At 25.4% G+C, this 288,358-nt stretch overlaps 16 protein-coding genes across 22 annotated transcripts in view; 11 read left to right on the forward strand and 5 right to left on the reverse strand.

Annotated features, from left to right (window-relative positions):
* Positions 1-50,467: 50,467 nt before the first annotated feature.
* On the forward strand, positions 50,468-55,197 carry LOC122512639 (putative uncharacterized protein DDB_G0290521). Its single transcript, XM_043628588.1, has 6 exons — positions 50,468-50,516; positions 53,426-53,552; positions 54,042-54,217; positions 54,326-54,505; positions 54,578-54,901; positions 54,974-55,197. The coding sequence occupies exons 1-6, from the start codon at positions 50,468-50,470 to the stop codon at positions 55,195-55,197; spliced, it is 1,080 nt and encodes a 359-aa protein (XP_043484523.1).
* Positions 55,198-72,714: 17,517 nt separating this feature from the next.
* Positions 72,715-75,634, forward strand: LOC122511857 (mpv17-like protein 2). The gene is made up of 5 exons (XM_043627422.1): positions 72,715-72,983; positions 73,073-73,259; positions 74,019-74,575; positions 74,773-74,898; positions 75,494-75,634. The coding sequence occupies exons 2-5, from the start codon at positions 73,235-73,237 to the stop codon at positions 75,518-75,520; spliced, it is 735 nt and encodes a 244-aa protein (XP_043483357.1). The 5' UTR covers positions 72,715-72,983; positions 73,073-73,234; the 3' UTR covers positions 75,521-75,634.
* A 1,470-nt stretch (positions 75,635-77,104) lies between these two features.
* LOC122511153 (sorting nexin-4-like) lies at positions 77,105-88,291 on the forward strand. The gene is made up of 9 exons (XM_043626265.1): positions 77,105-77,182; positions 81,126-81,232; positions 81,700-81,916; positions 82,059-82,164; positions 82,277-82,386; positions 82,588-82,725; positions 83,412-83,755; positions 83,890-84,004; positions 87,665-88,291. The coding sequence occupies exons 1-9, from the start codon at positions 77,105-77,107 to the stop codon at positions 87,713-87,715; spliced, it is 1,266 nt and encodes a 421-aa protein (XP_043482200.1). The 3' UTR covers positions 87,716-88,291.
* Positions 88,292-95,358: 7,067 nt separating this feature from the next.
* LOC122511221 (pyrokinin-1 receptor-like) lies at positions 95,359-125,719 on the reverse strand. Of its 2 annotated transcripts, XM_043626468.1 has the most exons (5): positions 123,961-125,719; positions 100,633-100,859; positions 96,089-96,238; positions 95,874-95,949; positions 95,359-95,750 (listed from the first exon to the last, which is right to left on the reverse strand). In XM_043626468.1, the coding sequence occupies exons 1-5, from the start codon at positions 124,847-124,849 to the stop codon at positions 95,419-95,421; spliced, it is 1,674 nt and encodes a 557-aa protein (XP_043482403.1). In that variant the 5' UTR covers positions 124,850-125,719; the 3' UTR covers positions 95,359-95,418. The 2 variants fall into 2 exon arrangements, with proteins under 2 accessions (XP_043482403.1, XP_043482322.1); XM_043626387.1 differs by having other exon boundaries at positions 95,359-95,949.
* A 5,989-nt stretch (positions 125,720-131,708) lies between these two features.
* LOC122497629 (neutral ceramidase) lies at positions 131,709-209,005 on the reverse strand. Of its 4 annotated transcripts, none has more exons than XM_043604877.1 (16): positions 208,987-209,005; positions 207,424-207,517; positions 191,197-191,375; positions 190,822-190,965; positions 187,773-187,949; positions 187,541-187,668; positions 187,120-187,318; positions 186,608-186,814; positions 137,313-137,435; positions 135,475-135,669; positions 134,632-134,865; positions 134,454-134,549; positions 134,204-134,374; positions 132,343-132,458; positions 132,023-132,191; positions 131,709-131,907 (listed from the first exon to the last, which is right to left on the reverse strand). In XM_043604877.1, the coding sequence occupies exons 3-16, from the start codon at positions 191,341-191,343 to the stop codon at positions 131,881-131,883; spliced, it is 2,133 nt and encodes a 710-aa protein (XP_043460812.1). In that variant the 5' UTR covers positions 191,344-191,375; positions 207,424-207,517; positions 208,987-209,005; the 3' UTR covers positions 131,709-131,880. The 4 variants fall into 4 exon arrangements, with proteins under 4 accessions (XP_043460812.1, XP_043460809.1, XP_043460805.1 ...); XM_043604874.1 differs by lacking the exon at positions 208,987-209,005 and adding an exon at positions 208,777-208,923 and having other exon boundaries at positions 207,424-207,580; XM_043604870.1 differs by lacking the exon at positions 208,987-209,005 and having other exon boundaries at positions 207,424-207,974.
* Positions 149,953-155,520, forward strand: LOC122497689 (histidine-rich glycoprotein-like). Its single transcript, XM_043604954.1, has 3 exons — positions 149,953-150,100; positions 153,333-153,662; positions 155,102-155,520. Exons 1-3 carry the CDS (start codon positions 150,092-150,094, stop codon positions 155,387-155,389), a joined length of 627 nt encoding a protein of 208 aa, XP_043460889.1. The 5' UTR covers positions 149,953-150,091; the 3' UTR covers positions 155,390-155,520.
* On the forward strand, positions 174,970-178,494 carry LOC122497684 (adult-specific cuticular protein ACP-20-like). The gene is made up of 3 exons (XM_043604942.1): positions 174,970-175,404; positions 176,815-177,150; positions 177,609-178,494. The coding sequence occupies exons 1-3, from the start codon at positions 175,159-175,161 to the stop codon at positions 177,882-177,884; spliced, it is 858 nt and encodes a 285-aa protein (XP_043460877.1). The 5' UTR covers positions 174,970-175,158; the 3' UTR covers positions 177,885-178,494.
* Positions 193,634-198,252, forward strand: LOC122497646 (neprilysin-like). Its single transcript, XM_043604893.1, has 18 exons — positions 193,634-193,798; positions 193,876-193,922; positions 194,289-194,432; positions 194,513-194,596; positions 194,677-194,831; positions 194,918-195,079; positions 195,168-195,254; positions 195,339-195,480; positions 195,593-195,680; positions 195,770-195,857; positions 196,015-196,188; positions 196,352-196,476; positions 196,551-196,609; positions 197,066-197,117; positions 197,277-197,362; positions 197,440-197,501; positions 197,623-197,829; positions 197,928-198,252. The coding sequence occupies exons 1-18, from the start codon at positions 193,758-193,760 to the stop codon at positions 198,093-198,095; spliced, it is 1,971 nt and encodes a 656-aa protein (XP_043460828.1). The 5' UTR covers positions 193,634-193,757; the 3' UTR covers positions 198,096-198,252.
* Positions 198,879-203,615, forward strand: LOC122497655 (neprilysin-like). Its single transcript, XM_043604903.1, has 17 exons — positions 198,879-199,033; positions 199,134-199,189; positions 199,260-199,409; positions 199,523-199,618; positions 200,548-200,622; positions 200,713-200,816; positions 200,896-201,066; positions 201,183-201,272; positions 201,350-201,476; positions 201,679-201,766; positions 201,841-201,928; positions 202,145-202,315; positions 202,391-202,491; positions 202,609-202,682; positions 202,862-202,913; positions 203,002-203,239; positions 203,318-203,615. The coding sequence occupies exons 1-17, from the start codon at positions 198,993-198,995 to the stop codon at positions 203,450-203,452; spliced, it is 1,857 nt and encodes a 618-aa protein (XP_043460838.1). The 5' UTR covers positions 198,879-198,992; the 3' UTR covers positions 203,453-203,615.
* Positions 209,006-212,093: 3,088 nt separating the features above from the next.
* Positions 212,094-222,818, reverse strand: LOC122497665. The gene is made up of 4 exons (XM_043604914.1): positions 222,783-222,818; positions 222,574-222,708; positions 212,881-213,719; positions 212,094-212,808 (listed from the first exon to the last, which is right to left on the reverse strand). The coding sequence occupies exons 1-4, from the start codon at positions 222,813-222,815 to the stop codon at positions 212,580-212,582; spliced, it is 1,236 nt and encodes a 411-aa protein (XP_043460849.1). The 5' UTR covers positions 222,816-222,818; the 3' UTR covers positions 212,094-212,579.
* LOC122497675 (endothelin-converting enzyme-like 1) lies at positions 216,639-222,547 on the forward strand. Of its 2 annotated transcripts, XR_006301150.1 has the most exons (11): positions 216,639-216,778; positions 216,883-217,032; positions 218,761-218,880; positions 218,970-219,053; positions 219,172-219,269; positions 219,382-219,543; positions 219,634-219,717; positions 219,792-219,918; positions 220,013-220,100; positions 220,181-220,268; positions 220,373-220,419. XR_006301150.1 is itself a non-coding variant. In XM_043604928.1 (10 exons), the coding sequence occupies exons 3-10, from the start codon at positions 220,203-220,205 to the stop codon at positions 221,749-221,751; spliced, it is 912 nt and encodes a 303-aa protein (XP_043460863.1). In that variant the 5' UTR covers positions 219,878-219,918; positions 220,013-220,100; positions 220,181-220,202; the 3' UTR covers positions 221,752-222,547. The 2 variants fall into 2 exon arrangements, 1 of the variants encoding a protein (XP_043460863.1); XM_043604928.1 differs by lacking the exons at positions 216,639-216,778; positions 216,883-217,032; positions 218,761-218,880; ... (2 more) ...; positions 219,382-219,543; positions 219,634-219,717 and adding exons at positions 220,618-220,718; positions 220,803-220,885; positions 220,966-221,020; ... (1 more) ...; positions 221,302-221,522; positions 221,614-222,547 and having other exon boundaries at positions 219,878-219,918; positions 220,373-220,540.
* Positions 222,819-224,174: 1,356 nt separating the features above from the next.
* On the reverse strand, positions 224,175-227,733 carry LOC122512648 (serine protease gd-like). The gene is made up of 6 exons (XM_043628602.1): positions 227,648-227,733; positions 227,084-227,308; positions 226,149-226,323; positions 225,504-225,821; positions 224,801-225,159; positions 224,175-224,453 (listed from the first exon to the last, which is right to left on the reverse strand). The coding sequence occupies exons 2-6, from the start codon at positions 227,297-227,299 to the stop codon at positions 224,175-224,177; spliced, it is 1,347 nt and encodes a 448-aa protein (XP_043484537.1). The 5' UTR covers positions 227,300-227,308; positions 227,648-227,733.
* A 5,765-nt stretch (positions 227,734-233,498) lies between these two features.
* Positions 233,499-249,098, forward strand: LOC122497602 (serine protease nudel). Its single transcript, XM_043604832.1, has 25 exons — positions 233,499-233,668; positions 233,969-234,057; positions 235,510-235,653; positions 236,127-238,183; positions 238,577-238,712; positions 240,244-240,579; positions 240,855-241,064; positions 241,446-241,609; positions 241,689-241,816; positions 242,085-242,483; positions 242,587-242,864; positions 242,944-243,088; positions 243,404-243,525; positions 243,601-244,593; positions 244,679-244,781; positions 244,913-245,082; positions 245,437-245,550; positions 245,658-245,844; positions 245,908-246,231; positions 246,397-246,585; positions 246,719-246,863; positions 247,293-247,638; positions 247,712-247,949; positions 248,035-248,157; positions 248,268-249,098. The coding sequence occupies exons 2-25, from the start codon at positions 233,973-233,975 to the stop codon at positions 248,569-248,571; spliced, it is 7,440 nt and encodes a 2,479-aa protein (XP_043460767.1). The 5' UTR covers positions 233,499-233,668; positions 233,969-233,972; the 3' UTR covers positions 248,572-249,098.
* An 895-nt stretch (positions 249,099-249,993) lies between these two features.
* On the forward strand, positions 249,994-251,294 carry LOC122497617. Its single transcript, XM_043604848.1, has 3 exons — positions 249,994-250,011; positions 250,249-250,407; positions 250,743-251,294. Exons 2-3 carry the CDS (start codon positions 250,377-250,379, stop codon positions 251,186-251,188), a joined length of 477 nt encoding a protein of 158 aa, XP_043460783.1. The 5' UTR covers positions 249,994-250,011; positions 250,249-250,376; the 3' UTR covers positions 251,189-251,294.
* Positions 251,295-264,175: 12,881 nt separating this feature from the next.
* On the reverse strand, positions 264,176-266,049 carry LOC122497606. The gene is made up of 3 exons (XM_043604835.1): positions 265,653-266,049; positions 264,931-265,545; positions 264,176-264,799 (listed from the first exon to the last, which is right to left on the reverse strand). Exons 1-3 carry the CDS (start codon positions 265,815-265,817, stop codon positions 264,221-264,223), a joined length of 1,359 nt encoding a protein of 452 aa, XP_043460770.1. The 5' UTR covers positions 265,818-266,049; the 3' UTR covers positions 264,176-264,220.
* Positions 266,050-273,362: 7,313 nt separating this feature from the next.
* The window catches only part of LOC122497589 (sushi, von Willebrand factor type A, EGF and pentraxin domain-containing protein 1), a 53,383-nt gene continuing 38,387 nt past the window's right edge, over positions 273,363-288,358 (forward strand). For both annotated transcript variants that reach the window (XM_043604813.1, XM_043604821.1), the window contains exon 1: positions 273,363-273,831. The gene's annotated coding sequence lies outside the window, so the exon portion shown is untranslated. The remainder of the gene's footprint in view (positions 273,832-288,358) is intronic.

Below are 288,358 nucleotides of genomic sequence, written 5' to 3' on the forward strand. Positions count from 1 at the left end.
TAATTTCCATGTCATCCATATTGTATCCGCCATTTTGAATTTTTGAAAACCAATACTGAATTCGCAATCAGCGACCCCAAAAACCCCCGAGTAACTAGTTAGGATCGAATTTAGTCTATTTTAAATATTTGTCTGCCATATTGCATCCGCCATTTTGAATTTTTAAAAACAAATATCTAATTCGTAATCAGCGACCCCGAAAACCCCCAAGTGACCAATTTTAGGAGAATTTATTCGATTTTTCAAAAACTATCTGCCATATTGGATCCGCCATCTTAAATTTTTCTAAACAAATATCTAATTCGTAATCAGCGACCCTGAAAACCCCCGAGTGATCAGTTTCGATCGAATTTAATCGATTTCAAACATTTGTCTGCCATATTGCATCCGCCATTTTGAATTTTAAAAAACCAGTGTCGAATGCTTAATTAGCGACCACGAAATCCCAGAGTGCCTAGTTTCCAGAGAATTTGTAGGATTTTTTAAAAAAACTATCTGCCATATTGCATCCGCCATTTTAAATTTTTTAACAATAATAAAGAATTCGTACATATAGCAACCTAAAAAATCCCCGTGTCACGTGTTACAATCAAATTAATTCGATTTCAAATCCTTTTCTGCCGTGTTTTATCCGCTATTTTGAAAAACTAATATCGAATTCGTAATCAGCGACCCCAAAAACCCCTGAGTAGCAACTTTTAATCCAATTCCGTTACTTTTAAATTTTTTCGTCCGCCATATTGCATCCGCCATTCTTAATTTTCAGAAATTAATGTCAAATTCTTTGGCAGCAACCCCGAAAACTACAATTTTAGCTTTATTTTAATAAAATTAAGTTAGTTTAAAATTCTTTTTCCTGTGTCATACTTGAATTGTTATTATGAATGTTCGACAAACAATAATGCCCAATTCGTAGTTCACATTCCTGAAAAACCTCAAAAGTAACTTGTTTCAAACGAATTTAGTTGATTTAAATTTTCTCGGCCTACCGTATAACATTTTATTCCTTTTTGTTCGTCACACAAATTATGCGCAGCAGTATTTTTAAATATTAACGCATGTCTAGTAGTGTTTCGTAACAGTTACGCATGCGCAGAAGCGTTCTATCGATGTTACACATGCGCACTAGTGTCCTATCGTAGCTACACATGCGCAGTAGGGTTCCATCGTAGTTACACATGCGCAGTAGTGTCCTATCGTAGGTACACATGCGCAGTAGTATCCTATCGTAGTTACACATGCGCAGTAGTGTCCTATCGTTGTTATACATGCGCAGTAGTATCCTATCTTAGTTACACATGCGCAGTAGTGTCCTATCGTACATATTCATGCGCAATATTTATTTTATCGTATTTAAGCATATCTACTATTGTTTCTGCATAGTAAAACATGCGCAATACTATTTTTAAGTTTAAAATTAGTTAAAGTTAAACAATCAGGTAACATTCAATGGCTATAAACTCAATTTTTCATAACTACTTTACTTTTCTGCTCAATTTTATTAATTTTCCAAAATATGAAAATAGTTTAGTAAAGTATGGGCAACGACTAGACTCAATTTTTCCGAAATATTTTACTTTTTTATTTAATTTTATTAATTTTCCGATATGCTGAAAGAGTCTGACAAAGTATGGATGATGGACAAAAGTTAGAATAAATTTTTTAAACTGTTCTATCAAATTTTCTACATTTTCCGAACTAAGGGGAGACTCTGGCAAAGTATGAGCCTATAATGGCATCAGCCATTAGGCTTTTAATTATTATTCATTAAAATTCACTATATATTAGTTATTATTCATATAACTTGATGAGTTACAATAATTGATTAATAATAATTACTCAATTAAGCATAAAAAAATTAATTATTAAAAATTTTTGTAAAATAAATAGTTATTTCTTATGGGTATAGAAATTTTGCAATGAAAAGCGCCGGGGCGAAAGTAAATTCTAGTCACGTCATTGCTGTGTACCGCTTACGTCAAAACCGAAATGTGTCGAGGTGAGCCGAAGTTGGGATCAGTTGCCGGTGATTGGAGGAGAAGATCGGCGTCTCTCGTTGCTAGGTTACCGACAATCGGGTACCAGCCAGGGATGGGGGCAAGAGCGCCTGGACCACACACGCGGCACCATTTCCCCTCGAGCAAAAACATTACCACTACTAATGCATACCGGCCATAAGGAACACAAACGACGCGTACACACAAACACACACACACAAAAATACATTCACGCATTGTGTATAGTTTACCCTCTGCCCACACCGTCTCAAGAAACTTTACGTGCGCGCACACGACCGAATACGCTTTTACTTGACAGATATCTGTGATGCAAGAATCGAGGATCTGCTTTCAGCTGTCTGCACAAACCTAAGCGACGTTTGACGCGCTCTCAAAATATCCTTTCCCGCTCACTGTTTATAACAATATCAATCCGCTATTTCTATTTTTAATCTATTTTTTATGATTTTTTTTTGGTTTTCGAGAAGAATATCTAGTTTTACAAAAATCTATATAATAAAAAGGAAAAAGAATAGAAAAGGGACTATCGACTATCCTTTTCTATCTTAAAAGTGAAAATTTTATATTCGATTCTTGCGCCATCTTGCACATTGGAGTTACTATTAGCGATGCATGAGCCCAGGTGGAACAGTTAACGTTAGCTAATGCTACTAACGTTACCTAACGTTAGACTAACGTTACCTAACGTTAGACTAACGTTACCTAACGTTAGACTAATGTTATATAATCTGATATTAGTGATCAAAAAATGTCGTTAGACTAACGTAAACTTTTCCACCTGGGAGATAAAAAAGGTCAAAAGTATAACTATCCTTTTCTATCTTATATGCACTATAGGACAACTCTGAATGAACTCTCTAAATATTACAAGTTTTACATGAGGGAGCAAAGGTTAGAAATATCTTATGTCCTTGTCTAGAAAAAGGCAAAAGATATTTCCTTCCTTCTTTCTCGCATACAAACAAAAATCAAAATATTTAGATGCTTCGTTCTGTGTATGCTTATTTAGTTAGCAAATCAACTGCATACCTATTATGATTTTAAAAATGTATTTTGAAAAATACATCAATTTTTTTATTATTCTTCAATTTCGCGTTTATGGAAGCTTGAACATGTAGTGTTTTATAATAGAGGAAGTAAATCATCTTTTTCACACTTGAAGGGGCATTTTTCATTTATGTTGCACGCTTTCATCTTGATTATTGACACCGTTATTTATAAAGGAACCGCTTTTGTTCACGACTGGAACCAAAAGAGACAATTTCACACTAATGAAGAAATATCGGTAACCCTCGAAATTGTCGAAGCTTTCCGAGAATATTATAAGGGAAGTATTTTTGAGAGTGCGACTGTAAATGATGAAATTTGGAAAGTATTAAAAAAAATTACTATATACTGAAGATTTCCTCATTGCATTCGGATATTCATTTTTTCTGAAATATTTTACTTTTCTATTCAATATTTTATTAATTTTTCGATTCTAGAAAAGAATAAGCAACAGCTGGATTCCATTTTTTCGAAATATTTTACTTTTCTATTAAATTTTATTAATTTTCCAAAATATGGGAAGAGTCTGGCAAAGTATGGGCAACGGATAGACTTAATTTTCCCAAAATATTTAACTTCTCTTTTGAATTTTATTAATTAATTTTCCGAAATGTGGGAAGCGTCTGGCAAAGTATATGGGCAAAGGCTAGAATCAATTTTTTTAAAAAATTTTTTACTTTTCTATTCAATTTTATTAATTTTTTTAAAAATGAGAAGATTCTTGACAAATATGGGCAAAAACTGGAATTAATTTTTTTTTTATTTTTTACTTTTCTATTCAATTTTATTAATTTTTGGAAATATGGAAAGAGTATGGTGAAGTATGGGCAATGGTTATCGCCATTTTTTGAAAATTTTTTCGCTTTTCTATCAAAACTTTATAAATTTTTCGAAATATGGGTTTTTATGAAGTTCCTAGTAATTACATAATTAGGATTTCTACGTCCATTCTGTTAAATATGATCGATTTTTACTTTACCAAATTATTATGTCCATTCGACAAAAATTAAAACCAATTTGTTACAAAAACTAAAAAATTTTTCAAAAAATGATGATAACCATTTAGAAATAAGTCAACAGAAAATTCTATCTCCCAATATTTTTGACAGTTCCATTCATCCGAAATACAGTGGGACCTCTTTATGGAAATGAAACTTTTTATAGCGTACAAAAAAAAACAAAACGTTTAAAAATAAATAAGAGGCAATTTGACGATTAATTTATATTATTTATTTTTTCTTTTTTTTTTTTTTAATTGGATTCAAGTTAGACTCGCACGTGCGACAAAGAGAGAGAGAAAGAGAGCGCAAGAGAGAGGGAGTGAGAAATAGGGAGGGGAGAGGTTAGGAGATTGAAAAAAAAGTCAGTGAGAGGAAGGCAAAGACTGAGAGATGGACAATCAACTTGGTGGAGTGAGGAAAGTGAGGGGTGGGAGAGAGGGGGAGGGGGACAGGTAGACAGAAAGAGAAGTTGTACGAATACGAGACCACCCACCACGATGACTCGCTCCACATCGTCGGCTTTGCGCGCGAAACTACAAAAAGAATATACAGAGAATATAACAATTTTTTATTTTTTTAAAATCAGTTTCACAAACTTGAATGAGACAATTTAACTTCCATTTATCTCATTAAAAAAAAAAAAAAAAATATGTATATCTTTAATACAATAATTCGTTTTATCCCTTCTGCACAGTAAGGTCTAAAATTATTAAAAAGCTCACAGTTAGAATTATTAATTATTATTTATGAAAAGTTATAATTTTTTTTACTTTCTTCAATTTTATGTTACCTAAATATATAGGTAGTTGATATAAAATTAGAAAATATAAATCTTTTGGGATTAAGAGGGGCAATAAAAAAAAAAGAGTTGAATGAAGTATGAAACATACATGATGTGTAAGAATTAAAAGTCATATGTATATATTTTTTTCTTCTTGATGCGTCAATATTTCTCTTGAATGAAATGGAAAGAATGAATAATATATATACGAAGATGCGATAAGAATATTTAAAAAGCAAATGCTACAACCATAAAAATATTTGTCATCTCTCACATAAACACACTGTTGTTGTTGTTGTTGTCGTCGTAAGTCTTTGGAATTTCATTCATGAATACGCGAAATTAGATTTATGTAAATTTAATACTTAAATGACTATTATGATTAATAATAACTTTAATAATTATTATTTTCATAATTTAGGCTTTATTATTATTATTATTATTATTATTATTAATTTATTTTTTTTACTATTTATTATTATTACTATTATTATTATTATTATTATTATTATTATTATTATTATTATTAATATTATAATAGTAATAATCAAGTAAATCTGTAAGATTTTTAAGTATTCTGTCCGCCATATTGTATCCGCCATTTTGAATTTTGCAAATATGGCTTTAGATTCGTATTCAGCGACCATATTTCCTATATTATTGAAAATATGATTTTTAATAAATGTTTTGCCCACGACCCAAATTGCGTGACTTAAAGATTTAATATTATATATAGGTATGTTTGTTTATCAAATAAAAAAAAATAATACTTTAAAGAAAAAAAATGATAAAAATTTGAAATATTTAGCATAATTTTGTGGTCCAGTGTTTAATGTGGAAGATTTTTCGAAATATGTGACGGCTACCGCGATTATAAAGCTAAGTCGCATTTCCGGCGTAAGAGAGAAGCGCGTACGGCTCATGTTAGTATTATTAACTGCTAAACGCGATACTCAAGCTGCGTGGGAGGATACACGAAACACGATAATGTCCAATCATATAATATCTCCTGGGATGATTTTATTACTCCACCGGTAAGAAAGTCGAAAGATAACAATGCATATGTTATATATATATATATATATATATATATATAATATTCAGTATAGTAAATAATTCTGAAGAAAATGATACTAACTTACTTACTTAATACTTACTTTGAAACTGACCAACTGTTTTAGTTTTACTATTTTAGTATACTTTTTTAGTTTGAAAGCTACTTTTTGAAAATTAATTATCTAATGCGTTGTCTGATATTTTGACTATAGTCAAAAATAATTAAACTTGAAAATTTATATATTTTAAACATGCTTAAAATCTAGCCAACCATGGCTAACGACAAAAATATTTAAAAACCTGAAAATTTACATATTTTAACTCTGGTCAAAATCTGTCATGGTCAATGACAAAAATATTTCAAATCCAACAAAATTCCTATTTTTTTAACCATGAACAAAATTTAGCAAACCATGGGCAACGGAAAAACTATAGTTTAAATTAATTTCTTTTAATTAAAGCCATTTTTGTACAATTTTAGCTTCTATTATAAATTTTCTAATTTGAAATTTTTCCTTTAATAATATTGATGTATACAAAGAAAACAAAAAAAGATTAGTTATTTGAAAGAGAGATGATGAAGAAGAAGAAGAAGAAGAAGAAGAAGAAATAAAAAAAGAAATAACAAAAGCGGCTTTTATACAAAGTATATTGTGCGCGATTTTTCAATGAAGAAATTCGTTAACTCCCGAGTTGTTTATATAAACGGAGTTAAAAGGAGCAAGAGTTGGGACACGCGATCTGCCATTTACGCAACATTCGAGATTAAGGACGAGGCAAAAGGAGTGCCCGCAGAAGATCGTGTAAAGGTACGCGCAAATTAGAGTTCGTGTGCTCGAGTTCGTGATCAAAGCGTATAAGCTTGGAAAGGTCATTGGAACGAGCAACGAGAACCGTTACATAAAATAAAGAAAGCCTATGAGTGTTCAAACTCACGACTTGAGTAATTAACGCCACACAAAATCAAGTGATTAAATCATTTCTATATAGACATATAATATTTAATAGTCTCTACTATATAAGTATATATATTATAAAAATCCATATCCGAGTTCTTAACACATTAATTCCTATGGGTTCCCATAGGAACCCATGTAGATACCCTTATAGGAATCTCTATCCGAGTTCTTTACACCTTAATTCCTATGGGTTCTCATAGAACCCATATGGGTTATCATATCATACCTATATGGTATATCATTATATAGGAACTCATAAATTCTCAGGTAAAAACTTTAATCTTATGGGTTCCTATAGAAATTAAGGTGTTAAGAACTCGGATATGGATATAGGAATACATAAGTTCTCACGTAAAAACTTTAATCTCATGTTTTCCCACACAAATTAAGGTGTTAAGAACACCTTAATTCCTATGGGAACCCATAAGATTAAAGTTTTTACCTGAGAACTTATGGGTTCTTATATAATGATGACACATATGGTATTGCATGTAAAACCTACCAATAATTTAAATGGGAACCCATATATAACATGGGAACTCATATATGGGTTCCTATATAATAACCCACATGGATTCGCATTTAAAGCCTGTCTTTAATTTATATAGGATCCCGTATGCGTTTCTTTATGAGAACTGACTCTATATTTGACATGGGTCCCTATATGTGCTTTTCCAAATGAGAACCCATGTGGTGTGTCATATGGATTCCCATTGGAAAGTAAAGTTAACTTTCAAATAGAAACCCATATGGGAATCCATACATGTTTCCATATACATTTAAATTTTAGACTATTTGTACATGGGAATCCACATGAATTCCCATATAAAATAGAGTCTGTTCTCAAGTAGGAACCCATATTATATGTATTTCCTTATAAATTAAAAGCAGTTTTCAAATGGAAATCCACTTATGGGTTCCTATTAAAAATTTTAAATTAAACGCAGGTTTAACATGGAAATTCATATGGGTTCTTCTATAGGAACCCATATTGGTTCATAAATGAATTATATGGTAATAAGGGATATAATTCCATATGGTTTCCTATATGGGTTCTTATATGGTTTCTTATGGGAACCCATTTGGAAATTTTGAAAAGGAACAAATTTATAACTTATTAAATCCTTAATTAATGTAGACCGCAATTAATTTAATATTAATTCGAATCGTTAAACAAATTAATTCGAAATTGATTTGAATATTGAGAACCTATCGAGTTCAGAATTAATCCTAGCAAAAAAAGTGTATTAAGAGAAATTAAAATCGCTAATTATTATGTTAATCTAAAATAAATTAGCAAACAATACCAAAATATTTTCAGTCTGGAAAATAATACCCAATAAAATAACATTTATATACATGACAACAAAATGAAATTAATTTCAATTCTATCAACATTATTATAATTTCAACTTTGTTTCTTCTTTCTCTAAAAATGAAAATACGATATATATATACGTCGGAACTTCAAATGAAATTTCTACAAAAGAATCTTTTTTCTGGAACGAATTTTTTTTTCTATTCATCACAAAATCGATTTTCCACCTTTCATCGTTCGAAGTCGGTTTTACGCCGCCCGTATATATATATATATATATATATATATTTATGTATTAAAGGTCATTCTCTTTCAACTATATGACTTAATCCAAAAATGATTTCTTTTGGTATTTTTTTATTTAGAACTTAAAATTCTTGCGGTTAAAATACAATATCCAGGAAAAAATTTTCTAATTTAATTAGAGAAAGATTTCAAAAATTGTATATAATGAATTATAAAAAAAAAGTTTATCAGCTTTTCAAGTCAATCACGAAAATGTTTTTTTTTTATGACTAGAGGACAGTTAGGAAGGAATTCTTTATAAGTGTGCCGCTCTTCTCGAATAAGCATTTATACGAAAACAAATATTTCTATATAGAATGGGATATTAATTATGTAATATAATTTTTGTGGTTAATAATAATTTAATATAGTAATTAGTATAATTAATAATATAATTAGTATAATTAATAATATAATTAGTATAATTAATAACAATAATTCTTTGAATAAAAGCCACAAAATAATTTTTTTGGACTATTTTTTGAAATATTAATAATTTTTTCAATTCTATTTGTAATATTGAGAATTTGAGTTTAGATTTGCAATCAGGAATCCCAAAAACTCCCGAATTGCAAAAAAAACAAGGATTTTACGATTTTGAATAAATGTCCGCCATATTGGATCCGCCATTTTGAATTTCGAAAATTTGTCTCCAGATTCGTAATTGACGGCTATAAATATTCTTTGAAACTAAATTTTATCCAAGTCGGTTAAAAATATTGTTATTCCCGCGAGGTCAAAAAACATAAAGAAACGTGAAAAAATAACTCTTTTGATCCTGTTTTCCAAAAATGGAAAAAACAAATTTTTACCTAAAAATTGTAACAAAATAAAAGAACAAAAAAAAAAATATAAAGTATATAGAATGGTAAATTTAATATACGTGTATATGATGCTTGGAAAAGTATAAAAGTTGCCGCGCGCATCCTCCTTTCCTTGACGAATGAACTATTTCTCCTGACTCCTTCGATCGACGATAAACACCGCATGGAGACCGTTAATAATCTTTACGACACTTTTAACTCGCCACCCGGTATTAAGCGGATCCTCTCGCGAGACGGTCTTTGATCTTTGCCGACAGTCCATCTACTTAATGAGCGGGAAAGAGGGAAAGAGAAGGAAAGAAAAAAAAAGGGAGAGGAGAGAGAAAGAGAGTCTCGACTCTCTTGATTTCTATATAAGAGGCGCCTGTGGTAGCTCTACACAGAATGCACTATGCAACAAAGTCATTCGGGATGCACACATCAAGGAGTGCAACTTGTCAAAATCTTATTCCCTGCTTCTTTTTTGTGAGTGTATTTTCGCAGAACTGCATAAAGAGACTTAATTTAAGGTCATGCGTAACCAATTTGTCCACAATGTGGAAATATTGGTCAAAGCGGGTCAACGAGAGTCAAAGTGGTGTACAGGTACCAATATAGCATCGATTCACGAACACTGAACAAGAGTTTGAAAAAGAATATTTAAATAATATTTCTAATTTTTTTCGGCAAATGCTTATTACGTTTTTGAACGGATTTTATGATTTTTTTTTTTTTATGATTTCAGTTTGAAAGCACCCTTTCAATTTTTGCTTATAATCTTAACTCAAGAATTACGGTTAACAAAATTTAATTTGACAAAATTGATAGAACATTCTCTATGCCTTATATTTATTGAGGGCAAATAATGAACGAATTAAATGCAAAAATAAACGTCTGCTCTAATTATGAATTATAATGTCTTCGCGACAGATTGCGAAATTGATTGCTCAATCATTAAAACATTGTTACAATTTTTGAAATTTCATCAACGATTAATTGAGGTTTAAAAGAAACCTCTGGATGTTTCATTTCGTTTTTTGTTAGTGCTAGAGGTGCTAATTTTTATGCAACAAAAAGAATGGCAATATGATAAATAGTATCCATGTCACTGATATAATTAGAATGTGCAGATTTTACAAGTTAAAAATTAAAGCCTGGAGATGACATTTTTGTTACATTTTCCTAAAAACTTATTACTACTCATTTGGGGTTCGATTATGTAATTTGATTTTTCTTAGATTTTGAATTCGAAATGACTAATACCTCAAATTCATTTTAACTTGGAATTCGAATTGACTTTGTTGCTAAATTCATTTATATTTCCGATTGATTTTGACTAAATTCATTTTGAAGTCAATTATAATTAAAAATTAAAACGAATTTGGTGCCAAAGGTAATAAAAATTCTAAATTTAAATGAATTTGACGTCAAAGTCAATTCGAACTCGTCGAATTTCAAATCAAAGTGAAATCAAATGTCATAATCGACCCTAATTTTCAGGTCAGTCCTTGTAGAAGCCAATTTTGATATATTTTCTTAGAAGCTATTAGACATTCGTTTAATTTTCTTTAAATATTTGTGAATAATTATTTCAGCAGCAAAAACAAAAAATGCAACTAAGCATCCAACTAAAAAGAAGTAAATCATTAAAAAGAAGGCATTAGATGATAGTAAACTTTCATCTCTGAAGACATCTGCCTGATTTTGCAGAGAAGATTCTTTTGGAATGTATGTAGCATCCCACATGTCACTGATACCAGATTCAATAAGAATTGACGTAATACTCTCAAATCGCCTTTTATAGGGTGATCCTCTCATGTTAAACAATACACTTGGCCGTATATTGAACCATCCCTTAAAAATTTCGACTCTTGAATCGTTATAAGCATTTCTATTCTTCTTAATACTCAAAAGTGCAAAGTCTTTCCTTCCACAGCAAGTAACATTTTGATACTTCATCAACATTTCCGTACATTTTTCGAATGGTTGCGTAGAATACTTTGCCGTCTTCATCAGTTTTTCCGTTAGGTCATTACTAGATATAGCATTTCCATGAATTATAACAGTCAAGTTTGCAGCAAATATATCATCAAATGTTTCCATTTTCTTAAATGTCACCTTTTGCATTTGAAAGCTTGATAATGTTGTAAAAATAAACGAAGCCTGCAAAAAATAGAAAACCCAAATTAACATGAAAATTAATCTTTCAACTTTTCTTCTCGGCTCTTGTGGAGTTGAGAAACCAATCACCATTGCAATTGTGTACATTAATTTCCAGTAGGGACGTTCAAATTTTAAGAATCTACCCAACAGCCAAGGCATCAAAATCAAAGAAATAATGTTCGCAACATTTCCTAAATTCCATTCTGTGTTTATTTTCATTTCATCAGTTAAAGTTGGCACTAGCATAGCAAAATTGATCATTCTCGTACCTTTACTGTTGTAATAATAAACATCCCAGCATGTACTTGCTAAACCAGATTGAATTGCTATATAATCGATACCTCCGTATAGTTTGAGAAAATATTTCTCGTCACATACTACCTTTATCCAGTTACTTCCACTACTTATTTTTTTCACTAATGTGAAATTCATTATTTCTGAATAGGCATTTGCTAAATTAGCGTCAGCACCATGAACATCAACTGGATGTCCAGTAGAATTTCGTGTAACATAGACATAAGGTTGATAGTCAAAGAAGGAAGCGTATATCTTGTATCCATTTAAGTCAAGAAGTTTATTGGGAAATAATCTACTGTTGTCAACGAATAAGCTTTTATAAGATCTTTTAGTGAATGGATTGTAGTAATGCAGATTAACCTCTGTTTGAAAGCATTCTTTGAACATCACTTCACATCCGTCTTGCAATTGCAGCTCAAGAATAGTGACATCCAGAAACAGTTCGGACCACAACAATTTTAAAAAAGTTTCATAGTCTCTCCCTTTTGTGACTTTAGTAACAATCAGAACTTCTGGACGCGGTTTCGGATTTGCCAATTTGGCAATTGAAGTCATTACTTTTGATAACTTTGATGAATTTCCATAATCATTCTGACTCGAAATGACAACAAGTGTCGTTGCCTCAAAGTGATCCTCAGGAAGTAGTATTTCTTGCTTGTGCACTTCTGTTACATTCTCAAAGTCAGCGATTGTTGTTGGTAACCTTTTTACGATTTCCTTTAAAAAGTGCAAAGTTTGTTGGTCGATGGATTTGTGTTCATACAACACTAGCACTTGGTTTCCTTTACTTCCTTCTTTTAAGATAGTTGATGCATGGGTCCAAGTAAGCTTGGTAGTTGTTGCTTGTCTGCAGTTACCATAAAGTATACAGAGAAATACTAACAGAATTTTTAAAATTTGTTGTAACTTCATTTTAGTCTGTTCTTTTCTATTTCAATATTCTGAAAGATAAAATACTTGTTATATTATAATCTAATAAAGGCATCATTAAGATTAACACAATTTTCTCTATAAAAAGTATTATAACAGAAATATTTTGTGTCTTACCTCAAAATAAAAAAATATTCATTGTTTCTATGAATTTAACACAGTTTAACATGAACGAATCAACTTAACTTTTGTTGACAAGTGACTCCATATTCAATAGAATACAAACTCGTAAATTTTTATAATAGAATAAATATTGAAATTTTTATATCTTTCAAATGTTTACCAAACATTTCACATGCTTTTCAATTTTAATAAATACGTCAATTTTCATACAAATGTATACTAAATATTACATATAAAATAGATTATGTATAGTCACTTATCAACGATAAAATGTAAATTCACAAGTTTATAAAGTTTCAGATAGGTCCGATAACCATATTAAATCAAAACTTGGTATACTTACGTATTTTGATATGCGAATTACGTGAAAATTATCATTTTATTTATTCTTCTTTTCCAAAGCAAATTTCTCGAAACAAAATACGTCTTTAGGAAATAAAAGCTCGTGATTGCTATCTCAGTTATTATCTGAAACAAGGAATCAAATATTTTATTTAAAAAGTTATAAATCAACTTCTAACCAGTTGAATTGTTTTTAAGTTATCATACCATAAAATTTTTACACCTTCCTTAATTAATCATCAGTTCCTTGTCAATAAAATTTCTTTTCAAAAGTGGAATGTATGTCCTCCTTTGTTGCCCTCTACGCTCTCAGATTTTCATTAAGTCATATTTTTAATTCAGAAAAAAAGTATTTCAGAAGATCAAAGTGAAGTAATCCCTTAAAATTTTTTTATTTTTTAAAAGAATAATCGCAGTTTAGATTATAATCATATTAAAGAATCTTGTAGGACGTCGAACAAATTATAATTGCATGCTACAAGTTCTGCAATGTTAATTAAAAATTCGCAGACTGTAAAAGTAACCAACACAAACTGCTTCGAATGCAAGGAAAAGTACGTCAACATTCATTCTTTCGCAATGTATGAAGCATCCCATCTACAACCACTAATTCGTCATTCTCACTTACATCAACGTAAAAATTTCTTACAATTGTTAAAGAAAAACAAAATTTTCAATCATTCTCTTCTTTTAGTCGCTGCAAAACTGACTTGTAAAGTAAAAAAATAAAACTTTTTTAAGAATCAATACTATTATGTAGAAACTTGGATATTTGAGTGAGATAAGATGTAATTATTTTGTTCTTTTTAAACAACAAACTACAGTGGAATCAGCTTGTATTGACATCGAAGAAAAGTGAAAATTATGTCATAAAAACTGGACGTCATACTAAAAATTTCACGAAAAGTTTGGATTTGCTTCATATTTAACAAAAAGTGTATCCGAGAAATTTAATAATGGTGATTTAATACAAAATACAGGATATTGGAATAATCATCAGATTATTATTCGTTTTAAATTAGTTTCAGAATGGAATCTAATTTGGGATGAGGATAAGTCAATGAGCCTACTAAATGTAGTGAAAGAAAGTTTTATTTAAAAACCAGACAAGAAAGAAAAGAGTTGACAATTATACAATGAGTATATTTAAAAATTTATACAGGTGTTGAAACTGGTGATGGTTATATCGATTTCCGATCTCAAGTGCTGATGTGTAATAGACACAAAGGAGCCTTTGGTGGGTGTTCTCAATTGTTGAATATTAGCCTTGTTGTTTACACTAATGGGACATAGTGTATTTTATATTTTTAAGGATTTACTTTTCTTCCAGACTGCCGCCTCCAGAAAAAAATAATACTTGGGGATGTACTTTAAGTTTACTTCTAAATGATGTACTTCTTAGGTTGAGTTTAAAACAAATACTGAACGATAGTCTGGATAAAAAATTACTCTCTGGCTCTAAACGAGGTGTTAAGTTTGATTTCCAAAAAGTACTCTCTGCTCTAACAAAGATGCTTTCCCTTTTTATATCAAATTTTAAAATGCCATAATGATTCACGAATAATACAAGTGTTTGAATTCGTTTCATGCAGTCAGTAGTTTTGGGATCGATTTTAATGGTCCCAAAGACTCATTGTCTTTAGTCAATTACTGTCACTTTGTTTTTCCCACTATGTTTTGATGCCTCCTTCAGCTTTAAGTCACTTAAGATCCATAGCGCAGTGATTGGCTATTCGAAATTTTGTGAATAAATATTTCAGCAGCAAAGGCAATAAATGAACCTAAATATCCAATTAGAAGAAAGTAAATCATTAAATAAAAGGCTTCAGATGATAATAAACTTTCCTGTTCAAAAAGATCCGCTTGACTTGGCATAAGGGATTCCTTTGGAATGTATGCAGCATCCCACATGTCACTAATACCAGATTCAATGAGTCTTGACGTAATACTTTCAAATCGCCTTTTATAGGGCGATCCTCCCATAAGAAACAGTATACTTGAAAGTAAATTGGAAAGTGCCCTTAAAATTTTGACTTTTGTTCCATTACTAGCATTTCTATATTTCTTTACAATCAAACGTGCAGAGTCTTCTCTTCCCCAGCAAGTAACATTTTGATAATCAATCAAAATTTCTGCACATTTGTCAAACGACTCTGTAGAATAAATTCCATACTTTGCCAATTTCTCAAACTGTTCAGTATTAGGTGGAATATTTCCATGCAAAATAGGAGTCAAATTAGCGGCAATGATATCATCTAGTGTTTCTATTTCTTTAAACATTACTTTTTGCCATTGAAGGCTCGATAATGTTGTAAAAATAAACGACGCACATAGAAAGTAGAAAACCCAAATTAACATAAAGATTAATCTCTCAATTTTTCTTCTGGGCACCTGTGGAGTTGAGAAACCGATCACCAATGCAATTGTGTACATAAATTTCCAGTAGCGACGATCAAACTTTAAGAATCTACTCAAAAGCCAAGGCATAACCATCAAGAAGACAATGATCATTAGTTTCGTAAAATTCCATTCAGTTTCGATTTTCATTTCGACTGCTAAAATTGGAACTAAGAAAACGTAACTAATCATTCGTGTACCTTTACTAGTGTCAATATAGTCATCCAAGCATGTTTTTATTAAGCCAGATTGAATAGCCAAAAAATCGATGCCTGTAAATGCATTGATAAATGCATTATCGTTACATTTTACTTGCATCCAGTTACTCGATTTTCCAATTATTTTCCGTATTGTAAAATTCATTACATTTGAGTAGGTATTAACTAAGTTTGCGTCAGGTCCGTAGATACCAATTACATCTCCATAAAAATTTCGCTTAATCTCAGCATAAGGTGGATAGTTAAAGTAGAAAACATTTATCTTATATCCACTTAAGTCACGTAGCTTATTAGGATAAAGTATACTGTTTTTTAGTAATGCAGTTTCATAAAATCTTCCAGAAAATGGATTATAATTATGCAGATAGACCATTTCCGTTTGAAAACATTTTGCGAACTTTTGTTTACAACCATCTTGAAATTGACGCTCAAGAATAGTGACATCAAGGAACTGTTCGGACCACAAAAATTTGAAAAAATTTTCATACTTTATCCTTTTTGTGACTTGAGTAACAATTAGAACTTTTGGACGTGATTTTGGATTTGATAATTTGGCAATTGAAGTCATTAGCTTGCATAACTTTGATGACTTTCCATAATCATTCTGACTTAGAATGACAACAACTGTCGTTGTCTGAAAGCGCTGTTCCGGTAGTAGTATCTTCTGCCTGTCCTCTTCTGTGTCATTCTCAAAATCAGCAATTCGTGTTGGTATCGTTATAACAATTTTCTTTCCAAACTGTGAAATTTCCTCTTTGTTGAATTTGTCTTCATGCAACAGAAGCACTTGATTTCCTAAACTTTCTTCTCTTAAAACATTTGCTATAAGAGACCAACTTTTCTTTGCTGTTATTTCTTTTTTGCAGTTACAATAAAGTAAACATAGAATTACTATCACAATTACTAACATTAGTCGCTTCATATTCCCTTTTGCCTCTTGACTACATTAATCAAACTCTGCTTTGGATAATGAGAATAAATGAGTTAATAATTTTGTCAAACCTATTATAATGTTTAAAATTAATATTGTGTCTTACAATTCAATGCTTAAGGAAAAATATAAAACTTTCTACCATTGTCTGATTTCAGTTAAAACAAAACTGAACTGTGAAACCAAAAACCAATTGAACTTTCTGAAGAATCAATAACATCATATTGAAAATTTTATCTTTTAGTGAGATAAGACGTAAAGTAATTTATTTCTTTAAGGTTACAAAATACAGATTGATAAAAACATTTGGGTAATGAAGTCCTATCAATTACCAACTTTTGCTTAATAATAATATACTTTACTTAATATAATATAATATTTATGTAATATTATACATTACTAAATACATGAACTTATTAAGTTTAATTTTGTTAAATTCTTACAACTACTGTTTAAAACTTTTCTTTAAATTTAGGATATAATTCTTCTCTTCTTTTAAAATTATTACAGATAAACTGTAATTCAAAATTAATATGCCAGAGTTGCATTTTAATTATCTTAAGCTTTTATACTATATTTCTATGGTTCTAGATAAATTTTAAATATTTCTTTACAGAACTTAGCAAGTACAAGAAAGTCAAGTGCAAATATAGGCAATAATGTCAATTCTATATAGATAAACATTGATTTTTTAACAAGCATTTTACTATTGACGAATTCCTACTACCTTTACATTTATTGAAATACAGAAGTCGAGTTATCGATCTGAATATTTTGTAACTAGATTGGATGACTTCATTTTAAACATTTGTGAGTAACTATTTCAACAGCAAAGGCAAGAAAGAAAACTAAACATCCAATTAGTAAAAAGTATATGTATGTAGCATTCCACATGTTACTGATACCATTTTTTTGTAATATTTATTTCTAGATCATTAATTTTACAACATTCATTTGACTAATTCCTTATGGAAGTTGAATTACAAAGGTCAAGTACGAATAGCCAACAATGTCCAATCGATATAGAGAAACGTCAACTTTTGTAAAATGTATGTAACTATTTGCAAATTACTACAACGGTTACATTTGTTGAAACACAGAAATTGATAGTATGAATATTCTTTCATAATATTAGAACAATATTGATGTAAAGGCATAATTTGTTTATTTCATTAGTTCCAGTTTGTATCCATTTGTTTACGAACAATGACATCATTACTCTTGTTCTCATTTATAAACTCCGATAAATTCAAACTAAAAGAAAATACTTAAATTTGAATAAAGTTTGTTCCACATTTTGATTTCTAATTGAAAATGGTTTTTGCACCTCTACGAATCACATTTGGTGCAAGGGACCAAATCTGATAAATAAACATTCCAATAAATGTAACTTAATTTTTATACCTTGGTATGATGGAATCTTGAACTTCGTTTACATAGAAGAGTTTTGTGGTTCCACAGTTTTCGCTCCATCTTTGATTAAAAAATTTGTGAATAATTATTTTAACAGCAAAAACAATAAATGAACATAAATATCCAACGAAGAGGAGATAAAACATTGAATAGATGGCTTGACATGTTATAGTGAACTTTCCTGTTCAAAAAGATCGACTTGATTTTGTGGATAGGATTCTGTAGGAAAGTAGCAAGCATCCCACTTGTCATTGATACCAGATCTACAACTTCTAGAGTTGACATGCGGAGCATCATTTAAATAGTTTACATTAATTTACAGTATCATCTGTCAAAGTTTAAGAATCTACTCACCAACCGAGGCATAAACATCAGACAAATAATATTTGAAACTTTTCTTAAATTCCATTTAGTTTTTGTATTTAACTCTTTAAGTAAAATTGGAAACAGGAAAACGTTCAGCATCCGCGTACCTTTAGTAGGTTCAATATATTTATCCCAATATGTTTTTATCATGCTCTGTAGATATTCACTATACGTTATGAGAAGAATTACGCTTTACGTTATCAGGCCTTAGCTCTTAGCTGTCCATATACTTATTTTGTATCCAGTTTGAATGGCTAGAAAATCAACGTCAGCAAATTGCTTTAAAAAAATTTTGTCATCACAAGTTGCCTGAATCCAGCCTTTTGTATTATGTATTATAGGCTTTAGAGTGAATTCCATACTTTATCCGTTTCGTGACTTGAGTAACAATCAGAATTCTTGGACGTGGTTTTGGATTTGATAATTTGGCAATTGATGTCATTAGTTTGGATAAGTTTGATGACTTTCCGTAATCATTCTGACTTAAAATGACAACAACTGTTGTTGTCTGAAAGCGATGCTCAGGTAGTTTTATCTTTTGCCTGTGTACTTCTGTTTCATTTTCAAAATCAGCAATTCGTGTTGGTATCGTTATAACAATTTTCTTTCCAAACTGTGAAATTTCATCGTTGTTAGATTTGCATTCACGTAACAAAAGCACTTGGTTTCCTTTTGTTTCTTCTTTTAAAACATTTGCTACATGAGACCAATTGAGGCTCGCTTTTATTTCTTTTATGCAGTTGTAGTAAAATATACATAGAATTATTACAACAATTTTTGAGTTTTGTAGTAACATGATGATTGCTACTGCCTCTTCTTCTTACTTTTGAAATTCTGAAAAATAAGTTACTTTTTAAATAATTATGTATAGAAAAAGAATAAATAAGGATTATAAATGAATATTCGCAAATAAATAAAATGCTCCCAAATCAAAAAGATAAAATTTAAACCCCGTTATAAGATCTTTATATTTTCTATAATTGACTGGAACAATGATTCTCCAGTTGGAGACGAAGAATGGTGTACTGATGGCTTTAGGAAAGACTACGGCACAGGCACAAATAAATAAAAACAAATAAGTTTAATTACAACTGAACGAACGTTAGCGAGTGAGGTATATGTAGCTAGTAAATAATAAGTATTTAAACGAACGAACTGGGTACAATGATTTGGAAAAGGAGAGTAAATAATCAATTATGATAATTTTATATAAAATATGATAATATTATATATGATATATGATAATTTTATAATAAATTATGATAATTTTGTTAATCATACATACCGTTTAAAAATTATAGTAGTACATAATTCAATGTTTAAAAAAACTTTACATCATTTTCTTTTTTTAAACGAAATGAAACTGAAGTGCGAAGTAAAAAAATAGGAGTTTCTTAAAAATCAATACCATATTTTATGGAAAATTTGATCTGTTAATGTGATAAGATGTAAGTAATTTATTTTTTTAATATTACAAATTCATTTATGACATGAACAGAATATGCGGACAAGGTTAATATTAACAGGACAACATACTAAAGCGAACTTACGAATATGAATGATCGTCTAACTTATAATAATTCAACTTATTATATCAACTGACTTATGTAATGCGAACCTCCGCTTGTATTAGCCAAATTTGCCAAAGAATAAGCGTAAATAAATACTAATTAATTGAAGTTTTTGTTCATTTGAATAAAAACAAAAAAAAGTTATAAAATACAGAAGTCGATAGTATGAATATTGTTTAATCAGCATAACATTGTTCCAATGGAATCACTTATTTATTTATTAAGTTCAACTTAAAACTTCCAAAAAATCAGCTCAACAGGGAAATAAATACACGCAATAATTAAATAAAAATTTATGGCATAGTTCTAAAGCTAAATAACGAAGATATTAAGATAAATATAAACCATAAAAAAATTATTTTATTTACGGTAACTAAAGATACATTGAATATACGAATGTGTCTGTAATATAAATAATAATTAAATCGGATTTCTATCAATTATTAAAAAATCAGTAGAACGGTGCAGATTATCATGTACAAATGTTAGCAAGATTATCACAATGAAAAGAAAAGCTTGTAAGGAGACTGAAAAATCAGTTCCTAGTTATAAAAACAGCAAAATTAATCACATTTTAAACATTTGTGAACAATTATTTCAGCAGCAAAGGTAAGGATTGAAATCAAACATCCAATTAAGAAACAGTAAATCATTAGGAAAAAGGCCTTAGATGATAGTAAACTTTCCTCTTTAAAAAGATCCGCTTGATTTTGCAAAAAAGAATCCTTTGGAAAGTATGAAACCTCCCATTTGTCACTGATACCAGATTCTATGAGAACTGACGTAATACTCTCAAATCGACTTTTATAGGGTGATCCCCCTTTAAGAAGAAACATACTTGGCAGTGCATAGGACATATCCTTCAAAATTTTGAGTCTTGATTCGTTATTTGGACTTCTATTTTTCTTGATAATCAAACGTGCAAAGTCTTCTCTTCCCCAGCAAGTAACATTTTGATAAGCGATCAAAATTCTTGCACATTTTTCAAACGACTCCGTAGAATAAATCCCATGCTTTCTCAGTTTCTGACAGTTTTCACTATTAGATCGAATATTTGCATGCAAAATAGGTGTCAAATTAGCGGCAATGATATCATCTAGTGTTTCCATTTCTTCAAATATTACCTTTTTCAATTGAAGGCTCGATAATGTTGTAAAAATAAACGACGACAGCAGAAAAAACGAAGCCCAAATTATTATAAACATTATTCTCTCAACGCTTCTTGTGGGCTCTTGTGGAATCGTTAATCCGACCACCATTCTAATTGTGTACAATAATTTCCAGTAGCGACGATCAAATTTTAAGAATCTACTTAACAACCAAGGCATAAACATCAAGCAAACTATGATCACTAATTTCTTTAAATTCCATTCAGTTTCTATTTTCATTCCGGTAGATAAATTTGGAATTAAGAAAACGTAACTAATCATTCGCGTACCTTTACTAGTGTCAATAATTTCTTGCAAGCATGATTTTAACGATCTAGATTGAATACCTAAAAAATCGCTGCCTGTAAATGCATTGAGAAAAGTATTATCGTTACATTTTGTTTGTATCCAATTACTTGATTTTCCTATTATGTTCCTTCTTGTAAAATTCATTACATTTGAGTAGGTATTTACTAAGTTTACGTCAAGTCCGTAGATATCAACTACATCTCCAGAAGAATTTCGCTTAATCTCAGCATAAGGTGGATAGTTAAAGTAGAAAACGTTTATCTTATATCCACTTAAGTCACGTAGCTTATTAGGATAAAGTATACTGTTTTCTAGTAAAGCAGTTTTATAAAATCTTCCAGAAAATGGATTATAATGATGCATGGAAACTATTTCCTTTTGAAAGCATATTGTAAACTTTTCCTTACAACCATCTTGAACTTGAAGCTCAAGAATAGTGACATCAAGGAACTGTTCAGACCACAAAAATTTAAGAAATATTTCATACTTTATCCGTTTTGTGACTTGAGTAACAATCAAAACTTTTGGACGCTGTTTCGGATTTGATAATTTGGCAATTGTAGTCATTAGCTTGGATAACTTTGATGACTTTCCGTAATCATTCTGGATTAAAATGACAACAACTGTCGTTGTCTGAAAGCGATGCTCCGGTAGTAATATCTTCTGCCTGTGCTCTTCTGTGTTATTTTCAAAATCAGTTATTCGTGTTGGTATCGTTGTTTGAATTTCTTTTCCAAATTGTGATATTTCTTGGTTGCTTGATTTGTGTTCATACAACAGAAGCACTTGATTTCCATTACTTTCTTTTCTTAAAACATTTGCTATATGAGACCAACTGTTCTTTGCTGTTATTGCTTTATTGCAGTTACAATAATGAAAACATAGAATTACTACCATAATTTCTAACATTGGGCGCTTCATATTCGCCTTTGTCTCTACATTAATCCAACTCTGCTTTGGATAATGAGAATAAATAAATTAATAATTTTGTCAAACCTACCACAATGTTTAAAATTAATGTTATGTCTTATAATTCAATGCTTAAGGAAAAATATAAAACTTTCTAACATTGTCTGATTTCAGTTAAAAGAAAACTGAACTGTAAAACTATCAAACACTTGAACTTTCGAAAAAATCAATAACATTAAATTGAAAATTTTATCTGTACGTGAGATAAGACGTAAAGTAATTTATTCTTTCAAAGTTTATAATATACAAATTGATAAAAGCATTCGGGTAATAATGTCCAATTGGTTACTTTTGTTTATAATATTATACTTTACTTTTTATAATATAACATTCATGTAACATTCTACTTTACTAAATACATGAACTTATTAAGTACAATCTCGTTGAATTTTAATGACTACTGTTTAAATTCTTTTTAAATTTGAGATATTGTTATTTTCTTCTGCGAAAATTGTTTCAGATCAAGTGACATTCAAAATTAATATGTCAACATAATTGGCATTTCAATTTTGTTTAGCTATTCCATACTGCATTTCTATGGTTTAAGATCAATTTTAAATATTTCTTCACAGAAGATAGAGAGTACAATAAGGTCAAGTTTAAATAGCAAATAAAATTTAATCGATATAGATAAACATCGACTTTTTAACACATATTGACGAATTACTACAACGCTTACTTTTGTTGAAATACAGAAGTCGATAGTATGAATATTCTATTATAATTTCACAACAATATTACTCAAATGAAATCATTAATTTATTAATTAAGTTCAATTTTAAATTTCCCAAAAGAATATCTGTTGCTTGTTATAAAAACGGTAAAGTCAATCGCATTTTCAACACTTGTGAACAATTATTTCAGCAGCAAAGGCAATAAGTGAACCTACAAATCCAAGTAGCAGGAAGTAAATCATTAAATAAAAGGCCTTAGATGATAGTAAACTTTCCTCTTTAAAAAGAACCTCTTGATTTTGCAAAAAAGAATCCTTTGGAAAGTATGAAACATCCCATTTGTTACTGATACCAGATTCAATAAGAACTGCCGTGATAAACTCAAATCGTCTTTTATAGGGTGATCCTCCTTTAAGAAACAATATACTTGTCAGTACATTGGACATTTCCTTCAAAATTTTGACTCTTGATGCGTTATTTACACTTCTCTATTTTTCTTGATAATCAAACGTGCAGAGTCTTCCCTTCCCCAGCAAGTAACATTCTGATAATCGATCAAAATTTCTGCACATTTATCCAACGGGCTTCACAGAATGAATTGCAGTTTTCAAAAGTGTTTGAAAATGTTCACTATGAGATTCAATATTCCCATGCAAAATAAGAGTCAAATTAGTGGCAATCACATCTTCAAACGTTTCCATTTCTTTAAATATTACCTTTTGCAATTGAAGGGTTGACAATGTTGTAAAAACAAACGACGACTGCAGAAAATAGAAAGCCCAAATTTTTTTTGTTACAAACATTATTCTTTCAATGCATCTTCGGGGCTCTTGTGGAACCCCAAAACCCAAGCACCATTCCAATTGTGTACATTAACTTCCAGTAGCGACGATTAAATTTAAATAATCTACTCACCAACCAAGGCATAAATATCAAATATCACTTAATTTTTGTACCTTGGTGTGATGTCATTTTAAACGTCCTTTAAATAATATGTGGACGTAATTTTTTTAAATTAGACAGCCTTCGCTCATTTCCAGCTGCACCAAAAGTCACTCTTCTCGATCTTTGATTAAAGAATTTGTGAATAATTATTTCAGCAGCAAAAGCAATAAATGAACATAAATATCCAACTAAAAGAAGAGAAAACATCAAATAGATGCTTTCAGATGATAGAGAACTTTCCTGTTTAAATTGATCCGCTTGATTTTGCAGATAGGATACTTTAGGAATGTAGGAAGCATCCCACTTGTTACTGATACCAGATTCAATAAGAGTTGACGTAATAAGTTCAAATCGTCGTTTATAAGGTGATCCTCCTCTGATAAAGAATACACTCGGTCGTAATATAGATCGATCATTCAAAATTTTTATTCTCGATTGATTATTTCGAACCTTTTGAATAATCAGACGTCCAATATCTTCTCTTCCCCTGCATGTAACATTTTGATAATCGATTATTCTTTTTGCGCACATTTCGAACGACTCATGGGAGTAAACTGATGTTCTTCTCAATATTTCAAGTGAATCATTTAAAGCAAATGTTTTCAATGTTTCATCATTTCCATGTCTAATAAGAGTCAAATTTGCAGCGAGCACATCTTCAAGTGTTTCTATTGTTTTAAAAGTTGTCTTTTGTAGTTGCAACTCTGTAAATGCAGAAAAAATGTACGAAGATTGCAGAAAAAAGAATGCGAGAATGATTATAAAGATTATTCTCTCGAAATTTCTTCTGGGCTCTTCTGGAGTTGACATACCGAGCATCATTTGAATAGTGTACATTAATTTCCAATAGCGACGATCGAAGTTTAAGAATCTACTCACCAACCAAGGCATGAACATGAGACAAATAATTTTTGCCACTTTTATTAAATTCCATTCTGTTTTGGTATTTATCTCTTTGTGTAAATTTGGAACCAGGAATATGTAATTCAGCATTCGAGTGCCTTTACTTGGTTCGATATATTTATCCCAGCATGTTTTTATCAAACCTGATTGAATACCTATTATTTCGATATTGTTGAATGATCGTACGAAGTTGATGTGGGTACAATTTATTTTGAACCAATTTGTTGCCTTTTTTATACTTTTTACTATAGTGAAATTCATCACTTTTGAGAGCATCTGAATCAAATTTAAGTCAGGTCCGTAGATATTAACTACGTTACCGGAAGAATTGCGCTTAACGTAGACATAAGGTGGATAGTGAAAGAAGTAAACTTTCATCTTGTACCCTTTCAAGTCATGGAGTTTATTTGGAAACAATCTACTGTTCTCTTTGAATAAACTTTTATAAGATCTTCCAGTGAATGGATTATGGTAACACAAATTGACTGTTTGCGTTTGTGAACATTCTGAATACTTTTGCTTGCAATTTTCCTGCATTTGAAGTTCAAGAACAGTGACATCCAGAAATAGTTTGGACCACAAAGATTTAAAAAGTTTTCCATACTTTATCCGTTTTGTCACTTGAGTAACAATCAGAACTCTTGGACGTGATTTTGGATTTGATAATTCGGCAATTGATGTCATTAGATTTGATAAGTTTGCTGACATTTCGTAATCATTCTGACTTGAAATGACAACAAGTGTAGTTGTCTGAAAGCGATGCTCAGGTAATTGTGCCATCTGATTGTATGTCTCTGCTACATTCTGCAAATCAGCATATTGGGTTGGTATCGTTTTTAAAATTTCTTTTCCAAACAGCAAAATTTCCTTCTTGTTGGAGTTTTGTTCATGCAACAGAAGCACTTGTTTCAGTTTACTTTCTTCTCTTAGAACATTCGCTAGACGAGACCAAATCTCTTTTGCTATTACTTCTTTTTTGCAGATGCAAAACATACATTGAATAATTATCAACGTATTCAAAATTACTTGTAGTTTCATGTTGAATTTTTTGCCTCTTCTTCTCCAGTTCAAAATTCTATAAAGATTAAAAAATTTGTAATATAAAGGACATTAAAATTTTATGATTTTAACTATTATTTATGGCAAAACAACAAAAGGCAATTTTTAAGAATATTTAAAAATTAGGAATTGATCGTAATTTAGAACTTAATCTGAACTCAATGGGATATAATTTTCAATATATATTTTTCAAAACATGAATATTTTTAATGATCCATATTTATAGCAAAACTGTTTTTATAATAATATTTACCATTCAAAATGTATTATTTTTCTAAAACTCAAAATATGACATGAAATACTTTCTTGCATATTCTCACTCTAGCCAGAACAAAACTGAATATTTATAATAACAGAAGTAGAATTTTTTAAAAAAATCGATCTTAACATACGTAAAATTCGATCTGAAAGTATAGATAAGGGGTAAGTATTTTATTTTTAATTTCTAGAAAATACGAAAGGTTAAATCCCAAGGTTAGTAAAAAAAGGGAACGTCGAAGAATGTTAAAACTAGTAAATGTTACGCAAATGTTAAAACTACCAAATGTGATGTTCAATTTATTATTATTTATGCAAATTACAAAATTTTTTATTTTCAAATACATTTTTTTAAATAATTTCATTATCAAAATTTAAAAAATTGACTTATTAAGTAAAAAATTAATTATTATTGATCATATTTTCAAAAATTGTAATATAATTATTCTTTGCAATAATTCAATTATTTTTATATGAATAATAATATTCTTCAGAAGAATTCAATTATTTTTAACAAAATTTTTAGAAAATTTCACGAAAGAATTCAATTATTTTATTAAATAGTAAAATCTTTGCAAAAATTCAATTATTTTCAATAAAATTACGCGAAAGAAATTAATTTTTTTTTCTTAATTCGTTATAAAATTTTTCAAAAGAATTCAATTATTTTCTAAAATTTTAATAAATCCTTCGAAACAAATCAATGATTTTTATAAATGGTAAAACTCTTTTTAGGACTTCAATTATTTCCAAAACAATTTTTTAAAAATATATTTCGAATAAATTGAATTATTTTCTAAAATTTCAATAAATCCTTCGAAACAATTCAATTATTTTTATTAATAGTAAAATTCTTCGCAAAAATTCTATTTTTTTCAAAACAATTTTAATAGAATTCTCCGAATGATTTTAAATTTTAAAGTATTTACATAAAAATTCATATTTATTTTCTAAAATTTTAATAAATTCTTCGCAAGAATTCAATTATTTTCAATACAATTTTAATAAAATTTTTCTTTATAAAATTTAATTGCTTTCAAAATTATCAATTAAAATTATTAAAGAAACTCCATTAGTTTTAAAAAAAATTATTTTTAAAATTATTATTATTTATTATTATTATTTAAATTCAATTATTTTCAAAAGTAATCAAATTCTTTTCCAAAATTTAATTATTTTAAAAATTTTTAATAAAATTCTTGGCAAAATTTCAATTATTTTTAAAAATATTCCTCAATTTCATATGAATTCTACCTATTATTTACAAATTTTTTAAATTATTTTCAATAAATAATAAAATTTTTTCACAAGGATTGAATTATTTTCATAAATAATAAAATTCTTTTTACGAATTCAATTATTTTTTCATTTAAAAATAAAACTCATAGCAGGATTTTAATTATTTTTAATATAATTTTTAATCGAATTCCTCGAAAAATGCAATATTATACTTAAAAATTTTATTAAAATTCGTCAAAAGAATTCAATTCATTAGAAATTTCTTGATAAAATTTTTTATGAGAATTCAATTTTAAGATAATATTTAATTATTTCATAAATTATTTATTTTTGCTTTTAAATAATTAAATTCTCGTAGAATTTTTTAATAAAAATTTATTTAAAAATGAAATTCAGTTAATGTGTTAGATTTGAATATTTATTATTCAAATTATTTAAATATTCAAATAATATTTAAATATTAAAATCATTATAGAATGAATTTTAAGAAATAATTGAATTTCAAAAAGGTTTCAAAATTAAATTCTTTGAAAATCTTAATTTTTCATACTTATAACCAACAATTCTGTAGAATTAATTATTTTGAAAAAGTTTAATTATTGAATTGTTTTCTGAAATTATTTGAAGTGTTTATTTTTTAAATGCTTATTTAATTGAAGAATTTCTGAGTAATTGAAATTTCGTAAAATTGAATTGTAAAAAAATGGATTTGAAAATTCTCAAAGAACTTTTTCAGAAATTATTAAAGATAATTGATTTAAAAAAGAAATTTATTTAAAATTTCTAGAAAATAATAATTGAATTAAAATTATATATAATAATCGTCGTGATTCCAGATTTCCGGATCTCTGTCCACACTTGAAGTTAGTTATAGTTATTCTTTTGTTTTTTATACGTTTTGATAGAAAATAGAAATAGGGTAACTGCACCAATTGCCGAGGGTGCTCCAATTGTCGAGGATAATAATTTTCTTTTTTAGATAAATAGTATAATATATAATATTTAAGAACAAAAAAAATTTCTAAATAATCTTTGTATTTTCAACTGTATATTTATATATACAAATTTCGTAGCGATTCTACTAAAATAATTATTTAATTAATATTATAATTCACTGCTGTGAAATTTACACGAATCTCCATTTTCTTAATTCTTCAGGTTGATTAAAACAGATTTTTAGAAATGCAAAATTATTATTATTATAATTTTGTACACGAACTAAATTAATTTTGTATGCATGTTTTTTTGTTAAAAAAAATATTTAATATTTTTTAAAAGCAAATCATCGGTATTTGGTTCCTTTTTTTTGACAGTTCCATTTTTCGAGGTAATGACTCGAAAATTGGTGTAGTCACTTTTTTCGCTGATGCACCATTTATCGATGGTTAAGTGTTTATTTACTAAACGTCAAACATAAATGCCAAACATTTATAGGTACAGAGAAAAAGAAAAAAAATGCTCCAAAAATTTACAACCAACAGAAAATAATCAACCAAAAAAACGTGGAAGACCGAAAAAAAATTCATTATTTAAAACTAAAAAATTTTGTACTATAGTTTAATTATAATTAACCATTATATTTACAGTTCGTAATAAAAGTTTATTTTATTCGTTTACAAATTTAATGTGACTTAAATTAATTTATTTTTTCAATTAATGTCTGATTAACAAAATTGATTAAATTTAATTAACTTATATTTATAAAAGTTTAAAAAACAGTTAAATAATTTTCTGTCCTGTACCTATCATCTACTATAAAAATGTTTTATATCGATATTATAAATTATTCAATTATAGTTAAATAAATATATTTGTTTTCTGGTAATGTTCTATAATATTTTTATCTAAAAAATAAATATCTACTCGATTTTCTAATATCTGTACAGGTTAATTGTTAGGTTATATTGGGTTATATGTTTAAAAATGTCATACCCTCGACAATTGGAACAGACCCTAGAGAAATTAGCACAAGACCATCGACAAATGGTGCTTTTGCTCTATTGACTTTTAAATATATTTTTTGCTTAACAATTTAGTTTATATTAAAAAAATAAATATGAATATTAAACATTATTAGATCCTTCGTCTAAATATACAAAAATCAAATTTTAAAGTGCATTTACTTCCGAGAAAAAAAATGTCAAAGTCACATGTTGCCTAAAACCCTCGACAATTGGTACAGTTACCCTATACATATACATATACATACATTATAATAATCGTAAGTTTCCTTTCCGTTAGCAAATTATCTGCATTCATTTGTTTGTTTTGAAAATTTAATTTTGTGGGTTAAGTATTGGCATTTATTATATATTTTTTAATGTCAAACTTTTTAATGTGGAAAATACTTTACTTATTAAATTGTCTCGACTCTTTGGTAAAAAATCTAAAATTATCAAAAATTCGAAAAAATTAAAAAATCCGAATTTCTTAAAATTCAACATTTTTTCCTCTCTTTTATAGAATTTAGCTTCATTATTTTTGTGCTTTTGGAAAATACTTTACTTATTAAATTGTCTCAACTCTTTGGTAAAAAATCTAAAATTAATGAAAATTATCAAAAATTCAAAAAACCGATTTTCTTAAAATACAACATTTTTTATTCTCTTTTATGGGATTTAGCTTCATTATTTTTGTGCTTTTGGAAAATACTTTACTTATTAAATTGTCTCGACTCTTTGGTAAAAAATGTGAAATTATCGAAAATTATCAAATATTCAAAAATCCGAATTTCTTAAAATTCAACATTTTTTCCTCTCTTTTATAGAATTTAGCTTCATTATTTTTGTGCTTTTGGAAAATACTTTACTTATTAAATTGTCTCGACTCTTTGGTAAAAAATGTGAAATTATCGAAAATTATCAAAAATTCAAAAATCCGAATTTCTTAAAATTGAACATTTTTTCCTCTCTTTTATAAGATTTAGCTTCATTATTTTTGTGCTTTTGGAAAATACTTTACTTATTAAATTGTCTCGACTCTTTGGTAAAAAATCTAAAATTATCAAAAATTCGAAAAATTTCAAAAATCCGAATGTCTTAAAATTCAACATTTTTTTCTCCCTTTTATAGAATTTAGCTTCATTATTTTTGTGCTTTTGGAAAATACTTTACTTACTAAATTGTCTCAACTCTTTGGTAAAAAATCTAAAATTAATGAAAATTATCAAAAATTCAAAAAACCGATTTTCTTAAAATACAACATTTTTTATTCTCTTTTATGGGATTTAGCTTCATTATTTTTGTGCTTTTGGAAAATACTTTACTTACTAAATTGTCTCGACTCTTTGGTAAAAAATGTGTAATTATCGAAAATTATCAAAAATCCGAATTTTTTAAAATTCAACATTTTTTCCTCTCTTTTATAGAATTTAGCTTCATTATTTTTGTGCTTTTGGAAAATACTTTACTTACTAAATTGTCTCGACTCTTTGGTAAAAAATGTGAAATTATCGAAAATTATCAAAAATTCAAAAATCCGAATTTTTTAAAATTCAACATTTTTTCCTCTCTTTTATAGGATTTAGCTTCATTATTTTTGTGCTTTTGGAAAATACTTTACTTACTAAATTGTCTCGACTCTTTGGTAAAAAATGTGAAATTATCGAAAATTATCAAAAATTCAAAAACCCGAATTTCTTAATATTCAACATTTTATCCTCTCTTTTATAGAATTTAGCTTCATTATTTTTGTGCTTTTGGAAACTACTTTACTTATTAAATTGTCTCGACTCTTTGGTAAAAAATCTAAAATTATCAAAAATTCGAAAAAATTCAAAAATTTGTTTTTCTTAAAATTTAACATTCTTTCCTCTCTTTTATGGGATTTAGCTTCATTATTTTTGTGCTTTTGGAAAATACTTTACTTACTAAATTGTCTCGACTCTTTGGTAAAAAATGTGAAATTATCGAAAATTATCAAAAATTCAAAAATCCGAAATTTTTAAAATTCCACATTTTTTCCTCTCTTTTATAGAACTTAGCTTCATTATTTTTGTGCTTTTGGAAAATACTTTACTTATTAAATTGTCTCAACTCTTTGGTAAAAAATCTAAAATTAATGAAAATTATCAAAAATTCAAAAAACCGATTTTCTTAAAATTCAACATTTTTTCTTCTCTTTTACGGGATTTAGCTTCATTATTTTTGTGCTTTTGGAAAATACTTTACTTATTAAATTGTCTCGACTCTTTGGTAAATAATCTAAAATTATCAAAAATTCGAAAAAATTCAAAAATCCGAATTTCTTAAAATTCAACATTTTTTCCTCTCTTTTATAGAATTTAGCTTCATTATTTTTGTGCTTTTGGAAAATACTTTACTTATTTAATAGTCTCGACTCTTTGGTAAAAAATCTAAAATTATCAAAAATTCGAAAACATTCAAAAATCCGATTTTCTTAAAATTCAACATTTTTTCCTCTTTTTTATGGGATTTAGCTTCATTATTTTTGTGCTTTTGGAAACTACTTTACTTATTAAATTGTCTCGACTCTTTGGTAAAAAATCTAAAATTATCAAAAATTCGAAAAAATTCAAAAATCCGATTTTCTTAAAATTCAACATTTTTTCTTCTCTTTTATGGGATTTAGCTTCATTATTTTTGTGCTTTTGGAAAATACCTTTCTTATTAAATTGTCTCGACTCTTTGGAAAAAAATAAAAAATTATTAAAAATTATCAAAAATCCGAAAAATTGAATTTCTTAAAATTCAACATTTTTTTTCTCTTTTATACCATTTAGCTTTATTATTATTTGAATTTTTATTCTAGAGAAAAAATGGAAAACTGAAAAAATTTAGAATTTTTTAAAAATTACAGGCCTTTTCCATGATTTCCCTGATTTCCAGAAGCCTTTTAAAAATTCCATACCATTTCCATGATTTCCAGATTCTGTAGGAACCCTGCTTTTGTCTGACTTTCTTCTAAATTATCGAATTCATTGATTTCTGGGGTGAATTTGGTTAAGTTGTAAAATGATTAATTTCTATTTGAATTCGTTTTTTTTGAATGTAGAAAATCTGATGTTAATTTAATTCTTTTTTCGTTATGCACGGCAAAAAATATTTAGCTGGATGAAGTACAGATTTCACTTTAGTAGCGAAATTCTTTAGTGCTTCAATTAATACTTTCGTTATTCTAGAGAAACTTATCGCTATTTCAAGTAAAACTTTTTTCAGTGTGTAATAATTATTATTTCTTTAAAAAGTATTTAATTTAAAATGGCTTTATAAAATAAGCAATGCAAAAGATGACCTAGATACTAATTGTAATTGTTCTAGCCATAGTTTAAGTCTAGTAATGTAAATTCTATTTAAATTGAGACCATTGAGTGAAATTATTTGAATTTTAGTTAGTTAAATCTCTTTGTTAGGTTATAATAATTATTTCTTTAAAATTTTTTAAATTGTTTAAAATAAGCAGCCCCATACAACATTCCCGCGCGCTTGCGCGCGGATAGTTTGGCTAGTTATATATAATAATCGTCGTGATTCCAGATTTCCGGATCTCTGTCCACACTTGAAGTTAGTTATAGTTATTCTTTTATTTTTTATACGTTTTGATAGAAAATAGAAATATACATATACTGTTGGGAATCAACACTTCATTAAGAAACAAGTTTTAATGAAAGAATTCAATTTTAATGTTCCATTGATAATACAATTGTTTGTGGCTAGTGTATGAAAGAAAAGTAACAATATTCTTTATTTAACTTTAACTGTGTAATGATTTGTTTGTGAAAGTGTATCAATGTCTTTACTGTAAAAGGCTTTGCAACAGACTAACAGACCGTGCATCCTTCGGTTCCTTCCGGGTCCTCAGATTTTGGTGACGTCAGGGAGTGCAATAAACACTCAGGTAGATCCGAGCTCCGTGTGGTGTATTTGTGTTAGTATATATATTATTGTTGCATTTCAACATATACATATACATACATTATAATAATCGTAAGTTTCCTTTCCGTTAGCAAATTATCTGCATTCATTTGTTTGTTTTGAAAATTTAATTTTGTGGGTTAAGTATTGGCATTTTTTATATATTTTTTAATGTCAAACTTTTTAATGTGGAAAATACTTTACTTATTAAATTGTCTCGACTCTTTGGTAAAAAATGTGAAATTATCAAAAATTCGAAAAAATTCAAAAATTTGATTTTCTTAAAATTCAACATTTTTTCTTCTCTTTTATGGGATTTAGCTTCATTATTTTTGTGCTTTTGGAAAATAGTTTACTTATTTAATAGTCTCGACTCTTTGGTAAAAAATCTAAAATTATCAAAAATTCGAAAAAATTCAAAAATTTGTTTTTCTTAAAATTTAACATTCTTTCCTCTCTTTTATAGAATTTAGCTTCATTATTTTTGTGCTTTTGGAAAATACTTTACTTATTTAATAGTCTCGACTCTTTAGTAAAAAATCTAAAATTATCAAAAATTCGAAAAAATTCCAAAATCCGAATTTCTTAAAATTCAACATTTTTTCCTCTCTTTTATAGGATTTAGCTTCATTATTTTTGTGCTTTTGGAAAATAGTTTACTTATTTAATAGTCTCGACTCTTTGGTAAAAAATCTAAAATTATCAAAAATTCGAAAAAATTCAAAAATCCGATTTTCTTAAAATTCAACATTTTTTCCTCTCTTTTATGGGATTTAGCTTCATTATTTTTGTGCTTTTGGAAAATACTTTACTTACTAAATTGTCTCGACTCTTTGGTAAAAAATCTAAAATTATCAAAAATTCGAAAAAATTCAAAAATTTGTTTTTCTTAAAATTTAACATTCTTTCCTCTCTTTTATAGAATTTAGCTTCATTATTTTTGTGCTTTTGGAAAATACTTTACTTATTTAATAGTCTCGACTCTTTAGTAAAAAATCTAAAATTATCAAAAATTCGAAAAAAATCAAAAATCCGAATTTCTTAAAATTCAACATTTTTTCCTCTCTTTTATAGGATTTAGCTTCATTATTTTTGTGCTTTTGGAAAATACTTTACTTACTAAATTGTCTCGAATCTTTGGTAAAAAATGTGAAATTATCGAAAATTATCAAAAATTCAAAAATCCGAATTTCTTAAAATTCAACATTTTTTCCTCTCTTTTATAGAATTTAGCTTCATTATTTTTGTGCTTTTGGAAAATACTTTACTTATTTAATAGTCTCTACTCTTTGGTAAAAAATCTAAAATTATCGAAAATTATCAAAAATTCAAAAATCTGAATTTCTTAAAATTCAACATTTTTTCCTCTCTTTTATAGGATTTAGCTTCATTATTTTTGTGCTTTTGGAAAATACTTTACTTATTAAATTGTCTCGACTCTTTGGTAAAAAATGTGAAATTATCGAAAATTATCAAAAATTCAAAAATCCGAATTTTTTAAAATTCAACATTTTTTATTCTCTTTTATGGGATTTAGCTTCATTATTTTTGTGCTTTTGGAAAATACCTTTCTTATTAAATTGTCTCGACTCTTTGGAAAAAAATAAAAAATTATTAAAAATTATCAAAAATCTGAAAAATTGAATTTCTTAAAATTCAACATTTTTTTTCTCTTTTATACCATTTAGCTTTATTATTATTTGAATTTTTATTCAAGAGAAAAAATGGAAAACTGAAAAAATTTAGAATTTTTTAAAAATTACAGGCCTTTTCCATGATTTCCCTGATTTCCAGAAGCCTTTTAAAAATTCCATACCATTTCCATGATTTCCAGATTCTGTAGGAACCCTGCTTTTGTCTGACTTTCTTCTAAATTATCGAATTCATTGATTTCTGGGGTGAATTTGGTTAAGTTGTAAAATGATTAATTTCTATTTGAATTCGTTTTTTTTGAATGTAGAAAATCTGATGTTAATTTAATTCTTTTTTCGTTATGCACGGCAAAAAATATTTAGCTGGATGAAGTACAGGTTTCACTTTAGTAGCGAAATTATTTAGTGCTTCAATTAATACTTTCGTTATTCTAGAGAAACTTATCGCTATTTCAAGTAAAACTTTTTTCAGTGTGTAATAATTATTATTTCTTTAAAAAGTATTTAATTTAAAATGGCTTTATAAAATAAGCAATTCAAAAGATGACCCAGATACTAATTGTAATTGTTCTAGCCATAGTTTAAGTCTAGTAATGTAAATTCTATTTAAATTGAGACCATTGAGTGAAATTATTTGATTTTTAGTTAGTTAAATCTCTTTTTTAGGTTATAATAATTATTTCTTTAAAATTTTTTAAATTGTTTAAAATAAGCAGCCCCATACAACATTCCCGCGCGCTTGCGCGCGGATAGTTTGGCTAGTTATGAAAATAATTGTTAAAAAAATTATCTTTAATTTATTATAAGTTGTTAAATTTCAAAGAGGTTTGAATTTGAAATTTTTGAAAATCTTTATTCCTGTGGAAAAATAATAATGATTAATTATTTATTTAGAAAAGAAGTCATTGATGTTTTCGAATAATTTTACAATCGTTTCTAACAAATAGAAATTTTGTAAATATTTTTTCCAAAATAAATTAAAAATTTCTTAAACAAAATTTGATTTATAATTTTTGTTTTACCTAAAACATGTACTTTGTTTATGAATTGTAATTGAGAGGCAGAAAATGTGCAAAATATTTTCTACTTTCTAATTTTAATTTTCCAACAATTTAAAATTTATTTAGAAAAAATGAAAAAAAAATTTGTTTAGATTTATAATCAGCGACCCCATAAACCCCAAAAGTAGCATCTTTTAGATTAGTTGGATCAAGTTTTCATAAATTCGTCCGTCACATTGGATCCGCAATTTTGAATTCGAAATTAACTTGAAATATTGAGGATTATCATCTATCAAAGCAATGGTTGTAATAAAATCTGCTTTTATTTTCATCATTTTCTAAAAGCAATAATTTTTAAAGAAACAGACGCCCACTTTAAAAATCAAAAATTTTTCTGCATATGAAGATGAATAAATATAATTACAATCTTAGAAGAGAAAAAAAATGGAATTTTTGAGAATGAACAATGACATTTTTTTAGAAATCTTGTATCATATCGGTCATCTATCATCTACCTATACATATGTATATATCTTTGATGGGATCGTTAGAAACGGATGACTAATGGCAAGTCGTTTGGACACGTATCCATCTAGAGTTCATATATATATATATATATATATATATACATTATTCGCAGTCTACCTCCACTCGAGATTGTTTCATAGCCAAAGAAGATTGTTCGTAGCTTATCTACATCTACAACTGCTACTGGAACTCCTCTTCTAAAGCTGGTGTATATACACATTATCAATGATCCATGGGGCGCGCAGTTGTCTCGACAGACAACTGGCGACAGCCGACTTCCGGTTCTTCTTTTCGATGACCAAAAACCACCGCTCTCATCTCTTATCTCGCCCTTCATTCCCTGCTTTCAACTCATTAATTGTTCTACACTTCATTCCTTCTTTTTTTTCAAATAAAATAAACAGCGAAACAAAAAAGGGAATATAATCATTATATACCTTGACTAGGCGGATTCTGTCTTTCCCGCTGAGCATAACTTACGAGAGAATAACTATTAGTATCACTTATTACTTTGTTTCTTTAATTTCAATCAGAGATTTCATTTCCAATCGTACTGGAAATTAAATTAATTAAAGAACAGTTTTTCATAAATTTTGAATCTAACCTGCATTAATTTTTAGTATCGTCGTTGTCCTCGCTCGAATTTAATTGTCTTTATTGAGGCATTACACGTCAACGAGAGACCACCCTCGCCTTCCCCTCCAAAATTGTCTTCGATGAAAAAAGTTCTAATATGACTTAAATTTTAGAAATTTTTCATCTACTTTAAAATTCAAAGTAGCAAAATAAAAAATCCATAAGTTTCAATTAATATTAAACTTTTCATTGAAAGTTTCAACTGAAAATTTCGAAAAGTATAAATTTTGGAAATGGCACATAGCTAGTGAATGGTTTTTTTATTTTACTGAAAAAGAGCGGTCATAGTTAATTATCAAATATAGTTAATTATTCAAATTGACTAGAAAGTCAATTTGAATCTCTTTTTATTACTAAAAAGCGAGAATTCTGTGTTTTTTAGGAGTTAAATGCAAAAAAAAAAAACAATTTTATGGTGTCTTTTATGGTTTTTACCATGAAATTTTAATTTTCACAAATTTTCAATATGATTTTCCTAATCAGCGCCCTGAATTACATGAATGTTACTGATTTTCTTTAAGAATAATTCTGCTTTATTAGAATTTGTAATTTAAAGACAATTTTATGGTATATTTTATGGTTTTTTTGTACGTTTTTCTCGAGAACTATAATTACAATTGGACAAAAATGTATTGCACGAAAAAGATATGTTTTGTTAAGACCTACATCTTTTGTCGGGAATATTTTTTGAAATTCTATGTTGTTTTAGGAGTTAAATGCAAAAAACCACATTTTTATGGTGTTTTTTTAATGGTTTTCACCATAAAATTCTAATTTTCGCGAATTTTCAATACGATTTTCTTGATCAGCGCCCTGAATTACATAAATTTTACTAATTTTTTTAAAGAATAATTCTATTTTATTAGAATTCGTATTTTAGGCGCAATTTTATGGTATTTTATCGTTTTTTACGTTTTTCTCGAGAACTAATCACAATTGGACAAAAATGTATGGTACAAAAAAGATGTGTTTTGTTAAGGCTTACATCTTTTGTTATGAATATTTTTTTATATTCTGTGTTTTTCAGGAGTTAAATGCAGAAAACCACATTTTTACGGTGTCCAGGGTGTTTATCTGTAAAAATTAAACGGCTCATTTCATTTAAAAGGTAAAATATAGTCTGCAGGAAAGTTAAAATGTGAATTTTCGATTTTGTATTTGTAATCAAGTTTTCTATATTATTTAATGTTCTAAAAAATCGAAAGGAATAGTGGTTATAACATTAGACGTAAATATTTTTTTTTAGTGGCAGACAGTTTTTTTGCAGAATATGATCACTATTGTTTGGTTTTCGTTCAACTTTATTTTTTTAAATAAATGAACTTTTTTCTTTTTTTTTGTGTAAATGTTAAGATGCGTTTATATAAATAAATATTAATTCTATTGCGTGGACAACAAACTTTTTTTGTTTTTATACAAAAAATGAGAGAAGATTTGTTACGGTACTTCGGGACAGTAGGGGACATTTGAAAAAGAAACAGTATATAAAAAAGAACAAATATTATATATTAAGAATATCTATACTATATTTCATATAAATAACTTCTTATCATATAAAACCAAGTTCCTGTTTTTTATACATTGAATTTAAAAACTCTTACCTACATAATAAGAATAAAGCTATTATACGGGACAGTAGGGGACATTTTGCAAAAATGAATTTATTTTGGCAGAATATAAAATATGAAAATAAGTGACATGTTTTTAATCATTTCTTAAAATGATATTCTTGAATTTTATATGAAGTAATTAATGAATTTTAAAGTTTAAGGTTTAAAGATTATAAAGAATTTTTGTTTAAATCTAATACAAAAGAATGTATATACTAATTATTAGAGGCAATGTAGTGCAAGTGCCTCGAGGACAGGGACAGTATTAGGGGACATTTAGTCTCCTCTTTAGTCTGTCATTTCTTTTTAAAGCACCTCAAAGTTCTTCTATAAGTTAATAAAATATTAGAGTATGTTAGATATTAATCAAATAAACCAAACAATATTCATTTGCTAGCTAAAAACTTTTTTTTTTTGACCAAGAGACATAGATTTTACATTTTAAATGAAATGAGCCATATAATTTCTTAATTTTAAAGTAAAACCTTCAATCAATATTTAAAAAAAAAAAAAATACTATTTTGCATGCATAAACATTAAATTTATGAATTTTTTGAATTATTGTAATTCTTACTAATAATTAGTAATATCTACTAATTTATTAGTAAAATTTATTTATTCAAATGCAAAAAAGTCAGTAACTATAATAAAATTCAAATTAATAAACATTTTCAATAATTCAAAATTTGAGAGAAAATATAAAAATTAATAGAAGTTAATATAAAATTTTGACATTTAAACGAAATGTGTAAAATAAAAAAAAATGTGTAAAATAAAAAAATCTTTTCTTTTACAAAAAAAAATTATATATATATACAATACATAAGACTCATGAAGAAAACTAATTGTACAAATTCATGGAGGTCTCGTAAATCAGGTTCTTTTGCATTGAATGAAGCAAATTATTCAACCCACGTGCTCTCGGATGAATGGTCTCGATGTAGATTGTGGGTAAAACACCTTGACACGTTCTCCGGTCCTTCTATAATATATCCTATCTCTTTAACTACTGTTTTTTTTAATTTATATCTTTTTATCTCTTCGAAACATAGAAGAAAAAGGGTGAATTAAGGATAAAATCATCGAGGGATCAAATTCCTTTTTTTCCAACAGATTGCGATTTTCCTATAAAGATTATGTCTGTTTTCAAATCATTTGCTATTTTTTTCGTCATTAAATTTTTTATTATTTATTTTTTCTATTAAGTTAATTTTTTTTCTATTTCACGCAGGAAATCTGAAGAGTGGTTTCAAAAAAAAAATCTTCTACTCCGGTATTTTGAAATATAAATGATTTCCTCATCAGGAAACCTATCAAAATAAAACAATAAAGATGAATTTCAGTGTTGAAACTAAATATTTTAGTCGATTATAATGAAAGAAGATTGATTAAAGAAAAAGAATAGAAAATCTTTCTTTGTTAGAAAGCAAATTCTTTAATAATCTTTAACGATCAATTTTTTAACTTCAAGTTTAAATTATTTTGAAGAATTATTATTTTTTTAAGGTATGAAATATTTAGTCGGGGTTTTTTTTTAAAAGGGTACAATAGAAATTGCCTCTCATCACTCAATTTGATTCTATGGATCCATCAAGGAAAAAATCAATCATTGATTTCTCAAGACATTTTATCTCCGTTCGCTAATCAAGAGACTATTTTTTTTTTATTTTTTTATTTTTTTGATGTCAAAGCTCACTTAAGTTGTGCGCGCTGCGATTGATCGGTTAGTTCTTTGAATTTTTGGGATAGGAAAAAAGAGAGTCTCGTTTTTGATGAGCTCCAATAGAGGAGAGAAAGAGTTATTTCTTCTATAACAAGAAACAAATTCATACATCGGGTAATTTATGACGATATGGTGATTCACTTAATTTGGAGGTAACGCTTTTTTTGAGAAAAAAAAAAGAAAGAAAGATGAATTTATTTCTCCTTCACTCTTTATCATCAAGAAATGGCACACAAACTGATGATATTCTATAATTCCCAAACGAAACTGCTCATTAATTCCAGGAATATTCTAAAATTTTATGATTACATTTACGATGATGATTTGTCAATTTACAACATATGACTTTTTACAAGTTGTATAATGTGAAGATTAAAAATTCTCATAATTCTTTTATTCATATATTGTTAAATGTAAATTATTTTTTGCCTAAATATTAAAAAAAAAATGATAAAAGTGGTAAAAGTGATGGATCACGATAAATTGGTGTTCTGTTTTATCGACCACTGATAATAGCCGAACGAGGGTAACGAAATCTGTAATTTAAGCTGACTTGAGGCTCGCTATCAAAATAAACAGCAAGAATGAAATCAAAGAATTTAGATTTTAAGTACAGCCTAACATATTTTTAAATTAATCTTTTGGCTTCATTTACTAAATAAAATAAAGTAGTCAAAGAATTTTTGAAACATCAGCAAATGAAGAATATAGAAAATATTTATCATTTGTGACATATTTATGCCAGAAGGCATATTATAGTATATAGAGTTTGCTCCACTAAAAATTTAAAAATGTATTTCGCAACATCAGCCAATGATCCATGTCCTTGGCATGAGGACTGATGGACTGCTGGCATGGGGCGATGAATATCAGCGAAATAGAACAAACGGTGGGACGTGTAGGGCGCATACCGTGTTTATTATTTACATGGTGGGTGGTCCCTTAGTAAATCCACCACAGAGCTCGTTTTCCGATAACATCTTTCGTGTCCTGCACGCATCGTTGACCGTGACAACAGCAGACAAAACAAGAGTGGAGACCCACAACATCATCCAGAATTGTAGTATTATTGCCTTCGCGTAAGGAAGTAGTTCTTCTCTGTCATTCAATTCTGCAAACCATTCACTGCGTGGCAAATCAAATTCTTAACTTAGATTAACAAGTGTGTATAGATGCAACAAATCGATTGCAAAAGGATTTTCTATTAAAGCCCTAGAGCTAAAAAATTGGGTCAGTATTGGGTTACTAAGGTGCAGAACTAATGGATTCATTCCCCAATCATCTTTTTTACTAATTCTACCAAAGAAAATGTTTCTGTTCGTATGAGAAAATCTGATTACTTTGCTGAAGCATATGATTTGCTTTCTGAACGACGTATACTTATAAAGAAGTCTTCACAAAACACAGAGAAAAACTGAACTCAAAATGAGTCGTAAAAGTGACTCATTATGAGCTGCAACAAAAATGAACCTCGCAGATGGCGCCACGTTCTATGTCATTTAACATAGACGCATTTTGAGTTGCAACAAAAATGAGTCCGATTTTTTTCTGTGAAGGATTTTTGTCTAAATTACAATCAGAAACTTATAGAAGTCTTAAAAATTTGAATGACCACAATTATTTTCACGTCATTAGGGCTCGAAGCAGTGAATAAAGCAGTATTTAAAAATACGGACTTTAGGGGCCAAAAATTAAAAATTACGAACCATTTACGGACCAACTGACAAAAATAAAATTAGTCCGAATCAAATAAGAGAACATTTTACTTAAAACTAGAAATTCAATTTTTCATAACTATAAAACATGAAGAAATCGATAACTCCGAGTCTTCGACTCGAAGTAACCCAAGTAGCACGTAATATTGGAAACATCCCAGCAATATGCCACAACATTGAGGCAATATTGGTAATGTTAAGGCAATGTTCCCAATATCGCTGTAATATTACGTGCTACTGGGGAATCGATTTCTTCATGTTTTATAATAATATTAATAATAATTATTAATAAAAATAATTTATAATAATTAAAATCATTATCAATTCAATTATTACTTTTTAAGAATTTTTATCTAAAATTCTTCTTTAAATCGATTATCTATATATTAATTTTTAATAATTTTCGAAAAAGTTCTTTGACAATTTTCAAATTCATTTCTTTACGCAATATTCAATTTCACGAAATTTCAATTATTCGTAAATTCTTTAATTAAATAAATATTAGAAAATAGAAACTAAAAATAATATTAAAAAAAAAACAGAATTAAACTTTTTCAAAAAAAAAAATTAATTACAAAATTCAATTATTTTTTAAAAATTGCACGCTAGATATTGCTTTTAATATTCAATTATTATCTAAAATTTTAACCGAAATTCATTTTTATGAATTGAAAATCAATTTTTATTTGAAATATTCTACTAGAATTCAATTATTTAAATACAAATTTAAATGCAAAAATGCAAATAAATAATTTATTGATTGAACGTTTTTTAAAATTCAATTCCCATAAAAAAATGTAATCAACAAATTTTTCAAATAATTGAATTCTATCAACGAATTTTAATAACATTTTTAAGAATAATAATTGCATTTTTCGACAAAATTCAATTAAAATTGTATTGAAATTTTGCATTGAATTTTATTATTTATGAAAATAATTTAATTCTTGCGAAGAATTTTATTAAAATTTTCAAAAATAATTAAATTCTTGTAAAAAATTAACGGGAATTCAATTATTTTTGAAAAATTTTAATAAAATTCTTGGCATAAATTAAAAATAACGAAATTCTTAGCAGATCTTCAATTACTTGACAGAAATTTTAAATAAAATTTTTCTGCAAGAATTTAAATATTTTCGTAAAATAATAAAAATCTTTGCAGAGATTTAATTATTTTCAAAAGTCTTAATAAAATTCTTCGCAAGAATTCAATTATTTTCAAAAATATCAGAATTTTAGCAGAAATATAAACATTTTAAAAAGTTTTGATAAAACTTTTTTTTGGTAGAAATTCAATTATTTTTAAGACAATTTTCAAAAAATGTCTCGATAAAATTCAATTATTTTTAAAATTTTAATGAAATTCTTCGAAAGATAATTCAATTAATTATAATCTAAGATTTTAACTGAAATATATTTTTAAATCAATGTTTATGAGAAAATTCTACCATCAGAATTCAATTATTTAAATACAAAAATAAATAATTTATTGAGTAATTGAATGTTTCTTAAAATTGAATACTTATAAAGAATTTTATCAACAAATTTTTAAATAATTGAATTTTTTCGACTTCATTTTATTGCTTTTGAAAATAATTGAATTCTTATGATGAATATTCGTTAGTTATGAAAATTGTACAAGAATTCAATTATTTAAATACAAAAATTAATAATTTATTGAATAATTGAATTTTTCTCTTAAAGAATTTTGTGAATAAATTTTGAAATAATGAAATTCTTTTGACGAATTTTAATATAACTATTTTTTTATGAATAATAACATTTTTCGAGGAATTCGATTAAAAAATGCATTGAGAATAATTGAAATTCTGCGATGAGTTTTATTATTTATGAAAATAATTGAATTATTTCGAAGAAATTTATAAAAAAAATTTTAAATAATTGAAATCTTGTGAAATTTTTATTATTTATGAAATTAATTAAATGTTTTCTTAGAATTTTGTTTTAAATAATTGAATTCTTTGCAAAAATTTTATTAAAATAGTAGATATTAAAAATTATAATTCAATTTGAGGAAAATTTTTAAAAACAATTGAAATTTTGTCAATAAGCTTATTAAAATTTTTCAAAAATAATTGAATTTCGGACAAGAATTTTATTATTTATAAAAAAAAATGGAAATTTTTACAAAAGAATTTTGAATAATTTTTGAACATAATTGAATTCCTGCAAAGAATTTTATTACTTTTGAAAATAATTGAATTTCTACAAACATTTTCAACTTCTTCAAAATTCAATTTTTTAAAGGGTTTTTAATTAAAATTCATGTATAAATCCATTATTTTTAATAAGTAATCAAATATATTAAAAAATTTTACTACTTTCAGAAAAAATTTGAATTTTACGATTTTTGAATAATTAAATATTTTATTTATATTTTTAAATAATTAAATTCTTTGGACGAATTTTAATAAAATTTTTAAGAATTTTTTCGAGGAATTCGATTAAAATTCTATTGAAAATAATTGAATTCCTATAAAAGAATTTTATTATTTACGAAAATAATTGAATACCCGTCAAAATTTTATTATTTATAAAAATAGTTGAATGATTGCGAAGAAATTTATAAAAAAAAAATTTGTAATTAATGAAATTCTTGTGAAATTTTTATTATTTTTCGAAAATAATTAAAAGTTTTTGTAGAATTTTATTAAAATTTTTTTTTTGTAAATAATTAAATTCTTTTTGGTAAATTTTATGAAGATAGTATAGATTTTAAACAATATTTAATTTTTGCTAAGAATATTATTTCTTTTAAAAATAATTGAAATTTTGAAATGGATTTTATTAAAAATTTTTGAAAATAATTGAATTTTATTCCTTTAGAAAATAATTGAATTCGCGTGATAAATATTGTTAATTATGAAAATAATTGAAATTTTTTAATGTTGACCATTTTTTTTTAGATTTTTTGAAAATATTTTAATTTTGGAGAAGAATTTTAATATTTTTAAAGATAATTGAAATTTTGACGGGAATTGTTAAAAATTTTTGAACATACATAATTGAATTTTTGCTAAGAATTTTATTACTTTTAAAAATAATTGAATTTCTCCAATCATTTGTAATTTCTCTAAAATTCTCAAAATTATAACGTACAATTTACGAACTTTTCATTCTTTTTGAATAAAATTACGGCATTTACGGACCTTTTTTTCAAAAAAACTGACTTTTACGGACTTGAAGCAAAGTTACGGACTTTTTCAGGATTTTTTTACGTCTTTTTAAAAGCAAAAAAAGAAATTTATTAAAAAATCTCGTTTTATGATTATTTGGGGTACACTCAAGACTATGTCATTCAGATTTATTAAAATTTTGTTACTCCTGGTAGAATTATTAATAATTCTGTTACTTCCTTTACTATTATGTAATGTATTACATATACTGCTCTTTATATACAGAAAATTGAAAAGGAAAAAAGAAAGAAATACTCTGAAGATATGTGAATGAGAAAGAGAGAGGAGAGGATGGATTGATGGAGTGTTGAGAAGAGGGTTAGTGACAGGAGCCATTGGCGGATAGTATGGAGGGGTGGAGGGGGAAGAAAGAAAAGAGTTATGATTTCGATTTGGAGAGAGAGAAAGAGAGAGAGAGAGAGAGAATCCCATATCAGACAAGCATTGTCGGCTGCCCATATTGCTTTTCATTATAGGCACGGTCGGGACCACCGACGTCGTCGCAATTAGTAAGTCGGTTCTTCCACGTGTGTATACGTTGGCCGTCCAGGCGTCTGTTTTAGAATTAATGATCTATAAGAAACGCCGCAGTAACGACCAAGCGCACTTCTCTCTTATATGTACGTTGAAAACTATCCGAGTCAGTAATTAGATACAAGTATCTGTCGTCTGTAAAAGAGCCAAAGCGCCTCTTTCCATCTCCCTTTCACCTAACAATATCACATCTACCTCTATCCTTATTCATAGTGTGCGAACATACGACGGTGTTAAATCGCTTTTATTACGTAAATTATCAACCAGGAAATAGCGCACACGTTTTAATGTAGATGGAAAGAGAGACAAGAAATGAGGGAGAGAGAGAGAGAGACGGAAAAAAAATGGGAGGAGAAAGGTGGAAGTGAGAAAAGATAAGGAAGAAGGAGACGAGAGCATCTGCTCTGCTTCTTTGAACCATTCCTTTTTCTTCTCTTCTTTTTCACTTTACACATTTTTTCCACTCTATCTCCTCCTTCTTCACTTGCAGAAGGATCAAAAGTTTTCTAACTCGCTGATTATGATAATCTAGAATCAAATTTTTAAAATTAAGGAAATTCTTTTCAAAACAGCTCAAATTCACTTAAAACTTGTTACTCGGCAGTTTTCTGGATCCGCCATTTTGAATTTTGAAAATCTGACTCCAGATTCGTAATTAGCGCCCCCAAAAACCCCCGAGTAACAAGTTTCAGACCAATTTGAGTAATTTAAAAAAAAATGTCCGCCATATTGGAGCCGCCATTTTAAATTTTGAAAATCAGACTTCAGATTCGTAATCAGCGTCCCCAAAAACTCCCGAGTGACAAGTTTCAAGCGAATTTCATCAATTTTTAAAAAATAGCCGCCATATTGGATTTGCTATTTTGAATTTTGAAAATCCGACTCCAGATTCGTAATAAGCGTCCCCAAAAACCCCCAAGTAACAAGTTTCAGGCCAATTTGAGCAATTTTAAAAAAAAATTCCGCCATATTGGATCCGCCATTTTGAATTTTGAAATTCCGACTTTAGATTCGTAATCAGCGTCCCCAAAAACCCCCGAGTAACAAGTTTCAAGCGAATTTGACCAATTTTCAAAAAATGTCCGCCATATTGGATCCGCCATTTTGAATTTTAGAAATTTTTTAAATCTGGCTTTAAATTCGTAATGAACGACTCAAAAATACCTGGAAATAGTTTCAAAAATATATGTAACAATGAAAAAATTATTTGTCTAATAGTTTATAAACTTTTCTTCAAAAATTTTTCTGTACTGCGAACAAAAAATAAAAAAAAACGTCAATTCTCAGTTGGCATGTAAAAAAATATGCCAATCGAGAATTGACGTTTGTCTTTTTTATTTTTCAGGAAAATGGAAATGGAAATGTGAAAATGAAAGTTAAATTCGAGAAATGAAATTCTACACAATGAGGAATGACTTGTTTTTTTTTAAATATTCAAGATAATCTGGAAAATTTTCAATAAGTGAATTTTTTCTTTCTTAACACTTGACGTGTAAATTTATAACACTACACTGCCGTCTTGGTTGGCTTTCACAGTTAGGTAAAATATACAGAATTTAAATGGATAATTTTCAGAAAACATATTATATGGTCGATTTTTCTTATTTTCAGAATATGTTTCCTGTTTTTCTTTTTCGGTAATTTGAGAAATTTAAGTTCTTGGTTTTTGTTTTCCTCGAAAGATCATTTGTCAAAAGTTGGATATATATTTTTCAAAATGACGCGACTTTTTGAACGAAAGGAAATGTTTTCCTTTTCTTTACTTACGCACTATACCTGAAGACTATCTATTCACACGTTCCCTATATATATAGTATTATAATTATAGTATTGGAATTTTGACTGGAAAATTTGTTTTCTTTTGCGGGAAAAAATACTTAATTAACCTGTAAGCTTGCAGGAAATTTGTATAGTGCAAGCTTTAGGCAAGTAGTATAAGTGCCTCAAAAATTTAGAGATTTTTATAGTTTGGAGAAGAATTTAAATTAAACATTTTTTTAATAAAATATCCAATATTCAATTAATTGCGGCTTTAGGATCTAATTGAATATTGAATATTATAATTATATTAAGGATCAATTAAAAATCAAAATATGCGTCATTTAATTAAAATCTTGAAAATAATTGAATTTTTCTCTTAAAGAATTTTATGAACAAATTTTGAAATAATTGAATTCTTTTGACGAATTTTAATATAAATTTTTTATGAATAATTACATTTTTCGAGGAATTCGATTAAAAATAATTGAATAAAAAATTTTTAAATAATTGAATTCTTATAAAATCTTTATCATTTTTGAAAATAATTAAATGCTTGCGTAGAATTTTGTGAAAATTTGTTTTAAATAATTGAATTCTTTCGGAAAATTTTATTTAAATAGTAGATATTAAAAATTATAAATCAATTGAGGAAAATTTTCAAAAACAATTGAAATTTTGCCAAGAAGTTTATTAAAATTTTTCAAAAATAATTGAATTTCGGACAAGAATTTTATTATTAAATAAAAAAAAAATGGAAATTTTTACGAGAATTTTAAAAATTTTTTGAACATAATTGAATTTCTGCAAAGAATTTTATTAACTTTTGAAAATAATTGAACTTCTACAAACATTTACAACTTCTCCAAAGTTCAATTTTTTAAAGGATTTTTAATTAAAATTCTTCTATAAATCCATTTTTTTTAATAAGTTATCAAATATATTTTATTTTAATAAAATATATTTTACCATAAAGTCGTTGAGGACTATTTTTAGAAAAATTTTTAATAATTTGTAGAAATGCTCAATCAATTATAACTGTTTGACCCATTTTTTTATTGAAAGAAAATTGTGATTCAATTCAAATGTACCACCTCAAAATCTTTTGTCCATAGATGAATTACATTTTTTTTTTTTGAAAATAAAACTTTTCCTAAAGTATTACGAGAAGAAAAAAGGAAAAAAACTCCCAAGGGTTAAATAGACGAGGCGAATTGTACATTATAAAAGTAATCGTATAAAGAAAGTCATCTCTCTTTATAAGACAGAGAGAGAGAGAGAGGGGGGAGTTTTGCGGTCAGGACAAATCTATCGAGAATAAAGGATAAATATATTGGCGCGACGTTATTTATTGTATTGCAGCGTTACTGAAGAAAGATCAGTACAGTGGTTTAGATGGATCCTCTCAAAGAGGAGAAAAAAAAAAAAAGAAGAAAAGAGACTTAGACCGGGAAAAATTTTTCAAGAAAGCCCCCGCATAGTCACTTGTGTTGTATATATCTGTATATGTGTGTGTGTGTGTGAGAATTTTTCACCAGCATCATAGTAACTATATACCTGTTTCGTCACGTTAACCTTGTCTTGTTTGCGAATAGGGCAAGACAGGACCACCCAAGTTGAAAACGCCTCTGCCGTTCGCCAATGAGATTGACTTGGCGGAATTTCTACAGCATCCGCAAAGGGCCCGGGTTTATATACAGCGGGAGCCGCACATCTCAACTTAACCCGATGGCCCCTTATGGGCTCATCTTTTTGGGGGCCTTCATTTTTCAGACCCCATTGTCCCAAGCGAAAGAGCTCCTGTGGAGTAAACGGCCCTTTTTCAATATCACATGCAGAGCAAAGATGTTCCCTCGACAATTCGCAGAATGTCAAAATACAGAAGGAAAGAAATAAAAGGGGGTCAAATTTTTTTTAATGGAGATGAAAGTTATACACGAACTGTTTTGATGGAATGTCGAAGGAGAAAATAGAAAAAAAAACATGTTTATTATATATTTTTCCTTTATGCGGAAATTTTTGAGAATGATTTCGTCTTTTTTTTTAAAGAGCTTCTAATTGATGGTGCTTTGAATATTCTTCCTTTTTTTTTGGGAAATTTAAAGCTTTTAAGAAAACTGACATCAACTGGTAAACACCTCTATTATCTAATTGTGAAAAAAGTTTAAAAAAATTTTAAAAATTTAAAAAAAATTTAAGTCTACAGAGATATTGATGTCACAAAATTTTGTTTGTAATTACTACGCAAAATTTGTCGAAAGATTTTAATTATTTAAAAATTTATTGATAAAAATTTCAGTTTACTAACAATTCTTAGTCTACAAATCTTTTGCCGGTTCTTAACTACTCCTAGAACAAATGCCAATTAATATTTGGGTCGTCAAAATTAATTTAATTCACTATTCATAAAAAGTAACCACAGCCGATAATCAGCAGAAGATGAAAAATTATTTTTTCATCAATCATTGTGTTCTGTTTACTAACAATTCTTTGTCTACAAATAATTTTACAGGTCCTAAACTTCTCCTAGAACAATATTTTCATAATTTTTTGTCTTCTCCAATGAAAGCGGTTCAAAAAATTGAAGTTATTCAATGATAACACATGTAGATCTATATATTATAAATCGGTATACAAGTATGTACATAAAATACGTCGATCAACAAAAAAAAAAAATTCACGAATACCGAAATTTACAATGATTTCAAACTGCGAGAATGATCACAATACAAAAATCAGACATGAGCCTCTATCGTGAAACAAGCAGTAAATTTTATTTCGAAGGCCTCTTCCACCCACGAGACAACGAAATCGTATTGGACATGGCGGATCGTAAAATATATGGAAAAAGTGAATGCTATCTTGAAAGAGATTTTTTTTTTCTGAGACGCACGCACATTTCTTATATATACATATATATACAATCGAATTACCCGATCAAATCGACATGATTCTATCTCACGAATTCGCGCGATGGATTTGCCTAATTCGATCATCTCCAGGCAAAGTTGTATTCTTAAACTTATAATCCTTTTCGTCTTTCTCTCTCTCTCATTCTCTTTACCCCCCACCATTAAAGCGACTATCTTCAAATACATTCCATGACGGTGTTAACGCGTCCCACACAAGTGGAATTATCTTCTCTTGTCACTCGAACGAGACATGGGTACATACATATAACGTTATCGCACTTTTGTGCTAAAGAGAAAAAACACACTAGAATTTCAAACATGTACATATACAGAATTTCAATTTTTACGAAAGGGGGAAAAAAGAATTGCAAAAAATCAACAACAGAACGGTAGCTGTGGTTATTTTTTTAAATAAGATGTACCCACTTAGTTAGTCACCACAATGTTTTATACACAATATATGTTTCTGAACTATTTAGCACATATGGTTACCAAAAAAAAATTAATTCTTTTCTTCCCTGATTTCCTGATTTCCAGACAAAATTTTCACTATTCCCCTAAAGAATATATTCTGATTCATTGAATTTTGGAGAAGAATGTTATTATTTATAAAAAAAATGGAAATTTTTACAAGAATTTTGAAAATTTTTTGAACGTAGGTAATTGAATTTTTGCGAAGAATTCTATTACCTTTGATAATAATTGAATTTCTGCAATAATTTATATCTTCTCCAAAATTCAATTTTTCCAGTACTTTAATAAAAATTCCTAATTTTTCTTTCATTTCCCTGACCTGTGGCAACCCTGTAGCATAAAGCTTTTTATGCGCTTTTAACGCTGCAAGCATATATGAAATATTTAAAGTTTTTAAGATTTTTAAATTTAAGGTTTAAAGTTTTAAATTTCTTTTCAAGTTTGTTTACAGCATCAATTCCTATTTATATACAATACATTATTTCTAATATTATCTAAATAATAATCAGTTAAAAAAAATGAACCACAAAAGGCTTGCCCTTTTAAAATTTCCCTTTTTATAATTCAATTCGAAAGTGGTTTTCAAAGGAAGATTGTCGCTATCGCGAATGAATAAACTGTATAAAGTGTTATCGGACATTTTAGGCCGAGCAAGACGTGTACATGTACACCTTGAAATATACGCGTCCTTTTGTAGGCGTGTGTGCGCGACAACTCGCAGCTTGCAGTTTCGATTGGACCACCCAGCTAGTCATCGCGGAAGTTGCTCACAGTCCTCAACTATGTTACTCGCATACCAACGATCCACTTTTTTTTCTCTCATCTTCCGTTTTCTTCTTTCTTTTTTAATTATTCGATTTATTCTTTATCCTAATATATTTAAATAATTATCCTTTGACATAATTTTTAATTTATCAAAAAATTCTTTGACATAAATTTTATTATTCCAAATGATTATTTGTCATAATTATTAATCCTTTGAATGACTACATAACCTAAAATTCATTCACACTAATTTCACAAAATTTAATTTTTCAATTAGTTATAAACAATTAAACTTTAAAGTACCATTTTAAAAAAATTTTCTTTTTTCTAAATCTTCGTATTCAAATTCTCTATCTATCTTACAAGTCCGATTTATGAATTTTTGTATTTAAACATTTTTTTAATAACAATAATTAAGTAGGTATTAAAAAATCTTAAAATCTTGAAAAATATTTTTTTAGACTCATTAATTAAGAAAATTAATCATAAAACCTTATTAAAATAATGTTTGAGTGTTGTTGTTATATGAAAAAAAGTATAACAATTTACTAAATTGTTTAAACAATTAATTGTTGTTATTTTTTTATAAATTGTACTTTGAGCTAGAAATTATTAGTTTCTTCTCAATTGTTTTACTTTTCATCAATAAAATATCTACTGATGATAAAAAATTAAAAATAATTTATTTAAATATTGTTTAAACAATAAATTGTTATTATTTTTATCATAAACTGTACTTAGGGCTAGAAATTTATAGTTTTTTCTGTATTGTGGTTGTGCCATGTTTTTGCAACTGAAACATTCAAGTATAAAAGAAAAACTAATAATTAATTATTTAAACATTCTGTAAATAATTTATTTTGTAAATTTTTCAATTTACTAATACTTAAAACTAGAATTTCTTAGTTTTTTTCAAATGTGCAAATTTTTAAAACTTAAACACTTAAGTATAATTGAAAAACTAAAAATTTATTATTCAACCATTATTTAAACAATTTATAGTTTTTAATTTTTCAATTGATTGTATTTAGAAAAATCTAGAAAATTCTAGCCTTAAGTTCAATTTATTAAAAAATAAAAACAATACTTTATTAATTTATTTTTTATCATTAGTAGATGTTTTACTTATGACAAATTGAACAGTTTAAGAAATAACTGGAAGATTCTAACCCGAAATACAGTTTATGAACAAATTATGTAATAGGAATAATGCAAATTTAAAAAGTTTATTTTAGATGGCCCAGTTCAGAAATTTTAACTCTAATAAGAATTTCGATGTTTGGAAAATTATCAAAATTGAAATTTGGGGAATAATCATGCGCCCCCTCAATTTTTCTTTGGAATTTTAGTTGAACTGTTCCAACTAATTTTCCAAAGGAAGCATCCACAGGAAGAAATAAGAAAGGAAACAAAGTTTTTTTTTAGAGATTTGTTCTGGAAATGTTGCAGAAGATTTGGAAAAAGCAAAGATCTTTCATTACGGCATAATTTTAATGGTCAAACTTTTCCTTTTTTTTATTGCAGACGAGGACAAGGACGGTGCCGTAAGGCCAGAGCAGAGTATGCGCAAGATAAACCGTGAAGTGGAGACGACGGTCCTTTTAGCTTTGGCTTATAGCAGCGAGACGCGTTGGGTGGTCTCTGCCACGCCGTGGGTGGTCACTCACTAACACCATTTTCATATTAAACAACTAGTTTGTGTATATGTGTATTTGTGTGTGTATGTGCACCAGAATTTATCCATGTGTACAAACATATTTGTGTGTATGTTTGCACGCACGATCGCACACGCACTTTGCGGCGATATATCATATTAGTGCGAGCTCTGCTGCGAAGCACCTATCAACATCCACTTTGAAATGAACCTATCTTTCTGCTATTTAAAATCTTGGCAGACACGAAACCTATATTGATCCCCCTTCATTTAGAATATTTATCTTCACGATTCCAATAATAATTCACATTATATTCAATCTATTAATATATATATCCTTCCATTTAATATTATATCCTTCCATTTCTTTATTAAGCTCCGATGTTTAGTTTCATATTTATAGCAAACAATTTTTTTTGTAAACCAGCGATATTTCATCAGCAGGGTTGCTACAGAAATTTAATTTTCTTTTTCCCTGATTTCCAGACAAAATTTTTACTTTTTCCCAGAACCGAAAGAATATTCTGATATTCTTAGTCTTAGCCTTAGACTTAGTCCTAGTTCTAGTCTTAGTCCTAGTTCTAGTCTTAGTTCTAGCCCTAGCCCTAGTCCTAGTCCTAGTCTTAGTCCTAGTTTTAGTCCTAGTCTTAGTCTTAGTCCTAGTCTTTGACTAAGAATTATGCCTAGTCTTAGTCTTAGTCCTGGTCCTAGTCTTAGTTTTTGACTAAGAATTAGGCCTATTCCTAGTCCTAGTCTTAGTTTTTGACTAGGAATTAGGTCTATTCCTAGTCTTAGTCCTAGTCCTAGTCTTAATCCTAGTCTTAGTCCTAGTCTTAGTCCTGGTCTTAGTCTTAGTCCTAGTCTTAGTCTTAGTCCTAGTCTTAGTATTAATCCTAATCCTAGTGTTAGTCCTATTCCTAGTCTTAGTCCTAGTCTTAGTCCTAGTCTTAGTTCTAGTTTTATTCCTAGTTTTAGTCCTAGTCTTAGCCATAGTCTTAGTCCTAGTCTTAGTTTTTGACTAGGAATTAGGTCTATTCCTAGTCTTAGTCCTAGTCCTAGTCTTAATCCTAGTCCTAGTCTTAGTCCTAGTCCTAGTCTTAATCCTAGTCCTAGTCTTAGTCCTAGTTTTAGTCCTAGTCTTAGTCTTAGTCCTACTCTTAGTATTAATCCTAGTCCTAGTGTTAGTCCTAGTCCTAGTCTTAGTCCTAGTCTTAGTCCTAGTCTTAGTGTTAATCCTAGTCCTAGTCCTAGTCTTAGTTCTAGTTTTATTCCTATTTTTAGTCCTAGTCTTAGTCCTAGTCTTAGTGTTAATCCTAGTCCTAGACCTAGTCCTAGTCCTAGTCTTAGTTCTAGTTTTATTCCTAGTTTCAGTCCTAGTCTTAGCCATACTCTTAGTCCTAGTCTTAGTTTTTGACTAGGAATTAGGTCTATTCCTAGTCTTAGTCCTAGTCCTAGTCTTAGTCCTAGTTTTAGTCCTAGTCTTAGTCTTAGTCCTAGTCTTAGTATTAATCCTAGTCCTAGTGTTAGTCCTAGGCCTAGTCTTAGTCCTAGTCTTAGTGTTAATCCTAGTCCTAGTCCTAGTCTTAGTTCTAGTTTTATTCCTAGTTTTAGTCCTAGTCTTAGTCTTAGTCCTAGTCTTTGACTAAGAATTATACCTAGTCCTATGAATTAGGCCTAGTCTTAGTCTTAGTGTTAGTCCTAGTCTTAGTCCTAGTCTTAGTCCTAGTCCTAGTCCTAGTTTTAGTCCTAGTCCTAGTCCTAGTCCTAGTCCTAGTCCTAGTCTTAGTTTTAGTCCTAGTTTTAGTCCTAGTCTTAGTCTTAGTCCTAGTCTTTGACTAAGAATTATGCCTAGTCCTAGTTTTAATCTTTGACTAAGAATTATGCCTAGTCCTAGTTTTAATCTTTGACTAAGAATTAGGCATAGTCTTAGTCTTAGTCCTGGTTCCTATTCTTAGTTTTTGACTAAGAATTTTGCCTATTCCTAGTCCTAGTCTTAGTTATTGACTAAGAATTAGTCCTAGTCTTAGTCCTAGTCCTAGTCTTAATCCTAGTCCTAGTCTTAGTGTTAATCCTAGTCCTAGTTTTAGTCCTAGTCCTAGTCTTAGTGTTAATCCTAGTCTTAGTGTGAGTCCTAGTCTTAGTCCTAGCCCTAGTCTTAGTCTTTGACTAAGAATTAGGCATTTTGTTATTTATAAAGAAAATAGAAATTTTTACGAAAAATTAAAAAACTTTTCGTACATAATTGAATATCTGCGAAGAATTTTTTTTTTATTTTTGGAAAATAATTGAATTTCTGCGAAGAATTTTATTACTTTTAAAAATAATTGAATTCTTGTGATGAGTATTGTTATTTATGAAAATAATTGAAGTCTTGTGAAGAATTTTATTATTTCGGAAAATAATTGAATTTCTACGAAGAATTTCTTTATACTTTTGAAATAATAATTGTATGCTTTGTTAAGAATATTATTATTCATGAAAATAAAGATAATATTCTAGCAAACTTTCCATGCAATATTGCTGCAAGCTTGCTATATTATTACGTATTATCCTATATACGTAACAACACCGTCATGATACACTTCCGTAACTGGAGTGCAGCTCATTATTGATATGTTGGCTTAAAACAAATGTCGCTGACATAATTCAATAAGTAAAGTAGTTTTTCTTATCCGTAACAATATATATTAATAATGTAGTACTTAATGCCACCCACACAAGTGTCTCTCATTACATACTTCTGATATTTTTAAACAGAAATTAGATTCTTTTGTGATGCCTCCATATTACAAAACATTTATAATATAATCAGTATATTTTGACATTGCTCCTAATTTCAGAAATATTTATGGGACATTCTATATTTCAAAGTTACCTCTTCATAAACAAATGCAGTTGCAAGCAAATTTTTAAATAAGTATTTCTCCTATTTATTTTAGTCAAACTTTATTTACTATTAATTGGATTTTAAAAGAAAAATTTTATATTGTACGATGGTCAAAAAAAATTTTTTTCTTAAATAATATAATTTATGAAAAAAATTAAGTTTGAAAGACACCTTTTTTGATATTTTTCTTAAATATCTCAAAACATGTCACCTTTGATTTTTTTTTTAAAATTTATGTCAAAGTAAAGCTTAAATATTCTATTTTCATTCCTTGTAAACATAATAGGCAATCTTTGACCAATTTTTGTATATTCAATTCCAATTTGATTTTTCGAAAAAAGTAAAAAGGAAATAAAGAAGCAGAAACAACTCTAATTTGATTTTTCGAAAAAAAAGTAAAAAGGAAAGAAAGAAGCAGAAACTATATAGAGAAGTCCGTAATTATTAACCGGACAAGAATATAATTCTTCTGAGAGGCAAATTTCTGCGTTGAAAATTGTGGACAAAATTTAAAACGATTATTAATTTAGCTCGGTTACATTTAACCATATACAATGTGCACCTGTAGAACATGCTATTTGTTGTGGGATTTGATGAAGTCGCACGCAAAGGCTTTAGGGCAAATTACGAATAAGAGATTTCCGCCCTTGAGCTATATCAATGGAGATTTGAATATTACGTGTGAAACGCTTATTCTATGCGGAGAAGGAAGAATTCTTTTTTCGGTTTTGAAAATTAAAGAGGTCCTCAAGAAATCAGACCTAAGGCGATCAATTATCAGCGATAAATTACCCTCGATCAAAAACTCTTTCTCTCTCTTTCTTTTTCTCTCTTATTCTTCTTATTCTTTTATATATATATATATATATATATATATATATATAGTGTGTGCCATACGTTCACGATAAATCGCGTCCAGTTTGCTTCCAATGTGACGTAATTGATTCGTTTCTCTTCTTTTCGAAAAAGAGATAAATTTTTCCTATCATTAAATACAAACTATGCGGCGATTAATTGATCAGATTTGTCATTGTGACATTCCTGCCATCTTTCAAGTTTTATATATATATATATATATATACCATCTTCAGTGGTAATTACATCTCAATATTGCAATTAAATTATTTTCTAAAATTTTAATAAATCCTTCTAAACAATTTCATTATTTTTTTAAATAGTAAAATCTTTGCAAAAATTCAATGATTTTCAAAACAATTTTAATTAAATTCCTCGGAAGAATTTAATTTTTTTAAAAAAAATTTTAACATATTTCGAAAAAATTCAATTTTTTCTAAAATTTTAATAAATCCTTCGAAAAAATTCAATTATTTTTATAAACAGTAAAATTCTTCGCAAGAATTCAATTAATTTTATAAAAAGTAAAATTCTTTGCAGAAATTCAATTATTTTCAAATCAATTTTAATGCGAAGAATTTTATTATTTGTAAAAATAATTGAATTTTTACAAATAGTAAAATTCTTCGCAAGAATTCAATTAATTTTATAAAAAGTAAAATTCTTTGAAGGAATTCAATTATTTTCAAAACAATTATTTTAATTGAATTCCTCGGATGAATTCAAATATTTTTAAATATTTCCATAAATTTCAATTATTTCCTAAAATTTTAATAAATTCTTCGAAATAATTTAACTATTTTCAAAAATACTAAAATTCTTTGCAGGAATTAAATAATTTTTAATCCAATTTAAATAAACTTACACGAAAGAATTTAATTATTTTCAAAAATTTCCCATAAAATTGAATTTCAACAAGAATTTAAAATTTTCTAAAAATAATTCAATTATTCTCAAAATATTTTTAAAAAATTCTATATAAAAATTAAATTACTTTCAATGCAATTTTTAAATATATTCTCTTCAAAAAAAAAATTGAAAGAATTCAATTATTTTCAAAAAATAATAAAATTCTTGTGATGAATTCAATTATTTTGAATATATACATACTTAATTTTAATAAAATTCTTTAAAGAAATTCAATTATCTTCGAAACAACTTTAATTTAATTTCTCGAAAAAATTTCATTATTTTCAAATATTTCCATAAAATTCTTCATAACAATTTAATTATTTCTTAAAATTTTAATAAATTCTTCGAAACATTTCAATTATTTTTATAAATAGTAAAATCCTTTGGAGAAATTTAATTCTTTTGAAAAGAATTCTTAGCAAGAATTCAATCACTTTCTAAACAATTTTAATAAAATTCTTCTTCATAAAGAAAATCATTGAAATTAGAAAAATTTTTGAAAATAATTGAAATTAGGACAAGAATTTTTTTGACATTTATGAAAATAATTGAACTTTGGAGAAGAATTTTGTTATTTACAATAAGATAATTGGGATTTTGAAGAGAATTTTTTTCCAAATTTTGAACATAGTTGAATTTTATAAGAAGAATTTTAATTTTTTTTTTTTAAATAATTGAATAATTGAATAAATCCAAAAATTTATTCTTTTATAAAGAATAATAATTTTTAATAAAAATAGTATATTTAAAATCTAATTCAATATTAAAATACCACTGTTAACTTAAAAGCATCAAATTACAACAAATTGATATAAAAAATGTGGATCAAATAAAAAATTGATCCCAATTATTGGTATCAATTTGGTACTTTAAAAAAACAGTGGTAATAAAAAATTATTTCCTGTTTTTCTTCGCATCTTAAAAATAAATTTTGTATATAAAAAATTTCAGAAAAAATATTGTCTGATTTTGAAGAAAATATAATGGAATAAAGATGTGCAGAGGGGATGCTTTTTTATATATATAGGAGAATAAAAAATGTGGACTACGGACACGCGAGTGGAAACTATATAGGTATATAAGTGTTCCGTTTTGTTTACTTGATGAACTGAACCATAGTAGTTAGTCTGTCTCATGTGTCAAGAAAAAAATCTCTTTTACACGATCAAAGAAATCTTGATCCATAAATTGTAGTATGCAAATTTTTATTTATAGAAAAAAATAAAAATTTAATAATACAGCTTGGTATAAGCATCATGACTTTGTATATTTAAATGTCTTAACGTGTTACCAATAAAAAGTTGCTTTCATTAAAAATTTTTGAAAAAGTATTTTTTGAAAGTGAAGCGTGCGGTATATTTAAATTTTATATAATATAATAAATGCAAAGCCCCTGGGGTTACAAAATTACATTTCTTATTAAGGGTAGCTTTCAAACTAAAAAATGTAGTAAAAAAGTAGCTATCGAAAAATTAAACTTGACGATAAAAAAAACTCGTTTTAGAAACTTCACAAAAACTAACAAAAATTTCATTCTTTATTTTATTTACCTGACTTTTTCCTAATTTTCATCAAAAATATTTACTTCTTTCTTATCATGCTAATAAATTGAATTCCTGCAACGAATTTTGTTATTCATAAAAGAATTTATAAATATTTATAAAAATAATTTAATTCTTGCGAAGAATTTCATAAAAACTTTTTCAATAATTGATTTCTCTTGACTAATGTTATGCAAATTCTAATTTAAATAATTTAATTTCAGAGAAATTTTTATTATTCATAAAAAGAATTAATTTCTTCCGAAGATTTTTACAAAAAAAATTTTTAAATAATTGAATTCTATTTCGAAATTTTATGAAAATAGTTGATATTGAAAATCATTGAATTGTGAAAAGTTTTTAAAAAAAATTAAGTTTTACTTAAAATTCTATTAAAATTTTTGACAATAATAATTGAATGTCTAATTGTCTATGTGGTATTTTATTAATTATTTTTGAAAATAATTGTATTCCTAAAAAGCATTTTATTATTTATGAAAATAATTGAATTCTTGCGAACGATTTTGTTAAAATTCTTTAAAGTAATTGAATTTCCAAGAAGAAATTTATTACTTAATTAGAAATAATTGAATTCTTGTGATGAATATTGTTATTTATGAAAATAATTGAATTTTGCAAAGAATTTTATTAAAATATTTGAAAACAATTGAATTCCTGTGAAAAATTCTAATATTTTTGTAAATAATAAAATTCTTCCAAAGAATTAAAAAAGAACATTTTTTTAAATAATTGATTTTTTCGAGGAATTGAAATTAAATTTTTAAGAATAATTACATTTTTTTATCAATTCCTGTAAAATTGTATTAAAAATAATTGAAATCCTGCAATGAATTTTATTATTTATGAAAATAATTGAATAGTTAAAAAAAATGTTAACTAAATTTTCAAAAATAATTGAATTCCTGAGAAGAATTTTATTAATTAAGAAAATAATTGTATTCCTGCGAACGGTTTTATTAAAAATTTTTTAAATAATTGAATTTTCAAAAAAAATTTATTACTCTTATTAATAATTGAATTCTTGTTATGAATATTGTTATTTATGAAAATAATTGAATTTTGCAAAGAATTTTATTAAAATGACTCAAAATAATTGAATTTTCGGGTATAATTTTTTTATTTATCGGCATAATTAAATTCTTTCGAAAAATTAAAAAAAAACATTTCTTTAAATAATTGATTTTTTCGAGAAATTGAAATTAAATTTGTAAGAATAATATTACATTTTTTTATCAATTCCTTTGAAATTGTATTAAAAATAATAAAAATCCTGCAATCAATTTTATTATTTATGAAAATAATTGAATAGTTGCAAAGAATTTTATTAAAATTTTCAAAAATAATTGAATTCACGAGAAGAATTTTATTAATTAAGAAAATAATTGAATTCCTGCGAAAGATTTTATTATAATGTTTCAAAAAATTGAATTTTTGTGAATAATTTGGTTATTTTTGAAAAGAATTAAATTCTTCATAAGAATTTTATAAATATTGCTTTAAATAATTAACTTTTTTGAAATATAATAAATTTTATGAAAATTTTATATTTTAATTAATTGAATTCTTGTGGAAAACTTTATTTCTTAAAATAATTGAATTTTTCGATTAATTTAAAATAGTATTAAAAATAATTGAAATTCTTCGATGAATTTTATTATTTATGAAATGTAATTGAATTCTTGCTTAGAATTTCATCAAAAAAATTTTTTTTAAATTGAATTTCCATGAAAAATTTTATTATTAGTGAAAGTAATTGAATTATTGTGATTGTATAAAAATTTTGTTGAAAAATTGATTCTTTCGAAATTTTTTTTTGAAAATGCTATTCCAAATTAATTGAATTCCTGTGGAAAATTTATTATTTATGAAAATAATTGAATTTTGGATGAATTTTATAAATTTTTTTTTATTAAATTATTGAATATTTTTGCGAAACTTTATGAGAATACTAGATATTGAAAATAATTGAATTTCGAATATTTTTTGAACATAATTGAATTTAAAATATTTTTTGAAAATAATTGAATTTCGAATATTTTTTTGAAAATAATTGAATCGTTTTGAAGAATTTGATTATAATTTTTGAGAATAGATTTTTTATTTCTAGTATTAGAGAATTTAAAGTAAATTCTCAAAAAAAAAAATCAGAAATAGTAGCTTTTAGTGGCTGAAATCTAAAAAAAGTAGCCAAACAGTAGCATAACGTAAAACAAATAATAAATAGTAGGTTTTAATAGAGGAGTGCGAAGCCTGCTCTACTTTTCATTCGTGAAATGAATAAAATTTATATATATTAATAAAAATCTTTACTAATTAGAATTAGTGACTGACTTTTTGCTTTTGAATTAGTAAATTTTACTAAGAAAATTAGTAGAAATAACTATCTATTTATTAGTAAAATTTACTAATTCAGAAGCAAAAAGTCAGTCACTAATTCAAATTAGTAAAGATTTTTACTAATTCTAGATAGAGTACAGACATTTAATTGACTTAATTTTTCGAACGTTTTGTAATAGGATTGAAAAGTTTTAGTTTAATACAAATATACAATATTTATACATTTAGACGATAAATGTGCATATATATGCGAGTCTTCGGCTTTGGAATATGGAAGGAGGAGAGAACTGATGTTTATTTAGTGAGGATGGAAATATGGTAAACAAATAAATAATGTGGGTGAATGAGTGTACGAATTGTATAGAAACTAAGTAATATATAAACATATATATGTATATATATTGGAGCGGCATGAAATAAGCCAGGCACGGGGTGGAGAAGTGGGCCCACAGCACGATGTGGGTGGTCACATAGAGATTTGCCTTCCGCTAAATATCGCCTTTGCGCCCTCAACGTGGGTGGTCCACAAAGCAGAAGCTCTTTCTCTCTATTTCTCTTTCTCCATATTTCCATCTCATTCTCACTTCTCTCTCTCTCTCTCTCTCTCCTTATTCCCTTATTTGACAAATTTTACCCTTTCCCCAATTTTTCTCCCTTTTAATAACATATTAATTTTTTTTTATTTTCCATAAAAATACACAATTTACACTTTAATAATTTAGAAAATTTCCTGTCCCTTTTTACAGAAAACAACTGAATATTTTTTTATTCAATTTTAAAAATATCAACTTAAGATTTAACAGAAACTTATCTAAGACCCTAAAATTTTTAAAGTTTTAAAATTTTAAAATTTAAAAATTTTTTAAATTTAAAAATTTTTTAAATTTTCAAAATTTTAAAATTTTTAAAATTGTTAAATTTTCAAAATTTTTAAATCTTTTTTATTTGAAAGTTATAACTGAGTAGTATCAGTACGTAAAAAAATAAGCTAAAATCAATTTTTTTAGACGATCTTAATTAATTTTTTGAGTAATTAGTATAATTTTTTGGTTCAGGTTATTATATATAGTCTCTGGTCAAAATGTTTCAGAAATTAATTGATTGATTGAGAGTGAATAAAGAAAGCGAAACGTTATAGTGAAGGAAGTGGTAAAAAAGGGGAAAGGAGAAGAAAATGACGAATTCAACGTGTGTGGTCCGAGGCGAACGACAAACTCAGAACTGAAGAAGGACAACAACACGTCTCTAATACGTATACATAACTTCAGTATATATAGATATACATGTCTGTAGAGCTGTATTCAAGCAAAATATTTCTCGATGTTCGAGTCTCCTTACAAGAATCGATTCAATTATGTGTTCTCTATATCTATATATTATATCCGGTAATAATCACAAGTTACTTTAGTACCATATTATAATACTCATAATATAAGTAAGGAAAAAATTGCAATTAACGCATTATTTCTTTTAAAATTAAGTACAATTTTCGATTTTTCGATATTAATATGTAAAAAAAGAAATTTGTTTCAACATTCAAAATATTGCGTGTACCTTTTTTTCATTTATTCATAATTTTTTTGTTATTATTAAATATAAAAAAAAAAATGTTTTTTTGTTGTTGGCGCCGACATTTATTAAGATTCTCCTATTTCCTTTTCCTCATAATAGTTTTTTTCTAAAATAATGTTTCCTCTTCCATTTTATTCCTTTAAATTGTTCAATATGACACTATTTTCCATTTGGTTCACAGTAAATTGTGAGGTATTAGAAAGGGTTGGAGATTAAATTAACACCAAAAAGAATTAAATTAATTCATTATGGTGTTACTCTTTACTACGACTGGAATTTTACTTCAAATCAAAACCAAGTCAACGATTACTAACTATCAAACGAACTAACTAACTTACTGACTAACTTACTAATTAATTTACTAACTAATTTACTAACTAACTTGCTAACTAATTTACAAACTTAATTACTAATTAACTTACTTCTAAGCTAACTTACTTACTTAATTTAGTTACTAACTAGTAGACTTAGTTACGAACTAACTTACTAACTAACTTAATTACTTAGTTTGTACCTAACCCAGTTAGTTAGTAATTTAATATGTTAGTAAGTAAGTAAGTTTAGTAATTAAGTTTATAATTAAGTTTGTAAGTTAGTTAGTAGGTTAATAAGTTAGAAATTTCATTAAGTTTTTAGTAATTTGGTTTGTAAGTTAGTTAGAAAGTTATAGTTAGTAAGTTAGTCAGTAAGTCAGTTAGTCTGTAAGTCAGTTAGTAAGTCAGTTAGTAAGTTAGTTAGTAAGTTAGTTAGCAAATTAGTTTGGAAGTTAATAAGTTAGAAAGTTAATTAGGTTATTAGTAATTAGGTTTGTAAGTTACTAAGTTAGTAAATTAGTTAGTAAGTTAATAAGTTAGAATGTTAATTAAGTTATTAATAACTAAGTTTGTAAATTAGTTACTGAGTTAAAAAGTTAGAAAGTTAATTAGGTTATTAGTAATTAAGTTTGTAATTAAGTTCGTGAGTTAGTTAGTAAGTTAATAAGTTAGAAAGTTCATTAAGTTATCAGTAATTATGTTTGTAAGTTAATTAAATTATAATTAATTAAGTTTGTAATTTACTGAATTAGTAAGTTAGTGAATAAGTTAATAAAATTATTAGTGATCAGGTTTGTAAATTACTAAGTGAGTAAATTAGTTAATAGGTTAACAAAACTATTAGTAATTAAGTTAATAATTTCGTTAGTAAGTTAGTAAGTTAATTAGGTAATTAGTAATTAAGTTTGTAAGATAGTTAGTAAGTTAGTAAGTTAATTAGGTTATTAGTAATTAAGTTTGTAAGATAGTTAGTTATTTAGTAAGTTAGTCAGTAAGTTAAAAAGTTAGTAAGTTAATTAAGTTAATAGTAATTAAGTTTGTAAGTTACTAAATGTGTAAATTAGTTAATAAGATAATAAAATTATTACTAATTAAGTTTTTAAGTTAGTTAGTAAGTTAATTAAGTTATTATAAATTAAGTTTGTAAGCTAGTTAGAAAGTTTATTAAGTTATTAGTAATTATGTTTGTAAGTTAATTAAGTTATAAGTAATTAAGTTTGTAAGTTACTAAGTTAGTAAGTTAGTGAATAAGTTAATAAAATTATTAGTGATCAGGTAAATTAGTTAATAGGTTAATAAAATTATTAGTAATTAAGTTAATAATTTCGTTAGTAAGTTAGTAAGTTAATTAGCTTATTAGTAATTAGGTTTGTAAGAAAGTTAGTTAGTTAGTAAGTTAATTACGTTATTAGTAATTAGGTTTGTAGGTTACTAAGTTAGTAAGTTAGTTAATAATTTAATAAAATTATTGGTAATTAAATTAGTAAGTTAGTTAGAAAGTTAGTTAGTAAGTTAGTCAGTAGCTTATTTAATAAGTTAGTAAGTTAATTAAGTTATTAGTAATTAGGTTTGTAGGTTACTAAGTTAGTAAGTTAGTTAATAAGTTAATAAAATTATTGGTAATTAAATTAGTAAGTTAGTTAGTAAGTTAATTAAGTTTTTAGTAATTAAGTTTGTAAGTTACTAAGTTAGTAAGTTAGTTAATAAGTTAATAAAATTATTAGTAATTAAATTAGTAAGTTAGTTAGTAAGTTAATTAAGTTATTAGTAATTAGGTTTATAAGTTAGTTTGTAAGTTAATTAAGTTATTAGTAATTAAGTTTGTAGGTTACTAAGTTAGTAAGTTAGTTAATAAGTTAATAAAATTATTGGTAATTAAATTAGTAAGTTAGTTAGTAAGCTAATTAAGTTATTAGTAATTAATTTTGTAAGTTACTAAGTTAGTAAGTTAGTTAATAAGTTAATAAAATTATTAGTAATTAAGTTTATAAGTTACTACGTTAGTAAGTTAGTTTATTAGTTACTACGTTAGCAAGTTAGTTAGAAAGTTAATGAAGTTAATAAGTTAAAAAGTTCATTAAGTTATGAGTAATTAGGTTTATAAGTTAGTTAGTAAGTTAATTAAGTTATTAGTAATTATGTTTCTAAGTTACTAAGTTAGTAAGTTAGTAAGTTTATTAGGTTATTAGTAATTAAGTTAGAAAGTTATTTAGGATATTAGTAATTAAGTTTGTAAGTTAGTTAGAAATTTAGTTAGTAAGTTAATTAAGTTATTAATAATTAAGTTTATAAATTAGATAGTAAGTTAGTAAGATAGTCAGTAAGTTAAAAAGTTAGTAAGTTAATTAAGTAATTATTAATTAAGTTTGTAAGTTACTAAGTTAGTAAGTTAGTAAGTTAATTAGGCTATTAGTAATTAATTTTGTAAAAAAGTTAGTTAGTTTGTAAGTTAGTCAGTAAGTTAAATAAGTAATTAGTAATTATGTTTGTAAGTTAGTTTGCTAATTAATTGATTTATTAGTAATTAAGTTTGTAAGTTACTAAGTTAGTAAGTTAGTTAGTAAGTTAAAAAAATTATTAGTAATTAAGTAAGTAAGTTATTTAGTAAGTTAATAAGTTAGTTAGTAAGTTAGTTAGCAAGTTTGTTAGAGCCAGTTTCACCAACACCGATTAAAAATTAATCAATGATTAAATCCTTAACCGACCAATCATGGGCGGTTAAATTGACTAACGAATTTTGAAACTATTAAAATTTTGAATTATTTGAATTTACTAACGAACTATTGTCACTGGTGAACCCAAATTTGCCGAATTTTGACAAATCGTTGACGTGTTGTTTCTTTGATTTGAAGTAAAATATCATTCAAAGTCAAAAAGAACACCAAAATGGATTATTTCAATCCATTCCAGTGTTATTTTAACATTTCACGATTTACTGTGTTTGTCTTGAACTTTCAAAGCGTGAACTTTAAAATCGTAGATTCTGCAGTGAACCTTTTGACAAAATGGGTAAACCTGTTAAACTTTGTTGACAAGTATGTCAAAATTTTGGGGGAAAAGACGATGTAAGTGAAGCTAGCCCGCCACTTTTAAAAAAAATTAAATTTTTTTTAGAGTTCTGACTTCCTTTACAATAGTTCTAGAGTTCGTGAACTCTAGCCTAAAACCTATCAGGAACTCTAGAACTATTGTAGAAGAAGTCAGAACACTAAAAAAATTTAATTTTTTTAAAATTGAGGGGCCAACTCTACTTACATGAAAAGACGATTAAAAAAAATTTTTATAATTCTAGTCATTTTTCTAAGCTTGTAATTATTTAAGTTGTTCCTGGGATGTTGCTAAACAACATTTTTGAAGAAAAAAAGTTTTATTTTAACTTTTAGGTCGTAGCAGCCACAGCCGTACGCTATAGCAGAAGATCGAAATTCATTTTTTTATTGCACAAAATACTAACTATTGATTTATTGTTACAGAAACCTTGAACATTATAATACTGTCTTATAAAAAGACACCTTTTATCTTGATTTAAAAAAAATCCATGTTTGTAGAGTGAAAAAAATTGAAACTTGTACGAGAAGGTAAATAATGTTGATCAAACACCAGTTTGATCAACATTTGGAGAATTATATGTACTTATTGAATCCCTCTAGAAATGTGATATTACAAATGTTTTATTTATTTTTACTGACAAATATCAATATTCATAAGCAAAAAAAAAATGAAATTAAACATCAGTTCCTTTAGTGTCCCAGTGAAAATTCAATGTCGATTCAAAACCTTAGCTTCTATTTTTCTTCTGGTTATTAATTTTGATAGCTATTGATAACTTTCAAAACAAAAGATGATTTTAAAAACATATTTGCTATTTTCTATTCTTATTGTGCTCTCGTTTCAATGTGGAATCGGTACTAGAATACAAGAATTATCCAATAATTTCATAAGATACGTCATCGAGGGAGGAGAAACTTATCAAATAATTCAAATTGTCGACGGAGAATTGAAAAATGATAATTTTCTCGAATTCATAGCAGAAGTGCAAAAGAATTATCCCTCTTTATTGATTGATAAAAAAAGAATTAAAGAAGAGAATAACAATTTTATGCCACCTTTGTTTGAAAGTCGAGCTTCTATTTTCGTCATCTTTGTCTCAAGTGAAAATTTCACTGCACTATTCAGAACAATAAAATTTATTGAATATCTCTGCCAATCGAATGCACGTTCTAAAGTTTTGATTATTCATCAAATTAGTGTCAATGATGGGACAAAGGAGAAAGTGGACATTAATAATTCCATTGATAGCAATAGAAATGTCGAACAATATCTCCAATTCTTCGAGACCGTATGGTTGGAACAATTTCTCGATGTTACTGTACTGGAACTGCTTCCCAGGAAAATTGAAAACTATTTAATAACTTTATCCAAAAGTGATGTTGTAATTCACTATTACAATCCATTTATTAAAAAGTATTTTAGAAACAAAATCACCAGCGATTGTAATTTTAATAATTCCACTATTCTTTACAATCGGGAAGAACCCAAATTCCAAAAGTACTGCAAATTTTTTCCAGACAAACTCCACAGTTTATACAACTACCCACTTATAATTGGAGTCTTTAATTATCCACCCTACGTCAATGTTAAACAAAATTCAACTGGTCATGTGATTTCCGTCACGGGACCTGATCTAAAAGCCCTGAAAGTCCTCTCTGAAAGTGTATCCTTCTCAATGCACTATCAATTCTCAAATCAAACGAATTGGGACAAACTCAGTTGTACAAAGAACAAAAATGTTGGTGTCACTAATCTAACAATGCACAATAAAGTGCAAATCATTGCCCTTGAGGGTATCAACTTTGTGAGTTGCCTAGGCACTTACACTGTGACCGGAAGAGGAATACGACTCTTCAGATACATTCACTTGGTGCCAATTCTTCCCGGACCACCGGAACCATTCTCCGGTAGCTGGCAAGTGTTAAATCTTCTTAGTGTTATAATGCTTCTCCTCTTACCTTGGATTACAGCAAAGCTACTTCATTTCGATATTCACAATTGGCAGATAATAAATATTCTTCAAATGGTCCTCAGTATGTCAGCACCCAGTGAACCATCGTTCACTGTCGAACGAATTATATTCGCATGTCTACTAATCTCCTGCTTTCTTGAATCCAGCTACATATTCTCAGCCATCTCGAGTTCACAATTACAAATGGAATCATTCTTGAAATTGGACACTTTTGGTGATATGCTCAAGACATCATTGAAACCAATGATTGCTGTTAATCTTCTAAAACCTGTGACTAATTTAACTGATGATTTTGATAGACTGTTCAATATAACACTTCCCTATGATGGCCCTCCGGATTATTGTGTGAATATTCTCAAGAATTACAAGAATGTTTCTTGTGTTATGAGAGAAACGCAGGCAAGATTATTTGTTTATAATGATAAGGATAAATTGGGACGTTCGGGTATGAAAATATTGAATGAGGAAATTATGTGGTCATATTCAAGTACGGTGATTCTTGCCGGTGGTTCACCTTATAGAGAGAGATTTGATGGTATTACTCTTCGTTTAGTTCAATCGGGTATTGGGAAAAAATGGGATGATGATCAGTTTCAGAGGCATGATCGTGGACCAAGTCAATTGGATTTGTTTCGATTGGAAAGTTCTCAAACGACGAGTATTATGATGCAATTGTTGGAATTGTTGCTTATTGGATGGGTGTGTTCTAGTATTGCTTTTTTTGTCGAATTTGCTGTTTATTTGTGTCGCATAAAAGGTTGGAGGGGAAAAACTATTAAACACTGATTTCTCTTGTTCCTGATGCAAAAATTCTGACAATAAGTGATAAATATTATTCTGATAAGTAGGGAAGCTTCTTATAAGTGATAATCCAGTACAATTTTTAACAGTGCTGATGTGAATCTTTATGAATTGTTACCAAAAAAAAGTCTAAATCATTAGAAATTAAATTTACTTCTCTACTAAGACTGTTAATTAACCCAGAAGAAGCGGACAGACCAGAAAAGTTAGGATACGTAAAAATTGGTTTTATTAAGAAAAGGGTCGTAATTTGAAATAATTAAATAATTAAATAATTTGAAAGGGTCGTCAAGTGTCATTACTGCGCTGAATATTTTCCATCATTATTTTATTCATTATTGACATTTTTCATTAAAAAAAAATCCCACTCTGCAATTTACTTTCTGAAATCACTTTTGCAAACAAGTTCAAGTATTATTTAAACATTTCGTAAGAATGTTGTCAAAATTTTTTTAAATAATAGAATCTTTTAAAGAATTTTATTCAAATTTTTCAAAAGAATTGAATTTCTCAGAACTATTTTCTATGAAATTTTTATTATTTATGAAACGAATTAAATGCTTGTGTAGAATTTTATTAAAATTTTATTTAAATATTTGAATTCTTTTGTAAAATTTTGTTAAAATAGAAGATATTAAAAATTTCTTCAGGTTTTATAATAATAATTTAATTTAAAATAACCGATTGATTAAATCACTAATTTATATCATAAGAATATTGTAACTACAACTTTTTCAAAATTATTTTCATCATTTCAATTCAATTATTATTTTCTAGAATTTTTAACTAAAATTCTTCTCTAAATCAACTATTTTTAATATTTTTTTAAAAGTTTTTTTTTTAGAATTTTTAAATCCATTTAATTGCAAATCAATTTTACGTGAAATTTTAAATATTCGGAAATTCTTCAATTAAATATATATTAGAAATGAACTTGAAATAATTTATAAAAAAAATTAAATAAACCTTTTTCAACAAAATTAATTTTGCAGATTTGTTATAGTTAAAAGTAGAAAAAATTTAAATTGTCAAATATTTCAATTTGAAATACTCTTGAAAATGCAATTATTTCTAAAAATCCACGCTATTATGCTTTTAATATTCAATTATTATATAAAATTTTAACTAAAAAATTAATTTTTAATTCAATTTTTATTAGAAAATTCTAAAAGAATTCAATTATTTAAATACAAAAATAAATAATTTATTAAATAATTCAATGTTTCTTAATTCTTAATTGAATTTTCATAAAAAATATTAACAAATTTTGAAATAATTCAATTCTTTTGACGAATTTGAATAAAATTTTTAAGAATAATTATATTTTTCGAGGAATTCGATTAAAATTATTGTATATATTAAAGATAATTTCTGTGAAGATTTTTATTTCTGAAAATAATTGAATTACAGAGAAAAATATTATTATTTATGAAAATAATTGATTTTCTATGAAGAATTTTATTTAAATAGGAAGAATTTTATTCAAATTTTTTTGAAATAATTGAACTTCACAGAATTAAAAAAAGAATTTTTTTTTTAAATAATTCAATTCGTTCTGGAAATCTTATTAAAAAATTGAATTCTTGGGAAGAATTTTGTTAAAATTTCTTAAATAATTGAATTATTTCGAGTAATTTTATGCAAATATTTTTAAATAATTGAATTCCCATAAAAAATTTGTTATTTGTGAAAATAATTAAATTCTTAAAAAGAATTGTATTGAAAATAATTGAATTGTGTCTAAAAATTTTATTAAAATTGCAATTTTATTAACTAAATCTTGTAAAGAATGTTATCAACATTTTTTAAAATAATAGAATCTTTTAAAGAATGTTATTCAAATTTTTTAAAAGAATTGAATTTTTAAGAATTATTTTCTTAAATTCTCTGATAATATAATTGAATTCTATCCGGAAACTTAATTAAAAACTTAAAAATAATTGAATTTCTGTGAAATTTTGATCATTATTGTGAAAATAATTAAATGTTTGTGTAAAATTTTATTAAAATTTTGTTTAAATATTTGAATTCTTTTGTAAAATTTGATTAAAATAGTAAATATTAAAAATAATTGAAATGAGGAAAATGTTTGAAAGTAATTGAAATTTTGCCAAGAATTTTATTAAATTTTTTGAAAATAATTGAATTTTGAAAAAAATTGTATTAAAATAATTGTATTACTTATAAAGATAATTGAAAATTTTATGAGATTTTTTTTTAATTTTTGAACATAATTGAACTTTGAAAAAAGGAGTTTTATTACTTTTAAAAATAACTTTTAAAAAAAAAATTATTGTTAATATAGAAAAATTGAAGGTTTTATATTAGAATTCGTGGTAATTTCATAATTTATAAGGTAATAAAAATGACAAAAATTCAGAATTTTCTTATCAATTCTAAAAATTTAGTTTTTTCCTATCTGCAACTCTGTTAGTATCTTCATAATTATTTAATTAGTATTTTTTCCTTAATGACAAGTTCATAAATTTATTTCAATATATTCCTCTATTAAATTATAAAAAAAATAATTAATTTTAAAAAATTATTTTTTATTATTCGCTAAATTAAAAATATAAATATTATTGTGGAATATTTACCGTTAATTATAACTATGCTTTAAATTCTTAATAAAAATTTTACTTTTATAATTACAGATGAATTATCCATTTTATACGAATAGAATCTCAGTTATATAATTAAATTTGTTTTTATTGACGCCACTTGAGAATTTTATATCAAGAATAGAACATTGTTTTTTAAAAAAAAAAACTCTTGTCAATGGCTTTTAAACGGAATTTTCCAATGTAAAACACAACAAACTATGAGATAATAAAACTGCAAATAATAAACAAACTGTGACGTAGAATGCAACTAAGTGCTTTATTTACCCATGAAGATGATCAGCAGGTGTCAGTTCTATATTTAAAATCGGTGTACAATGTAATATAATAATTTAAAAAAAAAAAACATAAAACAATTTTTTTTTCTCAAGAATAACGCACTGTATGACAAAATAATAAAAAAATTCTCAACAATTGTAGAAAAAAAATTAAAGTATCTGAAAAAGTAACAATTTATAGTTTTTATTCAGGAGGAATGTTTCGTGGTAAACCTACTTTTAGTCTTTATAAACATCAAAGGATCAAGGATCAATATAAAAAAATTGTAATTTTTATCATTTTGATCTAAAAAAATTATTTATTTTCTAATTTTTAACTTCAATAAAAAAGAAAATTTATTTTTAAATTTTACAGGAAACATAAGGGGAAAAGAAAAAATATTTTTTTGAGATAACAATATTGTGAATATCGTGTCAAAAGTTTTCTGTTTTTGAACAAAATTTATTTTCTCTTAAATTGAATTTTAGTTAAATCTTTAATTATCCAAGTGTGAAAAATTTGATTCCTACCTAACAAATGGGCATTTTCAACAAATTATTTGGTAAGTCATTTTTATAATAATATAATTTTCTTCACTCTAAATACAAGTTAGTGAATTAATTATTAAAAATATTTTTAGAAAATAAATTTATCTTCCCCAATGTTCATTTAGAGCATATTTTCTATTTATATAATTTAAATTTTTTCTTATTTTTGTCAAATATGAAATTTTACCAGTTAAAAATAAATGACAACTATATACGTGAGTAATTATATTTTAGGAATATAAGTTCCTCGTGAGTTAAATAAAAAATTTCTTTATTTATCGCAAAATATTTCACTTTTATATTAATCTGAACTCGGTTTTTCAAAATTCAAAATGGCGGATCCAATATGTCGGACAAAATTTTTAAAAAATAACAGATTTTGGTATAAATTAGTATTAAGGGATTCTAGGAGTCGCTGATTACGAATCCGAACCTAGTTTTTTAAAATTCAAAATGGCGGATCCAATATGGCGGACAAAATTTAAAAAAAATTCATGGAATTTGGTATTTAAATTAGTATCAAGGGATTCTTGGCGTCACTGATTACAAATTTGAACTTAGTTTTTCAAAATTCAAAATGGTGGATCCAATATGTCAGACAAATTTTAAGAAACAAATTGGATTTTTATAAAACTTGGTGTTAAGAGTTAAAACTAATATAATTTACAATAAAAACTTATCTTTCAAACTGAATTTTACTAGGGAAATTAATTAAAATACAATAAGTTTTTTTTTATTCAAAGATAAATAAAAAAAAACTATTTTTATTTCAGGAAAATATCTTTTATTCACAAATACAGCAAGTTGTGGATTAATGATGGCAATTGCAGATGTGATTCATCAGCAAGGAGAAAAATTGAGACAAAATAATTCGATAAAATTAATAAAATCCACAGATACAAATGAAATTCAAATGAAAACTGAAAATAAAATTCAAACAAAATTGAAAACTGAATTTTATGATAAAAATAAAATTTCTCATAAAACCACAAATCAAAATGAATGTAGAGAAAAAAATAATCACGAAAATCAATATCAGAGGGAAATTTTAATGATACCATGCAAGACTGATTATGATTTTAATCGAACAAAAAATATGTTAACAGTTGGCCTTTTACAGGGACCATTTCATCATTATTTCTATCGTTTTCTTGACAAAAATTTCCCGGGGAAAAAAATATTTTCCATTTTCAAGAAAACAATGCTCGATCAAATGATATCGAGTCCTTCGTGTCTTGCAATATTTTTCTGTGGTCATGGACTACTTGAGAGGAAAAGTCTCACTGAAATCAACATGGAAATGAGGCAAAAATTTTTTCACACCTGGAAGGTTTGAATAATATATGAAAAATTTGTAATTTTTTTTTGTAATTTTTAAAAATTAAAAAATTTTAATTTAAAAATTTTTTAATTTTGAAAATTAAAAAATTTTAAGTTTTTATTAAAAATATTAATACATTTTAAGTTTTTATTAAAAATATTAATACATTTTGTATTTTTTGTATTAATATAAATTTTATTTTTTAGGTAGATTGGTGTTTTTTTCCTCCCGCACAGATTGTAAATTTTTTATTTGTTCCTCTGCAATATCGTGTGATATACATCAATGCAATTACTGTGATCTTCGATATTTTCCTATCTTACATGAAATACGTAAATATAATAGTGTTTTTCGCTTTTTATTTCTACCATTCAATTTTGGCTTATTCGAAAATTTTTTCTTTTTCAAAAATTCATTTACTTTCTAAAGATTATTTTTTAATTAAATACCGCGTATAGTGTAAAATTTCAATGTGTTTGACACTTTGATTTTTATTTACATTTCGACTTTTCCTTTTGGAATTTAAAGTGTAAATTGGAATTTAATTTATAAATTAGTGAAAGTCAAATTTTACAAGTTAAATTTTACATTTTAATTCAACTAATAATATAATTATTATTGCAATATGTGACGCGCTCCGAAGAAAGGTACTTAAGAAGCAAATCATTTTAAGGTTATGTTTGTGTTATTTTTACCTTAATTAAAAGTTTCTGTTTAATTATGTAAAACTAAATGAAGTTTTTATTATTTCAGATGTAATAAGAACTTTAAACTATACATTGATTTATATTAAGAGTTTACTCCCTTTGTGTATTTTCACTCAAGAAACTACAAACATAACCTAAAATTTTTGTCTTCTTTAGTACCTTTCTTCGGAGCTTGTCAACATTAAATAAAATATAAATAATAAATATATACTTTTTGCAGGAAGCAGATTTTTCCTTACCGACGTAACTAAGGAAATTTATTTTATTAAAATGACTATATCTCTTCACAGAATAATTTTATTAGTATTTAAGGTTTATAATTGTTTTTAAAGTTCATTGTAATATCTTTTTTAAATAAAATACTAGCATCTTAATTATTATATATAATTGAAATAAAAATAAAAAATACATTATCAAATTATTGTAATTATATTTATTATTAGAATATTAATTTTGTATTAATATTGATATTAATTATTGTAATTGATAAATAAAAAATTAATTTACCTCTTACTCTGTGTCAATATAGTCAACCATTCGCGACAAGTGAGAAGATGGAAAAATCATTCTACAGGCGCGCACCTATTCGGTAACAAAGGCTGAAATTGGAAAGAGTTTCAAGAAAATAATCCTAGGTGTTAATTATCCCTTCAAAGTCCACAACAGATTTTTGAGATAATTAAATTTTATATAAAGTTTCAGCTTATTTGAAGTTTATTAAATTTTCTACATCAGCTAGGGATCCAATATTAAGCTGAACGATTGTAAAAAGAAAAAACTATTTTAAACTTTGAAATTTTAATTTTTGTAAGTTTTTCATTTTAATTTCTCGAAAGTAAATTAAAAAAAAAAATTATATTTGATATTTTGCTGCGTGAGCGGTGTATATATAGATTTCTGCCTTTGTGATCGAGTAACTGTTTTATAAAGTTTCAGGAAATTCCTACGAAGATGGAGACACAATGCAGAAAATAAATATCATCTAAAACTCAATGTTTCTCTTGAGTTCTCTTAATTTTTATTAAATTCCCTATAGTAGTAGAGGTAAAAGTGAAAAAATTTTAAAAAATAAACAAATTTAAACAAATTCATCAAAATAAAGAAAAATGAAAACAAATTATATTCGAATTATTACAGAAAATTATATTTGGCAAAAAGGAGACTGTATATTTTTTGTTAATTCAAAAAAGAAATTTTTTTGTTTCATTAATTAGTAAAAATATATGAATTAATTGGCAATATTAAATTTTATAATAATAATTAATAAAAAGAAAAAAGACAATACAAAAGATTATTTTTTTATACAGATTCAATAATTATTTATTTAAAAATAATTAAATCTCATATTATATAATAACTTATTCTTGTAATAAACAATTGTATGTTTAAAAAAAATGTTCCATTATTAGAAATAAATAAATTTTGTTCTCAAAGTAAAAAAAATTTAATTGTTAAATAAAAAATTGAAATTTTTTTAAAGTAACCTTTTTTTTGAAAGGAAAAAATTTTTTTTCTTCAAAAAGAAGAAGTTTTTTTTTGAAAATTTTTAACATGGGGAATTTTAATGAAAAATTGGTACGACTGCTGAAACTGCAACTGGTGACCAATTTAGTGACAACAGTTCGATTCGGACGAGTGTTCTGTTCACATCTGTTAGAATCCAAATAGAAACGCGATGACGTGAAATATATAATATACACATATATATATTTTTTTAAGGCGAAAATTTTTTTAATTTATCACACTTTTTTTGTAGTTTAAAATTTTTAGGATTGATAAACAAAAAGTTATTAAATTTAAATTTAAATAAATTTTATTATTTAAAAAAAATATGGAGGAAATTTTTCGAAATGGAAATACAGAAAAAATAACAAATGACAATATCAGTACCATAAAAATGGTAAAAGAGGTGTGTTTCAATGTGTGTTATTAAAAATTGTACACAAATACATATAGATACATATACATTTATTTATATTTATATATACATATATATGTATATTTATATACACATACATCGTGAGTGCATAAAATAAATCGATAAAACAAACTTCAATTAATTATTTGTTAATGTTTTTTTTATGATAAACAAATAATAAAGTTTTGTTATATTATATGTTTTGATGATCCCAATAAATGTAGAAACATCATGTGATACGATATACATAACCACACACACAAATATATACATATATATTTATTTATGTCACCATTATTCTTCTTTTCTTATCAACGTCATCATATTCTCTATCATATAATGATAATAAATTTTGTTTTGAAAACAAAAAAAACTATCAATATTTTTAAAAAAAATAAAATTTTCATTTACTCTCTACAGGTGAAAAAAATTATTTTTCCATGATATTTTTTTTAAAAATTTTAATAATTAAGTTCATTTTTCTATTAATAAAGTTTTAGTTCTAAAAATTACTATTTTTTAAATGAGAAACTTAATTTTAAACAATTCAAAACAATATTTATTATTGATAATAGTATTTAGAGGCCTTTTACGGTTAAAGACTGATGTTCGTTTATTACAAAAATTGTATAAATTGCTACAAGTTTCGACTTTGATTAAGTCCTCATCAGGCAATTTTTTAATAATAATAATAATTTTAATCTTAAAATGAACATAAGCAAATCAAAATCACATCTGTAATGAAAATTATTATAACCCGTGTGGAAATCTGCCCAAGTTAGCCCAGTTAAAAACTGGGAGCCAGCTGGGCCCCACCTGGGCCCCACCTGGGCTTCCCATTTTCATAAAAATATTAACATTATAATAGAAAAAGTCTGAAAATTAAATATAACTATTCACAATAAATCATTCTACAATTAATTCATAATAATAATAATCATTATTATTTTAAACAATTTATTATTGTCAATAATTATAAACTTTTATTGTACTACACTAACAGACATTTAGTTTTACCGAAATTTTAAAGTTGTTCCAGCTGAATTTATTTATTTATTTAATAATTAACTCATCAAGGTATAACGGTTTTTAATACATTTTAATAATTGTTTAAACAAATGATTGTTGTTATTTATTAACTTTTGATACACATAACTTAGAAACTTGCAATTTTTTTCCTAATTTTGCAATTAAGTAATACGAACGACATAAAATAAAGACAATTTATGGTTTTAACAATTCAGAAATTGTTTAAACAAATTATTGTTGTTCTTTATTAACTTTTGATACACATAACTTAAAAACTTGCAGTTTTTTCCTAATTTTGCAATTAACTAATGTAAATAGTAAATCATTCGGATGTTTTATGATTTTAATTTTAACAATTTATCAAATGTTTAAACAAATAATTGTTGTTATTTACTATCTCTTGACACATAGCATCTAGAAAAATGAAGTTTTTTTCTTATTTTGCAATTAGTTAATCAGAGTAGTAGTAATTGTAAAATTAGAAAGAAACTGCAAGTTTCTGGATTGTTTGTATCAAAAGTTAATAAATAATAACAATTATTTGTTTAAACAATTTCTGAACTGTTTAAATCATAAAATACTGTTATTTCATACTTTTCAGATTAGTTAAATGTAAAATTAAAAAGAAACTGCATTTTTTAGGTGCTTTGTGTCAAAAATTAGTAAATAACAACAATCATTTGTTTAAACAATTTTTGAATTGTTAAAACCTTAAATTATTTTTATTTCATGTGGTTCGAATTAGTTAATCGCAACATTAGAAAAAAACTGCATCTTTCTGGAAGCTAGTGTCAGGAGTTACTAATTAACAACAATTATTTATTTAAACAATAACGACTGCAATATAACATTAGTAAAATTTATTATATATAATAACAAAAATCGTTTAGAGTGAAAATTATTAAATAGTTTAGTTTTTCTTTAATATTTAATAATAAAACTTTGATGTAATTATGGTCATCTTCGTACATGAATTGACAATTGACAAACATGTTAACATTTTACGGAAGCATTTTAGAGTTTGTCTATTGACCCACTCACGGTGGGTTCCGGTCAGGCGAAATAATATTATAAGTGGGCGTGAGCTGGGCCCTACCTGGGCTTCCCAGTTTTTGAGGACCCACATCAATAATTATATAAGCAAAAATTTCTAAGTCCAAACCTAAAAATTTTTTTTTCAACAAAAAATTAATGTTTATAATGACTTAGATTAAGAAAAAACGTGTTTTTAACAAAAATGTATTCACAATATTTTTTTTATGTAATGTCCACATAATTAATTAGTAAAAATTTCTAAGTCCAAACAACTAAAAAAAATTTTTTTTTTTAGACCAACAAATTAATGTTTATAATGATTGTAAACAATAAAAAACACATTTTTAATAAAAATGTATTGATATATTTTTTTCATAATAATATAAATATTATTTTAAGAATATTTATCGTTTATTATTACATTAATAATATTGTTATTATTATTATTAAACTATTTATTTGTTACGGTGTATTCGTGTCAGTAAGTGCTTTATTAAATCATTTCAGCAGATCAACAAGTCACTGACAATAAAACGTCGGTGTTCAGTAGTTAGTCTCCGTAGTATAGTGGTTAGGGCGTTAGTCTAGTAGTCCGTAGGTCGTAGGTTCAATCCCCGCGTGCGTTAAATTTTATTTGTTTCTTAGGTTTGCGTTTATTCCGATTTTTCTGCATTGTATTCGTATAAGTATGCCATTTAGTGATTATATATACCGTTTAATAATTTAATTAACAAATTTCTAATTTTTTTATAAATTTTTAATTTATAAATGAAAGGATATATATTAATTCCCATATATATGCTAACATTATTTATGAATTTGCTTTTGGTCACAATTTCATTAAAAAAAGTAAAAATCGTTAAATAATAACGTTATTTATTTATAATTCGACTTATTTGTTATTAATAAACAATTTATTCATTAATTTGAATGAAAACTAAATCTATGAGCCCCAGCTGGATTTTTCCTAGGTGGGCTGTGGCTGGATTCACCGTTACAAGCCAAGGAATCGCCCACCTGGGCCATCCCTGCTGGGACCCACCTAGAACCTGGGAAGCCCACCTGGGACCCACCGTGGGCCCACCTCACTTTTCCACACGGGAAGATATTAATTGTCACCAAAAAGAAAATTAATTTGAAAAACAATTTAAAGGAGAAAAAACTCACCTTGTGTTTGATCACATCAATAATCATATAATAAAAGATTAAATTTTAAAAATTTTGTGAAAACCATGATGGTAAGAAAGTTCATGGTAAAAGCCATCGTAATGAAAATCATGGTGAACGTTATGGTGAAAAGGTAAAAAAAAATTAAAAAACCTAAACGGTAAACCGTAAAAGGCCTCTAAATACTATTATCAATATTATTAAAAAAACGGTTCTCAAATAAAATTATTAATATTTATTATTGTTAATAATAATTATATTATTATTATTTTTATTATTATTACATATTTATATATATTTATTTATATTTTTATTATTATTATTATATTATATTTTTTTTATTATTTTTATTATTATTATTATTATTATTATTATTATATTATTATTATTTTCATTTATTTTCTTAATTTTTCTTTTTTTTTATTAAAACATAAAAATAATAAATAGATAGAAATGTTTAAAAATCACTTTACCAAAAATTGTTTATTTCAAAAATATATTCAAGAAAATAATTTCTAAAACAAGAAAATTGTGAAACTTTCTATTTTGTATAAGTAAATAAACCAGTTTTGCAATTCGTTGATATAGTAGTCGTGGCAAAACTGGTTCTTTTTTTCAAGTTTATAAATTGTTGTTAATAATAATTTATGTATTTAGTTTTTGCAAAAAAAAGTTTTTTTGTAATTATTCCTTTTTATTTTAGGATTGTCTTCTGGATCATATGGAAATTTCTATTGTTGAAGCTGAAAAACGAGCAAATGGAGCGCTCAATTTAAAAGAATTTTACACTGTCTACCTCATTGAGACAAAGTGAGTTGAATATTTAAAAAAAAAGGTTTCTTTATTTCGTTTAAATTTAAAAGAAAATTAAATTAATAAATTTTTTTAGTTTAGTAAAATTTTGATTTTATTTTATTTAGTATTTATAATAATAATAATAATAATAATAATAATAATAATAATAATAATAATAATAATAATAATAATAATAATAATAATAATAATTATTATTATTATTATTATTATTATTATTATTATTATCATTTTATAATTATTATTAGTATTGTTTTTTATATTTTTTACATTTTCGTCACATGAGAAGGTATTATATTATTTTTATTATTTTTATAATGAAATTTATATTTTTTAATTTTTTTGTCAATTAACTGAAAAACTTTTTTTTCTTTTATTATCAAATGTATATTTTTTCCAAAATTTTTTTTTAAGTATCGTTATTCTTTATTAATAAAAATTTGTTTTGTTAAATAAAAAATTAGAGTAACGGATCCGAATTTCGAAAACGCCCCAATAAAAGTGAGTTCCTTGTGGCGTCGATACACGGAATTTGAATTACTACGAGCTTACTTAGAAATATCCTATCCCTATGTGGTGCTGCCACCTTTACCTGAAAAGAAAGTTCTCTACGCTTGGCAAAAAGTAACAACCGATACATTTGATCCCGATTTTGTTGATCGTCGACGAGCTGGTCTTGAGGTAACATTCATGAAAAAAAAAAAAAAAAAATGTCTAGTTAAAATAAAAATTATCTAAGAAAAAAAAATAAAGGAACAAAAAATAGAAAAGATAAATAACTAAATTTTTTACAATTTTTAAATAATTAATTTTTACTTTCTAGAATTTTTTATTGAGGGTAGCGTCGCATCCAATTTTGTCCTTTGACAAACATTTAATTAGTTTTCTTCAACAAAAAGATGGTTGGAGGGAAAGTGTTAAAGAAACAGGTGGGTAACAAAAATATTTTTTAAATTTAATTTAATGATTTAATGAAAATAAAATAATAAATTAATTAACTAAACGAAAAAAAGGTTTTTTAAACTAATATTAATTATACAGGTTATTTACAATTAGCCGAGACCAAATTAAAAGCACTGAGTGTGGCAGTTAGATTGAGAAAACCCGATAAACGTTTCGAGACGATAAAAAATTATGGAATAGAATTGCAGGTAATATTCTAAAAATTACCGTACTTAAAATTAATTAATTATAAAAATAAAAAAAAAATTTTAGAACAAAAAAAAAACTAACTTTTAGAATAAAAAAATAATTTGAATAAAAAAATAATTTTGTTAAAATAAGAAAATAATATTTCGACTAAAAAAAATAATTTTTAGAAGAAAAAAAATTTATGTTAAATGTTATTTTAGAATAACGTGTGTAATTTACTACGAGTTCGTTCAAGATTAGCCGAAAAACAATACAGTTTGTATAAATTACACGCCAATTATGGACGAGTATTCAGCGAATGGAGCGCGATTGAAAAGGAAATGGGTGACGGACTACAGGTAAGCAACGAAAATAATTAAATAGAAAAATTACTTTTGCTATATTTTCAAGAACTTTGTTTTTCTTAATTTGAATTTTCGCGGTTTTTAATCTACTTTACCGACGGTGAATACTATTTTTTGCAGTGCGTAAAAATCTGCTGATAGAGGGCTTATTTTAGGTTATCTTGGGGAGAGAATTCTTTATTTTCGATCTAAACTAAAAGATTTCTTTTTACTAGACAATTTTCCTTAGACAAATAATTTATAAGAAACTATTGTTGAATTTTAAACTTCGTAGGAGAAAATCCCTGGGATCTATAATTATTTACGTGACAATTCCTTTGCAACGATCTTTCTGATTTTTCTTGTTCGTCCACAAGTTTTCTTTTTTGCTTTCTTTAAAAGCTGATTAGAAAACTTTTGTTTTGGACTAAATTTTCTTTGCATAAGAAGCAATTTGGGCTTTTTTTACAGTTTACGAACTTATGATTGACTTCATTGCACTTACTCTCTTTTTTTTCTAAATGACTTTTTGGCTTACTGTCTATACTGTTTCCTTTGTACGTTGACCACTAACTAGTGACTAATGAGATGGTCGATCATTATATTAATAAAAGCGACGCATCGCACACCTGGTGGCGACTCTCTGAATTATGTTTCTGCGTTTTTTAACGATTTTTTTTAATAATTTTTTTTCTTTTTAGAAATCGGGTCACTATTTGGATTCGTTAGCAGCGACGATTGACACGACACTCGAGGAAGAGGAACTGATTGCGGATCAATTGAAAGAATGGCTTTTTAGTGCTTCTGCTTTGCAACAAGTTGTGCGTCGAAGGGAAGCTATGCAATTAGCGACCGATGAGACTCACGATGTTTTACATGCGAGTTATGATCAGAAAAATAAAGCAATTCAAGGCAAATCGAGTCTTATGTCACGGCTTTTTGGCTCAGTTGATACGGAAGACGTCAGGGAGTTAAAAGTTGTTCAATTGGATCAAAGGATCACGCAAAACGAAGAAGCAGTGAAGAAAGCTGATGAAAATTTGATGTAATTGCAAATTTTCTAAATACCAATTTATAATTTGTTTATTTTTATTTCTATTTGTATTTTAATTTGTATTTCTCTTTTTATTCAAATTTCAAAAAATTTAATTTTACTCCACATTATATTTCAAATTACAGATCGTTTTCGAATAAGGCTTTAGAAGACATTGAAAGATTTCAACAACAAAAAGTTATTGACTTAAAGGAAACTTTAGCAGCCTACTGTGTTCTACAATTTAAACTGGCCAGAAAGGTAGGAATTTTATTTAATTATAAGCTTTATTTGTTAACCAATTTTTCATTCGCAATTTTCGATGGCTATTACTAAAAATAGTAAATAACGATTTGAGTTAAGGAAAAACTTTTTAACTAATTGCAAATGCATAAATTTCTCCCCCTAGACTAGTAGAATACGTGACAACAGCTTTTAGGAAAAATTAAAAACAGAAACCAATTTTTATTAAACAATTATAATTAACTTCAACCTAAGCATTTTTGTATTAATAGTAAATGACGATTTTCATTAACACAGAATTTTTTAATTCATTAATAATGTATTAATTCCTTCCCCTAGACAAGTAGAAGAAATAACAATAAATTTTAGGAAAATATAAAATAATTAATCGTTTTTTAATAAACAATTATTACCGACTCCTACTTAGTGTTTTTGTTTATACAAAGAAAATGCCGATTTTAACTAGACCAGTAAAAATAATACCAATAATTTTTTAAAAAAGCAGAAGTCGAAAACAAGATTTTAATTAACAATAATTATCGTATTTTTCCTACGCTTTTGTTTAATCATAAGAAATAACCATTTTCATGAACAGCGAATTTTTTAAATTGATAAAAAATGCATAAATTTCTTTCTTTAGTATGATGGGAAAAATATTATTAGTTTTAAAAAGAAAAAAAAAGTTGTTAAAAATTTTTTAATTATTTATAATCAACTTCAACATAAGTATTTGTTCACGCAGAGAAAATTATGATTTTAATGAGCAGAGAATTTTTTTAATTGATGAAATAGTCTTCAGTTTACTTTTCTAAACTATAGTAGAAGAAATTCTAATAATTATTAGTAAAAATTAAAGTAATAAAAAATTTTTTAATTAACAATTATTAACAAATTCTATCTAAGCTTTTAATTGTGAATAGAAAATGATGATTTTAATGAACACAGTATTTTTTTTAATTGATGGCAAAGGGATAAATTTTTTACTCTGAAGTAGTAAAACAAAAGTAAATATTATATAATGTGAAGAAAAATAGTTAATTAGTTTTTTAATTAACAATCATTATCAATTCATAATTGGCTTTTATTTGTCCATAGAAAAGGACGATTTTAATGATCAGAATATTTTTTTAAATAATGTTAAGTATATAAATTTCTTCTTATAGATCAGTAGGAGGAATACCAGTAGTTTAAAAGGAAAAAAAAATCATTAATCAATTTTTTTATTAACATTTATCTTCACTTCCACCCACGCATCTGGTTCTAGACAGAATAGGACGATTTTAATGATCAAAAAATTTTTTTAAATGTTGGCAAATGCATAAATATCCTCTTTTAGATTAGGAGAATGTAAATTGTCATTATAAGAAATGAAGAAAAGTCATTAAACCATTTTTTAATTAACAATTTTTATCTGTTCTACATAGGCTTTTGTTTGTACATAGAAAATGACGATTTTCACGAACAGATAATTTTTTTAATCGATGGCAAACGCATAAATATCTTCCCCTAGACTAGTAGAACACGTGTCAACAGTTTTTAGGAAAAATTAAAACCAGAAACCAATTTTTATTAAACAATTATTATCAACTTCAACCTAAGCAATTTTATAATAATAGTAAATGACGATTTTAATAAATAGAGAATTTTTTTAATTCATTAAAAATGTATCAATTCCTTCCCCTTGACAAGTAAAAGAAATAACATTATATTTTAGGAAAATATAAAATAAATAATCATTTTTTAATAAACTGTTATTACCGACTTCTACCTCGGTTTTTGTTTATACAAAGAAAATGACGATTTTCTCGAACAGATAATTTTTTTAATCCATGGCAAATGCATAAATTTCTCCCCCTAGACTAGTAGAATACGTGACAACAGCTTTTAGGAAAAATTAAAAACAGAAACCAATTTTTATTAAACAATTATAATTAACTTCAACCTAAGCATTTTTGTATTAATAGTAAATGACGATTTTCATTAACACAGAATTTTTTAATTCATTAATAATGTATTAATTCCTTCCCCTAGACAAGTAGAAGAAATAACAATAAATTTTAGGAAAATATAAAATAATTAATCGTTTTTTAATAAACAATTATTACCGACTCCTACTTAGTGTTTTTGTTTATACAAAGAAAATGCCGATTTTAACTAGACCAGTAAAAATAATACCAATAATTTTTTAAAAAAGCAGAAGTCGAAAACAAGATTTTAATTAACAATAATTATCGTATTTTTCCTACGCTTTTGTTTAATCATAAGAAATAACCATTTTCATGAACAGCGAATTTTTTAAATTGATAAAAAATGCATAAATTTCTTTCTTTAGTATGATGGGAAAAATATTATTAGTTTTAAAAAGAAAAAAAAAGTTGTTAAAAATTTTTTAATTATTTATAATCAACTTCAACATAAGTATTTGTTCACGCAGAGAAAATTATGATTTTAATGAGCAGAGAATTTTTTTAATTGATGAAATAGTCTTCAGTTTACTTTTTTAAACTATAGTAGAAGAAATTCTAATAATTATTAGTAAAAATTAAAGTAATAAACAATTTTTTAATCATCAATTATTAACAAATTCTATCTAAGCTTTTAATTGTCAATAGAAAATGATGATTTTAATGAACACAGTATTTTTTTTAATTGATGGCAAAGGGATAAATTTTTTACTCTGAAGTAGTAAAATAAAAGTAAATATTATATAATGTGAAGAAAAATAGTTAATTAGTTTTTTAATTAACAATTATTATCAATTCCTAATTGGCTTTTATTTGTACATAGAAAAGGATATAAATTTCCTTCTTCTAGATCAGTAGGAAGAATACCAGTAATTTAAAAGGAAAAGAAAAAACATTAATCAATTTTTTTATTAACATTTATCTGCAGTTACACCCACGCATCTGGTTCTAGACAGAATAGGACGATTTTAATGATCAGAAAATTATTTTAAATGTTGGCAAATGCATAAATATCCTCTTCTAGATTAGGAGAATGTAAATTGACATTATAAGAGATGAAGAAAAGTCATTAAACAATTTTTTAATTAACAATTTTTAACAGTTCTACATAGGCTTTTGTTTGTACATAGAAAATGACGATTTTAACAATCAGAATATTTTTGAAAAATTATTCTAAGTGCATAAATTTTTTCCTTTAGACTTGTAGGGAAAATTTCAGTTGTTTAAGAGAGGAAGAAAAATCATTAATCAATTTTTTTTTATTAACGATTATCATTGATTCATCATTGGTTTTTGTTTTTACATAGAGAATGATGATTTTAATGATCAGAATTCTTTTAAAAATAATTCTATGTACATAAATTTTTTTCTCTAGTTCGGTAAGAAATATTCCAGTAGTTTAAAAGTGAAAGAAAAATCATTAATCAATTTTTTTATTAACATCTAACAGTTCTACCCACACTTCTGTTTATAAGCAATAAAGGATGATTTTAAAGGAGAGAAAATTTTTTTTTATTTACTGTAATTGCATATGTTTCTTCCTCTATACTAGTAGGAATAGTTTTAACTGTTTTTAAAGTTCTAAAAAGTTGGTAATTTTGTTTTTTTAACGATAATAATTGTGATCTATGTTGAACAAGCTTTAATTAAGAGATAACTTTTTTTAATTTTAAACTTATTTATTACTAATGAAAGTTAATTCGTTTATTTTTAGAGTCTTCAGTCTTGGCAGCACATCAAAGAGTGTCTCGAAGGAATGCCATAAACGACTGTATTTATACAAATTCTAAAAGTACAATTTTCCTATAATTAACTTATTAAATTATGTTTATTTTATTGTGTCATATCTCTCTCTATAATATAAACAATATACATTCCAGCACTTGAAAATTTTTAAGTGTCAAATTTAATATTTGAGATTATGTTTTTATTATTAAAAAATTATATAATAAAATTAAAAAAAAAATAATAGAAACTATTGTAAAAATGAATCACAATATGTTAATACGATGATATATATATATTATTTAAAACTCACTGCGTTGTTCACTATTATATTAATCATCTATTTAATTCACTATTAATATTTTACATGTATTTAATAATATTGTTAAATTATTATTAATATTATTATTATTATTATTATTATTTTCAACTTCAGAGGCGATAGCAAAATGTTTTTCCATAGAAAATTTAATATTTAAAAAAAAGTGGCAATAATTAGAAAATTCTAAATGAATCTTAAACGACAGTTAGAACAAACATATTTTTATCTGTTAGAAAAAAGAAAAATTTTCTTGTACTTTTGAAATTAAAAAGAAAAAAACAGCGTTTTAAAAAAGAGCAATTTTTTTTAACCAAACAAAAACAAATATAGATCTCAACAAAAATAATTATAAATCGACAAAAATTAGATTAAGAAAAAATGAAGATTGTATCTCAAAAACATAAATTCTAAAAGATTATGTAAAATTTCAACTTCGAAAATAATATATATGAAAGTAATAATTATAAAATGTATTCTCAATAACTAGTTGGGAAGTAGTTTCGAATGATTCAAAGACAAATTGCCGTTAAAAATGGTTTTAAATTGTTCTAAACTGGTTTTAAAGATTAAAAAAACCGAAAATAGTTTTACAAGAATCCAAAATAGTTAAACAAGTTTAAACCATAATTTTACGGAATTTGAAACTAGTTTAAAAAACAATTTAAAAAAAATTCAAATAAATTTTCATTCAAATTAAAAACCAGTTCAAAACAAGTTTATTCTCGTTTTATTCGTTCAAATTCATTTTACACAACTTTGAACTAGTTTAGTATAATTATAAAAAAATTCTAACGTGTTCAAAACAAGTTCAAACAGTTTTTTTTTATTGAATTATAAACTGTATTAAAACAAGTTTATTCTAGTTTTTCTTCATTTAATTACGAACTAGTTTCGAACTGGTTCAAAAATAATTTAAAACTACTTTGAACTAGTTTGTAACAAGTTTTAACTGTTCTTTTTTATTGAAATAGAAACAGTTTCAAAACAAATTTATTGTGGTTATTTTAATTTAATTACAAACTAGTTTCTAACTAGTTTAAAATAATTAGAACTAGTTTGAACTAGTTTGTAACAAGTTTAAATCAGTTTGGACTAGTATGCAAAAAGTTTAAACAATTTTGAACTAGTTTTTAACAAGTTTAAATCAGTTTTGACTAGTTTGTAACAAATTTGAACTAGTTGGTAACAAGTTTGAACTAGTTTGTAACAATTTTAACCAAGTTTAAATAATTTTGAACTAGTTTCAACAAGTATGAACTACTTTTATATTTTTTGGAAATAGTTTAAAACAATTATAAAAATTCCTTACGTGTTCAAAACAAGTTACAAACTTGTTTTTTTTAATTAAATTTGAAACTAGTTCAAAATAAGTACATTACTGTTTTTTCTATTTGCTTCACAACTAGTCCGAAACAAGTTGAAAATAATTTGAACTAATTTTGTTATTGAATTTGAAACTGTTTCAAAACAAGTTTATTTTGGTTATTTTAATTTTATTACGAACTAGTAAATAATAATTTAGAACCAGTAGAACCAGTTTGAACTAGTTTGACCAATTTTTAACAAGTTTTAAAAAGTTTTGAAAACTTTAAACAAGTTTTAACTAGTTTAACATTTTTTGGAACTAGTTTAAAACAATTATGAAAATTCCTAACGTGTTCAAAACAAGTTGAAAATGATTTTTCTCAATTGAATTTGAAACTAATTTAAAATAAGTACATTCCAGGTTTTTTACATTTGATTCATAACTAGTTCGCAACCTGTTCAAAATAATTTGAAACTTTTTTACTTTGAACTAAATTTTCTTCAAAATAATCAAAAAAAAAATGTGTAACAAGTTTAATTTAGTTTTTCATTTCTAAGAACTAATAGGTAACAATTTAAAAATTGTCTAACGTTTTCAAAACAATACTGATTCTTTTTTATTGAATTTTGAAACTGGTTTGAAACAAGTTTGAACTGGTTTCCTATTTTTGGATTTAGTTACATTTTGTTATTCTTACAGACAATTGTGAAAATTCCTAACGTGTTCAAAACAAGTTCAAATTGATTTTTACCTAATACGAAACATGTTTAAAACCAGTTCATTCTAGTTTCAAACTAGTTTTTTTTCGTTCTGTTTTGTTTCAGGCAATTGTCAGTAATTAAATTCAAGAATTTCCTTTTTAAAATTATTATAATATTTATCATAAATTATTGTAAAATTATTTTATAATTATTATAAATAACTCTTGTTAGTACAAAGAAAAAGGAATATTGTTACCACACAATAATATTTATGTCAATGAAAAATACACAAAAATAATGTTTTAATTTATTTGTTGAATTGAAAATAATTTTAAATAAAACATTTTTAAAACTATATACTTATTTTTATGTCTTTTTATTAATGTAAACTAAATTTTATGATTGCATCATATTTAATCGCTTCTTTTCTTTTTGTTTAAAATGATTTCGAGTAAATAAATATTTATTTATGAGTTAATTTAAATTTTAAAATGTCTGGAATTTTTTTTGGTTGTTATCGCTTTTTTTCATTTTTCTCTGAATTTTTTTGAATGAATGAATGTAGTAATTTTTTAATAGGAGTTTATAAAAAAATCTCGGGAAACAATTTTCGATTAAATTCTTATGTAACAATAGTTAATGTGTAAATTGAAGGTATTTAAACCTTAATGAGACTATAATGAGATTAAATTAGTTTTATTTATTTTTTTTGTAGGTATAAACTATAAAGTAATTTTTAAATTCATCCGAAAGAAAATTATGTAATTTATTAAATTTTTGTATTTTATTATACCATTTTTAGAATTTCTATTTATTTATTTAGTCTATAATTATATTTAATTTTTATAATAAGTAAATTTATGTTTTTAAATATAAATAAATAGTTTAATTGTTAATGAATTCTAAAGTAATTAATAAATTTCAAATTAATAAATTTAATAAATAATAAAAAAGAAATTTTTTTTAATAATATTGACTTAAGAAAATAAAATAAATGATAAAGTTTTTAAAAATTACAAATTAAATTTAAATTCCCTTAAATATTTCTTTTCTTTTATTTTAGGGTTTAATGTCGATTTAATCATGAAAAATACATCAAAAATTTCCATCTGGAATTTAACTTTTGAACGATTCGGTTAAAAATAAACTCTTTGTATATAAATTTCTCCATATCTTTCCAACTGTCAAAATATTGTGACAAATATTTTAATATTTGCCTCTTTATTAATAGAGAATATCTTAAAATAGTAGCGCGAAAATGAAAATATATATTAAATTAACTTTTCCTATAAATTTAGAAACAAAGAAGTAAAATATGCTATTTTTATTATCCACCTATGATTAATCGCAAAAAATAAAAACAAAAATAATTATTAAAAGTCAATTGATAATTTTAGAAAATTATATAGTCTCGTTTTATTTCTATTAAAATTGAATTTATTTTTTTTTTTTTCATTTAACGATTATCAGAAACGTTTATGACAATTTCATTGTCAACCACTTTTTTCTCAATTTTTTTTTTTCGTTTACTTTATAACAAGATATTCTGCAATTTACTTTTTTCTGCAATTTATTTCTCTCTGCTATTAAAAATCAAGTAATTATAAACTATTTTAAAAAAATTATTTCTTAACAAAAAAAAACATTAAATTTTTTAATTTTTTGTTTCTAATATTGAACTTTTTTACACTAAACATTGTTTTTGATAGAATTACCCTAAAATAAGGTAAAAACATTAATTTCAAATAATTTCAATCTAGTTCCAAATAAGTTCATACTAATTTTCTTTTAATAGTGAAAATCAATTTTTATTTTAAAGTTCAAACAAATTTAAACTAGTTTGAAACAAATTATAACTCTTAAAAAATTTGTTGAACAGGTTAGAACTACTCTGAACTAATTGAGGACAATTTATAACCGGTTTTCTTTTAAATTGAATTTTAAGAAAATTTAAACTATTTTGAACTAGTTCGAAACAAGTTATAAGCAGTTTTTATTAAATAGAATTCAAAAACAATTTCAAACCATTTTGAACTAGTTTGGGACAAGTTAAAATTGGTTATTATAAAATTAAGTATTTAAATAATAAGTTTGAACTGTATGTCCGAACTTGTTCCGAACTAGATTAGAACTAAATTAGTTTAAACATATTTAAAAATAAATTTAAAAAAACGAGAACTTGTTTTGGTACCGACGAAGTTGAACTAGTTCGGAACAAGTTAAATTTGGTTTTTAAAAAATAAAACAAAAAAATAAAAATAATAAATTTAAACTGTTTGTAACTAGTTAGGGACAAATTTAAACTGTTTTTATTAAATCCGATTCTAAATAAGTTCAAACAATTTGGAAACAGTTCAAGACAAGTTGAATCTGATGTTTATAAAATTTAATTAATATTAAACAATTTTAAACTGTTTTGAACTAGTTCGGAGCAAGTTTCAATTTGTTTATTTAGGTTCAAACTAATTTGAACAAGTTTGGGACAAGTTAAAATTAGTTCTTATAAACTTAAATATTTTTTTTAGAGTTGAAAATATTCCTTCGATGATTCTAAACTAGTTCAGAATAAGTTACAACTGGCTGTTTTCTTTAAATTTTTTAACAAGTTTGAACTGATCCGAACTAGTTAGAAAGCAGTTTTTTTTACTGATTTACAAATAATTTCTGATTAAACTATTTGATAAACTACTGTTTTTTTAAATTAATATTTTAAAAATTAATATTTTTTAAATGTTTAAAAAATTAATATTTCAAAAATTAATAATTTTTAAATTAATATTCTTATAAATATTATATTTAGGTATAAAAATAATATGCAGGTGAAAAATTTTTAAAAACAATTTTATTATAACATACTTTATTGAAACACAGCCTTCAGTCAAAAGTTCAGTTTTTCATGTACATTATTTTAATCACTGTCTTAATTAACACATTAAATATAATACTAATATTTATAAATAATTTGAATAATTGATATTATATATAAACTCAATATAAAAGTCAATTAAAAAATATTTTATCACAAAAAAGTAGAATAATAAAAATAAAAAAAAAACCTTGAAATTAATATTTTAATTGTAAAAAAGAGAACTTATTAGTTCGATTAAAAACGAACGAATAAATTTGTATAAAAGGAATATAGTAACTTCGTTTTATATATATATTTAATTACACAAGTTTCTTAATTATTTGACTATTTTTTGTTGAATCTGAGTGAATAATCAATTTTCCCCCTGCTTTTTTTTTCTCTTATTAAGATAAATTTTCCAATTTTTTGTAATGTTTTATTTGAAGATATTTTTTACAGTAATATTGTGCTTAGAAAATTTAATTTTTTCACTAACATTTTTCGTTGACGATAATTATTTATTTTTATTGAAACACATTTTCCTTTACATTATTTTTATTAATTGATTAATTAATTAATAACTAATTGCTTATTTATTTAATTAATTATTAATTAATTGTTTAATTAATAATAATTAACTAATTAAGTTATTACAAGTGACACATTATTCCGGCATTGACAATTTATTTTTGTTATTTATAATCAATTTAATTAATTTATTTAATTTTTATTTTATTTCTTTAGAGACTTATTTATTTATAAAATATTATTCATTCATTTAATATAAATATTTTTTGTATATAAAAACCAGAAATTTTTTTTTTGCTGCTCGAAGGAAAAAAAATTAAATTTTTTAATGCTGCGCGCGCAGCATTAAAAGAAGTAGGGATAACGTGAGAGAGCGAATCAGAAAACGCTTCTCCCTACTCTCATTTTTTCTGCACTGCGCGCGCACTCACAAGTTTTTTTTCTTTTTGAAAAATAATATTTAAAATAATTGTACTTTTGTTTTCAAAAATATATTAATTAAAAAAAAAAAAATAAATTAAATTCAGTGAAAAAAAAATTAGAAAAAAAGTATTTAAATATAATATAGTGAAATAATTTTTTTCCTTTGATTTTAATTTGGTAATTCTGTAATGTGTCACATGTTATTCTTATTTTTTTTTCTTTTATTTTTCAATTTATGTGATTAAGAAAATTTTTTTCAAAAATTATTACACACTCACACATACACAATGTTTACTTCGAAAGCAATTTATTTACAATTCTTTGTCAGTACTTTTAGATTGATTTCAGAGCGAACCTAAAATTTGTAAATGAACAAATAAATGAAGAGGTCAATCGTTTTCAATTTACAAGCTCCAATTCGCTTGGATTTTTTTCAATCTTAATTGAACATTTTGAAAATTTTTTTCCCTCATTTTTATTTCCATTTGGATATTTTAATTACTATTTTATTCCTTATTATTCTATATATACAATAATAATAATAAATATTTGTTTAGTATTTTTTAAATTTAATTTTCAAAAGTTAATTAACTTTTTATTTTTCTAAATTAATTTTTAATTAATTTTATTTATTTTTCATTAATTTAATTTATTTTTTGTTAATTTTATTTATTTTTCGTTAAAAATTTTTTTTAACAAAGTTAAATGTAATTTCTATTATATATCCAACAGGATTCGAACCCCCGTTCATTTGCGTCAGCGACTTGGGCGTTAGTCGACTTTTCCCCTAAGCTATTTAGTACAAATGAAAAAAAAATTCCTAATTTTCTTTTTCCACCAAAATTATTGTTATTTTGGAAATTTTTTCTTTTGAATTTTTTCATTAAACGCGATTTAAAAGTTTAACGAGACAAATAGTGATAAAGTAATTAAAAAATGTGTCAATTTTTTTTTCTAAACTATTCTTTTGTAAATTTAACTTCTAAAATTTAATGAAATTACACATTTTTTTCAATTTATTTAAAAATAACTGAACTTTAACTTTATTAAACTAAAAGTAAATTTAATTTAGAAAATCGTTTTATTCGTTTCGTAATTTAAAAAATGTCAAGTAGCTCTTATTAATAATCAAATAGTGACCTCTCTTTATTTAATGTCAAAGGTCATTATGTAAGTTACATTAAATTTATACGATTATTGGAAATTTTACAAAAATTAATCATTCAAAAATATTTTATTTTATGATTAACATATGTTTTTATATTCTTCTGATTGTAAATTTTATTAAAATTTGAAAAAAAAATCTTATTTTTATTGTATGGATCCGACTGGATTCGAACCCCCTGTCGATTTGCTTTATTGACGACTTTTCCCCTGAGCCAAAAACAAATTTTTTCCTAAATTTCTTTTTCGCCAAAAATTGACCATTTTTTCTTGAAACATGATTTAGAATTTTGAAAAACAAAATTATTAACCTCTAGTGATTTGCATCAAATTTTTTTTTCCCTTGAAAAAATATTATTTTCCGCAACTTTGCAAAAAACGAATTCACAAAATTATTGTTTATAATTACATTATTATAAATTTATAAGTAGATGAAACTATTGTTTTTTTTCTACACCAGTCGAAGATTATTTTCATTTTCCTTGATTGTTTTTAAATTAATGGAAAATTCATTAAGTTGATTACTTTCGAGAACGATATTGTCACTGATTCCAGTTTGTCCATATGGTAATTGTTGTTGAACACGAAATGATTTAAAACCCGGTAACCAATTCAATAATTTCCACCATTTTTTCGTTGTATCACGCGCCACTTTAACTGATGTTGTTGTTGTTGTTGTTGTTGATTTTAATTTCTTTGGAATTTCTTTAGGTAACATTTTCTCACGTACCATAATATTTTCCTGCCATCTTTGATTATCATAATTCTTACACGTTTCATTGTCTGAAATTGACAATAAATTTAATTTTCCATCTAGTGGATACGATTGACTTGTTTCCATTTTCATTCTATCCTGTTTCTTTTCTTTTTTCAAATGCTTGTCATTGGAGTGAATTGAATATTTACCATCACGTCCTGAAAATGATGAAATTCGCCGAAGACTCTCATCACGAATTGAATTGCCTGAGTATTCTGTGCTTTCCTGTTAAAAAAAAGAAGAAAAATTATTATTTCTTTTTTTGAATTCAAAAATTGGCGCGCTTTTTTCTACATTACCGACAGAACATAGATTGGAAAGTAGGCATAAAAAAAAGAACTAGAGACAAAAAAAAGTTCGTTACCTGCGCAACTGCCACGGAACCTGTATTTCCAATTGATTTTGAACCAAAAGTAGCGGGAGCTTTTTGTTGTGAACGTGATAAACTTGAGTAGGAGCGTTGCTCTCTTTGAACTGTGAAACGACGAAATAAACAGCCCCTTGATAATGTTTCCTAAGAAATAAAGATTAGAAATTATTAATTGCTACTCGAATTGCTAATTAATTATTATTAATGCCACAATTTCATTACAAAAAAGGTTTTGGACTAGTTCAGAACAAGTAAAAACTGTTTTTTAAACTTAACTATAGACTACTTTTGAAACAAGTTCAAATACGTTTTTGAAAAAATCACAAAACTTATGCCTGACAAGTTTAAACCGGTTTTTAATTAAATTAAACTAGTTTAAAACTAGCTTGAAACTCGTTCAAAAATAGTATGAAAGTGATTTAAAACTAGCTTGAAACTAGTTCAAAACTAGTACGAAAGTAGTTTAAAAGAAGCTTGAAACTAGTTCAAAACTAGTAGGGAAGTAATTTCAAACTAGCTTGAAACTATTTAAAAACTAATATTAAAGTAGTTTCAAACTAGCTTGAAAGTAGTTCAAAACTGGTATAAAAGTATTTTTAAACTAGCTTGAAACTAGTTGAAAACTAGTATGAAAGTAGTTTCAAACTTTCTTTTAAGCTCGATTTAAACTAGTTTCAAACTAGTTTAAACTGGTTTAAAATAATTAAAAAAACGGTTTAAATTATTATGAAACAAGTACGCAACTAGTTTTAAATAGTTTCACACAAATCCAAAAGCTAGTTCAAAATAACTATAATTAGTTTTAAACTGTTTAAAATTTAAATTTTTTGGATAACTTTAAACGAGTTAAAAAGGTTTCAAACAACTTTGAACTCGTTCGAAACAAGTTAAAACTGGTTTCAACCACTTTAAAAAAGTTCAAAATGTTGCTTTAAACGACTTTGAACTAGTTCGAAATAAGTTCAAACTGGTTTTTTTTCGGAACAAGTTGAATTCAGTTTTAAAAAATTCCGAGATGCAAATAGTTTTTAAGTAATTAAATTTTAAATTTCTTAATACATTTAAACAAGTCTAAACTGGTTTCAAACGAATTTAGGAACTAATTCGAAACAAGTTAAAACTGTTTTTATTTATCCAGAATCAGTTGAATTCAGTGTTTAAAAATTTTTGAAACAGGGTCAAAACAAGTTTTAACTAGTTTTACAAAATTATAATAAACTAGTTCAAGATAGGTTACACCTGATTTTAAACAACTTTGAATTAGTTCAAAACAAATTTGAAAGAAGTTTTAATTAAATTAAACTAATTTAATACTAGCTTGAAACTAGTTTAAAACTAGTATGAAAGTAGTTTCAAACTAGTTTAATTTTAAATTAAAACTTGTTTAAATTTATTTAAAAAATTTGTAATTTAATCAATTTAAAACTATTTGTATCATTAAAAATTTTTTAAAACTGAATTCAACTTGTTCCGAACAAACAAAAACTAGTTTGAACTTGATTCGAACTAGTTCAAAGTCATTTAAAATACTATTTTGAACTTGTTTAATGTTGTTTAAACCTGTTTTAACTTGTTTCGAACCAGTTCAAAGTTGTTTGAAATCATTTTCAACTTTTTTAAGGTTATTAAAGAATTTTAAATTTTAAACAGTTTAAAATTAATTATAGTTATTTTGGACTAGTTTTTGGATTTATGTGAAACTATTAAAAACTAGTCGCTTACTTGTTTCATAAGAATAAGAATTTTCGATGATTTTAGCAATATTAAAAATACTTTCAGAATTTGTTCCTTTTTATACATGGAATAAAAGTGTATAAAAGTTTTTTTAAAATTTTCAAAATTTTTTGAGTTACCTCTTACTCAAAATTTTGGTCGGTTTTTCAAAAAATGCACATAACTTTTTTTTTTGTTAACCGATTAAGATAATTTTTTTTGGAAAATACTCATAATAAGAAGTACTTTAAAGAAAAAAAATAAAATTTAATAAAAAATTTTTTTTTGCCCGAAAAAAATTTCAAAAAATTTTTTGAATTCAAATTTTGAAAAAAATATATCTTCGATTTGAAAAATTTTTTTTGGTAAATATTGTCAATTAAGTAAAGAATACTTCCTGTAAATTTAATTATGGGACAAAAATAACTTTACGAGAAAAAAATAAAGTGTGCAGCGCGGCGTGCCGGGACTTGTGCATGTATTCACTTATGGCCGCGCAAGTTTCGTTTCAAATCACACTATAGGTCACAATTCTTTACCAAAACGCTTTTTCTTTTTTTCTAAATCTTCGTAATTAAATTCTCTATCAATCTCTCGAGCCTTATTTTTGAATTTTTGTTTTTAAACATTTTTTAAATAACAATAAGTATTAAAAAAATCATAAAATCGTAAAATATATTTTTTTAGTTTTATTAATTAAGAAAATTAATCAAAAAACCTATTAAAATAATTTTTAATTGATAAAAAATAAAAAATTATTTAGTTAAAAATTGTTATACAATAAAAAGTTATTATTTTGTCATAAACTGTACTTAGGGTTAAAAATTTATATTTTTTCTGAATTGTGCAATTTTTCATAAGTAAAGTATTCAAGTATAAAAGAAAAACTAAAAATTTATTATTTAACCCTTGTTTAAACAGTTTATAATTTTCAATTTTTCAATTAATTGTTTAGAAAAAATTAGAAATTTCTAACCCAAATGAAGCTTATGAAAAAATGAAAAAAGTACATAAAAAACAAATATAAATTTCTTACCCTAAGTATAAATAGTTTATGAAAAAATAACAACAATTAATTGTTTAAACAATGTTTTAATAAATAATTGTTTTTTTATCATCAGTAGATATATTACTCATGAAAAATTGTACAATTGAGAAGAAACTAGTAATTTCTAGGCCTAAGTATACAGTTTATAAAAAAAAACAACAATTAATTAATTAAAAAGTGTTTAATTAATTTATTTTGTATCAATCAAACATTATTTTAATAGGTTTTTTAAATAATTTTCTTAATCAATAAAACTAAAAAAAATATATTTCACGATTTTATGATTTTTTCAATACTCATTGTTATTTAAAAAATGTTTAAAACAAAAATTCAAAAATAAGGCTCGAGAGATTGATAGAGAATTTAATTACGAAGATTTATAAAAAAGAAAAAGCGTTTTGGTAAAGAATTGTGACCTATAGTGTGATTTGAAACGAAACTTGCGCGGCCATAAGTGAATACATGCACAAGTCCCGGCACGCCGCGCTGCACACTTTATTTTTTTCTCGTAAAGTTATTTTTGTCCCATAATTAAATTTACAGGAAGTATTCTTTACTTAATTGACAATATTTACCAAAAAAAATTTTTCAAATCGAAGATATATTTTTTTCAAAATTTGAATTCAAAAAATTTTTTGAAATTTTTTTCGGGCAAAAAAAAATTTTTTATTAAATTTTATTTTTTTTCTTTAAAGTACTTCTTATTATGAGTATTTTCCAAAAAAAATTATCTTAATCGGTTAACAAGAAAAAAAGTTATGTGCATTTTTTGAAAAACCGACCAAAATTTTGAGTAAGAGGTAACTCAAAAAATTTTGAAAATTTTAAAAAAACTTTTATACACTTTTATTCCATGTATAAAAAGGAACAAATTCTGAAAGTATTTTTAATATTGCTAAAATCATCGAAAATTCTTATTCTTATGAAACAAGTAAGCGACTAGTTTTTAATAGTTTCACATAAATCCAAAAACTAGTCCAAAATAACTATAATTAATTTTAAACTGTTTAAAATTTAAAATTCTTTAATAACCTTAAAAAAGTTGAAAATGATTTCAAACAACTTTGAACTGGTTCGAAACAAGTTAAAACAGGTTTAAACAACATTAAACAAGTTCAAAATAGTATTTTAAATGACTTTGAACTAGTTCGAATCAAGTTCAAACTAGTTTTTGTTTGTTCGGAACAAGTTGAATTCAGTTTTAAAAAATTTTTAATGATACAAATAGTTTTAAATTGATTAAATTACAAATTTTTTAAATAAATTTAAACAAGTTTTAATTTAAAATTAATATAATAATTAATAATTAATAGAATAATTTAATTTAAACTGGTTTTAGTAGGAATTTAGGCACTAATTCGAAACAAGTTTTAACTAGTTTTACAAAATTATAATAAACTAGTTTAGGGTAGGTTAAAAACTGGTTTTAAACAACTTTGAATTAGTGGGAACAAATTAAAACTCGTTTTAAACAAATTTGAACTAGTTCGAAACAAGTTAAAACCAGTTTTTCTGTGTCCGGAATAAGTTTTGAATTTAGTCTTAAAAAATTTCAAACAAGTTTGAAAGAAGTTTTAATTAGTTTCAAACTTGTTTTTTTTTGTTCGGAACAAGTTGCATTTAGTCGTAAAAAAATTTTAAACAGGTTTGTAACAAGTTTTAATTAATTTTTCTGGTAATTATAATAACCAGGAAAAAAAGTGACTGCAAATATTTTTAAATTATTTAACTAAATAAAATTACATTTAATAATTGTAGATAATTTTTTTTTTATTACCATGAATGCTTCTCGAAATTTGTGTGACATTATGTTGTAAAGAATTGGGTTGATCGTTGTTGATACGTAGTAGAGAACACCGGACAGATAAGTGAAAAGAAGGTAGAGAAATTCCTCCATTGGCCCTTTGGAACTCATATGATCCTCTGAGTTTGTTCCATAAATTGCAATTAACCTCTGAACGTGGAATGGCGCCCAACAAATGAAAAATGCAACAACCACTGCCACTGTAAACAGATATTTATTATTCTTCATAATAAAAATAATAAAAATAATAATAAAAATAATAATAATAATAATAATAAAAATAATAATAATAATAATCATAATAATAATAATAATAATACCTAATATTTATATTTTTTGTAATAACAATAATATAATGAAAATAAAAAAAAGCAATTCATATCATAGAATATTATTAATTTTCTAAGTATTGTCTATAATAAACAATAGGTAAATATTATTAAATTCATTACTAAGCAGTAATGTGAGAATTTTAAACACTAGGGCGTAAAATAATTACTTTTAACTCTAGGGTGTAAAATAGTTACTTTTAACCCTAGGAAATAAAATAATTACTTTCAACTCTAGGGTGTAAAATAGTTACTTTTAACCCTAGGGAATAAAATAATTACTTTCAACTCTAGGAAGTAAAATAGTTACTTTTAATCCTAGTGAGTAAAATAATTACTTTTACTTCTAAGGAGTAAATAATTTTTAAACTTAAGTAAATAAACCAATTTGAAATCTTTTCTAGAGAGTTAAATTAATTCTTTTCAACTCTAGTGAGTAAAATGATTACTTTTAACTCTAGAGAATAAAATAAATTTCTTTTCTTCTAAATTTTTCTTATTTTGTAAATTATTTACATCCTTCTACTTGTATTTTTTTAGTAATACAAATTTTATTTTCTCATTTACATGTTTATATATTTTTTTAATTACCATTTTCCGTTACTAATTAACGTACTTGAAATTTAATTTGCCATTCAAGTAAAAGAGAAAAATTTTTATTAAAAAAAAAAACGTGAAACTTTCGTGATAATAATAATTAAGTAATCTGAAACCTCATTTCTTAAAGCAGGAATATAATAAAAGAAAAATATTCGTCTCCTCAGAAAGTAACTAACCGACGACAATGTGAGAAAATTAAAAACAGATCCAATTTAATTAGGTTAATTATAAATATTGATAAATTAAAAAATATTTTACCTCAAAATTTTGAAATATTATTATGAAATCAGATTCTTGAAAATTGAACATTAATAAATTTAATTATTATTAATTCAGTGTTATTAAATAAAAGTATATTAATAAAATTATTGAAAATTAAATATTTATAAAGTAAATTGTTACAAATTAAATATCAATAAATGTAATTAATTAATAAGTATAAATATTGATAAAGATGAAATATTATAAAATAAGTAAAGAGTAAATATCGATAAACGTATAATTTATTAAACATTAAATATAAATTAATGAAAATAATAATGAAAAATAAATAATGAAAAAATAAATATATTATTAATAAACGAAATGACTAAAAATTAAATATTAAAATCGAAATATTAAAATTATTTATAAGTAAACAATAAACAATAAATAAATCGTTTACTTTCATGTAATATGTTAATAAAGTTGATCCATAATGATTAAAAATTCATTATATTATACGTATAGACTTCTATAATACGACTACTGTAATAACTCGATATGGATATAATAATAATAAATGTTAATTGAATTTTATTTGCCCAGTGTAATTAACCTTTTATCATTTTTCAAAATATTTTGCTTATTTTTTAATTGTTTTTAAATTTACATTTTTTAAATAGAGAGAAGAACGAATCAGAATAAAAAAGAAGAACACAAGTCTGTCAATGATGTATCATTGTAAAATCTTATTAATCACGTGCACTTGATATGTGATTGACTAAATGAAAAAAAAAGTATTTTGAAATTATAATCAACAAATAAGGAAAACTTTATTTAGAATAAAATAGAATTTTTAAATAAATTAGGTTCTTTTTTTCTCAAGTACAACTTTAATTTAATTGGTTTGGAAATTAATTAATTTTTTTTCTACCCCATTAAAAAATTTTTACTACTCTAAAAAATCATAAATTATTATTTCATACTTGAAATAAAATGTGAAAAAAAAATTTTTTTTTAATAACAATAAAAAATATTCAGAGAAAGAAAATTTTATAAAAAAAAAAATTTTGTTTTAGTAAATTATAAATTTTTTCTAGTAAAAAGAAGATTTGTAAATTGGTTAAAAAATTGACGCGGTAAATAGAATTTGCTTCACGTTTTTGAAGAAGATTAATGAGCTTTAAACGTGTTTCTAGTCATTGCTTTGGCGTGAAAATTACGTAAAATGTGAATCAATACTTTGACGTTGACATAAAACTTGAAAATTTATTCCTTCGCTTTTCATCGACAAATATCGGAAATGATTTCTCTGTTTTTACATTTTTCGAGAGAGTATATTGCGAAGAAAGAGAAGTGCTTTTACATTATAACTCAGTTTCACGCTATATGAGAAATTTAATCCACCCTTCAAAAATTTGATTTATGTAAATCTTTTATACATGAAAATATTCCCTCTTATGTATAATTGCCCAAATGTTTTTTTGAAACCAAAAAAATATTTTCCATTTTACTTCTAAAAATAAAGAGAAAATTAGTAACGTTAATAATATTTTTATTATTATTATAACTAATTTTGATTTTTTATTATAATTACAATAATAACTATAATTGCAATTTTTAATTATAATTATAACGATAACGATGAATGTAAAAATATATTTATATTATTTATATGTATGTAGTTTACGAATAAAATAAATACTAACTGAAAAATATAAATAAGATTTAAATATTTAAATATAAATATATTTTAGTAAGCGATTTGAATTATTTTTGAATAATAAAATTTGAATTTTCCCACGTCTTTTGACTGATAAGTTGAAGATGGCGCGCGAAGGAGTTCAACTAGCAGAAGACGAGTGACGTCGCAGAAGTTATTCGAACGTTGGAATGACTGGATCTTCCGCAGAACAATGTAAGTATTTATTGCAAATAATATTGTGTGAAGTAATTATTTAATAATTTTTTTCAAGATTACAATTCTGTAACCAAGAGAAAACTTTATTAAAAAATAAATTTTTTTAATTTCAGACGGATCCAAATGTGTTGTCCAAATGTGAATCGGAAGAAAATTGGACACACTGTCTAACAATAAGTTACAGCAGTTTTTATCATTAACTGTTTATTAAAGTGCAGTTTAATATGAGTGAAAAAGTTTGACTTTAGAAAACTGAATCGTAATAAAAAATAGTATTTAAGCCGTGGCTTAAAATTATTCACTATTCACAAAGAAATGAAAATATACTACAATAAAAAAACTAGAGAAAATAATAATAAAACTATAATGATAAATAATTGAAATTGATAAAATTTAATGAATAATAATAAAGAAAATAATAAAAATAATAAGTAAAGTAATAAAAGTAATTAATTATAATTCTATAAAATTAATATGCATTACTTAAAGTTATAAAGTAAAATTTTCAAACAATTTTTACCAATTAATTAAAAAATTTGATTTCACATATATTTTAATAAAATTTTCTGATAAATTTTGCTTGCATGCAAATAGTTTGAAACTATAATATGTAGAAATAAACTCCATTAGAAAAATTGGCCTACTTAAAAGAATAAACTTTTTTTCAATAAACTTCTATAACGAAAAAGTTGAAATTTAATCAATGATGAAAATTTAAAAAAAAATAGTTAATACGTAATTGAAGAAAATTTATTAAAAACTTATTTTATAAAAAAATATAATTAAATAATAAAATAACAAAAATAAATAACAAAATTTTACTTTGTTCATTTTTAAATAACTTCGACAGAGATTAAAAAGAAAAATTATTCTATCCTAACAGACAATTTATTAAAGGAATTTTTGGCATTTTCAGAAGTAAATTCCAATTAATATTTTACAATAATTCATATCATGAAATAATGAGCTTCTTAACAATTTCTGGAATTTTCGTCCACATATTTTAATATTCATATAAAAGAACTAAAATATTCACAAAATTATATCCAAATTTTCGTTTAATAAATATTTCAAAAATTTTATGTCACCATGTTTTAATTAATTTAAATATCTATTGGAAATGAAAAATTTGCTCAATAAAATTTGAAACTATGTCACATTTAAATATTAGTAACGGTATTAATAAATTAATCTATGTCAGTAATAAAATAATTAATTATAAATTTCTTTTATCCATTCACAAAATGTGTTAATTAACAATTGATTATTATTGTTATGGAAATAATGAATAATTTATATTAATTTGGTAAATTGATATTAAAATAATGGCAATTTGTAGATGAATAATAGTATGTCAGTAATATTTGTGTATAGAATCATGAACGAAAATTATTAATTAAATTCGTACTACTAGGTATTCAGAATAATTAATTAGAGATAATATAAATAATAATAATTTTAATTATAATAATAATAATAACAATAATTATAATAATAATATTAATAATAATAATAATAATAATAATAATAATATAATATAATAATAATAATAATATTAATAATAATAATAATATTAATAATAATAATAATAATGATATTAATAATAATAATGATAATAATAAATATTATAAAAAATATAATTTGTCTTACAAAATACAACTTATTTAAATTTTTCGTTGACAATTTTTTTTTCGCCTAGTTAGTTATTAATAGTTGATAAAAAATGTGTATCTTTTAATTAATCAATATTTAGTTTCGACTGAATGAAAAATTCTTTGAATTAATGGAAAAAAAATTATTCTCCCAATATTATTCCCATTATGAAATTCTAAGAAAATTTCAGTTTAATTTGTAACAAATAAAACGTGTCCCTGGGGTGAAATAATCATAAAAACTTGTTAGACGGTTATAGAGAAAATTTAATAAATGAATTATATCAATACGATCAAAAAGTAGTTTATTATCTTTATTAAAAAAAAAAAGATTAAATTCATGAGAATTACATTGATTAAAAAGAAAAAAAAATTTCTCAATTAAAGTATTACATTTACTTTAAAAAAAAAAAAAAATGGAAAAAAAACTGGTAAAAAATAAAAAGAATATTTAAAATTTTTTAAAAAATATTTTTATTAATTTAAAATTCAAAAGAAATGAAAAAAAAAACAAAACATGTCAGTAATAATTCAAATTATTGACGTATCGTTTGATTCGTCACAGAATCAATTAATAATCCCTTCTGAGAAATTATAGTTTCTAATAGAATAATCAATTAAAAGTTCTCTTCTCTAAACTCAAAAATAAGGAAAAATAAATGCTCTTAATTGAATTTTCCTAGTAATTAATTAGAAAGCTTCCCTGTGGTTTCACTGTTTACACCACGATCCATGAAATTGGATGAAATAAGAGATGATATAAAGATTTGTCATAATTAAATAATTAGCGGTTAATAGAACCCTTTGTCTTTATTACATTAACTCATTAGACTTTTAATATGAATAAATTGCTTCAGCAAAATAAAAAAAAAAAAAAAAAAAAAATTCTGTTGGTTTAATTTTAAGTGTGACACACATTTTACGGACTAATTCACATCAATAAAATTTATATTCGATTTGCCAGTGATTCAAAAATGAATTTAAAAAGCAATTTTTATAATTTTTATTTTTTAAATTTGAAAAAAAAATAATTAATTTGTGTTTGAATTAAAAAAAAAAATTCATATCAACATGAAACTTTAAAATCTAAGTCACCCACAGATTAAAATTTCTGGTGTACGATTGCAAAAAGTTAATATAATCTCTTTTGACATTGCTATCCGGAAAAAATAATTGCGCTTTCGTTATATATGTCAAATAAAATATATTATTTTTCACAAAATGCATAAAAGAAAATATTCAATTCATCAAAAAAAAAAAAAAAAATCAAAAAAAAAATTCTAAATATTCTAAATCTAAATAAAAAATATTACGCTCTTGGTAAAATTAAAAAAATAATTGAAATATAATTTTAAAAAAATAAAAAAGTTAAAAAGTTCAAATTTTTTTTTCGATACATAAAATATTGTTTTTGAAAATTATTATTTTTTCGCAGTGTGATCACTGTTTTGTAAAAAAAAATAAATATGCGTTACGATGGTTATAAACAGGGAAAAAATTCCCTTCTTAAAAAATAGCGAATACAAAGTTCAAGGCTTTAGATTTTAAAATAAAGAACTTATGCGAAATATCTTAAAATGTGATGCGAATAAAATATATGTTTAAATTGAAATAATTTTTTCAAAATAACAATGTTTTTTTTTTTTTGAAGAAAAAAAAATTTTTTTCATCCAAGGAAATGTTTCCATTCAAATTTTATTATTTTTTCTTAATTTTGTTTAAATTAAATAAGAAATTAATTTAATTTTATAAATAACACAGAAGTACAGAATTATTTTCTAGCCTCTTTAGTATTTGTTTCTAGAGTCACTGAAATGGAATCTATACTCTTTACTCCGTCATGTCAAAATTTAAAAACAAGAAATTAAAAAATAAAAAAATTTCTCTTCGAGGTAGGATAGTTTTGAAAAAAAAACTATAAATACTCTTTTCAAAAAGAAAATGTGATAATATTAATTTAATAACTCAAGTGAATTACAAAAAATAAAATTAAATATTTTCATTGTCTATAGACTAAAAATAAAGTTTTCAATTAATTATATAATATATTGTGTGTATAAAAAAGACATTTATTCCAGAAGTTCATTGACTTTATTATATTATTCTTGACACTCGATAAGATTTTAAATAAAGAAATCGAAATTAATGTATGCGTGATGTGAATATCAAAAATCTTAACAGGTTTTATGAATACTAAATTAGGAGTGAGAAAAAAAAAATGTGATACAAAATATATTAAAATGTGTTATGTATTTAATGCGCATGAGAGTAATTATAAATTCTATTTGTTTGTCATTTTGATGACAAAGTAATTTTTACAAATATTGAAATTAATTACTATTTAGATTATTAAAATTAAATATTAAAAAAAATAAAATAATAATAATAACAAATCATGATCGTTAAATTTAATGTTTATTAAATAATAATAATAACAATAATAATAATAATTATAATAAAAATAAATCGTAATATTTTTTTCGACAAAAAAAAATTTTTTTTTTAATTTTTAAAAAAGAAAAAATTTTCCTCGGAAAAAGAAAAATAATTTTCATCATTTAAAGTATGTAAAATTAATTTCCGTAGGCAAGAAAAAAAGAACTTTTAGCTTTTTATTCATTTTATTGCACTTAATATTGATAAAGCTGATTTTTATAGCCATCATAATATAAATTAACTGCAATGTATTAATTTTCTTTTTACCTTCATCCTCATATTATATTTTTATGTTGAAATAATGAATCTCTAAATCAAGGACTTTTTTATCATCGAGGTACTCAAAGAAATTAGCAATAAATTATAATTTTACTTATAATCAACAATTTTCACATAAAAAAAATTTTTATCTTCCCTTCTATTTATTTTTTTAAAAAAATAAAATTCAATTAATTTTTCACCTATGTAAACAAAATCTTCATCATTTCATGTTCAAATATTATTTTTTTCTAACTTTGATAAAAATAAAATACGTAAAAAATATTTTTTTCCTCAGACATATATGAAGTCATTATATTTATATGCAAAATTCACTGTGTGTTCTAATAAAAAAAATATTTTTTTTGAACGTGACCTGTTTTCTTTGACGGTTTGAAAGAATTTTATAAAATATTTTTTTTACTTCTTTCTTATTACAAAAAAAAAATGAAATATTTATTCATATTTATATATTTGTATATGAATAATAAAAAAAAGATAATTTTTTTTTATTTGAACATAGAAAACTTTTAATTAGTATTTTTTTTTAGAAAATTGGGAATGAAAAATAGTTGATGATTCATTCAATTTTATTATTTGTTATAAAATCAAAGTCAACTATTTATGTCATGATCGTCAACTCTACGAATATCAAGTTGTTAATAAATTATTAACGTTGAAAAAAAATATTGCAAAAAATCAATCGCAATTTCTTATTGTAATTTAATATTCAAAAATTTGTTTAAATCACAAAAAAATAAAAATAAAGGAATAAAAAAAATTTTCTTAAATAAAAAAGATAAACAAGAATAAAATATGAAAATTAAGAACAATATAATAAAATAATATCAACAATATTTTAGAATACTTTTTCTTGGAATTAACTTGTCTCAAAATCTGTTGAGATATTCGGACCAGTTCAACGGGTTTTCATCTCACGAGTTCAGTTACATGTGATGAAAAGAAAAAAAATTCAAGATTCATTCAACCGACAATAATTAGATTTTTTTTATTTATTTAATGTATATACATGTATATACAATGTATATATATATATTATTTTATTGATAATATTTGTGAAATTGCGTGAAAAAAATATCACTCACGTCAAATATTTTAATAAAAAAATTGAATTTAGTTTAAAAATTTATGTTTGTCAATTTTTCAATTAAAATAAAAAAAATTTGCATAGTATTTATTATTTAAGGAAAAACTATTTTTTTTTTAAATATTAATAAGTCTTTAAATTATAATTTTTCAAGATAATCAAAAGTAAAATGAATAATGCTAGAAAGACAAAAAATATAAATTGTTCAATATTGAAAATATTTAAATTTTCTTTATTTATTTTTTCAGTATTTTAATTATTTTTATAAATAATAATCATATTAATAATATAGATTTAATATTAAATAAATAATAATAATTTTAATAATTTAAACTATAATTTAATATTTATCTAAATAAATAATAATAATTTAAATAATTTAAATAATTTATAATAAATAATAAATTATTTTTATAAATAATAATAACTTTTATAAATAATTTATTTTTTAATTAACAGACATATAATTGAATGATTATAACAGTATTAGGCGTTGCGGTAGCTTGGCTAAGTAAATGCAAAGCGCGCATGCGTCGAAAGTGGGGGGGGGGCAATGAGAGTTTTTTTTTTTCATTTAAAATTTTTTTGAAACTAAAATGAAATTTAAATCTACATTAAAAATTGATTCTATTGTCAATACACTCAAAAAAATTTTGAGATAATTATTCAACCCTTAAAAAAAATAAAGAAGTTTATTTTTTCTTGTAAATAAATTCAATACAATATCAAATCGCGCAGAGTATTAAAGAAAGCTGTTTAAAATAAATGATCGATTACCAATCGTGAATCGCGTTCATATTGAATTTATAAATCTAATTATAAAAATTTTTTCCTCAGTGATTGATCGACTTTCGTTCTTTTTTATTCTTTCTCATAATATATAAAATCCTTCAACGAAATACCAATATTGCTGATATATTACCATCTTTTTTTTTGTAAATCAGATTTTTGCTTCTATAAAAATTTACTTGTTATGCAAATTTCTTTGGTGACAAAAAAAAAAAAATTACTGCAATTAACTTTGTAAATAAGGTAAGATTCAATAAAAAAGACGAATCACTTGGAAATCATCAAAGTTACTCAAAAAAAAAACAGTATAAACACATTGGGAATATTAAAAATGTTTTAAAGCACAATTTCAAATTCACTCTAACTGTTTAGAATAATTAATATCAGAATTTTTAATGAGCAAATATTTAACTAAACAGGAAGTTTTTTGTTCGGAATATTAATTGGAAGTTTTGATAGAAAATTTTCTCTATTAATAACTTTGATTTGAAAATAAATCTGTGACGCGACCCGAAGAAAGGTACCTAAGAAGCAAACGAATTATAGGTTGGGTTCGAGTTACATTTATCTTGATTAAAAGTTTATTTTTAATTATTTGAATTTTAAACCAATATTAATTGAATATTTTGAGTATAATGAAAACTTGAAAACCAACAATTTTTAATTAATAATTGATTCTCTTTCTGTATTTTTACTTAAAAAATTTAAAACATAACCTCAAATTTTTTCCTTCTTAGGTACCTTTCTTGGGAACGCGTCACATTTATCTTTCTTTTGATGAAAAATAAAGGGGATGATAATTATTAAAAATTAAATTTCAAGTTGAAATCTATAATTTTTGTAGAAGAAAATCTTTTGATTTTCGAATATTTATGTTTGCATTTGAAAATTTTAATTAATGCAAAAACTTTATGTTCAATTATAAATATGACGTGAAATTAAATATGAAACAGGTCTTAAGTCAGACAAAGTTCATATGTCAAATACTTCAATTTAGTATATATATATTTTAAAATATTATTATAAGAAAAGAAAAATTATTGACAGGTTATTTTTATCAGCAGCTTTGAAAGATTTGCGGTTTCTTTTCAAAAATTGAATATATTTCTTGTGTTAAAAGATAACTCGAGTTATTTTTTATATTGAATCTGATTCGTAAGGGGATTTCAAATTGAAATGTTCTTAAAGTCCGTTCAAGTACCAATCATGATTGATATAAAAGAGCAGAGGTAAGCTCCAATAAGAAGGAATTCAAGAATAAAAGGAAAGCATCCATGAATTTATATTAGATTTGTGATAGTGGAAAAAAAAAATTTCTTTTCTGTTATAGGGAAAACGGAAAAACTCCTCTTTCAGTTTTGTGACGTCATTAGCATAGAAAGTAATTAAAATTAAGTTAATAAATATTTCCTATCTAAGAGAATGTAAATGTCATGTAAATAAATTATATATTTTGTTTTAGAAATCAAGAATAAAATTTAAAAAAAATTATTGTTTTTAGTTAAAAGCTCATAATATTAAGTCTGAACTTAGAATTAAAATATGGCTTAAAAGCCAAAAACAATATTTCTGCTCCAATTGTTCTCAAGTTGAAGAGTTTGAAAATGTTTAATGTCGGCTTTACGAAACTTTGTGAAAGAGACAAATGTATTCCGGCAACATTATAAATTTTGTCTATTAATCAATCAATATTAATCAATGTCTCAACATTTGAGCATTAATCGATACATTATAAAAGTTTCCGGCTTGTATTTAGAAAAAAAATTAGGAAGAGAAGCAACCTACATTTAACATTTTTGAATATTTTTATTTCATTTATTTTTTAAATATGTTTTAATAAATATTTTTTAATGGTGAAGTTCATTGTTATCCAGACTGTAGTCAAATAAGAAAGAAATTGTAAATTATCTAACAACTACGTATTTCAAATGCTGAGATGTCTATCATAAATTCAAAATTCGCAAGAATTGATCAATCTCTAATTTACATATAATGCAGTTCTAGATTAAAATTCACAAACATTCAAATGATTTCATTTGAAAATCAAATTAAAAAGACCACTGTCAAGTGAATTTATTTTTCAAATAAAAAATAATCCCAAACTATTAATACTTGAGTAGAACTAGAACCTGATTTTAAATTTCAAAGTAGAATATGTATTCTACTTTTGTTTCAAAATCAAATTTTTTTTTCCAAATTAGCATTTTCCAGTTAAATGGTATTTTTAAAAAAGGAATTTACAAAAAAGGAATAAAACATTTATCGAGAAAACAATTATTTCCGAATGCAATTAAAAATACTTTTAATGAAAAAAAAATTAAACGCAGTAATACCGAAATTATTTTTATTATTGTAAATTGTATTATTGTATTATTGTAAATGTCAAGTAGTATTAAAAATTTGTTGAAAAATAGATTTTTTTGCAATAAACTATAAACATTGTGAAGTGGGATTTTTGTTTTCTTGTAGTATATTCATGTCAGTTCCAATGATGATAAAATATTTTTATAAAAATAAGCATTTATTTGTCAAATTGAAATGATATTCAATTTCTGTTTACATGCACGTGAATTGAAAAAAATGTTAAATCGTAAATTTAATCGATTTCGTATATAGCAAAGGTCACTGTCCCGTGAATAGTTCATATGGAAATTATCAACAAGAAATCGAGACGCTCTCAATTCCATAGCCTTGCTAACTTTATCACCTCTTCACCCGGAAATTGTTATTTAACATCAGATTCATTTTCAACTTTTATGCAAAAAGGAAAAAAAAATTAATGCCACTTTTTCAAAACATGACAAAAGTAAAATTTCATGTTTTAGGGATTTAATTCGAATATAGTTAAAGATAACATTAATTGTATTTTGAAATAACTACAATTCGAACTGGGTATCCCCTATGACCTTTGTCCAATGCCTATGCATTATGACCAGTTATGATTTTTAATATTTTCTATTAACTTTAGGGATTTTCAATTTTCTCCTGGAATTTATATTTGTTCCCATGAGTGTTTTAGCTTTGCTATAGACCATTTTTTCAATTCCAAGAACTTTTCAGAAACATCAATTGTTCTTCGTGTTAGTCCAGCAACCGCCATCAAGTCAACTAGTTGTGTACTGTCATCAAGTATCTTCTTCGACTCCAGTCTAGAAAACCTCTTCAAGTACCAAGTGCCTCCTTCGAGTCTCGTCTTAGACAAGTTCATTCAAGGAGATAATTTCTACTATGAGGCAAATTTCTATTTTTCTAAGGACTGCATTACCATGACATCAACATCAAATTAATAATTCGGTTACTTTAAGGCTGAGGGATGTTCAATCTAATTTGCATCGACAACTGAACTCCTGACCTTTCATTTTGTCTGGCTCGAAAATAGTTTGTGGGAAATCTACTGCATTCTCTGTTTTTGATAGTTAAGGTCATTTCCTCGACCTAATTTTGTTTCAGTATGCCTGAAGACATCTGGATCTACTCTTTCTCTCTCATTCTAATGGTAAAGGATTCAAATAAAAACTTTAATAATTTAATTTCAATTTTAACAGTTTCTCTTTCTTCAAACTGTCCGCTTAAGATCAGAGTCTTCCGCTCTGTGAATAAATCAGGTTCCTTCTGAGACCTAACATCTTGCTATCTGAAAGATTAAAGATATTTCCATTTCGGCAAATTTTTGGAACCTCAACATTACAGCACTATAGAATATTGCCATGATTTCGGATTGAAACATTGTGGTACTTCGGGATTAAAATTAGTGAAAACACCAGATTGTAGAAGAGTCGAGAGTCAACAGTGACCTATTAAAGTACTAACCGCACTTTAATTTCAACCTCGATGATCACAAGTCATGGAGTTTCATTATCTAACTCTACCGATAGTCTTGCTAAACAATTATTATCTATTGTCAATAATAGCTGTGACATTTGGATTAATAACCCAATTTAATTCCGCCCTTGGACGTCCGTTATTGATAATCTTGTATATTCTCGGTGCACCATGTCATGGTGGCGGAGCATTTCCCAAAAAGACACCCAAACAGCCAAAGAACAAATAGATTCTACAAATTCAGAGAAATTACCAAATGTAATTTAAGAAACGGAAAATCTGAGCATCAATCAAAGAACTGATATGCTCAAGTGCACACGGATTGTGGAGGCGCATAATTTCTTGCAGTTCCACGGGAAATAAAGTATAGATTTAGTGTGAGCTGTGCGAAAAAGAACAATTCCATTAGACGTAGACAACAAAACAATTAATGAAAATCTCGCAAACTCGGTTAAGGAAGATAAAAGACAATTGTCGTCTGAACATCAAAGAGGAAGTCACAAGGAGGATTAATTATAATACGACAACCAAAAGATGACAGTAGGATGATCGAAGCATAAACCAGAGGATCAGTTTAGCTTCGGGGTTGGACACAATGGTCATTAACGAAGAAAGCGAAAAGTGCGAAATATTAAGAGCGGAGGATTTGGTTTCCAAAATTAACGCCGAAAATCCAAAAATGTCTTGTGACGTTCAAAAGTTAATTATCCGAACAATAAAGGACGGGTTAGAGAACATACAAGCCATTAACGAACAGGCTAAGGCGAAACAACAACAATAACAACAGTGGAGAAAATCATTTCCGTTTGGGGTCCCCAAACGGAAGTCGGCCAGAACACATCATCTAAGATCTTAATTATTTAAAAATCCCTTCGATCAGAAAAATTAAATTTCACGGAATTCTGGCATTTTACAACTAGATTACAATTCATTGTTTCATCCAGAAATTCCATTTTCATTGTGCACAAAGTTTGTTCATCATTATACATGTTTCCATAATCATTGACCGTGCAATTTCCAACATCTCAGAATTCAATGACAAAGCCAAGCCTTTGTGTGGTAAATATGTCCACAATCAATAAGATTGCTGAAGAATAGGTATCATCAACTAAAGTACAATAGAACTCCAAGGGGTTTGATATTTACAATTGTATACGTCACGTCTGGATTTTCCGCATCAAGTAATCTAATTCCACTTGAGGATGGATTTTCTGACGGCTGTTATTTTTTAAAGAGGTCAAATATATCGGCATGGATAGCATATTTTTTCTAAACATATATCTTAATATATATCTATCTTAATATTATCTATCGCTACTGATTGAATAGAAATTGAATAAAACTCGTAAAAGTTTGGGTGTATGCAACACGTGTCAAATTGAACCAATAATATACATATAGTATTAACAACTGACATTCATAACTACAAATCAATTTGATTACCAACCATTTCTCTACCTTTAGTAATAAATATTTCCTTCTCTATTAACTTTAATTAAATTCTCCACTTACAATTGAAAGTGTAATATTTCATTTGTTGCACTCTTCATTAATTTATTGCTTACAAATTTTATTCTCGATTTTATCAATTTTTATTGATGCACGTGAAATTTAAAGCAATAAGTTTTAATGTTTGTAAACTAAATTCAATTTTAAAAATATCTATAATAGTTTCCATGTTCCTTGGACCTTTTCTTCCTATGGGTAATGAAATCCGAAGTGCAAATTTAAATTGTAACTAATTACTATTGTGTGACGTGTTCAAATTTCCCTAAATTACATTTGAAGGTAAAATAATTAATCGATTATATTCTCATTAAAGGGAATTGGGTATCAGTCTGTCACGTTAAATTTGCATACTTGATAAAGTTAAATGTTTCTCTAAATAAAATTAAAAACTTTATTTAATTTGAGATCGATACCCTAGTAGAAATTTGTCATAGTATCTTTAAGGGCACTGGACAGTTCCACTGGAAAATTTCGAGGCACTTTACAGTTAAACTGGCTAAAAACTATAAAGTGATGTCACGCTAATTTCTTCAAGTTATTGTCCAGTCAAATTTTACAGTTTCTGATCATCAGTCCTGTAGAAAAACTATACAAAATAATTCACTTGGAAATGTCAAAACTTTCTTTATATTGACGTTACGTATTAAACACGTACAAATTTGAAAATATAACGTTAAATTTTTTTGTCAACAAATTAAATAAATTAAAATTTTACGAAACTATATTTTTACTGTTGGTGTATCTATTGTTCCGTATAATAAATGATTTATAATAAATTATCTGTAAAATTATTTTTAAATAACTACATAATTAAAAAAAAATATAAAAATTACTGATTCTTGAACACATGTCATTTTTTTACATTAAACAACATTCACTTTTTCCTTTAATTAAGCACAACACTGAAATAAATATTATTATTTTATCACACTACAAACTTATAAGAAAACCCTAATATGAAGAATTAATTCAGTTCAAACGAAAAATATCTAGCGGTTTCGGGGAGCGAACTCGGGTCACACTGGGACGAAATACCTAAACGCACGCTTTACGCATCACGGCCGTTCTAGTCGATGGACGATTCCGGAAAAATAAGAACCATACTCTACCGGCAGGTAAAGCAGTTCCCTTTTTCATCTTTTCTAGCTCAACTGGCGAATTACTGGACAGCTACTGCATAACACTCTAAAGTTGAACTTATTGATTATTACTGTATAGAAGTTCTGTCTGTCCAGTTATTCTCATGGTACTGTCTAGGCGTTCCGTGAAATTATGTTTCAAAGTTTGTCGTGGCGTTAGCGCTACCGTCAGTCCAGCAACTGAACAGTGTTGTGTAGACATTTTCCATAAATGCATCAGTGTATACACTGAAAGAAATAATTCGCGGGTATAACTAGAATTATGTCTATTTTTCCGTAAGGAATTAGTAATAAATTGTTACTGGCTACTGTCATTAATTATAGACAGTTCTGTAATACAGATCGGAGAGCTATACATATGTCAACGTCAATACATCAATGTAAAACATAACCTCACTTTATTGGACCAATTCTAACTTTTTGTATGCAACAGGTTTGTTAAATTAATATTTATACATATAATAAGAGTATATAATCTTGAAAAGAAATTGTCTTCTGAATTTAAAAAATTAGTTATTTTAATTAACTCAATTAATTGAAGCGAATTTTAAAAAAATTTTTTTTTTCTAAAGGAATTTTCATTAAAAATAAATTTTGATTGAAAAGAAATTTTTATTATTAAATCAAAATTTTAATATTAAATAATTTAAAAAATTTGTTATTTAGTTGTCAACAGTAAAATAAAAGAACAAAATTAAAATTATAAAAACTATAAACTGTAAAACCAAAAGATTTATTTTATAGAAAATATTTCGAAAATGTCAATACACAACTGTTTAGTTACTGAAACTGGCGGTAGCGCTAACGCCACGACAAACTTTGGAACATCATTTCTCGGAACGCCTCGACAGTGCCATGAAAATAACTGTACAGGACTTCTATGCAGTAATAATCAAGTTCAACTTTATATTTTCTTTAACAGTGTTATGCAGTAGCTGTCTAGTAATTCGCCAGTTAAGCTAGATTAAACTTCCATGACTAAAACTGTACAGTAACTTGAATAAATCTAGTCATGCCACGACAAATTTCTACTAGGGTATTGCAGGTTAGCAAGTAAGTCTGCTCTACTTTTTGTCTTAAGAATGAATAACAATAATAACAGCAGGTCAAAGAGAACTTAAGTCAGTGATATTATTAATTAAACTAAACTCGATGTTACTTTTGCGTAGGTGTATAATCAGTTATTATTTTCTTTAACTATACGCCTACATGATTTCAAATAGCAGGTGTATATGATAAATTTTTTATTTCTTCCGTTTATTTTTAGGAGAGGAATTTTAATAAATTTTACCTACACCAATTTTTATTAAATTATTGAACTTATATTTTTTAAAAATTTTAATATAGAAACAAGTTTTAATTAATTTCAGAAGCATTTTGGATGTTTGGAGCATCATTCAGTGTCGTCTCGTCATTGATATATAGTATAAGTAATTAAAATTAAATTAAATTAAAATTAAATTTTAATATAAATATATCTTTCCTAAAAGGATGTAAATGTTATGGAAATATTTATATTTCTTTTCAAATGTGGAGAACCGCGGAAGAAAAAAAAATTTCAACGATGATGAAGAATGCTTTTGTTTATTTTTTCATTAAAAATAATATTGTTTGATAAATCGAAAATACCCAGGTATTTTTTTTCACGATTCATGATTAAAATAATAGGTATTGGAAATTAGAAAATTAAAAAAATATTATGATTAACGAAAGAAAAATGTACCAATTTTGTTTATTATTTTTTCTATAACAAATTTCGTTTGACTGATCTAAATTATGCAATAAATTTTCTCCTTTTTATAAATTTATAAAAAATAGAAAATTTAAAAAAAATTATGATTAAGAAATAATAAATACCCATTTTATGCATAATTTTTATTTCTCAATAACAATATTGTTCACAAACTCATTCTTTTATTTTGGAAAAAAATCATATATTCCCGTTTCTTAATATTTTTGTAGAAAATTTTCAATTTTCATATATAAGGAAATAATTTACATAATTTCAATTTCTTAATTACAATTTGTTTTAATAAAATTCAGTTTTTTTAAAAATAAAGGAAAAAAATGTTTATAAATTCTGTCAATTACAAAATTTTAATTGAAAATGAACTTGAAACTATTTACATTTTTAGAAAATAAAGGAATACTAAAAAAAAAATGTTCTGTTACATTTTTAAGAATTCCTTTAATTGTAAAATTATTCGAAAACATCAATAACTTCATTTTTTAAAATAAATATTTAATTATTATTATTTTTCCACAGGAATTAAGACATTAAAAAATTTCAAATTTAAACCTTTTTTAAAATTAAACAACTTATAAAAGTATTTGTTAAAAAACATGAAGATATCGATCGAAGACTCGGAGTGATCGATTTATTCATGTTTTATAATAATTTATAATAATTAAAAATTTATGATATTAATTGAATTATTGCGAAGAAATTTATAAAAAAAAATTGGAAATAATTGAATTCCTGTAGAATTTTTGTTATTTTTGAAAATAATCAAATGTTTGTGAACAATTATACCTATTAATTTATTTTTAAATAATTGAATTCGTTTAGGAAAATTTTATTACATTAGTAATATTGAAAATAATTAAAATTAGGACAAGAATTTTATTGTCATTTTTGAAAATAATTGAACTTTGGTGAAAAATTTTGTTATTTACAAAGATAATTGGGTTTTTGACTTGGATTTTTTTTTAATTTTCAACATAATTGAATTCTATGAGAAGAATTTTATTACTTTTGAAAATAATTGAATTTCTGTAATTATTTGTAATTTCTCAAAAATTGAATTTTTTCTTCATGTTTTATAATAATTAAAAATTTATGAAATTAATTTAATTATTGCAAAGAAATTTATTTAAAAAATTGTAAATAATATTGAATTCCTGGGAAATTTTTATTATTTTTGAAAATAATCAAATGTTTGTGTACAATTTTATTAATTTTTTTTCAAAAATAATTGAATTTGTTTCGGTAAATTTTATTAAAATAGTAGATATTGAAAATAATTGAAATTAGGACAAGAATTTTATTGTCATTTTTAAAAATAATAATAATAATAATAATAATAATAATAATAATAATAATAATAATAATAATAATAATAATAATAATAATAATAATAATAATAATAAAATAATAATAATAAAATAAATAAATAATAAATAATAATAAATAAATAATAAAAATAATAAATAAGTTAAATATAATTCTTAATTAGTTCTAAAGTGTATTTTTAGCTTTCTTTCCATTGTAAAGAAAAGAAAATTTAAATTCAAATAACAGCATAAATGAAACTTATCAAAAGCGACAATCTGCTTAAAAAAATTCGCCAAGACAAATTTTTTTTTAGTTGATGGTCAATAAAGTACTCTTGGCATTTTTGCCCTTGATCGTAACTCTACTTGATTCTAATCTTTATTAATTTATGATGGCTAAAATAATTGTGCCAGGAGTAAATTTCAGTAATGCAATCAACTTATAGAATATTTAAATATTTTTCCTATCATTATAAAATTTATTTATATTATTTATATTATTATTATTTAAATTATTATTATAGGTATAATTATTATTACATAATATAATTGATATATTATATAATATATTATATAATAAATAATAATAATAATAATAATTATTATTATTATTAATTTTTATTTTTATTTTAATTAAAATTTTTTTTTTGAATAATAATAATTTTTTTTAAAAATTATTTAAACAATAATTATTATTTTGTTAAAAGTCAGTTTTTGGATCTTAATATAATTTGTAGTAGTTGTATTATCATTATTATTTTTTGTTACATTAAAAAATAGTGTATCATGAATTATTTAAATATTGTGATAAAAGTAACAATTTAATTGCAAAATTGTTCTTGTCAGGTGAGACCTTTGAGTATAGTGCGAAGCTTGGGAAAATTAAAGCAATATTTCTTTCTAATGCTTTTAGACAGCTGCGCAAAAGAACTTCCCTTGAGAACAATTATAACAAACGCAGCGTTTTTCAAAGTAGTTGCAATTACACTTTTAAAGCAATTTTAAGTGAAATTCTTTTTATCGCAATATTAGTAGCCTGTAAAAAAATTTTACACTATTTTCTTTTAATGTAACTGACTTTAGTGGTCTAATTAAAACTTGTTAGAATTATTTTAAATGTTTTATGTTGAGGGTAAACTCTGTGAAGAGATACCACGATGCACTCCCTTTGCGGAAACTTCCTGCTATCTTGGAGAGACTCATCGACCTCCACGTCCGAACATACATGTTCACGTGCCCTTGTATATCATAGACGTCGCATCAATGCTCCGGCAATGCTATAACGTCTATGTAACTAACGGAGGCGGTTCAGGGCCCATCTTGGCCAGATGGTAGTACCCTGTTAAGGCCCGATTGTCCCTCGACACGGGACAAAGAAATAATAATAAATGAATGAAATGGACAAAATTTTAAATGAAATACTCAAAGTGGGTACCTCGAAAGAGGGTAATCCCACCACCGATTCTGATCGGGTGCAAGCCCCGATAGTCGGTGCAGATGGCTCCAAGGATTTTGGAGAGAGCCAAATAGATAGCCAGCTGACATGCTACGAATCAAATGTCGCAAATCAGTTCCTGGCTATTCCCGGAATTTTTAAGAGCGTGCACCAGGCTTTCAAGCGCCAAAAGAACGTCAGTCGTGACATCCAGGATGGCGTGGCGGTTTTGGAGAGTGCGTTCTATACAATTTGTAGGAATCTGCGTTCTATCCCTGAACCGTTCAGGGATCAGGAGCCACGGACTCCAGCTGTAGGAACTCCAAGGCAAACGAGGAGTGCTGCTGCAACTTTGGATAGTGCTGCAGATACCGATTCTAAAAAGGCAAAGAACGTAAGTAAGCGCCCCAGAGAAGGTGTAAGCCCGGATAAGAGTCCTCAACAAGCGACTCGGAGCGGAAAGAGGATTAAGCGAAAGGAAGAAGAAGAAGGGTTACGGGTTTTAGTGGGTCGGGCTGGTAGTAGATCGCCAGTTTATTGAATTTATTATAACATTTATTTATTTATTTTTTTTTAATATTCCCTTTTGTTTCATAGTACCAACCCCACATAACCTTGGAGTGCGGAATCCAAGGTATCTGTAGTCAGATTTCCCAAAATTCTCTAAGCAAAAAAAAAACAAATTTTATGTTAAAAATTTTTCATTTTATTATTATTATTATTATTATTATTATTATTATTATTATTATTATTTCATATTATTTTATATTATTTTATATTATTTAACATTATTTTACATTATTTTATATGTATAAAATAACGTTTATTAATTAACATGTTATTATAACCAACATGACTATTATTAGAATAATTAATAATTAATTTGGAACTTTAACTTTAACTTTTTCATTGATAATTTAAAATGGTCACATTAAGAGAAAGGATAAAAAAAAGTATTCCATATTTTACTGTTCGTTTAAAAGCCATGGATTGAAAAATGGCACAAATGTTGAAAAAACAACGTTTTTTATCCTATAAACCCAAAAAATAAAAAGAAGCCTGACGGATTAAATTCAACCGTTATAAAACGTGTACATACATACATATATATATATATATATATATATATATATATATATATATATATATATATATATATATATATATATATATATATATATATATATATATATTATTTGGGTCGCAGATGCTGTTTAAGATGAAAAACATAATAATACGTTTCTCTCGCGGCAAGAAAAAAGAATATGGACCGATTTCTTTATTTTAAAGTCTACATCAGACGCACTTTAATTATAATCATTATATTTCACATTATTTACCAATTTTAAATGCAAATATTTTCTTTTCGATAAAGTCAACCGCAAGAATTTACAAAAAATATCCATTCTTACAAATATTTATTTGAAATGAAATTTAAAATACTTTTTTTAAAGTAAAAATTATTAATTTTGTAATAATTGATTCGAAATAACAATTAATATTGAAATTATTTTGTCAAACGATGAATTTTTACCATTTTAGATCAGAAAAAAAGATCATTCAAAAAGGTGATTCAGAACGGATAAAAGGATTCCAATTGAAGGGGAAAATTTTCCTCTGGATTCGGTGAAATTAAACGAATATGTAGTTCACGTAGACGAAATTGGTAAATCGTGTGCAAAAAAAAGGTTGTAATAAAGATAAAACGTAATATAACAAGAAAATTGATTTTAACTTTAAAAAAAAATGTATTATTGTTGATGAGTTTATAATTTTGTTGTTGTTGTTAACAGTGTAATAGAATCGCGCTTTTGAAAAAGTTTCAGAATATTACAGGAATAGTGGAACAAATTTCGTAATGAGTTCGACGTGAGCTTGCAGTTTCCTTTTAAAGGGGAAAGTGAATTAGTTTCAGGAATCAAAAGCAACCACAAACAGTGCGGAGACGAAATTTTGAAGTAGTTGCAACATGTGCAGTAAATTTCACAATTGTATAGAAATGTTGTCGATTTGATTTATTTTTAGAAAATTGAACGCAAAGATTTGTTTTATTTATTCCAGTAATAAATATTTGGCTCCTTATTTCTAGTAGAGATAGTATTTCTGTTCGGAATTAGTTTGATGAAGTTTAAATTTTAAATGAGAACGGATTTCTAAGTTGTCCTTAGGGAGCAGATTCTCATCGTCTGAGGAGAGCCGTACAAACTAAACATTTGAAGTGCAACTTATTTATTAAATGGGTAAGACAAAAAGCTAGATTATCTTATGATGATAGAAGTCGAAATAGGAGATAATAGTTGATGAAAAAGTTATAAAGAAACATGAGTTAAAATTTGAGAAAAGTTGTCAGGTTTTACAAAAAAGCAGATTAAGAATCAAACCATATCATAAAGATGAGTCAAAAAGTCAACTTAAACTAATTTTTCATTCTTGTAAAAATATTGTAGGTCATTCTTTTGTCCTGATGATGATACCCACTCATTGAATCGAAAAGTTGGTACTCTAAATAAACATCATTATTACTAAATTACATCTGTGGTAATTAGTAATTTCTGGATCCAAAAAAGGCAAAATTTATCCTGTATAACATAAACTTCTTCATCCTCTATTCATTTACCGAGTGATAAATTCGCAAATCTCTATAATTATTAATTAAAGAAAATTCAAAATTGGATGAGGAATTGGTTCAGGAAAAAGCAATTAGGAAAATAGGATTAGGAAAAATGACTATTAAGAACGTAGCTCATTAGGAATATGCAATTAGGAAAATCGTTCGGGAACTGATATTAATGAAGTGTTCAATCATTGCTGACACGAATAGTTTGGGTTCACCATTCCGATCATAACTCCAATTAAAACATATCAAGTACACCTATATCACTGGAAGCACTAACCTTCATCAAAAACTGAATAAATCAAAATCAACAAATTCAAGTTGAACTAAGTCTAAGAGAGTACCCCCAAAAATTGGCGGTACGAATCTTGGTTTTACAATCAGGACACTTTTCCAGATTTGAACCTAAAAAAAAAACAAACGGGAAAACTCACCAAGCATTTTAAGAACTCTTCTAGAAGAACGACCGGCACAAGTTCTTTGTCTATCGATGCGGCTCGAACCAGCAGTGACTCGACTATTTTCACTTCGTCCTCGAACTCTCTTCAGTGCATTCGACTTTCTTAATTTCAAGCCAATCAATGCATAGAGAATTGTAATCAATGTCATTGGCACAATGAAAAATAAGAATGTCGACAATTCAAAGGAATGACGAAAAATAATAAATTTCATCATACACATCACTGATTCTGGACCATGTGTTTCGACAAGTCCAAATTGTAATGCCTGCGGTACGGCAAATGACAATGCAATTAGCCAAATGGCTAATATTAATTTTACAGCTCTCGCTAATTTTGACATTGTATGCGATAAAAATGGATGACATATCGCAACATAACGTTCAACAGTGAATGCAGTTATTGTTAATACTGTTGCATTTGTCGATGTTTCAGCTGCTAATCCACGTATTATACAAAAACATTCGCCAAATACGTAGGGATATTTTAACCATATTAACCAGATTTCAGGTGGTAGGCCAGAAATAAGAAGCAACAAGTCGGATATTGCAAGGCTAAAGAGATAATAATTTGTTGCCGTGTGCATTGACTTGTTGCGCGCAATAACAATGCACGTGCTAACATTGCCAATTATTCCGGTAATGAATATTGAAATATAAACAATTGTTATTGGTATAACAACGTAAAGTGTATCTCGACGTGGTCCCGTTAAATCATATTCCTCATTAACATCATTATCGGAAATGTAGTTGTCAATTGTTTTATTCAATTCGTTATTAATTATTGTTTCCCAATAATTATTGGTCTCAGTTTTTGTATTCATTGACCATGAGTCGGTGGTTATTATCTTCTCGGCGTTGTTCATCTTTTCTTTTATCGTTTTACTGTCCACTCTTTTTGTTTGTGAATAGAAAATTAATTTTAAAGATCTTTCGATCTTTCTGCTCTTCGCTGCTTATTGTACATCTTTCCAGCTTTCTTAATTTTTTTCTGTTTTGAATTCTACTTTTCTTGTTTTTAGTTCACATTCATGTACATTTTCTCTCTTAGTTAATTAATTAATTAATTAATTTATTAATTATTTATTAATTACTTAATAATTATTTATTAATTATTTATTAATTACTTATTAATTATTTATTAATTATTTATTAATTATTTATTAACAAATAATTTATTTATTCACTTTTATTATATATTTCTAGTAAGTCATTGTTTTCTCCCTTATTTTCTCCTTAAGTATTTTTCACTTTGTTGTACCTTGCACATTACTTATTGTTCCATTTATTACTGTAACTTCTAATGAATTGTTTTATTTTCAACTTCATTATTTCATTTTTAAATTGTTCTATTTTTCCTTTTTAGTAATTTCTAAATTCAAAAAATTTTTTTTGTTTTTTGTTAAGTAGCACTGTAGATGGCGACACTACTTGCACTCAGATTTTACAACCAGTGAACTTTAATAAGTTTACTTAAAGTTTCGAACTCTTCTTTTTAAAATAAATAATTTTTGCCTTTATTCTTTTCTTTCAATTTCAACTTTTCTCACTAACAACACTTTTTAACACCACTTGAAATTTTTTTTTTTAAATTTTATTTCACTGTTGGACACAAATTAAAAATTAAAATTTTTATCCATTGTTTTCATGATATTTTCTTTTCGTTAACTTGATAAATTTTTAATTTATAAATTTGTTAATTTCTCTTTAAGAAAAGTTCCCACTTATTAATTTTTATTTACTATTAAATATTTTTATATTTTTTTCAGTTTTTAATTTCTAGGATTTTCAAATTTTTGTTGTTGTGAAGTATAAAATTAATTTAATATAGTTTAAATTTATTTTATAAATGTTGTTTTCGATTTTTTAATTATTTATTTATTTATTTATTTTTTGTTAAGATGAAAAGAATTCTTTGAGAAATTTCTGAAATTTTTTAGTAATGAAAATTATGCGTTTCATTGAGAATTATTGACGGAGGGTATAAATAAAATTTCTCGCAAAAATTGTTATGGAGTCTGTGAACAACTGTAAGTTGACCGGTTTTTTGATGCATGCGTTCATGCGAAGCGCGGAAGAATGACTCAAATCGTCTCTCAATCCACGTACTCTGATCAACCCTTGAGCGCGTGTCTTCTTCTCCCACCCAAAAATCGCAAACGCAAACTCCCACCCCCATTGATATCGAACATCACTTTAAGAATTACATTTAATCTCCTCCTCTTTGTAAAGTTGTAATCTATCACTTTTCTTCTAATTTGTTAAGACATTTTTTTCTTTTACCTTTTTTGTCTAATTTATTTTTTAAATTTAATATTTTTGCAGAAAATAAAAATATTTTTAGTTAAAAAAAACAGGAAAAAAGTAAATTTAGAAATTAAATTTTTTTTTAAATTTGTTGCTGGTGTTAATAAAACACTTTTTGTTTCATAAAAAGAAGAAAACAGTTAATTTATTAAGGAAAGTAAAATTGGTATTATATTTTTTTTTGTGTTTTGAAAAATATAAAAAATTATGCTAAAAAGTAAATTATAATTTCCATCGACTTGTATATATTTACTTTTGTGTTTCTTTATTTTCGTATAATGTCGTAAAAATATTTTCCGTTACATATTTATTATTTCTGCAAACGTCTTATTATTATTTAATTTGATTATTATTTTCCTTATTGAAATAAGATATTTGTCTTATTTTAATATTGGCACGTCAGGAACATATGTGTTGAAGATATGTAAAAATTTTAAATTTCGAATACATTTCACAACGCCGGTAGTTTTTTAATTAACAAATTGCTAATTTTTAACTTTGTTCAATATTATTATTTTACAGAAAGAAATAATTATTTACTACGTAAAAATATAATAATTTCCTAAGGGAGAATAATTATTTTCCATACAGAAATATTTATTTACTATTCAAAAATAATAATTTACTAGAGGAGAATTATTATTTTCCATACAGAAAGAATTATTCTCTTCGTCAATTATTTCTCTCAATTTTACGATTTATCTTTATTACAATACCTTTTCTAAGGTGGAATCTTGAATAACATCTGAAACAGAATGAAGAAGAATTTAACGTCCCCTCGAAAACAAGAATCAAGTTGCGAGTAAATTATTACAAACGCTGTGGCGAAGTTTCTTAAACACACAATAAGTATGTTATTTATAAACTTTGCTCTATGTAGGAAATGTAAATTAAATTGTGAAAATTAATTAAATCAAGTAACTATAGAATCAACTCACCCATTCTTTGGAAAATGCGTTGAAACTCCAGATTTTTGTATCCACTATAAGCGTAATTTTTTTAAAAATAATATTAAGTTTATGAAAAATAATTAATATTTTCGTGAGTTTTAAAATAATAAATTTTTCAACGTCATACCAAAGATTTACGAAGTTTACCCAAAACGTCAGCCCATGGCGTGGGATTATTATTTTTATCAATTTCTATCAATTTTTATTTTTTACATTCTCATCACACGAGAAAGTATATTAGTTTTTTATAATAATTTTTATAATATTTATAATAATTTTTTACATTCCATGTACTTAGGTACCCCTTACAAGTAATCAACTGATGAAGCAGGCATTCCAACCAGCTTGACTCGTCAAGCTTCTCTTACCCTCCCCTCTTTCAAATAAACTATCTCCTCTCTCCACAATAGCAAGTGGTACTGCAAGATTTCGATTCATTAATTCCAAGATATAATTCATGTAGTTAAGGCAATAATCCTAGTGGCAATGGTTCAAGAAAAAAATTTCATTAGTAACAAAACAGCGATAATATGTTCGCCTTTTTCATATTAATGAAATTTTTTGGTTAACTCACTTGTCATCAGGATTCTTAACGGAAATTATCTTAAACTAATATTATGAGTATATTCTTTCATTTATCTTTAATGAGATGATGATCTTTCCCACCAGTTTGGAAGTCAAGATGTGCATCCTGCATTCTCTGTTTCCTATGAGAAAAAGACAGCCTTATAAAAAACGCTTGAAATTCCATAATTATTTTTTAATAAACAACGAGTCATTGGCAGGGGCTGAGTCTACGACTCTAACAATAATTTTAAAACGTAAGTAAATAACTAATACTTTTAATTTTGTCCTCATTTTTTTATTTTATTTATTCAAAATTGTTGTTCCTATAAATACTCATTTAAATTTTTCCCAGTAGCACGTAATATTACAGCAATATTAAGAACAGTGCCTTAACATTACCAATATTGCCTCAATGTTGTTGATGTTACTGGAATACAGCTGGAATGTTCCCAACATTACGTGCTACTCGAGTTCGTTCAATTCCACAAAGTTCTAATTTTGTTTCAGTGTGTCTGAAAACATGTGGATCTAGTCTTTCTCTCTCATTCTAATTATGTAGGGTAGAGGAACCCAAGGTGATCACCCTAGGGAAATTCTTGTGCATTATCAGGCAGCACTGGATGCTATCGATTATTTTCATTGTGAAGACGAAGTTTTTAATTATGTTTAGACGTGTATAACGAAACACGTTTGTTTCTAACAGAGACATCGTTAAATTTTGGTAAAAAAAAATTTTGAAAGCATTGTTTTTAAAGTGATCCTGTGGTTACAGTTTATAGTTTTAAAGTTCAAAACTTTGTGGTTATTTTGTTTACTGTATATAATACAATAATATTATAAATGAATATCGATAAATATAATATATATCGATAAATATCGATCAGACACACTGTGGCTGAACCAAAAAAAAGTTTGCTAAAAATGGATCCAAAATTTGGTTGTTAGAGATGTTTGTGCATCATATCAGAAGTAAAAATCCATTGAGATCAAAATCCTAGCTGATAAAAAAGAACATTCATATCATACCATATTATGCATTTAAAAAATTTGAATAATTTTTAGACTGAGAAATAGATTTAAAACTTTGAAACGGAGCAATATTTATAAAGATGTCTCCATGAACCATAATCAATATAATTTAATATAACGCATTTAAAAGTGATGAGTTAAAAATTCGACAAGTCGTATAAATTCGAATGAATATTTTTCACCTTTGAATTAATTTCATAGTATTCTGAAGTTTTAAAAGTCCACAATCTTTGACTAATATTAACCAATTTTTTTTCATTGAGGTTTGTTTTTAAATGTAATTACATATATTTACATACAAAAATATTTAAGATACTTTTTGCGTGATACAAATTTTTGAAATGTTTTGTAAAAATTTGCATGTCAATATATATTGATAACTCGAAAAATTTATCAGCTAGGATTTTGATCTCAACGGATTTTTACTTTTGATATGATGCAGAAACATTTCCAACAACCAGATTTTGGATCCAAATTATTAATAGATCCAGATATTATTAATATTATTATTTCTGTTAATCAGAAAGCAAACATTACATCAAATTTTAAAAACATTACAACAAACATTACATCAACTCTTTTTGTATATATGCGTCCCATCTAGCCCTTCTGTTCTCCGTTCTCATTGCTTGCCATGTCCATAATTATAAATATAATTAAAATTTTCACTCATTCCTCTCTCTATAATTATCGTTTTAAATGGATAGCAGACATATTCTCAATGACAATATGGAATAAAACTTTTCTATTAAAACTTAAAGTACTTTATGTAATGAATATATGTATAAATGAATAAATCGCAAAATTTTTAATTAATATTTTAATCTAAAAAAAGTAATTCTATTAAAATTAAATAATGATATACATTATAATAATTCCACATAATATTATAGATAATATAATTTTAAGCCTATAGGAATGAAATAGTGTAATTAAATAAATTATATAATTATATAATATAATTATATATAATTTAATTAATTTCATCGTAAATTTAAATATTATTTATCTAAATCCATCAAATCGTTTTTTTTCTAAATTTCTAATTTAAATTATACGAGAATGAGTGATTTTAGTTTTGTAACTAAACTTTAATCAATTTTTTACGAGAATCCGATTCCTTCTCATTTAATCGAATTTTACTATTTATGTAAAATATAATATTCAAAATCAAATACTGGATCGGAATATTTTTATTTTATAATAAAAAAACACGTTTCCAATCATTTGAAGCCAACAAAATCAAAAGTTTCACTCTAAAAGTAGTTAGAAAATTTTATTTTATAACTCAAACCCGTCAAGTTATGTCTGAATAAAAAATAAATTATTAAAAAATATTCTTAAAAATTTATTTATATAAATTTTCGTTGATAACTTAATTTTTTTAATTTGATTAAAGCTCAATAAAAAAAAATTGTAATAGTATTTAATAGCAGTTAATTAATTTCTAAATAAACGCAATTAAGGATTTTTTTTTATTTATATTCATGTCTCGGTAAATAAAACCCTTTGCGTTTTCCCAACGGGTGTGAATACTTTATTAACGACAAGAGTGAAATCGTGTGAAGAACAAAGAACAAAAGTTAAAGATTTCTTTCGCAATTTCCCCTCATGTCATCATCTCATGACAACCAGTGATAAAACCATAAAATCATTTTATGTATATTTTCTTTGAAAAAAAATTTTAGAAAGCTATATTTATTAGTGAATTGGATTTATTTGTTTAGTCTGTTAATATTTATTAAAAATTATTTTGTTTCTATATTCTGACGTATTTCCGAAGGATTGTGTTTATAAATTAAAAAAAAATTTACATTTCATACTTTCATTAGAAATGAAATGTAAATGTCAACTGAAAAAATTTTGTAATTTGAAAAAAAATAAAAGTGACTTAACATAATTTAATGAATTTAATCAATTTGGATAATTTAAAAGAAATCTCTATGAACTTATTTTTGTTTTGTCATATGAATATGAAAACAATTTTTAGAAATTAAAATCACTATTTAAATATAAAAATGTTCGAGATTGAAACTTGATTTGTTTCTTTACTATTTATAATACTGTTGAGCTATAAAATTAATTGAGTTTTCTCCGGTGCAAAAGGAATGCGAGGATAAACATTAATTTTACATTAATTCAAATTAACTGATTCCACAAAACAAAATCGCATTCTATTTATAATTATTGAAAATTCATTATCTTTGTCAAGAAATAAAAGGATTATGAAAATGAACAACACAATGAGAATGTAATAATTAAATATCCCTAGAGAATCGATATTGTTTTGTTTAAAGAATAATTTGTTTAATTATTTTTAAAAAATTAATAAGTTTGAAAGTTATTTTAACAGGATTTCCATCCCTCTTTCTCTGTTCAATAAAAATGACATAAAATTGTCTCTCTTTAGGTAACAATATTGTTTTTCTTCTTTTCAAAATAAATCACATAATAATGTCTTCCTTTAACTAATTTGCATATCTACTCTTTTCATATAAGAATTATTCCTTAAGGCATTAAAAATTTTGAAGAAGGGTCCAAAGTTAATTCGCAGAAGAACAATGTATTCCATTAGTCAGTAAAATTACATATTCGTCACTTGTTGACGCAAGGAATGCTAGCGAGATAATGCCGGAGCCGCTCTTCAGCGTTCGCCTTTTAAGCGAGAAAAGTAGTCGGGGTAGGGCGGCGCTTGCGCACAGCCCATTAGTGCCGTATACAAGAATCCCATCACTTGCTTCTAAAAATTTTTGTTTGTAAAATCCCTTGAGAACTAAATCTAAATTTTTTATTTTACATTCTGATTTCAAATATAATATATTTTATTAATAAATAAAATAAAACCCAATTCAGAAAATAATGAAACATATAATTTTCTTTTCGATAATCAAGAAAGCATTTTATATTTTTTTTACGAAAAATTACAAACTATTTCAAACAAAATAATTTCTCATTACAACGAGTCTTGAGCAATTTTTAAAACAAATTTTCGTCTCCGCTTATCGAGACTTAAATTATTTCTTGATATTCAAATCTTCAATAATTCATAAATAATTATTCGACGATATAACCTGAAAATAAATATTCTAATTAAAAATTAATAAGTCAAGTTTTAAATAAAAATATATTTTTAAATATTTAATCTTTCTAAATTAAAAATACTGAGCGTAAAAATTTGACGCTTGCCTGAAAGTGATTTGTTATGCCTTGATAAGGATAAACTCCGCCGAGAATATAACGATAGTATCCATTGTGTCGAATTCGATATTCTCCAGGCTCGACATTTTCTGGCACGTTCCAGATAATTGTAACCGTACTGGAACCAAGCATTATCGATTTTCTTGACCAAATAAATCTGCAAGAGGAGGCGAAGAATTATTAATTCATTTTAATAATTACAAATCGAACATACAATCTTCATTACAATAATTAACACTTTATTAATTAAAAATTAATTGCTTTCCACAACAAAGTAGAATTCAGAAAATATTTAAAAATTATCCTACTTGGTTTCCCAATTAGCATCTGTTGCCACAGTACTCCAAATTTCATCATCTTCTAATTTTTCAATTGTCAAAAATGATTTTTCAGTCATTAGATTATTTCTCGGATGACCCGAAATCTGCAAAAAAAAATATATCATAACATTTTCTTTCAATATTAACTCAAATTTTACATTTACTAAACCGATAATGAATAATTTTCATCACAAGATTTTCAAGATGGATAAAAGCTTCATTTACGAAAATACTATTTCACTTGAATGAAAATGTTAATTAAATTTTAAATTAAAATTTTCACATTATGAAACTACTTATTGTTGATAATATGATGAACCTTTTGTTTTTAATGAACAGAAATTTTATATTTATGTTCAGACTGTAAAATAGAAAAACTTTGAAAATAATGATAAATAACTTTTAATTGAAAGGGAAAATTTTATTTAATTAAAAATTCTTTTAAGTATTACAATGGGCTAACATTCATTAAATCACGTTTGTAATTTAAACATATTCAATAAATCGATACTTTTTTATAATATAGTAAAATAGAAGAAATAATTAGAATGGATGTTAAATAATGACGATTTAAAAAAAAGAAATACAATTTTTAAATTATCCGGCAGATTATTAGGCGATCAATGAATGCTTTGAAGTAGAACATTATGTTTAAAACGAGATTGCTCGAATTTACGCAATAGTGAATAACTACATGAAACTGATTTAAATCCGATTATATTGATGTTTACGTAAAATTCTTACATAATCTACTTGTAAACATCTCATAGATTACAATCATATGGATCTTTATTTTTGTCCCTTTTTACTAAAGAGGAGAAAATATTCTTTAAGGCGAATCATTAGAATAGGCGCAACTTGTTGAGTCTCAAGATTTTCAGTTCGTCGCCTTAAGGGTCCCAATCAAAGATTTTGAGCTTAAAAAATTATAACCGGCTCTTTGATTGGGACCCCCAATTGTCATGTTCAAATTTTTCTGAAACTAACAGAACTTTAATCTTTTATTTTATAAATGAATGCTGTCTTTTTTTTATAGCAATCGGAGCTTTATGTAATTGTCTGGGTATTCATTAAGTTGTCGATTTTTATATCAGAAGCGTTAATGAAAACAGATTTGCAACTAGCTTGACCCACAATTATCTGTGGAAGCTCAAAAACGTTGTAACCCTTCTGGATCATTAGTCACTGACATGGCGTTAGGCGCTTGATGACTGGAGTCCATGAGGAAATTAGCCGAAGCATTACCCGGTAGGTATATGTTTTATCCCCGTCGTATAAAGTTTGTGAAATGGCGCTTAACATGCTACTTCCGTTTCCTTCAACGAAAATCAAATCAAATAAAAGATTACAACTGATGACATTACTGAATTGCAATTCCCAAGATGTAATTCACTGAAATTCAATTTAACCTAATTCAGGTCAGCTTTATTTAATTATCATTTGGAGAAAAACGGAATACATGAAATTATTTGAATGCTATCGGATTTCGAATTTTCTTCTTCTTTCCCCACTCCCTAGAATACCCAAACAATTCATCCATCTGAACTGCAATTCAATTGAATACAGTTTGTAAAGGCTTATCATTACTTGCCCCATAGTAAAGTGGAACGTGAGATTACTTCAGTGTAATCCTGAATATTAATTAACATATCTGTTCATTGGATTGATTTATCCCTTGCAAATAATTCATTCACTGAATTGAGGTTAGTTAATAATTCAAAGAGTACGAACTTGATCGACTATGACTAAGTATAAATTCCGAGAACCTGGACTTCTCTAATAATATATAGGAAGGAAGAAATAACCAAAGAAATAAGAGAAAATTAATGAAACTTATTAAGGTACTTACAAATGAAACGGTTACTACATCGCCTGGTCTGACAAATTTCGACGGCTGTTGAAGGCAATCACCAAATTCTTTACCCCATTCAGGAGTGTCATACAAAACCGGTGGTACCAAACTGATAAGACTCGTCTTTCGCAAATCCTTCGGCGATGGTCCAGGATCCAATGGGGTACCCTAAAATTATTTACGAAAATGACAAATGAATTAAGTTAATTTAATTAATAATTAATTAAATTAAGGTAAGTTTCCTTACCTTAAGAGCGGCCTCTGTCAATTCTTTGTATTGTTGCAAGTATATAGTTAAAGTATGTGGTCCGTATATTGTGGAAGCTCCCTCGTATCTTTGAACCTGTTGTTTGAAAAAAAAATTTAATTAATTACTGATTTACAAATAAATGAAGAATTTACACAAAGCGTGATTAAAGTCCAACCTGATACTCTTCCGGTGTTGTTATGTAATCAGTGTACGTATTGCAGAGACCAGCAACAACTACAATCGGGTTTTCTTCCATTCCGCTTTCCTCAATCGTTTCTTTGACTACATTCCGCAATCGTCTACCTGACATAGTCGTAAATTCACCCGGTACACCAGCAATGGCAACATTTCCGATCATTGCCAAGTGAGTGGACACCACATTCGGTTGCCATTGGTAAGGTAAAATCATCTACAAAATTGTATTAATTGGATTACTGGATTAATTGAATTAAAACAGAACTATAGATTGTGTTATTTATGTAATTGCGCGACAAGTCCTTTGGATGCAAATAGTACTTCTAAATTCTAGTAGTTAGATAGGTAACAATAAAAGAGAAGTATTAGCTAAATCTATAGGTTTGTGCTTTAAAAGTTAATGTTCCGAGGAGAGATTTTAATTATAGTAGGGATTCCACTGCGGTACACCATTGACACATTTGTTCCTTCATCTAATCGATATGTTTTTAGTTTTTCTCTCAATCGATGAATCTTCTCATTACTTGTGCCTTCTCCTCCGTTGCACACACAAATTTTAACATCGCTTCTAAGCGATGAAAAAGTTTTTCAAGGTGATATAGATATTCATCGATACTTTGTTATGTACACAGCATGTCGTCGATAAAAGAGATCACAAATTCGCCTAAAACACTTGATACCTGATCTAAAACTATGCTCTAGCTTGTATCTAATCCGCACATTTAGAAACCTATTCTATAATTTAAGTATCTATAATTCTATTCGATTAAATAATGATTTGAATTCTGATAACTATTTATCAAAAGTATAAAAATTTATTTACCCGTCCAGTGGCCAATAAAATGGGTTTCATTCCATGACAATGGATATCGTCATCCGTTGGTGCAGCTATAAAATTACGAACCATATTCCAAAAGGGATTCGGTGTAATAGTACCTTGCTCAAAGGCAAAAGAACCTGGACCGTCAGTTGTTCCGGCAGCAAAACTGTAGCCCATTGCCGGATAACAGCCTTTAATCTATTAATTTTAATATGCAGAATTAATTTAAATTACGTACTAATTTCATTTTATTGGTATAAGAATAGAGTTCTGTAAGAGGACCCCGCAACAAATACATGGGAAAAATACTCTTGGTCAAATTTCTTGTAACTTTGTAATCTTGTAGCTTTCAAACTCCTGAATAAAAAATCTAAATGATAAAATCCAAAAAAATGATCAGATTTTTTGTAAAATAAGGTTAAAGTTTAAAATTCGCAATGAAACAGGTGTAGTTTAGTTAAACCAAAATAAGTGGATTGCTGAACACCGCTCTCAGTCTAATCCAGAGTCCCGAACCGTGGCGGCAACGACACCATTTTTTGTAACTTTTTTGTATTTATTGTACTTTTATATTTTTTGTATTTTTTTGTATTTTATAAAAATAAAACTTTATTTTTTGTCACGAATAACGAGTTGCTTTTTGTAGATAAGAGTTTGAATATTATTTTAATTAGCCAAAAGTCTTTATTTTCTGTTTAGGGGGTTGAGACTAAATGTTATATTTTTTAAAAATAAAATATTTTCATCATTTTTTGCAATAAGGCAGCGAATCAAAGAGTTACTTTTTGTAGATAGGAAAAGTTTGAATAATATTTTTAATGGCCAAAAGTCTTTATTTTCTGTTTATGGGGTTGAGTCTAAATGTTATATTTTTTAAAAATGTAATATTTTCACCATTTTTTTTAATAAGGCAGCGAATCAAAGAGTTGCTTTTCGTAAATAGGAAAAGTTTGAATATTATTTTTAATGGCCAAAAGTCTTTTTTTTCTGTTTAGGGGGTTGAGTCTAAATGTTATATTTTTTAAAAATAAAATATTTTCATCATTTTTTTCAATAAGGCAGCGAATCAAAGAGTTACTTTTTGTAGATAGGAAAAGTTTGAATAATATTTTTAATGGCCAAAAGTCTTTATTTTCTGTTTATGGGGTTGAGTCTAAATATTATATTTTTTAAAAATGTAATATTTTCACCATTTTTTTTTTAAAAGGCAGCGAATCAAAGAGTTGCTTTTCGTAAATAGGAAAAGTTTGAATATTATTTTTAATGGCCAAAAGTCTTTTTTTTTCTGTTTAGGGGGTTGAGTCTAAATGTTATATTTTTTAAAAATGTAATATTTTCACCATTTTTTTTAATAAGGCAGCGAATCAAAGAGTTGCTTTTCGTAAATAGGAAAAGTTTGAATATTATTTTTAATGGCCAAAAGTCTTTATTTTCTGTTTATGGGGTTGAGTTTAAATGTTATATTTTTTAAAAATGAAATATTTTCACCATTTTTTTTAATAAGGCAGCGAATCAAAGAATTGCTTTTTGTAAATGGGAGGAGTTTGAATATTATTATGTTTAAATCTGCAATAAAAGTCTCAACCCCTTTACAGAAATAATGATTTTTGGCCAATCCTCTATTATATGAAGTTGAAGAACGACCGAACGACCGACTGTCTAACTGTGCTCTTGAAATTAAGGATTTATAATGACATTTCAAAAATAAAGTTTTTGGAACTTTTTCTTAAAAAAACAAGATCAATTATAATTGCTATTCCCTAATGACTAGATAAAGAAAGGATGCCTTGAAACTTTTAGAAAGTTTTGGTGAAAAATGACATTTGTAACGATTCACGTACCTCTTCGACCTTTTTCGAGGTTTCGTTAAAAAAATTGGCCTTCTGCTTTGTCATGTCGACAAATCTGTGAACAATACGAATCGGTCCTTTCACCTCCGTTTTGTTGCCATTTTGCCACAAATCCTGTAATCATAAGGAAAATGATATCCGCATTAGTTTATTTAACCCTTTAATTACAATAGATAACAAAACTATATTATAATAATGAACCGAAAGTATTGTTACAATTAGTCTAAAGTTTTCTATTAGTACTGTAAATATTTTACTATAAATTGATGCACTTGGGATTATAAACATAGTAATACCATCATCTACGGATCCACAGTAAAAATATCAAGAAATATATTTATGCATCATTAAATTTTGTGTCGCAAACTTCTTTTATGTCTTCCGCTATAGAGTTACACTTTCTCAATGTATTTTTTTCCCTTTGTGTTTGTGTGCACGTTTATATATATATATAAGTCAAGTTTGTTTGACGTTAAAGTAAGAATGTGTAAACGATATCTCGAGCTGCGTAAGTGCACATAAAAGAGGGCGTTTGTATGTTTGACGAGGCTGTATTATATGCATATACGCAATATCGTAATAGCGACACGCACGAATCGCATCCTTACAGTTGGAAAACTATCTCCTTCTGCCATTATGATGCTAATTCAGACTTTGTCAGGGAGAGTGAAGAGAACCTCAATGTTGCGTTATGCGGCTCTCATTACAATCCCTGAAGATCATGAAAATAAAACAAATGGCATACTGGCATTATTGTGCAATACACGATTTATTCTAATTTATTTTTCGAAATAATTTTTAAAACTTCGTTCTAAATTAGAAGATTTATTTTATATTGTACTTTCTAGGAATCGTTTACTTGCCTATTAAGTAAATTATTTTAATGTCGAGTGATGTTAAATATAAAATATCTTGTGGGAAATTGAAATATTAGTTAATTGTTACGTTCAGTTTAAGCAAGCCTTTTTTTAGAAAAAAAAATCAGATATTTCGTCTGATAAATATTTTTAAATGGTGGTCAGTGAACAGCCACTGACTTCAAAATAATAAAATATGTCCAAGGGGAAAATTTCATAAGCTCCTAGCATCCATCTATTTATGAAATGTTTCAGTCTCTAAAATCCTTGTAATTAATTCTGACCCAGCCAACATTAAGATCGATTTAAAAATGAATAAATGAAGAACCTGTGATTCACATTGATTATTTCTGATATACATAAAAGTGAAGTGAAGTCATATTTACTTGGGAGCGGACATCTTTATAGGTTCACACGAGATGCAAGCAACGACGTACATGTGTGTGTATATAATATACCACTGAGCCTTCTTTTGAATTGACATTGAATTCCTTGTCATTGGTAATTGGTTGACACATAGATCGAAGTATTTGATTTCCTTCAAGGCAACCAAATCGAGAAACTTTTTCTTCGATCGACATTTAACGTTTCCTTTGACTTCACAACAATCGTACCGAATCTTCTATACCCGTGCAGAAATTTTGACCGGGGCCATGGCACTTTGCCCGATCTGGCCGCCCTGTCGGGACCCGGTCGGGGCCATGGGATTTCCCCCGATCTTTTCGCTACCCAGGTAGAATTCCAATACTGACTGCATTTTATTATATTAAAGCTTGTTATTTGATTATTAAAGAATGGGGAGTATTTACTTCAATATTAATGATTATTATTAATATTTTTGTAGTAAATAAACTTTTATGAGTGTCATTAAAAATGTAAATAGTTATTAGAATTGCTTTTATTGGACTAAGTTTTTAAAAAAAATATTTTTCTTATTTTCTTTCATTAATTTAGACAGACTATCTTATTTAAATTAATAATTATTTATAATTATTATTATTGTTAATAATTATTTAAACCTATACTTTATGTAACATTATTAAGAATTATACACAAAACACTTAAAACTAAGACGGAAAAATATCGCACGCACGGGGGACCGAACCCTAGACCTCGAGGACGCAAGTCGAATACACATACCGCATAGCCACGCAAGCTTGGAAGCGACCTCGCTTAAACTTCCTTTTGAATCATGGGACCGTTATATACAGTGTTATCATAATAAATTGACTGTATCATATTTATTTATAGAAAAATTATTAAAAATGTATGTTATATATATATATATATATATATATATATATATATATATATAAATTAATATGTTTATCATAATAATATGGTAAAAATTGTTAATTTAATTATTTATTCTATATTATTTATAATTTAACTATTTTTTAAAATAATAAAAATTTTTTCATTATTAATAATTCACAATAATACTAAAAATTATTAATTAATAATAATTTATTTTTTTGCCTTAAACATGGAATTTCAATTTAAGTGTGAAAAACAATTAAGAGTTTTTAAGAGTTATAAATGTCAAAAATAATATGTTAATATTATAACCACAAAAAAATTTAACATTTTAGGCAATATTTTTGGTTATCACCATGATAACATCGACAAATGGTTCACCTTCGACAATTGGTGCGTTTGTCCTATTGTTTTAAATTAAAGGAGAATAAATTCTTAAGACATCCCTCGAGGACAATTTTTGAGTTTTTAATTGTTTATAATTTTTATTTTCAAATTTCAATCAAAGTTAACAAATTAACACAATTTTTTAAAAACGGACGTTTATTTTCTTATTCCGTTACTGCACATGCTCTAAATCAGTTCAAATTAATCCAATATTACCAGCAGACAATTAAAAACCCATAAAGTAATATATTTCAATTGTCATAAACAACATTAATTAACAAATAGTTAACTTATGATCCTGTCCAACAGAAAATTTTTGTTGCAAATTTTCTTTTTTACTTAGGTTCTTTTAAAGAATATATGTCTTTTTTGCTTATAATATAACTTATTTAAATATTTAATATTATATATCCGTGGTCTTTTAACATTATCTAAATAAAAAAGTAAACGTGAAAAAAAAATTTTTGGTGGAAAGGAACAAAAATTAACTATTTGTTAATTAATATTATTTGTAACCATTTAAATAAGTTATTTTTTAAACAAAAAGGACACATATTTTTAAAATGAACTTAAATTAAAAAGTAGACGTGAAAAAAAATTTTTTTGGTGGACAGGAGCATAAGTTACATAACTATTTGTTATTTAATATATTGTTTATAACAATTTAAATAAGTTATTTTTTAATCAAAAAGGACAAATATTCTTTAAATAGACTTAAATTAAAAAGAAAATGTGAAAAAAAAATTTTTAGTGGAATAGGAATCAATGTTAACTATTTGTTAATTAATATTGTTTATAACAATTTAAATAAGTTATTTTATAATCAAAAAGGGCAAATATTCTTTAAATGAACTTAAATTAAAAAGAAAAGGTAAAAAAAAACATTTTTTAGTGGAAAGAAATCAAAGTTAACTATTTGTTAATTAATATTGTTTATAACAATTGATATAAATTACTTTCTGTTTTATTAATTATATGGTGGTCATATTGTATTAATTTGAACTGATTCAGATCATATGCAGCAACGGAATAAGAAAATAAGCCTCCTTTTTTGAAAAATTGTATTAATTTGTTAACTTTGATTGAAAATAAAAATTATAAACAATTAAGAACTAAAAAATTGACCTTAAGGGATGTCTTAAGAATTTATTCGCCTTTAATTTAAAATAAAGAATACTGAAACCGGTTAAGAATTGTAGGCTGTAGACAGTTTTGAACAGTAAATTGTAAAAAAAATCCCATTGTGCGCTGTTTGTAGATCCTTGGGCAAACCCGGTCTGGTCCTGGTCGGGGCCACGAAGTCGGGGCCAGATCATGAAATCCCGACCGGGGCCAGGGCGGTAATCGGGAACAAAAGTGGCGATTTCTGCACGGGTATAAAACGAATGAGCAAAAGAGAGAAAGAAGACAGAGAATATATAAAGAGGGGGGGAAACTCTCAGTATAATACTTTCATGAGGGTGCAGCTATTTGTTTATTTCAACATTACACTCGATAATTGACAGAAATATTATTCTTACTATTGTTTTGTTGCTATTATAATTATTTTTTATTGATTACCTTTATTTCTAATGCTACAATAATAATAAGATAAAAGTTTTGCTTTCGATTGTTATTATTTTCCAAGTCTTTCTTTAACTATAGATAAAATTAATTTTTCCACAAGAAATGTAAATGTATTTTTTGGCGAGTTAATTGATGCGATAAAATAAAGGTAATATCGAAGGTTATCGTATCTATGGGATAGTGATGCAATGGAATAACAGTGACCCGAAAGAGATGTATATATAATAGTACAGGCAAAACAAGAGACTCGGTAAATTCAAGGCTTTGTGAAATACACAATTAACCTTCTTCTGTAAAGTAATTAAATATCATAGTGTGACTATTTAAATTTTTTCCTTGATCTCCATTTAATTACATAGATTTCTAACGAAATAATAAATAATAATCGGCTATTAACTACTCTCGAAATATTTTTCCAATAAAAATTTTCTATTAGTTTACAAAAATAATAAATTATTTTCAGTCTTTTTAAATCTCGAGGGCTTTTTTTAATTTTCCGGATCTGCTTTACCGACTGAACACCAAAACAAAAGCAGTCGACCCACATAACCTTGAATTTAATATCTAAATCTACAGACTTTGCACTTTCCAACAAAAAACAACTAAAATCTAATTAAAGACAGTAGGGTTAAAAACTTTTTCTATTTCAAGATTCTTGGGGATACAAGTAAAGCATGCGACTTGAATTTCAAAGTGGAAATTGATTAGATTGTTACAAATGCAATTTTACTGGTACTAAATAAACCGTTGAAAGCTTTAGAAGAACGAAAATAGAGTAAAGAATTTTTCTTTAATGGTGCTCCATTCATAAATGTCAACTGTTTCAGCTTTTTTCATTTTTTTGAAAATTATATCTCAGTAAATGGATGAGTATAAATGTTGTCTCGCAGTTTTTAAGATGAAACGAAAAGAAAGCTAATTGGAAATTAAATTTTAATGAAGGGTTAAATATTTAAAGTATCATAAAGGTGGAATTTCGTACAATTTGAAAATATTAACAATTATAAAGAAAATGTTTTTAAAAGTATTTTCTGTCCAATATCTTTGTTACCTGTTTCAGTGTATACTCGCTAGCAAACGAGAAATCAGCTTCCACTATTACCCTCCAGGAATACCACCTACGTTTATAATAGTTTCTAATTAATCCATCAAGAAACTTGACACGCTCTTAAGCTGTTCGATTAAATATTTAATCTAATAAATAAAAGTAGGTAAACATTTTTTTAATTTTCATAAATTATAATATGAAATTTCAATTATTTTCAGTAAACTATTTTTTACTTTTTTATTGTTGAAGCCAAATTTTGTTAAATATTTAAGTAATTGACGTCCACATTGTAACCGTTTTCTTGTAACTAAAATTGCTTTATTATTATCCCACTTTGGCTTCTATTTACACCTTCAATGACAAATACCCCCTTCCCTCTCTGTGTGTAACACCTGACTTACCTTGAATGAGCTTTTCATTCATATATTTCATTCGAAAACCACATTTCTCCCGAGCGGAATTAATCGTTTCTAATCGTTATTTTCTCTCTTCTTCTCTCACTACATATGTCTACATTTTAATTGTACTTCATTCAGAAAAATTCTTCCTTGCATGCATAATACTGACATAATATATTTTGCTATTATTCTATTCTCTCTACTCTACAAAATTTCTAAATTTTTAATTTAATAAATGGAAAGGATTTATAATTAAATTGTTTAAATATTATTTAGTGTTCAAATATTTGTATATTTGAAAAGGCCTTTCAGTTTCATAGAAAATGGTTTTCATGAAACTCTGCAAGTTTTCTCTAAAACGATAAATAATTGTTACGTTCAGTTTAAGCAAACCTTTTTTTCAGGGAATTTTCGAAATATTCTGGGTAATAAATATTTCTCTCCGATTGTCTCTAGGGGTTTGTTATTGTTATTCCACACTGCAGTTGTTTTGGAGAATAAGGTAAAAATTTACACTGTCAAATGATCGACTGTCTTCTGCTCTGAACTGCCACTGAGTACGAAGTGTCAAGAGAACTGCAAGTGGGGAATTTTGGTCCCGCCTTTGCGCCACCTACACTATGGATAGTGAACTACAAATAAACTAGACACATTTGCGGCTAGTGCCATGAACTTTTCAGGAAATACATAAAGACTCCTAATGAGAAAGTAATGAAAAGAAAACTATTGAATCAGTTATCGATTTTTCTAAAACAATTTCCGAATTTCTTGCAAACATTCATTGACTTCTATTTCATATTCTAGATTATTTTGGAATTTTTACGACGTATGCAAGAGTTAAGAAATAGTTCCCGAAATCCTAAAGGGTTTAACAGAAAATATTTCCAAATATGGACTAGAGATAATTAAGCGGATTACAAACTGTTAAATCGACATTATGGGACATAATGTTGATACTTAAAGTTGGGATCTATCACGATCCATTCTACCAAATCGTGAGGCGATTTTTATAAAGCAAAAATCGTATTGCACATTCGATATTCCGTAATGAGTGACATTTTTGTAATAGCAGAGACCAAAAGACGCCTCTGTAGAATTGTTTATATATTTATATGTACAAAGTCTTAAGTCACGCGTGGGAAACTACGTCTCGAATACTGTTCTATTTTTCCTCCCTCTTGGTCTAATTTCTTTCTCTAGTAGTCGGTAAGTTAATCAGCCTTTTCGTCTAATCCATGTCGAAATTTAAATAAAGACATATTATTTTCCCCCACATTCATTTTATTCCGGAAAACAAAAGTTTATTAAAAAAGTTTATTTTATCAGTATTGGATATTTAAAAAACTTTTTCTTATTTTTAAGATCTAAGTCTTTAAAAATTGAACTTCTTCCTGTCTTACCTTTATGAATACTTGATTTCTTTCATGAAAAGTAAAGTAATTATAGCTTAATTTTAGAAGCGCAAAGAATGGAAAAGAGGGGTTTATTCGAAAGCTTAAAATATGTATGACATTGTTAGTTTTCTTTCGTCCATTTTCATTTTGAAAGTAAATTGTCTCGGCTTAAAATTCTATCAATTTAATAGAATTTCCAGCTATTACAAATAGAGAATGGAAGAATGGGAGGAAACTATTATTATTATTCTACAAAACCCCTATCGTCGATATCTTCCAAAAAGGAAATAATGACATTCAATTTAGAATCTCTATTATTCTTTCAATGCAACGTTATATATTTTTGAATCTTCTCTAAATTATAGAAAAGGATATTATAAATTTTAAACTTATTGTTGATAATAATATTATGAAAAAATATAAATATATATATACTAATAATGTCAAACGGTCTCAAGAAGGAAACATTTTAACTTTAATTTTTATTAGACGTATGAATCTGTATGAATATGTATGCTTGACTCGACAATAAAATCTATTCTAATGGAAGTTATTTTCCAATCGATGTTACGTCCAGTTTAAACAAGCTTTTATTAGGGAAACATTGATTTCTAAATAATATTTTAATATTGTTGCCCTTCCAGTGTATTACTGCGATGTGCATGTATCTCCTTCTTGTCTATTGGAATATTTTTAATCTATATAAATTATTTTCCGTTGATGATAGAAAAATTATTTTCCGTTAATATTAAACAGTAATGTTAGAGAAAAATAATTTTTCCCATCCCAGTACCATTTACTGTAAACTATTACCGTAAATGGTATAAATATATTACAATAATAATTTATACACATATTCACTGACATAACTGGTTTTCACGATTGCTCATTTTTTTTCGCAGGTCACCATATAACATGTTGTTAAATAAATCAATAAGAATCTAAAGAAAGAGGAGATACTAACGTGTAATCGAAGGGGTCTTTACAGTCACGATTCTACAATGCGAAAGCATTTTCATGTTAGGGAATATATAAGTCACATTTTCTATATACACGGATCTAAAAGGTAGAAGCCGCCATATATATATACTTTAAAGATGAGTTTCATCAGACCGATTTTGCATTAAGAAAATCGTATCATTAATTACCTTTCGTGTCGTGGATTCAAGTCATTTTGTTTTATTCTCTCAAACAGAGCACACAATAACGCAACAGTATGCGAACATTTCTAGTGTGAAGAAATTGGATGAGACCTAATTTCAATACAGACCGGGTAATTAACGTTTCTAGTTATATATTTATAGACGGGAGGGAAATTTAATTACGCAACATTTGGAAAATAAAGAAAATATTTCTCTACAAGGAGGGAATGCATAACAATTTTCATTTATTAGTCTGCTTATTCTTTGGGATTTCGTCTTTCAAACGAGGGATAAGAATTGAAATTAATTAAGTCACAACATCAAGAAAGCATAGAAATGTAATAATCTGAGATTTAATTACGTTGGTTGAGAAAGAGAAGAAATGTTACGCGAAGAAAAAATTGCTATCACGTGGAAATATAGATTGATCTGATTTATTTAAAGTTAATCGGGTGAAGAATTTACATCGCTAGCGATATGGTAATTCTGGATTCATATAATCGTTCTGCAGAAGGTAGTTTTTTTTCAGAAAATTCCGTAAATACAGAATGTAAAATTTCAATTGATACCTTTTCTTGGAATTCTAGTTGTTTTTACACTATTGTTATTATCGACAAAGAGGAAAATTGATTTTTGATATGATCCCTCATTTACGATAAAAGAACTGCGATGCGCTCTGGGTAAGTTACAACGACGATTGTGTATGAACGTGCTCACACTAATCTGCCATCAGCCGCTTCTGCGCCATTACTCGGTCACGATCTCGAACCTTTCCCGTCATTACAATCGCGGTAGAGATGCGAAAGGATGAATATGGTCCAGAATGACGCTAATCGGCATCAGCGAAAGGGAGCCAAAGTTCGCAATGTTCTCTTTCTCTCTCTTAAACTTTCATAAACATCAACGCCGATGACATCGATTTTTCAATCAAACTTTGTGAATAAAACTAAATTTCAGTATCAATGAAATTTCTATTTTTTTTGAAAAAAGTTATGAGATCAAGACTAATTAACCAAAAATACAATTAAGGAAATGATAGCTGTTTCTACACACGGGGGAAAAAATATATTCATCTTGATAGTGTGTGACCTTAGGGATATATCGAAAAAGTTTTTTTTTTAAAAAACCATCTCCGGACATTGCAAAATTTCACGGGCACTCTTGATGACATGAGTGTTAATGTATTCCAGTGAAATATAAGATAGAGATCGAACAACGACTGCCTACTTTTTGCCTCACAAAGAAAATCCCACGCTTTGCCTCCGCTGATAGTTTTTGTTTCCAAATATCTCCTTGCAATTTTTACACTCGAGGTATTCTACCAGCTACTGGACTTTAATTTTTTTACACAAATATACAGTTTAGTAAGATTTAAATTTATCTAAAAGGAATATTTTCTATTTTGCAGAATCGTGGTGAATATTTCTAGTTACACTACATTTTCTATTTAAACTATGAAATATTTCTAGTTATACTACAATCACTAAAGGGTTTTCTAGAGCTTAGAAAATTATTTTCGATCGGGAATCTCAAATGTTTGTTTTTATAAATTCAACGTTTTTTGCAAAACGATGAATAATTGTTACGTTCAGTTTAAGCAAGCCTTTCTTTCAGGGAATTTTCGAAATATTCTGGGTAATAAATATTTCTCTACGCTTGTCTCTAGGGGTTTGTTATTGTAAATCAGCACTGTAGTTGTACTTCGGAAAGTGGTCAGAAATGACACTGTCAAATCTGATCGACTGTGTACTGCTGTGAACTGCCACTGAGTACGAAGTGTTAAGAGAACTGCAAGTGAATTTTTGTTTCCGCCTTTGCGCCACCTACACTATAGATAGATGGTTCAGATGGTTTGATTAAGGGGCACTTTGATGATCTAGCGTCGAATTGATGAAAGTAATTTATTAATTCACATTTTCGAACATCGATGAGATGTTAATTAATTAATTTTTGGATGAAAATTTAATTAAATCCTTCACAGTTAGAATTCAAAGTTTCCGGTACTAGCCTCTCTAGTGTTTCTTGTCACTTTACATCACTTGGTGGTCTACTTCAGTTTTTACTTGTGTTTCCCTATTGCCGGGGCTTATGTCAATTGGCGCGGATATATACATACACACATTCACGCATTATGCAATGTATTGTTTACGAGTGCCATTTCAATACAATCACGTGAATGTTGGGCCGTCGTGCTACGTGTGCCTCACGGTTCATTCCCGTAACATGTTTGAAAGATTGTATGCAGGAGAAATGTCTCAACGTATCCTTGGCACGTACAGATTATATGCACACCTATATATTGCGGATATGTCATATATAGTATATATGCATACACAATTGAAGATGCGACTCTACTCTCCCTTTAATAACTCCATCTTAACATATATAGAATGTTTTTTATGAAAACAAAATTTTTAATCAAAAACATTATTTCATATGACTTTCTTTTCTATATTAAAACTCTACTACATATTCTATTTTAAAAAATGTTTTCTTTCCTCGATTACTTTTCCTTTTTCTCCCCATTTGATAATTTTATTTCTGTAATAGTTTTTTTTCGACTTCTCTGATACTTTTTGTAATATTTCAAAGTGGCTTTATGGCCAATGTGGAAAAGGGAAAAAATTTCATGAAAATGTCTGGGAAAAACTGTCACGAATCCGAACATGTAAGCACACAATTGAATTTGATACGAATTGGAATAAATAAGTTTCCATATATGAAGCCTTTGTGAAGCTTATGACATTTCCTTATGGAACTATTATGACCACTCGCATTTGAAAATAATCGAAAGACGTAATAAACGATTATAAAACGTGAAGTGTGTTTTTTATGATACCAATAATTATAATCATTTATATAATACAGTAATTTTTATGTTATTAAATATAATACACTAATTTCTATGTTATTAAATATAATTAAATGTAATACACTAATTCACTAATTTTACTAACGGTTTTTATTAAAACAAAAAGTTTTATATTCGAGACTTTTCAACATCTGTATATTATTGAATAGAGATTATTTTATAATGAGGATTTAATGGGTTTACTTCGTCGGATGTTACAGATGGTTATATTTGAATTACTTTTTCTCGCGTAAAGATGAATTATAGTATAGTTTAATGTTTGTGGAGTCAATGCAAAGTTAATGATAAGAAGAAAATTTACTAACTGATTATGAAATCACGTTGCATATTTATATGTATGTGCGCCGAACTTTGTGAAAGATGGCTAGAATTATAAATTTTTAATTACAAAAGTGTTTTCATTGCAATGGGGTACTAATTATTGATTTCACGGTTCGTTATTATATTTTATGCGCCAATAAGGGTAATTATTTAACTGTTATTACTGTATTTTAATGAATAATTAACGTGTGTAATCCAGTTTCCATTATTTTAAAATTGTATGCTAACGAAGTAGAAATGGGTAACGGTGGTGCATATTGGCAATTTTTTTTCAAATTTCAATATTTATCTTTTGTTGTTTGTATTATTAAAAGAGGGAAAACACATAATGTGTATAAATATATAAAAAATATGAAAGTATATACACATATAAACACATATAAATAAAATTCATTAAAATATTTACATACACATACGCACAAAACACATTCACATATATACTTACACATACGCACAAATTACATAGACATATATAAATACACATACACATATAAACTAACGCATATACGCAATACTCATTCACATATATACTTGCACATATACACAAGACTCATTCACATGTAAACTTACACATATACACAAAACACAGACACATGTACACTTACACATATAAACACACACATGTATACAAACCTCATTCACATATAAACTTGAACTTACACATATACACTAATCACATATAAACTTACACATATACACAAAACACATACACATATAAAATTACACATGCATGTGTAAACTTACACATATATACACATACACATATATACTTACACATATAGAATACTTATTCACATATATAATAATATATAAGCACATGTAAATTTTATAAATATTTGCATTTTAGAATAATATAATCAGAAATCAGCAAATTATGAAAAATATTATATAAAATCTATTGATCCTTCTCAAGCGAGTGGCACCGGATATTCTTAAAATTTGTATCTTTAAAAAAAAATGGTACCTTTTTAATAACCTTCTACTATAAAAAGAATATAGGACACTCCTTTTTTTACAAGACGCAATTATCTTTCTTTATATGTTCAAAATAATACTTAAGAAACGGAAATAAATTTTTTTTATCCATAATTATTCTTCTATCAAAAAGAAATTACAGAATTAAAAAATTTTTTTTTTACTAATTCTTCTTCTGAAATTGTAAAAGAAAAAGAAAAATTACAGAATTTAAAAATTTTTTACTATATCTCTTTCTCTAAAAGAAAAAAAAATATTGTAGAAAGTAAAATAATTTTTTTTTACTATCGGGAAAATAAATCAAGTTTCGAAGATGGCACACGCACACTTTTTTTTTGATGAATATGAGATTTTTATAGTTACATGTATAATATACATGAAATAAGAGTTGGGGAACTGTTGGTTTTGTAAGATTCAAATAGGTAAGTTCGAAGAAGTTATGGTGGGAGATGAATATAAGCCCATAACCTGGGGATGATGCTATCAGTATCTTCGTACTTTCTCGTATAGTTACAAAGCATATCACATTACTCGCGAAAAAAAGTCCAAAATCATGTTGAAGGTATTTGACAAATATCGAAATAAAATTTTTTTGTGAGATGAAAAAGAATTTTTTTTCTTTAAAATATTTACGCGTATTTATTATTTCGTAATATGTGTATGAAAAAGAAAAAGAATTGTGTACTTCAGGAGTGTTTTTAAAATCAATTTAAAAAAAAACTTTTATTTTACCCTTCTTTTTGGAAAAACTTTGCCCACTAATGGATTTCTAATTCGAGTGAATCATCTTCACGTCATACCAGTGATTTATAACCCTCTCTGTATATATACGTATATATATACACAATATAGAAAGATGTCACGCGCTTAAACTAGAGATATAGAAAAATTTTTAATATAAAAATTTTTTTCGTAAAAATTGTCTCTTTTCAAAGAAAGAATTTAATAATATGAATATAGAAAATAGCAAATATTATTAACATTTTTAGTAAATAATTAAAAATTTCTATTTGGCAATTTTTTTGAAAATTTTTTACAATTATTTTTAAATATTAATTAATAATAATAATAATAATAATAATAATAATAATAATAATAATAATAATAAAAATAATAAAAATGTTTTAATAAAAATATTGAAAAGGGGTGAAAAAGAAGCAACAATGGTAATAATACAAATTTTTTTTGTACGGGGGTTGTAAATTCCGCAGACACTGATTTATTGTCTTTTAAACTAATAACGCAAAATATCCGCAGGCAGAGAACGTAGTCGCATTGAAAAATTTTTAAATTAAAAAGTAAATATAAAAATAAAATTTATATATCAACCTCACATAATATTGAAATATTATAGTGTTGAAAGTATTTGTTAGCAGATTTCTCAAAAGTAATAAAAGAAAAAATAATAATAATGACAAAAATTAATTTATTCATCCTTGATGTTAATTATAAATAAATAAAGCAATGCAAATAAATAATAGTAAATTAAAAATTAATTAATTTAACAAAATAATTTAATAATATCTACTTGGCAATAATTAAAAATAAAAAATTTTTAATTAACACAAAGTCAAAGTGAATAAGATTAAAATGAATTAAAATGAAAATAATTTAAAAAATAAGAAATATTTAGTGATCATTTAAAATTAGAAATAGTAAAAAATTTTAAATTAACAATTAATAAATAATAATAAATAGATTGAAATAAATCATTTTATTAATATAAAACAAAAAAAAACTTCCTCCACGAAAAAGTAATAATAATAATAATAATAAAAAAATTTTAATTAATCAAAAATAATAGATAAAAATAAATGATTCTAACTTAATAGAAATTTAAAAATGTTATTAAAATATAATGATGTTAAAAATATTATTAAAAACAGAAAAATAAAAAATAGTATAAAACTAAAATTAAAAAATAAAAATTTCTTTTTTAAAAAAAAATCTTCATTTATAAATGTTAGAAAATAATAATGAACAGTTTGTGAAAATAGAGTACAAGATGAAATAAAAAAAAAACCAGTGGCATGTTTTATAACATCAGTAGTAACGTGTGACAGTGAAATTAATTAATTGTCTGGAATGATGTCATTCGGTAAATAAAGTTATCGAACTGGAGGAACAATAATATTGTCTCAGAGAATAAGCGGAAAACTATCTTTCGTCGAGACAAAAGTCTAATTGTGTTTTCAATTATTTTGCATTTCACGTTTATTCCCACAATTAAAAAAAAGAACATATATATAACCTATAGATATACATTTGTAGTTTATATGCACATATATGTATAGCTATATATACTATTATATAATATAACACTCCAATTATACCAATTTTTGTATTATTAATCATTTGTTTATTAAAAGTCCCCTCATCAGTAAAGTGCAGTAAAAGCAGTAGTGAAGCAATATCTTTAGTCAGACACTCTTATTAAATAATCGTCGCGCAACTGATACTGAGTTTATATAGATGTCTCATACAATTTATTTTTAATTTTTCACAATTTTAGAATGTACATTTAATTTTTTCTTTTTTTTCATATTTTTAAACTTAAAAAATTTTTTGATAATAATTAATTCGGTTAATAATAAATTTGTATAAATTCGTTAGAGTTTTGTAGCTTATCATATGAGGTAATAAATAAATAAATTTATTTTGTTATTTTGTTTTTATTATTTTGTTATTATTATTGTGTTAATATTAATATTATTGATTATTTTGTTATCATTATTGTGTTAATGTTAATATTATTGATGAAACTGAAATGTAAGTAGTAAAATTTGTGTAAATCATATTAATGTATTTTTCATTATTTATTTTAAAATAGTATCCATTTTATTTTACACTACTTTATCTTTTAATATTACAATATAAATATATTTTATGTGTATATGTTTTGAGTATATGTGTAAGTGTATATATATTTTTTTTTTGTGAATATGTACAAATCCATATGTGAATATTTATTAGTGTATATGTGTATGTGAGAATATGTATAAATGTATATGTGAATATGTATTTGTGTATGTGAAAATATGCATTTGTGTATGTGAAAATATGCATTTGTGTATGTGTGAATATGTATTAGTGTATATGTGAACATGTATTTCTGTATGTGTATGAGTGTTGGGTATGTATCTTGTGTATATTTTGTCGATATGTATATATGATTTTGGGGTGTAAGTGTATGTGTTTTATGTATATGTGAGTGTGTGTGTGCTTCTGATTTGTGCATATGTGTATGAGTTTTGAGTATATGTGCGCACATATGCATGTGTACGAATATCGTATAAGTTTTGAGTATATGTGCACATGTGCATATATGTGTAAATGTATGAGTTATGGTTAAATGTGTAAATGTTTTATGTATATGTGAAAGTATGTATATTTTTGATTTGTGTATATGCATATGTGTATGAGTTTTGAGGTATATGTGTATATGTGTATGAGTATAAGTTTTGGATATGTATTTGAGTATAAGTTTTGGGTATATGTGCACATGTGTAAGTATTTTATGCACATGTGTAAGTGTTTTATGCACATGTGCAAATGTGTTATGCACATGTGTAAGTGAGTTATGCATATGTGTAAATGCATGAATTTTAGGCACATGTAAAGAGTTTTATTTACATGTGTAAGTGTATAATGTGCATATGTGAATATAATATGTAATATTTTAATAAGTGTAACCATGATTGAACGACGAACGAAACCGAGGGAAACAACTTAACATAAGAAAATTAATTTTTGATGGGATACGAAGCATAATATAAGGAAATGTGTGTTTCCAGATCCTTATTTTGATTGGGGCTTTAATTGCATGGTGCAATGGCCTTGTTATCAGCGGTTATAATGGTGGACACGGTGGTGTATTTGATTACGCGAGTCTCGAGGATTACGATGGACACGCAGTCCTGCCAACTGTCGCAGTACCAATTCATTCAGTGTCAGCATCACCCTTACACATAACGGCTCAAGATTTACACACAAGTCTTCATTTTCCTCATCCCCATCATGAACATCTTCATCATGAACAACTTCATCATGAACAACTTCATCATGAACATCTCCATCATGAACATCTTCATCATGAACATCACGAACCCGATCATGATTATTATGTAAGTTAATTTACTATTTTTCCCTTTAATTATTAAAATTTATTATTAAAATTTATTATTAATATTATTATTAATATCGTTAATAATATTATTAATTATTACAAAAAAGAAGGAAACATAATAATACAATTACTAAAATATTTATTTTTCATTTAAATGATTAAACTCGTGTAATTGATATTTAAAGGAAAATTAATTAATCCGTGTTCTTCGAGCTATTGATTAATTTATCCGCAATTACTACTATATTGCCAAGTAATTATTCTTGTTTTGACTAATTTTAGACCTTTCTTGAGACCTTCACTGACTTTTCACTTTATTTATTGCGCAATTCTTTTTCTATCTTACCTTCATTTCTTTATTTCGTTTTCTTTCTTTCGTCTTTTTATTTCTTCTTCCATTTATTTTTCATTATTATTATTTTTTTATTATTAATTTGCAACTATTTTTTTTTTTTTTACTAAACATTGCCTATATAGAACGACTTGAAAATAAAGAGTACTTGTATTTTTATTCCCTATAACAAAATGGTATCAATAGTAAAGATTTTTTTTCACTAAAATTAATGAGGTTTCAATTTTCACCTGATATAAATAGTTGGGAAAAAAAAATTATGGGTTCGAGTTTTTTCTTGTGCCTTATATGTATATCTACTATATAGAGACTCGTGTGACACCGAAGATCCACCTATAGAGATAAAAGAATAATGCAGCCACTTAGGCGCGGCATGAGACATGAATGGTATAGTGTGAACGTGTAACTGACTAACTGACTTCGGCATGACCTATAACATCCTGCGGCTCTACCTTTGTATATGTATATCTCTTCGCCAACAGAAGCTATTATGAGAATATTTTTCGTTTACGTTGTACTGTGTAACTCGTAACTCTCTTCTCGCATAATACTCGAATTACTAAATACCTCCAGTGGGCGTGTACCAACTTGTCGCATTAATTTCCCGTGTGACAAACGAAAGTATTGCCATACTATTCATTTAAATCTTTATTTTTACTGTAATTATCAAAATTATTTGTATTTTCCTGTATTTTTTTATTATTTTAGTCAATAAGTACTGTATTGGATGTGACAATTGTTTTCAACTCAACTGCGCATGTTTGAATTGCGCCCAACACTACTGCGCATGTTATAATTGCGTCCTACACTACTGCGCATGTTATAATTGCGCCCAAAACTACTGCGCATGTTAGAATTGCGCCCAAAACTACTGCGCATGTTAGAATTGCTCCAAACACTGCTGCGCATGTCTCGAATAAATTTCCCAATGAGAGTGAGAGAGAAGTCGCAATACTTCTCTCTCACACTCATTGCCCCGCCTCGATGCTTACGTTGCGCGCGCTAAATAGGAGGGTAAATGTTTCCAAGAATATTTCTGAAAGCAATTAAATAACAAAAAAAAAATTTTTTTTCCTTTTTTTCAGGCTCATCCAAAGTACACATTCAACTATGGAGTTCATGATCCCCACACTGGTGATGTAAAAACTCAACACGAAATTCGTGACGGTGATGTGGTACACGGCTCTTATAGTGTAAATGAACCCGATGGAAGTGTAAGAATTGTCGAGTACACAGCTGACGATCACAATGGTTTTAATGCAGTGGTGAAAAAAGTTGGACCAGCTGTTCATCCGGCGCCAGTTCCAGTTCACAAATATGTGCACACAGCGCCCGATTATTACGCTTACGACTTTGAGAAACATCATTATTAATTGTAAATTCTAAGCTAATTATTATGTACAAAGTATTTTTAATATTATAATTCCATTATTGTAATTAAATCTCCCAGCTATATTAGTTATTATTATTTAATTACGATTACGTAATTAATGTTAATTAATTACTACCGAAAATTTACTTTTTAATAATTGGAATTCAATAATTATTAATTTTATTAATTACTAGTAATTAAATAGTAGTTAATTACTTTAAATTACTAGTAAATAAATAGTAGTTAATTACTATAAATTACTAGTAATTAAATAGTAGTTAATTACTATAAATTACTAGTAATTAAATAATAGTTAATTACTTTAATTTACTAGTAATTAATTAGTAGTTAATTACTATAAATTACTAATAATTAAATAGTAGTTAATTACTAGTAATTAATTAGTAGTTAATTACTTTAAATTACTTATAATTAAATAGTAGTTAATTACTTTAATTTACTAGTAATTAAATACTACTAATTGCTTACAATTACTAGTAATTAATTAGTAGTAATTGTTAGTAATTAATCAGTAGTAATTGTTAGTAATTAATTAGTAGTAATTGTTTGTAATTAATCAGTAGTAATTTCTAGTAATTAATTAGTAGTAATTGCTAGTAATTAATCAGTAGTAATTGCTAGTAATTAATCAGTAGTAATTGCTAGTAATTAATTAGTAGTAATTGCTAGTAATTAATTAATAGTAGTTGATAGTATTCAATTAGTAGTAATTGATAGTAATTAATTAGTAGTAATTGCTAGTAATTAATTAGAAGTAATTATTAATTAATTAGTAGTATGATTAATTTATTAATTCATTAGTAGTAATTATTATTAATTACTGGCAATTAGTATTAATTACTTTTAAATACATACTATTAATTAATAACTATGAATTACTTTATATTAATTACTAGTAATTAATTTTGTTAATCCTGAGTAATTAAATGGTATTAATAACTAGTAATTAAATAATATTAATTTATAGTTATTAATTAGTATTAATTGTTAGTGATTAATTAATATTGATTAGTAGTAATTAATTAGTATTAATTGATAGTAATTAATCAGTATTAATTACTGGTAAGTAATAGCAAATAATTCTTATTCATTACCTAATTAATAATTATTAATTACTGTTTTTTTAATTATACTATTAATTACTGATTTTTAATTAGTATTAATTATTATTAATTACAAGTAAATAGTAGTAGGAATTTTCTAAAAAAAATGTTTGGGATATTTTAATAAAATACTCTTCAAATTGGGTGAATCGAAATTGAATTTCTCAATCGAACGTCCTTGGTTGTATTGAGAAATAAATTTAGATTCACTACAAGGATAATTATTTAAATAAATAATATTGTATATTATTGTTAAATATATATCGTCGAAATAGGGGTTATTAAGGCGGTTTAGAAAATTAATTTTTAGTTCTAATTTCGAAAAGTTTTTTTTTATATTTTTCTGCTTATTGAAAAATGTAGTAATCAAAATAATTAAAACAAAATTTTAAGAATTATATTATTTAGTTAATTATTTTAATAATTACTAATTAATAAATTTTGATTATTTATTATATCAATTATTATAATAATTAACTGTTAATATAATATTATAAATAATTATTAAGGTCATATTATAATTATTAATTTATTTACTATAATGTTATAAAATTCATTACTAATTAATTATCAACAAAATTATTAATAATTTTTAATGATTTATTAATTATCATCATAGGTAATTGTTCATTCATTAATAATTAATATTTTTATATATTATTAATATAATATTATTATACACAATTGTTTATATATAACATTATAATAAATAATTAATAATAATTGCATTTATATTATTATCAAATCGATTGATTGTAAAGTAGAATATTAATTATTCAGATTGATATTAAAAATATAATTAAAATTGATAAAAGAAAAATTAAGTTAAAAAAATAATTTACACGGTGAATATAAATAACTTGTAGTTTTTATTTTATTTCATATCTATAATTAAAAATTGTGCAATATTCGAATATAAAAATCTCAACGAAATTTTTTTAATTATAATTTAAATTTTTAATAATCACCGAATTATTGTTACAAAAAAGAAATATCAATTCAATTATCCGTTTTTTTATAATTTCTAGTAATGTACTTCGTAGTTTGTAATTGAATTATTATGCACTTTTTACTTTATTGAGACAATTCTTTTTTACGTTTGTATTTTTATATATGTATTTTTATTTCAAAGAAATTTATGAATAAAATAAAATTTTTCTAAACACAAAAATATTTTTTAGATAAAGTAAAAATAGTTATTAATTTTAAAAGTAGTTTTTAATTTTAAAAGTAGTTTTTAATTTTGAAAGTAGTTTTTAATTTTAAAAGCAGTTTTTAATTTTAAAAGTAGTTTTTAATTTTAAAAATAGCTTATAATTCTAAAAGTAGTTTTTAATTTAAAAAATAGATTTTAATTTTAAAAAATGACTAATTTTTTATAGCAAAATTATAAATTTGACAAATTAAAATAAGCTGCAAAAAATTTTGTATTTACTCGAGGTCTTTAAAGGTAGATTTTTATCTTCGTAATTATTAAAAGATTTTAATAAGCTACTTTAGCTTTTATTTAAAATTTAATTCACTATATAGAAACTAAGTAAAAATTTTTCCTAATTGAATTTAAAAGGAAAAAAATATTTAATTAAAGTCAAGTATCACTAAAGAACTATTATATAAATATATATATATAAGTGTTGAGTGTAAATTAAATTCTTAGATTATAACCACAAGAAAATTTCAAATAGGGTAAGTGTGGGTATTTCTGCGAATTTTTAGTGTAGGTTAACTTTGCGAAGCTCGTCTAAGTTTACGAAAAAATAAAATGCAGTTTTTTCAATTACAAATTAAAGTTCAATTATTATATTTTCCAAATCATTAAACTCAATCAAATTTCGTTACTTATTTGTATTTAAAAAAGTAAATTAAAAACTAATTGTCAACACATGTATTATTGTTGACTCGCGATTAATATTGTGTGACATTTATCAAGGAAACACCAATTATTGTGCGAGCATTATTGCAGAAAATCAGGTGTCGCATAGCGCGCTGGTTGTCAAAAAATAGGTTATGTTTAGTATGCGTTGCGCAGTAAACGTATTTAAAAATCGCAATAATACTAACATGCAGTAAAAATTCTGCTACTAATATAGTTTTAAGTATTATTAATTGAAAATCAATAATATATGGGTAAATTAATATATTTTTCAAATAATAAAGTGTACTTCTTTGATTAGTAACACTGAAACGTGTATACTATAGTGAATATTGGAAATATCAATGGTTTTTAATATGTATTCATGACTGCCATATTTGATAATTTCACAGAATTCTGTCATAATATATTTCAAATTTAAATAAATAAATAAATAATTGTCGGAATGTACATTTTTATGAGCTATTCTATCAAGTAAGATTCAAAATAATTTTTGTAATTATTTTGAAAAAATTAGGCGTGTATTTCAAAATGAAAATAATAATTTTTTAAAAATTGCAATAATTGTGTCACTCGCAGGAATACCCACACTTACCCTATCTTTAATAGACATGAACTTTTTATTATAATTTTATACTCATTTTTTAGATTTCTCATTTCCTATATAACTATAATTATTATAATCCCTTATTCTTTTTTCTCATCATTTCTATATTTAAATTTCCTACTCTATTTTATTTTTTTCTCGCTTCACCAAAGGGAATATAAATTTCAAAGTATAAAACTCAGAAAAAGTTAATAAAAAAAAGGAAATAAATAAATAAGAAGAATATCAAAATGAATAAGAAACAAATTAAAGTGAAGGCAATTCGTTATTCAAAAGGAAAAAAATGTTAAGAAACTCAGTAACATTCAGAGTATGAGATTTGAATTTCCATGGAGAAAATGTATCCTTTGTTCTTTCTAGGACAAAAGAAAATAAGATAGGAAAAGTATCTGTTACAATTTCTTTTCTCTCTCACTCTTCCTTTTGTATATCGAACACAAGAATTTTTAATTAATATTACTTTTAATATCTACAACAACAATTTTATAATATTTACTATTCAAATGCTTACAAAGCATTTTCGGACACTGATGTCCGAAAGAAATTTGTCGAATGTTTTATATTAGTTTTCTATTTTAAATTTTTTGGTGCGCTTTTTTTAAAAATATGAAAAACCCTAAACTTTATTTTATTAAAAATTATATGATTATTTAATTTACTATATAAATCATTCTATAAATTTATTATTATCTTCTTATAATATAAGTACAATAATCATGACCACTATATAAAATATTAAAAATATTAAATATAAATAAAAAAATAAAAATAATTCAATAAAAAATAAAATTTAAAAGTAGAAAATAATATAATAATAGAAATAACAAAAATATAAACATTAAATTTCCACGCCTCAAGTGCGCTAGATTTTTTTTTTTTTTTTTTTGCTTTTTCCCAACGAATTAACAATCAGAAGAAATTCAATGTCACTGTGCCATGATCAGCGTAGTGTATCCACTTAATATTATGCAAATAATATTGACTAGACCACTAAATGATGATTGACTAATCATCGCGACAACTTATAACAATACACGCTCAAGGAAAATTATTGCAAAATATTTCTCTCTCTCTCTCTCTCTCTACACTTAAATTCCATCAGTGCATAAATTATTTTCTATAAACAATATTATTGATACAAATTATGTCATTAAATATGTTTATGAATTGTCTTTTTAAGGACAGAGAGATATACAGCTGATTATATATTGTTACCTAGAATCTGGAATGACCTAAATGTACAATCGAACTGAAAATATTCCACCCAATAAGCAACGTACATAGGTATAATTATACATACATATCGTAATTTTGATGAGGAATTCGATTACCAGCGAAAAGTATTTTTAGGAATAATTATTACAATCAAAAATATATTTAAATAAAAATAAAAATATATGAAGTAGAATTTATCACTGGGTCGAAAATTATATATATGTGAGAAAAAATAAAAATAATAATTATTAATTACAAATGAATAATTAAAAATAAATAAAAAAATGAATAATAATGCTAAGTATGAAATTTAGAAATTTAAATAATAAAACTTGATTAATTGCCGAATTTTAGACTTGTAGAATAAAAAAAACGGTTTTTTTTTTATTAAAAAACTGTTTTTAATTAAAAAATGGTTATTTATTAAAAAATTGACTTTTATTTAAAAAAAAATGTTTATCTTGTTTTCTGATGAAAAAAATTAAAATAAAAATAAGAATAAAAATTGATACGTTTGTGAGTAGCAAAAGAAAAAAGAAAAAAAAAATGTTGAATATCATATTTTATAAATCATAACCTCAGGTACTTTATCTGTCTTCAGAATGTTCTTTTTTTTATTTATTATATTCATATTAGCCTTGTAAAAAGTATAAAATGAAGAAATTATTATTTTTCATTTCTTTTTCGCATTGTTATTATTATTATTATTATTATTATAATAATTATTATTTAATATTATAAAAAATAAATAAAAATATAAATAATAAAATATATATATATATATATAAATATATATAATATATATAATAATAATATAATAATATATAATATATATATAAATAATATATTTATTTATTTATTTTTTATTTTTTATTTATTTATTATTAATTTTTTAATAATAATAATAATTTATTATTATTATTATTATTATTATTATTATTATTATTATTATTGCAAATATATTATATAGATTTATTTTTAATAATAATACAATTAATAATAACAAAACTCAAAAACAAACTAAATAAAAAAATAATAAAAATGCTAAAAATTAGATAAATAAGAAAAATACGAAAATTAAACTAAATAATAAAATTAATAAAAATATAATAAGAAACTAAATAACAAAAATAATAAAAATTATTTTTACAAACAAACTTATCATTTTGCCGAAAAAAAGAACTTGATAAAAAATAATTTCTTAGTTAAAAAATAATATTAATAAAAGAAATGTTAAGAAAATATTTTTAAAAAAAACAAAATTAAAAATATCACATTTTTTTTAATAGTTAAAATAAAACAATAAATAATTGTTACGCAACAGAATATATATATGCTTAATTAGGTGCAGTGCTCTAATTACAAACTCTCTCCCTCTTTTTCTTTTTAGTCTCGTTGTTGAAATTTTTTTCTCCTATTTGGCTCGTTTAATGCGCGAGTAAGAGTGACTTATTTACATTTCTACTTTAATGATCACGTATATATATCTGAACGTCAGTGATGACTTTTTCTATTAATGATAACATTTTTCTCTCTCTCCTCAAGTATAAACTTTATTTTTCTCACGTTCTCACCTCAAATTATATATTATATATTCGAACTAAAAAAGATTATGTAAATTATATGACAATAATATAACATTAATATATTTATAATATAACTCTGATAATATATAATAGGGCAGCTCCATACGAAAAGCAAATGGTGGATCACCGATTTTTCTTAAAGTTTGTAATTTTGTAGTACTTGGGGTACTAAATAACTGTGCCAAACAGTTTTGCAAAAAAAAATTTTTTTTGCAAGATATTTAGATTTGAAAAATCGGAAACTGAAAAAAATGACTTTTTTTGAGAATTTTTATTTCGAAAACTATTGATTCTACAAGAAAAAGTCATTTATTCAATATTGTAGAGAAAATGTCAATTTTTTATAATATTAAAAAAAAAGTTAAGAAAAATTAATTTTTTAATAATTTGTTTAAACAATAATTTTTTATTGTTAAAAAAAAGAGCAAAGGACATCATGGAATATTCTAGAAAAATTATTTTCTCAAAATTTGAACCTTCCTTAATAAGTGGTTAAATTTTTAAAGAAGTGATTTTTGGTGTTTTTGAGAAAAAAATTTTTGAAGTTTGCGCTACGAGTTTTTGTGCGTTGCGCTAACTAAGCAGCGCCTATATCAGTGTTTTTTTAAAGATAATATGACCTTTACTGCTCGCCCCTAATACATTTATTAATTATATACGTATATATATTATTATTATAAACAGTTTAACAATATATTTTTAACTTTTTTATAAACATTATTTTCCTTTTTTAACCCATTAATAATGCCCATGGGCACAGGAACGCAGAAATAAAAAGTAACTATTGAGATCCTGGCATAGGGTCTAATGATAATTTTTGACTTAAAAAATTTTTTTATACAATTGGTATAAACAAATGAAAAAAATTGATTTTCATAAAAAACTGATAGCGCCATTCGATTCGACGCAAAAAACTACTATGAGAACGTATATTACATCATAATTTTTAAAAAAAGACATATTGTTGTTGCCTGTATTTATACTGTACGAGATAGAAGGATCGTTTTTAAAGTTAATAATTTTTTTAAACAAAATTAGTTTAATTAGGAGAGTTTTTGACGTCAAAAATTTTTTAAACAAAATTTTTACCTGAAAAACGATCCTTCTATCTCATACAGTATAAATGCAGGCTAATTGTTTATAACATTTTTACAACAATATGTCTTTTTTTAAAAATTATGTAATATACGTTCTCTTAGTAGTTTTTGCGTCGAATCGAATGGCGCTATCAGTTTTTTATGAAAATCAATTTTTCTTCATTTGTTTATAACAAATTGTTAAAAAAAAATTTTTTTTTTAATTTTTAACGTTAAAAATTATTATTAGACCCTATGCCAGGATCTCAATAGTTACTTTTTATTTCTGCGTTCCTGTGCCCATGGGCATTATTAATGGGTTAAAAAAGGAAAATAATGTTTATAAAAAAGTTAAAAATATATTGTTAAACTGTTTATAATAATAATATATATACGTATATAATTAATAAATGTATTAGGGGCGAGCAGTAAAGGTCATATTATCTTTAAAAAAACACTGATATAGGCGCTGCTTAGTTAGCGCAACGCACAAAAACTCGTAGCGCAAACTTCAAAAATTTTTTTCTCAAAAACACCAAAAATCACTTCTTTAAAAATTTAACCACTTATTAAGGAAGGTTCAAATTTTGAGAAAATAATTTTTCTAGAATATTCCATGATGTCCTTTGCTCTTTTTTTTAACAATAAAAAATTATTGTTTAAACAAATTATTAAAAAATTAATTTTTCTTAACTTTTTTTTTAATATTATAAAAAATTGACATTTTCTCTACAATATTGAATAAATGACTTTTTCTTGTAGAATCAATAGTTTTCGAAATAAAAATTCTCAAAAAAAGTCATTTTTTTCAGTTTCCGATTTTTCAAATCTAAATATCTTGCAAAAAAAATTTTTTTTTGCAAAACTGTTTGGCACAGTTATTTAGTACCCCAAGTACTACAAAATTACAAACTTTAAGAAAAATCAGTGATCCACCATTTGCTTTTCGTATGGAGCTGCCCAAATAACTAATATTACGACAAATTCCATTATTATTAAAATTAAAAAAATATTAAAAAATAATAATTTATAATATATTAATATTATAATTTTTTTTATTTTTTTAATTAGAAGGAAGGATTAATAATTACAGATGTTGTATTTCAAAATTTTTTTTTGGATAAAATGTTTTCCTGAAAAACTTAAAAAAAATAATATTTAAGTAAATTTTGGTCACTCTTTTTAATATAATATATGACAACTTTTTTAGCAGTTTCGAAAGAATCGAAAAAAAGTATCATTATACTATTATGTTGAACAGGCCGGGCGTTTACGAAGACAATATAATGTATTAATAGAAATGGAGAGATATAATTTTTTTTTTGCTCAACCAATTTTACAACAGGAAACATAAGTATATCGCGAGTATTAACAAATGACTTTTATAGATATCACCTTCGACTGTATATATACACTGTAAAAAATTTTTGGGGAAAATTCCCCAAAATCTTGGTGACGCAATTTTAACCAAAAAAGGTAAATTTCCACCAAGAAAACTTGGGGAATTTTCCCCAAGAAAACTAGAGGAATTTTCCCTTTAAAATCTTGTGGAATTTTCCCTTTAAAACCTTAGGGAATTTTCCCTTTATAATCTTGGTGAATTTTCCCCAAAAAACTTTAGGAATTTTCCCTTTGAAATCTTGGGGAATTTTCCCCAAGAAACTCGAGGAAATTTCCCTTTAAAATCTTGTGGAATTTTCCCTTTGCATCCTTGGGAACTGTTCCCTTTGAAATCTTGGGGAATCTTCCCTTTGCAACCTTGGAAAATTTTTCTTGTAAATTCTTAGAAAATTTCTCTTTTAAATTACTTATTATGGAATTTTTCTCTTCGAACATTGGGATATTTTTACTGTAAAATAGTACAGAATTTTTCAGTAAATTTTATCCTTTCATATTTGGGAAGATTGGTTTGTAAGGTTGAATAAATCTTGAACAAATTTTTTAAATACTGTTTATTATATTAGGTACTGTCAGTGAACGATAAGTACTTCAATTAAAAGTACTACATCTGAACTTTACAACATTAATAATTAATTTTTTGCTTTCGGATCGCAAATAGTCTTTGTGTAATGCGAAAGTTCTCCGTTTATATTGCCTTTAGGGGGTTGATTGTCCAACAACATACTGTAAAAATAAATTATCATTTACCTTTTACAATTGACATAAAAATACATAAAAATTAAATTGAACAATAATATATTTACCAAAAACTATGAATATATAGTAGTAATGGGGATATGACTTTTCTACTTCAATATTATATTTTATATTTTTATTTATATATTTGTAAAATAAATTAAAAAATTTTTATTTTGATTAAAATATAAAAAATACCTAAACTACGTTATCTAACTAAAATATTAAAAATTAATTGAATTCTATAAGTCAATTGTTAAATTAACATTATATGGCAAAATATGAATAACTAACTAAATTTTTTGATAAAACCAAAAATAGTTTTAAAAAACTTAACAATACAATATGTTACACTTACAATATAATTATAATATATCTTTAAATATTATTTACCTTTTTAATAATTTTTAAATAATCCTTAAATATCGTTCTAGAATATTATTAAATATTGTTGAATTGTCCACTTCACTATTATACATATAACCATCACTATATATTTAATAACTTTGAATATTTTTTTCACTCAAGGTTTTACTCTTACGAAGGCTGAAAAGCAACTAACATGTAAAATCATCTTGAAAGACTTTTCGAAGAAGACTTCTTGAGAATTTCTCAAACATTCTAGCTAAATAAATTTATAAGAAAAAAACGGGTCCTGCGAGAAACTCATAAAATACGTCCCCTTGCAACGAGAAACCCTTAGGTATTGTTGGTCATCCAAAGACAAACCAGATGTGCCAAATCTTTCAAAATGAGAAAATGCTTCAAAACATTTTATACTTTTGACTAAGAGCAAAAAAATTTTAAGGCCCCCCATAGTATATATCTTTTAATAAACCTAACTATTTATGGCAATAATGCTTTTTATAAGTAAAAAATAGTTTATAATTGTTTGTTAAACATGCTTTATTAAAAAATTTTTTACCAAAGTATTAATTGTATTTTTAATATAAAATTTTTACTATAAGTAGAACAAAAAATTTATGTAGTTTATAGTGAAAGTATTTTTTATTATATAATTATTAAATTATTAAAATTATAATAATTGTAAAGTTTAATTAATTTCATTTCTTCTAAATGCTTTTTCTAGTAAAAATTGTTATTTAAATTATAAATTAGACAAAGCTCATTTGTTTAAAACATTAATTTAATGAAGTATTATAAAAAAACATTTCACTGTAATATAACCCAGGCGAGAACTGACGCTGGATTCAGGCTTTACGGAACCTTCGTTGAGGCTTGGTCAACATTGATCAAGCCTTGGTGGGACGGCGGAACGAAGGTTGCTTCTAGCTATAATGTAACACTTATTTAAGACTGACGCTCCAGTCCTTGTTGAAGATTGGCGTTCAATGTTCAATCAATGCTGCGGAACCCTAATACAAGACTGAAACAAGGCTGTTTCCACTGTTCCCAAATTTACGCGTCTCTCGCGCTCATTCAATATAATATGGATATATGAATTGTATATAATAATAATATTAATAATAATAATAATAATAATTATTATTATTATAGTAATGAATATTATTGTTATTATTTTTATTCATATTATATGCGTTTGTTAATTTGATGGCATTAAGTTACTATTATAATAATTATATTATTATCATATAAATAATATATTACTAACAATAAATGTCATTTGAAATAGTAATATTAAAAAAAAAATTTAGTAAAAAAAGACAATTTTTCTGTTAATCGATACATTTTTTTCTCGATTTTTTAGCAGACTTTTTAACATTATTTACAAACATGTTCACAAGTTTTTATTCACAACACAACACACAATTTTATTATTTTATATAACGCTTAAAACAAAGAATGAAAAATATTCGCTCGCATGTGGGATCGAACTCACGCACCCCGCCCCTAACGCATACCGGAAGTTCTAAACGCACGCATTTAAACCGCTCGGCCACAGAAGGCTGGAAGGCACCTCGCCTAATCTACTATTTCAATGCCAGCGCCGTATATTCTGTATATACGGCGCGTCACTCAATATTTGTTCAGCATGGGACACCAATGTTCGTCCCATGCTCGATTAAAGACTCGGTCAATCTTGATTCAATATTCACTTTCTTTATTACCGTGTGCACTGAACAATATTAAATATCAATATTTATAAATTATTTATTATTAAAATATTTTTTCTGATAATTTTATAAGTTAAATTATATATTATTTTTTTTCTCGCACAGTGTCAAATTATTATTTTCAAATTCAAGAGTTTCGTTTATCTGAAAAATTTTCAGTGAAAAAAATGTTCATTAGGTAGTGATAAATATTTATGCTTAGTAATTTTACACTAGGATTAACTGTTTAGTAAATATTATCAAAAAACTATTTTTTGTCAAACGCGCGCGACTAAACACAAATAACCTTGAAACTCCAGCATTACCAACTCAACACATACGTTAAACTCTTGAGTTGGCAATGCTAAAGTCTCAAGGTTATTTGTGTTTAATCGCACGCGTTTGACAAAAAATAGTTTTTTGATAATACATATTTATTTTTCTTTTTTTTATATTTCTTTTGTTTTTTTATCATACCAACCCCACATAGCCTTGGAGTGCGGAATCCAAGGTATCTGTAGGCAGATTTCCCAAAAGTCCCTAAGCAAAAAAAAAAAAAAAAAAAAATAATAATAATAATCATTATTATTAATAAATTAATAATTAATATAAATATTATACACTAAATAAATATTAATATTTATTTACCAATTGATATCTTGATAATAATAATTAATAATAATTTTTAAATAGTATACAAAATTATCATAAATATATTTTAATATTAATTAATTTATAAATTATAAATATTTATATTTAATATTTTTAAGTGCACACGTCAATAAATAAACTGTCAAGATTGATTCAGGCTTGAATTAAGATCAGATGTTCGAGCTTCACTCACGAAGATTGACCGAGTCCTGAATCGAGCATGGGACGAACATTGGTGTCCCATGCTGAATCAACATTGAGTGACAGTGGTATAAAGACTGCTTCAACACTGGGTTACCCAGGCTGGGCGTTCAAGGCTCAATAAATCTTCAATCCATCGTCAGCATTGGTCTTTCGCGCCTGGGAAATATTAATTTTTTAGCCCCTAAATCATACATTTTGTAAAAATGTTAATAATTTTGTACATGCAATTTAGTAAAAATTAACCCATTTTATAAAATTTAAAAAAGTTTTTTCAACTTTGTGGAAATTTTCATTAAATTTGGGAAAATTCCACAAAGCTTTCATAAAATGACATTTTCTTACTAATATGTGGAAAATTTCCTAAAATTATATACAAATTTCCCTATAATATTGTTGAAATTTTCACTATTATGTGGAAAATTGCACAAAATTGTAGTGGAAAATTTTTTCCCCTTCGCTTTGTAGAAAATTCCCTAATATTTTATCACTTTTCCCCAAGTTTGTTCAAAATTTCACTAATTTGTGGAAAATTCCCCAAAATCGTAGTGAAAATACTTTTCCCCGTGAATTTGTGGAATATTCCACAAGGAACCTCAGGGAAAAATCCCCAAATTTTTTACAGTGTAGTTATTCATACTAAATACATAATATGTAAAACAATGGGAAAAAAAATTACATACTTTATTTCTCATTATATAATTATTTCACCCATTCTTTCCAATCATTTTTTAATATTGTGAATTTTAAACCAATTTTATTACTTTTTAATTTTTTCTTTTTTTTTGCTTCTAAAAAGAAATAAATAAAATTTTTCAGTTTCGCTAACAAAAAAAAAAAAAAAAAATTGACAGTTAACCGGAATCGAACCCGGAAGTCTAGTGGAGTACCGTGCCTTACGCACTTCAATCGTTCGGACATGGAAACGACAAAAATAACATTGATGGGAATAAATAATTATTGTTAATTTTATTAATTTCGTTGCTTTTTTTATTTATTTTTTTCATTAATGCACATTTTTGAATGCGCTAAATTCGAAAATTTTAAATAAATAATAGAAGAAAAACGGGAAAATTAAAAATAGAAAAAATTGTACTTATAGGCTCTTTGCCTTTATATTTTGAAAGTGATAAATTAAAAGAAAAAAAAATAAAAAAAAATTAATAATAGAAACAAACAAAAAATTTAAGAATAAAATTTTTTTTTCAAATTTAAAATTAAAAATAAAAACGAAAACAAATACAAATTGAAAATAAAAAAACAAAACAAATTTAAGTATAAAAAACAAATTAAAAATAAAAACAAAAATCTACGAATAGGCTCCTCGACCGTATATATTTTTAAATAAATGAATAAAACAATTTAAAAATAGAAACAAAAAACAATTTAAAGAAAGTAAAAATTAAAAAGACAATCAACATAGTTTGTTATCTACATTAAAAATCAAATTATCGTTTTAAAATATAAAGTGGAACGGACTGAAAAAAAAATATTCTTTTTTTTAAAGATACTCACTATATGTGGCGGTATTGTTACAAAGCAAAATAAATGCATTCGGACAAGAAAGCCACGAGGAATTTTCAAGCTTTATCAGATGATCCTGGTTGCGGTACACAAACACAGAAACAAACAAGCGATACAACATAATTCGCGGTTTATCTACATTTCGTATTTTAATGTTGTGCTCCTACGCATTATGCATACCTCTTGCACATTTTGTTAAAAAAGGAACGATTTATCCAAAATTTAATTAAAAAACTATTTTTTCAAATTAAAAAAATTTTTTTTTTATATTATTTTTTATTTATTATTTATTTTTCAATTGATATTTTTTAATTAGGTTAAACATAATTTAATGATTACAATTTTTTTTTGACAGTGAAATAAGCAATTTTTGAAAAGAAAAAATTTCCAAACAATTTACTGGAATCGAACCCGAGTTGCAAAATTGCGTATCGACTGCGCTTTAGGCAGCTCGGCCGTTCAGAGGAAACAAAATTATTTTCATCTATAAACACTTTCGACGACAAAAGAAGTCATAATTTTGCATTCATTGAGTCTCAACAATTGTAAATTAGTTTAAAAATTAATTAGTTTTGGAGCTAATTACTAACTATTATTTATAAATAAATATTACTGAAAAAAAAATTTTTTTTATTACAAAATTAATAAAATGAAATTTTTCAATTGAATTAGGGAAAATATAATTAAATTAAATAATTTAAAACAAAATGAGACAAAAGAAAACGAGTTTTTTCTACAATTATTTATTATGAAATAAAATCTATTAATATTATACTGTAACTGAATATAGTTATGGTGTTGAGGATCAAATTATCAAAGTGTATATGTATATACTACATAAAATAATTAATTTACTATTAAATATTGAAATGAAACTAATATTTAAATGTCCAAGTTATACTCAAATTTCTCCTGCTATTAACAGTATACAAATCCCCAACTAATATTGAAACCTGACTTTAAATTAATCCCTTAAGGTATAATCCATATTGTGCTGCAAATAATCTACAGCTCTATACGAAAATTGAATTTTAAAGATAAAATCAAATTTTCCCTTCTATCAACTTTCTCTGTAATATATTTTTGTTTATATTTATAGAAAAACTTGATTTACTACCCCCGCCCCTCAAAAAAAAAACAAATAAAAGAGAAAAAAAAATTTTTTAAATTGAAATAATTTTTAATCAAGTTAAATTTATTTTTATTTATTTTTCTTTGAATTAAATTAAATGTAAAATTGAAAACAAAGTTGATAAATTTTTCTAGGTTATGTTTAATTACAACTGATATATCGAGGTGATGTTCGATATATCGAAGCACCTTATTGGCCAAATTTGCCAAATGAAATTAATCCTCATTGGAAAGTCTCATTGGAAGATAAGGCGGGAAATTTAAAACAGAAAATTTTTGTAAATAAAAGTAAATAAAAATTAATGAAAAATTAAATAATAAGTCAATAATAAGTAAATTATAAGTCAACGATAAGTGAATTAAAAGTAAATAAGAAACTAAATAAAGTAAATAAAAAATAAAGAAAAGGAAAAAATAGAAAAAGTAAAAAATAAATCAAGAAAATTGAATAAAATAAAGAAAAGTAAAGAAAAAGTAAAAACAAAATAAGAAAATTGAATAAAGTAGTATAAATAAAAAAATAAAGAAAGGTGAAAAAAATAGAAAAAGTAAAAAAATAAAATAAATAAAAAGTAAATAAAAGTACATAAAAATTAAAAAAGTAACTAAAAGGAAATAAAAAGTGTGAAAAGTAAATATAAAAATTAATAAGAATTTAAAGAAAGGGGTAATTACAAAATCCAAATAGAACATATTTTAACAACTTTTCCATAAAATTATAAGCACACAATTTCTCCATATACAATAAATATAATATTATATAACTAAATCACATACATGTATATATATATTATATATATAATTCTAGAAAAAAAACGTGTTATATTTATATTTTTTTTTACCCGCCTATATAATAATGTATTTCAAGTTCCCGCACACACATGTCGTAAGTGTAAAATTCCATATAATAACTAAAAACTTGAGATTTAACGTTTTCTCTTTTTTTAAAATTAGGCTCCGCCTAGAAATGAGAACAATGCTATTGGTTCACTAATGCCTTGACACTTATTAGCGTTGTTTATTTTCTTCAAAGTCTCGTCATCAATAATATATTTTTCTTGTTATATATACATATATTTAAGAAGCAAGGATTTTTACAAAATAAAATGAGGAAAAAAAAATTACCAAGTATTTTTAATTAGGAATATGAAAAGAATTATTAAGCATACATAATAATAATAACAATAATAATAATACAAATAATAATAATAATAATAATAATAATAATAATAATAATAATAATAATAATAATATTAATAAATTTAAGAGTTTTTTTTTATTTACAAATGAAAATGTTAAACTCAAAAATTGTAAATGTAGAGGGAAGATGGAATATGAAGAACAATATATTTTTATTGTATTTATAATATGCAAAAATTATTATGTGAGAAAGATGTGTGTGAGTAATCGCCCTACTTATTTAAACATGACATAATAATATATTATAATTTCAAGAGAAAAGGATTTATCTTTATTTTGAGATGTGTTTTAATTAAAAAAAAAATGAAAAATAATAATATACTTTTGAATAAATAAATAAATAATTATAATAGAAAAATTTGTACACGTTTCTTGTATGGAAAATGTATTTAATAGAATAAATTTTTGATTTTTTAAAAATTATTATTATTATTATTTTGGAATTTTTTATTACTTATTTCTAACTATCTCTATTATTATTTATATTTAATTTAGAAGAATCGAATAGAATTCAAAAGAATCAGATACAAAAGAATCGAAACAAATCGATTCTGTTTGAATAGTATAAAATTGAATAGAATTGAATGGAAATGAATTTAATCAAATCAAATAGAATTGAATTAAACAGAATTTAATCGAATCTAATGAAATTGAATTGAATCGAATTAAATAGAATTCAATAGAATAGAATTCAATTAAATAGAATTGAATTAAGTAGAATCAAATTGGATTTAATCGAGTTAAATAGAATCGATTCGAATAAGTTATTCGTGTAAAATAAAATTTAGTAGAATAGAATCGAAAAGAATAAAATTCAACATTTAAAATTAAATGGAATTGAATTGAAATTAATAAACGTCAATTGAATCGAATTAAATAGAATTTAATCGAATCTAATGGAATTAAATAGATTTTTATTTAATAGAATTGAATTGAATAAATTCGAATAGAATTAAAGTAAATAGAACAGAATCGATTCGAATAAATTATTCGTATAAAATAAAATTTAGTAGAATAAAATCGAAGAAAATAAAATTAAAAGGAGCTGAATTAAATAGAATTGAATCGAATCAAATAGAATTCAATAAAATTGAATCGACTTGAATTTACTCGAATTTAATAGAACCGAATTGAATAAATTCGAATAGAATTAAATTAAATAGAAAAGAATCGAATTAAATAGAATTGATTTGAATAAATTATTCGTATTCAATAAAATTGAATAGAATAAACTAGATCCGTATAAAACTGAATAGAACTGAATCAAATAGAATTGAATCGAAATTCAAAAGAATGGAATTAAATAGAATCCAATAGATTGGAATTAAATAGAATTGAATCGAAAAGGATAAAAATAATTTGAATAAAATAGAGTTGAATAGAATAAAAAAGAATTAAATTAAATAGAATTTAATGGATTTGAATTACATGCAATTGAACCGAATTTAATTGAATATAATCAAATAGAACAAAATCGAATTGAATAAAATCGAAATAAATAAATAAATTAAACCCAAGATTTATTTGATTATAATAAATTGGAATTAAATCGAATAACATAAAATTGAAACAAATTGAATAGAAACGAGTATATTTAAATAGAATAGAATAAATCAAAATACAATCGAATAGAAATTAATTGAATCTAATAGAATCGAAAAAAATAGATAAAATCGAATTAAATTGAATGAAATCGAATATAGTCGAAAAAAATCGAGAATAAATTCAATTTAATAGAATCGAATAAAATCGAACAAAATTGAATAAAATCGAACACAATTAAATAAAATCGTATAAAATTGCACAAAAATGAATAAAATTCAATAAAATCGAATAAATTCGTACAGAAACGAATTAAATCGTACTGAATCGAATAGGTTCGAATAAAATCATATAAAATAAAGCAGAATCGAGTGGAATAATAAATGATCTAATTGAATTGAATAGTACAAAATTAAATGGAATTGAATAGAATCAAAAAGAAATGAATTCAATTTAATAGAATCGAATAAATTCGAACAAAATTGAATAAAATCGAATGAAATCGCACACAAATAAATAAAATTGAATAAATTTGAATAAAATTGAAAAAAATTGAATAAAGTTGAATAAAATCAAACAAAATTGAATAAAATCGAAAAAATTCGTACAGAATCGAATTAAATCGTATTAAATAGAATAGGTTCGAATAAAATCATATAAAATAAATCAGAATCGAGTGGAATCGTGAATGATCTAATTGAATTGAATAGTAGAAAATTAAATCGAATTGAATAGAATCAAATAGAAATGGATTCAATTTAATAGAATCAAATAAAATCGAATAAAATTGAATAAAATTGAACAAAATTGAATAAAATTGAATAAAATCGAACAAAATTGAATAAAATTAAATAAAATCGAATGAAATTGCACAAAAATAAATAAAATTGAATAAAATTAAATAAAATCCAGTAAATTCGTACAGAATCGAATAAAATCGTACTGATTCGAATGGGTTCGAATTAAATCATGTAAAATAAAACAGAATCGAGTAGAATCGAACATAATCTAATTGAATTGAATAGTACAGAATTAAATCGAATCAAATGTAATTAAAACAAAGTGAATAGATTTAAAAGATTCGAATAGAAGTAAATAGAAACAAATTTAAACACATAAAATTAATTAAAATCGAACAGAGTTGAAGAAAATTGAATAAAATCGAATGAAATTAAACAAAATCGAATAAAATTGAATTAAATTTTACACAAGCGAATAAAATTATATTGAATCGAATGGATTTGAATAAAATTAAATAAAATGGAACCAAATTTATTCAAAATTAATAGAAACAAACCGAATGAAATCGAATCGATTATAGTAAATAATTGTATCGAGTAGGATCGCATAAAATCGAATAAAAGAAAGTAAAATCTAGTCGAATTGAAGAAAATCAAATTAAATTGAATATTCCAGAATTGAATCGATTCAAATAGAATAAAATAAATTTTACATCATTTTTATGATTTCTATTAATATTATTATTATTATTATTTAAATCACTCTTATTTATTATTGTCTTTCAATAGTATTAATAGAATAAATTTTAATGAAAAACTAATTCCCCTCTCCTTTCCCCTTGGCACTGAATTTAGAATAAAAATATAAATAGTTTCTAATTGGTCATGGTACTTTTTCTCTATTTATTTTTTTATTCCTAATATTATGTACAGAGGTATTGACTGCACGTTTATTGTCACGTCCTTCAGAAAATCCGCGGTCTATCGCCCTGGTCCCGGTCATTTGTCGTCTAAGTACAACGATTATAATATACATTCGGTAACGCACGCAGGTTTCATTGATCGAAGTAAAGAATGAAAAGAAATTAAATGAAAAAAAAAACATCGAGAACCGAGAAGAAGAAGAAAAAAAAAGTTATAGTACAAGACCTTGAATTACACAACACAATGTGTAAGAGACAAACGGGAGCTCTCCTTCATTCTGGAGCAGGCAAACGCCACCACCTTTTTGTAAAATTTCCCTATAAAAGAGACGGAGTGGACAGTGGTGATATTAGTTTGTGTTTTCGCAGCTTAAACAAATCAACAAAAATTAAAAAAATGTTGTTCCTCGAGGTACGTGTGAATAAAGATATCAGTTTTCTTTTTCTTTGAAAAAAGTTATATATATACGAGAAAAGAACAAATTTTTAACAGAAAATAAGAGAAAATTTTTCAGTGATGTTAGAATTTTATTTATTGATTGTAATTTTGTGCAACGAATAAAGTTTTTAAAAAGAGAATTTTCTTTCTTTTTCTTAAAAATATCATTGTGATTTTACTTTTAGTGTCAAAGTTTTATAATACATTTTTTCTACTTTTTCCTTAACTTCAAATTGTAAAGTTTAATTTTTCGCAAATATCAAAAGATTTAGTAGTAAAAATAAAAAAAAAGAAAAATGAAAAAGAAAAATGTGACATTAAAGTTTGCTGAAAAAGTATTTTTCAAATTTTCTCTACTCAAAATGATTTTCTTCATTTTTATTCGTTGACATTATATTTTTCTTAAGTTTTACGCTAAAGTGAACATTTTCAAAAAAATACTCAAGCGAACGAAAAATATTTGTCGGAAGGAATTCTTTTTCAAAATAATAAGAAGATAAAAAAAATAATTCAAATTATTTTATTACTTATATGACAATTGTAGTTATTAATAATTTATTATTTAGAATAATTATAATGATAATTATTATGAATTAATAAATTATTTATTTATTTATTTCAAAGTAAAGATTATTTTTTATTCAACAATTAATTATATTATATTATATTATATTATATTATATTATATTATATTATATTATATTATATTATATTATATTATATTATATTATATTATATTATATTATATTATATTATATTATATTATATTATATTATATTATATTATATTATATTATATTATATTATATTATATTATATTTCATTTCATTTTATATAAAATGCACTGACAAAGTAGTTTATTTCGATAAAAAGTGTTTTATATTAATTTATAATTTAATTTAATTAATTTCAATATGTTAATTTATTTGTACATATTGCCGTGAGTATATTGTTTGATAAAATTGATAATAATTTAACTTTACAGAATAATTTTGATTCATTAATATTTAATGTGTACTCTATAAAATATTGCAAAAAAGAAATAAGCAAATTTATTTAAATGGAAATGGAAATTTTTACTTTTATTTTATATTTGTTATTTATTATCAATTTAAATAATTAAAATTGTATTAATTATTTCCTTAGTTTTTAAATATTTTTTTGTATTATATTATATTTTAATATGTTTTATTATATTGCATTACATTGTATAACGTTTCATTATATATAATATATAATATATTATATATTATATATTATATATTATATATTATATATTATATATTATAATAATAGAAAATAATATAATACGATACAATACAATTAATTACGAATTCACTGTATCAAAAAAATATTAAACCAATTTTTGTTTCAAATTTATCAGGTAGCAGTTTTGATTGTGGCGGCAGCAGTTGGCAGCAATGCGGTGATTTCGGAATACGACGGTTACGGATACGGTGACGTTGGCTATAACGGCTTAGCGGACGGTTATGGTTACGCGGCACCAGTTGCGCAAGTTGGTTTAGTGCCAGTTGTGAATAAAGTTGCTTACAATCCGGGTTACGCCAGTTACGGTGGTTATGGACTCAACGGCGGTTATGGACTCAACGGTGCTTATGGACTCAACGGTGTTTATGGAGGTTATGGTTCCTACGGAAACGGATACGTCAGTGCCTACGGTCACAATGACGGACATCATGACGAACACCACGATTCTTACGTAAGTAGTCTCGACTCCATTTTGAAAAAATATTTGAAAAAAAATTTTCTATTTTTATTCTTTTATTTTTGTATTTTATTTTTTATTTTTAATTTCTCTTATAAATTTTAGCCAATAGTAATGAAATATAAATGCAATTAGAAGTATAATGTACAATAGTCAGTAAATAGATTATAATTGATTGTAAAATTACTTCTAAAATGATTGATTTGAAATTTGAGTCGAAGGGAAAAGAACACTTGTGACGTAGCCGAGTGGCAACGCACATCGATTGATAAATTCCAGTCTTGGGTTCGATTCCAGGGGACTGTAAATTTTTTTTTCTTTACGAATACTTTTGGGAAACATTTTTTTTGAATTCATAGTATTAATTTAATTTATTTGCAAAAATTGTATTTGCAAAATAGTATTAATTTTATTATTCGTGAAATAATATCTAATTTTATTATTCATTTCAGGCGTATCCAAAATACGCGTATAATTATGGTGTCAATGATCCAACGACTGGCGATGTTAAAAGCGCTCACGAAGAACGAGACGGCGATGTTGTAAAAGGTTCTTACAGTCTAAATGAGCCCGATGGCACAATCAGAGTTGTCGAATACACTGCCGATCCTCACAATGGTTTTAATGCGGTTGTGAAAAAAATTGGTCACGCCATTCATCCAACACCTGTCGCTAAATATGTGGCACCCGCAATTGTACCAACCCACCACGGTCACTTAGGATACTAAATTACTAATTACTAAATTAAAAATTAAAAATTCAAATTTTTTCTACAGTATAAACTCTCGATAATTTATTGCATCTCAATAACCGTCCACTTATCGAGAATTTTTCTGTATTTTTCGAAAACGAAACATTTTTTTTCCTAATTCAACAATTTTTTTTTTTGAATTTAAGAAAAAAAATGTTAATTGGAAAAATTAGTAACTAATTGTAAAATCTATTTATTCTCAAAGATTTTTATTTTGTAAAATATAAATTATTATCAATTTTGCGAAAATGAAAGAATTAATCTTCGTTTGCCAACTGGAAGAATAAAAGATTGTATATTCTGTAAATTTTAAAATGAAACTTTTCTATGTCAATATATAGAAGTGCGTTCATTTTTCGAGGAAAGAATATTGTTTGTCTCTTGAGATTATTTTTCACTTATATAAAGCGATCCACGTTTCATTCTCATAAAATGTATGACATCTTCCACCCTCATAGAAGTTTTTTTTTTTTTTTGAAAAAACTTTATTGTACGAAATATTTTCTGCTCAACTTTTAATTTCACAGTGACAAATAAATAATTTAAGTTTGTAAAATACTACTGACATTTGTATAAAACAAAATCCTTCGCAAATAAAGTGATTTTTAATGTTCTCGTCTGCCTTTCTGTTTTTTCAAAAAAAAAAAAATAATCCGTTATCTCATATTTTAAGATTGAAAAATATTTCCAAAAGCAGAATTCTTCAATTAAATATATATAAGAAAATAAAAACTTAAAATAATATTAAAAAAATTCAATTAAACTTTTTCGAAAAAATTAATTTCAAAATTCAATTATTTCTAAAAATTCACGCTATATATTGCTTTTCATATTCAATTAGTATCTAAAATTTTAACTAAAATTAATTTTTAAATCAATTTTTATTAGAAAATTTTACTAGAATTCGATTATTTAAATACAAAAATAAATAATTTATTGAATAATTGAATGTTTCTTAAAATTCAATTCCCATAAAGAATTTAATCAACAAATTTTTAAACGATTGAATTTTCTCGACAAATTTTAATAAAATTTTCAAAAATAATTACATTTTTCTAAGGAATTTGATTAAAATTGAGGTTAAAATTGTATTAAAAATAATTGAAATTTTATTATAAATTTTATTATTTGTGAAAATAATTGAATCCCTAAGAAGAATTTTATTATTTTTGAAGAATATTTAATTTTTGCAAAGAATGTTAATTATTCTTGAAAATTAAAACTTTTTAATTAAACTTTTTTTAAAATAATTAATTCCACAGAATTGTTATAGTTAAAAAGATGAAAAATTCACATTTTCAAAGATTTTAATTTGAAACCCTTTTAAAATTCAATTATTTCTAAAAATTCACGCTCTAATGCTGTTAATATTCAATTATAATCGAAAATTTTAACTGAAATCCATTTTTAAATCAATTTTCATTAGAAAATTCTACTAGAATTCAATTTAAAAAATTCAAAAAAAAAACAATTTATTGAATAATTGCATACTTTAAAATTGAATTCTCTTAAAGAATTTTATAAATAAATTTTTAAATAATTGAATTCTTTTCATGAATTTTAATAAAATTTTTAAGAATAATTACATTTTTCGAAGAATTCGATTAAAATCGTATTAAAACCGCTGACAATATTTTTTATAAAATTTTGGTGCTCATTTCATGAACACTTTACTTCCACATAGAGATAAGAATAATAATAGGAAAATATATGAATAACTTTTTATAAATATGGTAAAAGTGATTGTATCTTGGGTCAATCAATTTATTTTTAAATACTCTACAATATAGTTATAATAGTTTAATGGTTAAACAAAAATTTTCAAAAAAAAAAAATTTGAGAAAATGTCATTTTCCACAATTTTTGGTTTTTAAAATACCAATAATTTCGAAATTTATTATCGAATTAGGTTCAAAAATAGGTCAATCGAAGCGTTTTTTGAAGCTCTACAAGTCGGTAACGATAATTTTAAGATTACTTCTACATTTTTCAACAAAAAATTTTTTTTTCTAAGTTTACCCACACAACACTAAAAATTTACACACTAAAAAAAAAGTTTTACTTTCAGATTATTTTTGAGGCTGAATTTAAGGTGTAAACGAAGTCAGACTTTTTTTTCCTTTGTGCTTAAATATTTACTAAAAATTTACTTGCAAACTTGGAATTATTTACTTGCAAAGTTTAGTGAAAATTCTTTAAAAATATCTTTTTACAGCTAAGAACCCAGTTTTTTTTTTAGAAAAAATCGATTCGTTAAATTTCAGTGGTTGTCATTTTGTCAAAAAAGAATTTTTTTTATTACTTTTATAAATATAGAAAATAAGTTGCTTTATTTAAAAATGTTGGTGGTTTTTCTTAAAAAAATTCATGCAAATGATCAATTTTTGTACCCTACAACTTATTTTATTATTATTATTTATATTTAATTTAATATATATTATTCTAGCTATATATTAATTTAAAATGCAATTTTTAATTAACCTATTGTTAAAAGCTTTATTTTGGTCCATAATAACGTTTTTCTTTCAAAAGCATCAATTCGCAGTTTTTAATTTTTCAACGCATAATTTCGCATAATAATCAGTTTTTCAGGGCATAATCCAGTAATTTTCTGCGTCATAAAATACTCTTCTTATTTATGTAATTTCTCTAAAATTATATTACATTTAAATATAAAACATATTATAAAATATATTATATTTAAATGTAAACATATTATAAAATATATTATATTTAAATGTAAACGTATTATAAAATATATTATATTTAAATGTAAACATATTATAAAATATATTATATTTATTCGTTTATTGAAGAGACCCAAAGGTTACACTTTGATATCACGTGTTTTGAATGTTTGTTAATTCTTTTAGTGTTGTCCTGAAAAGGATTAATTTCTCTGTCGAAAATGCTCCTGCATCTATGAGACTCCTAGTGCCTTCGCGCTACGCGGACGTACATCGTCGTTCGGTTCTGTGCCTTCATACTGCTCGGACGTACAAATCAAATCCTTCGATCGACACAGTCCTTCTTCAGGACTAAACCAAACCAAACTATATATTGAACATTCTCCATGGTTTTATTATGGACGACAAGCAGGATACTCTATCCTCAGAAACGACCTTCTCAGCGAGGGAAAACTTACTTTTATCGGAAAATCGCAGACTCCACCATCACATCAAATCGCTTGAAAACTTGCTGCAAACGCAAACCTCCCAAATAAACGAACTCACCCTCACAGTGAAGCAACTTATGGTACAAATTGAAGCCAAAAAATCTCTGAATGATGAGGAAGAAGACCTTTCATCGTGCGAGTCAGTTCTGTCATCGTCTTCAAGCAGAAAACGGAGAAAACAGAGCAAACATTCAAGAAAAATTGAAAGCTCTGAGGTCAACAACAACTTAAATCAGTTTTCCCATTCTCAAACTCAAGTTTTACAAATGGATACCCAGGAACCCTCAAACGACGGCAATCGTGACACTACTGTAGATGATACACCAAAAAAGGAGAGAATCCCGCCAATTGTACTCCACAATAAGGATAAATGGATTCAGCTGAGTGCGAGGCTTATTTCAAAAAAGATAAACTTTTCCAAGGCAAAAACCACTTCAGAAGGAATTCGCATCGAACCATCCTCTTCCGATGACTTCAGGAACTTGATTAAATTACTAAAAGAAGAAAACCTACAGTTCCACACCTGGCAACTTCCCTCAGAAAAACTACTTCACATTGTACTAAGAGGAATTCCGGAACCAATTGAAACCGATCTCGTCAAACTTGAACTCGAGGATTTGGGATTTCATCCAGCAACGGTCTTACGTATGAAAAGAAGTAAGGACAAAACTCCTATTCCACTCGTCCTAGTTACACTCCCAAAAAGTGAAAAAGATATTTTTCAACTAAAACACCTTGTCAACGTAATCATAACAGTGGAAAGCCAACATCAGAAAGCTGTCATAGGGCAGTGTTACAGATGCCAACGTTTTGGACATGCTCAAAGCCGCTGTGCCGCAAATCCTCGCTGCGTCTTTTGTGCAGGAAACCATCACACTTACGAGTGCAAAAAGGACACAGTCAAAGCTCGAAAATGTTGCAACTGTGGTGAGGAACATACAGCATCCTTTAGGGGCTGCAAAAGCTGGCCTAAACTGAAAAACCAAATGAAGCCCGTTATGAAAATTACTCCGCCAAAAAATATCTCCTTTGCTGAGGTAACAAAAGGAATTTCCACACAAAGTAGTGAACCCGCAGTTAAAACTGGTGAAATGTCGTTACAAGACCTATTCTCAAAATTCAACTCCATGTATAGCCAAATGCAAGAAGTCGCCTTGCAACTAGGAAAAATGTTCCAAGGAAATAGCCCAAATTCATAATGGATAAAAGTTCTCAAAATGATTTAACAATTTTCTATTGGAATGCTTGTGGTATACTCAACAAAAAACACGAACTGACAAACTTCTTACTGGAAGAAAATATCGACATAATGCTACTGGGCGAAACTTGGCTCAAAAATGGAAACAATCTTACTATACCAAATTACACAGTATACAGAACCGATCGCGTAGCCGAACCACATGGAGGAACAGCTGTCTTGATCAAGAAACACATTCAACATACCCTTCAACAAACTCAAGACTCGCAAATAAAAAACTCTATCATTGAAATCCAAAGGCCTAGTGGACCGATTCTCATCATTGCCACTTACTGCTCACCCAAAAAACACATCACAGAAGCTGACTTGAACGCTTTTTTCTCTTTAAATAACAAGGTTATCCTGATGGGCGATTTAAACGCCAAGAACACATACTGGGGCTGCAACACTTCGAATAAATCTGGAAAAGCTCTACTGCAATACTTTCTCAATAAAGACATCGATCTTCACATCCCAAATGCTCCAACACATTACTGCACAACTGGTAGACCTGAAATCTTGGACATTGTAATTACCAAAAATATTCAACAAGATCTCAACTTGCAGGTAGTCCAAGACCTCAGCTCTGATCACAACCCTATTCAAATTTCACTCACTGGAAACCAGCAAATTAAACAATCTACTACAAAATCTTTTATAAACTGGAACCGCTTCACAATCTTTTTAAAAAACAATATGGAAAATATTAGGACACTGAAAACTACACAAGAAATTGACATGGAATTAAAAATCCTTACACATGAAATTCAACATGCTACAAAAATATGTACGAAGGAAATTACAGCAAACACTCCAAACATTGTTGTCTTGCCGGTTGAGTATGCGACAAATGATTAAGGACAAGAGGAAAGCTCGAAAAAAGGCGCAAAGAACATGCCACCCGGATGATATCTCGTATGCTACTAGACTAAATAACCAACTTAGATTGAAACTACGAGACTTCCACAATAGCAGATGGGACAACAAAATAGAATCGCTAAATTCAGACCGAAGTGGTTTATGGAAACTAATAAAAGCTCTCAAAACGAAGCGTTCAAAAATACCTCCCCTACAAGGGACAAATGGAATGGGATACACAAACATCGAGAAAGCTGAAATTCTGGCAAGCAGCATAGAAAGACAATGTACGCCAAATGAACCAGATCCTGACGATGAAGACGCGGAAGAACTTGAGGAGGAGGTCCTTGGCACAATAGACCAAATAGACGAAACTCCACCAGATCCTATCAGCACAGCCACTCTTCAAGAAATAGAAATCATAATCAGAAGACTTAAACACAAGAAAGCTCCTGGCAACGACTTAATAAGCAACAAAACCATAAAGGAAATGCCTCGTAAAGCCAAGGTCAAGCTTCTGAACATCATCAACGCTAGTTTACGATTAAACTATTTCCCAGCCGACTGGAAATTGGCAAATATTATCACCATTCCTAAACCAGACAAGGACTGGAAGTTTCCAGAAAATCACCGACCAATTAGTCTTCTACCTGCCTTCTCCAAGATATTTGAGCGCATAATTTTATCCAGATTATTGAAAGAAGTGGAGGAACTGGATCTACTACCGAGCGAGCAATTTGGTTTCCGCAAAGGTCATTCCACAAACCAACAAACTCTCAGACTCGTTGAATTAATCCACAAAGGATTTGCCGATAAGAATTTTACGGCAATAGCATATATGGATGTAGCAAAAGCGTTTGACAAGGTGTGGCATCATGGACTTATCCACAAACTGAATGCAGCAGGGATCTCCACAAACCTGGTAAAAATTATCCGCTCTTTTCTGCAAAAAAGAAGTTTTAAAGTAAAAGTGGAGGACAGCTTCTCCTCAAATCACCCCATACTGGCTGGTGTTCCTCAGGGTTCTGTTCTTGGCCCCATTCTGTATAACCTTTACACGCACGATATTCCAAAAAATGACTACTCTGAAATTGCCCTATTTGCGGATGACACAGCTGTCATCTCCCAGTGTCGAAACGAAATACTTACGGTATCCAGACTTGAAAAATCACTTGACGAAATTGTAAAATGGATGGACAAATGGAAAATCGGAATTAACAATGAAAAAACGCAAGCAGTCTTTCACACCAGAAAACGTGAGTTACCATCTGCAAAAATCGAAGTCAAAGATGCGATCATTAATTGGTCAAACGAAGCAAAATATCTAGGCCTTCACATTGATAGAAAACTACTATGGAACGAATATAGGACAAAAAGTCCAATCCAAAATATCCACACCAAAACATCCAAGAAAAAAAATCCAAAGTACAAAAAATCCAAAGAGAAAATGTCCAAAGTAAAAAAATCCAAATGAAATAAAAAAAATAAATCAAACCAATTTTGAGGATGAGAAGACTCTTAAATTTATTCCGTTTGTATTCACATTTACATGTGAATATGGTGACCAAGTAATTTGATATATTCTAATTCTTTCTCCTCCTGTGAGTACTCTTCGTAAGTTTTTACTATATTCAAAATTCTATATGAATCAGGGTTAGGTCCATGACCGGTATGAGACTCAGCTGAACCACCTTTTCTGACCATAACATTTCGTCCTCCACTAACAGTAGTCAAACGTGCTGCACAAGTTTTATTATTTTTGCACTTCCAATATTTTATATCACCTCTAACATAAGATCCAACGTAAAGGAACCCTTCAAAATGTCCATAGGTGTTTCGACCTTTCACAATAATTTCTAATTCTTGTAAAGCCATTGTGCTTTAAACACGTTGCAAAATTCAAAAATTTTTACAATTCAAAATGAATAAATAATGATTAAAATGACTTTGAACTTTATAATTTTGAAAATTTTGAATAAATGTGAACGAGAAAGAGAAATTGACAGAAGATTAAAGAAAAGACAACCGCATAAATAAAAATGACAATTTCACATTGCTTATATTTTTTTGGAATTTTTTCAATTTTGGACTTTTTACTTTTACTTTGGACATTTTGACCAAGACATAAAATCCAATCTAAAAAATCCAACATAAACAATTTTCAAAATTTTTTTTTGGATTTCATTGACTGTGGACTTTTTGTCTTGGACTTTTTGGTTTGGACTTTTTGTCCAGGTACCCTATGGAACAAACACACATGTGAAATGAAGAAAATTGGTCTTGCTGCCATCTCAAATTTGAAGCCACTTCTTCAAAATCCTCACTTAGACTTGAACTGCAAAAGACTTATTCTCACATCTATCATCAGGCCTGCCGTGACCTACTGTATCACAACTTGGGGTGCAGCAGCAAAAGTTCACATCGACAAAATTCAAGTAATTCAAAACAAAATATTGAGGATGATCACTAATGCTCCATGGTTCGTCACAAATGAACAATTACACAAAGATCTTAACATTCTTAGTATTCGCAGATTCTGCCGCGACTCAGCTACTAAATTTTTCAAACAAATCGAAGAACACAAAAATGAGTCACTTAAAAATATTTTAAACTATAAACCCGAAGATTGCCGACCAAGTGCTCGGCGCCCTCGTCTAATTGAAATATTGGACGTGGGCCCCTTTTAAAAATTATTTAACTCGACAATCCTCAAGGACTCAATCAACTTCAATGTGAGACAACAAGGGTAAAGATGCATCCGCATCAACCTAATTTGTACATTAGAGATCACAGACAGACAGAGAATGCCTGCTGAACGCCGATATTTATACTCGCGCATTGCACGAGTAGCGCGCTATTGGTCGATTATGAGGTGGTGGGCGACGCGACGGCGCGGTGGGAGTAGCTCGAAGGTGCGCAGCGGTCAAAATTCGTCAGTTGACGCACATCTTCGTCGATTGATGCCACTTACGCGTGCAAAATTTACAGTTATGTCCATTGTTAATTTCTCGCTCGGATTTTATGCGAATATTTGTTTCATATTCATTACAAGGTAAAGGAAGACATTGTTATTTATTTTGGAAAGAGGAAAAAAGAAATGTCGTTAATTGATGAGAAACAATTTTATGTAATTTTCATTGAATAGAGAGAGAGAGAGAGAGAGAGTTGGAAATGCGTTAGATTTTCAGCGTTATAAACAGAGACCAATTTTCCTTATTTGTCCAGAATAGAGAAAGACAGAAAAAAAACGAAATATTATTGAATAGAGATAAAAAAATCATTAATGATAAAACTTAGCAGCAGATTGTTTATTGTTGTTGCTATTTTTTAAGTAACAATTATGTTATTCTGTTTTTTGTTTCTAAATAATTATCTAGAAAGGCGCGCTTAGCAAGTAAAAATTTGTCAAGTAAAAATTATACGGACTCACCAATGATTTCTCGTACAATTTGTGAGCGATGATACTGGTACTTTCGAACATATCCCTTCCGGGACCGGATGAAAAACATCTTTCCTTTTTACCGGAACATGTGTATTGTTCGGTGCATGGATTTCCGGAAAACTCGCACTTTGGTCCTCGGGTATTCGGCGAAACGTCGCCTAAATTACTGGAGGCAAACGCTGATACAAATGGACCCTTTGAACAAACAAAAAATAAAACGTTTATTATAGCTGTCAATCAATAATTTTCAAAACTATTAACAGATTTTGTGCCTAAATGAAAATGAAACATAACAATCTGTTCTTTTGGAAAATATAATAACCCGCATATTTGAAGCAAAAATAAACATCTAATCCTAATGACTAGATGGTTAATTAGAAAATTAGAAGGTTTATTTTTAAATCTCCCTCAAAAACCAAATGTTTTTTAACAAAAATTAATAGTTAGCAACAATCGTTTTTTGAACATTCCTCAGTTTATTTAAATAAAAAATCCGTTACCTTTCCAATTAATGCTCCCTTGTTCATTTCCTGTTCAAGAAGAATTGAGGCATAACCAACATTGTCACTCGACACAAGACGATTTGTATTGTTCATACTAGTCGGATGTACAGCGAACCAAGAAATTGCTCCCAGAGGTTGATTATTAGCACCAATTAAATGAAGCTGGGTCATTGTCTTATCTACATCATGCTGATACCTACAAAATTAAAAATTTTTCCTCGTTAGCGAAAATATTCGTTTCCTATTTTGTACAAACATCCCTCATAGTACTTGACTTCCCAGGACAACATAAAAACATCTCGTCCATATCCTAATTGTATCCTTTTATTGTAAATTATTTCCAATTACTTATTAATAAATTTTACACAATGTACAACTGTCTCTAGATAGTATTCAATTACAAAATTCTAATTCTTACTTTTCTCTCTCAGACTCTGGATTATTCATGTACGCCTGTGGACTTCTATTGATATTCGCTCCTAAAATTTCGCCTTGTGATATTAATATCCTTCCAGGTACTACTGCATTATGGGCACTTTCAATACTCTAAAAAAATTGTTTTTTATTGCATATTTAAAATAATTATATTATATAGACAAATTGTTTATTGACTATAGAAGAGAACAGAACAAAAAACGAATGAAACTTACATTTGTGATTCCATTGACTAGTGCAAAAAAGGTTTGCTTAACGAATCCAAATATAGTGAGATCAAAAAGTACATCCATCATAAAACCTCCTGGCGATGAATGTGTATGTGTTCCACTAATCATAACATTCCCTTCGGTGTACAAGTCACCGAATTTTAGTTTCAGTCTTTCAATAATCTGCAAATTGTAAGAAACAAATTTAATTAGTTACAGTGTTTTTTTTTTCTTTTCTGAAATGGGGCTGACTAATTATCCAAAATAAGAATTAATTAAATCACAAAATTTATATAAAATAATCACAATTTTAATTAAATATTTTCAAATTACAAAATTCATATATACAATTAGTCCAAAATTAACATTAATTAAAATAATACTTATATATAATTATTAATATCTATATGTAAATAATACTTCAACAAACTCAAAACATCCAAAAATAGTCAGGAAAGTAATAACATGAATTTAGGCCCCAATTCTGGAATTGAGGCGCATGATTATTCGATAAATATCATTTGACCGAACTGTCATTTTACCGAATTGCATTTATCCAAACTGTTAATTTAACGAAATGTCACTTTTCTGAAACGCCATTCTTACAAATTGACATTTTTGCGAAATATCATTTTTACGAATTGACATTTTTAGGAATTGTCACTTTTGCGAAATGTCATTTTTTCGAATTGTCATTTTTAACTAATTGTCACTGTTGCGAATTGTCATTTTTGCAAAAATTGCTGTAGTAAACTTGTATGCATATATATATATATATATATATATATATTTATTTATTATATTTACGAATTTATTTAATATATATATATATGACAATTCGAAAAAATGTCAGTTCGCATAAATGACAATTCGTAAAAATGATATTTCGTAAAAGTGGCAATTTGTAAAAATAGCGATTCGTAAAAATGACAATTCGTGGAAATGACAATTCGAAAAAATGTCAGTTCGCATAAATGACAATTCGCAAAAATGACTTTTCGCAAAAGCGACAATTCGTAAAAATGGTGATTCATAAAAGTGACATTTTGTTAAAATAACTGTTCGGATAAATTCAATTCGGTAAAATGAAAGTTCGGTCAAATGACATTTGGGGAATGTCGTATTTCTTAGCACCAAATTCGTATAACGATTTAAATGAGCCATCGGCATAGGAGCTTCGCGTATAGGAGACGAAATAGGCTCAGTAAATTCTACCAAGGTTGTAAAATAATTTAATGAAATGTGTGAAATCCAATGCAGAAAGGCATAAACACAACAATCTGCAACAATCCATTGAATCATCTCAAAAATAATAAAAATCTAAAATTGTGAGTAAATTTAATGCAGAAAGGCATAAAACACAACAATTCATTAAGTCATCTCCAAAATAAATAATAAATATCCTTGGGCCGTAGATTAGAAGAAATTCAAAGAATGGTTAGAAGAAATATATCACATGACCGTGATATCCGTTGCAACCTCAGAATTGAAATAAAATTAATAGAAAATTAAACAAATTATTATTCAATGATTTAAATGAGTTTATGAGTTGTAAAATTAATAATTAATTTTACAGCGTCACACAGCAAAGAGATGAAATTTTGTGAGGTTCAGAAGAATGTCAACATGACAATTCAGGATGGACTTAAAAGTCTAACGTCGCTCATACAGAAAGTCTAACTAAGACACGAGGCAAAAAAAAAAATAAGAAAAGCAGAACTTCTATCATGATCGGTAGAAGTTCCTCTATGAGGAAGAATTTCATCAGAAGTGGAATCTAATCTAAGGAATCGAGCTCGATACGGAGTTTCCAATAATTTGTCAGCGAGTTACCAATAAATTATTAATCTCGCTCCTCGAATCCTGAAAGATCTTTGCATTGTACAAATTTTGTATTGTCTTTCTAGTAGCGACATTCAGCAATAATGATTTAACTCTATGTCCGTGACATGCTCAAATTTAGATAAATTACACAGGTCAACAAAAAAAGACTTATTTTTTTTTATGAGATATTGGCATGGTTTCCGATGTATTTTTGGACGCTGAACACGATCCCATCTTCCAAAATTGCCCATCATGTCAGGATTTTGAGAAAAGTGGGGATAAAGATCCCAAAAACGCTTTTTTGAGGATTTTCAACATTTTTTTTTCTTTTTAACCTGACGTGCTAGAGACTTTCACAAGGTCTTAAATTAAAGCTTGTAATGTTCACTACAAGACCCATATCCATAAAATAAAAAAAATTAAAAGCTTTTTCAAAAAATAGGGTTGAAGACACTAAAAAAAAAGTGTGTTTTTGGATTGCTTTAATAGACTTCTTGGAATTGCTTGGATTCGATTGAAAATGGTTACTAAGGGTTTTTGGGATCACTGATTACGAATCCGATATTAGTTTTCAAAAATTCAAAATGGCAAATTCGTAATCAACGACTCCAAAAACCCTGGAGTAACAAACTTTCAAGCGAATCCAAGCAATTCTTAATTTTTACATCTGCCATCTTGGTTCCTCCATGTTCAATTTTTGAAAATTAATTTCGGATTTGTAATCAACGACTCCAAAAACCCCGAGTAACAATTTTCAAGCGAATCCAAGCAATTGCATGAAGTCTATTAAAGCAATCCAAAAACACACCTTTTTGGTGTCTTCAACCCCATTTTTTGAAAAAGCTTTTAATTTTTTTTTATTTTATTGATATGGGTCTTGTAGTGCACATTACAAGCTTTAATTTAAGACCTTGTGGAAGTCAGGTTAAAGAGAAAAAAAAATGTTGAAAATCCTTAAAAAAGCGTTTTTGGGATCTTTACCCCCACTTTTCTCAAAATCCTGACGTGATGGGCAATTTTGGAAGTCGGGATCGTGTTCAGCGTCCAAAAATACATCCGAAACCATTCCGATATCTCATAAAAAAAAGTAAGTCCTTTTTTTGTTGACCTGTGTTATAAATAGAACGAATGCAAGCTTGAAGTACCCATATAATTAATTTTGATGGATAAATAAGTAAAAAGGAAAAATACAAATTGTTTGGACAGAAAAATAGATGTAAACAAAATTTACCTCCTTCTTAACTCCATAACTTATCATGGCACTATCTACACTGACAAAAACAAATCTTTCCTCGCCATCGTCGATAATGAATGCTCGTGAGAAAGTTCGTAAATGAAGGCCCGTGCCTTTCTGCTTGATAGACGCATATCCCATCTGAAAAATTCAATGAAATAAATTATAAAATACTTATTATAATTACAAGTTTACAAATTGTAAACTAAATTGAAACAAAAGCAATATTGAAAAATTAATGATTGTGATATGAATATGAAGAAAAAATCAACTATATAATAATAATAATAGTTGTTGTTGTTGTTGTTGTTGTTGTAGTAGTAACAGTAGGAATAGTAAAATAATAAAAAATTTTCTTTCCAAAATACTTACAAATACAACTTCCGCCGTTGGTCCCGTGGTGTCAGCAATTCCAACACCAATACTGTAAGCTGTAAATGCAGTTGGTAGAATAATAAGAGCGATGAATATCTTGATTAGTCCACATTGTCCTGTGTATGGAACTCTCAACGAATCCATTCAATCACTGTAAAATTTTTTCCACGTACTTACTGTAAGAAATAAAAGAAAATATTTTAAAGAAAAATTAAACTGTTATTTCTAGTTTATACAAAAGTCAAGTGAAAAATATAAAAACAATGATTAACACTTTACTGATTAAACTGTTATTTCTAGTTTATACAAAAGTCAAGTGAAAAATATAAAAACAATGATTAACACTCTACTTTTTGTTATCTAATCTAAATACACGTATATATTTGTAATCATTAAAACCAAGTAACGACAATATTTTGTTATGAACGATATTTTTTAAATAAAAACAAAATTGTCATTTTTTAAATAAACTATTTTTTTAATCATTAATTACAATTAATTTTAAATGCATATATTAAACTTGATTAAAAAATATTGATGATTAAATATTTTATTCTTAATGCAGATATATAGTTTATAAATTTGAAAATATTTAATGTTTCAGACAGTTTGATATTTTTCCAACTAAAATAGTTGCAAACGTCGAATAATAAATAAAACTATTGGAAATTTTTATTTATAAATTTCTAGAAAAACATAATTTTAGTACTACAATCAAGTTTCTTCTTGAAACTTGACACTTACTACTTGCAAAATCTACTGGAATGTATTGTTTTACAATGTATCGCTAGAATGAAAAAATATTATATTTTTTCGGTAAAATAGTTAATTTTGAAATTATATTAATAAAGTAAGAATAAAATTCTAACAATTTCATTTGCTTCACATTTTGTAAACAATATTAGACTTTCATTTTAAATTGAAATTCAATATTCTCTAAAAAGTGTTGAATAACAAAATATCAAAAATGTTAGGAAAGTACTTTTTCATTTTCAAAAGTTTGTATATAAATGAGGCATTCCATGTCAAGTGATCCAGGTGTCTTACGGTGTAATGCTTATTTCGATAATTTTTTACTCTTAAACTATTAAACATAAAAATTTGGCAAGGTACATTTTGGAAAGGTTTTTTCATGCTCTTTCGATTGAAAATAAGCATTTAAAAAAAAAAAAATTTTTTGACCCAAAAAAATCAAAATTAAAAATAAATTTTAATTTTTTGGAAAAAAGGTCCCATTTTTTTTTTTTTTTTTTTTTTAAACGAAAGCTGAGGTTTTTTCCTAAAAGGACATATAAATGAAAAAGTGGGACAAGAATGTTTAAACATTGAAAAACAGAGGTTTCTACTCTCTAAACCCGGTTTTTAGCTCTGTTTACGAGAAAATTCATTTTTTCAATGTTTAAACATTCTTGTCCCACTTTTTCATTTATATGTCCTTTTAGGAAAAAACCTCAGCTTTCGTTAAAAAAAAAAAAAAAAAAAAAAAATGGGACCTTTTTTCCAAAAAATTAAAATTTATTTTTAATTTTGATTTTCTTGGGTCAAAAAAATTTTTTTTTTTTAAATGCTTATTTTCAATCGAAAGAGCATGAAAAAACCTTTCCAAAATGTACCTTGCCAAATTTTTATGTTTAATAGTTTAAGAGTAAAAAATTATCGAAATAAGCATTGTACTGAAAAACCCAAAAATTTAACCCCCTCCCCCTCGGAAAATATTGGACTAGGTAAAAAAATATTTTCACGAAAAATTACTATCTATTAGTACTACAAAAGCCCCAAGTTTTGCTACGATTGGAGAAAAATTTTTCTCCACCCGGATCACTTGACATGGAATGCCTCAAATATAAAAAATAAATGTTAATATATACATATGCATGTAAATATCTATATACACACGAGTATACATATTAATATAAAATAAAAAATATTCCATTACAACGTATTAAAATGTGTTATATACAAATTATTTTTTCATTTTGCAATTTTATTTCGACATAAAAAAAGTAAAACTTTCATGAAAAAAAATTGTAGCTAATAAAAAAGGCAGAAATAATTTTTTTAAAAATAATATTAGAGGAAAAAAATACATTTTTATTTGATGCGTAAAACATTTGTTCGTTTATATAATATTCAAAATAAAGATGAGATAGATTTAAGAATTAAAAAATAATTTACATCATCGGCAAAAATAGAATTACATACGTCGGATTATCAAGAAGATTTTTCATATAAATTGAAAAAATGAATATATCCAATACGGATATTATTGGGATATTCTAGGGTTTCTCTCTTTTTCATTATTTTTTAACAATAAATCACAAAAACATGAAAAAGAGATAAAAAAAAATACAGATAGAAATATGAAGAGTAAAATAATAAAAAAAACCATCGAATTTGGAAAACAATATGTTTTTATTATTTCATGACTAAACTTGCAGATATGAAACAATTATAAATATGCGGTACAAAAATTTGTTTCAAAGTCCAAAGAGTTACACTGAAAATCATCCATTCGTTTATAATTCAAGAATCGAAGAAAAAAATTTCAATTCGAAGAAATGAAGGGAAATAAAATTTACTCTTTGATGGTAAAATTAGTGTAAGTATTATATTTTACAGTTTGGATTAAATTTACAACTAAAATAATGATTATTTTGCCAATTAACGAATTTCTAGAATTGCATCGTTGTTTGTTTACATTGATGCTGACGTGCAAGAAATTGGTGAGTAGCAGAATTTTCTTTTATTAACAATATCGATATTTTATTATCATCTGGCGCCATCTATGCCCGTCCGGAGTTCCTAACGTCCCCCACAGGGACCGTTACGTTTAATAATTGTATAGCAATGATGATAATAGTAGCCATCAATTATTATATTATTCCAAACTTAAAAATTCACTAGAGTATCAGTTTTTATCGAAGTACAAGATTGATAGAAAAAATCCGCGAGGTTCCCCACTTGGATAGTAATTTATTTTTTTTTGTTCAACACATAATATAGTGATCTTATGTGTTGAACAAAAAAATAAATTTTTTGAAAATAAATTACAAAATAATAAATTTTGTTTTCGAAATAATTTTAATTAGTTCAATTGATAAAAAATGGAATGGACAACGCGACAAATCCATGCGATAATTATTATCAACATATTTGTGGTTTATGGAATTTCCAAAATCGAAAAATAGATTTCTTTCAAAGTGCTCGGGAAAAAATGGATCCGATAGCAAAAGGTAGAAATTTTTTAGTTTTTTTTTTTTTTTGCTTGCTCTATTAACTAAGTGGTAATTTAAATAGAGAACATATCATTTAGATATTTTGCAACAACCAGAGAGTGATACCGACAGCATTAAATTGTCAATGGAGAAAAAATGGTACAAAGTCTGCGTGCGTCAAAGTAAATATCAAATTGAATGAAAAATTGAATGAAAATTAGTATTAAAAATAGACTTTTAATTAAAATATCTATTCTTTTAGATATTTCAAGTGCAAATGGCTTTCAACGATTAAAAGAAATTTACGAAAGTAGTCTAAGATTGCAAAAATGGACAGAAATTTCTTTACATTATACACAAATTTTTGGTCAGAGTATTTTTTTCGACATTGAACTTAATGAGGAACATATGATTAAAGTGAGATTACAAAAAAAATAAGAATTAAACTGTAAATAAATTTTTTTCTAAATTCTAAAAAAATTCGTTTTTTCCTTAATAAATAGGTTGTCAAACCTAGCAAACTTTCCCGAATGCTCACAACTGTGTCAGACGAAATGTTTAATAAATTTGTCCATGAAAAAATTCAATTCTTGGACATGTATTTTACACCGGAGGAAACGTATTTAGAGAATGATTTAATATTTTTGTTATACAATTATAGACAAGTATGTGGTTTATTATAAAATGAAGACAAATTCAAAGTTGTATTTTTCAATTATTATTTATGCTTACTTATTAATTTTATCATTTTAGGAAGTAAGTAAAATGTTACATATAACTAGTATCACAACAATTAGAAAGATTCAAAAAAAGTTCAATGATTTAGAAGTTTTTACACCAGTAAGTAATCAGAAAGAAACAAATTTTATTTTCCGAATATTTTTGAAAATATTTTTTATACTTTAAGAAACAAACTTTTTACAGATGGCTAATATTAATTGGCTTAATTATTTCAAAGCTATGGGAATCAATCTAAATAGTGATGATCGAATGGAAATTGAATTTAATCCAGTATTTTTAGATGCAATAATTTCTATTATTTTTTATAACGAGCCTAGGATTCAAGGTAATTACAAAAACTTAAAAACCGAGTCACTTGGAAATATGTTTCCCTTATTCCAAATAATTTCATTTTTACTACTAATTTCATTTTTTTAATTTCTAATTTACTTTTTTAGCAAAATTTATTCACTTTATGTATATAATGAATGATGACATTATAACGTATTGGAACCAATTTTTTCCTGCTCTTCCCAATAACATATTGTATGTATTTTAAATTAATTGTTTGTATTTAATTTTTTCAAATTTCGCTTTGAATCCTATTATTAAATACTTTATTCTTTTTCTTAAAGATCCACTAAATGTTTAAAGGAAATGCCTATTAAAATGGGTGTGGTAGAAGAAATTATACAAAATCATTTACAAGAAAAAGTTTCATTTGTAAGTAACATTGGAAAAGTAACAAAAATTTTTCTTTTTAATTTCCCTCGAACGAAAATGATTTGAAAAATAGAAATAAAATACTTTTATAGACATTTGAATTGAAGTATCTGAAAATATAATTTTAAAAAATGTTTCTTAAATCATTTTCTTATAGTTTAAACGAGTTTATGAAAATGTGTACGAAACATTGGAAAGGAAAATAAAAAATAGTAAGCTACGAAAAGATGATAAAATTTATACTCTAGGGCAACTGAGAAATATAGAATTTCAATTGCCGGGAATTTATGCAAATAGAAAAAATTTAATGGCAAACGAAATAAGTTACGAGGTATATATTTAATTCAGTAATTTTTATCAAAAGTAACATAATTTTGAAGAATGAAAAATAATTTAATTTAAATTATAAAATTTGATTATAATATTCTAATATTTCTTTTTTTTCATAGTTTTATTATAATTTAGGATTTAATTGTGCAAAAATTTTTTTGCAGTTTGAGATTTCTTCCTGCGGTTTGGAAAACTTGATAAATTTTAATAAAGCTCAATTGAAATTTAAAGTAGAAAAATATAAGCAACAATATTACGGTACTCAAGTTTCTGCTACATCACACGAAATGTAAGTGAAATTAGTAAATATCTTTGAATTTTTGTAATTGAGAACGAAAATCTATACAATTAATAAATTTTCAGAAGAAAGAAACGAGATTTACATCTGAACTCATCTGACAGTAAAAAGCATAATAAGCTCGGTATGTAAACTTATAAAATTCTATTTTCTCCGTTTTCAGTGACGGTTAAGAGTATATATCTTTTCTTCACGGTGGAACTGCTGCATATGCGCTAGTCCGGTGCCTGTCGCTGGCTTTTATACTCTATAGGCAGTGCAAGGGAGGGGGAATAGTTGTCGCCGGCTGGAGGGGCGGTGCGTGCGCATTTTAGCTGCGGACGGTCACCAGGACCGTAACTACGACTTCAGTACCTGCTTCTTAATACGCGTACTGTTATAAAGTTTTACAAGTGACTTTTTGATAAAAATTGACAGCAGTTTTTTTTATTGATTCTTTTTGTTTTAAGGTCAATTGTAATTATATTATTTTGTTTCTAAATAATTATCAAGAAAAGAGAGAAAAAAGGCGAACTTATAATGACAAAATTTCTTTCCTTATGCTGGAAAAAATATCTTACAACTACATTTTTTTTTAAAGAAATTGTAGCCGAGCATCTTCTCACAAACCTGTTCAGTAATGATGCACCGATGTAAGTTGTTTAATCATAACTATATTCTATTAACAAAATTGTACTTAACTAGCTAAAAATATACATGCAATTTTTAATTCAATTTTTTTTTCATCACTTGCAAAAAAAAATTGATTATTAAATCAAGTTAAGTATTTATGAAAAATATTTTATTTCAAGTTCTTGGAATTATGGACATTTGGCTTTTTTTATTGGTCATGAATTGTCCCACGTATTTGATAATATCCACAGTTCTGATAATGATAGTAAGTAAAGTAAAGTAAAATTTATTAATTAAAATAATAATTAATCATGAAATCTTAACTTTCTATTTAATTTGCAGCAATAAATCCTTCAATTTACAATCACTTTAAATGTTACGCTAAACAGGTCAACAAATTTGGGGTAAATTAATTTAAAAATACATACATAAAACCGAATTTTAAAAGTTTTTAAACATTTAAACATATACGAAAAGTAGAAACTATTCCTCAGCAACTTTATTCATTAAATTTCATATTTTCAGCGATTTCAAATCAGATCTACAAATAACGAAGTTTTAAGGGCACAAAGACAAATGATGAAGGAAATTGTTGCCGATTCGGTTGGATTAAAAATTGCTTATAAAGCATTTAAAAAATTGCTGAAAGACAAGGCAGAAATAAAAAATCAAAGATTACCGTATTTTAATGAGTTAAATGAAAATAAACTATTTTTCACCTCTTTTGCTACCGTAAGTAATAAAAAGAAAGTGATTCTTATTTCTATGGTACCTTTTATTTTAAAAATAAAAAGTATATTCTATTTTATCTTAACATATTTCCTATATAGCAATTTTGTCAACAACCTTTGAGGGTTTATAAAAGTTTAGATACACATCTACCAAATGACATAAGAGTGATTATGGCTGTAGAAAATTTAAAAGAATTTTCCACTATATTTAATTGTGATAAAGACAGTTTTACTAAATCTTTAGAAAGATGCGATTTATTGGATTAAAACTAAGGTCTTGTCAACGTTTTTAAAATGTGTGAAAAATGATAAAATTTATGTATTGTTTTAATGTTATTACTATTATTATTATTATTAAGATTGATATCAATTTTTTAAATATAAATATTTTGTATATGGTGGTGGATGGATATTTAAAAAATTGTCTACAAAATTACTGAACTAATAGAGAAATTTAAAAAAATTTGTCAATACATGTATATATATATAAAAATGTTTATATATAAATAAAAAAAATATTTCATTACAAAATTGAAATGTGTTACTATTTTTTCATTTTACAATTTTATTTCGACATAAGAAAAATAAAATTTTTATTAAAAAAATTGTAGATAACAAAAAGTATGAAATATTCTTTGTTTAAAAAATGTATGAGAAGAAATAAATAAATTTTTTAGTACTAAGTTGATGAGTAAAACATTTTTTCGTTTTATAAATAATATTCGAAATAGATTCAAATGTTTTTCAAAATATTAAGAGATTACATTTTCTGTTCCACGATTTTCGTCTTCTATAAAAATGAGAGTAGTAAATTTTTATAAGACAAAATATTAAATTTATTTTTCAAACAAAAAATCACGATAGAAAAGTTTATTACAATATGTACATGAAAGATAAAATAAATATTGGCATTAAAAAACAATTTTCATTTCAGCAATTTTAAAAATAAAATAAAAAAAATGTATTGTTTTTTTTTTAAAACTAGTTATCGAGTTTAAACGTATCTTGAAAAATTTAATAAAATCAAAAAAAGTTTATCAGTTAATAAAATTTTTTAGCATTTTATTTCTTTTACAATATATTTGCGTACAGTTTACTGTGAAATTTCGACAACGTAAGTTCAATTTAAATCTCTGAGAAGACGAAAAAAAAATTTTTTCAAAGATGGAAAGAGCAAAATTGTATTTTCTTCTGTATAAGTTGCTGTGAGTATTTAAAAAAATATTTTCTTTAATTTTCAACTTTTCATTATTAATATGGCAATAGAAGAATATTCCTAATAAATTATAAATTAATGCTTTATAGTTGTCTGTATGAATTTGTTAACGGTCATTCTGGTTTACCAATGTTACCAAGATTTGGTAAATATTTATTTATCTTTCTGAGAATAAAAATTAATTATCGATAATATGAAATATTTATTTCATTCAGAAAATTTGGTGAAAGAATCAATAGATAAAAGAGTGGAACCCTGTAATGATTTTCAATCATACGTCTGCGGTAATCGAACCAGAGATTATAACCTTTTAAAATTAGATAACAAGAAATTTGCCCAGCACACTGTTTTTAAAGTAATACAAGGTAAATTTTTTCATTAAATTCTTTTTAACAATAAACAATAAAACATATGTTTTTCTTAATTTTACAAAGTCAATTACAATGCATTCATTTTTTTTTTTTAATTCTTCCTAAAGGTATATTGCAGGAACCATTGAACTCCTTAGACGCATCAACAATAAATCTTCTGTTAAATAAGGAAAAAAAGTGGTACAACGCATGTCTTAATGAAAGTAAATGCATTATTAATTTCACACAATACTTTATTTTATATATATATTATCTTTTTTAAGAAAGGAAAAAAATAATTGAAGGGTGGCATGACAAAAGGGGTCAAGCAACAATTTTTCGAAATTGAGATTTTTTCATAAAAAAATCAAGTAAATTCATTTACACAGTTCTGTAAAAGTATTTTTTTTGTAAATTGTTTTTTAAACTCGTTTTTAATAAAAATAAGAATAAAAAATAGCCTAAATTTTTACTTACAATGCAATTCGGTTAAAAACAAAAGAAATGAATATTATTATGAATAGGTTAATATGGTTAAAAATATTGCTTTCTTTTTTATATAATTTAATATATATTAAATTTCGCTGAATTTTTTTTTGTCTATTTAGAAATAGTTTTATTCTTTACCTAATTTTCAATAATTTAAATATTATTCTTTTGTTAATTTTTAAATATTCCTGTTTGTAGTTTGTTTTTGAAAATTTATGTACTGTTTACTTTCAAAAGTTAACATTTAACTAACAATTTTCTTGAAAACAAACAGTTTTTTTGAAGCAAACTTTTTTGCATTCAATTCGTTAATTCAATATTAAAAAACTAATTTTTCAGTTTTTCTTTAAACTGTATATTTTTTTAACAATTAATTTTATAAGAAAATATGCACATTTGACGTAACCCCAAAATGGTCCACTTTTACATATTTTTCTCTCTAATATGTAGGTTTATCTTCATAAATTGTATTTCTACTGGTAAAACGAAATAATATCTCTAAACTGTTTTTTTAGATTTTTCTTTAATGATCAGAAAAATTTTTAAATGTGTTATTTTCGATTCCTGTAAAAACATGAAATTGTTGCTTGACCCCTTTTGTCATGCCACCCTTCAATTATCGATGTAAAAAGTTGTCTATTTATTTTAATGTTTTTACTGATAGGTTCGGCTGAACAAAGTTTTCAAATTTTAAAATTGATGGTAAATGAAACTGGAGGTGTTTTACCAATAAATATTGGTATGAACCTTTAATTTGTAAAAATTAAAAATAAAAAATTTGACCGTTAGCTAAAAATTTGAAAAAAGAATAAAAAACATAATTTTCCAGAACCTGTGATGCGTTGGCAAAATGTTGCAAGCATGTATGCAAAAATTTTTGGTACTTGTCCATTATTTAATGTTGTTTATGAAGAGAATGTTGTTTTATTGAGAGTAAGAAATTTTTTCACTGTACAGTTAATTTCATAAATACACAAAACAATTTTTATTTTAAATTAATATATAATTACAGATTGGCAAACCGTTACAGTGGAGTATATTTCAAATGTCCAGATATTACATATCAAATGCAATTGAAGAATTTTTTCTTTATTTTTCTAGTGAAGAGCTTAGCAATAGTAATGAAACGATACTTAAAAAAACGAAAAAATCATTAAGGAATTTAATAGACGAAATCTTAGAGGTGAAACTCATTTACACATTAATAATTTGTAATTATAACAAAAAAGAATTAAAGGAATTGGAAATTATTACAAAAAGTAATTATGTATACGATATTAATATATTTTTAAATTTTAGTATACTAATCAAGAAAGCATTGGACACAAATTTTACACTATTGAAGGATTTTCGAATTTCTATAATGAAATATTAAATGAAAATTATAAGGTAAATATTATTAAACACATAGGTACATAATTTACTAGGTTAACATTTTTTTTTTTTTTTTTTGAAAATAATTTCAGATCGATTGGCTTAAACTTTTTCAAGAAATGGATATGGATTTAAGAAATGATGATAAATTGAAATTTGACTGGAATTATTTTATTGGTCTACGTCACATATTACAACGTCGTTCAAGCATAGAGATTGGTAATTTAAATAATTATATTTTTAATAATATTTAAAGAAAACAAAATGGAACAAGTGACTCGGCGAAGCGGCCCCCCCCCCACCACTATCTTTCTACCATCTGTTGTGGGAGGTCACTTCTCCTACTCAGTATACTCGTTACTTATTCAACCGTTTAAACATAAACTATTTAAATTTAATTTAATAATTTCTTTTTTAACAGCAAATTATATTCACTTTATGTATACAATGAATTCGTTGACTTTTATTTATTGGTATAGAGGCGATCTTCTCTCAGTGGATGAACGTAGGTAAGTATTAAAATATTCTTAAAAATAATATTTCCTCACACCATTTTATTATATTTTTCAATTTTCTTCAATAGATCTGCGGCATGTATTCAGAATATGCCAATTAAGGAAGGAATTAATGCAGAAGTTATCACTGTTCATTTACAGAATACAATTGAATATGTTAGTATAATATTAATCTAAATCAACAACTGAACAATTGAAAACTTAATTCAAAGTTAATAGAAAATCTAAAAATTATTTAAAAATTTGTAAAATTTAGTAAAATTATATTCAAAACTTTTAAGTCACAATTTTTAAATAATTTCATACCTAAAAATTTATGTATAAAATGACTTAATCATTACTTTTATAAAATTTTCTCTTTTCTTTTATTAGCTACAACAAATGTTTGATAATATCGTCATAGAATTTCGAAGGGAAATAAAAAGTTTGAAAAATGTTGATTTAAAAGAAATATTATTAAATCAATTGAGTAAATTACAAATAGGAACAACTGATACAGAAAATGGATTTAAATGGCTAGCATCCGAAACTGTATCCTATAAGGTAAGAATTATTTTTAAAAAATGTTTATATATTTTTATAAATATAATTAGAAAAATATATTTTTATACATTACAGTTTGATGTTGGGTTATGCGGTTTGGAAAATGTTATGAATTTTGGAAAAGCCCAAAGCAAGTTCAAAGTGAATCATTATAGAACTAGATTGATGCATTTTCTGTAAGGATAAATTTTTATGTTATTTTTTGTACAATTATATATTAATATTATAATATTGACAATATTTTCATATATTATAATATTATATATCATTTTTTAAAATGGATTATATTTTAGGAGTTACAAGCCACGAAGAAATAAAAGACAGATAGAACCAATCGTCAAGTTTGATAAAAATAATCGTTTCATAAGTAAGTAAAAAAAACCACGTGCAGGAAAAATGATTATTGAAATTAAATTTTCAAATTAAATTATCAAATTAAATTTTTAAATTAAATTAAAAAATTATAAACTTTAAATTATAAAAATCATAGGTAAAAATGCATTTTTTACAATGAATATTAGGAATGTAAGATTTTTTATATTTCAGGAATTCCGATTTGGCAATTATATTCAGCATTGTTTAACATTGACGCACCAGTGTAAATTAATTTAAAATTAAATTATTTTTTCAACTTCTTTCTCGTTATCATACAGATACTAAATGGATTTTAATTTTTATTTTATCAGGGCTTGGAATTATGCATATTTTGGATCTGCAATAGCCCTAAAAATATCTCAAGCTCTTGAGCAAATGTATCCTTTAATATATAGGGGAAAAAATTTCTTAAGTGATAATAATATGGGATTAAAATTAGCTTATAAAGTTTTCAAAAATGAAATCAAGAAAAAAACAAAAAAATATAATAACATAATAGGAATGAATGACTTCAATCAAAAGCAACAATTCTTCATCACTTATGCTGCTGTAAGTATTTTTAAATTAAAAGAGAATTGGGCAGAAATTAAATATTTGACACTAATTTGACATTCTCTAAAATTTTAGATCTATTGTGATAGCCTGATTTATAAAGAACGAAATAATGATAAGCATAGTGGAGGTCTTAATACGGTCATGATGAATTTAAAAAGTTTTCGTAAGGCATTTAACTGTAGAATTGGTAGTCCAATGAATCCTTAAAAAAATGTGAATTCACAATGTGAAATTGATTTTACTACTTTATACTTATAGTCTATTTTACTAGTTGTTTTACTTTTAGTTAAAATTTACCCTCTAAATTTGAATTTGTAAAATTGTTTAATAATTTGAATTAGAAACTGACTTTTTGCTTTTGAATTAGTAAATTTTACTAATTAATTAGTGGAAATTACGGTTTATTAGTAAAATTTACTAATTAATTAGTGGAAATTACGGTTTATTAGTAAAATTTACTAATTAATTATTGAAAATTATTATTTATTAGTAAAATTTACTAATCTGAAAGCAAAAAGTTACTAATTCAAATTAGTAAAGATTTTACTAATTTAAATGCAGAGTACAATGTGAATTTTTCACTATTTTAGTCATATGTATCTTATGATGACGGATTTTATATATTTAACATAACATTTTGTTATCGAGCACAATAATAATTGACTGTAAAATTAATAATACATGTATGGACAATAAATAACAAATTGATAGTTTGCAAAACAATTTAGTCTACTTTTTATTTACAAATAAATAATACAAGACTTTATTTTTCTGCACTAACAGAATGTCGAATAAACGATTTCTTGAGTATGATAATACTACCTATGGTATGACAGCTCACTTCTGTATACCGACGATGTATAGTGACATTATCGACTCTCTATATAGATTTCGTTAAATGACTCTTAAACCATTCACCAAGAGGTCGCTTGCAAGTGATACCGATTACCTTGAAAAATAGACCGTTTAATTCATAAATTATCGTTTAATTCATTGAGTCAGTTAAAATTGATTTTTATTTTGTGTAAAATTAATTCAAGTTTAACTATTAAACGGTCATGTATTTTGAAGTGGTTTGTTTATTTTACAGTTCATCCACACATAATTTAATCATGTTTAATTAAGTTTGTATGCTTAGATTATAAACATAACAAAAACTTATATTTATTTGCGAAAAACAGAATTTTTTGCAATTTAATCTCAAAAAGGGTCAACTTTGAGAGACTGTATCTCTAAAACTATTAAAGCTTATTTTGTTTTTCTTTGTCGCAAATTGTCAGGAATTTAGTCAGCTTTAAGTCCTCTGTTGGTCATTTTTTAAAAAAAATCATTATTTTAGAAGTAGTTCTGAAAAAACTGAAAAATAGCGAATGTTGGCTAAAATCACGAAAAAAAACGGGTTTTTTTTGCGGAGGGCATATCTCGGTCAATTTTTGAGCTACAAGGTTCACTTTTTTTGTAAATTGCTCAGAATTTTATACACTTTCTTGTTTATACTAACTCCTTTTACCCCTAAAATGTAATGGAAAGCGGTAATTTTTAAAAAAAACTGATTTTTTGCACCTATTTTGCAAAAAAAAAAATTTTTGCCTTCCCGACGGAGTTCGAAGTACCAAATTTAGGCACTTTATTTTGACCCCAAAATGAAGGGTTTAAGCAAAAAAAAAAAAATTGCGGTCCTGAGATAAAAAAGTCTAAAAGTGCTAATTTGACTGGACTAAATTTGTTTTATCAGTACACTCCTTATTTTGGTGTAAGAATACAAGATATTTGAAAATATTTAAGAACAAAAAAATAGAAAGACAAATGAAATTTCTGTGACTTGCATTATAGGTTAAAAAGTAGTTCAGAAATTTAAAAATTATGTCAAATGGAATTTCGAACAAATAAATTTTATATTAAATGGTTATTCGAATGAATGAAAATTATAACAAATAAAATTTCTATAAATTAATATTTCTGAAAAATAATATTTCGAAGATTTAAAGATTATAATATGTCACATGAGAATTCGGGTGAATGTGTATTATATCATTTAAATATTCGAATGAATGAAAATTCTGGCAAATATAATTTAGAAAAATGAAATTTATTTAACATATAATATTTCGAAGGTTTGAAAATTATGTCAAATGGCAATTCGGAGAATTAATAATTATGTTGTCTATTTATTGATTGGAGACTCTTTTCGAGAATATTAGGTTTATAAACAAACGTATATCTTTGGAGTTTGGAAAAATTTATTAATTTCTAAATGTATCACATCAGTTTCGTTCCTTGTCTCAGATGAAGAGCATTTTGAAATACGAAGCGAAAAATAAAGAAGACATTGTAAAGATTAAAAATTAGTAATTAATTTAAATTGGATATCCTTAGGATGTCCTTAATATATCTCTGGACGCGCGTTTATTTTAGCTACTAAATTAATAACAATTTTTAATTCTTTTCTATTTTTAAAATTTTTAATTTGCTTTTCTATTATAGTTGAAGAGAACATAATTGGAACTGCGTTTTTTTATAATTAAAATCGTTTACGATGATCTCGATAGTAAAATATTATCTGCAGACTTTTGCTAAGTTTCTTAAAAATATAAAATTTTCTAATTATATAGGATGAAAGTTGCTGGAAACTTAACGATATTGTATAAAAAAATAAACACAAAACCTTTATTATTGTTTAGAACGATTAATAGGAGAAAATCAATAAATGAAGACGTGAAACCATGTTTAATGACTTTCAATTATACGTTTGTGGTAAACTATCTATGGAGACTATAAAATTAAAAAATTAAATTATATACACTAACGACAAAAATATAACTGTTTTCAAAGTAGCGAAAGGTAAATTTTTTTTTTATATTAAAAACGTAAAATTTAAATGCCGTATACTAAAATATCCAATACATTTAAATATTTTTCAAATTTTTTATTGGAAATTTTTTAAATTGCACAAAAGAAATAACATTTTATCGAGTTTTTGCTGCATTCTTGATAAAAATCAACATGAAATGTTTCCATATAGAAATCTAAAAATCTTTTAATAGTAATATAGTCTAGTACATGTTCGTTATTATTTGAAATTTAAAATTCAAAATAATTTTAAAAAAAGGAAAAATTGCAACAATTGTAAAGTCATTAATATATATATGAACCACTGTGGTAATAGTATACTTTTTAAAAGGAATAGCGATCGATAATGATAGTTTTTTTTATAACAGTGTAACAAATAAAAATTTCGCAAATAATTATCTGTCATTTAACGACGAGAATTTTATTTAGGTCACTTCCATGCACTTTATACATTACCGCGAGGATTTTTACTAACATTCACTGCAATTTACCTTTTAAGACAAATAGTATAAATATTAACGAGTAATTACTGTACTGCATCTTGCATAATTTATTTATTATTTATTATTACTTAACCATTCCCGTTATTACAAAAGGTTCATTTCATATTCCATTTGTATGTTTATACAGAATAAATTAAACTTATCAATAACGGGAGTAGTAAATATTTAATAATAAGTAAATAATAAGTAATGAAGCAATATAAAAGAACATAAAGTAATATTATTTGTATTGATTTATTATATTATATTATATTATATTATATTATATTATATTATATTATATTATATTATATTATATTATATTATATTATATTATATTATATTATATTATATTATATTATATTATATTATATTATATTATATTATATTATATTATATTTATTATTAATATTATTTAAAAATTTAAATATATGATGATCTCTAAAGAAAGGTACCAAAGAAGAACAGAATTTCAGGTTATGTTTACCATTTTGAAGTAAAAGTACAAAAAGAGAGTCAATTACGGTTACAAATTATTGATGTTCAAGTCCTTATTGCATCTAAAATTTTCAATATGAACTAGTTTCAAATTTGCATAATTATAATAGAAGTTTTAATCAAGATAAATGTAAGGCAAACATAACCTACAATTCGTTCGCTTTTCAGGTACCATTCTTGGAATCGAGTCGCATATATAAATATAAAAATATTTATAATATATATAAATATATAAATATAAAAGTATCAAAATATAACCTATAAATACACTAATCTGTAAAAAAAGCATTAAAAAGTATCAATTATTATTTTTAAAATAAAGAAGAGAACAAAAAAAAGAATGCCAACCTGTCGTTGATGTTTCAACACACAAAAGAGAACAATTTCCTTTATGGTATAATTGGAACACCTGATTACATTCCTTCGCTGAATCAAACGTCAACTAAATGCAACATACACACACACACTAAGTTTTAATGTATCGCAACTATAATCCACAATAATACTAAAAAGCAATATCACTTTATAAAATTATTATTATTCCTTTCTTTCTTTCTTTCTTTCTTCCTTTTACAAGAAAAAAAAAACAATATCTCTTCTTTCTTCACCCTTGCATTATTTTTCTATCACATTTTTCCCCATTAATTTTCTTTTTTAAATACTTTACTTTTTATAATATACAACACGTGAACACTTTTTAACACTCGCATCTCATAATCTGGACCACAAGCTCAATCTCCCTGCTCATACATTGGACTAACTTGAGAGAGTCACTCAACAGTATAAGAATGAGAGATCGTCCAATAGAAAGAGACAGAAGTATTCCTAGAGGGAGAGAGAGAGAGAGATAGAATTTTTTCTTGTTTGCTTCTAACATTCGCCTTTCTCTATTGATATTCAAAACAAAAAATTTTACTTTCGTTATGATAAATTTTACTTTTAAATTTTTACATTTTTTCACTTTTTTTTAAATATAATATTTATATGTACTTTTATATATTTCTCTTTTTTTAAGTTTTTGTCTTCTCCTGACATCTGTTATTATTATTATTTATAAATTTTTGTAAGTAAACAATTTTTTTTAAATGATTAAAATTTTATATAATTTTATTATATACATATTTTTTATTGCTGCTAAATAATAATAAGAATTCTTTTAAAAAATAGTTTACAATAATTATAATTTTTTCATAATAATTGATTAAATGCATCTTCAATATAATTAATTATTAATATCAAATGTGGAAAAAGTTAGCAAAAATAATTATTATTTTGTTACCAATTATAGTTTCTTTTTTTAAATATCTTGTATTCTTACACCAAAAATAAGGAGGGTAGGTTATAATTTTTTAATGAAAAAAAAATTAATTATACAATAATAGAAACAATTTTAGAAAAATTCTAGATGCTTGTAAATTGCACTTTTTCATTGAACAAAAAAATAAAGTAAATAATAAAATAATAAAATAATAAGTAAATAATAAAAAAAAATTCTCGAACAAAAGAATAAAAATTTAAAGATTAAGATTAATTATTTAAAGATTAATTTTAAGAATAAAAATGTTTGAAACTGTTATTTAATATTCATTTTTATCTTAAAAATACGTTTACAAAATTCACACACGACTGAACAAAACTTTCGTGTATGACATAATTTTTTCTACCATCCACAGTAGTATTTATAAATGTATTCACTTTCACCTTTGCCAAAAAAAAAAATTCTCATGCAAAAAAAAAAATTAGCCACTTTTTATTTACGACTTCATCTCTTATTTTTTTTTCGTCAATTATACGTTCAAGGTTGTTGTGAATTTTTCAGTTTTTGAAAAGAATGAAAAAAAGAAAGAATGAGGCACTAAAAATATGAGGACACATGAGATGTAAAGTTATACAAAACGTGACTGGTCTGACAATATTAATTTTCAGATGATTTCAAATAGTTGCTGCCTGAGTTTTTTTCCTATCATCTATATACTATATGCCGTGACACGTCCAGTTGCAATATAAAGGAGGGGGGAAGCAGGAAATATTTTTTTCTTTTTCTGATCCATTGTATATTTTTTTAAAAAAGATTAAAATAAAAAAAAAAATTAAAAAAAGTTTTTTTTTTAAATATAAAAGAATTGAAGGAAAAAATTTGTCTTCTACATTCTATATAAAAATAAGTAAATACTGATAAATAAATAAAAAAAATAAATAAATAATAAAAAAATAAATAAATAATAAAAAAATAATAACAATAAATAAATATATTATAATAAATATTAATAAACAAGTAACAACAAATGAATAATAACAAATAAATACTTATAGCAATAAATACTAAATAAATAATAAAAAAATAAATTTGAATCAAAATAAAAGTGTAAAATAAATTAGTGTATAAAATATTCATGTACAGAAGCGTAATACTGAGTCATCAATATTGTTTATAATTGAACGTCAACAACAGAGAGTACCTCGAGTTTTAAATAGAATTCTTTGTTTCCTTGCATTTCCTGAAAATTTTATTTTCCTAGAACATTATAATATAACAATCTAAATCTTTTTTTTCCTACATATTCTTAATATTTTGAATTTATATATTGTTTTTTTTTTATAAATTATTCTTCTCACACATTATTAACAAGAGACAAAAATTTTTAATATATAGAATAATTAAATACAGAATTAATACAGAATTATTAAAAATATGTTATTTTTATTGTTATTTCGTAAAAATTAAAAAGAATTTTTACTTTTATTATTGCAAAAATTTTCTTTTTATTTTCAGATATAAATTTTGTGAATTGCAGATTTTTACGCCAATATGCAAAAAAAATCCATAGGCTCAGCGTCTTGCAATTAAACAAATAGTAATTTTTAAATTTTAGACTACAAAAAATTGTAAAATTTTTCTGAAATATTAATAAAAAATAATTTTTATGATTGAACTTAAAACATTTGTATTCCTTTTGAAAAAAATTTCTTAAAATAATAATATTTGAAATACAACCTTCTATTATGATTCCCCCCCTTAAAATAAATTATTTAATATTTTAAAGCGATTTTTTCAATTTTCGTTTATGAGAAAAATTAATAAAAAAATATTTCTTAATTTTTATTTAATTATTTTAATATTTATTATTTAATATTATATTATGTAATGTATATTTTATATTTGTATTTATATTTATATTTGTGATGCACTCCGAAGAAAGGTATCTAAAATAAGAAGCAAAAAATTGTAGGTTATGTTTGAAATTTTTATATTAAAAATACAGAAAAGGGATCAAGTCTCAAGATAAATCCCTCACAGCACCGGGATATTCAGGATATCCCAGAGACGTCCTGGGGATATCGATTTGTTTTCGGAAGTTTGGATATCCCTGGATTATCCTCTGGATATCCATGGACGTCCCTAGGATATCCCAGAGATATCCAAACTTCCGAAAACAAATCGATATCCCCAGGACGTCTCTGGGATATCCTGAATATCCCGGTGCTGTGAGGGATTACTGATAATTAATTAATTGATACTAATTAATTGATAATTAATAAAAGCTGATTACAGTTTTAAATTAAACACAGTAGGAAACTTTTAATTAGATAAAAATAATACAAACATAAACTTAAAATCATTGGCTTCTTCGGTACCATTTCTTCAGAGCGCGTCACATTTATATTTATATAAAAATATTATTTGATGTTTATATTAAATTATGAGAATTTCAAAAATTAATTTATGTGTATTTTTTTATTATCAAATTTTCATTCGTTTAGATGATTCACTGAAAGCAATTATTCTTTATTTTTTTTTTCATTTTTAAATTAAAATTAAATTTATATAGAGGTCATAATTTTTTGTGGTTGAAAGTTTTATAGGCTACTTTCAGGCATATTGAAGGTTGGTCAAATTATTAAAAAATAAGATTTTTGTTACATTTAGATTAGATTGACATAAAATGGAAACAGTTAAAAACGTTAAAAAAATTTTTAAATTATTCTTTAAACAATTTTTCTCTTATCAAGAGACACGAACTAAAGACCGATAAATCGAGAAACATGAAAGATATATATACATTAAAATGAAAAAAAAAATTATTTTCTGACAATACAAATTTTTTAAAATTAAAAATATTTTCATCATAAAAATAGTTATAGTTTTGTTTTTCATTTTTCAAAATGCCTTAATAAAATTTCGTAACATTCCTTTCGTTAATATTTTCAAATTTTCTATTTATTAATAGTCAAAAGAGAAATTATTGTTTATAAATAAATTAATTTCCATCAAATAAAATTGAAAAAATATATAATTTGATAAAATATTTTCATAATTTTCTAAAAAGTACATTAGAAGTGAAATTTAAAAAATAATATTTTTAAAAGGGTGTCTAACGGTCAGGGAAGTCAGGGAAAAGTCAGGGAATTTTTTTTGGTCAGGGAAAAGTCATGGAAAAGTCAGGGAATGTCAGAGAATTTCATTGAAAGTCAGGGAAATTTCTAAAAATTTATACAAAAATTAAAATTTTTGTGAATAAAAATTTTTTTTAATCTAACAAATCTTAGAAGATTTTTATTATCGTTTGTTTCTATGATTAGATATTAATTTATTGTTAAATATGTCGGTTACCATATTTTTGTCCCAAGAAATCAGAAATAAAATTAGTAAAAAGTCAGGGAAAAAGTCAGAGAATAATTTTCTCAATCCTTGTTAGACACCCTGCGGAAATAAGTAAAGTGTTTTTAAGAGCCCAAAAATAATGACGCTAGATGCCATAAAAGAGAAGGAAAAATGTTGAATTTTAAGAAATTCGGTTTTTCGAATTTTTGATAATTTTTAATAATTTTTCATTTTTTACCAATGAGTCTAGACTTTTAAATAAGTAAAGTATTTTTCAAAAGCCCAAAAATAATGAAGCTAAATGACATAAAACAGAAGAAAAAATGTTGAATTTTAAGAAATTCGGTTTTTTGAATTTTTGATAATTTTTAATAATTTTTGATTTTTTACCAAAGAGTCGAGACTATTAAATAAGTAAAGTATTTTCCAAAAGCACAAAAATAATGAAGCTAAATCCCATAAAAGAGAAGAAAAAATGTTGAATTTTAAGAAATTTGGTTTTTTGATATAAGCAGAAATAAAATTAGTAAAAAGTCAGGGAAGAAGTCATGGAAAATTCAGGAAATTATTTTCTCAATCACTGTTAGATACCCTGAATATGTAAAAAAAAAAAAAAATTTTTTTTATATATGTATTTTTTTATATGTATATGTTACCGGTAAAACCCGAAGTCCAGGCATTTCGCGAAATGCCTAGGCAAATCGGGAAATACCTAAAATCTCAGGTATTACTCGAATTTCCTGGCCATTCTTAGGTATTTTCCGAATTGCCTAGGCATTTTCGTGAATTTCCTAGGCATTTCGCGAAATGCCGAAGTCGATTTAGGCAAATTGAAAAAGTTATTAAAAAATTAATTGTGTATATGTGTATTGTGTAATTAATTGTATATATTTTTTGCTGGTTATTTGTTGCAGCATGTCGAACTACTGTGACACTTCGAATTACAAAGTAGCCCTTTTTTCCTGCATAAGCATCTTTTTGTTTTGCAGGATGTCTGACAGTGGCAGCGGGTAAATCCTTGTCCATTAGTATTAGATTCCTGAGTCGCTATACTTCGCAAGGAAATTGTTTCATCTTGTGGAACGTCTTGCTCGTCAATAAAGGATGCCTTACATTTGTCAAATTCGGACCTGTAAATAAAAATATTAAATTAATAAGTCATATCTGCAAATTAAGTAAAAGAAAATGTAAAGCCAACAGACCTGCAGTATAATCTGTTTATAATTCCTTGTCTCGTTCCAATCCTATGGAGCTCGTCTTTTTTCTCTAAAACCACACCAATTACATTTCTGAAATCGCTTTTGGCCTTGTCAACATCTGGTATCGGGATTGTGACATTATCTCCAACTTCAACTGGACGATGACTTTTATCGGAAGATATTTTCATTCTCTTTGCTTGAAGTTCGAGTCCTTCTGCTGCTCGCTTCCTGGCTGAAAAAATGTTTTCTTGTCGAGAATTATTTAAGTCTTCCACATTTGAAGCCGAAGGTTGATTTTCTTGTCGAGAATTATTTAAGTCTTCCACATTTGAAGCCAAAGGTTGATTTTCTTTTGGAGAATCATTTGAATCTTCCACATTAAAAATTGATTGTTGAGTCGTATCTTCATATGATCCATTATTGCCTAAGACACTGCGCAGATCATCTTCGGTCTGAATATTTTGTACGACTTCGCTGGGTAATTTAGTGGTAGAAAGTCCTACTTTAGGATCAAAGCCAAACATAGCCTTGTAAGGTGATTGTTTAATACCAGAATGCAAAGACCTGTTCTTCATAAATTGAATGAATTTTAAACCTGCGGACCATTTAGTGGTTTTATTTTCTCTCATCCAAACAGCGAGCATGTTTTCTATATCCTGGTTTGCTCTTTCCACAGACCCTTGACTCTGGCTATGTCTAGGTTTTCCATGAACTATTTTTAGTTCTGGCCACATTGATGCCAATTCAGTTATAATACGGTTAACAAACTCTCGACCATTGTCGGATTGAAGAATAACAGGAGCGCCGAATGTCAGGAAAATGTCCAAAAGTTGATAAGCAATCTGTTAAAAAATATAAATAAGAATAAATAAATTCCTAATATAACAACTATTAAAAATTATATTAAATAATATTATATTACATAAATAATATAAAAAATAATAATAATAATATAATATTATTATATTTATTATTTATTTTATTTTTTTTATTTTTCTATAATTAACTATATTAATTTGAATGTTCTTTCATTCTTTCACTTTTTCTGTCCCTCATACTCTGAAGTTGTCTTTTATTTATACTTTTGTTTTTTGTTAACATTAGAAAGTCCAACATTCTGTCGCGACCTCCATGACCAGTAGCAATATGTGATGCTTCCAAAATATTGAACATTTTTTCGAGAGGAACATAATATTTTATTTCCCCATCATTGCACTTGGCAATTAATTTTGATACACCAGCAACTTCTAATATATCGTACCTTTTTATTCGTCTATATTGCCGACTAGTTTTGGGTCCGTTCAACTTCACTTCATGCATATCTTTTAGTATCTCGTCGTATTCTTCCTCGAGTAATATTTTATAATTTTGTGAATTTTTTAATGCACTGAAAAAATCGTTTTGCCAATTTTCTCTCACGTTATCGTTAGACATATTTAAATATTTACGCGCAAGCGATCGAAAAAAACACTGTGAACACGAGCGAACAATCACTCAAACTGATAGACAGCTGTCGATTACTAATTGCTGTTCGATAATAGACAAATAATTTTGTAAACAATCTGTTTACATTAGTATGCGGCTTTGAATGATCAACTTTTCAATTTGCCTAAATCGACTTTGGCATTTCGCGAAATGACTAGGTATTTCGCGAAATGCCTAGGCAATTTGAGAAATGCCTAAAATTTCTAGGTAAAACTCGAATTTCCTGGCCACTTTTAGGTATTTCCCGATTTGCCTAGGCATTTCGCGAAATGCCTGGACTTCGGGTTTTACCGGTAACATATACATATAAAATGAAGTTTAAAAAAATATTTTTAAAAACTACTTTTCAATTCGTTGAAAATGAATAAAATTAAAAAGAAAATTAAATTTTTCATCTTCTTGAACAAGTTTTCACAATTTTATACTTGAAAAGATAAAATATTTTTAAGTAAGTATGTTTAAAAAAAATTTCTTTTGATTTCAAAAATATTGCTACTAAAATAAAACTCTGTTAACAGTTAATAAAAAGTTCTTCAATTCTAATATTTTTTACATTTTAATAAAAAAAAAAAATTGCACTATAATTCCTTTGCAGTAAAATTTCATTTTTTCCATGTGATAAGAAATATTAAAAATATTTCATGCTTTGATATAATTAAATTAATTTTCTCCAAACGACTTGATTTTTTAACTTCAATCTTCTTAATGAATTCATTTAGAAAAAATAAAATATGTAAAAATGAAACAGTAAATACCTTACTCCCAAATTTTTTTAATATTTTATAATAAATATTAAATATTTTTAAATATTCAACTGTTTGAGATCTACGGACAAAACATATGAATAATATATGTGAATTTAAAAGGACAAAAATATTTTAATTTCCATTTTTTTTACTGAATTAGAGCTTGGAATTATGCATATTTTGGAGTTGCGATCAGCAGAGAATTATCGAAATACATGAATAAGTTTTTATAAATAAGTAAAAGTGATTAAATTTTGGATAAATCGATGTATTTCTAAATACCCTACAAGATAGTTATAACAGTTTAATATTTAAAGAAAAGTTTTCAAACAAAAACTTGTTTTGTTAAAGAACTGTTTAACAAACTTCCTCCAACAAGCAAAAAAAAATGTTTCGTGGTTAATCAATCTGTTATTTGCTATGATTGTAGAATACGAATTGAGGGGGGGGGAAGTGTCAATAGTAAACTGTCAATTTTATTATTAATTTAATTATTAAATATAAAATGTAATGGTAACGATATTTTTATGCAGCAAAAGAAGACTTTTTATCTGAAGATCATTCTGATTACTCAACTGATTCATTCATTTGTATAGCAATGACTCTGATGTAAGATATTGGATTAAAATGTAATTTTTAAAATATATTTTAAAATGAATTTGATTACGATTTGAATTTGTCATTAATAATAGATTAATGACAAATTCAAATGTTCAAATGTCGAAAAAATTATGAATACAACTGGGCATTTTGCTAAAACATTAAAACATTTGGTTAAACAGTATATACGATTAGAATGTGGCAAATATGAATGTTATTAAAAGTCTTATTTTATTTTGTTTATTTTCTTATTTGTTTTTCTAATTTTAAAAGAGACGATTTTAATTATTTATCTCTTTTAAATAATTTTAGGGAAATCTATTGCAACTGAAATTAAGGAAAAGGTTTAAAAATGTTTTGAAAGAGATGATGTAAGTTGTATTATGCCAGGAAAGAAAGATACGATTTTCGTTAAAATTAATAAAAAACGCAGTCTTATATTAATCTAAAAATTTTATTAAAATTCATTTCCCGGGTGAATTTCACCAGACAATTTTTTGAAAACTTATGTTTAAAGTAGTGAAATTTAATCCATATTTTCTGTAATAAAAAGAAAAATTTTTTAGAAATATGATAATTAAAATATGATGATGAAAATATGATAATTAAAATAAAATTTTTTTTAATTATTTCTCATAAAATATGTATTTTTTATCAGAAGTCACGATATATGAAAATTTTTGTAAACAAAAACATAAAATATCGGTACATATATAATTGTATTGAAAATATGTGATTTCGTTAAATAATAAAAATGGTGAAAAATTGATATAAATTTTAATTTAAAAAATATTTTTTATTTTTTTTTTTTCATAATGTTTTTTGGATAATAAAAATGGTTTAAAATTGAAAAAAAGGAATAGGCTTATTTTGTGATAAAAATATATATATAAAGGTTTTTTTTTAATATTTGCATTCAGTTCACTCTGAGTTTTGATGGCATAAATTTGACGTTCCTCGAAGGAATTAAAATCGTTAATCAAAAATGAAAGTAGTGATACTTTATTTTCTATACTTTGTATTAAAATCAGTTGTCGGTTTACCTAACTTTGTAGGTCTTCCAAGAATTGGTGAGTAATTTTTTTGTTTTCTTTAAAAAATGTTAATTATTGTAGTATTCAGTAAGTAATAAAGGTATTTATAATATAAAAGTAATTAAATATTTTTTATTCAGATGACTTTTTGCAACAATCAATAAATGAAAATGCAGATCCTTGTAATGACTTTACATCACATGCTTGCTTTTTAACGACAACAGATGCTATAAGCTTTAAACGTAGATATCTACATCGTGCAAAAGAATTTATTAAACTGACTGCAACGGGTAAGTTAATTTTTATAATTATTCTTATTGTCTATTAAAATGAAATCTAAATAAAACATAATTTGTTAAAAGTATATGAAGAAAAATTTTTTTTAATTTTACATACAAATAAAAGTATATTATTTTATTATTTAAATTGAAATTATTTTTAAAAAAACTGATATTCGATTGAATTTATCAATTTTAAAACAAAGTAAAACTTTTTATCTTATTGGAAAAATTTCTGCAATTTGAAAAAATCAACTAAAATTTTTATCTTCTTGAAAAAATTTTCAAATGTTAATAAAATTTTTGATAAAGGTTTTTTTTCTAGAATAGACAATTATTTAAAAAATAAAATTTGTTTTTCTTTCAAAAATATTGCTGCTACAGTAAAATTTTTTATTAGCTATAAAAAAAAAGATAACTTTCATTTTTAATCTCTTACTTTTTATCAAAATATTTTTTCTGTTTTTTTTTTGCATTTTGGAAAAAAGTAATTATATTTTTAAATTCTAATATTAAAAATTGATTTTTGTTTAAAATGTTACACAACTCGTAAGTATGTTTCGTAGGGCATAAAAAAATTTGATGATGAATAATATTATCATAAGTATTTATAGGTTATTTAATTTAAAAAATGTATTAGTCGCAATAAAAAAATATATTAAAATAATTTTCAGTTTCATTTTCAGTTTCAAAATAATATATTACAAATTTAGAAAAATTTTGTATAATTCAAAAAATTTTTAAAAATTGAATTTTGCAAAGAATTTTATTAAAATTCTTTAACAGTAATTGAATTTTTAAGAAAAATTTTCATATCTATCAAGATAACTGAATTCCTTCAAGGAAAATTGCGTTAAAATTTTTGATGTGATGAATATTATTCATAAAAATAATTGAGTTTTGCAAAAAATTTTATTTAAATTCCTAAAAATAATTGAATATTTGAAGAGAATTATGATATTTATCAAGATAATTGAATTCTTTGAAATTATATTAAATATATACAAAAATCAACTTATTTCAAGAGAATTGAAATTAAAATTTATTAAAAAATTTAGTTCCACAGAATAATCAATTAAATGTATGAAAAATTTAAAATTTCCAAAGATTTAAATTTGAAATCTTTTTAAAATTGATTTTTTTTCTAAAAATTAGTATTAATTGTAACTATTCCAAAATTCAATTTTTTTTTTCTTATAGTTTTTGATTGAAATTCTTCGAGAAAATCATTATTTTTAATAATTAATTAAATATCTAGATATATATTTTTCAAAATTTAACTAATTTTAGGACTTGAATTGTTAAAATTTTTTCAAAAAACTAAGTTCTTTAAAATTTCTAATTAAATTCTTTCAAAATTGAAATTTCCTAGAAATTTATATTGAAACCTTTTCAAGTTGAATTATTTATAAAAATTGTAAATCCAACTCACATAAAATTTAATTATTTTTGGAATTTTCAAGTAAAATTATTTATCAAATAAGTTATGAGTAATAATTTTATGATAGTTCTTCAAGCATAAAGTTTGTGACGCTGTAAAATTAAATTAAATTTTACAAGTCACAATTTCTTTTTTTTTATTTATGGTTAATTATTAATTAAATAATTTTGAATTTGAATTTGAATTTTTTTTAAATTTAATTCGGTATACCTAAATTTTATTGAAAAATTCAAAATTAATAAAATTGGTAAAAGTTTGTGATTTTAAAAATTATAAACATTTCAATGTCGTATTTACAGGAATTTTGAGCTATGTATCAATTTTTCATAATCCACATTATACGTCTGACTCGTTTGAAATAGGGAACACTGATCCTCTTTTTATGGAGAAAATTTGGTTCAAAGCGTGCCTTGGAAAATGTAAGATAGACTAATAAATTTTTACACTAAAAGTGTAATTTATAAAGACTTATGAGAAATTTATTGACAATAATGATCTATGATTTTAGATGACTCCCGGAGAAAGAGTTTGGCTATATTGAAGAGAATAATGTCAGCAGCTGGAAAAATTCAATTTCCTAGAAGTCCCATTGGTATGAAAATTTCTATCATAACATAAGAAAAACCTTTAACGAAATCTCTCCAAAAAATAATTTTTTTTTTTTAATTTTACAAAATTTTTACCATAGATAAATAGAATTATTTTTCTAGATTCAATGCCTTGGCAAACAGTTGCTGATACCTATGCTACTGAATTGGGTTTTAGTCCATTTTTTGAAGTTGTACTTCACGATGATGATTATTTAATTGTAGGAAATATTTTATCATCGCATTATTAGATTTTCAAGTATAAAAAATTTTTTAAATAGACTCTAATTTAAAACTATTCTAATTTTGTTTATAAAATTTTATAATTCTCAGATAAGAAGACCTTTAAGCACGATGTCAATGGGGAATTTTTCGACCAGATTAGCTTTTTTATTAAATACATTTTTTAATGCATTTGAAAATGAGTTTCCAATGGCTATTAGAAGGGAAATAAAAGATAAATTGTTTAGATCAGTCAGGGCATTAAATAATCAAGTAAATTATTATTTTTAAATTTAAGGATTATCTTTATTTATCAAAATTTAATATACTTATTTTTTAATATTGAAACATTTTTATTTCTAGAACGTTCTTGATAATAATTCAGTCTGCAGCCAGATGTCTATTGCAAGTTTTTCAAATATCTTCAACAATGCTTCTAATATTAATGTAAGTATTTAAACATTGTTTCGCTTGCATCTAAATAAATTTGAAAACAAAAATTATTTTAAATATATTTTAAGTTCAATTGGCTGCTACATTTTCGTAACATTGGAATGGATGTAAATGAAAATGACGAGATGCTCTTTGATCTAAATTATTTTTATTGGTTAAGAAATTTTTTAAATGGACTTAGTAACGGAGAGATTGGTAAGTTACACTTTTTTGCATAAAATTTTGTAAAATAAAATTTGAAGTTTTGTCAAAAATCATAAGTTGGTATTGATTAATTTTTTCTATGCAGCAAATTTGATTCACTTTATGAGTACAATGAATTCAATGGTTATGGATTTTTGGTATAATGATCACAATGATCCGTTTGAAAGAGAAAGGTATGCTAAATAATTCTTTAATAACAACTTTATTTCTAAAATATATTTTTAATATTTTATTGTAACATATTGTTCAACAGATAGAATAGATGCTATTCTCAAATGCCAATTCAATCAGGATATATTGAAAAAATTATCAAAGGTTTCGCTTCTAAGCAACTGTCATTGGTAAATTAATGAATTAATTAATTATTAACTATAAGTAATAATAAATATACACATTTTTAATAATATTGTACTCGAGTTTCCACTAAACTTTTTTGTCATTTCAGATTGAAGAGATGTCACAAAGCATAATTGCTGAATATAAGAACGAAATGGAAAATAGTTGGCTAAACGATGAAATGAAGGGTATTTTCTTGACTCGACTTAATAATTTAGAATTAAAAATTATTAACATAAGATATGAGCAAGCATTAACGTACGAAGTATCTGATAATGTAAGAATAATTATTTATATTCCAAATCACATACAAAAAATAGAGCAAAGTTTATTTAAAAATCTTTTCAATTACAGTTTGTTGTTGGCATGATTGGTTTGGTAAATTTGGTAAGTTTCGCAAGAACCAATATCCGATTTAAAGTTGCAAAGTATAGAAGACGTTTGATGTTAAAAGAGTAAGCATAGTTTGTATATTCAAACATTGATAAAACTTATTAATATCTAAATATTTTTTAACTTAAAATTTTGTTATCTTCTAGAAGATATATTGGACCTGCAAAAAGAAAAAGTGGACAGCATTTAGTTCCTTTCATTAATTATAATGTTGCTGATAATCGTCTAGGTGAGATGGAAACAAATAATGAAAGTTTATTCACATGATTTAAAAATATTTAAGAACTCGAAAAATTTTAATATTTACAGAAGTTCCACTAGCTGAATTATTAACCTTACCATTATTTAATCCTCAATTGCCAATGTAAGAACTTTAAATCAGAAATATCTTAATTTTTTTTTCTTAACATCAATTATGCTGATGATTGATATGTTCACATCATGATATATCAATATAATTATACTGTAATTTTTTATTTCATCAGGTCTTGGAATTATGCATATTTTGGAGTTGCTATCAGCAGAGAATTATCTAAGTTACACTTGAAAGTTTATTCACATTTTGGTAATAATTTTCCATTACCACTGAAATTAATATTTTCCCAAAAATTTTTGTAGTATAAATTTTTTTTTTATTATTTTAAGGTAGATACAGTGAGCCGCTATTCACCAAAAAAAATTGCTTTAAAAGATTAAGAAATCATTCAATGTTCAATTTTGATGATCTAATTGATACTTGTATTGGATTAAAAATAGCTTACAAGGCATTTAAACGAGAATTGCATGCAAATCCAAATGGAAATCATAGTATTCATAGATTGAGCTATGCCACTCCAAAACAACAATTTTTTATCGCTTATTCAGCTGTAAGTTTTGAGAAATCCCTTAAAATTATTGATAAAAAAAGGTTTATAAAATCTTTGGAATTTAATATTTTTATAACCGAAAAATTTACAGATTTATTGTGAAGAGACGAAACCTTATGAAATTCAAGTAAGCGTTGCAAATTCAGGAAGTTTTGCCAGGGCATTTAATTGTGAAATTAATAGTCCAATGAATCCAATGGAAAAATGTGATTTTTGGGACAAAATGTAATAAGGAAACTAGATGCGAAAAGTCAAGTTTCGAAAATATTTGTCTACAATACTAATTTCGCATTATCTTAAATGTTTTTCTAATCTGCTAGTAACCGTTAAATTTTATATATATATTTAAAAGAATTGAATAATTAATTAAATACCTTAGAATGTCCGCTTTAATATATATTATTTACGAATTTTTCTACTCTAAATATAATCTCTCTTGAAAGCTGTAACACATACTACATACAATTATACAGAAAAGTATTGTTTTAAAAATTATATAGGTAGAGTGAGAAAATTATTTTTCTGAAGAAACTACAGCCCGTACAACCCAGCAGGTCAATAAAGTGGTCATTATTACCCTAGGGTAATAATTGCTACTTTATTGACCTGTGAGCGGTTTAAAAATATGATGAAGTCTTTCATAAATTTTGGGGGTTCGTTTAAAAAAAGACTATAAATTGATCCAATGACATTATTGATTCAAGGACTGAAAATTAATTATTAAAAAAAAATGATTTAAACAGAATAATAATTAATATTTTTGTGAGTTGTAAAATGATAAATTTTACTGTTTTGTTTGGGATTTATGATGGTATAAGGGAATGATTACATTTATCTGCGTCAAGTGCGTAGGATTATTATGATGGTGGTGGTTTAAAAATTTATATTGTATGCAAAAAGTGATGAAAAAAATAATGTTAATCTATAAAACTTATTAAAATGAATAAATTCTTATTCAAAAACCAAGTATAAGTTTATCACCTCTTTTTCAATTATATATAAGAAGAAGAAGGAAAAAAAAATTGTAGTTACATAAATGGTTCATACGTACCATTTTCGAAAAAAAGCTCGAATATTTCATGTGTCTTGGATCGTCTGATGATGATTTTAGTAATAGCCAAAAACTTTGAAAATTTTTTCTAAATGGCCGATGAAATGCAATAGCTGGCATTATACCCATCAACACCTTTAAAAATTAGAATTGTAAAAAAAAAATTCCTCTTTTACGATTCTTATTTAATATATGTATCGGAAAATTACAATAATTATGTAAGCATTATCATAATATCCCATTAAAGTTTGTCCTCTTCTTTCTTGAGAGAATGTCAATATTTTAGCCATATTATAAATTACTTTTATAGTTATATACTTTTCTTGTAAAAAGTTTTAAAAAATTTCATATTTCAAAAAAAGTTAAACTCTCTTTATTTTTTTCCTTTACATTTAGTTAAATGTTAAAACAATTGTATCTTGTAATTGGAAAAATCTTTTCGATATAATAGTGAAACTGTTAATTAATTTTGAAAAAGTTTATAGTTTTTAATGGTAAGTTAATTTAATAAGGATTTAATAAAAAAAAAATGTTTGTATAAAAAATAAGTTCACTTAATTTATCGCACAATGTTGAGATCACATTGTTTTAAATTTTCGATATTAAATTAATTTTTAAATAAATCAAACCACACGACGCAACGTTGATGCTAAAACTATCACTTTCGAAGATTATTCGATGGTCGATGACTATGGAGAAAGTGAGAGGGTGTCATTACGCAATGTCAATTTAAACCGTTACTATTAACGATGAGCAGATTCGTTATTCAATTGTCCTAGAATTAAATTTTTTTATATTTGAAAAAAATTCCTAATCGAGGATTACAAGTTTCAATTAAATTTAACTTTAACTTAAACATTAAATTTTAATTAAAATTTTTATCTTGTATCAGAATATTTTATTTTAATAATTTTTAAATATTTTATTAACATTTTTTAAATATTTTTTAAATATTTTAAAAATATTTTATTAATATTTAATAGTATTCAAGAATATTTAAAAAAACTTATTCTAAATTATTAATAATATAAATACGAAATAATACTCTGCTTATTGTATATAATAAAAATGTGAATTAAAGAAAAAAGAAGATTGTGCTAAACTATTTTTCGCATTGTCAATGACCTAAATGAAAAAAAATTCCGAGTTTATAAAGAAATCGTAAAATTAACTCTTGCGAAACAAGTTACGAGAATGTTCCTGTTTCCCGTATCAAATGTCGTTTCATTCAATGTGCACTTTTATACTTTATTTAAACATATAAACTACTGGCAAATTAAAATCAATCTTCCAAAATGAAATCTATTATTTAATATTTCAATCCGATAATATCACAACATAATTTTTTATTCCTAAAATATATCAATTTTTTTCAATCTACCGGAAGTTGACTTTTCAAAATATAAAATTTTTTTTTTTTATAACAAAGGTGTAAATAAATATTACCAGAGATTTCAATTTTTTAAAAATATTTATTCTAGTGCACTTAATAATGAAAAAGTTCGAATATGAAAATAAATAAAATAGTAAAATAACAATAATAAATATTTATAAAAATAATAAATTTATTACTTTTCGTTATTTATTATATGAAAAATAAATCAAACGTCGTCGGAAATTGCATTTTCAATCCAGTTACGATGTTTCGCAAGGTCAGTGTACACAACATATTGATTTAAGTCACATGACTTTCTTTCATTATCAGAAAGAGACAATGAAACAAGTCCACGTAAATGATACTTTCCAGTTTCAGAATTTAATATTTGCAGACCACTTCCGCTATCTCCATTGCATGGACCTTTACCATTTCTATTACCAGCGCAAAATGTTCGATTCGATGTTATTATAACAAACGCAAGATTACTGCGTAAACAGTCCTCCTAAAATTACAACAAAATTAAATTAATTTTCTAAATATAAAAAAGAATAAGGAAAATTTATTTTTAAAAATAAATCCCAAGGAACAATAAGTATATATTGATCCTTAGGAAATCTCGACAATATCTCATTATAAAAATTAAGAATTTTAAAAGTAAAAGAAAGAAAATATAAATTTGTATCGTTGCGGCCTTTTAGGAGTGGAGGGGATAGCGCGTCTCCCCACCATTCAGAGTCAAAGGGCGCGCAACTTTTAAAAGAGTAAAAATTCCCCCCCCCCCCCTGCAAATGTGATTTTGTTCTGTAGAAGAAATATTAAATCAAATATTTACAACTCTAATGAAATTACCTGTGAGACAATTTTTTCACTCATCACCTGTGGTTCACCATTAAAATTCTCACCATATTTTCCCCATCCAACGACAATTCCCGATTTTCCAATAATCCTGTCGAGATCATTAGGCTCGTTCCATAAGCAAATTGGTTGAATATTCATTGTATAATGTACAGGATCAGTTAGAACGAGAATCGCTAAATCCGAATCAGAATGCGGATAGGGAATTTGTATATAATCTGGATGATATCTTATTTCGGAAATTGTTCGTCCCAATGATTCCAATTCATTTTCAGTATCAAGATAATATTTACCAAGTTGAACATAAACTTCGTCGACTATTTTTGCTCTATTTTGTATGAAACAATGTGCAACTGGAAAAGAAAAAAAAAAATTGCAATGACCAAAGATAATAACGTAATCTACAATTACCGACCGCTGGTAAATAATAACTCGTGCCTTATCATCAGTCGGTAATGTAGATCCCACTGAACTTTTGGAAATTACCGACAGCTGTCAAATAAGACCTTATGTCTTATCGTCAATCGGTAATGTAGATCAAAATGCTTTTTTTTTAATAAATCTTTTTAACTACATCGTTATTTATTAAAAAAAAATAATTTATTAAAATGAAATTATAATTTATTGAAGAAAAATAATAATTTATTAAAATGAAATGGAATAAAAAGAAAATTCGAAAAAATAAAATGCAAATTACCTGAAATTACATGTTTTTGTGTAACAAGACTGCCGGTACACTTAAATTCAAATGTTGTTTTTGAACGTACAAAAATTGCCGTTAACCATGGCCATTGACCGGGATATGTTTTCTCACCATTTTCATTGAGATAGAGAATTGATAAATTTTTCACTTTAGATGTACCACAATTTTTTTCCATTTTTATATTTTCATTTATTTCTCCCGCCAATGAACTATTAGTATTATTTTGTGGAATTTGATTATTAAAACGAAAAAGAAATTCCGGGGGATAGAGAATTTTTGTATAGTCGATGACATTTACAATTGGCCACTTATCTACAAAGTTAAGTATATTTAAAAAAAAAAATTTTTTTATAATTTCAAAAATATATAAAAATATTTTTTTTTGAAAATTAGAATTTATTATTATTTATTACAATAAAATGAAATTAAAAAATAATATATTAATATATTTATAATAATATAATATCTATAATAATATAATATTCTTATTATACATAAATTTTAAAATTACAATTTTTTAAAAATTACAAATTTCAAAATTATAATTTTCAAAATAATAATTAATTGGAGAATTTGTAATTATTAAAAATTAATAATTTGTAAGAGGAAAAATTTATATATTTTTTTTTTGAAAGACACCTGCAGGGCCAACACATATGAGTTGATTGTTAAAGTGTATTTCCTTGAGAAATGGTAATGGCTGCTGTGCAGGGAATCTAAGTCGATAAAATAGCGATTTTCCTTCGTCGATTGCCTGCTGCACCGGAGCATAAATGTCCTGCGGTTTAATAAATTCCAAACTTCCATTGTGCTTCTTTAATAATAAATATATATTTTATTCTACCATCAATTTTTACTACTTTTTTTTTTGTAAAACGAATCTAAACTAGTATTTTGATAACTGAATTTGACAAACATTTTTTTTAAACATAAACATAAACATATATATATTTTTTGTAATATAAATATATTTATAATTATATTTATAACTATAAATATATACTTATAAATATAATTTTGTATTATTCATAGTTTTACTAAAAAAAAAAATATTTTTATAAAAATACGAGTAAAAATATTGAGAGAAAAAGTTTTATTATTCGTTATGAATGCGCGAGGCTCCTAGAAAGTGGAGGGGATGCAGTCCCCACTGTTTCCAAGCGCTGCGCGCGACGCGACGCGACGCTCCAATTGGAAGGGACTCACTCCCCCCACTTTTCTCATGCGCTGCGCGCGACTCAATATAGAAAGTGGAGGGGAGTCACTGTCCACTTCTTTTTACGCCTCGCGCATAATTCTATCGCTATCGAAAAAATTATTTCAAATTACAATTTTCATTTTTAAATTATTAACATTCGTTTAAAATTCATTTTCCTTTCCGCATAAATTTAAAAAAAAAACATTGAATTTACGAGAGAGAAAAAAGAAAAAAATTTTAATCTTTTTATAAATTAAAGAAGAATGTATAAAAAATGAAAAGAATTTTAGCTACATACATGGAAATTAAAAAGGAGGGTAACATAATTTTTGATATTTTATTTTTTTAAATTATAACAAAGTGGAATGAAACTCACCTCGGGTAAAATGGAGAGAAAATTAAAAGTCACTCTCAACATTAAGGGAACTTTTCTCGGTAATGGCGATGGAATTTCAACAATGCCCATAATTTCGGAAAATTTATTATCATAATAATAGCGAAAATACTTTGGACATGGCGAATCTGGTAATTGGCATTGTCCAATCGTAATCGACTGGGCCAACAATAAAAATGATATGAATAAAATTATCATTCCAAATGTCTGTAAATTTATATTTTTATTAATAATAAAATAATAATAATTAAAAAAATAATAATTAATAATAATAATAATTAATTATAATTTTTGTATATTTAATCTTTTTTGTATATTATAAATTTGTTCATTTATTTGTTTCTTGAACCGACGGAAATCATTCTTTAATACAAAAAGTTTATGTTTCTTATTAATTGTTATTAAAAAAATTGTAGAATAAAAAAATTTTCTTTTAATCAAGTGAAAAAAAAAATTTTTTGTCCTAGAAGCAAAAAATAGTAGGAGAAATAGAAAATTTCAAGTAAAAGCATAAAATTAAATCATAAAAATAATATGTTAACTTACATAAAATATTTGTTAAATTTTACGAAGAGCCATTATAAAAATTCCATTTCACTTGTATTGTTACTATAAGATGGCGATCTTTTTGCCAATTAGCTGACTAATGAATTTAATTTACATATGATCTGCACTAACACGTACACACATGCAAAAATTAAATATAGGTTACCCCCCACCTTTTTTACAAAATATTTTTTCATTCAGAAGAAATGAAAAAAAAATTATTTTCAATTTTCTCGTTTCTAGAATAAAAATGATAAAACAAAATTTTGTCTTTTTTTATTGTGTGTTTATGTTTAACATATTTCTTCTTTAATGCTTATTTTCATTTTTATTATTTAAAATTTTTTTTTTAATTTTTTAATATTTTTTATTAATTTACAATTTTTTTTATGTAATTATTATTACATACAAAATGTAAATTTTGTTTAGAAAAGTTATATTTACAAAAAGTTTACTCAAAAAATTTTGCATTCTTCTAAAAATTTGTACGCAAAAAATTTTTATTTACAAAAAATTGGCTACAAAAAATGTATTTCTACTTATTTTACTAAAAATATTTATATTTACACAATATAGTTTTACTCAAAAAATAATTTTTATATTTTAACAAAATTTTTATTAAAAATATAGGTATTCAAATTTAAAAAGTACTTTAAATAATAAAATGAATAAATTTTTATTTTTAGAAAAATTATTTTTATTATTTCAATAAAGAATATATTTTATATGAATTAAAAAATTTATTCAAAGGAGAATGAAATTCTAATAATAAATATTTAAAATATTTAATAAGTGATATGAATTATTCCGAAGAAATTTTTTTTTCATTATCATTTCAATTGTTTTAATATTTTATAAAAAGAATGTAATAATTTTTATTTTTTTAGGTCGTTGTACTTAGAGGAAAAAAATTTTTTCTTTTTTGCTGAAATTTCAATCACCCCCCACTTTTCTCCCAGTGCCGATTCCTTTTTCTAAACGGCTGACAAAGAGAAAATTGTGAATGAAATTCCAGAAATGACCTTGTTTTCAATTATTAATTCATAAATTTCGTGAAATTGTCAAGTCGCATTTTTTTCTTACGAATTTTGTTTCCGGTTAATAAATTTGATTACACAATTTTACAATTATATATTTACAGAGTGTATAAAAATTATTTGAAAGAATTGAAAATTAATTAATTTAATAATTCAGTTAATAATTTTTTAATTATTATTTAAGGGGATTTGAACCTTGATGACGTCACAGTTTGTGCAAAGCATTAGTTTTAAATCTGTGACGTCATCATGGTTCAAATGCCCTTAATGTTCAGTAAATTAATAACAGAAAAAAAATTGTGTGATAAATTTAATACTTTCAAATTAATTTTTTTTTATTTTGTATTTTTTTCATATTTTTTTTACTTTTTATTAATTATTATTTATTGTAAATAATTTATTTTTTATTTATTTATATTATTTATTTCTTATTTATTATTACATTCATTGTTATTTTTTATTATTGTTATTATTCTTATTATTCTTTTTAGTTATATAATTATATTTATATTTGTTCATATTAATTTTTTTTTTTTTTATTTTCAATGAGTGAAATAATAAATGAAATTATTTATTGTAATTTTAGTTATTATTATTTATATTATTATACTAGCTGTCGTACCCGTCTTCGACGGGTTGTAGTTTCTGATAATGCACTTAACAGTGTATCTACCAACCTAGAAAACCGAAAAATAGCCGGGAATTTGATTTGACAGGGAAAAAATAATAATTAGTTACTATTGTCTATTTCATTAGGAAAATAATACCATTTGAAACAGTGACCGACTTTTTATTATCAAATTAGTTATTTTAAACTAATTCAAATGCAGAAAACAATATTTCTCAATTTGTAGTACTTCAATCAATATAATGTAATAAAATAAATCTAAAATTTCCTCCAGTTTTTTGAGTTATAGTACAGTCTAATTCGAACTAATTGTATAGCAAGTAGATCCAGTTTTTCTCGGTTACATTAAATTCCCTGATATTTTACGTCTTTTCTGGTTGGTAAGCACCCTGTTAAATGTATTATTAAAAAAAACCCGTCCAGTAAACCAGGAAAAATTTGGACAAAGCCGGAAATTGTTTTAAACCAAAATAAACACCGTGTTTAACTTTTGTCTTTACATTGATCAAGATATCTCTAAAAGTTAAATCAGAGAGCCCACAAATACTACTGAATTAAGCTTCTTAGTAATTGGTATCAATTATAATTTTTTCAATTTTTTGATATTCAAAACATTTTTATACTTACATCTTCGTTATAAGAAAGTATTTTTGAAAAATTATGCTAAAATGTGACTAAATAACATGTAATACTCAACTATAGAAAGTTTAGAAGCAATCCATGAAAAAATATAAAATTTAGAAATTATTTGTGTTAAATAAATTCATTTATTAGAGTCAAGTATTTATTTAATTAATCCAATTAAGATTTATTTGATTCAACTAAATAAAATTATTTAAACGAAATAAATTCTTATTAGATCGAAATAAAAACTTTTTAAATAAGATATTATTTTTCAAATAATTATAATTACTTGAATCATATAACTTTTTTTAGTGTAGCTATAGTAAACTAAAAGTTATTAATGTGAACGAACATTATCTATATTAATAAAATCAGATTACTATCTGTACATTGCTTCAAACTTAAAAATTTTTATATATTTTTTCGTTTTGAGACATTAGAATTCTAAAAATGTAAAAAAAATTTCTGTCTGTCTGTCTCTGTCTGTATGCAAAACTTTGTTCGCGCATCAATTGAAAACGGTTCAACCAATTAAAGTGAAATTTGGCAGTCTATTAGGTATTAAAGTAACTTACAATCATAGCCTTATCCGATTAAAAAATATTAACTTGAACAAAAGTTATGACATTTTTCCAAAAAATTCAAAAAAAAAAATGCAAATTTTTTATCTTTTGTAAAATGAATGAAAAAACTATCCTTAGCTAACTTTTTCAGATAAATACAACCCATTTCTACGATAAAATTTTTAAAAAAGATGTATTTTGAAATTTTTTTTCGTTTTTTTAGATCAACTTTTTTCTAAGAAAATAGTGATTTTTAATCTTTAAGCAAGCTTTTCAGGAAAAGTTATTAAAGTTTTTTATTTAAAGATCAGTATGTAAAGTAAAAAATTTGCTACATTAAACAAAAATAATTAGCTAAATGCCATAAAAAAGAAGGAAAAATGTTGAATTTTAAGAAATTCGGTTTTTTGAATTTTTGATAATTTTCCATAATTTTAGATTTTTTACCGAAGGGTGGAGACTATTGAATAAGTAAAGTATTTTTTAAGAGCACAAAAATAATAAAGCTAAATGCCATAAAAAGAAGGAAAAATGTTTAATTTTAAGAAATTCATTTTTTTGCATTTTTGCTATTTTTCCATAATTTTAGATTTTTTACCAAAGGGTGGAGATAACAAATTAGGTAAAGTATTTTTGAAGAGCCCAAAAATAATGAAGCCAAAAGCCATAAAAGAGAAGAAAAAATGTTGAATTTTAATAAATTCGGTTTTTTGAATTTTTGCTAATTTTCCATAATTTTAGATTTTTTACCAAAGGGTGGAGACTATTAAATATAAGTAAAGTATTTTTTAAGAGTACAAAAATAATGAAGCTTAATGATATAAAAGAGAAGAAAAAAATGTTAAATTTTAAGAAATTCGGTTTCTCGAATTTTTGATAATTTTTGATTTTTTGCTAAAGGGTGGAGACTATTCAAATAGTATAATTATACTACCGAAATAGCTAATGGTAACTAATTATTAATTAATTAATTATTAACTAATTATTAATTATTATTAATTAACTAATTATTAATTATTAATTATTAATTATTAATTATTAATTATTAATTATTAATTATTAATTATTAATTATTAATTATTAATTATTAATTAATTTATCCCGGGTATTTTTGATTTTCCAGATTGGTAGAAACATTGTTAAATGTATTGGTAGAAACTAAAACCCGTCGAAGACGGGTACGACATGACAGCTAGTGCTATATATTTTCAAAATTTTTAAAATTCAAAATATATCTTTTGAAATAATTATTGTCATTAATTTTACTTAAATTTTATACAGGGTTAATTTTAGTATTTTTTATTACAATTTAGTCATCAGAATGAAATTTGAGTTTTTCATTTTTTGATCATTAATTAATAAAATATAATAGCAATTTTGAATTCTGTGCAACATACTGACAAAAGTCTCATATTAATTATATGGATATTGTTAATATTCTGACCTAATAGAATTCTTTTAAGAAAGTAAACTTATGATTTCAACAACAAATTTTTATTGTTGACCTAAGAAATACAACCGTATAAAAATTAATTACAAAAAAATTTCAATTTTTAAACTTTTTAATTTTTCAATATTTAAATCTAACACTTTTTATTTGTTATTCAAAATTTTATTATTCTGACGATTAAATCTTCATAAGAAACACTAAAATTAACCCTGTACCAAGTTTAAGTACAATTCACTAAAGTATATGAAAAAACTAAAAATTTCGAATTTTCGAATTTTTGAAAAAATGGCATAACTTTCGTCCATATTAATATTTTTTAATCTACTATCTCTAGGATTTTAAGTTAGGCTAATGCCTAAAAAACTGCCAAGTTTCACTTCAAACGATCGAACCGTTTTTCCGTGATACGCGGTCGAAAATTTGCGGACATACATACACACATACACACATACACACATATACACATACACACATAATTTTCTTAATAGTATTTTCGCATTCCTTAGAGTGTAAAAAGAAGGAATATAATAGAAATTTTGAATTCTATGCAATGTACAGACAAAAGTCTGATTTTATTAATAAGGATTTATTTATTATTTATTATTTATACACATTTATTATTTTATTAATATTGTTTTACTTTTTTTTAAATTATAAAATAAAGTTAATAAAAATTATAAAATATGTTTTTATAAAAATTTAAACATCAATTTTTTCTTTCGCTCTTTCTTACTCGTCTCATTTGATGATATTTTAAGAATTTTTTTTTCCTCTACACTGACTCAATGAACAGTTGATCTTTTTAAATGCAACATGAAAGCTCATCTCGTCTTGGCTATAAAATAACCATTAGCGTTGAAGGGAAGCTTTTCTTCTCAACACACATTTAGAGGATTATAATCAACAACTTTTTTTTTTATTTTGAGAGAATAAGTCTTAAGCAAATTTTAAAACTCTGAAAAAGTATTAAAAACGCCCACGTGCTATATTTAAAAATAAAATTCACAATAATTTTAAACGAGAGAAAATTAATTTTATTATTATTATTATTATTAATAATATTATTAATATTAATATTATTATTATTATGTATTATTACTATTAGAATTATTATTAGTATTGAATTATTTAAATCCATTTTCCTAAATCCATTGCTCGTTTCATTTAAAAAAAAATTGCAAATTTATTTTTAGTATTTTACAAGAAGGCATGAAAAATTCATTAAATAAAAAATAATAAATAATAAAATATTCTTCTAAATATTCATTAATAAAAAAGAATATTACTAAAATTCTTCGGAGATGAAAAACTTGAAATTTATTAAATACATATTAAAAGTATAAAATAAAAAGAAAAGAAAAATTTGCAAGACAATTTTTCATCCAAGGTGCGTGAACGAAATGTCATTCACCTAGTACACATTTTTGCGAAGAAATCACTTTGAGCAATGTGTCTGAAAATTATTGCTGATATATGCATTTAATAGTAAACGCCATCAACTTTGCGAGCGCATATATGAATTTTTCAATTTATTTCAGTTTCAATCAAGCAAGTGTTAAGATCTCTTGTAATATTATTTATTGTACAATTTTTAATTTTTTTTTGTGTGTGAATTTAATAAATAATTTTATGTTCTGTGATTTGTTTAATTAATGTGAAAATCGATGCAGTGATTTAAAAAAAAAATTTTAATTGTTAAAAGTGCATTCTTTTGAAATGGTAATTTACTTTTTTTTTGTACTTTTTCATTTTTTGTATTTTTAAATTCAATATTTTCAATTTTGAAATAAAAAAAATTACAAAAAAGTTTTTGTTTAAAAAAAAAGCAACAAAGTGAGAAATAAAAAATTTTAAGTGTTTTAAAAAATAAAAATTTAAAAGAAAAGAGGAAAATAATCTTTAAATAAATGTAAAGCAAAGAAGTACACAAAAATTGTTATTATTTTTTTTTAAAGTTGTAAAATTTAACAAATTTTTTTTGCAATTAAATGAAAAAAAAATTTTTTAAATAATTTTTAGCACAATGTCGAATTCACAGCCTGGATATAATAGTTCACAGTCTTCAGAATACGCAAATGAACTCAGAAATCAACAGGAATTACATTACGGTAATGATTAAATTAATTATAATTTTATGCTTACAATTATTAATACAATATTAATTATTTATTTACCTATTTGTTTATTCATTTATTTAGGTATTTATATATTCATTTATCTAATTATTTATTTATTAATTTATTTATCTATTTATTTAACCATTTTTTTCATCAATTTATTTAACTATTTATTTACCTATTTATTTCTCAATTTATTTATCTAATTATTTACATATTTATTCACCTATTTATTTACATGTCTATTTATCAATTTAATTATCAATTTGTTTTTCCATTTATTCATTAATTTATTTTTATACTTTTATTTTTCAATTTATTTATTAATTTATTTATTAATTTGTTTACCGATTTATTTATTAATTTATTTATCAATTTGTTTACCTATTTATTTTTCAATTTATTTATCAGTTATTTATTTACCTTTTTATTGACCTATATATTTAGAAATTTATTTATTTTTTATCCATTTATTTATTTATTTATTTATTTATTTAATAATTTATTTACCTATTTATTTATAAATTTATTTTGTTTACCTATTTATTTATCAATTTATTTATCAATTTAATTATTTGTCTATTTATCAAATTGGTTTATCCATTTATTTTGTTTACCTATTTATTTATTTACCAATTTATTTATCAATTTATTTATCTATTAATTTAATAATTTATTTAAAAATATAATTACATATCTATTTATCAATTTAATTGTCAATTTATCCTCCTATTTATTAATTAATTTGTTTATTAATTAATTTATTTATTTATTAATTTATTAATTGATATATATTTATTGATCTATTTTTTTACCAATTTAGATATTTATTTTTATTTATATTTGGGTTTATTTAATTAGTTACTGACTTAATTGTTTATTTAAGTGTTCTTTAAGTTACAATTATCTAATTTATTGATAAATTCTTTACCTTATTTATCTAATCATTTATTTAATTAGTCAATTAATTATTTGATAATTTATTTTCCGATTTAAGGGGATTTGAACCTTGATGACGTCACAGTTTGTGCAAAGCATTAGTTTTAAATCTGTGACGTCATCATGGTTCAAATGCCCTTAAGGGCTTATCTACTTAATTACTTATCTGTTCAATTATAGACTTAATTTTTTATTTATACTTTTTTCATTATTTATTCATTAACATTTCCTAAATTATTTACTCAATTACATGCATAAAAAACAAATTATTTATATTTAAATTGTTTAAAAACAAATTTATAAAATTTTATAATTTTTCATTTCTCTTTAATAATATTCAACTACTTATGTCGATAATTTATTTATATTAAATTATAATTATAAAATTAGTAAATAAATAAAATATAAATGAAGAAATTAATTACAGAAGTAATTAAATTACTTCTGAAATAATTAATTTCAAGAAAATTAGAGGATTAAAAAAAACAATGATTTTTTTTACAGTTAGAAACGACAGGAGTCTTCCAATGCACAGTAATCGTGAAATTTCAACTGGAAGACGAATAAAATTTTACGCATTTTTTATAACAATTGTCCTCTCTGTATTTCTTTTATCAACATTTTTCGCCTTCAAAGCACTTATCGCCGGTAAGTGTTAAAATTATGTATTTATCAACAAGCAGAAAAATATTAATTTTATTATTAAGATAAATAAATAATTATACTAATAACCGGGCAAATTAGTTCAATATTTTTTATTAATTTTTTTTTATTAATTAACTTATTTTAGTAATTTAGTTTTCTTATTAGTTATTTTTCTTATTTAATAATTTATTTCTAGTAATTAATTAATTTAATTAATTTATTTAATTGATTTATTTAATTAATTAATTTAATTAATTAATTAATTAAATTAATTTATTTATGAAGCAAATTAATTTATTTCTTAATAATAAATAATTTTTTTTATAAACAAATTTATTTTTATTAATTAATTTTTAATTTTTTCGTTCTCATTTGTTTCTTAATTAATAAAATAAATTACAATTTTTAATTTCCTGTCGTTTACAAAAATTAGAAAAGAAAAATAACATTTTTTTTGTAAATTTTGTTTGTTACAGAAGACAGTTATTTGAAAATATATTTTCAACGAATCAACGAACCATTCACAGAAAAAAAGAAAGCAAATAATGTCGATTATTCAAATATTCCAGTTGATTTTGAATTTATTTACAACTATAATGACAACATTGACAATAGCAATAATAAAAATTTACCAAAAGTACAACAAATACGAAAAAAGCGAAGTACGGATAATGAGAAAATGTTTAGACAAAATTGTCTTCAAATACACGATAAATGTAGAATATTGTTAAACTCTATTCTCCAATATAATAAAGGTTATAGTCTTTTTGACAAAACTGAGGAAGAACTTAGTGAATTTCTCAGTAAATTAACGCCAGATAGTGAGGATCCATCTGATTCATTTGAGTTTAAAGAGTGCGTTAAATGTCGAATAATCGAGGAAAATTTAAGGAATTCAAATGATGAGGAAACACAAGATTGGTTACGTAATACGAATAGTCGAGTTTATTCCAATAATTTTAATAATAATAATAATTATAATAACAATGAAAATCAAAATAATAATCCACAACGTTTCAATCTTCCCCTACCTGGAATTGGCGTTAATTCAAATTTCCCGCCAAATTTCAACGATTCGGATATGGTGAATAATGTTAATAACGGAAATCATGAAATACATATTGTCAAGACAAACACATCAAAATTACTCAATGGCACAAAAATTACGTATATTTTAAAAAATATGACAATTATCGAAAAACCATCGACCGAACGTCCGGATATTAATAATTATGGTCAAAAATTCAATTCATGGCAAAATTACAGTTTTCAAAATGTCGTCGGTCAAGGTGGTCAAAATTATCATCAAGGAGGTCAGAATTTCCAAGGTGGTCAAAATTACCAAGGAGGTCAAAAATACCAGGGTGGGCAAAATTATCAAGGTGGGCAAAATTACCAAGGAGGTCAAAATTATCAAGGCGGTCAAAATTACCAAGGAGGTCAGAATTTCCAAGGTGGTCAAAATTACCAAGGTGGTCAAGGTTACACAGGAAGTCAAAATGTCCAAGGTGGTCAAAATTACCAAGGTGGTCAAGGTTACACAGGAGGTCAAAATTTCCAAGGTGGTCAAAGTAACCAAAGTGGTCAAAATTATCAAAGTAACACTAAAATTTATCAAAACAGTGGCAGTGGACAATTTCCAACTGGTCAAAGTTATTATCAAGGTCAAAATAATCAAGGCACTATTAGCCAAGGTCAACATCCACCAGCTTACAGCAATAGCGGTCAGAATTCACAATTTGTTCAGAACAATCAACAAACGACAAATTCGCAGTCAAATCAAATGTACGGTCAAAGTAATCAGAATTTTTACGGTCAAAGTGGTCAAGTCATTAATAGTAATTTTCCCCCGAATGATCAAAAATTTTCTACTGTTGGTCAAAGTTTTTCTAGTGGTCAGAATAATCCCATTGGGCAAGGTTTTACAAGTGGTCAGAATAATCCCATTGGGCAAGGTTTTACAAGTGGTCAAAATTACCCCACTGGGCAAGGTTTCACGAGTGGACAAAATTACCCCACTAAGCAAAGTTTTTCTATTGGTCAAAATTACCCCACTGGCCAAAGCTTTTCTATTGGTCAAAATTACCCCACTGGGCAAGGTTTTACGAGTGGTCAAGGTTACCCCACTGGACAAGGTCAAATTACCCCGAATGCTAAACCTTGTGCTGTGTCACAAATTGAGGAGAATGGTGAAAATTTTCCCAATGGTTTGAATTATCAGTTTGGTCAAAATGACCAAAATTTACTGACATTATTAACTGGTCCGAGTAATACGATTATTCAAAATTCACTGAATGGTTTAACGAGTGGAGGAAATGTTCCATTGCCCGAGGTGAAAAATCCAATTTGCTGTCAAGTTGTGGAAAATAATGTTCAACAGCAGGAATTATGGCCGAGTGGTGTTTTTGGACCGCGGGTGAATGATGACGAGTTTTTTTTAAATAACATGAGTAAAGCAAATTTGATTGATAAGGATCTTTATCAGAATATGGTGAAACTTTCGGGATTTGATCCAACTTCCATGGACGTTACGGTAAAGAAAATTTTTTTTTCGTAAATGGAATGGAAAATTAATTATTTTTGAAAGATTTAGAAATTTTTCCATATTTTATTTTAATTTTAATTTTAAAACAAAAAAATTTTTAAATTACAAAAAGAATCTGGTATTATAAAAAAGTAGAATTCTTTCATTCACATTATAAATTTATATTTACAATTTTTTAAACTTTCTGAATTTAATAAATGTTTAATTAATTTTCGATATTCTTGGAATTTTTGTAATATTTTAAATACTTTATGACGCTAATGGAAAATTTCTAAAAGACTAACATTTATTTCACATTAAACATTAAGGTACTTTTTTTTAGTTACAAAATAATTTTGTTAAGATTGATAAAAGTTAGGAAACAAATTTTCATTTTTACAGAAAATAAACAATTACTACGAATCGGGTCAAAATGGAAAAATGAATGGAGGTCCAATAGGTAATCAACAATCTCCGCTCGTTTGGGTTCCTGTTTTGCTTTGTTTCAATGGAAAAGAATTGATTTCTGCATCGGAGGGTAATGTTACATTCAGTTTAAACTATATTTTTAATGCTGCTTTTAAATTTAAAAATACTTTTAATGTTACTTCCAGTTTAAACAATATTTTTTAATGTAGCATTCAAAACTTAATGAAAATTTAATTTAACGTCAAGTTTAAATAATTATTTGAAATGCTGCATTCAAAATTAGAAATAGTTTTAAATGTTACGTACAGTTTAAACAACCCTTTTTTAATGATGCATTTAAAATTCAAAATTTTTTTAAATATTACAGCTATATTAATCAACCCTTTTTTAAATTCTGAATTCAAAATTAAAAATAGTTTTAATGACGCATAAAAAATTATAAATACTTTTAATGTTACGTCTAGTTTAAATAATATTTTTCAATGATGCATTCAAAATAGAAAATGCATTTAATGTTACGTCCAGTTTAAACGACCATTCGAAGTGTTGGAATAAAAATTAAAAATAGTTTTAAATGTTACGTCCAGATTAAACAACCCTTTTTTTAATTCTAAATTGAAAATTAAAAATAGTTTTAATGACGCATACAAAATTATAAATACTTTTAATGTTACGTCTAGTTTAAATAATATTTTTCAATGATGCATTCAAAATTAGAAAAAAATGTAAATATTACGTCTAGTTCAAATAATATTTTTTAATGATGCATTCAAAATTAAAAATACTTTTAATGTTACGTCCAGTTTAAACAATACTTTTTTATGCTGCATTACAAATTAAAAATGGTTGTAAATGTTATGTTCAGTTTAAGCAATAATTTTTAATGCTGTATTAAAATTTGAAAATACTTTTAATGTTACGTCCAGTTTAAACAATATTTTTTAATGCTGCATTCAAATTTAAAATTACTTCTAATGTTACGTCCAGTTTAAACAACCATTTTTAATGCTTACCTATTTATTTATTTATTATTTATTTTTTAAGACAATGTAAGCTAGTAGATCACTTTTTCCTATAACAAATTTTCATTCTTAAACTTGTTTCTTTACTTTTCCTTACCTATAAATTTTTTTTGAATTTCGTTTCAACAAAATATTTTAACAATAAAAAAAATTAACTTCCCAGTAAACGAAAACTAATTGAAATGAATTAAAAAGAATTCACAAAGAGCTTTCGTGAATCCCGCTTTGTGACAAATACGAATTGGAGCCATGATGCAATTTTCCTGAATTCGTGAAACTGTATTGAACTTCCGAACCTTCTATCCGTACCAATTCACTGGACAAGTTTTGAGCCTTTAATTTTTTTCAATTCGTTAGCACGAATTCAATGCATTCCTTGACCATTTCTTTCGAATGCGAATTCGTTTGGACAAATTGGTACATATTGAATTAAATTCAATTGAATATACAAAGAGCTTGAGTGAATCCCGCTTTGTGACAAATACGAATTGGAGCCTACCAAAAATGTTAATTCGTTTCAATTCATTTGAATTAGTTTTTTTTTACTGGGTTACGTTTTAATTAATTAATTTATAAGAATATTTTATTATTAATAATTTTTTTGTTTTTTTTCAACAGTTCCCCCTGGAATGGCAAGTCAGCAATCATTTACAATGCAGAATTTGATGAATCAACGAAACACAAATGTTCAACAAGGACTGGAAATTGATAATATCGGACCTACAGGACCGGGACAAAATATTCTCATCAATGCAAACAATAAGCGTGATAGTAATAATAATAATAATGAAAAAAATCAGATTCACTGCAAATATGTACCGCACTATAAATCACCATTGAAAACACGCAATACTGATGAATTTGATAATTCGAAAAATATTACCTCACGTCAATCTTATTATCCGTATCATCAATATCCCTATTATTCGTTAGCGGGTCAAGAATCTTTATCAGGTAGATTTTTTTAATTCTACAAAATTTCGAAATATTAATTAATTACTATAGTTGTTGGAAATTAACAATTAAATTTAAATATAATAATGGATATGTTTTTATTATAATTCTTAAATTTAAATAATGGAAATAATATTAATTTAAACATGATATTCATTATATTTTAAAATAAGTAAAATAACATTTGAAATAAATTCTAATGTTAAGTTAAAGTTTGAACCATTTTTGTTTTAGTGTTTATTTTAAAATAATTTTGTTTTAAAATTTACTTTTAGGACGATCGAGCGTAAATTGTAGGCATGGACAACGTGCATGTGCCAGTGGAAACAAATGCATTCCATTATTCGAATGGTGCGATGGTTACATAAATTGTAATGATGGAAGTGATGAATCTAATTGCAGATGTAAAGATCGATTGGAACCCAGACGAATTTGTGACGGATATTTTGATTGTCTGTATGGTTCAGATGAATTTGAATGTTTTGGTAAAAGTTTAAATTAAAAATTTTTCAAATCAATTCACAATCAGGATAAAATTTTATTGCACTTGTAATTTTTTTTTTTCATTTACATTCCTAATAATTCAATGCTAGCCAATTAGTGTATTCATTGGTGTCTCGAATAGGAAAGAGGATTGTCGTCCTTTAGTATATTTTAGTTTAGTATTCAGCTCATGTAGAAGGCTGATAAATGTCATATTCATGAAAATCCAAAGTTCACTGTCACATATTGTTTATACATAAACAATCTTTTTTTTTACTTATATGGATTGAACCTATAACATTTTTTTACAAACTAGAAAATTTTTTTTTATAAATTGTTTTTGTTTAACAAAAATTAATTCTTTCTTATTCTTCTCACAACAGGTTGCAGTGCAAATACTTTTAGTTGTAGTGATTCAAATGTTTTTTCAAGAATCAACAGTTGCTTTACTCGCGAACAAAGATGCGATGGAGTGCAAAATTGTCCTAATGGAAGGGACGAGTGGGATTGTACACTTTTAACCTCTGAACCATCAGGCAATAGAGGCGTAAGAGTTTTTTCTTACATTATTATTTATCATGTGTTAAGAAAAAAAGCAAATTTAAATAGTTGTTATTTTGTTTTAGTTATTTATTACTGGGCATAATGCAGGATTTTTACACAAAAATGTTCGAGGAGTTTGGTATCCTGTTTGTACAACCACACAACGTTGGGCACTTGATGCCTGCGAATTGGAAAAAGCTTTTGTACTTCAGTAAGTTTCTAATTTCAAAATAATAGTTTATTTTTCGAACTGTTTATAGTTATTTCTTCTTTAATGTTGCATTAAAATGTTAAAATACTTTTAACCTAAAGTTGATAAATGACTATTTTTAATGCTGTAGTCAAAATTAGAAATACTTTTAATGTTACGTCCAGTTTAAATACAAGAATTTTTTTTAAAGAGCATTTATAATTGAGACTATTTTCCAAAAAACTTTTTCTCATTTTATGGAGAAAATAATAAATTAACTTCATTCCAGTAATTCTCCGTCAATTAAAACAATATCAGGAATCACTCGCCCGGGACCATTTATCATACCACAAGTTTCTGGAAAACCAGAATTCATTTCAAATTGTTACACTGCAGTTGAAGTAAGATGCACAAACATTCTTTGCGGTACAAAAGCACCTGGTTCTCAACATTATCGCGTTTCACGTGAAAATAAAGAAAATTCATCATCACTTGTAACAAGACAAATTTTCTACGATCCAATGCAAGATGATAATGCTGATCCAATTTTAGGAATAGTGGGCGGTAAACAGAGTCAACTTAATAATTGGCCATTTATAGTGGCATTGTATAAAAATGGTGCCTTCACTTGCGGTGGTTCAATTATTAATGAATATTGGATTCTCACCGCTGCACATTGTACTATAAAGTAAAAATTTTTTTTCTTACTGTAACTATTGATGGAAATGTTGTTTATAATAGTAATAAAATTTGTTTACTATAGTATAAATACTAAAATTTTCGTATTTCAGTCTAAGGGAAAATTATTATGAAATACAAGCTGGATTAACACAACTAAACACTTTCTCACCAAAGGCACAAGTTAGAAAAGTAATACAAATTGTTGTTCACAATGATTTTCATCAGCGAACGATGAACAATGATATTGCATTGATGCGTCTCGAAGAACCACTGCATTTTGATCGTTGGATTCGTCCAATTTGCATTTCAACTGATATACAATTTCCACCAGCCTTTGCAAAATGCACTATTGCCGGTTGGGGTGCTTCTCGTGAAAGTGGATATGCTCGTTAGTTGAACAGTTATTTTGAGAATATTTTTTTTTTGAAAATGAAAATTTGGAAAATTTATTGTAAATTTCTTTTTAGATGAGATAATGCAGGAGGTTGATGTGCCAATTTTGGCGAGTTGCAATAAACCTCATCTTATAGAAGATGCGACAGTATGTGCTGGTTTCAAACAAGGGGGAAAGGATGCTTGTCAAGGTGATAGTGGCGGTCCTCTTATGTGCAAGTAAGTAACTTTATTTAGGAATTGTTAATACTACTAATTAGGTGATTCTTTTTAATTTTGAGACCATAATTGCATTTGAAATGCTGGATTCAAAATTATAAATACTTTTTGTGTTAGGTTCAGTTTAAACAATATTTTTTGATGCTGTATTCAAAAGTAGAAATACTTTTAATGTTACGTCCAGTTTATACAATAATTTTTAATGCTGCATTTGAAATTAGAAATGCTTTTAAATGTTACGTCCAGTTTAAACAAATATTTTTCATGCTGCATTCAAAACTTTAAGTATACATATGATAAAAGTAAATCTTTCAGAAATGGTAACCAATGGTTCGTTGCCGGAATTGTCAGCCATGGTAACGGTTGTGCCCGTGCCAATGAACCAGGAGTTTACACAAGAGTCAGTAAATTTTCCTCATGGATTTATAATGTTATGGGTGAGTAAAAAAATTAGAATCTATTATTTCTCATAATAGAAAATTCAAAAAATTTCATCAATTTCAAAATTTCAGGAAATCCACATTTAAACAATCGTAATCAACCCCGACTTGAATGTCCCGGATTCAAATGTACAAGTGGAACAAAACAATGCATTTCAAAACGAAAACATTGTGATTTGAAAGTACACTGTTTGGAGGGTGAAGATGAAAGAAATTGTCTCAAACAAAATGCATTTCGATCATATTACGAATCACCTCACGATATTCACGATCATCACATTGGTTCTGAAACAAAACAACAAATACAAACTTCAAATCCAATACCAAATTTTTCTTATAATAGAAATCAACAAAGTGTTTCTGAAAATCCACAGAAACAATTCGTCAATAACAATCCATCGGAACGACCACAATCTTATTTTATCGACAACATTAATAATAGTCCATCGGAATTACCATTTGGTTATAGTGATTTTAAAAATTCACCAGCGGAATTGCCATCGATGAATAATTTACCTCAACAGAGTTATAATCAACAAAGTCAGGAAATGTTTACGAATTTCAATAACCAAAATAATAATAATAATAATCAACGAACACAAAATCAGAATTTCAATAATCAAAATGTTAATCAACAAACACAAAATCAGAATTTCAATAACCAAAATCATAATCAACGAACACAAGCTGAGAATCCTTTTTGGAATTCTGTTAATGAAAATATACAACCATTAACGGAAAATCCACGAGTGAATTCTTACAATCAGGAGAATTTTGGTTTAGGTCCTAAACAAAACATTGACAATTCACAACGTATGTGGCAATATGGAAATTCTCCGGGTATTTCAATAGATAATGGAAATTGGCCATCACAATTTGGAAATACAGAAAGAACTTATTCCCTCGGCAGTTTAGGAACAGAATTTGGAAATGAGGCAGATCATCGAACCAACATTCAAGAATCACAATTTCCTTCGCAAATGTTTGGTTATGGGTACACATTACCACCACAATTGGAAAATCCATATCCAAGACTGGGCAGTATTAACGACACTGATAATGAAAGTAAGTCTGAATGATTAGAAATTTTTTTTTTAATTTAATTAAAAAGAAATTAAAATTTATAAATGTTTTTCATTTAATTTCACAGATAATATACCTCAAAATTTTGGACTTCCAGTGCAACAGGAAATAACAACTGAACATAACAATATTCCAAGTGATGTACCATCGGATAGATTTACATGCAAGGAGTAAGTGATAATTAAAATAATTATTAAGGAAATTTTATTTATTGTTTGTAATAAATTTATTTATTTGTAATAAATAATCATAAATATTTGACAAAAGAAAAGTAGTAAATAAGAACATTTTTTTTTCTTAGTTTGCTGCAGAGTATTGCAGCCGATAAACGATGCAATGGTCATTTTGATTGTGAAGATGGTACAGATGAAGAAGATTGTTCTTGTAGAGAAGTTTTACAAAGAGATAATCCGAGAGCTTTGTGCGATGGTCATATAGATTGTTATGATGGCACAGATGAAGAGGATTGCAGTAAATATATTTTTTTAACATTACAAAAATGAAACTTATTTTCAAACTAAAAAGTTTTAAAAAAAGTTTTTAGTTATGGCATTTTTAATGTTACGTCCAGTTTAAACAATAATTTTTAATGCTGCATTCAAAATTAGAAATACTTTTAGTGTTACGTCCAGTTTAAACAATATTTTTTAATGCTGCATTCAAAATAAGAAATACTTTTGATGTTACGTCCAGTTTAAACAATATTTTCTAATAGTAGATTTAAAGTTATAAATAGTTAATACTTAATATTATTAATAACTATTATTTTCATATAAAATTTTTTTTTTTTATTTTTAAAATTGAAATGATTTTTTGATTTCTTAGTATCCTGCAGCAGTAATGAATATCATTGTCCAAGAAGTGGAACTTGCATCCCAATGATGAAGAGATGCGATGGAAAACCCGATTGTAAATTAAATGAAGATGAATTAGACTGCTGTAAGTTGACGAAGAAATTATTTTCCCTCCTATTTTTTTACAAATTTAAAATTCTTTTTAGTAAATTTTAAAAAATATTGAAAATAAATTTTTTCTTTTAATTTTAGTTTCATTGAGTAATGGCGAATATGTAAATTTGGACAATGATGAAAGGCCACATTTAAATTCAGAGGGTATAATAACAATGTTTACAAATGGCGCCTGGTCACCATATTGTTATCAACCACAAAATCCAAATTACGTTGATAATTATTTTCATCTTGGTTCACGATTTTGTCATTATTTTGGCTTCAGGTAAAGATTTTTTTCTCAGTTAAAAATTTACTTTTTATTAAATACAAAATTATTTTCTTCCAGATATTTGGATTCGGCAAGGGAAGTCCCAGTAAAAGTTGCTAATTACGAGGAAAGAAGAAATGTAACTGATTACGAATATCCACCAAAGTATCAATTTCCAGCAAAAAATGATAAAAATACATGTTCCGGTCTCTATATTAGATGTAAACCAGTTTTAAGTAATCCTGTGAATGCTTATTTATCTCTTCATCGATTCTCTGAGGAATTTTCATATCAATGGCCTTGGCAGGGGGCAATTTTTGCCGATGGAAATTATCGATGTCCTGCTATTTTCTTGAGAGACGATTGGCTCCTCACAAGTTCACAATGCAATCAAAATCTCGAGTATTTATATTACTTTTCTTATGAGAACATTTTCTTTTAAATTTTAATGTTATGTTTAGTTTGAACATTTTTACATTCTCATCATATGAGAAGGTATTTTTAAAATTAATATTTTTTTCATTCCAAATTATATTGAAAGAAAAAATTTTCCTTTTTCCATATCAGTTTATCGACAAATTATACTGTTGGGGTATTTGGATTGCCATCGTATCAACCCGCTATATATCGTCCCCATCAACAGGTTGTGGAAATCGATGAAATTAAAAGCGTGAAAAACTCTGACGCATCTTTATTCCATTTGAAAAATCCATTGAATAGAACTCGTTACGTGCAACCTATTTTCCACGAAAAAAGGTTTGTGGGCGAGAAGGAATTTGTTTTACTTCTTAAAAGAAAATTTATACTTTTTTTTCTATTTTATGTTTGTAATTTAAATATTTTAATTACATTGAATGAGTATTATAATTATAAATATAATTTGTTTTAGAATATTTTTACCAACCGAGTCGGATATATGTTTAGCTGTCGGTGTGGATAAACATTACAACAGCAAAAATATATTCATCAGACCGTTACTCGATTGTGATAAATGTCGTCGTTGCTTTATTGAAGATAAACCCTCATATTGCGCAGTAAGTAATTTTTTCTAAATTCTTTCTAATTGTAAAATAAAAAAATTCTAAAAGAAAAATGAAAAAAAGTAAATGGAAATTTTAAACTAAATTTTTACTTTGATAGAAAAATAATAAAAGTTTTAGAGAAAAACTCACCCTGTGCTGCCCTTGCCGTTGAACTGGTGCTGCATTTTTTGTCTTTTCAAGTTTCCAAAGAAACAGTTTTTTGTCTTTTCAAGTTTCCAAAGAAACAGTTTTTTTGTCTTTTCAAGTTTCCAAAGAAACATTTTTTTGTCTTTTCAAGATTTCAAAGAATCACTTTTTTGTCAGGAAAAATTAAATCATTTTTTATTACACAATTTTTTATTTCAAAAAATCAGTACATTTTTTTATACATTCTTATATAATTACAGTTGAATTGTTTTAATAATTTTTTTTTCTTTGAAGAACAACACCGATTCTCAGGATTGGAGTGGAACAATAACGTGTTTGGGTTCTGATGGCTGGTATCCTTCTGCAGTATTTGAAAAATTGAACAGCGGCTGTAGTTTCCATAAAAGTGAAGTATTAGATGGTATTGATTATATGTATACTCACATTTCGGAGGCGATGAAAAATACAACGGCTACAGCTGTGGGAACAAAATGCGATGGCACCAGATGTCTCCTTGGTAAATGTATACCTTGGAATAAAATTTGTGATGGCATTCCTGATTGTCCAGATAAGGCTGATGAACGTTCTGAATTATGCGAGGAGGCCAAAAAACGTTGTGTTAATAATCCTGAAGGATGCAGTAAGTATCAGTATAGTATTTTTCTTTCCTTGACTCCTAAATCAGTGGGGTTAATATAAATTTTCGTTCTTAGAATGTAATGCAAGTGAAATGCGTTGTGGAGATGGAAAATGTATTCCCAAATCAAGTTTCTGTGATGGTAATTACGATTGTAAAGATGGCACTGACGAACCTTTAAAATGCACTTGTGGAGCGTATTTAGCGTTGACGGCAAGGCACAGACTCTGCGACAATAAGCGTGATTGTTTCGATAAATCTGACGAGGATCCCAAAGAGTGTGCCTGTAAGGACACAAGTTTCTTCTGTAAAAGGTATATGTAAAACAGCATATTGATGATAAATTATATACATTCGATGGAATGGTATACATTACCTAATAATTCTTCTTTTTTTCAGAAAAGATCAAAGAATGAATCCTACGTGCGTCTCCACTGACATGGTTTGCGACGGAGAGAAAGATTGTCCTGATGGCGAGGACGAGGACCAGTGCATCGACATTCAATCTGCAACAAAACAACAGTAAGTCAAATAAAAAAATAATTAAAGAAAAGAAGCAATTAATTAATTTAATTAATTTCTAAATAATTAGAATTTAAAAATTAAAGAAAAAATTGTTTTTTGTGTGACAGAAAATACAAAGGAGAAGTAATACAACAAACCTATGGTGTATGGCATTCGTATTGTTTGGACCGTCCAGTGACGTCGGATGTTGAGGCATTAAAAATATGTCGTTCCTTGAATTATCGTACTGGAATATTGTCGAATGATACATCAATGTTATCAATGAAGAAACCAGTAACAACAGCATTAGATGAATTTTTCATTATTAAAATCAATGAAAGAACATTTTTGAGTATGCGTCAAGATCGGCCACTTGTCACTTTAGTCGAAGCACAACCGCCATGTTATCGAATATTTGTACAGTGCGCTTAGGATTAATTATAAAAAAAACATTCCACAGTGAAAAAATTATACTTTCTTTCAGCTAATTTTTTTTTGTCTTTTTGTATTAAAAAATTGTCGAAAATTCTTTCACTAATTGTTATAAAATTAATTCTAAAATTTTTTTGCCTTCACTGCTTGGAATTTTTTTCTACTTTTTATTTTGCACTCTTATTCATCCAATATAGCTTTTTAAGAATAATTACTATAGTTTACATATAAAATTCTGAATATGTCTAAAAATACATCAGTTTGCGGTGCAAGAAACATTTTCATTTCTTTGTGCCTCAGCCTGAATCGTTATTCTGGTTGAGTCGCAAAGTAAAGAAATTTTTCGTCAATATTTTCAAATATTCAGAAATATTATCGATAAGAATATTTTTAGTACTTTTTATATTCATACTGCGTGTATATTAGTCATATGTTTTGCACAAAATAACCTTAAATATGAATAAGGTATTGCAATAAAATTCTTAAAATAATTAGATATTTTATAATAATAGTCTTAAAATATTAAGGTATTTTAATAAAATAAAGTAATAAACTTTTAAGGTGTTATGTTATTTTAATAAAATAACCTTAAAATTTTAAGAAAATAGCCTTAAAATAATAAGGTATTATAATAATAACCTTAAAATAAACATGTGATTATTATTTTACAATTAAGATTGATTTTTGTAATTGATGTAAATTCAAATAAACTGTAATATTTTTTAATTGGAATGTATTTTATAATTTGTATCCTTATATTTTATGAATGTCAAAAATTATAGTAAAGTTTATAATAAATTAAAATTATATTATATTATATTATATTATAGGTATATTATATTATATTATATTATATTATATTATATTATATTATATTATATTATATTATATTATATTATATTATATTATATTATATTATATTATATTATATTATATTATATTATATTATATTATATTATATTATATTATATTATATTATATTATATTATATTATATTATATTATATTATATTATATTATATTATATTATATTATATTATATTATACGAAGATGCAAATTTTGAGGTGTGAGCGTGCGCAACAAGTACCTGACAATTACCTGCAAAGCTTTGGGATAAGAAGGGTCGGTCTTTAAATTTAATTACTTTTTGCAAAGGTAGGTCCAGTCTAGTCCTTATGGTCTAACTATTCATATATACAATATCTCAAGTTGTACTAACCGTCAAAAATACTTGTATTTATTTTTCATGAAAATAATTAATATTTTCATTTTCGAATGATATTTCAAAACAAATTTTATATAATATAAAAGTAGAACAAAAAAGTGAATATACATTTTAAAAAATAAAAAATTTTATCTATTCGTTGTAAATTTATCCAAAAATTGCAAAAGCCAAGAAAATAATTTCTCAAATTAAAATGATTTCTGTTTGCGAAACATGTAAGTAAAAATTAAAATATCGTCCATTGTATTTTTATTTATTATCAATGAACGTTAAAAAATTATTTTTATTTATTCTATTAATACAATATTTAATTTTAATTTTAAGCAGTTTTAAATTATTTTCTTATTATTAAAATTTAAAATTTCTTTTTCGTTCAAAGTTCTTTTTAATTCTTTGTTAATGTTAATTTATTTTAATTTTCTTTGTTAATAATTTTGCTTTTTTAATTTCAGTGAAAAACAGAATAAATATTAATGACTGTAATAATAATAATAATAATCAATTGACGGTTGTTGAGAAGAAAAAGAAAGTTTGTTCTTCTCTTCTTTTTCTACTTATTTTCCTGGGATTTATTTTTCTGATGTCAACACTGTGGATAATATTACAAGAAGGTAAGAATCAATTTTTAAAATTTTTATATAATAAATTGCTAGTATAAAATTTAATTTATTTTATATAAATTATTCTAATAACAATAATAATTATAATTATTATTATATGAATAGTTTAAATTTTTTACTTCAAAGTACAATTTAAAAATTTTATATTATTTAAAAAAAATAATAAAAATTAATATTAATAAAAGTAAGAAACATTACTATTATTCTAATAATTTTTATTTATTTATTAAGTTGTTTATTCATTTATTCAAAATATAAGGAATTATAATTATTAATATTAATATTATTCTTGATTATAATAATAATAAAAATATTGACATTTTCAGTTGATAATCGGCCACAAAAATATTGTAAGGACATAGTTGGTTTGATGACATTAAGAAAAAAGGAAAATATTTCAAAGAGTATTAAACGTTATAAAAGAGATTTTTATAATAATGTACAAGTGAGATATTGTCAACGTTTTAATGTTGGTTGTAAAATTATTTATTCGGAAATATTAACGATAGCCAATAAATGGTTACAAATAAATTCAAATACATATTATTCAAATAATGCAATGAAAATGAAATTAAAATATTTTATTGAAGAATTACGTGAATGGCAATATGAAAAAAATTCGGCTATTAAATTTTGTGTATTATGCGAGGATATTAAGAGGGCAAATAATAGAAATTCAATGCATTCGAATTTAATGCCAAAAAGTTATTTAAATACGGCAATACCAATACCAATTCCCGACGATTTTGACATTGAAAATGTTATTTTGTAGAAATAGTTTCATTTTTTTTAAAGATTGTTTTTATTTAAATTTCTATTGTTTTTTTTAAATATTTTTTTATTTTACTTTTTAAAATGAAAATAATTTGAATTATTTATTATATTCGACATGGTTTTTATTATATTTTTGCATTTTATATTTCTGTATTTATTTTTCGACTATATTTCAGTATTATTTATTATTTTTTTTAAACTTATGGCAAATAGAGAAAAAAAGAGAAATTTTAAATTTTTAAATATTTTTATCAAAAGTACTTGCTTATTATCACAAAATAAATAACTAGTCGCATCGCTGAATTTTATAATTAATTTTTTTTCGCATACAAAGAGAGGCAAATTTTTTTCTATTGTGTATTTAATATTTATTTCTTTTTTTTATTATTATTATTAATTATTTAATTTTTATAGTAAATAATAATTTTGTTATATTGTAAATACCAATTGTTATAAACAAATACTTAGAAAATTTTAATTTTAAATTAACTTAATTATGTTTTTTTAATAGCTTAATTAGTTTTTAATAACATAATTAGTTTTTTAATAAGTTGATTAAATATTTAATTAACGAATATTCTTGTTAGTAGTAAATGATATTTTTAATTTTTTAGTCTTGTCAATTTTATGTAAATTAGCTAAGAAATTTGTTTATAACAATTTGTATATAACAGTTACGACTATATAATAATTATATAGTAAATTGTGTATAATTTCTAAACATGTAACAAGAAAAAAATTGAGAAATAAATATTTGAAAATTGTACAAAAAAATATGATTTTAATTCAATATGAAGACGAGATTAACGTTGAGGCACTGGAACGGATTTCTAGGAAAAAATGAATTCGCCGAAGAGAGGGACAGTAGGAGTGAGAGAGAAAGACCCGAATTTCTCTCTCGCTCTCATTGCCCCCACTCCTTCGCTTGCATTCCGCTCTCGACTAAAATTCCGTATTACGAATAAAAAAAAAATTGAAATCGATTGTGCTTCTAATTCTAAAAGAAAAAAATAATTTCACTTTTATAATAGTTGTCTAAAAAAATCAATTAAAAGCAATCTGAATAATTAATGAAAGTATAATTGCTGAAAATTACCGTTGCATGTTTGCTGATTAAAGAGATAATATTTATTGTCAATAGGAAACAGAATTATTCTACTTCGATACAGTGCGTAAAGTAGAAGCAGAAGTATAATTTTCTTTGCAATTTAACAAAGTGTATTTAAATTTATTAATTTCAATTATTTAAATAAAGTAAAATTAATTTATTATACAAATTTACATAAAAATTTAAAAAAGATGCATTTCAAAAATTATCAAGAAACTTTATATCATATTTTGATACTCAATTGGATCACGGGATTGGGATTGACGAATTATCCAATTGGAAATAAAAGAAGTAAATTATTTTTCCCAGCTGTTATATTAATCGCAATTCTCTTATGGATATGTTCAATAATTGCCTGTGAATTTCTATTGTGCTTTAATTCAAAAAATGTTCATAAGACAATTAATAAAATTATTCTTTATTTCGAAACAATTACTGCTACTTTTGCATTATTCAATGGTTGGTACTATCGTGAGGTGAGTTATTAATTATTTAATTTTTTGTTAAACATCTAAATATTAATTTCATTATTAATTAAATAATAACATTGCAATGAGAATCGTTGAGCGAAAAGTGGGGAAATACTTGGAACGCAAGCGTCGGAGTGGGGGAAGGACAGTGAGAGCGAGAGAGAAATTTCCATTCTTCTCTCTCGCACTCACTGACCCCCCCACTCCGACGCTTAGTTTGAATTCCCAGAAAAGCAACTGGCTCGAACGCCTATTATATTTCTTACTATTTTTAAGACTCAGTCAGGAATTTTAAAATTGATTCAACTGATAGAAATAACTAACTATTATTATCCTAATATTATACCAATTATTAGACTATTAAAATAATTATTTTTCTATTACACAAATTATTATACTACTAATTATTGTTATATTATTATATACTAATTATTATATTTAATAATTTCAAAGAAAATGTATCAACTGACGGAGAAAATGGAAGGATTAATAAACAATTTCAAAATATTGGGCATTGAACAAAATTATTCTGGAATCTTCATAAGAATTTCACATTGGATTATTATTTACATTGCTCTACTTATTGTTCCGTTAATTATTAGTATAATTATTTATTCATTGAATGATTATGGTCAAAAAATGATTTTTTGCCCCATTATGATTTATTGGCCACTATATACAACTAGCGTGGTGTTTTTAACATTTCTTATCATTCTTCAGTAGGTATAATTAATTATTGTATTCGTATTTACTTCGTTTTATTAATTAATTAATTTTTAAAAATTAAGAAATTAATTAATTTAATAATAATAGAAATTAACTTAAAAATTAATTAATATTCATTTTTAATTAATATTACTAAATAATATTTAATTAATATTAATTTAATAATGTAATTAATATTAATTTAAAAATTAATTAATATTAGATTGTTTGTTTAATAATTTTCGAATATATGTGAAAAATTTTAATGTACACTTTACTCTTTTACAATGTTTTAAAGATATTTTGAAATGAAATTAAAAATTTTAACAAATCTTCTAAAATTGAACGTTATGAAAAATTCTGAACAATTATTATTGAAAAATATTGCCATAAATCAACGTTTAATAATTTCAAATCTACCGATTGACATTGAATGGGAAATTTTTATACAAAGAAATAAAAATTTTGTTAAACTAATGCAGTAAGTTATTTGTAAAAATAATTAGTTTTCTTTAAATTATTTTCAATAATTTTTTTTTTTTTTTTAAATCTAAACAATAATAAAATTGTAATTAAGTATTAAAAATGAAATAATTATTTTAGACACATTCATCTTGTGCTTTACGATCAATTACTGGAAATTAATGAAATTTATGGAAAATTTTTACTTTTACAAGTAACAACAAGTTTCGTAGGTTCAACATCGTGGATTTTTAATTTAACTGTGAATGTAGTGAAATCAAAAAATTCCTTTTTCGACCCCGAAAATCTACAACTTCTACTAAAATGTTTATTAATTTTTATTAAATTATTTCACATTTCTAACTTATGTTCAACAATCAGCACTGAGGTGAAAAATTGGTTTTTGTCATTTTTACGTTACTTTTTACTTTTGATATGAATTTATTTTTTCATTTCATATAAAATAATAATTTTCAATTTACTACAAAAAAACAATATTTTAAAAATTGTTATTCATGCAGATTAGAAATATTAGAAAAATTATGGAAAGAATGAAAGAATTGGAAAAATTTGGTGCAATAAAAAAAGAGGTGAGAAAGAAAAAGTTAAATGCGTTAAAAGGCGACGCTTTTTTATGTATTAGTTTATAAATATTAACAATTAATGTTTATATATTTTTTCAACATAGGTCACCTGGTTTATTACACAATTAGATTGTCTTAATTTCAAATTTTCAACCTATGGATTTGATAATTTTGGAAAGGATTTTATATTTCAGGTAAATAGAAGAAGTATTTATTTTTCTAATTATAGTTTTTTCTCTTTTTTTATTTAACCAAAAAATATATTTAGTTTTTTTATTTTTTAAATAAGAGAATAATAATATTGCAAAACAGTATCGAATGCTTAAGTTAAGTGTAAGAAAAAGTGAAACGTAAAGAGCGGAGTGGAGGCAATGAGAGCGAGAGAGATAAACTCAAACTTCTCTCTCAGTCTCGTTGTCCCCACTCTTGCGCATGCGTTCTGTTTCTTATTAGTTGCTAGAGCTTTACGCAAGGCAGTTTTAAAAATTCGATGTAAATTGTCACAAAGTGAGTGAGTTTTAGTAATTTTTTATTTTTTTTAGTTTGTAGCTGGTGTCTTTTTATACGTGTGTCTGTTGGTAGTATTCCAAATGAACTCAATTATTCAATAATAATTTATTAAAAAAATTCTGTGATTTTTCAATCATCGATAAAAATTGTTGCTGTTCTTTTTAATATAATAAAATGAAATATAATACAATAAAATATATAATATATAATATTATATAATAATTAAAAAAATTATTTATTAATAAATTTTTACATTCTCATCACAATCTGTTTTATTTTTTATTGTATTTATTTATGTTTATTTAAATTTTCTATGAAATTCAACAATACCTGATAGCTGTTGACATCTTTGAATTAACGAAGGAACTTCCTAAAGAAAAATTTTCTTATGGTAAACTTTCACTCACTGCATTCTGTTACCTTCCGAGTGGCAGATAGAATTTAGTAAAAAAAATAGTCAACTATTTAAATTAAAAATAAAATATTTTAACATTAAACAAACCACTTTGAATTTTAATTATAATTTATTGTTTAAAAATTAACGTGAAAAATAATATAATTTATGGATAATAAAATTACTATGAAATAATATATAATAAATTAATAATCAATAAAACATTAATAAATAAAAAATAATATAATAAATAATAATAATTAATATTGTTAAACAATAAATGTTAAAATATTATATAATTATTACTTTAATAATACTATAATAATAAAATTATTAATAAAATAATATTGTTAAAAAATTTAAAAAGAATTCTAAAAAATTATAATAATAATGAAAAATGTTTTAATAAAGAAATAGTAAATAATTAATAATAATAAATAAAATAAAGGCAACAAAATTTAAATAATTTTACAAAACTTACAAAAATTATTTACTATTTTTAAGAAAAAAAATTAAATTAAAATAGTTCAATAATTTTTAATAATAATGATAGGATAAATAATTTAAATTGTTATATTTTTTATAACAAACTATAGTAAATAGTTAAATAATTATAAATATTATAATAAACAAAAAGTAAATGATGAAATAATTCATTAAAAAAAAAGTTGAAACGAAAAAAAAGGGTAAAATTGCCATGAAAAATTAGTCATCTGAATGTGAATGGTGCCGTTTGTTCAGGCTTACAGCAAACGCAGTCGTTTGCCTTCAACGGCAGCGACCCCATTCGCAACATTCTTTCTCCCACTTCTCTTTTCAATCCTGTGTGTGCCTATCCTTATCCCATATACCGAGTCTAAGGAATGAACCTTCTGAAATAGAAATCCTCGATATATCTATAGTATACACATACCTGACAACATTTTCAATAGTGCAGGCAATTTAAACACTAAAAGTTAAATTCTACCCCCCACCCGAATCTCTTTTCCTTACAGCAGCATGCCACTGTTGCCCTACTACCTGCCTCGAGACGAAAACTTATGCAATTTGTATATAATCACTATTTTATTATTTTATTTTTTATATTGTAATTATATTTATTATTTTTTTATTTACTTTATTTTCTTTTTACTTATTATTTTTGTTTTTTTTTAAATTTCTACTCAATTCGTATTTTTTTATGTTCTTTTCGCTATTTTCACCTACACTATTCTTATTTTATTTGTATTGTATGCAGTTTACACTATTCCTATTCCTATTCCTATTCCTATTCCTATTCTTATTTCTATTCCTATTTCAATTCATATTCCTATTCCTATTTCAATTTCCATTCCTAATCCTATTTATATTCCTATTCTCATTTAATTTGCATCTTATTCTATTCAATTTTATTGGTTTTTATTATATTCTATTCTTCTTTGCAAATATTATATTGTTATTTTATCTTAAAATATCCTTTATTAAATTTCTTATAATAATAAATATATAAAGAAAAAATGTATAAATTTTCAAATAATATAAATTGGAATTTCAATAAAAAAATGTGGTCAATGAGTTAATTATGCAAAAGAATCCACATGAAAAATGCAATTACTATCGTGAATAGTATCTTCAGCCTTGCTTGGAATGTAATATTTGACCGGATGCTGCACCGTTCACCTGATTGCTTATTGGTCTTATAAGAGTTGTATTGGAAAGCTTGCACAGGATAGGAATTTAAAATAAACTGTTAATTCATCCCCTGTGCATTCGATGAGTCATATATGTTAAATCCGCATTTCGCTCTTCATTTATAAAAAAAGAAAAAAAAATAGAAAAACCACTCATTTATATAAATAACAAGTTCAACAAGATACAATAATTAAATTCATCCGAAGAAATTAATTTTCTTACAACAAAAAACTTTATTACCTTTTTTTAATTTTTATTATTTAAGAAATTTGCTGTATTAGAATTACTTAAAAAATTTGATTTAATGTCAAAACAAAATAAAAGAAAGTTATTTATTTAATTTTGATTAACTTTTCATTATTTTATATTGGACGCAATTATACTATTTAACTATTTAACAATATTATACTTTTTAAATATCTATTAACCAATTTAACTATTAAACTATCAAACTATTAAACTATTTAACTATTTATTTATTTTAATTTTTACACTATTTACCTATTTCATTATTTAACTACTTATTTATATCACTATTTGACTATTGAACAATTTGATTATTCAATTCTTACACTTTTGAACTATTTACCTATTTAACTATTAATATTTTAAATTTTTAAATTTATGAACTAACGATATTTAACTATTTATTACACTATTTGACTATTAAACAATTTAATTATTTAATTCCTACACTTTTGAAATATTTAACTATTTAACTATTTAACTATTTAACTATTTAACTATTTAACTATTTATTTATTCAACTGTTTTTATATGGAACAATTTAATTATTTAACTATTTAACTATTTAACTATTTAACTATTTAACTATTTAACTATTTAACTATTTAACTATTTAACTATTTAACTATTTAACTATTTAACTATTTAACTATTTAACTATTTAACTATTTAACTATTTAACTATTTAACTATTTAACTATTTAACTATTTAACTATTTAACTATTTAACTATTTAACTATTTAACTATTTAACTATTTAACTATTTAACTATTTAACTATTTAACTATTTAACTATTTAACTATTTAACTATTTAACTATTTAACTATTTAACTATTTAACTATTTAACTATTTAACTATTTAACTATTTAACTATTTAACTATTTATTTTATTACTTAACTATCGAGCTATTTAACTATTTATTTATTCAACTGTTTTTATATGGAACAATTTAATTATTTAACTATTTAACAGTTTAACTATTTAACTATTTAAATATTTAACTATTTAACTATTTAACTATTTAACTATTCAACTATTTTTTTATGGAACAATTTAATTATTTAATTATTTAACAGTTTAACTATTTAACTACTTAACTATTTGATTATTTAAATTTTTAATTCTTACACTATTTATTTATTTCACTATTTAACTATTAAAAAATTTAATTATTTACTTCTCACACTATTTATTTCATTATTTAACTATGAAGCTATTTAACTATTTACTTATTTTACTATATTTGTGACGCGTTCCCAAGAAAGGCACCTAAGAAGGAAAAAATTTTAGGTTATGTTTTAAGTTTTTTGAGTAAAAATACAGAATCAGAATCAATTATTAATTAAAAATTGTTGGTTTTCAAGTTTTCATTATATTCAAAATATTCAATTAATATTGGTTTAAAATTCAAATAATTAAAAATGAACTTTTAATCAAGATAAATCTAACTCGAAACCAACCTACAATTCGTTTGCTTCTTAGGTACCTTTCTTCGGGTCGCGTCACATTTAACTATTTAAATAGTTTACTATTTAACTATTTAAATAGTTTACTATTTAACTATTTAAATAGTTTACTATTTAACTATTTAACTGTTTAACTATTCAACTGTTCAAGTATTTAAGTATTTCATTATTTTACTATTAAACTATTTAAATTTTTAATTTTTTCACTTTTAAATTACTGAATTCAAATTTTTTTGTCACAATTTTTTTCCTTTTTTAAACTTGACTCATTATTAAAACTAATGTCAAGGAAGTTTGAAATTCAATTGTTAAGTGATGAATTTTCTCGTTTGTCGACAGAAAAAAAGGAGATTACACGCTCACTGACATTGTTAAGTGGGAGAAAGAATTCTTTTTCTTTGACAATTGACAATGTTAGAAAAAGTGTCTTATTTAACGCTAAATATATATATGCAAATAGCAGATGAAATAATGGAGGCCGATGCGACAACGACAGGAAGCTGTGTGCCAAGTTTAACGGTATTCACAAACGTGGCTTTGCACTTGAACGATTTTACCTCGTACAAAACAGATACAAATACATACATACAATTTTTCTTTTAACAAGTCACTATAAGTATCGAGTTATCGGTTAACTATATTACATGCATACTGTCACAATTTAATACGCTCATCGCATTGTAATGTTTAGAATTCGTCAAGACACCATAGTACATAGGACATTTACCTCGATACGCTACTTTACTAACAAATCGTTTTCATATCTTTTTCTCTATATTCTATAATATTATACTTCCTGAAAATCCATCTGCCGTGACGAATCAATTTTTTCCACCCTTCATCCCCCGCTCTACTCTTATTTACTAGTACAGTAATTAAAAAACAATCATTTCGACTAAAATAGACGAACATTTTACAATCGAACAATTAAAATTTTTCTGTACTTTTGTTATTTTTGGGCTAATTTACATGCCTCTGGTATTCCGAGAATTAGAAGGTAAAAAATTATTTATAGATTTCTACATTATCGGCTCTTGTTTTTTTAGTTAATTTAGAAGGAAAAAAAGATTTCTACACTACCGGTGGGGGAAATAGTTCCTTTTACGTTACCTACTGTTGGTATGAGTGTTGTAAAAATATTTCACAGTCGGCAATATAGATTTCTGCTTTAAAATGGTTTTTAAATTGTTTTGTTTGTTAAAAAAGAAATTTTAACTTAATTTTCCCAATTCGAAGAAATCGTCATTTCTCTTTGTATTGAAAGAATGAGAATTAAAAAGGCAAAGAGATTTAAAAGTGGGTGAAATAAAAGTGTGAAATAGTGCTAGAATGCGCAATGTTTAGATAAAGTTGTTTAAATGAGGACTTGAACGGATTCCTAGCGTATTACCAGCTTTCTCTTCGTCATCTCTTTTCGTTCATCATTCTTCTTGTTTTGTAGGTAAAAAAGAGGATTTCTCTCCTCCCCCCTCTCTCTCTCTCTCTTTATCTGGCTCTCTTGCGCATTTACGTGCAATGTCCCATATATTCAATTCACTTTGTCGATAATTTTCTTTTCTCTGTTTCTCTCGTTCAAGGCTCGCTATTTCTTATACAACACTCGGTCGGTATTTCAAGTATTCTCGCCATATTGAAAAGCACGAAGCGAGATCAAAACGGTACTTCTTCAAGAACGAAATTATACGTGCTTGTCGTACACCATCATTCAGATTACATAATTAAGGGGCGTGTTTCAAAAGCGGGAGCGAAATTCTTTCATATATATTATACACACGTATAATACACTATTTTCAACGTAGATTTTCTTCATGTTTCGAAATATATATAATTTTTAACTCGTTATGCAAAAAAAAAAAAAAAATATCTCTTATATTGATTTCAAATAAACAATTGCGAGAAAAGTGTTTAAAAAAAGAAAATGTACAGAATTTTCTTACAAATTGTTTTGATTTTCTTTTTTCATTAAACTGTTTTACCGACGGAGCATAGAATGGAATTCTCTATAAAATATATATGTAAATTACTCCAAATGGAATAAAGTTGGTAATTTTTGTCCTAAGCAACACTCACGCCATCTGTATCTACTTTACCGACACTGGGTAAAATCGTTATTTCCCAAATAATAACAAAATATTATACGTAATTATAACAATTTGACTTACATTTAATATCAAATTAGTTGAAATAAAATAATTCTACTATGTTAGTAATAGTATAATTATAATAGTTTAATAGTTTTATTTAAAATTTTTAAAAAATTTATTTTAATTTTTTTTGTTTTTAATTTTTTGTTTTTAATAAGTAGTTTAATAACAGTTCAATTAATTAATTTTTTTTGTAATAGTTTAGTAATAGTTTACAATGGTATAAAATAGTAAAAATTCGAAGTAATAAACAAAAAAATTAATTTTTTCAGTAAGAGTCCAATTTTTGGAAAAACGAAGTTTCCGTTAAAACTTTTCGATATAATTTATACAATATTCCGTTTGATCTTGAATCGTAAAAATGTTTTTCAAAGAAAACTTTTTCCCTGCGAGAGTCGTTGCGGAGAGAAAAAAAAGGGAACGCCCCTATATTTTATCAAAGTGAATACACCTGTATCCGTTAGTTACCTATATAATAAATATAACGAGAAAACGGTTCCCTTTTTAGGTCGATGTCCTATAACCAAACCTTATAATCCCTTTTGACGACTTGAATTGGAAGATTAAGTTCGTAGAGAATAGTCAAAAGAAAAAAAAAGATTACGTTTATTTTTTTTTTTGAAGAAAAAAAACAAAAAAAGAAACAATCATCCCAAACAAACAAATTTTCATGAATTATAAAATTAAGATCTCTATAAATAAGAATTGTAACAAACCGAGAGATTTATAGAAAGTGAAATTAAAAATGAAAATTAACACTTTTTTGATAAATTGACTTTTAATTTGTATACATAACCGGCAACAAATGGGTGTGTGAATCATTTTATTTTTCAATTTTATCAGGTAGTTAAATATTTAATTAAAAAAATTGAATTATACCATAATATTTTTAAATAAGTAAATTTTTTTATACTTTTCGTGAAGACTGTTTATTATTAAATTATTATTATTATTAAATTATAGTTTATTATTTAATACTTAATTATTAAATTTAATTTGCATATTAATAGATTTGTCTATCACTCAATTTGTTTATTATGTAATTTCTTTAAAACTAAATTTGTTTATTATTAAGATTAATTTATTTATTTTTAAGTTTGTTTATTATTTAATTTATTTATTATTTAATTTGTTTGCCATTACACTTCTTTACTACTGCATTTGTTTATTATTAAATTTATTTACTACTAAATTTCTTTATTAATAATTTTGTTTATCATTCAATTAGTTTAATATTTAGTTTGATTATTATTAAATTAGTTTTTTATTCAATATTTTATTATTAACTATGTTTGCTATTCAATTTTTTATTATTTAATTTGTTTATTAATAAATTTTATTATTATTTGACTTGTTTATCATTAAAATTAATATACCAATTTATTGTTAAGTTTGTTTATTATTAAATTAGTTAATTATTTAATTTGTTCTTCATAATTTAATTTTTTTATTATCTAATTAATTTATTGTTAAATTTTTCACTATTTAATTTGTTTACTACTATAAATTTGTTTATCATTAAATTAGTTTATTATTAACTGATTTATTATTTAATTTGTTTATTATTTATTTTGTTTATCATTAAATTGTATACTACTTAATTTGTGTATTATTAAATATACTATTTAATTTGTTTATTAATAAATATGTTTATCATTAAATTTGTTTATTACTAAAATTGTTTATGATTTAAATTAATTTATTTATTATTAAGTTTGTTTATATAATAAAATTAGTTTTTTATTTAATTAGTTTCTAATTTTATTTCTTTATTTTTAAATTTATTTATTAATAAAATTATTATGTACCTAATGTTTTATAATAACAATGATTTTTTTTCAAAAGTAATTTTTCAAAAAAATTTTATCAAAATTTTTATTAAAAATAATAATAATAATAATAATAATTATTATTAATAATAATAATATAATGTGATACGGATAACCTCAAGGTATCTGACAATGATTAGCAGATTTTCCACTTCCCTCGTAAAAAAAATTATAATAATAAAAACCATAAAAATAATAATTTTAATTATGATAAATAAGCAATTAATGATATTATAATGATAATAAATAATAAAAATTATTAATTTTATCAAACACTAAAGCACAATTGAAAATTTGTCTATAAATCAAACTGCGCATGCTCGTATAATTAAACCAAGCAATGGGAAATAAGAAGATTACCAATGGCGCATGCGCAATTATTACACATGCAATTATCAATTGCGCAGTAGCATTTTTGCGTACAAAGAGAGAAGAATATAATTTTATATGAAGTATTTTATTCCATCAGAGTTTTCTGGTTAGGTAAGCAGTGTAAGGATGATGGTTCCGTTTTATTTATAAACAGCTTCTTTATATTGCGTGCAGTCAGAAAAGTTGAACGGGTTGAACGCCTCTTGAAGTGCAACAGAACTAATTCGAATTGCACTTACACCTTTATTGTCATTTATATTTACTTGTTTACTCATTTTTCATTATTTATATATATTTCTTTATTTTCTTGTTTATTTATTTAATTAAAAAAAATTTTTAATAAAAAACAATTAAATACATAAGTATTTAATTCTTTTCTATTATTTATTCTTAATAATAATCAATTTGACGGATGAAGAAAGATGTTCCTAAGAAGCAAGTAACCTTAAGGTTATGTTTGCGTTCTTTTGACTTTAATTAAAAATTTCTATGTTTAATTTAAAATCAGAATTAGTTTATATTAATCAATTTTTTATGTATAGTGAAAGCAAAAAGTGATTGTCACTGGTTTATAATTTAAAAAATCTTGTATTTTGTTTTTAAAAATTACCAAACATAACCTCAAATCATTTTTGCTTCTTAGATAACTATATCTTTCTTCGAAGTGGGTTACAAGTATTCATTTTTAAATAAATAGTTACTTTCGTATTGCTTTATTTATGTATTTATTAGTTTAATTATTTATTGATAAAAATCCTACATTCGTAGACATTAAAATTATTAGTAATTTTATGACAGCATTAAATTTTTTTTAACACACATTTTTAGTTTTATATGAAATACTTGTTAATATTTGTTAGTAAATTAAAAATAGAAGATTATTATAAATTATAATTATCAATTATTCTTGTCATATAAATTTATATTTTGAAAATAAATAAAAAATTCTTATTATCCTTTTTTTAATAGAAGAATATTATTTTTTTTTGTTTATTAAAAGAAGGATAGTAAGAATTTTTTTTATTAGATCATTTAGAATTTTTGAATTGATAATTATTTATACTATTAATTCATCGCACAATGTTGATTTTTTTTAATTCCTTTTTCTATATTTGATAGTAATGAACTTCTACTGTTTTCTTCAGAATAAAAATATTCATATTCCAAATGTAATACAATAATATGCAAAATACTTTTTAAATAGCATTTACTGTACCGATCAATAAAAAAGTATTTTGGAAAATATATGTAATAGCTACTAAAAAGATCATAAAGCGTTTCAAATAATTTTCTATTTTCCGTTAATAGTGGCAGACATTTTGAAGTTAAATTTTTCATATCGTCATTTATTTCTTGTAGCGAATATGGTAAACTCAATATAAAGTTTTTATGCAAAAAGTGAATCTGAGTTGCTGTTTTTAAAGTCAAAGATATTATTTTCCTAAAATTCTTTTCATTACTTAATGAATTATAGTTTACAGATTTTTCACTGCATTCATTACTATTTAAAATCATCATTAAATATTTAGTTACCATAGTCAACTGACTTTTGAATATTTTATTTTTTTCACGAAGCGCAGAACTGTTAATCACTGGTATCAAATAAATGCTTTTGGTGTCTTTTGGATTATCTTTCATTTGAAGCTGCAAATAGAAAACATTTTTAAATTTTTAATACCAAAAATTTTTTCGTTTATAAATAAATATAATGTATTTAAAACATTTGCTATTATATGATTATAAAATATGAATAAAATGAATAATTTTGAAATTACCTCAGAACGACAATCAATCAATTTTCCTAATTTCTCATCTATAATCATGCTCAAATTAATTCTATTAATGAAATTATTTCCTGATAAATAAAAATTATAAATAACTCTCTTTACAGAATTGAATTGCAAGAGACTATCAGCGTAGCATTCATTGTACGTATCATTATCTAGGTTTTTTGGAAAATTTTTCAAATACTCATCGAAAAATTTATGAAGAGTTCGAATTGTCGTTTTTTCTCCTTTTGCTTGTAATCCACATTTTATTGGCATTAATTTTAACATTTCTTTAGTTATATTAATCTGTGGTTGCTCCTTTAAACTAAAATTGTAGCCATTGTACAAATAATAATAATCAATTGCACTTTTAGAAAGTAATTGATGCATAGCGAGAAAATTTGATTTTTCATCATTTAAACTAACATTGTCCTTAGAAATAATTCTGCAATCGTGTGATTTGAAATTATTTTCTAAGTAATCAGTCATTATTTTAATTTGCTGTTTTAGTTCTCCAGTTTTTTCATCAAATGCTTTGTAGTCAGTGTCATAATTATTCTTTTTGATACTTCTTTCAGTTCCATTATTCTCATACATTGATGTATTTTCCATAAATTTTAGCTAATGAATAATCAAAAATTAAATTAAAGAAGAGAAAGTGATATCGAATGGAAAATTTGAATAATACAGAAATTCGAATCAGATTTTAGTTAAATATTTTTTTATACCTCTTTCGTAGTTTCCACAGTAATATTGAGAGGAACTTCTGTATCTTCATCATTTTCTTTAGTGAATGACACTTTTTGATACTCATAATTTTTATAATAATTAATTATTCCCACATTGATCAAGATAACAATGCCTAATAATTGCAAAGTCCATTCACCAACCATTTTAACACTATTTCAATATATAGCACAACTTTATGACAAATTAAAAAAAATTTCCTTAAATAAGTGTCACAAAAAAATGTTGATAGGAAAAAAACAAAATTTTTCCACTATATAAGCTTGAAGCGAAAAATTTTACCAAATTTTGAACCGAATTTACCAATTAGAATGCAACACGATAATTTTACATTAGCAAATAATAATGCAATCTAGTGGACAAAATGTAATATAGCCACAAGTTTGTAATTTTTTATTTATATTTTTGATAATAGTCAACATTTTTATTACAAAATTTTAGTATTTTTCTGATATTGAAAATGCAAGTTTTTTAAAAGAAGAAACAATTTTTGGAGTTTTATATTTTAACTGCTTTAAAATATTTGTTATTTAAAAAGATGAGAAGAAAATAATTTTTTAATTTGTGACGTTATAAAATTTATCATTCTACAACTCGCAAAAATATATTAATTATTTTCTGCTTAAATCATTTTTTCAATGATTAATTTTCTGTCCTTGAATTAATAATATCACGAGAGCTCGAGATTGGTACGGATTTCAAAAATCACAAACATAACCTTAAATTTTTTTGCTCCTTAGACAACTTCTTTCTTCGAAGAGCTCGTTATAAGTAATAATTTATTATAAATTAATATATACTTTCTCATTCTTACGTTTATATATATTTATCAATATTTACTTATTTATTAAAAATAATCATATTCGTGGGAAATTAAAATTATTACAAATTTTATAGAAACATACAATTTATTACATAAATAAGAAAGAATTCAATTTATTTCTTAATTCGTTATAAAATTTTTCAAAAGAATTTAATTATCTTCTAAAATTGTAATAAATCCTTCGAAACAATTCAATCATTTTTATAAATAATAAAATCCTTTGCAAAAATTCATTTATTTTTAATATTTTAATAAAATTTCATGAAAGAATTCAATTTTTTTTTTTATTAATTTTTAATAATATTTTTCGAAAACATTTAAAATATTTTTAAAAATTTTAATAAATCCTTCGAAACAATTCAATTATTTTATTAATTTTTAATAAAATTTTTCGAAAGAATTCAATTATTTTCTAAAATTTTAATCAATCCTTTGAAGCAATTCCATTTGTTTTATAAGTAGCAAAATTCAACGCAAGAATTAAATTATTTTTTATAAATAATAAAATTCTTCTCAGAAATTCAATTCCTTTCAATAAAAATTTAATAAACTTTAATAATCAAATATTTATTTATTTATTTATTTAAATCTATAAAACGGGCATGAAAAGCCCTTTGCAAATAATATTTACAAATTTAATAAACTTTAATAATCAAATATTTAATTATAATTATTAAAAAACATGATTATTTTAGAAAGTTGAAAAAAAATTCTTTGTTTAATTCAATTATTATCAAAAACTATACATTTAAAAAAAAACTTAAAGAAATTTTTCCAAAGAATTTAATTTTTTAAACAAAAACTTTAATAAAATTAAAAAAAAAATAAAATTATTAAAATTAAATTATTTACAAAAGTTTAACATTCTATCAATAATTTTAATAATATTCAATAAATAAATATTTAATTTCAATTATTAAGAAACTCGATTATTTTAAAAACATGAAAGAAATTGTTCATAAAATTTAATTACTTTCAAAATTATCAATTTATTTAAAAAAAAAATTCAATGAAATTTTTCATAAAGAATTTAATAAGGATTTTCAAAAATTTTCAATTTATCACAATGATGTAATTTTTGCAATCCTTTTTTTATGTTTGACTGCAATGAAATTCTACTGTTATCAAGTAAAAAATTCACATAATCGATATTTAATATATCAATTTGCAACATACTGTTTAAATAGCATTTACTGTACCGATCGGGATAAAATTGTTTTGGAAAATGTGTGTAATAGTTATTAAAAAATTCATAAAGCCTTTTAAATATTTTTCGTTAATAGTGGCACACATTTTGAAGTTAAATTTTTTATTTTTTCATTTATTTCTTGTAGTGAATTCGCTAAAGTTAATATAAAGTTTTTATGCAAAAAGTGAATGTGAGTTGCTGCTTTTGAAATCAAAGATATTATTATCTTAAAATTCTTTTCATTACTTATTGAATTATAATTTCTAGAATTTTTATTGCATTCAGTACTATTTAATATCCTGTTTAAATATTTAGTTACTGTTTCCAGTTGATTTTTGAAGAGTTCATCTTTTTCATGAAGCGCAGAACTATTAATTATTGGTGACAAATGAATCATTTTGGTATGTTTTGGTCTATCCTCATTTTGAAACTGCAAATAGAAAATAAATTTTTAAATTTATAAAAAAAATTTTGCTTTATCAATAAATAATATAATATAATTGCTATTGTGATGCTAAAAGATTTATTAATTTCGTGATTACCTTATAGGTACAATAATTCAATTTTCTTAGTCTGGACACTATAATTCTATTCAATTTATCTATATAAATGTGATTTTTTGGTAATAAATAAAAATTGAAAATTTCTTTCTTTATTGATTCGAATTGTAAGAGACTATCAACGTATAGCATTCGCTATACGCTTCATTATATCGGTACTTTTTGGAGAATTATTCAAATACTCATTGAAGAAGTTATGAAGATTTCGAAATGTCGATTTTTCTTCTTCTGAGTGTAATCCACATTTTATTGGCACTAATTTTAACATTTCTTCGGTTATATTATCCTCCGGTAAACTAACATTATAACCATTGTAAAAATAGTAATATTCAATTGCACTCATACAAAGTAATTTATGCATAGCGAGAAAATTTGATTTTTCTGTATTTAAAGTAAGTGAACGATTAGAAATTTTCTTGCATTCATGTGAATTTAAATTTTCTTCTAAGTAATCAATCATTATTTTAATTCGCTTCCTTAATTCTGCATCTTTTTCATCACTTTTCTGAGTAAATTCAAATTTATTATCATCCGGACAGCAATTAATGAATCCCACACCGATCAAGAGAATGATACCGAAAAATTGTAAATTCCATTTATTACCAATCATTGTTACACTTCTTTAATATCCAAACTTTATGAAATTTCAAAATTCGGAAGAAAATTCACTTCTTTGAATGAGAAAAAAATAATTTTGGAAAAGAATAAGAAATATAATTTTTGACTATAACTTATTCGACGTGGCGAATTTAAAAAAATTTCGAAATGCAACGCACGATAATATTTTACAGTAAAAAACAAGATAATTTATTTCATAAAATAAGTAATTTCACTCACGAGTTTCAAATATTTTTTTTTATTCATTGTTGATAAAAATAAAGAATATGTAAATTTTAATTTCATTTTAGTATTTTTTCTGATATTGAAAATATATTTACTGTTTGCGATTTCAACTTTTGTAATATTCTACTAAGTTAATACCATTCTACCCCGTAGGAAAATGTCACTTTACCCCAAATAACCCCAATGTTCCTTTATAATTGATACCTATATATATATACATTTAATTTTACTACATAAATTCTTTTTATCATTTTCGTTGATTTTTGATATCTTTTTTTTGTACTAAAAATATTGTTGAAAGGAAAAATAGAATTCCTAGAGAACTTGAGAGACGTGCGCCAATAGGAGGGGAGTTGAAAATGAAAAATTCGAGTTTATTGTGTATTTAGTTTACCAACTACCGCGTTCTTTTAATTTACATTGCCGACTTTTCGTTACTTATGGCACATTTACGACTTTTGAATCTCATAATTCCTTTTCAAGATACAAGATGCATCATGAATGGACCACAAAGTTCCTTATGCTCAATTATTACATATATTGACGTTTTATGACTTGGTAATTATCCTACCATATGAGAATTTTACAACAAAAATTGTATTTTCCGACATAAAACTCGTTAGATAATAACAAAACAAAAACTCTTACTAAGTATAAGTGAAAAAATATCTAAATTGCGTTCAAATGAAAATTTTTGCTAACTATTTAAAATTCCCTTTTTTATGACAATATTACCCCAAAAATTGACAACTTCACCTCAAGAGCTGCTAAAATCGTTTTTTTTTTATTACTAATTTACCCTAAAATCATTGACATTACCCCACTGCCAAATTTTACTTTTGGAAAATTTCACATCACTTTTTTAAAATCCCTATGGGGTAATACTGTCACATACCACTAAAAAAAGACCATTTTTATTTATTTATTCAATTTATTTAATTTTATATATTATTGATAATTTTACCCTCGTACAGTGTAAAACAAACTTTTAAACCATCACATTAAAATTAAATTTACGACCACAATAATTTTACAGTCTAATTACTTTGTTAGAGTAAAAAAGAAAAATATTGCAGATAATGAATAATAAAAGAATAAATATATTTTATGGAGGAAGAGAGAAAAAAAATTGATAATTAACAATTAAAAATGTAAATTTTCAAGATTATTAAATTTTTCATTTTCTAATTTAGAAAACAATTTACGATACTATCGCGAAATATATTATATTTAATTCTGCCCCCAGTGATCTAATTACTTTACATAATAAATCATTGAAAATATTTCCTGCAAGCGTACCAATTATTATTATATGCTATCAAGTCAATATTCAATTTATTCTAAAAAATTAAATTATAAAGCGCACTTCCTATCCAAGCGTTAAAATCACCACTCCACTGTGACGCGTTAACCGTTTAGATTCGTTTTCTTAAAAAAAAACACTCAAAATTAAGTATTAATTTAATGAATATCAAATTTAAAAAAAGTATTTATTAATTATTATTTATTAAACTTTCTTTCAAAAATAATAAAATGTAAAACATTTAAAAAGTGTACAATAAATAAATAAGGTCAATAATACAAATAATAATATTAACAATAATATTATTAACGATTATAATAAATATTAATAATATTATTATTGAATAATAGTAAATAATAATAAATATTAATAAATAATAATAAATAATAATAATAAATTGTTAATATTTAATAATTATTAATTATATTTAATTACATGAAGAATTATTCCAACAGAGAATTGTTAATAATAATAATAATAATGCTAATAATATTGCTTTAGAAATAATTTTAAAAAGTATTTGGAATTTTCTTTTTGTTAAAAAGAGAGCCATAAGTTTCTGATAGGTTAGACATGCGCGTGGAATAGTTTGCGCATCTGAAGCATGCGCAGTAGAGTATAAAGTCACTTTCAGTTGCGCACACGCATCTCAAGCATGCGCAGTAGTACTCAGACCACTTTTCAACTGCGCAGTAACTTTTTACGTATTATTATCGTGCGCAATGGTATTTTAAGTCATTTTCCTTCTGCCCACTTCACTTTTTTTTACAACTTTTCTTTTTTTTTTACTTTCTGTTTCTCTCATATGTAACATTGTTGACAACTTTTCATTGCAGAATGTAAATTTTTTGAATTCTTTTTTTAAAGTAACTTATTTAATAAGTTTTCTGTGAATGTTAACTTTTTTGACAGCAACTTTTTTGCGTGAGAAAAATCAGATGAAAAGTGATTTGTTTTTAATTGAAAACAGGTTAATTTAATTTTTTTTTTTTTTTGCATTAAAATAACAGGAGGGAGATAAATTAAAAAAATAAAAAAAATTTAAAAACAAAAATGAGCGCACACGATTTACTTGGGTATTTATTGTGGTTCGAGACCGGTCTTCGACACCCATATGCCTACTTCGTGCCACGGGCTTTTTTGACGCATCGATTCAAGATCCTTTCCTCGTGGCAGGAGGGCATAAAATGCACACCTAAGATGCCTACCAACTGGTCTCCGCTCGAGTAAAATCGGTTCAACTCGTCGTAGTCCAGGTACGATTCGTGTTACCTGAAAGTGCCTGAAAGAAAATATATATATATATATATTTCTCTTTTCTGCCATTCCCTTCCAAGTCTCGTTCAATTCCAGGATCGACTTCAATTTTGTCTGCACCCACACTTTCGATATTTTTTTTTTTTTTTTTTACAAAACTAAGTTTCTATTTATATTATTATTTTATATTATTCGTCTTATTATTTATACTATTTTAATTATTATCTATATTGTTTTAATTATTTTTTTTTATATTTGTATTTTTATATTTTTCACCCCCACCCCTCTCTCTAAATAAAAAATTCAATTTCCCACTAGTTCCAGAAAAAAAAAATTGGAATTTTTACCACAAAAAAAAATATTTTATTTACTTCTTTTCAAATATATTTCGGTTGAGAAAAAAATTTTAATTATTCACGATTTCTTATTGTATTTTGAAAAAAGAGTTGAATTATTTTTTACGTAACGTAACTTGAGATTATTTTGATATAATAAGAGAAAAAAACATTTTTTTTGGAACGGAATGTTTTGTTTAAGAAAAAAACATTTTTTTCTTCTCTTTTTTTGTATAATGTATAAAAAATATTTTTTTTTTTTAATGTCCAACATATATAATCGATGATTTTTATTAAACGTGTGAGAAGAACTTTCTCATTTTTTTCCTCTCGATTCCGCCAAAGGCTACGAACTTGACATAAAAAGAAAAAAAAAATTTTTTAATGTTGTAAAAGTTATTGAGAATTAAAAAAGAATTTTATTTCATAATGAGAAAGAATTATAATTATTTTAATATTTAAAATTATAAATTATATTTAAAAATTTCTTTTTACATTCCGACAATGTAATATAATTTACGTACTGAATTGACTGCGTTCATTAACGAAATTTTCATTCAAAAATGTAATATAGTTGAAAAAAAAAATTTTCGTAATTTTACGATTATTATTTTTTTTTTATTGAGAGATTATTTTCACTTACAAATAATTATTTTTATTATTTTTATAAAATTATTACTGTAATTCTTAGTATGAGAATAATTATAAAAACTAATTATCATAAGATTATTTATTTATATTTGTTATTAGAAAACTAATAATAATTACCACTATTATTAATTATTAAAATAATTTTAATTTTATAATTATAATAATAAATGTTAATATTTTCTTTACTTTAAAATAAATTAACGTTAGCAGATTTTTCACTTCCCTCATAAAATTTAAAAAAAATGATTATTTTTATTATTATTGTTTCTTTCAACACTGTTTATGATAAAAGAATTCGTTTTTTTAAATATTAAACAAATTAACAAAACAGTAAACAAAAAATATTAAATATGAATTAATACGGGGTAAAAATGAATCGTTTTACTCCCGGTCTTTTGGAACTATAAGGACTCTTGCTTATTCATTATATATATATTTTTTAATAATTATCATTTTATTATTATTTTTATAATAATTTTATTTTCTCCTACTAATTAATTAATTTTTTAAACTTGTCGAAAAAAAGTGCCTCAAATTTTATAAAATTTGTAAAAAAAAATTTTTTTTTTATTATTATTTTTGAGAATAAATATATATTGTTTGGAATTATTTTTCGAGGGAGAAAGGTGGCATGTCCGGTACTGAGAGTTTATCCTCTGGCTACAGGACGTCTTGAACACGAACAGGTTGAGCCGTTCACCAAGCAGGGCCAAGACAGTGCCGATTCTTCAGTCTCGAATCGGTGGGCCGGAGGGAAAGAGCTCCGTGACCCTTTTTAATAATTTAAAAAAAAAAAAAAAATTTCCCTCTCATTCATTTTGGTGATTATAAAAAAAAAGTAGACAATTTTAAAAAGCATTTTTTTATGAAAAAAAAGTTTGTGTTACAAATTTTTGTTTTTTTTATATAATTATAAAATTAAATTTCGTTTATATTTTGTCAATTGTAATTAATTTGACGATAAAAAATAAAATACGATTATTGCAAAGACCGATTTGTTTTTATAAGTGTGCAGTGATACCCGGGGAGAGATCACTATACATATAGAATTATATATGTAATTTGTGATTCTTCTTTTGGTTTTTACTTTTTTTTTGTCGTTCGAGTTTTTACGAACACGTCGATGTTCGCCAGAATAAGGACTGTCTCGTAGAACGTGGGTGTGAATTTAAGGATATAATCCAAAAAATAAAATAAACGTAAGTTTTAGATAAAAAAATAAGTAAAAATTAAAAAATTATTAACAATTTAGTTTATAATTTTATTTTAAAAAAAAATTATATTAATAATAGCAATAAGTAACAATTTTTGAATTACTACAAATTTTTTTTAATACTATTACATGGGAAATTATTATTTAACATTAAATTTATAAAAAAATGAATGGCACACAGGGTAGAAAGGAACCGTTTTACTCCCTATCTACTAAGACAATATGGAAAATTAGATTATTGTTATTTTTGTGATATTACATTTATTATTATTATTTTTATTATTGTTATTATTAATATTAATAATTTTTTTCTAATTTATATTGTTATTATCGAAAAAATATTTTGAAACTAAAAAATTTTAAACACGAACCACATTGAGCGTTTACTGAACTTTTTCCATCCTTCGCGTGCTCTCGCAGAAAAGGGTTCCGCCAAGGAAATGAAAAAGAAAAAAGAAATGAGAATTATAGTTTGGTGAAGCTCCAGTGATTCTATCGTGGAAATTTCGTGCACCTGATGAAAAAAAAATCCTGAGAAAAAAATTTACCACACACTTGCAATATAATTTCCTAATGAAATTTTAATCTTTAATAATTTTTTACACTTAAAAAGGAGAAATATTTTTTTATATTTATTTTTTAAAAATTAACTACAATTATAATTGAATAAGAAACTGCAATAATAAATCAATTTATTTATTTAAGAAATATACAGAACGAACTTTTATATATTATTTATAAATAATAATAATAAATAATATTTACTTAATAATTTATTTATTATTTATTAGTAAGAAAATATTAATATTAACAAAAGTAGTTAAAATAATTATTGTATAATTGTAATATTAATAAACATTATAAAAAAGAGAAAAAATAATTATAATCATAATTATAATATAATAATAAATAATAATAGATTATAATCATAATCGTAATAAATAATAATGATAATAAGTATTAAGAATAACAATGTTTTAAACAATTTTAATAAACAATGTTATTAATAAAAATACTAAAAATTTACTTTAAATAAATTTTTATGTTTTTTATAATTGACATAATTTAAAAAAAAAATTTTTTTACAATACAAAATTATTTTTTTTTCTATATATTTATTTATATATTTATTATGAAAATATTTCAAACAGTTACAATTTCTATAACACGGATTTCATAAATAAATTTTTGCTAAATTGAACTTTTGCCATAGAAAATTGACCCAGTTTCTTAATCTTGTTCTATAAAATGTTGGCTCTATCGCTCAGCTTCCTTGATTAGCTTTCTTTTCATTTCCATGTTTAGCGAGATAATGTTGCGTCTATTATTTTTCGAACTAAATTACGTTTTTTATTATGAGGGAAGTAAAATTTTTTTTTATTATCACTTTTTGTTTCTCTTTTTTTTATTATTACAAAATACCTCCATATTTTTATTTTCTGTTGTTAGTTGATGTTATTATTATTATTATTGTCATTGTTGATATTATTTTTATTATTTTAAATTTATTTCATATTGTTACTAGTATTAATTTTTTACTTTTGATTTTTACTACTGAGGTTGCTTTCAAGTTTGCACTACATTAATTATTTATTGTTGATTTAATATTTCTAATTAATTAATTAATTTTTTAATTGATTAATTTATTAATTAATTTATCGATTGATTAAAGTTTGTAATTGTATTAATAAATTTTGATTAAATAAAGTCACTAATAGTTATTAATTCATTTATAGGATAAATTTTTTGTAATTTTAAATTAATTAAGTACTAAATAAAGAAATAATAATAAATATTGAATAAATAATAATTAATTATTATGTTTACTATATTCTTTTGTTAACACCATTAACACTATTTGTTTTCTGTTTTCTACAACATTTTTGCCGTTTTTTTTTTATTTTTTATTATTTAAAAAAAATAAGAGAGAGAGAGAGAGAGAGAGAGAGAGAGAGAGAGAGAGAGAGAAATGAAAATTTTTTCCATGAAGCTCGTAATTAGTGCTTTGATATGCACTAAAGCAGAAAAAATGGCAGGCAACGAACTCGTATGCACGAAGGAGAATATATCCAAGGCGTTCGTTGTATATAGAAACGGTCAAGGAACGTCTACCTTTAGACGCTTCAACTTTTCTCTTCTCTTGTGTATTATATCGCAACGCCCTATCGTTTCTGGTTAGATAGGCGCTTGAGTAGGTCTCGGTGTGAAGTTAAAATAGGTACACACAATATGTAGGTGCAAGATGTACGCGGATATCCTCAATTTAATTTTATATTCACTTGTCTGTCGCAAAGTTAGAAAGAAAAATTTTACTTTGTCCGTTAAAAGAAAAATTTAAATTCTCCAAATTCTTTTTGTAAAAAAAATTTTCCTATTAAAACAATTTTCTTTTAATAAAAACAAATTTTATTTCATTTTTTTTTTAATTAGAAAACAGTATTATTTTAATTTATTTATTTGCAATAATGTCTTTTATCGGAAAAAATTTCTTTTAGCAGAAAAACTTTTCTAATATATCAGAATAAAGTTTCGTTTGTCAAAAATAATTTTTTCCTGTAATTAAAAATAAAATAAAATTATATTTTAAAAATTGATTTTGTTTCTCTTACCTGATGTAATTCTCCTGCACCTCGTGATCTTCGAAAAAGAATCTTTTTCAATACGATTTGGTTTTCACATACACTAACCGTTTTAACCCTACGATTGTAAATCTTCTTTCACTTTATTATTATTTATGACTCAAAGAATCACTCATTTTTAAAAAGTCGAAAAAGTTTCTTTAAAAAACATTGCTAGTTAGTAGCACTAAAAGTCTAAAATGACTAAAATTTACCAGACCGTGAATATAACCTCAAAAGTATTGACAGCAAAACTTTTTAGTTTAAAGAAAAATAGCCAATAGAACAAGTCCAAAAGATTATTATTACTATATGCATTATTTTTATTATTATTATTATCATTATTATTATTATCATTATTTTTATTATTATTTCTACTATTATTCTAATGAATATAAGTTAGTGTGATTTTTTTTCTTTTTGATCACTTTTACAAAATTCAACGTCATAAACTAGAAACTATATAGAAATTCTTCAACTTTTCAAAGTCGTGGCCAAAACCGGAATATGTTTTCGAGAATTCCAGTTACCCAACTCTGGTTACTTGTCATTTAAACGACACATAGAGTTTACTGCGCTTTTAGAAAAAAAAGACTGATTTTTCTTTTTTTTTGTCTAACAGTATTTATTATGGATATAAATAATTGTTTGTAGTATGTATATATACACACACAAATAGTCATGCGTGGAAACAATTTTAGAAAGTAATCTCACCTATAAATTAACTGAAAGTTATCAACTGTCTATCACTGAAAATTGTCTGCTATTATCAACAAAAGGAAAATTAAGAAAAATCACTTTCTCATTTTACTCTGACTGGGTTTTAATGATTCTCAACAGAAACTGCGTTGTCTTGAGGCGACAAAGATTTCTTGAAATCGCGTGATCCTTTCGAGAGAGCATTTTCTCTCTCTGTCTCTGTGTGTCTCTCTCTCTTTTTCTCCGTCTCTTGAATTTACATAACCCTAGAAATGTTAAAGAGCAAAAATTGGCGAAAGTTAATATATAAATTAATAAATTTTTGTACGCAGACTTCAGAAGTAAAAACTTATAGGTTATGTTTTTTTCCACAATATTATTATTGTCCTTACTTGTTTTTGGTAATTATTATTATTATTATTATTGCAAAAAAGAGATCTTTTTTATTATAGCTTTATGTACTTTTATGGTCTTATGGAAATTAGAGGTTATGATTAATAGTTCAGTTCGACTATCGAGATATGCATGTGATTGGTAGATTTTTTTGGGATTCACCTCTTTTTGCGGAAGATGAAAAATGTCGGGAACAGTGGCGGGAAATTTAAAATTCGATTTTTAATGAAATCTTTTTAGTCATGTAAATTAAATTCAATCATATTTATTCTATTGCAATATATTAAATTATACGTATAGGTATCAATATTAGTGAATTATTATTAATTTATTAATTTCTAATGTAATAACAATAAAGATTTTATTATTTAAAAATAAAATGAAAGACCAAATGTTACAGCTTTGAATGACTTTCATTTATTTATTGCTATTATCACTATATTGTTATTAATATTCATATTGTTTTTTAATATTACAATTATTTTTCTTATTTGAATTTTTTAAAATTACTTTTTACTATTATTACCATTTGTCTATTTATTTATAGACTGGTCTTGATAATTATTGTTATTATTATTTTATATACAGATACATTTTTTTTGAATAAATACTAAAATTCCGGAACTGAAACTCTAGACGAATTCAAGTAATATGATTTCTTGCTTCCTCATATTTTAAGAAAAGTGAAAAAATAAAATCACAATAAAAGACCTTGACTTACACTTTTACTAAAAGCATAATGATTCTCAAGTTTGTGACAACAAAACTTTAACAATACAATTTTCCGTGACTTCCCTATTGTCTTTGTTCCGGTCTGAAGATTCTTTATATTTCTCCTTTTATTTTAAGTATCTTTTTTTTAAATTATTTTTTTCCTTTATCTAAACGAGTCAATGTTAATGAATCTTTTCTAATTAGAAGTTTTAGTGTATTTTGTATAATTGGTCTAATAAATTCTTCTTAATTATGTCAATGTTTATTATATTTTTTGTGTGAAGGAAAATATTATATAAATGTATAATAATATAAACATATATAATAATATTAACAATAGCAATAACAATGATAAAAACAATTTTATACTAATAATAATAATAGTAAAATAAAAATAAAATAAAAATAAGAATAATGTAATAACAAAATAATGTAAAATATAATTTATTTAAATCATTTTTAAAAATGTTTTTTCTTATCATTAAAATAGTATTTTTATGCGGATCGCAACAGTAAAATTATATTATATTTTTTAGCAATTTAAAATATTTCAGCTTAATTGTACTTTCTATTTATTTTTTAAAATTTTTTTCCAATTTTTTTTTTTTTTTTTATACCTATAGAGAGAACATGAATAAAAAATCATGTGGAGCAATTATAAAAGATTATAATAATAAATCCCACGTGGTTTGGGTGTGTGTACATTAAATGAAATTTAAAATCGGTTAAGACATCGAGCTGACATTATAGCACAATTGTGAGAGGCAAAAAAGTAATGTTTGCAAAAGAAATATCGTGTCTATCCTTTAAGTTTCTTCACAACTTATTAGGGACCATTCACGCGGAGCGAATACATTATTCTTTAGAGTCTCGAGCGTCAAACAATTATTTTCAATACAAAGAGTGATCAAAAAAAAAATTTTCTGTGAACCAAAAAAAAATTACCATAGTTACAAAAAATTTTACTGGATAAAAAAAACATTTAAAAGAAGTTGCTGGAGTAACAAAAAAGTTCCTGGGAAAGCAAAATGTTACTGGGAACGCAGAAATATTCCTCGATATTGACAAATTCACTAGAGTTATAAAATTATTTCACCTACAAATTAAAAAAAAAAAAAAAAAAAAAAAAAAAAAATTCAAATAAATATATAAAGGAAATAAAAAAGTAACTAGAGAAACAAAAATACGACTCAATTTACAAAAAAATTGTGACTAGAATACCAAAAAGGAATATGAATTAAAATTAGCGCATTCCATTCAAAAATCTATATTTCATTCTTAACTGTAATATTTGAAAAAAAAATTTTTAATTAACAATGTTAGTTAATGTATTCAAGGTATTTTTCTCTATATATATATGTCTTTCCCGCACAGATTAACACACGGCTCTCTTTGAATATATATATCTGACGAAATCTGCGTCTGTCGACGGGCACGTTGTTTAACGGCAAAATATAACGGGAATGTCCTTCGTAAAATTCGATCCACTGTCACTGACTCATTCACCACATATATTTATATATTTTTATAAAAGTATCACACAAAAAACTTGTATTTTCAATGCCTAATTTTACCAGGAAAAAAAAATATATCATGACCTGCTGTATAGAAATAAATCTTATCATATACAAAACGCTTAACCGGGTTGTTCATAACCTAGAAAATTTCTTATTTTTTCGTAAAAGTGTTTATGACAGGAAAAATAGTTTCTAATAATTTTGGTATATTTTTGAGACTCAGTGAATGAAAATTATTATGTTTTTTGTATTATGAATTATTTGCATAAACTAGAAATTATTTTTGACAAATTTTTTCTTAACAAAAACCTATTAAGAAATCATTTCTATTTATTTTTTTTTTGTAATTTTCTTCTACGAAAGTATTTAACATTTTTCCAACTTGACACATAACCTAGAAATTATTTCATCACTTTTCACCTCACGTCATTGAAGAAAGAGAAAAAAAAACTGAAAAGTAAAAAAAAATTCAAAGAATGTGTAGTAAAAAAATGAGATGTAAATTAAAATGAAAAATGCACGTGAGGAATGTTTTGAAAAACCGTTACATTAGACTTGTACATTGCAGTTGTATAATGTCTTATAGTCATCCATGAATGGTCAGCAGCTGTATTTTCACACTCTTTTCCTTTTAGCTAAACAACATCTTTATAGTTATAGGTTAGAGCGCACGCTCATTCCTCTCTCTCTCTCTCTCTCTCTCTCTGTCACTCTGTAGTACTAAAACTGCAAAATCAACAACTATTTGCCACGCCCGTATAATTCTTCTGTGGGCATAAATTTTATTATTTTTTAATTCCTCCGCTTCTTTAATAACTATGATTCCGTTCATCGATCATTGAACCTGAAACAGAAAATAAAAAGTATTATGATATGTATATTCCTTTGATCCAAATGTTTCGTTAAACAAAATGTATGAAATTTTTTATTTTATGGTTCAAAAATAATTGCAAGCTGAAATAGTTGGTTTAAAGAAGCTCCATCAATTGTATATTGAAAGTATTTAACAAAATAGCAGTGGGAATTTTTAGCTTTTGATGAGATGAAAAATACTCCAACGAAATTGAAACATAAAAAACACTTATAGTGAAACCAAGTGAAACATTTAAAAACAAAATAAATGAAAACAATTTAAATAAAGATTTTTTTTGGGGTAAAAAAGAATCAAAATCTGTTGAAAAAAAAAATGAATCCATACATTCGATAATGTAGTCGAATCTAAATGCACTAACGGTACACACCAGTATTCATTAATTATTGCATCCATTACAAACACACTCACTAATGGTATGTATGGTATGAGAGAATGTCAGATCAATGACTAGTTAACAGTTACAGTTAAACAAAGCCCACAATTATCAGTTTCTTACCAACATTCACGAAACATGTTTATATACTCGTATTTATCATGTATATTTATCCACTACTTTTTCCTTTTACAAACTACGCGATGCACTTAAATTTTAAGCAGGTCAATTTACAGTAGGAATCCTAATTTTGATTCTACTTCTACTTCTATTCAGAATTTTGCCTTTTACATCTGCAATTTTAATGCTTTTTTTAAAAAAACTGATGATGTATTTTTATCTAACAATTGTAATGCTTCCTTTAAAAATTTCGATCTTTTAAAATCTTTTAAAACATTCAATGCATCTTTTAAAACATTCAATGCATCTTTTAAAACATCCAATACATCTTTTAAAAATTCCAATGCACCTTTCAAATTTCGATGCATATGTTTTAAAAATTTCAATGCATTTATAATATAGAAGCAGAATTGCAAATACAGACATTACTTCTTCAGATATTAGTATTCTACAACATACAATGTATATTTGATTTGCTTTATCAAAAATAACAATCTTTTATGAGAATAGAATTAATATTACACATATCCTTCTTAATAAACACTTCTGAGTGTATTGTATGTAAAAAAAAGAAATGGAAAAATATTCAAATTAACCTTGTGATTGAATAGAGAAGAATAATTATGGGAATAAGGAAAAATTGGGGTTGGGATGCAGAACCTGTTTTAAGGAAACATTCACTAAAGGAATGTTGAGTTTGAATGAAACTTCAAAGATATTTATGAAGAGAGGGAATATGGGGATGAGTTGCAGGTAGAATGAGAAGTTTCGAGAAGAAAACTACAGCAGAATTTTGATAAAAACGAAAAAGTACCAACCTCTCGCTTCATTACGAAATTAATTTTTCCGTCGCATACTAGAAATGAAACTATTGAACCGGTTTTTCTATTGAAATCTATTTTAACGGTACTTAATTAACAGCAAAAGGACAGGAATTTCAAGTTTCATTCGTCTGACGAATCTATTAGAGAAAAGTATAAATTCTCAAGTGGGATGAGGTTTTGCCTAGATACAATACGCGAAAACCTGAAAAGAAATAAAATTTACGGATTTTTAAATTCTGTACTAACTTTTTTTACACCTTCAGTATTTTTTGTTTTATTTTCTTTAACTCTATATTTAACACTTGACTAGAATTTCTGTAGTGTGGCAATTTTTATAAAAATTTCCAAGTCCAAACGTCAAGTTCTCTATTCAGTCGATGTGTTTATGCATACCATACCGATGGAACAACAAAGAATATATTTATACTTGCACAGAACAGTGTCCAACGCCCCCTCTTGTATTTTCAAGGACTACCGTTTACCATACAATTATTCCTCGAGAGAAATTTTTCCCCCATCCCTTTCTTTAGAGTTTATTTTAAAGAAATGCCGCAGGGAAACAAAAATTTAAAGAAACTGTTATTGATATTCAGAAATTTTTCAAACTTTAGGTTAATAGTACACGGTGAATTTCGCATTTTATGCAAATACTATCCGTGGAAAGTAGACGGCCTTGAGATTTATATCACGAGAGTACCGGAATGCTTTGTCTCACTGGCGAATAAGAAAAAAATAATCACAACATTTTTGCAGCATATTAAAACATATGTCCTTACAAACATTAAACTAAAAATTCGAAAAGAAACTAAAAATACTAAAAAAACAATCGATTTTGAATCATCAAAGCAAAAAGGATGCTTTTTGCAATTATAAGCAGAATTATTTTTAAGCTTCTTGTACAGGAAGTGAAGGTTGAAGTCCATTTACGGTGTGTCCGGAAACGATGGATGGAGTTTACAATGCCAAACGGTACAATATATCGTGATTTGTTGATCAACTAGAGAAGTGGTTGTCTGTACAGTAAATGTCGGATGTATCTTCTAAGTTGGGGGACTGGGTAGACTTGTGTGCCTATAGAATTGTGAGACCATAAGTTATCCGTTTACTTTATAGCATCAGCACTTTCAGGTCATCCAAAGTTAGGTGCACACAACATTTGTTCATCTACAAAACGAAACACGATACAATCTCTCCGATATCCTGTTCCTTTTGCGCCTTCTCTAAGCAGCATGATAGCATGACACAATGAAACCTTAAAAGTTGATCAATAAATTCACCACCTCCCCACTTCCATTTTTTACTTTCATAATGTTTAACACCAAAGTTTGGAAGTTTAAAATTGCTTTCTAAACAATTTAGAAAATACTGATTTAATCCATTACTGAATTTAGAATTAATTTAAAAGCTGATGATTAATAATTGTAATCAATAATTCAGGGGGAAAATGATGATCAATATGACTTACTTTTGTTAGAAGTATGCAAATGCTGATTGCGGATATCCTGAGTGTGAAATGAACCGTTATAGTGAATGCATCATCGTCAGCATCATGAGCAGGCGAAAGGATGCGTAATTATTCCCCCAAGGTTCTGTTAAACAGGGTTTGTTTGTTGTGTGCAGAAAGCAACAGAGTAGAATTGGTACACCTGATGTCACAATTCTAATACCAATCTGGCCGGTAATGATTCTGCTAATGATTCACAACCGCTTCTTTTAGATAATTGGATACAGCAACGTCAAGGCAACTGGGGTGTGTTAGGGAAGGTATGCGTGGAGTTAATATCATCATTAACGATCAACATCCAATGGCTTACTTCCAAACACTTCAATGTTGGTTAATTGCTTGATGGTTTCGTCCTGATTTTTCGACTTCATTCAATATTGAATGAGACAATTTAATTTTGATAAGAAGAAGTTCTGCAATTTAGGATCTCTTAGGACCATCATCTCTAATCTTTAGATAACTTGGTACCACCCTTGGTACCACCTTTGGTACCTCCTTTGGTTACCTCTCCCTTAGGATGCTAACTATAGTTAACATCCTAGGGGAATAGTGGTACCAAGTTATCTAAAGATCCTAAGAAAATAGTGGTTCCAAGTTACCTAATGATCCTAAGGAATTAGTGGTTCCAAGTTACCTAATGATCCTAAGGAATTAGTGGTATCGAGTTACTTGTTGGTTCTAAGGAAATAGTGGTTCCAAACTATCTATAGATCTTAAGGAGACAATGATACCAATTCACCTAAAATAATGGAATTGTCAGAATTAGTGCAATAGTCGATAGTGTTTCAAAAATAGGTCCACCTAGATAACAATAAGGCCAACAGTTGGAGTAATATTTAGACTAATATACAGACTGTTACCTGGACTATTAATTGGATTAATAACTGGACCAATACTTGAAGTAATAACCACTCTTGTGTATGCAGCAGTAAAATAAAAAATAAACAGTTGCAGTAATGTTTAGAGTCATAATTAGACTAATACTTGGACCATTAATTGGACTAATACTTGGACCAATAGTTGGACCATTTATTGTACCAATACTTGGACCATTAATTGGACCAAAACATGAAATAATAATTGGACCAATATTGAAGTAATAACCACTCTTGTGTATGCAGCAGTAAAATAAAAAATAAACATGTTGCAGTAATGTTGAGAGTCATAATTAGACTAATACTTGGACCAATAGTTGGACCATTAATTGTACCAATACTTGGACCATTAATTGGGCCATTAATTGTACCAATACTTAGACCATTAATTGTACCATTACTTGGACCATTAATTGGACCATTAATTGTACCAATACTTGGACCATTAATTGGACCAAAACTTGAACCAATAATTGTACCATTAATTGTACGAATACTTGGACCATTAACTGTACCAAAACTTGAACCATTAATTAGACAAATACTTTGACCAATATTCACTCTTGTGCATACAGCACTTAAATAAAATAATACCCCATACCATTTACACGCAGCATGCTTCCAAATACAGCATAGTCTGCTTTCTACTGAGACCGCACTTTTTTAGAGAGGCTAGAAAAAAAATTTTTGTTCTCCTTTCAACAGTGATTGTTCCTCTCGATTGTGGAGTACAATAATAGTGTGATAATACATCAAAAAAGAAATATTTTTTAACACCTGTAACACAACTGATTAATATCCACAAATATATTCCTGTTTTTGAGATGACTATATACCATGTGCACTGCGGAATCGATACACGTGACTGACTACTAATCTTAACATTGAATTTGCATTGCATCAATTTAACATTATAAAATGGGAGAAAGTTAAGAATATAAGACAAATCCTAATTTCGTATACGCGTTACAAAATACCCACTGCCACACAAAAATTTTATTACGAAATCGTGAAGGCGTGTCTGGCAAAGTGACTATTATTATTATTATTATCATTATCATTTTCGGATTCTGTTCTTTGCTAAAATAATAATCCCGCAAAGAATGTTGAAGGAAAAATGATACAAAAATTCCAAAATAATAAAAGCTATTGCTTTTATTGCTATTTTATTATTTTGGAATTTTGGAAAAAGTAATAAAGTAACAAAAATTACAAAGTGTTTGCAAATATCGAGGGTCGCGTCGATGGGTTTAAAAATTGAAATTGTAGCAAAAAAAAAAAAAACAGAGAATTGCATCAACCTGTAATTGAATTACTATTATTAAAAGTAGTTCTCAGTTCCGCTTTATAAAAAAAGGAAGGCAAATTTCACCTGCAAATTCTTGCACTAATACGCTAATGAAGTGCACTTTTCTAAACTCTATTTCACGCGGAAAGAAAATTCATGTTTCCACTGTTTGCACTTATCGGTCGCTGATTACCCAAGAAAGCAAGAAGCGTCTACAAGAAAAATATTATAACTACTTCTTTGAAAGAATTAATCTCCTAGTAAATTTTTTCTATACTAAACAATTTTTCCCCTTGAATTTACAAATTTCCAAAATATATATTTATAATTTTCAAAAATTTTCCAATTTCAAAATTTCCACATTCAAATATTTTTCGTACAATAAAAATAATTGTAATCAACTCAGATAGCGGTTATAATCTTGCAGCAAGCAAAACACTTTGAAAAACATGTCTTCATAACAACATGATAATCTTGTTACGTTTTACCGGTTTCAGTATATATTTGAGTTAAAAGAAAAAAAAAATGCTATGTGCGTAATTCTCTCAAAAACAACAAAAGAAAAAAAAATAGTGTATGCAACAAGAAAAATCAATCTGTCACAAAAACCGTTATTACAGATAAGCAATTTACCCTGAAGGCGGTTATAGAAGGAGGTGAAGTCTTCTTTCCCCCACTTCTCCCCCTTTTTCCACTATTGACGTCGCGCGGCTAAGAGCAATTACCGGTAATTGTAATTCTTGTGGCGGGTGGCCAAGGTCCAACATCCTTCACTGCATTACATCTAACGGATCTTCTTCTCGCACGAATGGTTTCCATCTCGAATCACTCTTCTTCATTCTCGCGAAAACTCTCTTTAAATTCTTTCAATGTAATTCCTAACTTCATGATTCATTTTCCATAGTTCATTAAATATTTATATATATATATTCGTTTAATTTTTACTATATTCCGTTAATAATGATAATTATAGTGGTAGTTAATTATCTTCTTGTATTTGTAGGTTAATAGCGTCAAGGATTATAAATTTCGAAAATTTTTCCGATTTAAATTTTCGCGCTAATTTTTGTAGAGGCGCTGATTATTCTTCTACTTCCAATGAAAGTATTTAAAGTTTGTCCAACTCGAAACATAACCTAGAAATTGTTCTGCCAGACACTGACTATTTAGAATTACAAGACTGAAAACATCGAAAAGAAAAAAAAATCCATGACTCTTAGACCAAAGTGTCAAGAATTAATTACCCGCGAACTAATTAATCACGCTCATCTCTTTTCGCAGAGTATTATATAGTTGATTGCAACTGTCTCACGGTGTGGAGGGATTTGCTCCAGTTATGCGCAACCGCAAAGAGAGAAAGACAATAGGGGATTGCATAAAATGCGATCTAACGGAAAGACGCTAGATTCCTTGATCATGATGAGTAACTTTCATTCGTTAATACACAATCTTTTTTTTTCTTCTCTTAAACTAGAATTGTGAACTCGTTTTTTTTTTAACACAAATTTTTTTCCCACGAAGAATATTTATTTATATTTTGCATCGAATTCACCCTTTCTTTTTTTTATTGCATCACAAATGACATTACAACACATCTTACAAATAATTGTGGAGTTTCATTTCTGTCAAAATTAGTCCATGCTGTATGAATAAAGATATTTGTTCGTCACGAACTAAAAAGTATAGAAACGACACTCGACTTTTCAAAATTCCGTCAAACCGGTTACCGGAAGAACAGCATATATCAGGTCCTAAGGTCCACTAAAGTATGACAATTTTGTTTTCCTCCTTTTGGAAATGTGACAATAGCAGGAAAAGAGACATGATAATTTTCTCAATGGAATTAACAACGTTGAGTGCGAGTTGGGCAATTGGATTAATTTTAAGATATATATGTTCTTAATGTGAAATTTTCATTCTTGAATTAAAGCTCGCGACAAAACAATGGATGACATAATTAGAAATAACTCGACATGGAGAGCATTCACTTTATCGCGTAACATATGCTCTCTGTGTTTCATTCTATGCACTGCTCCATGTGTTTACATACATTCAAAGCGTGAGAATTGTTTTTTCTAACTTTGCTTTGAGAATTATTGTTCATTGTCTCTGTGTGCGCAGATCATAGTCATTCAGGAAAATTGGGTAAATCAAAAAGGGCGACAATTCCTTTTCCATAAAACATTTTATAGAATATGCGGTGCTACTGTAATTTCATTTTAATTATAATCCCAAGGTATATAATTGCAAGTAGTGACTATTGTGTAACGTGAATTGTCATATTGTTTTCATGTAACATTGTCTTTTCTTATTATTTGTTTCATGTGTGATGGAAAAGGCATCTAAAGTCTTCAAAAGTCTTCTAAACTCTTCTAAAGTCACCTAAAGGTTTTTAAAGTCTTCTTAACTCTTCTTAAGTTACCTAAAGGTTTTTAAAGTCTTCTAAACTTTTCAAAGGTCACCCAAAGTTTTCTAAAAGTCTTCGAAGCACTTCGTAAGTCGTCATAAGTCCGAAAAAAACCTTTCTAAATGGTCTTCAGTTTTAATTCCAAAAAATGCAGAACCAAAAAGAGAATCGTTTTCTTCAAAACAAATTGCTTTCATTAGGAATTGTTGTTATTGACAATAATTATAAATCCTTTGGAAAAAAAACATCCATATGTTGGACTTTTACTATACGTACTCCATTTCCTACAGTTTTTTACAATTATTAT

The sequence above is a fragment of the Leptopilina heterotoma genome, unplaced genomic scaffold (assembly GCF_015476425.1).
Source record: "Leptopilina heterotoma isolate Lh14 unplaced genomic scaffold, ASM1547642v1 Lhet_1, whole genome shotgun sequence".
Taxonomy (NCBI): domain Eukaryota; kingdom Metazoa; phylum Arthropoda; class Insecta; order Hymenoptera; family Figitidae; genus Leptopilina; species Leptopilina heterotoma.

What these genes read in the sequence shown, in the direction of transcription:
- LOC122512639 (XM_043628588.1), top strand. Translation starts at nt 50,468, where the DNA reads ATGATCACAATACAAAAATCAGACATGAGCCTCTATCGTGAAACAAGC. An exon ending in TAGTCTTAGTCCTAGTCTTA is followed by an intron (nt 54,506 to 54,577) that starts GTTCTAGTTTTA and finishes GTTTTTGACTAG; the next exon opens with GAATTAGGTCTATTCCTAGT. An exon ending in TAGTCCTAGTCCTAGTCTTA is followed by an intron (nt 54,902 to 54,973) that starts GTTCTAGTTTTA and finishes GTTTTTGACTAG; the next exon opens with GAATTAGGTCTATTCCTAGT.
- LOC122511857 (XM_043627422.1), top strand. Translation starts at nt 73,235, where the DNA reads ATGGGCATTTTCAACAAATTATTTG. An exon ending in CATTTTCAACAAATTATTTG is followed by an intron (nt 73,260 to 74,018) that starts GTAAGTCATTTT and finishes TTTTTATTTCAG; the next exon opens with GAAAATATCTTTTATTCACA. An exon ending in AATTTTTTCACACCTGGAAG is followed by an intron (nt 74,576 to 74,772) that starts GTTTGAATAATA and finishes TTTATTTTTTAG; the next exon opens with GTAGATTGGTGTTTTTTTCC.
- LOC122511153 (XM_043626265.1), top strand. Translation starts at nt 77,105, where the DNA reads ATGGAGGAAATTTTTCGAAATGGAAATACAGAAAAAATAACAAATGAC. An exon ending in GTCTACCTCATTGAGACAAA is followed by an intron (nt 81,233 to 81,699) that starts GTGAGTTGAATA and finishes ATAAAAAATTAG; the next exon opens with AGTAACGGATCCGAATTTCG. An exon ending in GGAAAGTGTTAAAGAAACAG is followed by an intron (nt 82,165 to 82,276) that starts GTGGGTAACAAA and finishes TTAATTATACAG; the next exon opens with GTTATTTACAATTAGCCGAG.
- LOC122511221 (XM_043626387.1), bottom strand. Translation starts at nt 124,849, where the DNA reads ATGAACAACGCCGAGAAGATAATAACCACCGACTCATGGTCAATGAAT. An exon ending in AAGAGTTCTTAAAATGCTTG is followed by an intron (nt 100,860 to 123,960) that starts GTGAGTTTTCCC and finishes ATCTGTTTACAG; the next exon opens with TGGCAGTGGTTGTTGCATTT. An exon ending in AATTTCGAGAAGCATTCATG is followed by an intron (nt 96,239 to 100,632) that starts GTAATAAAAAAA and finishes TTTATTTCTTAG; the next exon opens with GAAACATTATCAAGGGGCTG.
- LOC122497689 (XM_043604954.1), top strand. An exon ending in AACCCGATCATGATTATTAT is followed by an intron (nt 153,663 to 155,101) that starts GTAAGTTAATTT and finishes CCTTTTTTTCAG; the next exon opens with GCTCATCCAAAGTACACATT.
- LOC122497684 (XM_043604942.1), top strand. Translation starts at nt 175,159, where the DNA reads ATGAAAAAAAAAACATCGAGAACCGAGAAGAAGAAGAAAAAAAAAGTT. An exon ending in AAAAAATGTTGTTCCTCGAG is followed by an intron (nt 175,405 to 176,814) that starts GTACGTGTGAAT and finishes CAAATTTATCAG; the next exon opens with GTAGCAGTTTTGATTGTGGC. An exon ending in ACGAACACCACGATTCTTAC is followed by an intron (nt 177,151 to 177,608) that starts GTAAGTAGTCTC and finishes TATTCATTTCAG; the next exon opens with GCGTATCCAAAATACGCGTA.
- LOC122497629 (XM_043604877.1), bottom strand. Translation starts at nt 191,343, where the DNA reads ATGGATTCGTTGAGAGTTCCATACACAGGACAATGTGGACTAATCAAG. An exon ending in GTTATGGAGTTAAGAAGGAG is followed by an intron (nt 187,950 to 190,821) that starts GTAAATTTTGTT and finishes TACAATTTGCAG; the next exon opens with ATTATTGAAAGACTGAAACT. An exon ending in CCAGAGTCTGAGAGAGAAAA is followed by an intron (nt 187,319 to 187,540) that starts GTAAGAATTAGA and finishes TTAATTTTGTAG; the next exon opens with GTATCAGCATGATGTAGATA.
- LOC122497646 (XM_043604893.1), top strand. Translation starts at nt 193,758, where the DNA reads ATGAAGGGAAATAAAATTTACTCTTTGATGGTAAAATTAGT. An exon ending in TGCTGACGTGCAAGAAATTG is followed by an intron (nt 193,923 to 194,288) that starts GTGAGTAGCAGA and finishes AATTTTAATTAG; the next exon opens with TTCAATTGATAAAAAATGGA. An exon ending in CAAAGTCTGCGTGCGTCAAA is followed by an intron (nt 194,597 to 194,676) that starts GTAAATATCAAA and finishes CTATTCTTTTAG; the next exon opens with ATATTTCAAGTGCAAATGGC.
- LOC122497655 (XM_043604903.1), top strand. Translation starts at nt 198,993, where the DNA reads ATGGAAAGAGCAAAATTGTATTTTCTTCTGTATAAGTTGCT. An exon ending in TTTCTTCTGTATAAGTTGCT is followed by an intron (nt 199,034 to 199,133) that starts GTGAGTATTTAA and finishes AATGCTTTATAG; the next exon opens with TTGTCTGTATGAATTTGTTA. An exon ending in ACCAATGTTACCAAGATTTG is followed by an intron (nt 199,190 to 199,259) that starts GTAAATATTTAT and finishes TATTTCATTCAG; the next exon opens with AAAATTTGGTGAAAGAATCA.
- LOC122497675 (XM_043604928.1), top strand. Translation starts at nt 220,203, where the DNA reads ATGCCAATTCAATCAGGATATATTGAAAAAATTATCAAAGGTTTCGCT. An exon ending in GAAAGTTTATTCACATTTTG is followed by an intron (nt 221,222 to 221,301) that starts GTAATAATTTTC and finishes TATTATTTTAAG; the next exon opens with GTAGATACAGTGAGCCGCTA. An exon ending in TTTTTATCGCTTATTCAGCT is followed by an intron (nt 221,523 to 221,613) that starts GTAAGTTTTGAG and finishes AAAAATTTACAG; the next exon opens with ATTTATTGTGAAGAGACGAA.
- LOC122497665 (XM_043604914.1), bottom strand. Translation starts at nt 222,815, where the DNA reads ATGGGATATTATGATAATGCTTACATAATTATT. An exon ending in ATAATGCTTACATAATTATT is followed by an intron (nt 222,709 to 222,782) that starts GTAATTTTCCGA and finishes TAATTTTTAAAG; the next exon opens with GTGTTGATGGGTATAATGCC. An exon ending in CGAGCTTTTTTTCGAAAATG is followed by an intron (nt 213,720 to 222,573) that starts GTACGTATGAAC and finishes ATTTTTTAACAG; the next exon opens with ATTGCTTATCAACTTTTGGA.
- LOC122512648 (XM_043628602.1), bottom strand. Translation starts at nt 227,299, where the DNA reads ATGATAATTTTATTCATATCATTTTTATTGTTGGCCCAGTCGATTACG. An exon ending in ACAAAAACATGTAATTTCAG is followed by an intron (nt 225,160 to 225,503) that starts GTAATTTGCATT and finishes TTTCTTTTCCAG; the next exon opens with TTGCACATTGTTTCATACAA. An exon ending in GTGAAAAAATTGTCTCACAG is followed by an intron (nt 224,454 to 224,800) that starts GTAATTTCATTA and finishes TTGTAATTTTAG; the next exon opens with GAGGACTGTTTACGCAGTAA.
- LOC122497602 (XM_043604832.1), top strand. Translation starts at nt 233,973, where the DNA reads ATGTCGAATTCACAGCCTGGATATAATAGTTCACAGTCTTCAGAATAC. An exon ending in CTTCAAAGCACTTATCGCCG is followed by an intron (nt 235,654 to 236,126) that starts GTAAGTGTTAAA and finishes TGTTTGTTACAG; the next exon opens with AAGACAGTTATTTGAAAATA. An exon ending in TAACGACACTGATAATGAAA is followed by an intron (nt 244,594 to 244,678) that starts GTAAGTCTGAAT and finishes TTAATTTCACAG; the next exon opens with ATAATATACCTCAAAATTTT.
- LOC122497617 (XM_043604848.1), top strand. Translation starts at nt 250,377, where the DNA reads ATGTCAACACTGTGGATAATATTACAAGAAG. An exon ending in GTGGATAATATTACAAGAAG is followed by an intron (nt 250,408 to 250,742) that starts GTAAGAATCAAT and finishes TGACATTTTCAG; the next exon opens with TTGATAATCGGCCACAAAAA.
- LOC122497606 (XM_043604835.1), bottom strand. Translation starts at nt 265,817, where the DNA reads ATGGTTGGTGAATGGACTTTGCAATTATTAGGCATTGTTATCTTGATC. An exon ending in CTGTGGAAACTACGAAAGAG is followed by an intron (nt 265,546 to 265,652) that starts GTATAAAAAAAT and finishes ATTATTCATTAG; the next exon opens with CTAAAATTTATGGAAAATAC. An exon ending in TGATTGATTGTCGTTCTGAG is followed by an intron (nt 264,800 to 264,930) that starts GTAATTTCAAAA and finishes TTCTATTTGCAG; the next exon opens with CTTCAAATGAAAGATAATCC.